The 288358-nt window shown below is 38.8% G+C and overlaps 1 protein-coding gene across 5 annotated transcripts; it reads right to left on the bottom strand.

The window, feature by feature from the left end:
* Positions 1–47284: 47284 nt before the first annotated feature.
* On the bottom strand, positions 47285–257896 carry LOC149207369 (metal transporter Nramp6-like). Of its 5 annotated transcripts, none has more exons than XM_089395701.1 (13): positions 257329–257895; positions 224987–225065; positions 224837–224877; positions 191436–191514; positions 191167–191271; positions 190738–190847; positions 190350–190531; positions 148735–148804; positions 90481–90654; positions 72529–72633; positions 56092–56223; positions 55852–55947; positions 47285–47715 (listed from the first exon to the last, which is right to left on the bottom strand). In XM_089395701.1, the coding sequence occupies exons 1-13, from the start codon at positions 257491–257493 to the stop codon at positions 47383–47385; spliced, it is 1671 nt and encodes a 556-aa protein (XP_089251827.1). In that variant the 5' UTR covers positions 257494–257895; the 3' UTR covers positions 47285–47382. The 5 variants fall into 5 exon arrangements, 3 of the variants coding, with proteins under 3 accessions (XP_089251827.1, XP_089251828.1, XP_089251829.1); XR_016252618.1 differs by having other exon boundaries at positions 47525–47715; positions 56088–56223; positions 257329–257894; XM_089395702.1 differs by lacking the exon at positions 72529–72633.
* Positions 257897–288358: the final 30462 nt, after the last annotated feature.

Below are 288358 nucleotides of genomic sequence, written 5' to 3'. Positions count from 1 at the left end.
ACATAGGATACTAATAAAATATTAAAATGTTATTTATAAATAAGTTAAGATTAAATTATCTAATAATTAAGTTAGTGAAGAGGGATGAGTAAAAAAGACATGTCTCTTATTTGGCATGGCCAACCAACTCCTAGATATGGAAAACTTCCATGACCATGTAAAATCATCATTCATTCTTTTAATAAATAAAAATATTACATTTCAAAAGAAATTGTAAATTACAGTCTTCAATGTACATTTTTCTTCTCGTATTACTCCAACACCTTTGTGGTACTTAGGGTCAATGGGATCTTTTACAGAATTAAGGGATCTTCGAATTGTGTTTAGAGGCTTGAAGGTGGTTAAAATGTTATTCTTTTTTTAGGATGCGAGAGATTTTATCAGTGGTCCCCAAGATGTATGGGAGGTTAACTTTTCCAACAATATTATCAAATTTTTTATTATTCCTATGTTTTGTTAGCATTATTTATAGCTTTAATGGCTTGATGTTTGTTGTACCCATTTTTCAAAAAAACTTTTAAAAGATGTTCTTTCTCCATTTCTAAGTGATCCTTGTCTGAGATTCTTAGAGCTCTAGTGACCAACGTATTAAGGACTCCCAATTTTTGGGTGGGATGATGATGAGAGGAAGCATGAAGATATTGTTTGGTGTGAGTTTCTTTCGATAAACTTGGTGAGATATGGAGCCATCAGGATTTCTGGTGATGAGGATGTCTAGAAAAGGGAGGCTATTGTTGACCTCCACTTCCATGGTGAATTTGATGGATGAGGACAAACTGTTTAGGTGTTGTTTAAAGGTTTCTAAGGTTTCTCTTCCATGAGGCCATATGATAAAAGTGTCATCAACAAAACGTTTCCATAATTTAGGTTTTAAGGGTGAAGTGTTTAGGGCTTTGGCTTCAAAGTCCTCCATGAATAAATTTGCAATAATTGGGATAAAGGAGACCCCATAGCTACACCACAAATTTGTTCATAAACTTCACCCATGAAACTAAAGAAGGTGGATCTTAGGCAAGTTTCAATTAACTTTGATGTGTCAGGATCAGTTAATTTTTAGATAACCTCCATGGCATCATTAATGGGGATGTTGGTATAAAGAGAAGTTACATCAAAACTTACCAAAATGTCATTTTGATCGAGCTTTATATTCTTAATTTCTTCAATGAATTGGGTGGAGTCTTTGACAAAGGAATCAATATTTCCAACTAGAGGTTTTAGTTTCTTGGAAAGATGCTTAGCAAGATGATATGTGGGTCCTCCAATAGTGTTTACTATAGGTCTGAGGGGGATCCCTTCTTTGTGAATTTTTGGAGCACCATAAATCCTAGGGGTATAAGGATTGCTAACTAATAGAGTTTTTATTGTCTTGTATCTTGCTTGATTTGATTAAGTTGCAAACATTTTTAGTGATTATCTTTAAAGGGTTCTTATTGAGTTTTTTGTAGCCGTCCTTTTTTCATTGTAGTCAATTTTGTTCATGATGACAGTGGCCCCTCCTTTTTCTGCTTTTAACACAACAATGTTAAAAGCAAAATATTCATGTTTGCTAATATTTCTTTTGGGGGGTTTAGATTTCCTAAGAGCAATTGAACAATCTTGTCTAATTTGTTCTTTAATGTTGTCAGGAAGGTCCTTGATGCCATATTCAATGTTACAAAGGATGTCTTCAATAGGAATTTTCCGAGGGGTGATAGAAAAATTTAGACCTTTTTTCAAAAGGTTGAGGATGTGTTCATTTAATTGGAGGTTAGAGAGATTGATCACAAGATTTTTCGAATGGTTGGTGTTATTAGGAAGGATTTAAAGAGGAGGGTCATTATTTGAAAAAGGATAATTATTAACCAAATTAATATTATTAAAATCCAATGATCCAGGCTGAGTGGGTGATGAAGTGTCATTTTCAATATGGGGAGACTGTATTTCGGTGTTTGTGACATAATTGTTATGAGGATTATGATGGATATGCAGCAAGTTTATTTGAGATGGTGTGTAGTTAATAGGGAGATGATGGGAAAGCACATTAGTGGATATGGATCGAGTGGGAATCAGACACTGGTCTATCTGCGATGCTGGAGAGTTAGTTGTGAGGTGAGAAGAGGGCGTGTTGGGCATTATGGACTACGCGAGAATTAAATCATTGTTACCCAAATTATAGCGATAAGGCTTAGGACTATCCACGATAACATTTTCATTAAATACGATTTCAAAATTCATCATAAATTTAATTACATGCGCTTTGGTATCTGGGTTATTGAAACTCTTAATATGGATTAACATATTATAGTCAAGAGATTTGTTGCCTAGCTTACAACGAGAAATCTCGGTGTTGTTCACGATAACATTGTCATCCAATTCGATTCCAAATTAATTATAGACTCGAACGTAATTAATTTGGAATAAAACTTTGGAATCGAAATGGATGACAATGCTATCATGGATAGCACCGCTTTCTCGCTGTATGCTAGGAAACACATCTCTGGACCGTAATATGTTAATCTAGATCAACGGTTTCGATAACCCAGATACCAAAGCATCTGTACTTAAATTGATGTCGAATTTTGAAATCGTATTTAATGAAAATGTTATCTTGGATAGTCTTGAGCCTTATCGCTGTAATATGGGTAACAATGATTTAACTCCCACGTAGTCCATATCACCCAACACACCCTCTTCTCACCTCACAGCTGACTCTCCAACATCACAGATAAAACAACGTCTGATTCCCACTCGGTCCATATCCACTAATGTGCTTTCCCCTCATCTCCCTATCAACTGCACACCATCACACATAAAATTGCGCTAAATCCATCATAATCCTGACAACAATTATGTCACAATTGGGGAGAGGAGGTTTGGAAGAGACAATAGGGGCACAACAATATTAATAAGGGATACAACTACAATAGTAATGGGTAATCACTAGTATTATAGGGACCCAACATGCCCCTCTCCTTCAAAAAGTGTTGTCCTCAATGCTTGAGTAGTTCTGGATGCTTCTGTATAAAATTCTCATCCTCCCATGTGGAATCTTCAGTGGATAAGTTTTTCCACTTGATGAGATACTCCAAAATTGATAGATTTCGTAGCTGTCGAGTTCTTGTTTCTGTGACTGCTTCCGGTTCCAATATAATTTTTCCTTCCTCGTCAAGTTCTGGCAATATTGTTTGAATTGGGAGCTTGTCGCCTATAACCTTCTTTAAACATGAAACATGGAAAACTGGGTGCACTTGAGAAGTTGCAGGAAGCTCCAATTTGTATGCCATAGCACCAATCTTTTGCAACACCTTGTATGGACCATAATACTTTGGTGATAATTTATTATCCTTCTTAGCTTGCTTGAGGGACATTTGTTTATATGGTTGTAGCCATAGGAATACCCAATCACCTACATCAAAACTTCTTTCACTGCGATGTTTATCTGCCTGTTGTTTCATTCTATTATGTGCCAACACGAGGTTATCTTTTAAGAGTTGGAGGACTTGTTGTTGATGTTCGATGTGATGTTCCACTGCTTGAACCTTAGAATTTTCTCTTAAATATGATGTGATGGATAGTGGCTAATATCCATAAAGTGCCATAAATGGGGTCATTTTTGTTGTTGTATGGAAGAAAGTGCTATACCACCTTTCAGCTAGAGGCAACCATTTGACCCATTGTGTCTATTTATCAGATACAAAGCAACGAAGATATCCTTCCAAACATTTGTTTACTATCTTAGTTTGCCCATCATATTGAGGATAATAAGATGAGCTATGAGCTAATTGAGTACCAAGACAAGAGAATAATTCTGTCCAAAAATTTCCAGTGAAAATGGGATCTCTGTCACTTACAATAATCTTTGGGTTTCCATGTAGCTTTTGAATTGTTTCCATAAATGCAGTAGAAATTGTACTGGCTTTAAATGGATGTGATAATGCACAAAAGTGTGCATACTTGGTAAGTCTATCAACTACCACCATGATGACACTCTTTCCCTCAAACTTGGGTAAACCTATGATAAAATCCATTGAAACCTCCTCCCAACGTTGGCTTGGAATGGATAAAGGTTGTAATAGACTCGGGGTCTTAATTGTTTCAACTTTATTTTGTTGGCAAACCAAACATTCCGCCACAAAATTTTGAATATTCGATTTAAGGCCATACCAAAAAAATTCCTTCTTAACCCTGTGATAAGTTTTTAAAAATCTTGAGTGCCCTCCTAAGGGATAAGTGTGCAGTTCCATAAGAATCTTTTGTTTGAGTTGGGAATTATTACAGAGGTATAAGTGATCTTTGTACTATAATGAATTATTTTCCCAGCTAAATGTATCAGATGTGCTGGAATCGTGTTGTAACTTTCGAATAAGTGCCCACACTTCTTCATCATTCTTCCATTCCTCCCTTGCTTCGTTTATCCAATCTGGTTGGATAATAGAAATAGCGCACAACAATGCTTCCACATCCTCATCCTTTCTTGATAATGCATCTGCCACCACATTTTTCTTCCCTTTTTTGTAGATGATTTCAAAGTCAAAACCCAACATCTTTGTGACTCCCTTTTGTTGCTCTTCAGAGGATAATCTTTGTTCTAAAAAGTATTTAAGGCTATCATGATCCGTTTTTACCTTGAAGTGTCTTCCCATTATGTAGGGTCGCCATTTCTTAAGTGCATGTAGTATTTCCAACATTTCCTTCTTGTAAATAGCTTTGTGTAAAAACTTTCCCTTGATTGGATGACTTTCAAAAGCAATGGGTCTTTCATCTTGCATTAAAACATCACTAATTCCATTTCCTGAAGCATCACATTCCACAATAAAGGCTTTTGTGAAGTCCGGGGTAGCTAAGATTGGTGCTTGGCACATTGCCTCTTTAAGATGTTCGAAGGCCTTTGTTGCTTCTGGAGTCCACGAAAATGCATCTTTCTTCAATTGTTGTTAGAGGTGCTGCTATTCTCCCATAATTCTTAAAAAACTTGCGATAATACCCTGCCAACCAGAGAAATCCTCGCAGATGCTTTATGGATGTGGGGATTTTCCATTCCTTAATGGCTTTAATTTTGCTAGGGTCTATCTTAACTCCTTCATGAGATATAATATGACCTAGATATTCCACCTCTTGTACTCCAAAGAAACATTTGGATCTTTTTGCATTTAATTGTTTCTCCTCCAATAGTTGTAGCACCCTGTCAACATGTTCAACATGATCCTTCCAAGACTTGTTGTAGATTAGTATATCATAAAAAATACTAACACAAATTTTCTAAGGAAGGGTTTGAAAATGGAATTCATCAAACCTTGAAATGTAGAAGGTGCATTCGTAAGGCCAAAATGCATGACCAAAAATTCATAATGACCCTCATGAGTTCTAAATGCTGTTTTCAGAATGTCTTCAGTCTTCATTCTGATTTGATGATATCCTGAACGATGATCCAACTTGGTGAAGTAAATTGATCCATGCAATTCATCCAGTAATTCATCAATGACCGGAATGGGAAACTTATCTTTAATAGTGAGCTTGTTGAGCTCCCTATAATCCGGACACATGTGCCATGATCCATCTTTCTTGTGCACCAAGACTACTGGAGCATAGAAAGAACTTTGACTAGGTTGAATTATACTAGCCTCTAGCATTTCTGCAACCATACATTCAATTTCAGTCTTTTGGGCATGGGGATATCTATACGTCCTGATGTTTAGAGGAACACTTCCTAGAATTAGATGAGTAGCATGATCATGATCACGAATAGGTGGCAGACCTTTGGGAGTCTAAAATACCTTGGAATGATTGTCCAAGACTTTGTGGAGATCTGGAGAAATAGATGATTCTGATTTGGAAACATCTAGTGAACATAATTGTGCAATTACGCCTCTTTGTTCCCTTTTTAGAAGCTTTGTCATACCGTTAGAGCTGATGATATTTCCCGGTTTCCCTACAATACCCCTTAATTCAACTTCCTTTCCTTCTGCAGAAAATTTCATGAAAAGTTCTTGAAAATTAAAAGCTATTGTACCCAAGGATTGTAGCCATTGGAATCCTAGTACAACATCAACACCTCCCATTTAAATGGAAAGCATTGGGCTAGTCAATACATATTCTCCCATGGATAGCTTGATATTATGGCACTTTCTAGATCAATTTATCTTTCCTCCATTTGCAACCATCAGTTGATACTCTGGTGCTAGATATAGGAAGCAATTCAATTCTCTTGCTATCTTACAATGAATAAAATTGTGGGTACTTCCTTAATCAATCAACACTATTACCTTTTTCTTCTTGATTTGTCCTTGTATCTTGATGGTCTAAGGAGTGATAATTCCAACCAATGCATTACAAGATATGGTCGGATTCATTTCTTCTTTATCTAGGCTTTGTTCCTGGAGTATATCCTCTTCTTTTTACCTTTCTTGCTCCTTTTCTTCTTCCTCTTCACAATCTATGTAGAATAATTTCTTCTCAGCACACTTATGACCTTTAGTGTATTTGCTATCACAACTGTAACAAAGCCCTTTTGCTCTTTTTTCTTCCAATTGTTATGGTGTCAACCTTATAGGTTGTGGAAGACTAGGGGCAACAACACTTCCATATTTATAGTTGTGAGTGGTATGCTTCCTGGTTGCCATAATTTTGCTTTCCATTTTTCTTGCTAACCTGAGTGCCTTCTCTAATGAATCAGGTTCCCAAAGGCGAACATCATGTTGGATATGACCCTTTAAAGTCCCTATGAACACATCAATCCTATGTTCTTCTAGAATATTTTTTACCCTTATGTTCAATTTTTGGAACTCCTCAATGTGCTCTATTATTGAACCCTTTTGTTCGAGACTTATCAATTGGTTAAAAAAAAATGTTGCTTTTTGTATCCTCATAATGTGCTGTCAATTCTTCCGTAAAAGTTGCCCAAGTGATAATTTGTTTACGAGAGCAAATCCATTGATACCATATAAACTGATTTGGTTCCAAATATAAAGTTGCAATATGTACCTTTTGTGTGTTTTGCACATTATTGAGATCGAAAAATTGCTCTATCTGTAATATCTATGTTGCGGGATCCTTGCCATCAAACTTCTTCATATCGATTTTTGGAATATGGCGGGTCTTCGGTTCAACGTTAGAGTCTATGAAATCATGACTAGCATTTCTTTTGTTCTCATCATGAGTTTCCTTTACTACCCTTTCACCATTAGTAAGCATTTCTTGTAGAAACTTTGTCAAATCTGTCTTCAAATCTTTCATGCCTATCTTCAAATCATCCATTTTAGCTTCCATGTCATCCATCTTAGCTTCTACACCTTTCTTTAAACAATCCATCTTAACTTCTACGCCTTTCTTTAAACCATCCATCTTAGCTTCTACATCTTTCTTTAAACCATCCATCTTAGATTTTGTTACTTTTTGTGCAAGTGACACTTGTTGCACTTGGTCTCGTAATTTTGATATATCATGTTGCATTTATTCCTCTTCTTCATGAGTCATGCTAGAGCTTTCAGGTTGCTAGTTTTTTGCATTTTCTTTCCTCGAGGCATCGATTACCAATAATAATGCTTTACTATGCCCTTTGAATTCCTTCAAACTAATCTTTCAAACCAAGCTTATGAAAAAATTAAAAAAAACTACACACCTTTTTTCACTTTGTAGGAGCTGGATATTGAATCTGATGTATCTCTGTAATTTCGGATCATCCAGTTCTGAAATTGCGACTTGCAGTAGCCCTTTGCGTCCTCTTTCCAATGCCACTAGTCTGATCCAAATTGGATTCTCCAGGGAAGAGTTATGTCAAATCTCCCACAGTGACCTGATTATAGACTAGTTCAGTAGAGCAAACTTGTACGACGTGCCACAAGTCATTGTTTCGACCTTTGGCTCTGAAAAGTACATACAAGAAACTACAGTCTGTCCTCTTTCTATACCTTCTTACTAAATTTCAATTCGATGCTCAGAGAGAAAGTTATGACAATTTTCCCCAGGTCACCTGTTTGGAATATAATTCAGGAGTCTGCAAAAAGACCAACTTCCTCAGATCATATCTCCGCAAATATAGTGAGAAAAGCTCTGAAATTCAGATCCGAGGTTCAGTGCGATTTCGTATCAAATGGATTTTTTTTAGCTTCTGAAACGTCATAGAAAAAAATTATAGCGAAAATGCCACAATGACCTATTTGGAGCAGCGAAACCCTAGAATCCAAAGATCTGATACCAAATGTTATGAAACCAACTCACAAAAAGATAGAAAAGATAGATCAATGCCTTATAATTTAGTCTCTTCGAGGGGGCAACCTCCTCTACATTACATAAATGAACAATTCTTGGATGATTCAAATGACAAAACCTCCTTTCTATATGTAGGAGTCTAAGGAGTCACAATATAACCCAGCCGACCTAACAATAATAATATAAAGCCACAAAAATAACAATAGAGGGATTCTATGGGGCACAATAATAACAATATGGGGACAATAGGGGCACAACAATATTAATAAGGGATACAACTACAATAGTAATGGGGTAATCACTAGTATTATAGGGACCTAACAGTCACATCATCAATCACTTTATATATTTTTCATAATATGTCACATAAGTTTATTAATATAACCCCTTCAAATCAAATAGCATAATTAATAACATTATAATCAATTAATCAACAATTTTTTATTTTATTTTAAAAAACACCATAAATTATATATATATATATATATATATATATATATATATATATATATATATATATATATATATATATATCTATATATATATATATATATATATATATATATATATATATATATTTGATTCCCATTATCAATTTTTTATCTTTTGAATATCATATAATCTGATATGAATTTTATAACTCTCACATTCCTTATTAATGTAATTGTATATCTTACATTCCTATTATCTCAATATTATCATTTAAATTATTATTTCAATCATAAATGTTCATATGTTTTTAACTTTAATCTCTTAAAAAATTCTTAAATTCTAATTAATAATGAAATTTGTAAATTTAGGGTTATTGTCAGTTGTTATTCTTACATCTTTTTATCTATTTATTAATAACCTGGGTAGTTCAGTCTTTCATATCTTTTTCATCCTAAAGATGAACCATAGTTGCTGGTTCGAAACATCGATGGTAAATATGGTGAATGCGATGCCTCCGAAAATTCGTTTACATCATAATTAAATTTATCTTGTGTAATTGGGAAAAACAATTAAGCCCCACTTAGATTCAACTGACATAATAAAATTTGATGTAATGAATGACACATATTCCTTATATAAAATATATAAATATTTATCTATAAAACATATAAAATATAAAATATAAAATTAAATTAATATTTGTTATTAATTTAATTAATAGAAAATCCCCCTGATGAACAATGAAAGAGAAGAATAGATTTTGAGAAACGATGGCGGCGCCTCTAGGTTAGGGTTTCTGAGCACTGTTACAGACACAGAGCTGGAAGCGAATAGATCGAGGCTAGCGGTTTTACTCAGAAGGGGACAAGATCTGACCCTACAGATGGTCAACGAGGGGTCCATTGGGACCCCTTCTTTTAAACAAATAGTCATGCAGAAGCAGAAGCTAACAGCGCAGGAAGGAGTCAGAATTTCAGGATACGAAAGGCTCAAGCAGAACAACGGGAAAAACAAGGAGAAAAAACAAGAAGAAGTCAGAGAACCCAGTAGCAACCCACAAGTCAAAGAAAAAGGAAATGAGGGTTTGGAGAATAATGGAAAAAATGACACTACAGGACAAAAACTTACAGTTCATAATGAGAAGCAGTCAAAGGAGAAGGGGGAACATAAGGAAGGCCCCCAGGGGAAAGAAGAAACGGAATGTGAAACCAGCTCGAACCCCAGCAACCACCCAACAACGAACGGAACCTGCAAACCTAAAAAAGCAGAGACCCTTAGAGTTGTCATAGTAGATCCGGAGATTCAAGCTTATCGAGAGCACATGGCAGAGCATGCAGTCATTTGCAAGTTTATGGGCTTATGGCCAACTGAAAGAGCTCTATGTCAATGGATACGACAACACTGGAAACCCAAGGGCGATGTGAAACTACACTTAGGAGCAAAAGGCTTCTTCACTGTAGTTTTCACCAACCTAGAAGACAAGGACAGAATTTTTGATGGAGGCCCGTATTTCTTAGCTTCAACAGGTCTCTACATGCGGCCATGGAAACCAAATTTTGTTCCAGAAAGAGAAACTTTCACTCAGGTACCAGTATGGATCCGTCTGTTTTCTCTTCCCATAGACTATTGGGGTATATCAGCTCTGAAACAAATTGGGGATCGGCTGGGTACTTTTGTCAAGGCCTCAGAAGTGACCATACAAAGAAAATACACCTCGTGTGCAAGAATCTGCGTGGAAATGGATGTATCCGGTGCTCTACATGAGGGTTTATGGCTAGAGTACAGGGATGAGGATTACTTCCAAGCAATAGACTATGAACAAATTCCTTTTCGCTGTCGAAGATGTCATGAGCATGGACATCTAATGAGGGAATGCCCTCTGAACAAACAAGAAGAAGTTATTAAAACAGAGCAAGCAGATAGAGGCAGAGATAACTTTGTAAAACCAAAGATAAGACAAAGAGCCAACCGAAGAAGAACAAACAGAATAGAAACAGAACGAGGGAACCATAGGAACACTTTTGAAATCTTAGAGTTAGACACAGACTCAGAGGATCTGAATAAAGCTCTCACCTCCAATGGAGGGCCAACAGGTAAAACTGGGCAAACCACAAAAGAAACAGAAGAAACCATTATTAGCACAGAAGTCCAAATGAAGGAACAAACAGAAGAGCCCGAGGAGGATGCAGACATGCTCACCAGCGATGGAGGAAGCGATGATTTAGAACTGGAGGAGGTTCTAGCAAAGGAAGGAATGAACCTACCAGTCATGGCAGAGAACTGGAAAGCTCGAGGCATAGAAAACGTGCCGGAAGAAGAAATCAGGAAGGTCAATGAGCTATTCATAGCAAGGCAAAAAGCAGAGTTAGAAAGGCAAAGTAGAAAGTTAGGTATAGCAAGAGGAGCTGGGAACCACCCAAAGAGTCTCCTCTGCAACTCAACAAGATCTAAGCAAAAGAAGAAGAGAGGACGGAGAACAAGTGGTGAAGCTCTGCAGGAGCTTGGGATAATAATGATAAACTCAGGGAAGATGAAGGCTCTAAATGCCTTCCCATCTTACCAATAATTCTTCTAGTTAATCATGAAAATCATATCATGGAATGCAAGAGGGCTAAACAGCCAAGCAAAGCAGAGAGTTCTGAAAAGAAAATTTCAGAAAGAAAAACCGGATATCTTTTTCATTCAGGAAACTAAAAGCAGCAATACAAGCATGGCTAACATCAATAAGAAGCTTGGCAATCACATAAATTATATGGAAGTAGAAAGTCAGGGGCGAGAAGGAGGTTTAGTCACAATGTGGGACTCAAGAATGTTTCAAGTCCTCTCAGCAGAAGCAACCAGAGCATTTATAGCTGTGGAAGCCCAACCCACAGGTAACTCTGAATCCTTCTTATGTATAAATGTTTATGGACCGCAGAAGATAGAGGATAAAATAACCTTTTTAAACTCTCTGTCAAGTTTAATTTCTAGACATCCATATTCCAAATGCATTATGGGGGGTGACTTTAACATGATAACCACCCTTCTGGAGAAGAAAGGGGGAATAAGAAAACTCAGTAAGGATGCGGAATTATTCACAAATTTCATTGATAATGCTAAACTGGTGGATATCCCACCTAAGAGTGGTACTTTTACATGGAATAATAGACGAGGGGGCGATAGGCTGATTGCCTCTCGTCTGGATAGATTCATCATCTTTGAGAGCATCATTATGGATGGTATTCTAGTTGAGTCAGACATCCTTCCAAGTGGAGGATCTGACCACTGGCCAATATCTTTAATAGCAGCTATCCATGGCACCCCAAGGAATAAACCTTTCAGATTCGAAAAATTTTGGTTGGAACACCCCAACTTCCTCAATCTGGTGGAGAAATGGTGGTCTGAACCTGTGATTGGAGGGGGATCCAAAATGTTTAACCTTCAGAAGAAACTAAGGTACACTAAAGCCAAAATTAAAGAATGGAACATTACGGAGTTTGGAGATATTTTTAAGGAGAAAACCTTGATAGAAGATAAACTGGAACAGATTCACAAAGCGTGGGCTTCAGGGCACAACAGTGAGGAGTCTGTAGAGCAGGAAAGAGATCTAACTAATCAGTGGCATACACGCTATCAGTAGGAAGAAACTCTTTGGAAGCAGAAATCCAGAATTCGGTGGCTTAAAGAGGGTGAGCAGAATACCAAATTTTTTCACAGATCTGCTCTAGATTACAGAAGTGCGAATAGAATTCTAGAACTCAAGGATGAGAATGGTGAAACTTTAAAGAATCACCAAGACATAGCGGCTTTACTAACTAGGCATTTCAGCAGTATTGCCCAGGAACCGCAAGCAAACAGAGAGAATGCCATAAAGGAGCTCATCTCGGCCATCCCCAAAACTATTACCAACGATCAGAACTCAGCTCTAAGCAGAGAAATAACCTTAGAGGAAGTGGAGGAAGCAGTCAGAAGTATGCCTAGTGATAAGACCCCTGGACCGGATGGTTTCACCATTAATTTTTACAAAGCCTGCTGGAACCTAGTGAAACATGAGATATGGGAAGTTGTTGAGGACTCTAGGAGATCTGGTTCCATCCTCAAATCTCTCAACTCCACCTTCATAGCGCTTATCCCAAAGATGGAAGAAGCAAACTCTCCTGAGAAGTTCAGACCAATTGCTCTGTGTAATGTCATTTATAAAATCATATCAAAAGTTATAGCTAATAGACTAAAGCCAATTCTTCCTGGTCTCATATCAGAAGAGCAATCCGGGTATGTCGAAGGGAGACAGATCTTAGACAATATTCTTCTAGCTCAAGAAATGATTCACACCCTGCAAACTAGAAAATTAGCAGGGATGTTAATGCAGCTTGATCTATCGAAAGCCTATGATAAAGTTAGTTGGCAATATCTAGAAGCCATTCTAAAAGCCTTCGGTTTTTGCAAGCTATGGATCAATTGGATCCTAGCCCTTATTAAGTCCTCCAGATTCTCAATCCTTGTCAATGGATCCCCCTCTGAACCCTTTTCACCCACTCGTGGAATCAGACAAGGAGACCCTCTCTCCCCCTTCCTGTTTGTAATTCTCATGGAAGGTCTCAGCAGACTCATAGCCAAAGCAAAATAAGGGAAAATCAAGGGCCTTCAGCGTCTCCAATCTATTCCAGCAACAACGCACCAACAATTTGTGGATGATACGATGTTACATGGAACCCCCACAGTGAAAGAGGCTCTGGCTTTTAAGAAAATCCTTGATCTTTTCAGCAAGGCATCCGGAATGGAAATTAATTTTTCCAAATCCACGATTTTTTTCTTTCACACACATCCAGCTATTCAGAAGCACCTCTCTAATTTACTTGGATTCAGAAAAGGATGTCTACCTTCAAGATATTTGGGAGCACCTCTAACACTCAAACCCTGGCAAAAAGTGCACTGGGAGAAAATCTTGGCTAACCTGGAGAAAAGGTGCAAGCACTGGACGCACAGAGCACTTAATTTTGCGGGGAGATTAGTTCTTACAAAGGCAGTTCTGCAAGCTATCCCTCAGTACTTACTTTCCATGCTGCCGTCCCCAAGGGCATCCTCCAACAAATTAGAACAATCCAAAGATCCTTTTTATGGAATGGTAATGGGGAGAAGAAAAAATGGGCGCTTGTGGCATGGCACAAACTCTGCAAACCAAAAATTTTGGGAGGCCTAAATCTGGTGGATCCTTCAATCATCAACATGACTTGTGGTGCTAAACTCTGGTGGCGATGGATAAAAGAGCCCCATCTCCCCTGGGCAAGACATTGGAAAGAGAAATATACCCCCGAACACAATAATCAGGATCTTATTAGGCTTCAGGAGGTTCCTGAGGGATCACCCATATGGAATCTTGCCAGGAAAAATCGCAACTTGGTGCAGGAAAACAGTTTCTGGGAAATCCAGAATGGGCATTCAGCTCTCTTTTGGGAAGATGCTTGGCAGCAGCTCCCAAAACTGGAAAAGCCCGAACTCGATCTTCTCAAGCAGAAATGCCAACACGAGGGTCGACACAGAGTTCATCAATACTGGAACTGGAACAGCAGGGATCCCATCTGGAGAGAATGGATAAACTTCGACTTTGACAACAGCAATGGGGAAAACGACAGCACAAAGCATCTAATTGACCAACTACTCAAAAGGAAGATAAGGAATACGGAAGAAAAGGACCAGCTTAGATGGGGAATGAAGGGCAACGGAAATTTCTCACTCAAGGAAGCCAGGGAACTGATAGAAAATGCAGAGCAAAGGGAGGTCTTACCTTGGAGTCATAACGTGTGGGACGGCCTGTTTTGGCCAAAAATAAAAACGTTCCTCTGGCTTTTAATGAGGAAAAAAACCTTGACATGGGAAAATCTACGCAATAAAGGCTTTCATGGGCCGTCCAGATGCCCAATGTGCCTGGTAGAGGAAGAAACAATAAATCATTTATTTAATTCCTGTGACTGGGCTTGTCATTTATGGAATTGGGCGGAGGGTATTATGCTATACTCTAACAGAAATAGGGAGTCCATTCAGGATACTATACAAAATTGGCAAAAAAATTACTCAAAAAATTCCAGAGTCAACAGCATTTGGAAAGTTATGCCGGGTTTCTTAACATGGACCATATGGAAGGAGCGTAACAGGAGAATATTCCAAGATGAATACAGAAACACAGAGCATGCCATAGATACTCTTATGAGAAATATTAAACAGTTAATTCAAGTAAAAGTGAAAGCAGAAACTAATGAGAAGCCTTCGTCTGGTGACTTACGGATTTTAAAACTCTTCCAGCTGCACATCAACCAGAGCATGGCCACGTCGAGAGGCCAGCAAAGCCCGCAGTCTGAGTCCAATAGTTGGAATTACCCGCCGGTTGGCTGGCTGAAGTTGAATTTTGATGGCGCGTCCAGAGGAAACCCTGGGATGGTGGGTATCGGAGGAATCATAAGAAACCATAAAGGAGACATTCTTCATATTTACTGCAAAGCACTGGGAGAAGGGACGAACAATGAAATGGAGTTTGCAGCTTTAGAACAGGGACTACGGATTCTAAAAGACATGCAGAATTATACAGCGGTGGTAGAAGGTGACTCGGCCCTGGTAATCTCTGTGGCAAAGAGAATCTATGGCGGAACCAAAGCGAGCAAAGCAACGAAGCATTGGAGATTAGCAAAGGTGACGGAAAACATAGCCGAGCTGATCAGCGGCATGAGAGGGTTAGTCTTCCAGGCGGTGAGACGCAAGGCGAATGCGATAGCGGACCACCTAGCAAATCATGGCATCGATAACCAAAATAGGGAATGGGACAACTGTTGGCAGCAGGTGAACTGCCCAGACCTGAAAAGGAAATGCATCCAGCTGGCCAAACAAGACAAGGATAATGCCAACCGGGCTTAACCGGAAGGCGTTCGGACTCCGCGTTTTTCTATGATAAAGCACAAAGGAGTGGATACGGGCATTAAAAGTTGGCAGAAGACAAAAGGACAGGTAATTCCGGTGCGTTTATGGCAACAGAAGGGGAATAAAGGAAACAAATCTAATATGATGTGCCGCAACGATCACCGCCGTCACCACAGCAAGTTGGAGGACACTTGGCAATTTCTGATTAGAGAAGGAAGAGGCAACATTGATGTCAAAGGTTGGATACATCACTCGGAAAACACAGTTCAAGGCAGTAACAATTATGTCAGTACATCCACGTCGTTTCGGGAGGATCGGTTAGTCATGAGCAATATCCTCCAGATCAACTATTTAACAGCGAGTAGAGGCATAGTCATGAACAGAATTTTGCAGTGCATCGTTCCGGTTCATTTACTTTCGGCTCTCAGTGCCGGGTCTCACGTTGCAAGTGTTAAGATAAGAATGGAAGGTGACGGCTGCCGCAGTGCAACTGCGAATATGGAGCTCAAGACAGCGAGGGAAATGTATGAAACCAGAACCGCGTCGAAGAACAAACGCAAATTGTCTGAACTGGAGGCCTCGGTGAAGGAAGAAGAGCGAAAGCGGTCGGAGGAGGATATAGCGCAGGAAGTCGACTGGCTTCAAGATCCTGGTACAGTAACTAAACGCGCAACTCAGTTTGTGCGCACTCAGGCGGAAAGCTGGAGAGTTAAAACCCTGCTGGCGCGTGCTCTGGATGCGAAGGAAGATAGTAAGAGGCTGGCTCAGAGTGACCAGGTCATCCCTGAGGCACAGATGAAAAGTATATACGATGATGTGGGATCAAAGGAGCAATCATTTGCTACCATGGCCAAGAGAAAAGGAAAATTTGGAAAATTTGGTCCACGAAGAACAAGCAATAGAGATATGTCCAAAGTCTAATGCTTTGGCTGTCAAGAATATGGGCACTACAAAAGGGATTGTCCCAAACTCAAGAAGGAAAACAACAAAAAGAGAAAAAGGAAAGAATCTCACTTAACTCAAGAAGTGAAAGAAAAAGACAAGAAGCAGAAGAAGGAAGATCCTCCAGATCTCTACTATGACTAAGTCAAATTATTTACTTAAGTCTTCTTTCAAATTTTTGAGTAGCATAAGAGCATATAGAGATATGATAGAATGCATGGTTAAATGGAATCTTCTAGAATATAGGAGCATGGTGTAGATATAGCTAAATATATTCATGTAGAAGGAGCATACCTATTATAGGACCTCATCCACAATGAAAGAATAATTAATCATGATTAAAACATTAGAAGGCCTCTGTCATCAAAAGAAAGAAACATTTACAGGATAAGGGTCTTCAAGATCCTCTGATAGAATCTTCAAACGAAGGTTCATATATAAGATCAAATGTCTCATTGGGAGTCCCATTAATGGGATTCAAGAAAGGGTGATATGCAAGAAAGAAAAGATGAAGCAAGAAAGGCTACACCAATTAAGAAGATCCATCAAAATGAAGCTAAGATGATCAAAGCAGAATCAAGATGAGGTATGTATGCATCAAAGTTTAAGTCATGTCATCATATGTATTCTTGAATCATGGGAATAGTTCTAAAGCATGATCAAGTATAAAAGGATATCTTTCACCAATGACATGCTCGAGAGCATCTACTACAATCTAATGAAGGTCAACATGAATAAATACTCTCATGAAGTGTGAGGTTGTTGACTAAACTATCCAAAAGCATATGAAGAAAGAGATCAAACATGTGAAGAAAAGCCATGGCCACAAAGAATCACTATCTAACAAGATCCATTAAAGACATCTCCCAAAATAAGGCATGACAACTCTGACAAAGGAATAAAAAGATCAAAGGACCCTTGACACCTATGAAGGCCTTGGAGATATTAAATGTAGGTAACTGATTCAACTCTACAATGATGTCATGATGGAGATCCATCCAATAAAATCACTGATTGATGTTGAAGCAATATCAGGATGAAGTCATGAAGGACTACTAAATCAAAGTATGGGAAGAAGCAAGTACATCTAAGCATCTATGTCATAAATATTCCAAAGCATAGTCAAATGACAAAGGAGTAGCCAGATGACGAAATATCCTGATAGATATCAAGAAGGCCACTTTCCACGAAGGGAGAAATGACATGACAAAGCCAGGAAGGAAGTGATTGATTGACGGTGCCCTACAAAGAATAAGTTAAAACAAAGACTTCATGACATCAAAAGAAAGAAGGAGATACAACAGCTAAAGGACCCATGGAGAAGAAGCTGCTGATGAATGGACAAGCCCCTAGCTAAGAGGGAGTTATAACAAGTTCCTAATTACAAAGGAGCTTGGTCAATTTCCTAGTTAGAGGAAGCTTGGGCATATCTTCCCCAATTAAGAGGAAGAGATAGACACAACATTCTTGTCTTCACTTTGGAAGAAATAATAGAGGATTGGGTAATCATATGGCATCTGATGTTATTTGAGGATGTGTAGGGCATCCAAGATAAGAGTAGGCAAGAGGACCGATATTCTTTGAGGGCTAGGAACCCAAGATAATAATAGTCCTAGAAGGTCATAATCAGTGAACACCTGGGTGGGTATGTACCTTGAGAGACAATGATAAAGGTGTCTATATATCATTGGTCTCGCCAACATTGTGCTATGATCTGATGAGAGATAGAGCTTTTAGTAAAGGCCTTGCTATAAACAATGTTGGATACTATGATGCTATAATATATGGATTGCCAAATTGGTTTCTCTTATGTGAATTCTTCAAGATTGAAAAATAGCCAAACACCTTGTAATAATTTATGAATACCTCCCTAGTTAAGAGGGAGTGTTGAAGAATGCGTAACTAGGTTCGGTTTTCATAAATGTAATTTTGATGTTTGTATTTATAAAAGAAAAGAAATATATATATATATATATATATATATATATATATATATATATATATATATATATATTATTTATATCAATGAGTTTTTTTTCTCGTTGAATAGGTCTAGCACATGTCAAAGTGCTATAGGAAGGTCAAATAGTCAAAATAAATGTTGAAGACTCTTAAGGGCATGTTACACCATGTATATTTATTTATTAGAGTCAAAGATATCCCTCCAAGCAAAGTCACAAGTACTCTTCGTGCAATGACATCACCAAAGAAGCCAATCCGAAGTATAAAAAATGAAGTCAGACTCAAGTCTTGTAGTCGGCCTCAAGTTGGCCTAAAGGAGGGACATACCTCTATATATAGAGGTTTTCCACTCCTCCAATGACAAGACACAATACCTATGAAATAAACGAGCAAGAGAAGCCAAGAAAAGGGTGAAATAAGTCGAATAAAAGGAGCCTCTAGTGCAACGAAGAAGGAGAAGACAAAACCGAAGTTGAAAGGGCTGATCTAAGGGTAAATCACAGTCACACATGTGAGAAAAGAAGGTCTGTCTGCGGTCATAACAACAACAACATCAAAGTATCATATCTCTCATTGTTTGGTCTAGAAACTTAGGCCTATAAAGCCTCCAACTATAGCGAAGAAGAGACTCTCAAACGAAGAAGAAAAGGGTCAAAACATAAGGGAAACTTCCCACACGTGCGAGAAAATAGGGCTGCAGTACTGTCATATCAACTATGCATCTACAAATCGAAGAAGAAGCTCGGTTGGACAAGAGAAGAAATGTATATTCATAGGCAAAGGACCTAACCAAGGATCAAATGTAAGTATCTCTTCTAGAGCTCACATAACAAGGTATATCTATAGTTTCTGGAAGAAGGAGGATGAACTGTCAGGGAATGAAGTGCCGGAAGAAGGAGGAAGAAGTGCCGAGAAACAAAGTGTGAGAAGAAGGAAGGATTTGACTTGTGCTTGGAGGATATTCTTGTCAAGGGTATATGGTTTGGAATTGATCAATAAGAGAAATTTCCGAAATGGTTTTCCTCTCTAAAAGAGAGAGGTTTTGCCCTGGTAGAGAGCCAATATTTTGTGTTTTGGTAGCAGTTTGATGAAGTAAACACACAAAAAATAATAATAAGAGAAGAAGATCAAGCTAACAAGATAAATTGTAAAAGTACTTCACAAATTGTTACCAAGTCTAGAAGAATCCTACTATACCTAATTGCCCTAGATTCTTCAACAAAGGAAATATTCCATGCACACATTTTCAGTGAATAAGGGATCATTACACAAATTCCAAATTCTTATTGTATGAAGTACCTACTTAACATATGAGTTGGCAATGCCATTTCTAGATATGGTGTTATTCCATGTCAAAAATTGTTTCTTATACAAAATCTAATTACCGTGTTAGTTCCTATAAGATGGAAACATAAGTTCTAATGTGCAAAATTGGGTCATCAATAGAGAAATATTTGTATTAAAAAATAATAGCACAAGATGCACATGTAATAGATAAGATGACTACTTTTGAAAGTTATGATTACAAATAATACAGTTTTTATTTTCATTTGAGTCAATCATCCATTTAGAAAACCACTTCACACACTCCAAGGAGAAATATGTTTAACTAAGGGTGATTTTTTCATTTCTTTTGGTTTCCACATGTAATAGTCAAGGCCAAGGGGAGAGGGGGTGTGGTGCGTGGGTGGGTTGCATTTCGTTTCCTAGTGGGATCAAAAAAATTTCTACGAGAGGGAGGTTGCTAGTCCATGCTAATGAAGAAGAAGGTTGTTTTTATGTTATGAGGAATCAATCTAGGGATCATTGGGGGGTTTTGGGAGGGGGGTTCATTTGGTCTTCTAATGGGACCAAACTAATTACAACAAGATGGAGGTTGTTGGTCCATGCTAATGAAAAAGAAAGTTGTGATTATGTTATGAGGACTCAATCTAGGGATTTTTTTGCATTTGATTGTGGTAATTTCAATGGACCAGTTAAGACTATTAATTATTCTATGAATGCAAAGTTTGGAGCAATGGTAGGTTTGAGCTCAAATCATAGGAAGATTGGGCTTCATTTTTGTAAAATATCTTTTCATGAAAAATGATTCAAAGAATGAATTGGTTGTTGGTTTAAGTGCAAAATACAAAGACTTGGATGATTGAGGTGATTCAGGAAGATCGAGTTGATAAAACTTCAAAAGAATTAGCATTATCTTTGAGGGAACCACTGGCTTCTTCAAAGAATGCGAGTGGAGTTTAGTTTATCAAAGTTGACATGACAATGTTCATGTTAATGGGGTTCCCTTGATTGGTAATGTTTTTAAGACCTTTGATAAGGTCAACTCTTCTTCATATGTGCCATCGGTGGACGAGGAGATGGCTTTAAACCCCAAGCTAGCCCCAATTATGTTCCTATGGGTGAAGGGGATTTTCATTTTTTTATAGTCATTAATAAGAGGTATTCTAAAGGGAGGTAAAATAATGAGCGTCTTAGAGTGATCTGTTGATGGCGCTGGATCCACCAACATTCAGGGGATCTCCCCGGTATGAAGTCCCAACTAGACCTCACACCATTTGGTGTAGGAGTCCCATCCAGTATGATGGCCCAATTGCCATTATCTTAAAAATATGCCTTAGCTCTTGCTTGTCAGCACATGAGAGTGATATAATTCGTCTTCAAACAACGAGGTTCATGTGCCAGGTGAGTGCTTAGTGTCGCTTGTGTCAAAGTTCTTTCACTGTAGAGGGAGGGTGAGAGTGAGTCTCAAGTCGAAAGGGAATAGTCCCAACTCTGTTAGAGACACACAACACATCAGGATATGCGTAGCTTCCAGTGAAATAGTCCACACATATGCAGAAGTCACAAACACAAAGTGAATAGATAGCACGTACAACACCCAACGAAATAGTCCACACGAGTGTGATGGTCGTTATAATAAGTTTACAAGAATGAATCTGTCAAGTGTCTAGCGGAATAGTCCACATGAGTGAGACAACGTTAACAAATGATACAACACATTTCTAATAGCATATGCACAAAAAAACTGAAATAGTTCAACTATCTTAGTACAGGTTAAAGAAACATGAATTAGAAGCGTCCAAATAATAGCCTTACAAACCAATACAATACATGTGTGAAAACGTGCTAGCATGTTAACAGGCTTCTGAATTAAGCGAAATTTCCAAGGCACATCTGTACACCATACATCACTAACCTCGATAGCAGGGCGTCAGAGCCACCGCTCGCTCCTCAAAGAAAAGACTAAAGACTCTCAAGGCTATGTGGGAGGATCCAAGGTGAAAGGTCATTTGCATGTACAAATGAGGGGTATATATAGCCAAGGGTGAACTTGAACCTTGTGACTCTTCAACTTCCCTCATGACTATTTGACTTACATGAATTTTCAACTTCATATATGGGTCTCTTGGACTTCCACGTTACATTACATTGATTACAACAGTATGGCCCACAATGGTGATGTGGCCGAGACGACTCATGACATGACTCGACCTGACAGTGATGGTATATTCATGATGATGGTGGTGTCCAAGTCGAGATGTAGTGCTACTGAGTGATGAGTGTGCTCTTGGTGTATCATAGCTTCACCTCTGCATGACAAGGCGTGTGGAATCCTCGATGGTCTTGGTGTTCTCTTGATGTTGCATGTGAATGTATCCCCTTCGCTGGTACTTGGCATGCTTCATGTGTTCATTCGTTCATAAAGAAGTCTCCTAGCATGTGCTCCTTGTTCATCTTGTTCATCGTCGCGCCATGTCTCATCCATGTACCCGTCTCTGCAATCACTCATGACAAGACGACATCAAATCCAGAAATCCCTAGTCTACCATGATGCATCGTATTTCTTTTTCAGGTGTAGGTGAATGGGAGAGAAGAGAAGGCTCTAAAACTGCATAGAGCACATTTCAGGTTGGGATGCGAGGCTCCGGGGCACTGTCAGGGAAAATTGCGCAGAGGTCATTGAGAGGTTGGGTTGAGCAGTCCAAGAAAGCAGTGACATCTACGGGATATGGCTCAACTGGGAGGTAGAGCTGCGAAATTTTTCTGGGGAAGCTAGTGCGCGCAGCAGGAGGCACTAGAAGTGAAAACTTCGTAGATTTTCAGAGGAGGCTGGGAGCAGCTTGCGGGAGCTTGCTGGCCAAAACTGTACAGATCTGGGAAGCAGTCATGTAGGACATGTTTGCGCAATTTCTAGGTTGAGCGGGGTGGCGAGCAGCTGGTAGAATGTCCAATAAAACTACGCAATTTTCAAGAGCAGTGGTAGGCCGGCCGACAGGGGGATTGACTGAAAAAGCTACGCAATTTTCAAGAGCAGTGGTAGGCCGGCCGACAGGGGGAATGACTAACAAAACTAAGCAATTTTCAGAGACAGTGCAGTGACAGGCAGCGGGTGCTTGTTCCTCTTGTCTGTGCAATTTCTTCAATCAGTGCAGGTATGTAGGCTGACATATTCTGTACAATTTTTGGGAGGAGTAAAGCTCGGGGTGATTGCCCAGTCAAATTCTCTAGTTTACCAATGGGAAGCTTGAAGGATACGCTTGCGGGAAGTGTAATCTATTTCTATATTTATTTCAACCCTATATTTATTTCAAAATGGATGAATATATACACACTAATGCTACGAATGAAGATAGACACACTAATGCAACTTCTAGGAGGCCTTGCCAGAGATGAAATTGTGATTTGGGTGTGGAAAAAGGATTGGAGTACCTATCATGAATTTTTCTTTTGTATCTAAGGACGAACAATATTGGAAGAGAAAAACTTCTATAGATGGATTATTTGAAACATTTCTAGGGATTTAAACTGAAGAATTTGTTAAAGAAACTATGAAAGAAACTGATATTTAGTTTGTTGAAATCGACAGGGCATAAGTGGTTACATTTCTCAGTTCACAGATAAGTTGCCTACCTTATTCACTTCAATTTAACGACTTCAATAAATTCCTTTTAGTCTTCCAAGATGTAACCATTATAGGAAAAGATTTAGCTATCAGCTGTCAATAACCACTGTAAGGTTTGCTAGAAATTGTAGCAAGAATAAAAAGTTAGATGCCAATAAAAAATTGAAGGGAGGAATCGTGTATGTTCTAGATACATTAATACTGTTCATGTGTACTTTATAGGAGATTCCAAATTCTTACACACCATCAAAGAAATTTATTAGTGATGCATTGAAGATACCTCAACTAGAAAAATTGTAGTTACAAAATGATTTCAAGGGGAGTACAAAGGCCTTACATTGAACATCTTAATCATGGTCCCTAGATAAAAATTCATAATAGTTTATCTCCTCGTGCAAATGAAATAGAAATACCTAACTTGCATACTAAAGGACCAGACCCATTTGCAAGATGATTTGATTATCATGTTTAATGGACTGCTGATGAGACAAATGATGATGATGATGATGATGATACATAATGGTCCAAGGTTGTGGAATGTATACATTGATATTAAATTACTCAATATACCAAAACATGAAAGAATGATTAAGGTCTCCCTATATGTGTGTGTGTGTGGGGACAACATTGATATGGTCAACTTATAATGCATAATTTTCCATGACCAACATCAAATTTGGGTCTAAGCCAACTATTGTGTGTTTGGGTCTATACTTTGATATTCAGTTACTCAATAGACCAAAACGTGAAAGAATGATTAAGGTCTCCCTATATATGTGTGTGTGTGGACAATATTCAACATTGATATAGTCAACTTGTAATGCATAATTTTCCATGACTGACCTCAAATTTGGGTATAAACCAACTATTATGTGTTTGGGGCCAACCTATATTAGGCTTAGGGCTGGCCTCTATAAATATTTATTATTAGTGTGGATTTGAGGAGACAAATGATAACAATGTGTGTGGGAAGATTGTCATCATTGAAGAGCCATGTTGCCACATGAATAGTTTTACTCATTGTTTTGTAGGCTCATTTAATGTTAAATTCCCATACATCCATTTCGGAGGATATTTGAAGACTATATGGCCAATTTTATGGAGGAGGAAGAACTATTGAAGCAACTTTGAGACTAGATGTGCCCACTTTGAAGTCCCTACTTTCACCATTAAAAGAGGATGTGAGTGTGGCTTACATGGTTTATGTAGCAAGGAATCTTCAAGGGCCTTTGAAGGTTAGAAAATGCCACTTTGAAGGGCCTTTGGAGGTTCGATGATGCACCAAAAGCCCCCCTATTCCCTTCATTTATGGAGATGTGTCAATTTTGAGGGCTTTTCCCCTTAACTGTTGTACATGTGGCATGAAAGGCCTCATCTTTTGTATATTTTAGATTAATAATTATATAAGAGGGCCTTTTTCCCCTCCATAGACTATAATAGGGGAATTTAGCCTAGAAAATTAATATGTTAATGTAAATGAATTTGTGCACCACCTCTATAAATAAAGGTGCACATTCTCTCATTTTCTTAGGGTAGGATTGGGGGAGAAATTCGTTAGATAATATGATTTTTTTGTAATTTTATCTTCTTATAATTTGGCTATGAATGGATGAGTTGAGAAATATCTTGGAGAGGCCTTGTTGATATGGATTTCACTCTTTTCTTGGATGAATAGTGGTGAAGCTTGAATGAGTGCATGCTAATTTAAATGGACTTCTTTCTCTTGGTTATGTTTATGGATGATGGAAATTAAGTATTAAACAAGTGCTAATGGTATTTTATTTTTATTTTCCCTCTTAAAAGAACCCTTCTACCAAGACTTTGAGGAAGGAACAAGTGGAATCCTTCCCTTATCTTTTCCTTGAAGATTGAAAAGTCTATGGATAGTGAGTGTGTTAAAATTATCGAGTGAAATTAACTTAGAGAGATAAATTTACCTGTAACAAAAACACACATAATGTTTATCTTAGAAAACACCAATCATGGGAAAAACCAACTAAAAAAATATCTATTAGTGTATGTTGGCCAAAACTAGCCAAGTGAGCCTTCACTGCTCACATCCCTGGCACATTACAATGAAGTATTCCCAAGACTTTTAAAAATCTTAATTACATGCAATCCATGGCCACAAAAAAATGGGAAACCAAAAACATGTGTCCAAAACCACCACTGTTTGACCGAGAAACTTTGACTCTTTCACCTAGTTAAGTTTTACCCAACAACCCCCCCCCCCAAAACCTTGACTTGGGATTTCCCTTGATCAAATCTAGCCAAGTGAGCCACCACAACTCACCTCCAGGCCCTTCCCACCTCAAGGTTTATATCCAAGGTATTCAGTAATTTGGCATGCCCCCTATCACCTAGATCTAACTCCATACTTTACTAATAATTTCCCAAGGGTATGCATTCCTTACTGGGTCTCACAATTGTATGCCCATTTACATGCAATTAAAAAAAGTTTTTGACTCCATTATAGATTTTTTATTTTTTATTTTTGCTATTTCGACACTTATGCCACCATCCTCTCAAATTTCCACACATGATGTTCTCATCACCCATGTACAACCACATTCTGTGAATCCACAACAAATCATCTCATTGAAAAATTATGTCAAATATTTTGTGTGCATCCTTGGAATTAATTACTTGGTCATATGATTCCTTTGGTGCCACCTACTCATCCAACAATCATGGCATCATCAACTAGGGATGACATAAACCTCCACTCCACGACCTTTTTAAAAATATTTTATTGGCAATTACTACCACAAATTCACTCAATTATTCTCCTCTCAGCTTCCAGAATCATAAATCCTCCGTGCACTTGTTGTGTAGGTGCATATTCTCTTTATGAAATATCCTAACACCGCAAAAATTACTAATGACTATCCTCATGCCTAACAAATTATTCCTAGCTCTATACATTAAAACACTCTTCTTAGAGAGTCCAAGTTAACTTGGCTCTGATACCATGTTAAAATTATCAAGATAAGTCAAGTCGTCCTAGTGAGCCTTTTCCACTCACATCCCCAACACATTACAATGAAGTATTCTCAAGAATTTTAAATGCTTCATTACATGCAATCCATTGGCACAAAACTATAGGCAACCAAAAACCATGTGCTTAAAACCATTGCAGTTTGATTGAGAAACTTTGACTCTTTCACCTAGTGAAGTTTTATCTAATAGAGTGGACTTACCCTAGCCTATTGGAGGAGTAGGTGGGATCCTTCTCTTATCTTGTCCTTGAAGACTGAATAGTCTAGGGATAGTCGGTTGATTTACCCCAGCCTATTGAAGGATTAGGTGGGCTCCTCTTATCTTGTCCTTCAAGATAAAAATGTGTAGGTTTAGTGAGTGGACTTAATCTAGCATAGTGAACCTAAATCTACACCGATCCTCTTCAAGTATGTTGCTCCTTGACACCATATGCCCCAAAAAATATATTGGAAAGTTATGGCACTAATATTCTATCATTCATCACATTTTTTCCTTTTAAAATCCTTTAAATTTTTTTGATAGGTTTACTTTCACAAATCACCTTGTAATTCCTTGATTGTGTGTGTTTGGGGACCTTCTCTTTTAACTCAAATATGGTAATTACTCTAAAAACCATAGCAATCCTATCTTTAAGATCCACCTTAAACCTTAATTGTTTACTCCTTTGATTTGTGGTAATAGAACTAGAATTTTTGGGGGCTCTTGACTTGGTTTGATTGGGCCATTAGATCCATATGATCTACTTGGGAGAACCTTCCTTGAGCTAGAGGAGAATTGAATATAAGTGAGAAAAAGATTGGACCTGAGGTGACAATGGCCCCCTCTTAATTATGCAGGGTTGTGCACTTGAGGTTTAGGACCTGATCTCAAGAAGTTGGGAGATTTCATTGTAAAACTTCCCAAGACAACCTCTATTACACCTACAAGGAAGGTTGGTTCATCAATTGGTCTTATCCAAGTGATTGTGGAGGATTTCCTATAGGCTAAGGATGGTTGACCTTTGATTTATTTGTTATAGATTTCTAGTGTAAAATCTATTGGGGGTGTGATTCAAGGGCCTTCCAAAAGTGTTGAGGGACTTATCCTACAACTAGTTCAAGATCTTGACTTTGGAGTACCTATTGATGGTACCCATAGTCAAAGTATTATACCATCCTCTTTAGTAGGTGCCAATGATCATATGCAGGGTATGGATGCTAGTGATGGATGGTAGATAAATATAGCAAATGAAAGGAATCATTGTCTCCCACTCATTTAGCTAATGTTGGAAAAGCAGTGAGCCTTGATCCTCAAGTGAATTCCTTCAAGGAAGTTGTGACCCTTTCTCTTTATAAGGGTGAATCTTCTTTGGGGGAATATAACATTGAGAAATAGATTCAATAGTTTTGGAAACCCCGTCTTTCTTGAATAAAGCTCTCCCTTATCCTTGAAATGTAAGAGGGATGATGATCCGAGGTCATAAGCACTATGTTTGTGGAGTTCTTCAAAAATCTAAGTTGGGCATGGTCTTCTTAGGAAGTATTTTCTACTACATTTGATTCAACTTTGTAAAGGAATAAGTTATACTTGAAGTGCTCCCTTATGGACCACAAATCATGCTTGGGGTGGAGGAGGGGTGGTACTTGCTACCTCCCTATATTTGCAAAGTTTTGTTGTATAACATGGTTGTTATTTGGAAAACAGTTGTGTGTGGATTACTATGTTTATTCAAGAGAGGTTTTTGGGGTCTTATTTACTGTATGTTCCTAATTACCCCCTCACTTCAAGGGTTAACTATAAAATATTTTTATTCGATGATCCAAATTACAAAAAATGATCTCGATGATGACATTCAACACTCTCCATAGAAAACAATGCATAGAAGCCTCTCATATCATGATGAAATCAATCATCGATTATTGTGGTGCCTCAACATAGATGAGGTACATTTGTCCATTGCTTCACACTAAGAGTTAACATTCAATGTATTTAACATGAAAGTATTGACCTTGGGTTGAATTAGATAATGAATCATGATGCTTGGAAGTTATTCCTTTTTCCTTGTTTCACCTTGGTCATCATAATTGATCTTCTAGTCAAGTGTTGCCACTCTTTGGGAAAGGGGTGATACTAGGCCTTTATAAACTTGTAACATGCCCACGTCCTTTCCATACTTTAACATACTCTATCTATTCCTTCTCTATCATCCTTTCTTTTGGGTCAAATGTTACATGTATATTGAAAAGGTTCATGCTTCCCATGAGAAGAAGGATCTTGCATGCATGTAGTTGATGCTATTGTATAAACAAGGAGAAAGTGCATGATATTAATTTCAAAATGGAAAAAAAAAATGAAGGGATATTGATGATAAATGAAAGGCCAAAGAAAGCTCAAGTTCCACCCCCTCAGTATGAGGCCATTGCCTCAAGTCCTTAAAATTCATAACTAAAGAAGGACTAAATTGAAATATCTCATCCCCTATGCAATGACATGCATATACAAGAAAAACGGGGCTTGTGAAATAAAATCAAAGAACATAAGAAAAATACAAGAAAAGGGGTAGTAAGACATTGTTACGAGGAAATGGTATTTCAATGCATATGTCTCCCTATACAAAGGCATAATAATGATGAATATATTATGTTACCTTGCATGTCAATGACACCATTCCCATGAAGTAAACCCGCAAACCATAACATTGTTGGATTTTTTTTATGAGTAATTATTGAGTGTAATTGTACTTTTCTAATGGAGATGATGCATTCTCTTGGTTTTTTCTTGTATAAATCCCTTCTTAAATACCATAGGAAGATTTCTAGTGAAGAGTCTTCCCTTGAATTTCTTGGATTTTGTAAGATACTAGGTGGATCTTATAGGGATTGTAGTGGAAAACCCTAGATATTGTTGAGAAATCTAGAGGCATCAAGTGTAGGTGATTTCTCTTACTTTGATACAAGTTTGTGATGTATTTTTACTTTATTATCTTCTTCTTTGTCTTGGTTATATTTAGTGTTCTTTTCATCAAACAACTGCCAAACCATAAAGAACAGGAAAACAAGAGGACACAAGATATAAGCGATCAACTAGGGCCAAAACCTCTCCAACTGAGAGGAAAACCCACAACAATTCTTCTCTTCTTATAGAACTTCAATTGACAAATTCCAAGACATATGACCCTTGACCTAGACCCTCCAAGACCAAGTCAAACCTTTCTTGCTTTCCAACCACTTCTGCAATTTCAATCCCCTGTAGATGCTTCTGCCCAATAAATTCTTCTGCAACTTCGAACTACCCAAATAATTCTTCTGTAACTTCAACCTGCCTAGAAAATTCTTCTGGAACTTCAAGCCTAGCAAATTCTTCTGGAACTTCAATTTGCCTACAAAATTCTTCTAGAACTTCGACCCAATAGTTTTGCAACACTTCAATTTTCCCAGTAACTCCTTAGCACTTAGACTTGCCCAACAAATGTAGAAACCCTAACATGAGAGAGAGAGAGACCCAAAAACTTCAATCAAGCTCTTCTTCCTTCTTTTCATCCTTTCCCATCTTCTGTCTTGAGGAAATCAAACTTGAGTGAGTGAGTGTCCAAATGATGCTGAGTTCCTTCTTATTATAGGCTTGTGAGGGGTATGAATTGCTATCTTTAGTCTGACTTGATCTTTGCACCATGACAAGGCATTGGAGGGTCTTTTGACTCTATTTTGACTCAAATATTTTTTCTTTAAAATATGTAACATGCCCAAATGGGTCTTCAATACATGACAATGACTCAATTGACTTTATGACAAACCTAGAAGCACTCAATGGGTGCTTGATCTAAAAATAATTTTCCCTTGAGCATGAAATCCATGCCTCAAGAATAACAATAATAGTTTGATTTTTATCTTTTCATTAAATACATAAAATCATGATTAAATATGTCATTATGAAGACCGAACCTAGCTGCATATTTTAACACTCCATATTAACTAGGGAGGTATTCATAATCCGTACAAGGTTCTTGGACATTCTCAATCTGAAGAATTCTCATAAGAAGAGTCAGATTGGTAACCCATCTGTTTAGCATCATATCATCCAACATAGTCAAAAGGCCTTGACTAACAACTCTATCTCCCCACAAGATCAAAGCACAATGTTGGCGAGACCAATGCCTTATAGACACCATCATCATTGTCTCTCAAGGTACATACCCCACCCAGGTGTTCACAGGGTATGTCTCCCTAGGACTACTCTTATCTTGGATTCCCTATCCTCAAAGAATATAGGCCCTCTATGAATACTCTTATATTGTATGCCCTACCTCATCCTAAAAGAGTATCAGATGCTAGATGTTTACCCAATCCTCCATTCTTTCTTCCAAAGTGAAGACAAGAATGATGCGACTATCTCTCCTCATGGCCTTCACTAAGACTTACGATTGTTAGTCATGGTCTAGTGCATGACACATGAAGTTAGGAACCATATTTGTCACTCCTTAACCAGGGATGACCAACCCATTCCTAAAAAAGGAATGTGCCCAAGCTCCCTCTTAACTAGGGACTTGTGCAAGCTCCCTCTTAGCTAGGGACTATTTTTTCAACTTCTCACTTGTTCTTCGTTGGAGATCATCGTACCTTGAGCTGCTTGAAGAGCTCATCCTTTCAATGTCATGAATTTCATCTTTACCATTATATAGCCTTCATCTTTTGGGACTTTTTCGTAGGGCATCGACCATCCATCACTTTCCTTCATGAACTATGTCAGTCATGTCATCCTTTTCTTCATTAGAAAGTGGTATTCTAATGCACATCTGGATTTTATTCATACATCTACCTCTTTCAAGTCATGTTTCCTTTAGGATCTTTCATCCATCCACATGAGTGCTAGTTGTAGGTGACATCTAAAGCTCTCTTTCGGTAGCCTTATATCAACCCATCTAGATGTTGTTCAAAAATAAAAAATGAACATAAAATCAAAGTTACCATTTGTGATGGCCCTTCATCATGACATATGCTTGTAGCAACATCAACATTGTGCATATATATTGACACATCTCCAAGATATTCAATGTCAAGGGCCTCCTTTCTTTCCATACTTCATCAGAGTCTTCATACCTTTTCCATGGATATGTCATGGTCAATTCTGCTAGTCATCGAATGTTGATTTCCTTTTCTACATAACCATAATTGCGTCTTTTATGATCTCTTCTTTCTTTCTTCACATATTTCTCCCCATTAAATTCCATCCATACTTCCTTCATATTTGTCAACCACCTCATATTCCATATGAGGACATATTATGTTGATTTCATCTTTTCAAATGTGAATCATGCCTTCATGGATATTTTCAATAGAAGAGATCCATTTCCTTTGATCATAATAATGAGGTAGAGTATTCACCCAAGCTATCTGCAACTATATGATGCCATGAATTAATCTATTAAACATATGAATACATACCTCTTTTCTCCTTTTGGCATCTAGAATTCCTTTGGCAACTTCCTTTCCTTGATTCAGAGTACTTCAACCATCTTGACATGTTGCACTCCTTTGTTACCATATCATTCTTCCACACAATGAACCCCATAAAAGGTGGAATTCTCAGCGAGACACTTGCTTCTTCCAAGAGAGGTGAACCTTATAATGAATATTCCTACGGAGGATCTTGATTATCCTCATCCTGAGAATTCTCCTTCTTAGTGATGATGACGTATGATGAAATCTATGTTAGATGACTTTATTCTACTCATAAGTACTACTTATGCTTTCAATGAGGTTTCCAAGAGCTTCTTCCTTATATATGATGACTGCAACAACCATGTAGAATTTTACTTTAACTATCTTTCAAGCTTTTATAAGGATGTTTCAAACTCTTGCTTTAATCGTATGCCTCTAATGTGATGCCATATCCTAATATGATGCATCCTATCATGCTTTATGCTATGATAGCTATATTTCATGAAAATTGAAAAAGAACATAGTGAGGGAGATTATTTTAGTCATAGTAGAGATCTTTCACTTCCTCCTTTGATTTATTCTTTGCTTCTTCCACTTATTTTGTGACATGGGCTTCTTCCCTTCCTCTTTTGTTGTTGTCCATATCGAGCTTAGGACAATTTATCTTATAGTTCCCATATTCATGACAACAATAACATTGGATTTTCGACATATCCTTTTTCTTTTTATGAGGACCAAATCTTCCAAATTTCCGTTTCCTCCTAGCCATGGCAGAAAACACTTGAACTTGCTCGTTTGATCCTACATCGCTTTTTGCCTTCAACCTGATTTATTCAATATTACATTATGACCAAAGTTCATTGAATGGTGTAGCTTCCTTCTTTCCATAGATTCTTGATCTAAAATTGCCCCATTCCTCTGGTAGTGCATTGAGCACTATGGTGGTCATTTCTTTATCGGATGTTATTTCTCCCAACCCTTGTAGTTGGTATCTTATTTATGATACCCTCATAAAGTATGAGGCTATTCCATCTTCCTTCGATATCTTCACCTTGTAGATTTCTTATCTTACTGATATCACTTCTCCATCAATACTTATGAAGAACAATTCTACTAGCTTCTCGTATATTTCTTTTGATGTCTCCAACTTTGATACATATGGTATGAGGGGATCTTTGATGGATTCTATAAGGATCCTTTTAGCCCTTACTTCCCCTTTCATGTACTTCGCTAGAGATTAAGCTTATTTCTTTGGAGGTTTAGTGATTGAACCCTTAACATGATCAATGAATTCGTTTTCTATGAGGATCAAATCTGTCCTCTTCTTCCATGCAAGAAAGTTTGATGACCCAACCAATTTGTTGCTTTCCTTGAAGTCATTTTGATAGATTTAGATGTGGACATAAAGATACTTACTTGTGAAGATACTCCTTGATGACAATATCTTCAACTTGATGCCTTCTTGATTTTGATGATGATGTTGATAATAGAAGATGTCTTCCTTCAAAAGTGATCCTTCAAAGAGAGGGAGACCACCTTGTTTCTTTGATGATGACAACACCTTTCTCCTTGATGAGATTCCCTTTCTCAAATTCAACTTTAGTAAATTTTTCCTTCAATTAGTTGCAGCTTCTTCGTTGACCTCCTTTTCGACCCCTGCAATTTCTGGTCAATGTAGAAACCCTAGTTTCTACACATATGGGAGAAAGACAAATATTTTACCCCTATTCTTTAGTTGGATAGAGGTTTCTTCTTTTGCAACTTGAATTGCAAGATGGATTTTATTTCACTTGTTTTCGGCCTGCTTAGGTCTCTGTAATAATTTGGCTTCCGCTGCAACAAATGAGCCCTAATCTCCTCGCATGTGTCAACAAGAATAGCCCAAAATAGAGCCAAAATTACTTCAATCCTTTTATCTTTTTGACGATTGATGCTCTTGATGATCTTCTAGTGCTTACAACCTTGAGTGTCCTTCTCCAAGCCGCCTTTCCTTGTCTTTTCACCTTAGCTCTGAAACCATTTTGTGAAATCTAGAGGCAGGAAGTGTAGGTGATTTCTCTTACTTTGTTAAATGTTTTTGATGTATTTTTACTTTATTATATTCTTATTTTTCTTGATTATATTTAGTGTTATTTTCATCAAACAACTACCAAACCATAAAGATCAGAAAAACAAGAGGACACAAGATATAGGTGATCATCCAAGGCCAAAACCTCTCTAACTGAGAGGACAACCCACAATAATTCTTCTCTTCTTATAGAAAGACAATTGATGAATTCCAAGAACTATGATCCTTGACCTAGACCCTCCAATACCAAGTCAAACCTTTCTTGCTTTCCATACACTTATGCAATTTCGATCCCTAGTGGATTCTTCTGCCCAACAAATTCTTCTGCAACTTCGACCTGCCTAACAAATTCTTCTGCAACTTCGACTTGCCCAACAAATTATTCTGGAACTTTGACTTGCCTAGCAAATTCTTCTGGAACTTCGACCCAAAAATTTTCCAACACTTCGATTTTCTTAACAACTCTTCAACACTTCGACTTGCCCAACAAATGTAGAAACCCTAACACGAGAGAGAGAGAAAGAGACCCAAAAACTTCGATCTAGCTCTTATCCTTTTTTTCGTCATTTTCCAGCTTCTATCTTGAGGAAATTGAACTTGAGTGAGTGAGTGTCCAAATGAGGTCAAGTTCCTTCTTATTTATAGGCTTGCAAGTGATACAAATCTCTATCTTTAGGCCGACTTGTCCCTTCATGTAGGCCGACTTGATCTTTGCACCATGATGAGGTCTTGTAGGGTCTTTTGACTCTATTTTGACTCATAAATTTTCTTTACAATATGTAACATGCCCAAATGGGTCTTCAATACATGACAATGACTCAATTTACTTTATGACAAACCTATAAGTACTCAATGGTTGCTAGACCTAAAAGTAAATTTCCCTTGAGAATGAAACCCATGAATCAAGAATAACAATAATAAATTTATTTTTCTCTTTTCATTAAATACAGAAAATCATGATTTCATTTAATTATGAAGACCGAACCTAGTCACATATTTCAACAAATATCACCCTAGATTCACTTACTTTCTCCCAAGGGAGTCCTTAGTTGACCCCATATGCCTAAAAACTAAGTATACAGTTGATTTGTAAACTGTCGTGGATAGTCCACTAGATAGTTCGTCACAACATATTTGATAAAACTATATTTAAAAATTTGAAATCTAAACTATTAGGGTTTATTTCTCTTTAGATTTATAGATCTGTAGATTACAAGTTATTGTGTATGCATGCAAATTAAAATTTATGCATAAAAATAGAGAAAAATGAAATAAAAACACACAAACCATGATTTGACACAAGATATAACTTGGGAATCCCTTTGAGGAGAGAATCCAACGAGAAGGTGAGGTCACCTTGCTCTCTTTCTACTCCTCTAAATAGAAAATGATTGCGAGTACAAAGAAGTATTACCTGTGGCCTATGTGTTACTACAAGTGCACAAATCCTCTTTGTGTGCTCTCTCCCTATCCTTCTTGGCTACTCTACTCATCTACGAAAGAAATGCACTCGAAAAAAATGGAACCCATTTCCCTCCTATTGGCCTGGGTATAACATAGCCCAATAGCCTACTAGTAGTTAGGTTTGATTCCCTCAACTCTTAACTAGAGTTACAATATGGAATATTATAAAGTCTTCTTCATAATAATCACGTTTATAGCCCATTTTCCATGAATAATGGGGGCTAATGCGGCATCCTCTTGAATTAGGGGTGGTGATAACATGAAGATCAACTGCCAAGTGGCATAAATTTTGCATATGGAATCTGATTGAGGTGATTTTTGTGTTGTTGGAAAGGTCTTTATGTGTAGAATATGAAAAAAGGTGCCACACTAATTGAAAAAGTTTTACCCCCAAAAAATGTCATTTGATGCCTAAAAATTCTCCCTGAAGGTTTCAAACCCTAATTTGCCAAACTAGGTCCCACCATAAAAATGGTCCCCTAAGATGATTCTTCAATTTTTCCACTCTAAAAGCATTAGGATGGATGAAAAACAATATAATGTTCCAATATAGATCAATATTCGATCATAAAATCCAAACATTTAACTTATATTTTATTTTTCTAGGGTTAAATTAGGGTTTATAACAGGGATACATACATTTCGATGCATAGCTGGGCTAGACGTCTATGGTAATTATGCATGTGATTAGCTTAGAATTTATCCTATCAATGTATTTTAAATTATTTATTTTATATCCCTTCTAGTGCTAGACATCATGTTTCCTAGGGCTATTACATGCATTTTAATTTTCATATTTAGCTAGTTAACTAAACCGTAGTTTAATTCATTAGTTCAACTCTAGTTTCATTTATTAATCACTTGTTTAAGGGTTGATTTTATTGTTTGTTGTCATTACTTGATTTGTTTCTAGAGTATGTCATCATATTTTATGCAAGTTTTACAATAACCAATAGAACTTTCTTCTTTTCTTGTTCATCAAATTTGTAACCTCATTCCTCACCCTTTTTGGGATAAAGGTTGGTGGTTATGGTGGGAGACCTCTATTTAGAGAACTATTAAGTTCATGAGAGGTTTGGGTCACATGATAGCTTGCAAGCATAGATTGGAGCATCAATATATGAAGCAAAAATTGGAGGAGGTTTGCATTTTCTTGGAGGAGGATCTACATAACACTATTCTTCATGAGAAAGAATGCGGTAGAGTAAAGTTTCCCAGTCTTTGCAAATCTTATGGTTTGTTTGAGGATCCAAGTGAGATTCGAGGTACGTTTGGTGATCATTGTTAGAATATTTTTTCTCCTTACCAATTGTAAATATTAGTTGTGGTTGTTAGGAATGAGTGCTACAAGATGGTCCATCACATTTTAGACGAAGATTTTACAAATGATGAACTTTTTGTAGCCTTTTCTATATGAAGAATGGGAAATCCCTTGGGATAGATGAGTTCTACAAGACTATGTGAGATACTTTGGGATATGATTTCTATTGCCTAGCATTGGAGGCCTTCTTCATAGGTTGTCTAGTGAAGTTACTTAACCAAGGATTAATTAAATTTATTCTAAAGAATGCTACCAAAGACATTATAGGGAGGTGGCATCTTGTGACTTTGTTGAATGTCACCTACAAAATGATGGGCAAGGTGGTGGCTTTGCAAGTGAGCGATGTGGTAAGGAAACTTGTGCACAAGGAGCAAATCAGATTTGTTTTGGGGCATTTTATTCTAGATGCAAGGATCTTAGCATGGGAGGCTATGGAATGGGTTAGGGAGATTAGTTAGTGAGTTCCCTTCTTGAAAATCGACTTCAACAAAGCCTATGATTGGATTGATTGCACATTCATTATCAATATGTTGACTTGTTGGATTGGCATGTATTATTTGGGGATGGTTAACACTATTTTCCCACACCTCTACTTTCATTTTAGTGAATATTGCCTTGCCTCCTCATATTCATGTTCACAAATTCTATTAGGCAAGGGTATGTTAGCTTTTGTAGCATCAGATGTGTTCTAGCCACGAAATTTGGTGGAGAGGCTAGAATATATGAGATCTCCAAAACCCATAAATCATTTATGGAAATTCCACCTAGAGATGACTTAATTAGATTATTAACTAATTTTTAAATGTTTCCTAAGTCTAAACTTAGGAAAACTGGTTAATAAATAAGAATTAATTAAGTCAAGGTGAGAATTCTCTAGAAACTCACACGGATCAATCTAGAAATGATCTGAGCCATCGATTAAGATTTAATCTTGGCCATTGGAGTCCCAACAGAGGATTATAAGAAGTTGATGGACACTTGGAGAAGATACACCAGAAGTTCGATTTCTTGGCAAATCGATTTCCAGAGAGCAACAACTGTTTCCAGAGTGCCAAAGATTGAAGTAGAGACAGTGAGGCTGGAGGAAGATTTCCAGATCCAGCAAGTGCATTTGCAAAGCGGCAGAAGTACCACAGTGAGGCTCATGCAGGGGATGCGCATAAGCCTCTAGAGGGTAGTGCGATTTAGTTGGAGAGAAGATGAGTTTTAGTTCCAGAGGTCGGGAAAGGGTTCCAAGAAGGCCAGAGAGACATTTTCTCAGCCAGTGGCAGACAAGACAGCTACGAGAGCAATTGATTCAGGATGAGTGTGGCAAACGCGCTAGGTTGACAGAGGCTAGCACAAAGGCAGTTTAGACGACTCACTTGGAGCTGTAGTCAGAGCCTAAATTGGCTTGTGGGGTGAGGAAAATTCCTCACTAGAATTTTGCCAGTATTTTTCTCTATAGGATTGCCAGATTCGGCATCCAGATTATTGTACTCAGAATTTCTCACTGTTGCATAATAATAAAACCCTCAACTGTTGCACCATTTTCCCAAGTTGGGTTTTTCTGGGGATATTTTTATTGTGTGTGCTAGAATTTTCTCAGTTTCCAACGTTATTTTCTTCCGCAATTTATTTGTGAAAATTGCAGTAGAGAATTATTTGTTGTTTATATCGGAAAATAATTTGTTAAATTAAACTAACAACTAGATGAATAATTTCCAATTGTTGCAATAGATGAAATTTTCACATGGTATCATGAGTGATCAACCGAGAAGCTCAAAAGCAGAGGAGAGAATTTCGCTGCTCAGAGGGAGTAGCAGGCTGAATATCCTAGAGGCTCATAGTTCATTGACAGACATGCTGAATTACGGGGGCAGAAATTCGATTTTCAGTTGTAGGTTGGCAGAAAAGTCTAGTTGCATGGGATAGTGATTCCAATAGTCAAAGGGAGCAACAACGACTCATATTTTCGAGTTTAGACTTCTATGATCCATAATGTTTAGAAGATAAATTTTTTCAGAGAGATCACATCGAATATTTTTTGGAGCCAACGTTTTGAACCCTCCACCGTGGTTCATCATCACGACAAAGGTGGAGTACCTAATCTAACATTAACAATATATTAGCAGCAACTGGATCCCTGCTCTCCATTCGTAGATTTTGATTTATGTTATGATCATATCTTTTTATTTGTATTATGTTTTTATATTAGGTTTCCTTGAAATATTTAGTTTCCTTTGATTTTCTATTAGTTTTTTAGATCGTTGAAGTTCCTTTATTTGATAATGTTGGAAATTGTAAATTTCTTAATTCCTATTTTTTTATTTTTTTTCTTTGTTTTCATTGTTATATATTTATATATAGAATTGTTAAATTTGTATTACTCATTAATTTTGTTTTTGACTTCTTTTATTTTCTCCATAATTTTAGCGTTTCATCTTTATATTTTATATATTCCTTACTTTCCAATTTTATTTCAATTTATGAGGATGTTTTTGAACGTTTGAATTATCATGTCGTTATTAATTTTATTTTCATTTTACTTGACTTTGTAACGTTTCAAAAAAAATTAATTTTAATTTAATTTTAATTTTTTGACTTTCTAACACACCAATTTGTTTTTCCTTGTTTTCTCTGAAGCATCTTCACCTATATATATATATTGATGATGTTAGATCATGTACTCCACGTTTTCCCTGATGATGAACCACAAAGGAGGGTTCGAAATGTTGGCTCCAAGAAAATATTCGATGTGATCTCTCTGAAAAAGTTCTCTTCTAGACTCATATTTTCGCTAAGCAAATTTCTGGTTGGACACATAGGGTTTTGTTGCAATTTGCAGTAGCAGAATCAACTTCGGGTGGAAGAGAAAAGCACACACTGAGGGGAATTTTCTCTCAGGGGATCTCGAGTCTTAGGGATCTAAATTTTTCCAATTACAAATTGGTCGTTGTTGTGAGAAGGTTTTTCTCATTCCGGAAGGGAGTGTGAGTAGCAGTTCTAGCAACAAAGCATAGGGAAAGAGGGAGATTTTTGAGGTTCATTTCTTCAATTTCTAGAATTTGCAGCTTTCTAGAGATGGTCACATGAGGTTGCCAGAAGAGGCCACGCGAGCTAGCTAGAATGCAGATTTGGGCAGTAGTTTGACTTCTAGTTGTCGGAAATAGGTGTAGGAGGAAGTACGCGTTGTCTAGTTCAAGTTGCGGAATGAAGGGTCCCAACCAGGGACTAGGCTCAAAAGGAGATAGTAAGGCACCAGATACAAGAGGAGTATGAAACACCAATGTGTCGAATGGGTAGGGTCCAACACAGTTGCAACAAGAAGATAAGTCAGATTAGTTCTGGATTGTTGCAGCGGGACCATCACCTTTGCTACAGGAGCCCATAGTATAATAGTAGCAGGTTCAATGTCAACAGACGCAACTAGTCATTCAAATGACAACTGCATAATTAGTTGCAGTCAGTACCCAGGAGACTGTTGCATAACTAGCTGCAGTGACAGACAATGTGAATTGCCCAGTGGTAGTATGCAGGTGCAATTCCAGCCAGGAGATTCCTAGCGCAGAGCTATGCATTCCAATTTCCAATATAGGAGGAAATTGCAAGTTGTCAAGAGGGAGCATAGAGATTTCCCATAGGGAGATCGAGACTTAAAGGAAGTCTAGTTTCAGAGGGAGCATCCCTATGGAAGCTAGTACTTCAGGATCTGGGGAGATTAGACTAATTATTGCAATGGTTGCAACAACATTGTGAAAGCATCAACAAAGGTAGCAACAACAATATGAGTAGATCAGAGCCCTAGAGTTGCAGAGTTTTGGGAAGGATCCTTGAGGTGTCCTCCTCATGGATCATTACCTGGCTACAAGGGCCCACAATATTCAATAGCAGGATGGATTAGTGACAGTTGATGCAATCCGTACCAAAGTGACAGTTGCAGACTAGTAGTAGTCATACGCTAAGGAGTGTAGTGCAGTGTTAACAAGAGAGCAGATTGCTCAATACAAAGTTAGTAGCAATGCATATTTTTCAGTGATAGTGTAGAGGCTGGTAGCAATCAGGACTCAGGAGACATATGCATCATACTGAACACAAATGATTCATTATTTTGGATGCTTCTCAGTCGCAGTAGCAACAAATGAGAGGGGGTTGTAGTAGTTGCAGTAGAAACAAATGCGAAGGAGTTGCAGTGCAGATGCAGTGTTGGCAATAATATGGCAGTGTCAGTAGCAACACAGATGCAACATCAAAGTCACGCAGTGGTTGGTGGGTAGTAGTAGCTAGACATCAATAACGTGACAAGAGATGACACAAAGACAAAGTGTTGTGACAAGACACAATGTTGGCAACAATATGGCAATGTTAGCAGCAACACAGATGTAAGATCAAAGTCACACAGTGGTTGGTGGGCAGTAGTAGCCAAACATCAACAACGTGACAAGATATGACACAAAGACAAAGTGTTGTGACAAGGTGTGCAACACTAGAACACGGTCCTCGTTAAGAGGGAGTGTTAGTTTTTGTAGCATCAGATGTGTTCTAGCCACGCAATTTGGTGGAGAGTCTAGAATACATGAGATCTCCAAAACCCATAAATCGTTTCTCGAAATTCCACTTAGAGATGATTTAATTAGACTATTATTCAAATTTTTAATGTTTCCTAAGTCTAAACTTAAGAAAATTGGTTAATTAATTAGAATTAATTAAGTCAAGATGAGAATTCTCTAGAAACTCACACGGATCAATCCAGAAATGATCTAAGCCATCAATTAAGATTTAATCGGAGTCTCAACAAATGATTATAAGAAGAAGTCTACAGGCAATTGGAAAAGATACACATAAGTTTGATTTCCAGAGAGCAGCAGCAGTGGCTGGAGAGCCATAGATCGAAGCAGAGATAGTGAGAGGCAGAGACAATGAAGCTGGAGGAAGATTTCCAGATCCAGCGAGTGCATTTGCAGAGAGGCAGAAGTACCATAGTGAAGCTGACACAGGGGCTATGCAGAAGCCTCTAGAGGGCAGCTCGATTTAGTTGGAGAGAAGCCAAGTCTCTGTTCCAGAGGTCAGGAAAGGGTTCCAGAAGGCTAGATAGACAATTTCTCAGCCAGTGGCATACATGATGACTACAGGACCAGCTGATTCAAGCTGAGAGTGGAAGACACTGTGCTAGGGTGATGTAGGGCAGCGCAAAGGCGGTTTGGATGACTCAGTTGGAGCTACAGTCAGAGCCCAAATTTGCTTGTGGGGTGAGGAAAATTCCTCACTAGATTTTTTCTAGTATTTTTCTCTGTAGGATTGCCAAATTCAACATCCAAATTATTGTACTCAGAATTTCTCACTGCTCCATAATAATAAAACCCTCAGTTGCTGCCCTGATTTTCCCAAGATGGGTTTTTCCGAGAACAATTGTCCAAAATTAACTATCATTTTTATTGTGCGCTAGAATTTTATTAGTTTCCAACACTAGTTTCTTCCGTAGTTTATTTGTGAAAATTGCAGTAGAGAATTATTTGTTGTTTGTATGGCCAAATAAATTGATAAATTAAATTAACAATTAGAAGAATGATTTCCAGTTGTTGCAATAGATGAAATTTTCATAGGGTACTCCATGGCACCCTACCTTTATGTGTTGACAATTGATGCCCTTTGTTATTCACTTCTACTTGTATAGGGTCGACTAAGGGGTGTTTCTCTACCAAATGGTTCAAACATGGTGAACAACCATTTCAAAAATGACTCTTATATGTGCAACCTTATTATGATTAAGTGATTGGTGCTAGAGATTGTTTGTCACTGTTTTATAAGGCCTTTGAAATTATTGTTAATCATCATAACAATAATTATGCATTGGATGCTCTTGATCAGTCCCTTTGCCTAGATTCATTCTACATGGACTTTTGTTTGCCTTAGCATTATATTGAGATATCTTGGCATCCCAATTGGTGTTGGTCTTTCTCCAATTGATATGTAGGATTGATGTACAGGGAAATTGCAATGTAAGATTTGCTTCCAGTGATACACAAACCTATTGTTTGTTAGAAAATATAATATCGCGGGTAGGATTCTTTAAGCTTCTTATATTTACTACACATTTTGTTGGCTTCCTACTAGCACTTAGAGTCACCAATTGGACAAATGCTTGTGATCCTATTTATGGGTCAAGTATGGCAAGGCTTGGGGCTTACTTATAGTTCCTTGGGATGTTTTTATTATGCCCAAGGATCAGGGGGTTCTTGGTTTGATTGATGTGGCGACTTAAGGGAGTATTTTGGGAGTTAAGTGGATCGTGCAATGTTTGGAGAGGTTTCTCTCCTTGGCAAGTCCTATTGAGGCATACATTACTCTCAACGCATATTGGCATATTTAAGGGATTTTTTGGGCTATGTTATATCGTTTCAATTCGTGGATTTTATATTATAGGTTCCTTCATTCTCAAAAGTATATGGATCATGTGGAAGAAGGTAATTGGTTTGGTGTGGTAGAAAATGTTAGGTAGTCAATTGGATTGGGATTTGGCTAGAAGGTGGATTTGGAGCTAGACGCTGCAAGGAATGTGTTGCTAATTTCCTCACTTTCAAGCACAATGATTAAGCATGAAAAACAATTTTTAATGGAGGGATGCGTGAGATGCCATTCCTCACTCTTAGAAGGATTGCCAATCCCTAGCTCATGAGTATGCTCTTTCTTCGATTGATCGACCCATTATTATGAAGATTGTTGGTCTCATCCCACAAGAGCACCTCCTCAAGATGAGCATAAATATGCTAGGTACCTTTTAGCATGACTAGGAGTGGGATTTTCAATGCCCCTTCGTTCAATATGAATCTCATAAATTGTACTCCATTTTTTACCAATATCATGATCTTAGGCAATTCCTTAATGCTTGGTGGGTGTCATTTGATGCTGAGGGCCAATGAATTCAAAAATTGCATAATGTGTGGTCGATGTGAGTGTCATACAAGCTCTATGTGTTTGTTTGGCTAATGACCTATCAAGGCCTTCCCACCAAGGCACAATTGGTCAAGTGGCCTCTCTAATGGAGTTTCACTTTCTTTTCTTCAAGAGGGAATAGTGAAGCATTTAGTATGGGATTGTCCTTTTGCCCGGTCTTATTGGGAGCATATTTAGTGAAAATAGGAAAACATTTTTCAAGGGACAATACATTGGTGTGCAATGTTACAAGGTGACTTCAAATCTGTAGTTCGATCTTTTCACAATGGTATTTGGCATTGCTTGAGAATTTCAGCTTTGTTTTTGATAATGAGGTTAGCTCTTTCTCTGCCTTTTGTCATATATGGAGACAAATTATGTATACATCATAGTTTTAAAACCTTGCTGATATGAACTAGTAAGCAGTCAAACCAACCAGTTGGACATGCTTGGGTAATGAACTGACACAGAAATGAGACCAGAGGGTCGGTTTGTACTGGTTAGGTACTGAACAGGCCAGTTTGGTACCTAACTAGTAAATCGACCCTAACGGCCTGTTTTGATGCTAACCAACCAGATAGCTTCCTAGAGAGATCTGCATATATCTTGAAGACTTGATTTTTGTTGTTCTGAATACTGATAGATCAGGCCTTGGTTTAAGAATTTCAAATGGCTAAATAAGGTTGTGGTACCGGTAACATTGCTTAAGAATCTAGTTAAAGCTTTTATGTCTAAACTTGGCACTCAAGTATCAAACACTTTAATAAAGGACCTTCAAAATTCGAATATTGATGTCTGTTCAATGATGCATTAAATATATCTTTGAAATGCTCTAAGTGTCATTGAAAATCAGTGTCATGATGTGATCTAGGTTTATTAAAGATTGAAGTTGATTCTAATGGCTATGTTTTGTTGAGAATTAGTGCATGATACGATCACCGTAAAATGATAATTTTGAGTGTTCACTAACTGCTATAATCGTTTAGGTGATGTTTAAGCCCACCAATCATTAATCACTATCATAATCTGATGTGGATTTATTGAAGGTTGAAGTTTATTCTAATGGCTATCTTTTATTGAGAACTAGTGCATGATATGATCACTGTCAATGTCAAATGATAATATTGAGTGTCTGAATGTTCATTATTGAATAATTGTAATAATCATTAAGTTGACATTTAAGCTCATTGATCATTGAACCAGTAATAGTACAATCTTCCTAGCATATAATCCTTTACATTTGATTTTTTTCATGGTGATAAGGACATAGTAGATGTGTAATTTTCATGTGCAAACGTTACTTGTCATAGTTGAGTGCTTTTTACGGTGCAACTAAGCAGTGTTCCACGGGGACGCGTCCCCCAGGGTGGGGTGCACGCACCCCTCGCACCCCACGCAACCGGGACGGGGAGACTCTCGGGGGTGCGTTTCCCCACATCCCCCTTTTGGGGAGACTCGGGGAGACGCAAGGGGGTGCGTTTCCCCAATGTGGGAGACTCGACTCCCCGAAAGGGGTACTTCTGGGCGTCCCCCCCAAAAATGGGGTTCTTCTGGGCGTCCCCCCGAAAATGGGGTTCTTCTGGGCGTCCCCCCTTCATTTTTGTCTAATTACCCTTTATAAACCAAAAAAAAAATAAAGAAAATGAAAATTAATTTATTAAAAAAACATAAAAAATAAAAATAAACTAAATTAACAATTACAAATAAAAAATTACATGAACAAGTTAGGGTTAACTCCACTTTTCAAATTTTCATTCTGCCGCCATTCATTATGCTCTTACCTCAACGCATTTTTTTACTTCCATCTGCTCTCACTACGCCCACGAGAGCTTCAACGCATCCTCACTCTTCTCCACACAACGGCTTGCTGTTAGCACTTAGTAGTCGTTGCCCAACAGGTGTTGGCAAAACAGAATTAGCTAAGGCTCTTGCATCCTATTTATTTAATACCGATGAAGCTCTAGTGAGGATTGACATAAGTGAATACATGGAGAAGCATGTAGTTTCAAGGCTGATTGGAGCACCACCAGGGTATGTGGGTTATGAAGAAGGGGGACAGTTGACTGAGTCTATATGTAGAAGGCCTTATGCAGTTATTCTGTTTGATGAAATTGAGAAGGCACTTACAGATGCCTTCAATATTCTACTTCAGATTTTAGATGACGGAAGGGTCACTGATTCTCAGGGTCGAACTGTAAGCTTCACCAACACTGTCATTATTATGACTTCAAACATTGGTTCTCAGTACATTCTAAGTAGGCTTGATGATGAACCTGGCTCAAAAGAGGAACTGTATGAGAGAATGAAGAACAGGGTTATGGAAGTGGCTCAAACGACATTCTGCCCCGAGTTCATGAATCGCATTGATGAGTATATTGTTTTCCAACCTCTAGACCGTGAACAAATTAAGAGCATTGTAAGATTACAGGTATGTGGTTCATCTATCGTCATTCTTTTAGTGAAAACCAAAGCGAAATAGCAGAGGTTGGTCAAATATATTAGAAGTTAATTTATTTATAACTTTTTGATTTAATCATATAGAAACAACTGTTTGGAATATATGTTAGTTTCAGTTATTATTTTGGTTTTCAATGTAAATTATAGAATGATGATTGATGAATGATAATTGATATGGATCGATGTACATTGTATTTGAATGTTTGAATTTTATTATTGAATCTTATGGTATTGAATCTTGATGAATTAGCATTATTGAACAATGAATATGAACATGAAAATTTCAAAATTATATACATATATATAAATTTATAATATATATAATTAAAAATTATATTATATATACCTCGACGTCTCCCCGTCTCCCCTAAATTTCCCTAAACTTTCAGGGTTCTCCCACACGTCCCCTTTGTGCGTCTCCCCGCACCCGCGTCTCCCCGTCCCGGAGACTTGGTGGAACATTGCAACTAAGTGTTGATGTACTTACACACATGATCAGTTAAGTAAGGATGTACTTACACACATGATCAGTTAAGTAAGATATGCATTGCACTTGCTGCCATTTTGATAAATTCACCCTTACATGGTATATAGATTAACAAATTTTGCATATTTTTTCTCTAATGGGTTGGAATCATGGTTTGAAATCTTAAAAATATATATTTTTATTTATTTAATGTATTTTTTTCAATTTTGGTTCACTGAATCTGGTTTGATCTGGTCTGGTTCGAACCCCGGTTTGATTGGTGGCCTGGTTCAAAACCTGGTTCTGGTTTTTAAAACTATGGTATACAATTGATGGCGAAAAGATTTTTGTTGATCAAGGATGTTAAACTGTTAGACTCTAGTCTCTGTTCAGAGTATATTGTTGTCTTGTTGCTTTAAGAGGATGTGATGTAAATACTACTGTAAGTACCTTTCTGCTTTTTGTTTATCCTTGATGTACATATATTTTAGGAAATATGAGAAGTATTATTCCAAAAAGAAAAAAGAAAAAAAATTGTCCACATTTTTGACAGGGATAACTTTTTTTGGTCTTTTGTTTCTTTGAATTTATATCATAAGCTTCTTGAACAGTTATTTCTTTTTTGGGCAAGAATGTTCATATGGCATTTTTCTTGATATTAAGACTAAATTCAAATTGGAAAAGCTTAAGATCACTGTGGCTGCAAATTTCTGGGCAGTTAGCATTTTGCATGATTTCTTCTAGTCATCTTCTCAGACTGTTGAATATATTATTTGAACAATTAGAAAAGGTGGGTAGATAATAATGGATTCTGTAATCACCCGTTAGATATGGAATTATATTGCAGGGATAAGAACAAATATTGAAATATAATATATATATATTATAAAAAAAGAATAAAGAATTAACGAAGTCAGCGATAAAATTGTGGGATTGGACACAAGTTGCATCCAAAACCAACTAGTTTGGAAGCTCCTTCACAAAATTATCATTAGGAAGCATTACTAAAAGCCCACCCTCATCAAGGTCATTTACAAGGTTTTCATTCATGTCATCCATTATAATTTCAACTGTTTCAGACAAGTTATAATTATCTGTCCTGTCTGTTCTCAGTGCTAAATACAATGTAAAACCAATATACGCTATCAAAGAAGCAATGCCAAGCATTCCGAGGGATACTGTGATTGGTATCGGCAGTGCAGTATTTATGATCCAGTGATATAATCCACTTGTTAAATATAACATGTTTACCAATATAACGAAAATTCCTATGATCCATGTCAATGCTGCAACCTGTATGCAATGAAGCATGTCAGAATAAATTAGTGCCTCATCAGAAAACAGATAATTGACAACAATGAAAATCTCTAATAAAGCAAAGAAAGACAATAGAAAAAACCTGCATATTCTTCATCTTTGAAATCAAATTATTATTAAGGAAATTTTGCACATAAAATACTTAACATTCTACGGTAATTTGTGTTGATATTTTATGATGTCCCCGTTGTAATTTTCATCACACGAATGGAGCTTGCTACTGATCCCTTGGATCTGTTTGGATGGATTGGGGGCAAGGTTACTTGGAAGTGGGAGTGGGGAGCGACATTTACAAAAGCTCCCGGTTTGAGAGCAAATTTTTATATATTTTGATGCATATATGTCAACAAAAGCATGTAGAATGATGAATTAGATATAAAAAGCATAAAAACATGGATATTCTTCATCTTCGAAATCAAATTATTATTAAGAAAATTTTGCACATAAAATACTTAACATTCTACGGTAATTTGTGTTGATATTTTATGATGTCCCCGTTGTAATTTTCATCACACGAATGGAGCTTGCCACTGATCCCTTGGATCTGTTTGGATGGATTGGGGGCAAGGTTACTTGGAAGTGGGAGTGGGGAGCGACATTTACAAAAGCTCCTGGTTTGAGAGCGAATTTTTATATATTTTGATGCATATATGTCAACAAAAGCATGTAGAATGATGAATTAGATATAAAAAGCATAAAAACATGGATAACACAATATAACATCAATCATCTAGAAGTTATAATCTTCATCAACCATATCCACAAGTTACAAGTTCTCAATATATAGCATGTAAGGATGCACATAACCAAAATAGCATTGAGTGTAATCTATCTCTGAACTCAAAATACATCAACAAATAGGCTCTAGATGGCCTCTAGCATCCAAAAAAAGCATGCTACAACAAATAGCTACATATCATCAAAACCATTCCCTCTCTTGGGATCTTTGTCATTAATATCACCCTCTAAGCAATTAACATAAATGATAAGATAGAAAAGAAGTAGCATGTCAAGTCAAGATTTTGTTTGAGTGATGGGTACATTTTTATAGGGTCATGATAGTGGAGTTCGACAACCAATGTCACTAACATGAAGGTACATAGAGGGTTTGGTGCTCTTGATTACATACGAGTCTCATACCCTAGTACATGACAAAATCCAATGGAAATATTGCAATCCCCCCAATCCTGAAATCTTGAAAAACTGATAAGTCTATTGGACTTTGAGTGAGATCTAAAATTTTACTTTCTCCATATGAAATCCAATGAGGTTGGAACTACTCTCAAACATCCCGAGTCATTTCATGGTAATGTTAAAAATTTAAGTAAAAGTGACATTCTCCTTCATCTTTAATTTATGAAAATGAAAGGTAAAGGAGAATGTTACTTTTACTTCAAGAATTTAACATTACCATGAATTGCATATCAAATTGCATATCAATACTAGGGCCATAAGCTTGAATATTAAGTTTCCCTACTAAAAAAATCTTGTTTCTTTGAAAAAAAATTGCATTTGGAATATCTTGGTGACAAAAAAATTGTGAAAAAAGCAAGGAGCGAATTTCAGGAGTGTGCTCCGAGAGCAATTCGAAGGGGGGGGGGGGGGGGGGGGGGGGCACTCCCCTGCAACCCTGATTGAAGGTACACACTCTCTTTCTTTGCCTGGAGATGCTACTTCTTGGTTGAGTGGGTTGGTCTTCTCATACTCTTCTTTGAAGAATATTCATGGTTGATGGCCTTCTCATACTCTTCTTTGGAGAATGTTCATGGTTGATGGTCGTCTCATGGTTGTGTATGCTACTTTCATTCTTTTGGATCACTCTCTTGACATGCGGATGCTTGCTACTTCATGTGTTATATTCTTCTTGGAGCATCCAAGTGAAATTTCATGATGGTGATGTTATATTATTGATGTCACTGGGAGGGAGTGTTCGACATGGTCCTCTTATGTTGAATGTGTTATGAGGAGATACTTGATGTTTGATAGAGGTAGCACCTTTCTTATGTCTCCTTTTCCTATGGTGTTGATGTGGTGTGGTGATACAACTTTCCTCGCTGGGACTATCCTAGGTGATATAACATTGTAATATTAGAAGTCCTCATCTATGGGCGATGTGTTGGGTGATGTTATTGAATGTCCCCACTAATTATTTTTGCTAAGTTCCAAATTTTTGCAATTTTGGTGATGGAGAAAATTTTTGGCATAAAAACTTAGGAAAAAGTGGGTGAGAAGGCACCACTTAATTTTTGAAGAGAAAAGAGGCTACAAACATTAGGAAAATGGAAAATTAATTGGATGGTGGAATGTGGGAGCCACCTCAAGGAGGGAATTTGAACCCCTTGAGGAAATTCGATGGGGAGGAAAGAGACAAGAAGGGAGGTCGAATGGGAGGGCCCACAAGGAGAGAAGGGGACAACAAGGATAAATAGAAGAGAGGAGCATCATTTTGGGGCTTTTGACAATTTGACAACTGAACCATTGTTTGCTTGAGCTGCTTAGCCAAGTCAACTTGTGTTGCTTAGCACAAGGGAATTCCAAGTGGAAATTCTAACTCTTTCTTCGATGAACCACGAGTGTCACCCAAGGAGAGTCACCCAAGGAGAGTCCTTTGATACATATTGGAATTGTTCCAGAGTTGATTGCAGGAGCATCATAGCCAGTCCAGTGTGTGGCCAAGGCACAATAGAGAAATTCACATTGCTTGGGGGGACAACTTCAATGTATGTTGGTTCCGAGAATTCCAGGAGTGATTTGCCTTGATTTTTGCTGGAGGTTTGTAGGGTTGATTTTGGGAGAATACTTTAGGCCGAATTTGTGTCTTCCAGGCACTGCGCAGGGGTTCACTGGTAGAGTTTGCGCAGGGATTGTGGGACAAGGAGAGTGGAGTGATAAGGGCTGGTGAAGAAAAGGGAAATTTGTGGAGGAATTTTACAAGGAGTTTGGAGGTGGATTTGGGGAGTATTCTACATCTTTCTGCAGTGCGTTTAGGAGGGTTTGACTGGGCAACTCACACTATTTGGGGTCTTCGGGATTCTTGGATTCAGGCCAACCCCTTTTTGGGCTTGTTGGGCATGCCGAGAAAAGGCACCAACTAATTTCTTAGAATTTTTTGAGTACTCTATAGGGTTGAAACATCTATTCCTTTCTAGCCAATAGCAATAGAAAACCCAACAGTAGGGCGCAATTCATATGGGGAGATTTATTAGCGCCTTGAGCCATTGTTGACACCTGGGTTTTGCCTCAAGCTTGTAGTAGCAAGCCAATTCCTCTACTCTTATTGTTGTAATCAATTTTACCAATAGTAATACAATGGCTCATAATTTTGCTCATATTTTCAGTGTTTAATGTTTCTGGTGGTGCATTTCTAAATTTTGTAGTTGTAGCTAGTTCATTGCTTTTGTTATTTACTGTATTTTCCTATAGGGAATATTATAGTGGTATCAGAGCATGTCCTTGGACAACTATGCGAGAAAATAGCGGGTGATGCCACCCATATATTTGGGCATAGTGTTCTAGAGAGGTAGAGGCAAGGGAAGAGGAAGAAGACGTTGTAGAGGACTTGACCCCTTTTTAGACATTGAGCTTGATAATGCTAGAGAATGCATTGAGGGTGATGAACAACCAACACAAGGGGGCCAAAATCAGGTTATGGATGAGCTGTTGAGGGTGAACCAGTAGATGTTGAGGTAGGACCAGCTTATGATGGATATGATGCAACAAATGGTGGGCCTACAAGTACAAAATCAACAGGGGCACGATCTCAATGGATATGGGGGTTCTAGGGCTGGAGGAGGAAGCCACACACGAGTGTGCTTATCAGCAACCCCACACTCCTCTGCATGGTCAAGTTAGTCGTCCCACTAAGCCACAATTCGTGGATGAGCCAGAGAGAGAGAGAGAACCAGATCCCATTGTAGATTTGGTGAATTCAGTTGAGATAGGGATTGATGAGTATGAGGGACTAGACCCCGGGATTCAAAGAGTTATGCCCTTTGGGGAATTCATCCACCTTGAGAAAAGGTGTAAGATTGGAGCTAGGACATCTTATAGAGGGAGGCAATTGAGCCAGGAGGTGCAGAAGGTAGTAGGGAAGGTCACACTCCCCAACTATGATGGGTCAGCCAAGAGTTCGGCTAGAGCTTGGGTTCAAAAGTTGGAAACTTATTTCTATGTGAACCCCATGTGGGAGGCTGATGCTATTCGTTTTTCCACCCTACATCTGGAGGGAGATGCACAGGAGTGGTGGCACCATGGCCTGATGACACTTGGACATATCCACATCACCTTTTACTCAGAGTTCACTAGGAGATTGATTGAGAGGTTTGACAAGAATGACCTCAAGCTCCATTTCAAGGAGTTGGCACATTTGAGGCAGACATGCAGTTCTGAGGTGTACATATCAAAGTTCCAGAGATTGGCCATGATGGTCATACACATCTCAGAGGCACGATTGATTATGTTGTTTGTTGAGGGGCTAGTTGATCCACTACGTGGATGGGTGAGGGCTTACAAGCCCGTGTCGTTGGTGGATGCCATCTTTACGACCAGAGTCATGATTCATGTACTGCCCAAGACCAGGGCTCCAATACCCACCAGACCCACTGTTCCCCAGGGGAATAAAGATACCCGATAGTCACAGAGGGAGCTTGGGCGTGGCCAGCTTGATGATGAGACTAGGAGGGACCTTCGAAGGAGGAAGCTATGTTTCATGTGCTAAGAGCCGTGGGCACCTAGGCACAAGTGCACCAAGGGCAAGGCCCATTACATTGAGGTGTACTTAGGCAGTGAGCCGAAGAACGAGATTGAGTAGGACATAGGTGTAGGAGATGGAGGACCACAATCCATGGGAGGAGGACCACCACCACCACCACCACCTCAGGGAGGAGGCCCACTTCTGCCCACTGGAGGGGTTATTGCTTCACTTTGGGGAGTACCGAAGTATTTGACACTATGGATCAGGGGCACAGTGCAGGGACAACATGTGTCAGTGTTGGTGGACAATGGGGCTACCCATAATTTCATTGATGGCCAGATGATGGAGCGAAGAGGCATACACACAGAGGCTTTCCAGGGGTTCTCAATGCTGGTACCAAGGGACAAGACCATGCAGTATACGAGATATGTTCCCAGTCTGACCCTGATCATGGGGAACTACTTAGTGACCGATCATTTCTTCGTAGTTGATGTGCCAGACACCAATGTGGTGATGGGTGTCTAGTGGCTATATTCTCTGGGTAGTGTCACTACTGACTAGAGGAAGTTGGAGATGGAGTTTGTGGCGCTAGATGAGAAGTTGTTTGATCCGTAAACTGTCGTGGATATTCTCACAACATATCTGATAATATTATACTAAAACTCTGAGATTCTACACTATTGCAGTTTTATTTAATTTCTAGATCTATAAAATTAACTGTATTAGTGCATGCATGTAAAGTAAACCAAGCAGAAAAGTAGAGAACGACAAAATTAGCTCATACACATAATACACAAGATATGCTCTCTGGGAAACCCTTTCGGGAGAAAACCCAAAGTTTCGATCTTCCCTACAATTACTGGGGCCGAAGTTTTCTATAATTACAGGACCGAAGTTTCTTTCTGTAGTTGCAGGATCCGAAGTTGTTTTATGGAAGATCGAAACTCTTATTCTTGAAGATCAGTTCTAGAAAGAGACTACGTCAACCGAGAAGTTGACTTAATGGATGGAGAGAGGTTTAGGTCAAGAGTCTTGGTTGTCTCACTGTGCTTTGAATCTATTGAAAGAAGAGTTCTTGACTAGGTTTTTTGTTCTTGACTGGGTTTTTCCCCTACCTAGGGGTTTTGCCCTAACTGTGTGCCGGTGCCCACATCTTGTGTTCCCTTTTTGTTTGTAATCTTCATGGATTGGCATTGGTCTTAATGATAAGAACATAACAAATTGAAAATAGATATAATAAGTAAGACATCATAAAATAACGTCATAATAGAAGAGAAATCAAGTTAAATACATAATGCCCTAGATTTCTCAAAAACTTGGAGGAAAAAGTAACTTCATTAATAAGATATTAGAAAAGGGAAGTTCTAGAAGCTTGGAGAAGATCCAGTGAAGTATTATAAAAGCGATCGATGGCCTTTCCTCGTTCATTCTATTTTGGTGTTCAGATTTTGGCTCAAGGAAGTCAAAGTTCGAAGGTTTCAAGCGAGACTCTCACACTAGTTTCGGTGGACATCATTGCCTTCCTAGCTAGCATTCATCCAATTTCAGTAGACATTATTGCCACCCTAGTTGGCACTGCGGGAAATCATTCAGATTTCCCATTTGATCGTCAATTACAGGTTATTGGGACAATTCTTCTAGAGGTCGAAGTGTTTATCAATTGCCAGATGTTATTTCCCTAGAGGGCCAAGTTGCTTCAGCAATTTCCATTTACTTCAGAAGGTTGAGTTTATATTGTTTTGCCGGAGCATCATTGTGATCAAATCTATCTTGGCAGTGAGGTCAAATTGTTGGTATCTTTTCAGGAGATCAGGGTCCTTTGGAAACTGAAATTATTTCTTTGGCAGGTTGAACCAGCTTCTGTGGAGGCCAAGCTTCTTAGCGTTTATGGAGGCCAAGATCTATCACTGTAACAGGCTGAATTTCTTTTTATTAGTGGAGGCCAAATTCTATACACTTGGCAGATCGAACTTGTCTATTCTGGAGGCTGACAATAAACCACTTCAGGAGGCCGAAATTATTCTATAGCTGGAGTTCGATTTCTGTCAATAACAAGAGAATGAGTTTACCCTTATCAGGCTGAGATCAGTCTTCTTGTAGAGACCGAGTGCACTTCAAATTCGGGCTGAGAGCCTTCTTGCATTTGAGGATGAGATCAGCAATTAATTGGTAGGATGAGAGCATGCTTGTTGAGGGGGGCGAGAGTTTCTCCTTGCTGGAGCCAAGTGCATTTCCATCATATAAGCAGAGTATACCAGACTTGGAGGACAAGATTATATTGCTAACAAATCTGAAGAGGTGAGTTGTCTAGTCTGTTAGTGGAGGCAGAATATCATCATTTGGAGGGGTTGAGCATTCACATTGCAAAGCTAAGTTCAGAGGTTCATTATATCTCTCATTAGAGGCTGTGTTCTGCATTTAAAGGATAGGATATAGACTGCTTGCAGGATTATTGCCATATTTATCATGGAGTGCCGAGATCTTATCATCTACAGTGATCTGACTTGTGATCAAACTGAAGATCATCTTCCTTATTTGTGCCAAGTTCTTATATTGTCCCAGCTGTTGTGCTAAAGTATATTCAGGTTCATGAGTATCATTGCTTGTAATTCTTCCCAGCAAGTAATAGAATCATTATTTGCCTCTCTTACTTATTGCCGTTGCAAGTATTTTAACTTATCATTCAAAGTGTTTGACGGATGTTCTGTGTTCTAACTGTTTGTTAAAAGCCCTCAAAGGAAAATTTTAAATTTCTGTTGGATTATAATAGCATATTTAGCTTTGGTACATTACAAAACATGTGGCAAATATAATTAAATTAAATTAAAAATAAAAACCTAAAACTCTAATGTCATTTGCTTGGGATATGGTGTGCGAAGGCTATCTGGCACAGGATCCATTTACACGGCAGATACTATGCGGATCTGTACTCATATCTGGATCTGAAACACGGATCCGTGGATCCAACATTTAGACCCTGTGGATCCAGTAACATAGCATGTAAACAAACAAAAGTCCAAATAATCACCCTGCTACAAAGTATCATCTCTAAGACTGTTGATTGAGAAAACAAAAAGAAAAGGAAGATAAGCAATCAACTCCATAGCACAACATGATGGCATGGATGAAAAGTAAGCCATCACTTGTCCACAGAAAAATTCAACAGGAAACAGAGAGACACTACAAGGTGCACACAGAAAACTAACTGAATAGGCAACTGACTATAGTAGGCACAAGTGAAATTATTGCTTCCTATCATCTTAAACACCATATACTGGTAGCAGAACAAAAATGAATTTCGAAATCTGTTATTTGGAAAGACAGTGCTGTGAAAGATAGAGAAAGAAAGCACAAGGAAGAAATGGAAAGGATAAAGGGATCTGACAATGTCGATTGAGCTATTTCAGAACTTTGCTCACCTTCTTCGAATTAGCATGAGGACCCATCTTCACATTGTTGCTTGTAAATTTCAAAAGTGGCAGAAGAGCAAATGGAAGCTCAAAAGAAAGAATCATCTGAAATACTCAAAGTTATTGGTCAGGAGTCAGCCCAACACCACACCAGAATAAAATAGGTTCTGTTTAATAAGGGCAAAATTTGATCAAGATCTTTAGATAAAACAAGAAAAAGAAAGGTAGAATGAGATTGGACACGCCTACCGACGATATGAGAATGAGCTTTCCTGCACCCCTGGAACCTCCAATAAGAGCAGCGATCAAGCTAGGAATTATTGCCACACACCTTGTAAGCATATTCCTAACCCATGGTGTAAAACGTAATTGTAAAAAGCCCTGTAATAAATAAGAAATAATTAGTTATAGTTTCACAAGGTTAACAAGATATTACTTTAACAGCAACAGTCTCTAAAATAAGATCATTTGGCAAAAAGGTAAAAACACTCTGCTAAAATCCATACAATCTATATGAAGAAACCCACACTAGAGTTACCTGAACAGTAAGAAATGAAGCTTGTATAAGTATTAAGCATCCATACCACAAAGAGCTAGATTTCACAAGTTTGATCAATGTCACAAACCTAATACTGAAATCTAATCTCCACTGCCTACCCTAAATAAAAGGTTACATAGATGAATATATATGATTTTAGTGGATGTATCTTATTGTTGCCCTCATAGCTTTATTGGTTATACAGGAACAACCTTAGCCATTTCAAATGATTCTGATGATTGAATTATTGAAAGGGTCATAACTCATGGGAGTAGGTCAGCTAGGTATCAGAATGATAGTTTCTTCCTTCAACTATCACTAAGTTCCCCCCAGCACAAGGGTTTTCTTACTACTTATCATAAGACTAGCCCTCCCGGCATACACCATGCTCATTCATAGCCAGATCCTTTGAAGCATTACTTGTTCATCTTATATGGAGATTTTGATATTGATCCTTAGCATAGATCAATCTAATCACAAACAGTATTCATATTTCTGTTGTTTGTATAATTTTGTTGGTAGGTTGAATGAAACATAAGTTGCAAGCTATGTCACAGGGTTTGCCGAATTTGAACCTTGAGGTTCGAAATTCGGCGAACCCAAAAAAAGATTCAAATTTGTTCAGGTTCGGCGAACCTGATAGTCGAACCTCAAATTCGAACCTCAACGAATTCGAACCTGATAGTCGAACCTCAACAAATTCGAACCTGAAGGCAAACCTAAAGACGAACCTGAAGCCCAATTTTATAATTTATAATTTTTTTTTTGCGGTCCGAGGTTAGATTTCGGGCGGTTTTTGTCAGTTGTTTTAAGGTTTATTAGAAAAACCATGGGCAGCACATGGTTTTCTCTTGTTCCACTTCCCACCAATTAGTTTCCCACGGTGGACACTGGTTTGGCTTTATTTACCATGGTTGTCGATAGATTTTCACAAGCCAATTTCAGTCTGAGTGTACTCGCTCTATTGTGCTCAGTGCTGCCGCTGCATGTTGTATTCTCTGCAATTTCTTGAATTCAATTTCTAGACGCTGCTTGTCCCCGCCGCCCAGAGCGTGAAGTTAATAGTGGTTGTGATTTGTGGCTCGTGGGTGCTCACTACTACTCATATAGTTTTATTGATTGATTTTGATTTTTTATTATTTTATGTCATATATATATATAGTCAAACTTAATGCCGAACCTCATACGAACCTCATCGGAAAATTCGAATTTGAATCGAACTTAATTGTTTCCGAACTTGAATTCAAACCCAAACCATGTGACATAGGTTGCAAGGGTATGTGGATATGGGTATGGGTGCTACATTTTTGAAACAGGGGACAGGGATATGATAGGCATATACGTATAAAATTTTATATTAATGAAAGAAAATACTAAAAACTAAAATAAGAGCAAAAAACATAACTGAAATTGTGTAAAGCAGCGATGCTTAATATTTGTTTTCAACTTTTCAAAATGGATTCATGATCATCATCATTCAAATCATACATTTTTCAACTTTACAATCAAGCATGTACTGTACATCAATTGACAATTTGACATTCATGATGCAGGATTCAGTATTATTCAACGTTGGCAATCATATGACATACAATGACTAGAATAGCATTAAACCTTATCATTCTCATTAATAGATCTTAAATCTTAAGCCAAGTTCATTCCAAAATTTCCTATAGGCATTTCCGAAATTGAAACCTCTTCACTATCTTTGTCCATGAATTCACTGCAAGAAAATTGGCGCCAAAATCTTATTTTTCTGCTTCCTTTCTGGACTGTTTCTCCATAGATAAAATAAAACATAGAGGCCCAACGTAACCTCAACCAAAAGCCCCTGCTCTTTACGGACTTTCACTGATGGGAGGAGTCCCAGTAGGAGGGAGATCACTTAAAATAGATGTGATAGGTATAAGGCACCAAGTGATCAAACTAGAGCTCATTCAAGAGAGAGACTCAATAATGGTTCAAGGCTTCAAAGAAGCAAAATGCTCTCAAAGAAAAAACCTATAAAAGAAGGCACGAGACCTAGGGTTTTGAGATTTTTCAATGGTAATAGGTATTCACAAAGTCAAGGCCCGAGAGAAAAGGCTACTTATGATTTACTTCAACAAGTACCAAGCTCATACAACCTTCAAGGAAGTCCTTAAGTTGAGGGAAAAAGAACTAGGGTTTCCCTTTTGGAGCAACACCTAGGGCAAGAGATTTTATGGATGAAATTTTAGTGGATGCCCACCAAACTTGAAGAATAGGTAGCATACGCTCTAAGCTTGATGTTTAGGCTCCCAAATCACCAAAAAACATCCTAAAATTTCGCTACAAGCCCTAGATTTTTGCCCCAGCCTTAAAAGGACCAATTTTAGTGGAGAAAATTATGGATTGATCACCAATGACTTGACCAGTGCCTTGTCCTTTAGGCATATGGAGTCAAGGATGAAAATTATCCTTTCTAAGGAGGCTAAAATTGATGCCCTAAGTATCAACTTTTAACATTTACCCACTTCAAAAAGAAATGAAGTTTGATGGAGAGATTAAAGATTTCCTCCACGAGGAACATTCAATACATGTTGTATAATGAATTGTATATGCAATACTCAACTAGATAGCCTTTTAAAATTAATTTTCAACAATTAGAGCACAAGATAGCATAAACTAGAAGCGATAATTCCATACATTTAAAAATAGCAAATATTCAACAATAAGCACTTACAAGACAACATGTAGTATATCCATCCATCATCCAAAGAAGTAGCTCGAAAGACAATAAAAGATAACTTCCAAATATCGAAATGCATCTAGTATATCTCCAATAGCCAAGAAGGAACAAGTGTGAAAATCCTCTAAGAGGTTGAATTCCAAGTGTGATGATGATGAGAGACTCAAATGAGCTCTCATCTATTTATACATGTCCAATCAAGTCTAATATTAGCATAAAGCCCCTCTTAGTTGTCAAATGGGTGGCAATAAAACTAAGTGTGGTTATAAGCCAATGCAAAATCATAAAGATAAACTCATAAGAGGGTCGAAATGTTGACGCCATCACTGTGTGGGCCTCTTGGAGGCGTGCATTGAGCTCTCTTTGTGCCAAAGTGAGTCAAGAGGGCTCCAAGTGGACCCCAATTTTGTGTTTGGGGTAGAAAATGGGTCTCACGGGTCTTCTAGTGATAGAATAGCTTGTATTTTCTCCAACATTGAGGGCTCAGAGGATGGTGCTAGCCCTCCCATATCTCCATACTGAGACAAACCTCATCTGGGCCTCTGATCAACTGCCATAACTTGTATATACTGCTAAACTAGTTGGGGGCACACTGGTCCAAGTGCGTCATCTCATGAATAATGTGGGGTGTGTGAAATTTTAATTACTGTCACAGTTAACTGGTTATTATTCACCTATCACTTGATTATTTGTCTTCTGCAATTAATTGCGGCAAACACTGAATAAAACACTACTGCAACTTCATTGGAAAATAAATAACCACAGTAACAAAGAACATTATAGCCCATGCACACAAATAATGAACACCAAACTTTTGGACAAATGTCCTTGGAAAAATCCTGAAGGGAAACCAGTTCTGCATATAAGTATTTTTATTAATTTTGCAACAAAATTGTGATGGAGAAATTACAAATGTTTGTCGTAAATTAGAAAGCCTCCGGAAAATTATTTCTAGCATTTCTGCAAGTCGATCTAGTCGCCTGGAAGCAATTCAGCCTCCCTCTTGCTCCTAATATACTCACACGTGTGGCCCTAGCTCTAGCAAAGTCACACTGCTGAGGAAATAACTCAACCTCCCTCTAGATTTCAACCTCAGCTGGCAATATTGTCTTTCTTGTGCAAATCGATCTCTCTTGCAATCCATCTCTTTGCTCTGACAATTTGTCCTCCTAGAGAAATTCACACTGCTAACTAGGGTAATTCACACCCCTCTCTAGAGAAATTCGCACCACTAGAAAACAGGCCTCTCTCTACAGAAAAATAGATCTCCAAACATCTTTGGAAATCACTGTGATAAATTCCTCCAACAATCCAGTCTCCAAGCATTGTTGATCTCACTCTATTGATGCCCCTACGATGCCTTTGCGCCCTTGCTATCAATGCAACATTGTGTTTCAATGTGTTCACCGAATGCCGCCATTGATTTCCTCTTATAATCTCTCATTGACGAATCAACGACAATGATCAAATCTCAACCAATGGCTAAGATCATCTTGACCCCTTCTCATGACTTTTCTAGAAGTCACTAGAGGAAAATCGATTTACCTCCATTATTTCTGATTAATTAAGCCATTTCCCTCATTAGACTTGGGAAAATTAATGAACTAGCTAATTAATTCTAATCAAAGCCTTTTCTTTAGAATTTTTTTCTGGGTATTGGAGAAAATGTGTTCCTTAGCATCATAGACATCATTTGAGACTAGAACACCTGTTTGAGCTACATAAACTTGTCTCTAAAGAAGATGAAGGTGTTTTGCATAACACCCAACTTGTCTCTAAAGAAGATGAATCTTGCCTTCCCCAAAGCCTTCGCCATTATATATGCTACCTACTCATCTATGGGTATACATTGTAGCTAAACAATCTTGCGCTGCACACAATCCCTGATGAAGTGGTATCCAATGTCTATATGCTTGGACCCGTCGTGAAACACTAGATTCTCTAACAACCTGAGGCAACTCTAATTGTCACAATATATCATCGTCGTCTCAACCCTATGACCAAACAAGGCTACTAGCAGCTTCCAAAGCCATATAGCCTCACATGTAGCCATGCTCGCTGCTGTGTACTCTGCCTCTATAGGACTCAGTGCCACGGACTTATGCTTCCTGTTGTACCAAGAAACAACTCTAATCCCATGCTGAAGAAACACCCTGAAGTGCTTTTCCAATCCACTATGATACTTGCCCAATGTGCATCAATATATCCAACCAATCTGACACCATCACCTCGAGCATACCTAATTCCATACTCAATAGTGCTGCACAAATATCTTGATACATGTTTTGTTGTTGTCCAATGCACTCTAGTCGATTCCACCATGAACTGACTGAGAGAGTATTACTGCATAGGATATATTTGGTCTGGTGTTGACCAAATACATGACAGAGTTTATCAACTTCCTGTACAAGGTGGGGTCTACATCCTTTTCCCTGGATGCATCTATCTTCCTCCAGTTAGTGATCATGGGTGTAGACATGGCTTTGTAATCTTCCATCCCGAATCTCCTTAGTTCTTATGTGGTTTGTTAAAAGATCATAACGACCTATTGAAGCAACTCGATGATAAGGATTTATGTGCCCTAGTCAGTGATGTTTGGGCAGTGGCTCTTATCCATATGATAGTGGTGCTTGGTGTAATATTCCAAATGGAAATATACTGTAGATAACAAAATCAATGAACTAGCTACAACTACTAAATTCAGAAATGCATAACCATACACATTTGAACACGAAAATATGGGCAAAACCTCCGAGTCACTGTATTGGTTCTGATAAATATGAGTACAATAAATGAGATCAGTGGAACCTGGGTTTGCTACAACAAGCTAAGCAAACCCTCAAGTTGGAATTGTGATGCCCAAGTGTTGGAATGACTCCACCAAAAACCTTTGTGCTGACCCAAAAAATTACTGCCACTACTGCTGTAGGTGCATTGAGATTTCGACCCTCAAATCTACTCCAAAAAGTCTGCAAAATTAAATGTAGGCTCTCGACACCAGCTCCAACAAAACTCAAAAATATCTCATGGACCCAAGTGATGGAAATCATCCCGTAGTGAACTGCACCCTCCTCTAGTGATTTCTGCGACTGGCTACTAACTGGAACACTGATTTCGGCCAAAAATACTACCCAAATTTTTTTGAAAAATTAACTCAGGGCTCCTCTCACCAAACCTACAAAAACCCATAAAGGATTTGGTTGAATCCAAAATGCCCCGGTGACCCCCAAGAAATGTGTGTGGCTCCAACTGGCTGGCAAAACGCCCTATAGAAAGAATCTATGCATTTGTCTGCTCTAAATTGATGGCTGGCCCAAAAGATGACTGCTTGTCCTCCTCCACCATGGGCTCAACATGAGTTACGGACTGCCCTTCCACGACTAGCTCACGTCCCTATATGTTTTCTCCATGTTGCTGTAGGTGGCTTTTGTCTAGGGATTCAGTAATGGCTTCGGATACCTCTATGTCTCCTGGCACCTCATCTAGGGACAATACCTGATCAACAGGTGGTTCTATAGGTGTAGGCTCTATTCTCTCCACCAAGGTGTCAACTTGTTCTATCAAAGAGGTCTCCAACAATGGTGACTCCTGCACCACACTAGGTATATCGATGTGCTCCTCACCATATTGTGTGCCCTTAGCATCATGCTCAACCTCCTCCTCAAGTTCCTGATATCTAAAGCCAGGTCTCCACCAGCAAAAGCACCCCTGGTCTCATCCTCTACCTATCCCTATCCTGCCTGAACCTTTTGAGGAGATCTAGTGCCCTGATTTTGTCGACTTTCCCCAAATGGTGTAGATGGTCGTACCCCCACAACCTGCGCACCCCTAGTGACTCCGCTATAAGGATGAGGGTGGATCTCGTCTATCACCTTCCTTAACTGGGCCAACCTCTCATTGTTCCAGCGAATTCCACCTTAGAATTCCTGCATATTGAATCTTCCTTGAGCCATGGGTTGTGTTGTCGCCCGGATTGTACAAGCACCTATGACAACCGCTCAGGACGGGGGCTGTCACTTTGATCCCCACTCGCTCTATTCTACATGTCTCCCAATAGCAGGCTATGGGGGGTAGTCCCTATGGAATGAGGTGAAGGAAAACAAGTTGGAAATCAACTTGTTTGGGAAACACGGATGAGTTTGAAGCCCCAACCAGTTTGTTGCTTTCCTTGCAAAAAGACATTTTGACAGATTCAGATGTGGAAATAAATATACTTACTTGATAGGATGCTCCTTCTTCTTATTACATCCTTGATGTTGATGATGATATAAAGGATTGAAAACTTCTCCTTGATGAAGGTAGTTTTCTTCAAGAATGATCCTTGATCCCACAGGGAGTGAGATGACACTACCTCTTGATCTAGCTTCCTTTGGATGAATAGTCTTCAAAACACTTTAACTTGAGTAGATGTAGGGTTTTGGCCTTCTTTTCTTGATGGTGATTTCAATACTTCTTTGTAGACTTCTTTGATCTAGGGTTATGATGCTTCCTTTGACTTCAACATGATCTTTGCTTTGATGCCTTCCTTGAGATTTGATCCTTGAGTGTCCATTAATAAAATTCCATTCCTTGACTTAGTCACCTTAGCTTCGATACCATGTTGAGAAATCTAGGGCATAGCAATTAACTGATTTCTCTTCTATTAGTAATTTGTTTGTGAGTGATTTTTACTTCTTTAGATTAGGATCTTCTTTTACTTAGGTTATTAGTTTTCTTCTTCATCAAACAGCTACCAATGCATAAACCATAAAGAGAAAAGAGACACAAAATATAGGCTATCATCTAGGGCCAAAACCTCTCACTCTTTGAGAGTAAAACCCGAACAAATTCTTCTTCTTACAGAGATTCCAATTGACGAATACCAAGACCATGACCTAGACCCTTGACCAAAATGACCTCTCCAAGACCAAGTCAACTTTCTGCAATTTAGCCTTCACTTCTCCAACTCATCTCTGAATTTTTCGGCCTCCTTGACCATAGTCTCTGGCCTGCTATAGTAGACTCTTCTTTCTTGCACGTGCGACTGATAAAGGATAAATTTTGTCCCTTACTTCTTCACTTTAACTAGATAGGAGCTCTATGTTAACTCGGCATGAAGCATAGACAACATTCTTGCCTTAACTCAGATTCTCAATTTCTGCAATAGGGCTTTTCTGCAATATGTTTCTGCCCTTACCTTTTCTTGCAAGTGTAACAAATGTTGCCCAGAAACAGACCAGTAATCTCTTCGATCTTCCCTTCTTTCCTTCGCTTGGATGTAGGGCTGCTATTTTCTCTTAGATCGAACTATTTCGCACCTTTCTCACTTGGATTATCTTCACCAAAATATTGTCTTCAAATGTGGATTGAGCTTCATATTTATAGTGATCTGCTCATGAATATAAGACGACTTGACTTGTAGACTAGGCCGACATGCCTTTTGGAGATCATCTGGATGCCCACTTCTTGGAGGAGCTTGAGCTTGGTCTTGGAGGGTCTCTTTGACTCTTTTAATGACTTACATATATTCTAACATGCCCAAGAAGGGTCCTTCATACATGACAGACTTAAATTGACTTTTATGAATAGATGACAAATCCTAAAGACTCACAATGGGAGTTGTTGACCATTACATGTCAACGACCCATAGCAGTACACCCCCTTTTTCGCAAAAGGGATAGCGCCTGATCCATGTGTCCGTGTCGTCCAGCTATCATCATCAACTTGATTATCATGTTATAATGTAAACCCATTTTGCATATATGTAATGTAAATAATCTCAACAAATCTGTGTCATGTATGTAATTGCCTAGGTAAACCTATTTTTCTGGTAACGATCTACACTCCGGGAGGTTTTTTGTCTCACCGATCCATTCTCGGATGGTCAGCAAAGTTTTCCTTTAGCCTTACCCCAAAGCTGAAATGAATTTTGTCACCAGGATCTTAGGCTAGTCCTAGTGTTATAGATCGAGTCTGTGTAAAAGTGATTTGGGAATAATCCTAACTATTTGGTTAGGTTATTTTATTACAAGTTGCTTAGTCTGTTGGATTATATTTGTGTCGCAGAAATGGGTAGTCTGTGAGGGTCTTTTTCATATGGGTTTCCCCCTTGTGATGTAAAAAATGTAAAAAATCATTATGTAAAGTGTCATGAGGGTTAGAAAAATAATTTATCCCCTCATAGGTCCTAGGTAAATTTAAATTTTCCAGAGGTAAAATTCGTGGATCCTTTAAAAAATTAAATCTTAATAGGTCCAGGGACTAAGGTTAATTGATTATTTTGCTAAATTTTATGCCTTGGGTCCTTGGGGTTAGGTCAAAGTCAAAATTTTGAGGAAATTAATGCAAAATTTTAATTTTTTAATTTATTAAAATGCATTTAATTGAAAAATTCGAAATTTCCTCAATATTTAAAATTTCGATGGATAAAATTAAAAGAAAATTTGATCCTCATCAATGGTCGAGATCACTTTGACAAGGATCACTCGAACTAGCCGTTGGAAGGTTTATCTTTAAATAGGAGGTCATTTGTTAGTTGAGATAATTCGATCTTGGAGTCGTGTGCTAAGTGAAAGCTCTCTTATAATCTTTTCTTATGAACAATAAAGGAAGACTTTGGGGTTAATTTCTGTTGGTGTTACTTTTCGTGGAAATGCTGTAAGATGCGTTATTTTCATGCATAGATCTCCTTTTAGCCATTGATGATAACTTTATGAAGAGTGATTTAAGCACAGGTATCTTGTTTAATCACTGGGGTTTGAATGGTAATTTAAGTTCTGAATATAATGGCAGGTATCTCTATTAAATCTGAATTTTATTATCATTTTCTCGCTCTATGTTAATGGTTGAATTGAGTTGTGCAGGGAATTCTTGATTTTTAGGTCATCGGGCGTTCAGGGAAGTTTTCAGTTGGACCAACCAACTCTCGATTAGTATTTTCTGAAGAGCCCAACTTGATTGAATCCTGGGCTTATCATAAGAAGTTTCATTGTTGATGCATGAAGGGTTTTGAGCGAAGCACCTCCGTTTAAATTTAAAATTTCAAAAAAAATTATGTGCCAAATTGATAAATCTGGATTTTAAGAGCCTCACGTTATCAAATTTGGGAGCAGAGTTGGAGTCACACTCGCCAGATCTGGTAGATCTACTACTCTTGTGCATAGATCTGTAAAAAAAAAAAAAAAAAATTCTGACTTAGGGTTTCTGCGATTTCATTTTTTTTGGTATGTTGGGATTCTAGTTCTTTGTATTTTCAGGAACAGGTTGCAGATCTGAAGGTGAAGTTTGATTTTGAAGCCAGATCTAGGCCCTAGAGGGTAAGATCTCGCCTCAGAACCGTCTCTTGCAAAGGGTTTTAAATTTTTTTATCTCGAGACGATTTTACAGGGGTTTCAAGTAATAAATCTAAAGCAGAACATATAAATTTTATTCAAGAAATCTCTGGAAAATTTTTAAGGGTTTATTGGGCTGCTATTTTCTTTTCCTATCCGCTGCCTGGGATCTTCAATTTTTTCTGATGCCTGAAAAATTTCGAAATTTTTGCTCACAGCCTTTTGTTGTTGCCTGCAGAACCCTGCCTACAGCTTCCTCATTGCTCCATCCAAAATGCAGCTCCATCTCGTCCCTTTCACGTCGTATCTTCTGCCTTCATCGCAGCAAGACCTCCTTCAATCCTTACGTTGTCCCTCATTCCACGTCCAATCTACCTGAAGGAATGCCCAAACCTGCGCTCCTCATTTTCCTTTTTCCGCGTGAGCTTATCCCTCCTTCGTCCCTCCTCATCAACGCAGCTCCAACTCTGCCATTCCCTCTCTATCTGCGTCTTCACTCCACGCTATCCATCAAGCTGCCATCTACGCTGCTATCCGACCTGCGTTTCTCCCAAACGCTGCCTCGGCCCTACAGCTTTCTGATCCCTTCTTGCTGCTATCCAAACCCTCTCCACGCTGCTCCATTCTCATGTTTCTCTCTCCCACGCGTTGTTCCTATTAGCTCTGCTATATACATTGATCCTCGGAGGTTGAAGGCAAGCTAGATCCTCGGTTATGCTCAGGGAAAGACCTATAATAGCTGTCCTCCTCTCCTATTCTTTTCCCCTTGCCCTCCTATGATCTCTATTTCTCCTGCTTCTCAGTTTAAAAAAAAGCATAGTAGAAGGCCCTCGCTCCTAAGCTCGAACCCTCATATCATCGTAACCAAGTGATCTTGCACCTTCATCGCCATAGCCACCGTTTAATCGCAGCCGTTGATCGCACCCATCGCGTGATCTAACAGTCCCCGCCGCATTCAAAGAACCACCCGCACGTTTATTTCCTCCACCGTCGATCGCATCCACCGTCAAATCCAACGGTGATCGCTCGTCGCTTACCACGTAACTTGCCTGTCTGTTTCCGCCGTCCGATCATTCACCAAAGCGATCGGACGGTAGTCGCTCCTCCTTACCCCGCGAACCGCCCGCGCGTTAGCCAGCGGGGAAAGTGGTTTGCCCCCGGTCCCATCCGCCATGCGTCGCAGTTCTACTGGATCGCAAGCCCATGTACGAATACTGCCCGACCCCGTAAGCGATGCGGGGATACCGTTTACCACCCGCTTGTACCTTCCCCACTCGCTATCGCTCGTGCACCTTTGCCGTCCAATAGCCGTTAGATCTGCCCGCCCACGATCCGACGGCTCGCGTTGGTTTGACCCGCTTCTGCCCGATTCTTCCCGTCGATAGATCTTCGTCGTCCATTCGAGATCTAACGGCCTGCGACCGTCTTCCGCCTCGCCTTCCCAATAACCCCTGTCGTGCTGTCTTTGTCGTTGATCGGTGTAATCCGACGGTCCGCATCATTCCTCCGTTCACCCTGTCCACCTGCCATGGAGTCCACACTCCTTTGACTGTTTTGTACTCCCGAGGACAACAGTGGTCAACTACCTGTACTCGGCGCAATTAATCCTCGACCACTGCATTCAAGAAGCGGAATGGCCAAGCGAAAAAAGGACCAGCCTCAAGCAGTTAAAGCATTTATCAAGTTATGGAGCCTGTTTCATGTCACACTCCACCTATTCAGGAAGGACGGTCGAGCAGCAGAAAGATCAAATCCATTCATTGTAGCAGGCAGACTACACCAAAGACTCCATCAGAGAGTTAAGGTGGTTGGTGGTCGATTATGACCCCTCCACGCATAGCACATCAGAATATCTTTGTAAACAAACTCTATATATACCCAACAAACAGATGTAATCAGGGTTGATGGTTGTAGTTTTGATGTAAGGTTCAACTTCTGGAGACTGTAACTATTGTGATACCTGCACCGTCTGGTCTTCATTTTCAACTAATACAAGCTTATTTTGTTGTTAATTGCTCACTTTCCACTTCTTCTCTGTTCCAGGTTGTGCCTGTTATGTATTTTTCATGTGCTCTTGATGTTTAGCATTAGAGGGGCTGTCATCCCACCTCTGTGTTAAAATCTAGTATGTATCATTGAATATGCTATGCAGGTTTCTGTTCACTTAGTGCCAGAGAGTTGTCATCCTGTATGTGCATTAGGAAATAGATTTGCAGACCTCTTTATTGGTTGCAGCCGGCCATCACAGGGTCCTGTGCATCTGTTGGTGTGGTCAGTATTCTCCATGTTCACCTAATCCTCAAACTGTGAGCAATTGGTGGTCTAAAGCCTTGTAGTCTGGGGGTGTTCACCCATGTCTGGGGTTAAGCATAGTAGAAGTGGTTATCTGGCTTGAATATGCATCATCCCTTCCACTCATCCACCTATTTCCAACATTTTTGTTGAGTTTGTAATGTTCCCGAGCATCTCTGAGATACAACCTAGGAAATAGATTTGCAGACCTCTTTATTGGTTGCAGCCGACCATCACAGGGTCCTGTGCATCTGTTGGTGTGGTCAGTATTCTCCATGTTCACCTAATCCTCAAACTGTGAGCAATTGGTGGTCTAAAGCCTTGTAGTCTGGGGGTGTTCACCCATGTCTGGGGTTAAGCATAGTAGAAGTGGTTATCTGGCTTGAATATGCATCATCCCTTCCACTCATCCACCTATTTCCAACATTTTTGTTGAGTTTGTAATGTTCCCGAGCATCTCTGAGATACAACCTAGGAGAGTTTCTTGGGGTGATAATTGTTCCTAACCTACAAAAGAAAACCCCACCTACAGACCCCTCTCTTCATCTGTGTAGTTCATCTCCCTTCCATCACTCCATCTCTGCTCTCGATTATCCCTGTCCGTGCTTCCCTCTACGTATTCACCTCTCCAAACCCTCGCAGCCTTCTTTGCTGTCGAGCTCCTTTCCGCTATCAGAACCTGCAAACACAACAACAAACACAATTCGATTTTCTTTTTTATTTTACCTTCGCTTATATGAATGCACGTCCGTTAGGTTAGGTTTTTATTAGTTGATTTTCGTTTTACATTTAGGTTTGTATATTCATTAAAAAGTCAGTTTTTAGAATGTATTTTTATTTTTCATTTTTATTTTTTTTAAATTCGATTTTCTTATTTTTTTATTTATGGTTTTGATTTTATTATGATCTAAAATCTAAAAAAATTAAAAAAAAATAAAAATTTTAAAAAAAATCCAAAAACATCAAAAAATTCTAAAAAATTAAAAAAAAAAAACTTTAAATCTTAAATCTAATTTTGGTGGCTAGAGAAATAATTTAAAGGGATTTGCGCTTTAAAGTTAAAAATTTTAAATGTGGCCTATGGCCCATTAAATTTTTATTTTTAAGCCCTTTGATTCATTTTTCTGTCAAAAGATTTTAATTTCTTCAGTTACCATCAAAAATTATTGCCTAAGGAATAATTAAAAAAAATTAACCTAAAGTTCCTTAGTGTCATTTGGTCATAAAATGCATTTTTTATGATGGTCAAAGTGCGATAAATGTTTTAAGTTATATTGATTGTTGGAGAAAACTAATTGAATCTAGATCTTGGTCATTAACGATAATCGTCTTAAATCTGGAATATCTTGCGTGATACAGTGTTGGGCGTTTTTGTGGATTATTTATGATTGTCACTTTTCGTCACATATTGAAAATCGTTCTGGATAACTTGTTTTATTGATGGTTAATTCAAATATCGAAGGCACTGGTTTATAATTGTTTCTATCTTGTGGTCGTGTCTTGGTTACATTAGCATTTAATCTATCAATCTGATTTCATCGTATAGATTCATCAAATTGTCCATCATTAAAATCTCCTAGACCCCATGATCCATAGGCTTCCTCATCCATTTACCTTAGGGACTACCCCCCTTGACTTGTCTAGGAGAGAGTCTAAACGGAGTGAGTAAGAATCAAGAGTGACAACGCTTTACTCTGAGCATTGTCGCGGTGCCTAAACACTTTGCGCGACAACAGAAGTCATCACTAAAATAAAATTCCTTGCTCATAAAACCCATGAGACAAGCATTACAATAATAATTTTATTTTTCTTCGTTTCATCAATTACATAAAATCACAATTACACATGTCATTATGAAGACCGAACCTAGTTACACTTTTCAACAAGATCGTTGTTGCATTTGCAAATATCATAATTTCTTGTTGAGCATATTGTTTCTTGCAAGTTATCTCTAAAGGCGCTGGTCTAATCATAGTTTGTCTTGCAGGATATCTTGTTAGTTTCATTGAATCTATCTTGTTAATGTTTATATGCTCATAAACATTTATAATTGTTAAATCAGATCTCTAATTATCTTCAAGTTATATTGAATGGTAATTGCCTTACTAACCATCTCCTAGGACTTATTATCTCTAACAAGTTTTCCTTGAGATATCATCTTTAGCGATCACCCCCTTTAGCTTAGCCAGGAGAGAGCTTAAACGGAGAGAGTTGGGAACAGGTGACAGCTCCTTCTCTAAGTGTTTTGCCTTAAGGCCACACCTAGTGGGAATAGGGACTTTTCCCACACTAATCTAGGTGTGCATCCTAGGCGAACATAGCCCAAATAACAAGTATTAGATGTTAATGAATAGATAAATAATAGTAAGATAAAACTGACCATGCTTAAGAAAAGCCCTATTCAAATAGGTTCTCTGAATAAAGGTTTGGCCCACAAAACTATCATATCCAGAAGATCCTATAGTTGAAAAATGCTTAAAGATTTCTTAGTCACTTATTTCTAAAAAACCTCTGTTATAAATAAGGGTATTGATCACTATCAACCCAGCTGTGATTCCACATGAAAACCAGATACAACCAATCATATATACAACTATAACTATGACTAAATCCTAACCTTGTTATCTCCCTACATAAAAAGTTTAACTGTGCTCACAGAATTAGATCTTATTATGCACCTGCAAAAATTATTTAACTGCACTTACAGCATTAGGCATACAGAATATATAGCTAGTACTGTTCCTTCAACAAAAGCATGGAGAAAACAATAATCACTTCTAACTTATAATTCTACACTACTAAACCCTGCAGTGGAGTGCCTATGGAAAATGAACGGCAGCAATTCAATAGTATATGCTTCACTTCGATGAAAGCTTCAGGGCTGTTTCAGTCAAATACAAATTGTTATTTAGTTCAAAGTGCAAATTAACTCGAATTTGCAATCTGGGGACAGTAATAAGGTTATTCTAGAACCAGTGGAAATTTAGATGTGTTTATGCAGGTTTTGATGATAAAGGCTATAAACTGCTGTTCCATTTTCTATGCATATACATCAAATTTAAATCAGACTACAAGGTCATGAATTTAGCAAGGTGAAAACGAACTGAGATAGACAATCATACCAAATAAGAAAGCCATATAGGAAAATAAAGGTCATGTATATTCGTGGTGTGTCCCTACTTTTCAAAATCCTTTCGTAAGACCTAATGAAACATATATCGTGTTAGCTTTAGTAACTATAACTTGCTACAATTAGATGTATTAGTTTCATTTATTTTAATATTTTTACTATATCTTAGTATTTACAAAGAATTGATTGTCTATCCTATCTTAGAATGAGTTAAGTGATAGTATATATTACATTTAAACAATAATTGAACAAGAAAACAAAAAGATTACCACCAATTAGGTTGGCATGGCCAAACATAATCCAACTGAAATATATGGTCTAAAATAACAGAATGTACATACTGATCCATAAATATATCCATAATACACAGGTCATAGAAAGAAAAAACTAATAATAAATAAAGTAATATTTATAGTGTAGAAAGTTAACTGCAGAAGACATCAAATAAATAACGTGAACATTTTGGGGGTTATATCATTTCTGCATGGGAGTATATTTCTCACTAATCTACCTCCACCAGTGAGATAATTTCAGCATAGTAAATGTCTTACCATTTCTTTATAATTATTGTTACAGAACATAATTTGTAAATGCATATCAAAAATTTAAATATTTTGGTAGGTCCTATTTTCATTCAAAGAAAGCTTATTTTGTATCAAAATGTGAAGTCTCTACCTCAAGGGAAGGAACAGTAAAAGCACTGTACCTGCATCACAAACTGGCCAGCATAGGTCCCTGTTATTGTTGAACTTTGACCAGAAGCTAGCAAAGCAATAGAAAACAGTGTTGAACTCCAATTTCCCAGGACATGCTGCCAAAACAAAGTTTAGGATTAAACCAAGGCAAGGCCATAGTCAAGATCTTTAGAATATTGCTAGGTATTTGGACAACCAGAAACAAAGGATGTAAAAGATGTGATAGATAGGTATAATCCGATTAGTCACGAAACTAATCAGTTTACCATAAGCATTGTTTCTTATTTTATTGTCATTGAGAGACTCCAACATAAAATGATACCAAGAAACACACTATAAAAACCATTTCATCGCAACCACCAGTTTACATATGTATTTTAACCAGAATGATGTGTCAGAACATATATAAGGATTCCCTGATGCAATGGAAGAGCAATATGCTCATAATATTGTGCATATTATAAAAAAGGTTCCCATCTATGCACGCTCATATTTCATACAATGCTATTCCGAAACGAAGTCTGCGTAAGGAAACTTAGAAGTCAGCAATTATCCAATGATCGGGACTTCCTCTAAACCACCTAAGATGGTAACCAAAGTATCAACAGACTGAACTACTAAACTTTTGTCCAGTATTTTGCATAGTTTGCCTCATCAATTCATGTTGAACTTCATGTTACATGCTCAAATATACCTAGCATGGAACTAGGCCCCATTGCCCAATGCATAGGGCCCCAATAAAAAAATTTGAAGATCAGAAGTCCAGCAGGGAAAATCTTGCCCCTTTTTTTCTCTCTTCTTATATATTCTTCTATGCAAATTTCGTACCCGTGCGGAGGAATTGTATAAAATGACACTAGAATGATGAATTGATGTAATAGGATTAGACCCTGGGGAGCTGGTTAGTAAAAACGTCCTTCTTGAGTGTTTTTTTCAGTTAATTAATTATTCTCATTTTTTAACGATGAATAACTAATTGAGTTTTTTCACTAATTGAGTCTTAGAGACATGACCATTCATGAAAGGGCACCTGCTTAGGGTATATAAGCAAGCCCTCATTCTCATTTGTAATCATCTCATATCTTACATCAATTCAATATACAGTTACATGTCTTACAATGGACATTTATGTCTTTGAAGTATTTTAAAGATTTCCGTTGTGTATATGACTTTTGGTCGTTACATTGGTATCAGAGCCATGTCTGATCCGGCCTTTGGCCATCAAACTTCGTCAACATTGTTGCCATCAAGATTCAATCATTTCACTACATAGTGGGAGCTTCTCCATTTTGCCAATTTTGCTACTAGGCCTTTGGCCATATTTAAAAGAAAAAAATCAATATTACAAACAAAAAATATTATATAAAGGAAAAAATTAAAAAGGGAAAATAAAATTCAAAATATATATATATATATATATTAAAAGAATTTATATAAAGAAACAAAAAGAGTATAAAATAGATATATATATATATGAAGAAAAAAATCGAACCGCAAAAGAAAGTTATATATATATATATATATATATATATATATATATAATTACAAATAAAAACAAAGTTAAAAAATTATAAATATTAATCAAACCCAACAAAAAACTACTACAACTTACCTGCAGAGCCCAATTCCACGCCACTGTCGGCTTGCAATAGCACCGTCGCTACTGCTCGCACAGTGCAGCCCACAACACAGGTGTCGAACCACCGTCTATTAAGTCGTGGACCAACTGTTGCCACCATTGCAACCCCCCTGTTGCCGCTTCATATTTCTTCCGCTACAAATTCAAACAACACAACCGTCGGACCACCATCACCACACAATCACGAACACTCCACCGTGAGAAGCTGTCAGTCTGGGCAATGTTGGCCACGCCAACAACAAACGATAAATTTGTTGTTCGGGCCACCTTCTGTTAGTAAGGTCGCCAAGCTATTCAGTTCCCTCACGCCTCCCACAAACGCTCTGTAGTCATCAGCATTCCTCCAACCCATCTGGCTTCCCTACCGCCTCGCTGACCTCACTCCCACTGACCAAATCCTGCATCCCGCAACTATGACCCAACGCCAGATCTATTGCAATTCCATGGTCTCCTTCCTACCGACACGCCAATGACCAACCATCATGTCCCCCCGTAACTCATGTTATTCCTCAAGACAACAATGCTCACGACTATTTTTTCTTACCCCTAATTATTAATTAAATCCATTAAGTTATATACCTATATTAAGTATAATAGTTATATAATTTAATTAGAGCTATATATATATAAGAGTACATTATACATTTGTTTATATATATGAAAAACGAGGGTGACATTAAAAAGCTTATATATAAAAGAATTATTATTTTACTTTTAAAACCCTAAGCTCATTTCAATAAAACAAGATGGAGCCAATTTCTGAAGCAAAAGGAGAAGATCATAATCCAAGACTTAAGGGAGGGAAATTTTCCTATAAAGGACTTTCAATTGTAGATTGTAGCTTAATTATATTAAAAGGGAATACCCAAAGAAAGGAGATTAATATCGCTATCAAGACAAGTGTCGAGGAAAATTGTGTCAATGTTAATTTGGCGAATACACTATTAATTCTAGAGCCAAATATAGGCGAACGAGGTGGTCTTTTTGGTAGAAAAGAATAAGAAATTAATGATTTACAAGTGACAATTGATCATTATGAGTACATATCTCAATTTTGTGTCGTAACTATGCTTGACAAAGAGGTTGACGTAATACTCGGTCGACCTTGGTTCAAGGAATTAGGTACGTTCATTCCAAACACACAAAACAAATTCTTGATATTCCCTTACAAGGAGAAGATGGTCACATTCCAAGACATGACAACGAAATCAAAACTGAAATGTGTTCAACAAAAGACTTTAAGAATATTTCAAAGTCGTGCTACAAGAGAATTAAGAAACAATATCAAAGAAACAGAAGGAGCTTGAAGAAGTCATATCCAATAAAAGTGAAGAAATTCATAAACTTCAAAACCACAATGAAAAATTAATTTCACAAGTCAAGAAATCTAAAAGTCTAAGAAGCAGAGACCAAAACAAGAAAAAGAAAGTTCCGACCAGAAGTTCAACGAAAGTCTATCAGAGAAGGAAGAGGAAAATTTAGGTTTAAAGAACTTTAGTAAAAAATTCTTAGAACAAATCAAAAGTATTAAAGATAAAGAGAAGGAAACTAATGACAAAGTCAACGATTCAGAAAGTGACGAACTTTCACGTCTAAAGAATCAAAACCAAATCTTACTTACGCAAATAAAGAAGCTTAAAAGTGACAAGAAATCACTAAATGACAAGTTAGAACAACTTCAAGAAGTAGTATTTAAGTCTCCAGACATTTTAGTCCAAGTTGAAGATAAAAAAAATAGATACCGGACCAGTCAAAATCGTAACTCAAGCAGAGGATAAAACTACTAAAGTGAAGGCATATGCAGAACTTGAAGTTCAAACAACGGACATTCCAAATGATGATTTAGTATCCAACTCAGCTACAACAACGTCTGAAGGTAATCAGAAAACAACCACTAACATGATAAGGGAAAGTCCAACCAGAAGAACTATTTATCGACATCTGAATCACAAGAGCAGACTTTCCAATCAATCTACGTACTAGTATCACTCAGAACATAAACGACAAATTTATGTTCCCAAGAATACTGAAGTTTGCAGAATCCAGTCCTACAATAACTATTCATCACAAATTTTCAGAGATTAGAAGATTCCACAGAAGATTAATCTAGGATGGTCTAATCCATTCTCAGTACAACAATTTTGTCTATCACTCAGAGCATCATATCATCTTGTATCAACGAAGATGAAAGTTCAGAGACGAGAAGATATTCTCAGTCAAAGCTTCTTGAAGATAGAGGGATTGTTATGAATAAAATTCATATTAAAATTATAAATATAAATATAAATATAATAATAATAAACAATAAATAATTAACTAATGTTTAGTTAGTTAGTAATGAAGAGGCATGTCTTAGAGACATGACCATTCATGAAAGGGCACCTGCCTAGGGTATATAAGTAGGCCCTCATTCTCATTTGCAATCATCTCATATCTTACTTCAATAATTCAATTCAATATATAATATTCAATATACAGTTACATGTCTTACAATGGACATTTACGTCTTTGAAGTATTTTAAAGATTTCCGCTGCGTATACGACTTTTGGTCATTACACACAAATCGACTTTGGCCACAAAACCCCAGTTGCAAAATTTAAAAATAATTTTGCTTTTGTAAAAAGAAGAAACTCGTTGCAAACCCTAGTGATCTTGAATCTTTCTCTCAAAGTTAGCTAGAAAGCTCCAGTACCATGTTAAATCTTTGAATGCCAACCCTGATTTATTTTCTCACAACAATTATTTATTCCCAACAATTTATTTAACTAACCAAATAAATTTTTGACTGACGAAAAATAAAATCATTGGTATTTTAACTTCTAGAAATTATATACAGCAAAAAAATAAGAATTAGGAGAGATCAATCACATATTGCAACAGATAAATACCTACAACAATTCTTTGCCATTCATTAATTTGGAAAATCAATATTTTCAACCCACAAAGAATTACAAGGAAAAATACATTTACCAGAACCTATAACTTAGCTCCCCACTGGATGAATCCAGCCTCTTGGAAATCGACCTCTGGAGGAACTCAACCTGGAGAATTTTGGCCCAACAATTTACTAGTGAATCAGCCTCACACCTCCCTTCGAGTTACCACTGTGCCTTAGGAAATTTAGCCCTCACAATTCGGCTTCTCCAATCAAATCGACCTCTCTCTCTCTTCAACAACTCGGCCCTACAAGCTCCAATAATTCAGCCTCCTGCATACGCCTTCAAATCCTTTTGTACTCTTCCTCCTCTACGCTTCAGTCTATTGAGCCACTCACACTAGAGAAAATCACTTTCTCTTTTTATGTCTCCTCTCTTGTTTCTTCAACTCTTCCTTAGGATTCTTTTTATAATCTTTATTAAACCCCTATGTTACACGGGTTCCCAAACCCAGGGATGGGGTTTTCAAACCCATCCCGGGTTCTCATCCCCAAGTACCAGATTCAGGTACGGGTGCTTCTGAGAAGAACCCATAAGAATTAGGTTCTTCTATGAAGAACTGGGTTCTCATTAAAAAAAATTGGGTTCTTTTGTCTTGACGGGTACAGAGAACCCTGATGATGGGTACTTGGAATCCCAAAATCGGGTTTTTTGGGGTTCATTTTAGTTTTTATGTTTAAATTTTTAATTAATTTAACGGGCTTCCCCTAATATTCCAGGTAGCTAGTTCTTCATATTGCGAGAGGAATTGGAGTACTTATGCCTTTATCCATTCAGTAAAATGAAATAGATTGGGCTCAAAGAAGGCAGAGAACTTAGTGTACATTCATAGCACATTTTGTCCCATATCTAGAAAAGACTCTGGGTACAAGGAGGGTCCTTTCAAGAAATGGGACTAATACACAGATGATGCTATGTGTGTGGACGAGGAAATACAACCAGATGGCCTTATTGAGCTACCTCTAGTTGCTATGGATGAGCAAGAGCCTCAAGATGAGAGTGATTCCTACTTGGAGAGCATGCTAACTGAAGATCTGAGTGATGTTGATGACATGGCTTGAGGAAGCCATTGTTCACTATTAGCTATTTTTATTTTAGTATTTTAAAATTTCCTAGTTTCTGTTTGGAGATGCCTTAAGGAAAATTTTGAATGTAGTATGACAATGGACATATATCATGATTCTTATTAATATGTAAACTCCAATTTGCACTTGATATCAAACTAGAAATTTTGAAATTTCATTGTGAATGTTGAATGTTCAATGATGTGCATGTTTAAATATTTAAAGTTTAAATCATAAATATTTTAGTTTTCTTGTTTAAAGTTGAAAAATATACAAATTCATATATATTATAATTTATAAAATATAATATTTATATATATATATAAATTATAATATACCCCCGACGAACCCACGCACCCTGTTTCAAAAAATGGCGTACCGTCCCCATCCCCATACCCGTACCCGTCCCCGAACCCACATTTCCTGGCAACATAGTTAAACCCAAATCTCTAACACTAATCTCCTTCTAGAAGATTTTGGAGATCAATGGTTGAGATCATTTCTAAGTCACTTAGATAACTGAATCATATATACTTAGAAAATGACTTAATAGTTCACAATAATTAACTGACTTTAATTATTTTGTTTTTTCCAAAATTAGACTTAGGAAAGAAAACATAAATCACTTACTCCACCAAGCAAGCACCTAAAGAGGTAATAAATCATCTTCCACATGCTAAGACACCAAGCTTATGCAAAAGACCTTTCTAAGCTACCATAAGCTTCAACATATTGAGCATGCATATAAATGTTGACAAGGATGTCCTTAACCAAAACCTAATAATACAATAAATGATCACATTAATGACACAATAAGGGCTGGCAGTATGTGAGGATTACACCATTCTCAACACTCCCCAATATATCACCCCTTACAAAAGCAGCAGATTAGAGCAAGGGTACTTTTAAATTTTGAGACAAAGTGAAGAACCAAACACAAGAAAAATGATTGATTAAGGAAGCATGTGCAATCTATCAATATCAGACCCAAGAATGAAAAACATGTATTCATCACATCAATGAATTTCAAGGAATAGCCCTGTTGTCGCGCGGATTGACACGACAACGCTCAGACCGGGGGCTGTCACTCTGATCCCCGATCCCTCCGTTTAAGCCTGTCTCCCGCGGCTAAGGGGGGGAGTCCCTGCGAGATGATGAGACCAACTGTCAACCAGTTGGTTGGGAGACACGAGACACGATATGAAAAACACCAGATAGATTTGATTAACTTAGCAGACCAGTGCCTTAAGAGATTGTTTTTAAAACGATTACTTGTTTGATAGAAACATGAACTGTGAACAACAATCATTTGTCATCAGCTAAATCACAATGCTCTTAAAATGACCAAAACGATATCCAGTAACTGAAAATTTTAAAGAGATGAAAGCTTTAAACCATCACGAATCATAAACCATTAACCAGATATCAATTTCGCATCTCGACTTGAAAATTTAGATCTCAGCATGAAAGATGATAAATCCCGAAAATGACTGGATCTGGCAAAAATAAATTTTCCACGAAATTTTTATATTTTTTCAAATATTTTTTTTTTTTAATTTTTAAAATAAAATAAAAAGTCTAACCATTAAAAATTTTAAATTAAAGTATGTACAAATATAATTTAAAACATTATAAAAAATAAAACTAACAAATTAAAAATTTATTAAATCAAATCTAAATAAACAAAATAAAATCTAATTAAAACAACAATTAAATCAAAATCTAAAACATACACATTTTTACCTTTTTTATTCTTTTTAATTTTTCTGAATCTATAATTAACAAAAAAAAAAGGAAACTAAAATAATTAAAATCTAAAAAAAATATTAAAATCTAAGGAAATACGTAACTAAGCATGACTAAATTAAAATCTAAGTTAAAAAAAAAATCTACGTTAAAAAAATGAAAACGGCAAATCGTATTTTTTTTTTTTTTTTTTTCATATGTATCAAAATACATTTATAAAACAAACCTAAATCTAAACCACGCTATTTACATGAATCATAACGCATCGAAAACTTAAGGAAATCGAATCAAACATTGCAATCGTAAGTCCAATGCCCAAAATTTTTTAAATACATTGAAATCCCTTCGAAAATTTTGTGAAAGAGTAACGAAACGTCAAGGGTTTACCTGCGATGAAAGCCTGAGCAGGGGAAAAACAGAAACGCAGTTTTGAAAATCACCTGAGGTATGCCGAATCGAAATCAGATCCTCTTACCGCATCAACTTTTCTGATCGTGAATTGCAGTGACAGTTTCGTGTGGAAATACTCGATCCAGCAGCCAATTTCTTCTAAACGAAATGCCTGGTCCGATGCTTTGTTGTCAACGATGCTCAGAAATCGACCCTTCTCACCGTCGGCAGTGGCAATGATGTTTAACACAGGCGTGTGAAGTTTATTTCGAACGAGTTTCCTTCCCTGGAACTGTTGACAGCCTGAAATCTATTGCATATGCTTCGCAGTTTCATGTGCGGATCAAAGGAGGGGTTTACAAATGCGTGGAGAAGTTTGGACAGCCACGGAGGAAAAAACGAAAATGCATGAGGAGCTCAGGGATGACGCAGATCGGATTTGTGGTATTTGAAGGCAGGCAGAAACGATTTTCAAGAGAAAGACGGCGTGACCCGGGTGCGTAAGAGCATAACGTTCTCAAATGCGTGAAACGGCGGCAATGGAAAACAATTTTATGTGAGAAAGCTACCTGAGCGTGATTTACCTGGCCCGTAAAGAATGCTGTTCGATGGAGTACCCAGGGCTCACGCTATATTGCTTAGAAACTCTACTATCTGCGTGTAGATTTACGAGTTTGCTGATGTCCTGATATTTTCCAGCCACCCCTGATCTCTACCCACGTCACATATATGCTTGCAGGTCCACAGAAGCTTCGTTAACACAAAAGAGAAGGGATAAGACTGCGTAGGTGATTGCATGGGCGAGAAGATTGACGCAGTCCTGCAATTGTTAAAAAGACAAAACCCTATACCTGCAAACACAAAAGAAAAACAAAACCCTAATGAAAACTGTAAAAATTAAAAATAAAACCCTAGACAGCTGATTAATGTACAAATTGTGGCCCCTGAAATGCCAGATTTAGCAATAACAGCAGTAATATTTTCGAAATATCAGAAAACTTAAATTCTGCTGTGAACAGAAAGAAAATCTCTCATGCAAAACAGGAAATAAACTTTAAATGATTAACCCAGGGCCAAAATCAGCTGGGCTCTGCAAAGAAAAGCCTGTGGGAGTCGGCTGGTTCAGCCTAGAACTTCCCCAAACGCCCACCAATATTCTCTACTAAAAGGTTTTCCTGCACATCTCAAGCAACCATCAGCAAAGAGAGAGAGAATGCTGCTAGATCTCAAGAAATAATGGAGATACCTGCCATTATTTCAGAAACCCTAGCAAGTGAACAAGATACCTGTGCTCACAATACTCTAAAAACAAGCTATGACTAATGGCTGAAAACTGAAATATGCAGAAAATTAAAGATCTCACAGCAATCCCAAAGAGTAACACCAGCACGATTTGGACCCCAAAGTCTTCTTTTATTAACCAGAAATCAGATTACAAGAGAGCTTTTTCAGTACAGACTCACAGATCAGATGATTTGAAATGACCCCCTAAGACCCTATATAAAGGAAATGATCCTAACGGCTAGTTCGAGTGATCCATGTAGAAATGATCTCGACCGTTGATGAGGATCAAGACATCTCTTGATCTCATCCGTCGATTTATTCACTTAAAATATTATTATTTTATTAGTTAGGGTTTTCTTATTTTTTTAATTTTTTATTATTTTTTTTTTATATTTATTTCATTTTTAAATTTTTATTCATTTTGTTATTATTTTATTATTTTTATTCATTTTTTTAATTTTTTAATTCATCTTAAAATGGATCATCGAACTAAGCCTTCGGAAACATCCCCTAGGACCTAGGACTTAGGACTCATGAGGGGATTTAAAACATTTTTTGACCCTCAGGACACATTACATCATGACTTTTACAATTTACATCTCAAGGGGACAAACCCACTTAATACAGACCAGGGTTGCAGGAATCGCCCCCCCCCCCCCCCGGATCCTAACCCGGAACCGCGACCCGTGCGGAATCGTTTCGGAATCTCGAGGCGAAGCGCGATTCCAAATTGCAGGTGGCGCGATTCCGTTTTTTAAACACGCTTCCTGGTTTTTAGGTGGCGGTGGCCCGGATCCGCGCTTCGGAGGGCGATTCTGGCATCCGGTTGCGCCACGCAACCCGCCCGGAAGCGCACGCAACCCGCACTCGGATCTCGGTGAACTCTCTCGGTGTACTTTGTTCTGGCATAACTGAGACCACACAGTAATACACGCTCAGCATACCTTGTCTCGACGTAAATGTGATTCCACAGAACCATACTCTCGATGCACACTCTGTTTCAGCATACTAAACAGGCAGCATTTCCATCATGATGAAGATCTTAATGCAGGAACAAAATCACAGTCTTGGCCTCGGCATTCTGAACGCACAACTGTAATCACGGGCTCACTGTCTCGGCATGTTTGACGAGGATCACACAGAAGTACACACAATCTCGACATACATATTATAAAAAGGATCATATACTCTCGGCATAATTATGATGATAAGGGTAACAGTGATATCCTCTGTCAAGAAATTGTGTAAACACAGTCATGATCTTAATAAAGGCAGAGTTACAAATCTCAGTATGGCTCTCATGGATAGATAAATATCTCAATATAGATTTTGTTAGTATAATGGTGATCTCAATGACTCCAGTGAAGGTGTAGCAATTCTTAGTGAAGCATGAAGTCCTGGTGTCAACACAATACGCTAAGTGTTGAATACCACTTCGTGCTAGGTCTCAGTCCCATGTCAAGTATATCATAAAGACCAAATAAGGAGTCAAAATACCTTAGGATTTAAGATGATAAAGTAGTTTCGAAAGCCATAATAACATACAGTTTGGAGCAGTTTTTGTCATGCTTGGTGCTGGACAGTGCAGGAAGGATACTAGTGATGGGCAGCTCAAGCAAAGGAAGCATCAAGGTGAAGATCCCCTCTTCACTTGCCAAGTAAGTGTCTTTCATGTTTAACCAATTTTTGGTTTAATGACTTTATTTTGCAAGAAAATAGAAATACTGGAGGAAAGTCATAGTCCTCATGAAAAAGGTCCTATGTTTGTAATAGCTAGAATATAGATGATTGTTGTACATACTAGTAACTACAATGGAATCATGGATGCCATATCTATCTTGATTTATGCAAAAATATGCATGTTTTCATGTCTTCTACAATTAATTTGGTATTTGGGATGTTTGTTTTGAGTATAAATGCAAAAAAATATAAAAAAATATATATATATAGCAGACGCTTCCGCGGACGCTTCGCTTCCTAGATTTTTGGAAAATGACGCTTCCGCGCTCCGCGCTTCCGCTTCGCGCTTCCGCTTCGCTCCCGCTTCGTGCAACATTGATACAGACCCTCACAAAACACCCAGCTCTGCGACACAACGATAATCTAGCAGATTAACACACTAGGATTCTCCTAAAGTTCTAATGACAAAATCCATCCCGGCTTTGGGGTCAGGTTTGAAGGAAAACTCTGCCGATCCATGGATCGGTGAGACGAAAAACCTTCCGGGACGTAGATTACCATCAGAAAGTTAGGTCCACCTAGGCAATTTTACATACATGACTCTGATCTGCTTAGATTATTTACAATTCATACATGCAGACTGGGTTTACAACTGAAATGATCAAGCTGCTGATGATGGCAGGATGGCACGGACATGCTGATCAGGTGCTGCTTCTTTCTGTCAAGAAAAACGGGGTGCACTGCATGGGTAGTTGACCAGTAGAGGTCAACATCTGGCTCTACTTGGGGACACGTTGCTGCTTGCAGGAATGTGAGAATCCAGAATCTGCATCCATACAACACAAAAAATAAGTAGCGTCCATCCAAAAATCAGCATATACGTTAAGCACAATAAAGATAAAAGCTCTTCATTTATTAACTATCTAAAGCAGAAACGAAAATGCGGAAAAAACAAGGAGTAGGGTTAGAAATACGATACAAAGGATGCCCTACGGCATCAGATGTGTTCAATATAGTGCATACTGAGCATTTGCCTGCTTTCAGGCAAATCTGTCGGCTGCTTGTCGGATGTGCCATGTCCAATTTTGCATATGGTAGGACTCTTTCCTATCCAAAAATCAAGCTGCTCGCGGCCGTCTGATGCGTCAAATCTTCTTCTCATTTTCTTCCTCTTGCGCTTTTTCTTTCTGGCAGGATGAATTACTGATGAGGTGGAACTTTCTGTCTCGAAACTATCAGATGAAGTATGCGTGATATGTCTCTCTTTAGCCCGCATCTGATCTTTATCATTCTTAAGTCCATCTTCAATCAACCATCTTTCAACTGAACTAATAACCTCCTCATAATAAGATGGAGCTTGTTGCAACAAATGAGAAGGCTCCTGATCTATTGATGTTATCTGGTTTCTTTCATTTTCCAATTGCTAAAACTTTTGAACCTATATTCTAATGGCATCCATCTGTCTAGAGTGTTCAACCTTTATAGCACTAATTTGTCTGGCATGATGTTCTTCCATGTCTTTTATTACTTTAACATTTTCTTCCTTTATGTTCATCAAGCAATGCTGCATGGAATTTATTTCTTCATGATTCGCTTGCATGTTTCCAATTTCTGTTTCATGTTTAGTTTTCATGGCTTCAATTTCCTTAGCATGCTGATTTTGCGTGTCCTCAATCTCCTTATTACGTTTTTCCAGATGGGTGCGTAAAGTTTTAACATCATTGATAAGATTAGTTTGGTTGCTTTCCATATTTTTCACCAGCATCATTACATCTTGTATTATTTGCTTTTGCTCTTCCTTTTCATTGTCATTTATCCCTGATTTTTCACTATCATGAACTTGATCTGCAATAGTTCCAGTTGATGACACATTCTGATCTTGAACTCTTTCTTTCTGTTGCACAATTTTAGGGGTAGAAGGCACGCTGTTTGGACTATCATATCTATCTTTAAAAGCATTGAGAATGTCTTGTAAAGAAGTGAAAAAATCATTAGGAAAATTATTAAACCAATTCAAGGCATCACCCTCTAAAGAATGGACAAATAGACGCATCTTGAAATCTTCATGATTATATTGAGGAAGTCTACAATATATGGTCATTACACAAGTAAACATGTTTAAAAGATGTCTAACAGCGACCGGATCATCACCCGAGAACTTAAATAATTTAGAAATGGCCTCTTTCGGAAGATCATGGAGATTATTAGTAAAATGACATGGTTTACATGAATAATCCATGATGAAAAACAAGGGATCAAATGGATGATAGAAAGAGATGTCTGCTCAAGAGAATTAAGAGATGAGAGAAGTGGAGTCGCCACTTGGACAATGAATCTGATTCTAGGATCCAAAAAGTAACCACAAGCAGATATGAGGAGAGCTTCTTGTCTGGGAAAAATGAGAAAGTGGAGTCGCCACCCAAACAGGAAACAAACCCAAGAGGCGCTGCTGATATGTGATGAAAAGATGCCAAAATATTGAATCTGCCAGCTCAACTGAGAGATGAGAAAGATGAGAAGATGAATGATTGTCGTTTGAAACACCGAGAACAAAGTGTCCCCGGCAACGGCGCCAAAAAATGTTGTCGCGCGGATTGACACGACAACGCTCAGACCGGGGGCTGTCACTCTGATCCCCGATCCCTCCGTTTAAGCCTGTCTCCCGCGGCTAAGGGGGGGAGTCCCTGTGAGATGATGAGACCAACTGTCAACCAGTTGGTTGGGAGACACGAGACACGATATGAAAAACACCAGATAGATTTGATTAACTTAGCAGACCAGTGCCTTAAGAGATTGTTTTTAAAACGATTACTTGTTTGATAGAAACATGAACTGTGAACAACAATCATTTGTCATCAGCTAAATCACAATGCTCTTAAAATGACCAAAACGATATCCAGTAACTGAAAATTTTAAAGAGATGAATGCTTTAAACCATCACGAATCATAAACCATTAACCAGATATCAATTTCGCATCTCGACTTGAAAATTTAGATCTCAGCATGAAAGATGATAAATCCCGAAAATGACTGGATTTGGCAAAAATAAATTTTCCACGCAATTTTTTTTTTTTTAATTTTTAAAATAAAATAAAAAAGTCTAACCATTAAAAAATGTAAATTAAAGTATGTACAAATCTAATTTAAAACATTATAAAAAATAAAACTAACACATTAAAAATTTATTAAATCAAATCTAAATAAACAAAATAAAATCTAATTAAAACAACAATTAAATCAAAATCTAAAACATACACATTTTTACCTTTTTTATTCTTTTTAATTTTTCTGAATCTATAATTAACAAAAAAAAACTAAAATAATTAAAATCCTAAAAAAAATATTAAAATCTAAGGAAATACGTAACTAAGCATGACTAAATTAAAATCTAAGTTAAAAAAAAAAAATCTACGTTAAAAAAATGAAAACGGCAAATCATATTTTTTTTTTTTTTTCATATGTATCAAAATACATTTATAAAACAAACCTAAATCTAAACCACGCTATTTACATGAATCATAACGCATCGAAAACTTAAGGAAATTGAATCAAACATTGCAATCGTAAGTCCAATGCCAAAAATTTTTTAAATACATTGAAATCCCTTCGAAAATTTTGTGAAAGAGTAACGAAACGTCAAGGGTTTACTTGCGATGAAAGCCTGAGCAGGGGAAAAACAGAAACACAGTTTTGAAAATCACCTGAGGTATGCCGAATCGAAATCAGATCCTCTTACCGCATCAACTTTTCTGATCGTGAATTGCAGTGACAGTTTCGTGTGAAAATACTCGATCCAGCAGCCAATTTCTTCTAAACGAAATGCCTGGTCCGATGCTTTGCTGTCAACGATGCTCAGAAATCGACCCTTCTCACCGTCGGCAGTGGCAATGATGTTTAACGCAGGCGTGTGAAGTTTATTTCGAACGAGTTTCCTTCCCTGGAACTGTTGACAGCCTTAAATCTATTGCATATGCTTCGCAGCTTCATGTGTGGATCAAAGGAGGGGTTTACAAATGCGTGGAGAAGTTTGGACAACCATGGAGGAAAAAACGAAAATGCATGAGGAGCTCAGGGATGACGCAGATCGGATTTGTGGTATTTGAAGGCAGGCAGAAATGATTTTCAAGAGAAAGACGGCGTGACCCGGGTGCGTAAGAGCATAACGTTCTCAAATGCGTGAAACGGCGGCAATGGAAAACGATTTTATGTGAGAAAGCTACCTGAGCGTGATTTACCTGGCCCGTAAAGCATGTTGTTCGATGGAGTACCCAGGGCTCACGCTATATTGCTTAGAAACTCTGCTATCTGCGTGTAGATTTACGAGTTTGCTGATGTCCTGATATTTTCCAGCCACGCCTGATCTCTACCCACGTCACATATATGCTTGCAGGTCCACAGAAGCTTCGTTAACACAAAAGAGAAGGGATAAGACTGCGTAGGTGATTGCGTGGGCGAGAAGATTGACGCAGTCCTGCAATTGTTAAAAAGACAAAACCCTATATCTGCAAACACAAAAGAAAAACAAAACCCTAATGAAAACTGTAAAAATTAAAAATAAAACCCTAGACAGCTGATTAATGTACAAATTGTGGCCCCTGAAATGTAAGATTTAGCAATAACAGCAGTAATATTTTCGAAATATCAGAAAACCTAAATTCTGCTGTGAACAGAAAGAAAATCTCTCATGCAAAACAGGAAATAAACTTTAAATGATTAACCCAGGGCCAAAATCAGCTGGGCTCTGCAAAGAAAAGCCTGTGGGAGTCGGCTGGTTCAGCCTAGAACTTCCCCAAACGCCCACCAATATTCTCTACTAAAAGGTTTTCCTGCACATCTCAAGCAACCATCAGCAAAGAGAGAGAGAATGCTGCTAGATCTCAAGAAATAATGGAGATACCTGCCATTATTTCAGAAACCCTAGCAACACTCAAACCCTAGCAAGTGAACAAGATACCTGTGCTCACAATACTCTAAAAACAAGCTATGACTAATGGCTGAAAACTGAAATATGCAGAAAATTAAAGATCTCACAGCAATCCCAGAGAGTAACACCAGCACGATTTGGACCCCAAAGTCTTCTTTTATTAACCAGAAATCAGATTACAAGAGAGCTTTTTCAGTACAGACTCACAGATCAGATGATTTGAAATGACCCCCTAAGACCCTATATAAAGGAAATGATCCTAACGGCTAGTTCGAGTGATCCATGTAGAAATGATCTCGACCGTTGATGAGGATCAAGACATCTCTTGATCTCATCCGTCGATTTATTCACTTAAAATATTATTATTTTATTAGTTAGGGTTTTATTATTTTTTTAATTTTTTATTATTTTTTATTTATTTCATTTTTAAATTTTTATTCATTTTATTATTATTTTATTATTTTTATTCATTTTTTTAATTTTTTAATTCATTTTAAAATGGATCATCGAACTAAGCCTTCGGAAACATCCCCTAGGACCTAGGACTTAGGACTCATGAGGGGATTTAAAACATTTTTCGACCCTCAGGACACATTACATCATGACTTTTACAATTTACATCTCAAGGGGACAAACCCACTTAATACAGACCCTCACAAAACACCCAGCTCTGCGACACAACGATAATCTAGCAGATTAACACACTAGGATTCTCCTAAAGTTCTAATGACAAAATCCATCCCGGCTTTGGGGTCAGGTTTGAAGGAAAACTCTGCCGATCCATGGATCGGTGAGACGAAAAACCTTCCGGGACGTAGATTACCATCAGAAAGTTAGGTCCACCTAGGCAATTTTACATACATGACTCTGATCTGCTTAGATTATTTACAATTCATACATGCAGACTGGGTTTACAACTGAAATGATCAAGCTGCTGATGATGGCAGGATGGCACGGACATGCTGATCAGGTGTTGCTTCTTTCTGTCAAGAAAAACGGGGTGCACTGCATGGGTAGTTGACCAGTAGAGGTCAACAAGCCCGATAAAGTGGTCAGTCGCATGCACTAGGAAATATCAAAAGGTTCCATTAACCATAGGAAACTTTCAAATGATGTTATTCATTTTATCCCTTGACAGATGGGGTTTCTTACAAAACCCAAGAGTTATAGGGCTAAAAACCTAAGAACATTTGGAATGAAATTGGAAGAGAGGCTCTTGCTATACAAGCTAGAAGGAAAACATTAGAAACTTCAAGGCAAAAGCCACCTGAACCTCAAACAGTCCACAAAGTGCATACAGTCTTGTTGAATAAACAAACATGATAAACAAGTATGAGGACACCGAGGAAAATAATCTTCTGTCATTTTCCACATTTCAAAATAAACATAACACAAACACCTCCAAGATGTATTTCACCTCATCAAGGAATAAACTCCAAGAATAAAATTTTAGTTCTTCAATGCTGAAGCAAGTGAACAAGGTATGACTTCTTATGCACTTTAACATTATTCATCAACTCCAATGAATGTCTAAGAGGTGTCACTGCAAATTCATAAACTTTCCCTCTGGATGGATATGTAAACTTTAAATACAATGCAAAAGGATTATCTCATCAGCATGTTAAATTGATTATGACGTGAATTTGTTTTCCTCTAGAGCCCTCTCAAAGGACATTAACAATTTTTTTTCTTCATGCACTGGATGATTACAAGCAAGCAACACTAAAGTTGGATGCCCATCAAAAAGAGCATCATAGTCCTCCTTTCTAATTGTGTCATAAAATATTTTAACAATGGATTTCTTGAAATAAGAATATATGGTTAGCCGATTCTATTAGAAGTTGTTTCAGATCATCTGATGATCAGCAAGTGTTTGAACTAATGTTGCGAACATTGGCATCGGGATAAAATCAGCAAAGATTCGGAAAACCAAAAAATCGTAAAAATCGGGAAAATATTGGTAAAAATTGGCAAACATCAGCAAAATCAAGATACCATCAAAATATTAGTAAAAATCGGCAAACATTGGGCCTAGGCCAAACAATCATGATTTCAAGATAAAATCAGGATGTTATCAAGATGTTCGTAACACTGGTTTGAACAAATGGAAGCTGCAAGGGTATTTTAAAAGTTTCTTTTGATAACCTCCCTAGTCAATGAATATGCAAGCATGGATTCTAATTTCCTTTCCATGTTCCCTGCCCTCGGATGGATAAATTTTCTATAGAAAATATTAAATTTTGTATCCGAGCATTTCATATATAACAATTGCAAAAATATATAATGTGTCACAGCATACCTTTAGCAAGAAAGGTGCTCGGTTCAAATCAAGATTACTGCAGTTCACCTTATCTCCATCTGAAAGACTGGTGCTGCTACAGGCAGCTCCACTTACAGAAACAACAGCAACATTGATAGTAAAGGATAATAGAAGAGCCAAGCTGCACTCAATAATATTGTATCTGCATCCATCCTACAAAGAAAACAAGAAATAAGATTGTCCAGAAGTCAGAGAAACACAATCAAGATGTGTCATGACACTTCATGAGTTAAATACTAGATTTGACGAACTTATTTTCAGAAAGTTACTAGAATAATGTTAAAAGAGAATAATACCATACAAACAGTGCCTGTTTCTACTGTTTATATATATTTGATGCAAGTACCATTTGATGGGGAAACCTCAAATCATAAGCAAAATTTGTTCTTTACACCAGAAAACTTAATAGAAAAGAACAAGGATAATGGATAAATATTCAAGGGCATAAACAAAACCAATAGAGCGATTCCGAATTTTTGTTAAAGTTTTACAAAATTTGGATCAACAAGAATGAAAGATTGCTAAAATCAGGTGAGATATTAATCAAATTTAATGGTGTACTCAAGGCTCTAGCTCCATACTATATGTTGTACAAAAACCAAAGTTCTTGTATTCCCTCGTCCAGGATTTATGGAGAAGAATCTGTTTAAAAACTTTTTTGGAGAGAAGACTTACAATCTTTCCAGAGCTCCTCTGAATTTCTAATCACAAAAGCACTTTTATGACAGTAACCATTCTGCCACATTTATTAAGAAAGAAAATATCAATCTTCCTATCATTGCTATTAAATTGCATTCCCATTAATATTTTTAGTAATAGCTAAAAATTTAACAAGAAAAAACAGAAAACCTCGTACCATTATACATTCTCAAAACAAACAGAAAAGAATAAAAGCCTATTTCATAAAAGTACTCTCACGCATCATTACTGCATGACTGATAGCCTAATTTACAGAATAGAAGAGAAATAAAGGTGAGGTGGCCCACATTGTGTCGACCACATTGCATTCTACTTGAGCTACTTGCATACTTTTTCAAGGTGAGCTTAGCATGGGCTTTCCATTCTTTTTGAAAAATATGTCGTATGTTTACATAAAAAACTTATAAAAAACAGTACCAAAAGTGGAAGGACATATACAATGAATATCATAATCTCCTCCTCAAAGCTAATCATACTGAAATAAGATCTCATCCCCTTAACCAAAAGCTGATGGGAGATCTCATCCTTCAACAAAGAATAGAAGGTGGACAGCAAAATGACCTCATGATCAAAAACAAACCTATGCCTGATTTTCCAGAGAATATATAAGGTCAGAATACGCAAGAAATTGCCATATCCCAGAGAATGTGACACAAACAAGAAAGCAGCCGTCTCCAAACAAAGCAAACCGCTAGTGGATCTTGCCTAAAGCAATGCCATGTAAACTAAGACTCCCAAAAAATATGCTTCACTATCACGGAGTGAAGGAAAACACAACAGATGCCATCAAATGTCCACTCTCGGCCAACCCAGCCTTGGATAGGATACCCTGAGAGACAACCAACCAAGCAAAATCTCAGCCTATAAGAATGCTAAACCAACCAGACACTATGGAACTTGTGCACCCATCAATCCTCTAGATTCTTAGGCATCTAATATGCATTAAGGACTAGGTGTAGCAGATGTCTCTAATGGAGCAGCAAATATAATGGTCGACAGTCATATTGAAGGAGTAGATGACCAAAGCTACAACCCCAATCCCTCCAAAATGATTCAAACATCCCAATATTAATTTTAAGTAACTCATACTTTAGGATAAGGCCTTTTAACTCTATAATAGAAGAAAATGTGCAAGAAAATGTCACTCCTTCCAAGAGCGAGAGGCAAAATCCCATAGATCTGCCCAAAAGAAAACGCCTTTCCTGCTCAATCAGCATGCTTGACAGCAAGGTTGCTTCACAAGACAAAAATCCTATTCCTGCCAACTCCAAATAGATGAACAAGCTAAGCCCCAACCTTCCCTACTACCATCCCAATGCCAACAAACCAAATTTGAAACTGCTTTCGAAGTTGACCATATATTCCTAAAAATGAGATAACCTGACACCTAAAATAAGTGGGGCATCGATATAATATCACATAAACAAAAGGCCCCTCTAACTCATCTTGTAATTTGTGTGCTAAGCAAACATCACCCAATGTTGAAACAACACCTGCCAAGGTGTTGATCCCTCAAAACACAGAACCACTCACTAGGCAGCAAGAAAACTACCTTAAGTGGCACCCACCTCAACCTTGGGCATGGTGCAAACATCGCATGGAACCATTGGAAGACTACTCTCTTCACCATACTTGACCACAAATATGCCCTCAATTTTCTCAAGCCACCAAAAATCAGTCTTGTTTGGGAGCCAGAAATAGACTATACATGAGAGGCTTGAAGAATATGATCGACATCAGTGAACTTTCCCACAAAGGCAAGATCCCTATGGTGCCAAAAATGAAGCTTGCTCTAAAGCCCCTAGAGACATCAATCCCACATGAATATTGGAGATAGACAAACGCCAAAAGGAATATGGAAATACCAAACAATGACCCCAGGATAAATACAATACCATACTGCATGAATCCAATCTGGTGGTGAGTTTAATCAAACTAACCATGTCAAGAATGAATCCCCTTGAATAAAACTAATTTGCTACTAATGCACCACAGATCCAGAAACTGAGCAAATCCTCATAGCCAATGCTTTAGCCTTAATCTAATATGCAATTGTAAGCAAAGCAATAGGCCACCAACCTCCAAAAGAATCTCAAACTGCAATCTTAGGAATAAGTATTTTTTATTTTCCTTAACCCCAACAACCTGGTTAATTACTTCCTAGCTAATGCAGATCTGTTGAATAAAATACACGACTAAAAAATTAACAAGTAAAACAAATACAACAGTAGAAGTAAATTAATCACCAATCTCAATCACCTGCACACAAGATTACTTCCCTTTAATCTGTTGTTTCATTAAATAAGAAGTGACAGCATACAAGGGCTCCCTTCCTAGGATAATGGCCCTCTAAGGAAAAATATATATACAACAAGAAACTGGAATTAATCTAGCTGATCAAACCCTTGATCTGTCCTTCGATCTGTTAGCTGATCTGAATCCTTCCCTTGTTGCCCCTTGCACTCCTCCTCGAACCCTACACACTTTAGTGGAACTCCTTCTCCACCCAATCAATAAGATCTAACTCTCACTAAGTCTTGTGCTCACTATGTGTCTTCCTTTTAGAAGTTTGAGTTAGTGATTGAATCCACAACCCTAATCTCCAAAGTGTTTGATGGTTCAGATTAGATCTCAAAATCACTTGAGATCAACAATTGAGATTCATCTAATCCACTAATGCATATAACCTTTGCATTTCATCAAATTAATTCATTTTATCTTATAAAATTCAATTACTTTAATTCAAGTAAATTGCTAAGGTTAAAGAGCCCTTTGCATGAGTTCCACACATCTAGACACTTACACTTGTGTGAAAGTACCTATCCAATGCTACTACCATCAACATTAACTCTTAGTGAGGAAGGTACTTCCTGAAGAGCGACCTAGGGTTGCCTTTCCCTCCGATCTTGGCACAATGTCCCATGCATCATCCTTCCCCATGGCTTTCCTCGAAGCCTCTTAGTTTGTTGCCAATTCAACGATGCAACTCATTAGTGCCATATTGTTCAAAAACTTCTATAGAGGCCTGCTCTCCCTAAAAGTGTTTCTAGAAGCCTCCACATGCTTCTGACCAATGTTGCGAACATCGCGATCAGGATTATATCAGCGAGGGGAAAAAAATCGGAAAATACAAAAATATTCATTTTTTTTCAATTTTCTTAATACCTAAAGCATCTACAACATAAAATAAATACATTGACACATAAATATGATAAAAGAACTAATATATAGGATGTGTAATATCATTTCTAGTGCTACATCACACATAACAGTGAATCATGTGCTGAATAGTAAGTCCTGACTCCTAAGTCCCAACTCAGCCTCAAAATATCAACAAAAAATATAATAATGTATCTTATATCATCAGTCATAATGTCATATACAATGAAATGAACCAAATAACTAATACTATTGATTTCCTCTGCCCCTCTTGCGAGAAAATGCAATAGCTTTCCCTTTCCCTCTAGATGTAGATGTCAGTGGAGTTGGCAGTGGACTATGTTGTGCTCTAGAAGTTGAAGAACTAGGAGCTATAGGAGGTAGACCATGTCCTGTATTGGTGGCAAGGGTAGCCTGGGTAGATGGTGTCACCTCCTCCTCTTGTTGCTCCTCCTCCTCCTCCGCCCTCTCTACGCCTTCCACTACCTCCTGCTCTAACCAATCATCGGCATACTCCATGAGAGGCCTCTCGGCCTCAACCCTCCATGCAGCAGTGGTGTCAATCCCATCCAATGAGATGGACTCCATATCAGGTGTCCTCTCAAGTTGCCTCACCCACAATCGAAGATTGTAGTAGATGTAGACCATGTCATTAAGTCGTTGGGACTCCAACCTGTACAAAGATCATAAAATAATAATTATAAAAAAATATTATTTAATGAATTCAAAAAATTAATTGGAAATTTGGAATATAAAAAGTTTGAAGTTTAACATGTTGCGCTTCTTGTTGTGTATTTTTTCAAATACACTCCAGTTGCGCTCGTATCCTAAGGAGCTACATGTTTTGCTGAGGATTTGAATGGCAAGCTTTCGCAGATGGGGTAATCTGGCACCATAGCTTCTCCACCATTCATCTACAACAAAATTACAAATAAGATAAACATAAGAAAAAAATGAAATTTGAAAGTTGAAGCAAAGTATGAAGTTATGAACTTGAAGAGACAATGAAATTTGAAACAAACTAAAAAATACCTAGCATTTTAGTCTTCCTATCAACCACAGCGATCTCAAAACTAAATGTGTCACCTGCCATCCTGTAAATTTCCATTTCTTTGGAGATTTTTGCACGTTCTGTTGGAGATGGCACCATCCTCTGAACACAGGTGAAGAATCCATCCATGATCTCAGCTTCAAATAAGAACCCACAGGGGTAAGAAAATGCCGGGTTCAGGTAGATCCCTACAGCATGAATGGGACGATGGAGTGTGTTGTTTCATCGTTCATCAATCAATTCCCATAGGAAGAGTTGTTTCTGAAACCCCTCATCTCTCTTATCATCATAGTAGGCCTGAATGGATTCTTTGGCCTTGTCCATGGCCTCATACAAGTAGCTCATTACGGGCTTGTCACCATCAACTAATCAAAGAACCTTTACCAAAGGTTCAGTAATGCTGCACACCTCCTGCACTCCCGCCCAAAAGTTTTTTTGGTATGAAACTAATCTGCATATGACCTCTCCCTCTGGTTTGCGGCTAAATGTCAAAGCACGCCACTCATCTGAAAGAAACATTCTCTTCACATCCCACATAGAATTCAAGAGGGATTGAAGAAATATGAAACTGGTGGCAAACCGTGTAATGGCGGGGCACACCAACTCCTTGTTGTTGGTGAATTTTCTCATCAAATGAAGCACATATGCATGATTAAATATAAATGTTGTAATGCTTTTTGATGAGTCAACAATATCTTTGACAAACGAAATTTTTCCTATGTCCTCCAACATTAAATCAATACAATGTGCAACACAAGGTGTCCAAAATAAAGTAGGATGCCTCTCCATAAGCATCTTGCCAGCAGCAACATAATTTGCAGCATTGTCCGTTATGACTTGGACAACATGTTTTGCACCCACCTCCAAAATAAACACATCCAGCAAATCACATAATAATTTTGCATCTTTAATATGTGCAAATGCATCAACAAATTTCATAAACATTGTTCCCTTGGGACAATTAACCAAGAAATTTATAAAGCTTCTCCCGTTTTGGTCGGTCCAACCATCTGACATCACAGTGCATCCTGTGTGCCCATGATGCCCTAAACTCCTCCAATATTTTGGTGCATTCAACCTTTTCATCTTAAAGAATGTGGCCTCTAAAGTCATCATAAGAAGGGATTTTGTACCCTGGGCCAACAATTGCAATAGCATCAATATAGCAGGCTAGAAAAATGGATTATTCCTTGCAACGCTAAAAGGAATATCACTCCAAAGGAGAAACTTGCCCAACAACTTGTCAGCTTCTTCTTTCTCTTTTTTTTTTAAGCATTGAAGAGATAGATGGTTGTGAACCAACTGTGGTTCTAGGAACAAAATATGATGAGGTGGCTACAGGGTTGATTGTAGATATTGATGTTGAAGTAGAACTAGTGCCACTTTCATATTCACCTCCTAACACTCTCCCTGCTAGTTGCTTCCTCAGATCTGACTTGGAAAGTTTGGCTTGCTCTAATTCTTCCAATGATCTGAAGGCTCTTCAGATGATTTCTGGATTTGTATTGGTGCAAGGCCCTACCTCATGTCCAGTGATTTTTCCAATGTGATAATTCAATCTATAAACCCCCCATCACATGATGCCCACACAACTTGCAAGACAAGTTTGATCTATCAAACCCTCCATCAAGTTCATCAAATTCCCATAGAGGGTCCAATTTCCTTGGCATGTTTGTAACTTGGTTGAACTCTTGAGTTTTAATATAAGATGAAGTTTGAAGTTGAAACTTGAAACTTAAACCTATGGCACAAAAAGAATTGCAAGTTAAAAAAATTAAAAAAAATTACATACATGACACAATACATTGAATTTTTGACCAAAAAAAAACTTCAACTCAATCCAACAATAATAGAAAAAATGCACATTCAAACCCAATCAAAAATTATGCAAAAAAATAGAGCACAAGAAAAAATTAAACTAATAAATCTAACAATCAAGTTTTTGCATTTTTGACCAAAATGAACTCTATCCACTCTATGCAACAAAAATGAAAAAAAAACACAATCAAATCCACTCAAAAATCATTGGTAATCAATGGGTTATAGAAACCCAATCAAAAACAAGAAAAAAAAACCAAATAAATGCCCAAATTTGGTGCATATACTTGGAAACCACAGTTTGCCGAAGAAATTTGGTCCAAACATGAATTTCTCTTGCTTGGGGATGCTAAAATCTTATGTTTTTCTCCTCCTCTGCCCTAGTAGTTGCCTTCCTCTCTTCCTTAACTCTCAAACAAGACCGTTGTCTGCTAAAAATGACAAATAAAAACCATGAATTCGCTTTTAAAACGCGTTGTCCCGGAGTCTCATCTTGTCGAATCGCGATTTTTTCGAAAAAAAAACAAAAAAAACACAAAAACCCTTAAAAATCGGGCAATTTTATCGGCAAGGCTAAAAAGTCGTGATTTTTTCACGATTTTTTGGAATTAACAAAAAAAAAACAACACACACACACACACCTTGAAAATCGGGCGATTTTATTGGCAAGGCTACAAAGTCGCGATGTTCGCAACACTGCTTCTGACCGTCCCTCAATATCTACTCAAATCGCCTAGGATGTTTGACAAAAGTAGGAGCTATTGTCTCATCTCACCCCCACTTGAAGGCTAACTCACTGAACTAGAACTCCCTGCATGCTTCTCCTTTTGGAGTTGTTGACCACTCCGCGTCAACTACCCTATAGCAGTGTGCATTTTCGCAAGAAGATTCCATCATGATTGAGCAGTGAGATCATCTGGATTTCATCATCATCACCAGTCATAATTTTGCAGAAGTTGTAAACCCATTTTGCATGTTTACAATGTAAATGATCCTAGTAAGACAATTTGTGTATGTAATAACCTATGTAAGCCTACATTTTTTGTAACGATTTCTATCCTAGAAGGTTTTTCTTCTCACCGATTCATGTGTGTTTCTAAACACAAATGATCAGCAGAGTTTTTCCCTCTAACCTCACCCCAAAGCTAGGGTGGATTTTGCCATCAAGATCTTAGATAAGTCCTAGTGTTCTAATCAAGTCTTTTGTAAAATGATTTGGGAATAATTTTAGCTAATTAGCTAAATTATTTTATTACAAATCATTGGGTCTACTAGATCATATTTGAGTCGGAGAATTGGGTAAATCATTGAGGGTCTATAAAAAACTGGTGTTCCCCCTTCATGTATTAAATTGTAATATCTTGATGTAAAAAATATTTTAGTACATCGTCCCTCATATTTAGACACCATGGCTAAATTATTTGAGGGTTGGAAAAATTATTAATCCCTCATGTGCCTATTAATTAAATTTTCTAACAAAAAATAATTAAAAAAATCCTAAGCCAGAAATTTAATTGATTAGAGTCAAATTTAAGTTAATTAATTAAATTTTCTGGCAAAAATAAATTAAAATCCTAAGCCATATATTTAATTAACTTTGTGTCGTAAGAAAAATTAATTCTCAAAATTAAAAAAAATCGTGGGTCGCAAAGAAATTAATTTTTAGAGGTCCCCGACCAAGGGAATATTGAAAATTTCAAGTGATTTTGGACCCTTGGGCCTTGGTAGTTAAGTCAAAGTCAAGTTTTTGAGGAAATAATCTCAAAATAATTAATTTTGAGTTGATTAAAATTCAATTAAATGAAAAATTCGAATTTACTCATTAATAAAATAATTTCAACAGAGGAGATTAAAAAATAATTAAATATTTTTCAACGGTCGAGATTACTTTGACAGAGATCAAGCCAACTAGTCGTTGGAGAATTAATCTATAAATTAGAGGTCACTTGTCATTCAAATCATCCGATCTTTTAGATCATGTACTAGCTCTTGAAGCTCTATTGTAATATTTATGGAATAATAACGCAAAATCTTTGGGGTTTTATTGATGGCAGTATTCCTCTCCAGTATTTTATGGTAATACTGTTTGTAATGTTTTGCTGAATATTATTTATAAATTGTCGATTAATAGCTCTCGTGGAATAATCTATTGCACATGTATCTTGCTTAGTTTATTGGATCTAAGATAGCACTTTTAATTTGATTGAATTAGCAGGTATATCTAATTCTTGAATATTATATTGTTATTTTATATCTCTATCGATCTGACAATTTTATCTACTGTTTGCAGAAATCATTTGTACTTAAAAATATGGGCATTTGGGGAAGTCCTCCGCTGGACTAGCATACTCCTAAAGCATAAAATCTGAAGAGTCCGCTATATTGAAACCCCAGGATTTATCTAACGAAGCTTCTCTTGCAGAGTTTTCTGGGTTAGTACCCCTTTTAAACTTATTTATCTCTTAAAAAGTGTGTTAGATAGCTAGAAAGAGCGTTAGAACTTAAAATTACAAATCTGGGAGAAGAGTTGGACTCATACTTCTCAAATCCGATAGATCTGTAATTTATTTGTATAAATCTGTAATTTACTTGTGTAAATCTGAAGTTTTGTTACATAATTTTGAGTTTTAACACTTGGATTTTTGAGATTTTCTCTATTTTTGTACATATAAGATATTGGGTTTTTCTCTTTCCACTTGTACAGGGATAGATCTGAGAAATCGGCGAAGGAAATTTTTATATTTGAGCCAGATCTAGACCCTTGAGGGCAAGATTTGTCCTCACTGCTCAAAGATTGTTTGCAAGGATTACACGATAAGATCTTTCATTGAAGCATTTAGATATGGGGTTTTGATAATAATTATTGGAGAATGATTGAAAGCAGAAATATCTCAGTTCATTCAAAAAAATTGGGCAAAACTTTAAATATTTTTAAGGCTTGTGACATCTCTCATTCCCTTCTCCATAGCTTGCCTTCCCCTTCCCAAACCCCTATCCAGACCTTCCTTCCTCACCCGTTGACTTTCTGAAGCCTTTCCCCTTTCCTTCCCTTAATCCATCTTTCCTTCATCTCAGTCACTGTTGATATTTTTCTGGGTTAATATTTGAAGTGTTGCAGACATTTGTAGCTGAAGTTGCAGGTGGTCCAGCCCTTAGAAAAAATCGTGGAAAAGTGTTTTGGTAAGATCCTAGTCCTTCTGCCTCACTGGTTTGCCATCTCTAACCTCACTGTTCACTGTCTAATTCAGCAAATTAATCACTTAATAACAGTAATAAAAATACTCTAAAATTTATTCACAAATTGACTCGGACATTAAGGGGTTGATTAAATAAATTTGGCACTTTATATTTGACAAAATCTGGAATTTTTTTGGACTGTTGTCTGTATTATAAGGTCTGATTCACAAACAGTGACTTGAGCATTCAGTGTGCATCTTAAGTACTTTTGGAACTGTCTAATGCATTTGGTAAAAAAGTAGTTCACTGCCAGCTCTCTTGTCTCTAAGAAATTACTCTCTGCTGTCATAATTTTATTTGCTGCTCCCTTTAATGTTGAAAGTCTGAGATAAGCTACAGCAGTTTTGAAAGAGTTTGTCATCAAACTATATATGTGTTTCTATTTTTTGCAATCTTGTGACTGATCTTGTTCATATATGTACTGATATATGAGGCTACAGCAATCTATTCACAGTGATATCTTTGAGCACTATTGTGGCTAGAAAGACTCTTTGATTATATATTCAGTGTTGAAAGGAGGCTACAGCAATCTATTCACAGTGATATCTTTGAGCACTATTGTGGCTAGAAAGACTCTTTGATTATATATTCAGTGTTGAGGACAGCAATGTCTTCTGGTTAGATCACTAACCCCTTGCTCATTGTTTCTCTCTCGTCTTGAGTTGCATTGCATGATCTAATTTATTGTTGCATTTCAACCATCCAAAATCACTGTTAGTAATCTTACAATTCAGTCAATTATATAATTCTGAAGATTCAGTTGGCTATGATTGACATATTACCTGAGTGAGGTACGTCCTAACAAACACGGTCTCTATTGTCAGTGATTCCTTTCTTCATCAATTACTGTTCAACATTTTAGACTTATGGTGAGCTAATACCTACAAATCAAGGGTTACAGTGAGTTTATCTTGCACATATATTGGCATTGGACAGCAGATTGATAATTCCATCAATTGCCAGCCTTTCATCTTTACTGCTTTCTTGCTAACAATATTTGGTCCTTGTGGCATATGCCTCATAGTGCTTAGAATTTAAAGTTTCTTTCTTTCTACTTTAGCTTACAGGTGAAATTATCTTCATAAGCACTAATAACTAACAAGGCCATATGAAATTGTCCCAACTTGTCTTCTAATACCTCACTGAGTATAATTTCCAAGCTTTATTTTACAAGTCTGTCATCTATTGCTTTAAGTGGATCTTGATCTTTTGATTGGCTATTGAAGCATCATTGTTATCTCATAATTCATTGAAGCATTGTCATTTCTCATCTGCTTGCAAAGTTGTAAATTTTCTTGTGCTTGTTACTTATCTTGTAGCATTGCTATATCATTAAGGTGGAAGTACATTGTTCATTTTTGCAAGTTATCTTATACCATCGTGCATCCTGTACTAACTTGAGCAACACTTGTATTTTGTAACTTGATAAGTCCATCCATTGGGCAAGTATATTTTGTCTTGAGCATTGTTATTACAAGCATTCGTCTCTTAACCATTAAATCTTGAAGTATATTAAGAATATAATCTAATCAAGATCTCTAATACACTGCTCATTAATCTCACTTACAAGCTAATCAAGTTCATAATATAACTAAGTGCATCTCCTAGAGCTTGTTGATTTTCAGCAAGTTTCACCTCATCCTTTCACCTTCAAGGGCTACCCCCCTTGACTTAGCTAGGAGAAAATCTAAATGGATTGAGCAGGGATCAGAGTGACAGCCCCTACTCTGAGCATTGTGCCTTAGATGTACACTTTAGGCGACAACAGGAGCCTTGTACTCCTTGTCCTTTGTCATTGCCAGTGGCAACTCATGACACTTCCTAGATCCCAAGTTCTGCTCAAACTTAACATGTTTGCTCACAATTGTCTTCCTCTGAGCTGGTACAAATATCCTATAAGCTTTTGAGTCTTCGTTACATCCAACAAATACCCCCTTCTCTCCCCAAGGCTTCAGCTTCGACCTCTAATCCATAAACAAATCAATGTATATTGTATTAAAATTTAGGGCTGGTGCTATAGATAATTGAATTTTTAAACTTTTTCAACATTTTCACATCATATTCACCCCATAACAACATATCATCATTAGCAATTATGCAAAGAGAACAATAACATCAACAAAGTAGCAGAACAGTAAAGAACAAAAGAAGAAAAGAATGCAAAATAGAGACACTAGGATTTAGGTCAGAGACCAAGGCAAAACCCCACAAGGGGGAAAACTCAACCAAATTCTTCTTCTTAGATATTTATCAAATGTTCAGCTGAAATACAAAGTACAATGAGACATAAGTCTTTCATCATCAATCACATTAGGCCACCTAGGGCCAATCCTGGATCATACTAGATCCTCATAAACAGCCAAGTCTATAAGACCTTCCATAGGGCTACCCCCATTTCATTCTCGCAAGTGACATCAGTCTCTGTCAAGTATATCTGACATCACAGTCATAGGAGCACTGCAAACATCATTTGACACAAGGGCACTGCCATATATATCACTATTAATACTTCCACATGTCACTGTTATCATCATAAAAATCATTGCCATGTAACATTGTCATAAGCACCTCTATCACTGGCCCAATCATCATTGTCACAAGTACAAGGATCTCTGCCCAAACATCATTGTCACAATATCTCTTGCCACGTATCATTGTCATAGGGTTACTGCCATACATCAAACTGTCATGTAGATCACTATCATATATCAAGATTACTGGCATATAGATCACAGTCATATATCATCAAGTCACTGTCATAGAACATGGTCACTGTCATGCAAGGTTACTGTCATATCAAGGGTCACTGCTATACAAGGTTACCGCTATATCAAAGTCACTCTATCACATATAGCCCTACTGTCATAAGAACATTGTTATATATCATTTACAAGCCACAATATATTACTGTTATAATCAAAGGTATCTCTGTCAAAAGTTTCTGTCAGGAACATAGGTAATCCTGTCATGAATCTTATCCCTAATCATTGTAATAATGGATTGTTCATACATCATGTTATACTATTATAGCATGTGAGCCACATAAATATGTTAATGAACCATCATAGAAATGTGTCAAGTACGAATCTCAGAGATATCAATGCAAGCTACAAAATTACAAAGCGAATCTCAGAGATAACAAACGAGTCAAAGAAATTGTGTGCCACGGAGATACAGATGAGAGCCATGGAAATTGTGTGCCACAAAGAATGCAAATGCAGACCATAGAGAATGTAAATGCAACCTATCATGGGAGCCTCAGAGAATAAATCAAACAGTAGAGTATAATAGTGTGCCACAGAGATTTAAGCGAGCCACAAATTATAATAGCAAGCCATAGACTATACAATACGAGCCACAATTAGAGCGAGACACAGAACCACTGTGAAATGCGAACCACAGTTAGAGTGAGCCACAGAGTATACAATATGAGCCACATTTAGAGCGAACCACAGAACCATAGTGAAATGTGAGCCACAATTAAAGCGAGCCACGGAGTATACAATACGAGCCATGTGAAAAATTCTATCACTGCAGCAACTGATTTACTTTTCCTACTTATTCCACAATAAGTTATTCATGAACTTACTTCAATAAACATTAAAATAAATACTGCTGCAGATATCACACAGTAATACAGAAACAAACATATGCACAAGAATCAACACATTGACACAGTTATTTTGGACAACAGTCCTCGGAAAAACCCAATGTGGGAAAATCGTTGCAGCAAGGGAGATTTTTATTATTCAACAATTCTTCAGTACAACAGGGTGCCAAACTGGCTTACCCACAGAAAGAAATAGTTCTCCAGCACTTCTCCCAATCGCAGTGTCAGCCCGGCTGACCTCTGCATGGTTCTCCAACCCTCTGCGTCAACCCCTGCTTGACTACGTCAGTCCTAGGCCTCTCTACGTCACCCACGCAGGCCCAGCTAGTGACTGAGCAGTCTCCTATTGCCTCTGTGTCTACCTCTCTTGCCTCAGTGCTGATCTTCAGCGGCTAATCCTGCCTCTCTGCTCCATACCTGCTGCCTCCTGACTGCTCACCAGACCATTGGTTCAATTTCTCAGCTAACCCTGCTCCAGAAATTGAACTGACTAGTCTCCCTAGGTGCGTTCTCCAAGTGACCCTCAAGCCTCCTCTTATACTTTTCTCGTTGACACATCAACAGTTGAGATTAAGTCCCTAATCAACGGCTAAGATTAGATCTGGCTTGATCCACGACTTTTGGACCATTCTAACACAGTCTTATATTAACTCACATTAATATTTTATTTTCCCTAAGTTTAGACTTAGGGACTCCATTAAAAATATCAATTATTTTAATATCTCCCAAACTGTTTAAAATCTGCCTAAACCCTTTCTGGGTATTGGAGATCTCATGTGCCTTAGCCTCTCCACCAATTTTCGTGGCTAGAGCATGTCTGATGCTACCCCAAATCAACACTCCCTCTTAGCGAGGACTGCGCTCTAGTAATACTCCTCACTAAGCATCACTCTAATCATCCGACATCGGTCCCTGTGTTGATGCTAGGCCTGCTGCCCAACATCCTCTGCACTATTGCATCCTGTACTGCTACCCATGGCCCTGCCACTGCCACTGCTTCATCCGTACTACAACTCCCTCTGCATCAGTGTTGCTACTAGTCCTTTCTCTCAACACTGCACCTCCCTCTGCATCCTTGCTATTATTACTCCCATTTCTACTACTGAAATGGGTTCTTTACCATCCCCATCTTTTCCTTGAAGTAGTCAAACTTAGTCCTTCCAAGGAACTTGGTGAGGATGTCCACCACCTGTTCTCCTGCAGGAGTGTAGCTCAATTGTACAGTTGCTCGTTGGACACAGTCCCTGACAAAGCGACACCGGATATCAATATGCTTCGACCTATCATGAAACACTGGATTCTCAAAGAGCTTGATGCAATTCTAATTATCGCACATGATCCTGGTCGCCTCCATATTCCTTCTGAATAGGTTCACAAGCAATTTTCTAAGCCATATGGCCTCACACGAATATGTACTTGCCGCCATATATTCTGCCTCAAATAAGCTCAAAGCCACAAACTTCTGTTTCCTACTGCACCAGGAGGTCATTCCCAATCCAATGTTGAAACAGTACCCAGAGGTACTTTTCCGATCCACTGAACTTCCTGCCCAATCTGCATCAGTAAATCCACTCAATCTGATATCCTTACTCCTGGTGTACAAGATTCCATAATCGACTGTTCCCTGTAAGTACCTGAGAACATGTTTGGCTGCTGCCCAGTGTGCCCTCTTCAGTTCCACCATGAACTGACTAAGGGAGCTGATAGCATAGAAAATGTCTAGCTTGGTATTGACCAAATACATCAGGGACCCTATGAGCTGCCTATATAGGGTGGGATCAACATCCTTGTCTTCTGATGCATCAATCTTCTTCCAATTGGTGATCATTGGCGTAACCATAGGTCTACAGTCCTCCATCCCGAATCTTTTTATGATTTCTGTAGCATACCTCCCTTGTCGAAGGAAGATTTCTCCCTTCTGCTGCCAAACTTCCAACCCTAAGAAGTAGTGCATTCATCCCAAATCCTTCATATCGAATTATGTGGTTGGATTCTTCTTGCAGTCCCCAATGGGTCTGGATGATCCTGTCAGAAAGAGATCATCCACATACAATACTAAGATTAGCAGCTCGTTCTCTACAACCAAATAGTGGAGATTCAGATCCGCGTCACTCTTGACAAACCCCATCTTCTGCAAGTAGCCATCTATTCGACCATACCATGCTCTCGGTGTCTGTTTCAACCCATACAAGGCTTTCTTCAATCTGCATACATGAAACTTCTTCTCATGAGTTTCAAAGCCCTTTGGTTGTTCAATGTATACCTCCTCTTCTATTACCTCGTTCAAAAATGTCGTTTTGACATCAATATGATGGATCTCCCATCCCATCTAGGCTGCAAGAGATATCACAGTTCTAATAGATGTATACCTGGCTACCGGGGCGAAGGTCTCCTCATAGTCAATCCCTTCCTTTTGAACATACCCCTTAGCCACAAACCTGGCCTTGTGATTTCTCAACACTGTCGTCTGCAGCGTATTTGATCTTGTAGATCCATCTTGAACCTCCCACTGATCTGTCTTGAGGCCTTGCCACCATCTCCCAGAGATCGTTTACCATTATGGAGTTGTATTCCTCCACCATTGCATCAAGCCAAACTTGATGTTGAGCTGCCTCCTTGAAACTGGCAGTTTCTCCATCCTGGGCTACTAATGCCTGATATCTATTTGGTTGTTTTCACTCCCTCTTATTGTTTCTTGGCGCACCGATGAAGTCCTCTGCATCTCGCAAAATTTGACGAAGTTCCCTGCTAGTTCTTCCTCTGCCAGCAGGTGCTTCTGTTCGCTCCTCCTCCTCATCCTGAGAATCTTCCTGTCCTGAGGAAGAATTCTTTACTTCTGTTGGTTGAAGAGGCTTAACCAACAGCTCCTCTTTCGACTGCTCCTCAGAAGGCATCTCGCGAGATCTTCTGAAAGCCCTGTCCTCCATGAACTTTACATCTCGTCGTACTACTACCTTCCTGCTCCCTGGAAGATAGATTATGTATGCCTTAGCATTCTCGCTATATCCCATCAGATATCCCTTTTCCGCAGTCTGATCCAGCTTCTTCCTCTTTTCTTCGGGTATGCAGCAATATGCTAAACTCCCAAATATCCTGAAATCACTGACTTTAGGTGTCTCCCCTATGAAGGCTTTCTCTTGAGTAATCTTGCCCAATGCCCGATGAGGAGTCCTATTCTGAACATAGACTGTCGTGTTGCATGCTTCCGCCCACAGAAATTTTGGCATATCCTGATCATACATCATGGCCCTAGCTGCTTCTACAATAGTCATGTTCTTTCTTTCTACCACCCCATTCTGTTTTGGATTGTAGGGAGTTGTCCACTATCTTCTGATGCCCTCCTTAGCGCAAAAATAAGTGAAGTCTTTATCGACATATTCTCCTCCATTATCTGAGCGCAAAACTTTTATTTTCTTCCCAGTCAGACTCTCCACTAGAGCCTTGAACTCCTTGAATCGACAGAAAACCTCATCCTTGCTTTTCAGAAAATAAATCCAAGTTTTCCTTGAGTGGTCATCAATGAAGGTAAGGAAATACTCGGCACCACTGATAGCTTTGACGGACATAGGTCCGCAGATATCTGAGTGTATCAATCGATTCAATCGTAATACACTCTTGGCCCTGTGTTTGTCCCTAGGAAATGTTGCCTTGGCATACTTTCCTAGAGCACATCCCCTACATACATCATCTCGTTCCTTACTTAGATCCGAAAGTCCTGTTACAGTACTCCCGAGAATTCTCAGAGCTCCATGGTGCAAGTGACCCATTCTTTTGTGCTATAGTTCGTTCAAGTCCTTGTCTCCATGACTACCTATTAGTGCCATTGGTGATTCTCCCTGTAATCTATACAACCGATTACTTTTGATCCCGATCCGCACTTTCTTTTTCCAGCTCAGGTGTTCGACATATACCATCTCCTTGATGAAGTAGACGTCATAGCCATTGCCTTGTAGTTACGATACGTAAAGTGAGTTCATCCCCAATCCTGGTACATGTAGCACATTTGTAGCACGGAACCGTTCTCCCGATTATGTCTGAAAGACTATGGTACCCTTCCCTACTGGAGTACACTTTGCCTTGTTCCCCATGGTGATCTGAAGTTCATCTTCTCTTCTCAATATTCTGAGAAACACTCCCTAATTCCCGCCATATGCCACGAGGCTCCACTGTCTATATACCATACTTCTGATGATGCAACCCTTGTCATACACGCCACTTCTTCTTCCAGCCTAGAAACTAACATAGAGAAATTGACATCTCTTTCTCTTGTGCAAACTTCTGAAAATCTATGTGAGTCCCCTGACGTGGATGCCTCTACATCGTGGTCTTGACCCATAACTGATTTTCCCTTCCTGTCTCTGATTACTCGCTCTGATACCATGTGAAAATTCTATCACTGCAGCAACTGATTTACTTTTCCTACTTATTCCACATTAAGTTATTCATGAAATTAGTTCAATAAACATTAAAATAAATATTGTTGCAGATATAACATCGTAGTACAGAAACAAACATATGCACAAGAATCAACAAATTGACACAGTTATTTTGGACAACAGTCCCCAGAAAAACCCAATGTGGGAAAACCGGTGCAGCAAGGGAGATTTTTATTATTCAGCAATTCTTCAGTACAACAGGGTGCGAAACTAGCTTACCCACAAAGAGAAATAATTCTCCAGCACTTCTCCCAATCCCAGCATCAACCCAACTGACCTCTGCGTGGCTCTCCAACCCTCTGCGTCAACCCCTGCTTGACTGCGTCAGCCCTGGGCCTCTCTGTGTCACCCACATAGGCCCAGCTAGTGACTGCGCAGTCTTCTACTACTTCTGCATCGACCTGAAAAGCCCTGCATCTACCCCTCCTACCTCAGTGTTGATCTTCAGTCGCTAATCCCGCCTCTCTGCTTCGTACTTGCTACCTGCTCACCAGACCACTGGTTCAATTTCTCAGCTAACCCCGCTCCAGAAATTGAACTGACTAGTCTCCCTCAGTGTGTTCTCCAAGTGACCCTCAAGCCTCCTCTTATTCTTTTCTCGTTGACACATCAACGGTCGAGATTAAGTCCCTAATCAACAGCTAAGATTAGATTTGGCTTGATCTATGACTTTTGGACCATTCTAACACAGTCTTATATTAATTCACATTAATATTTTATTTTACCTAAGTTTAGACTTAGGGACTCCATTAAAAATATTAATTACTTTAATATCTCCCAAACTGTTTAGAATCTGCCCAAACCCTTTTTGGGTATTAGAGATCTCATGTGCCTTAGCCTCTCCACCAATTTTCGTGGCTAGAGCACATCTGATGCTACCCCAAATCAACAAGCCACAGTTACAGCGAGCCACAGAACCATAGTGAAATGTTAGCCATAGAGTATGCAATATGAGCCACCATTAGAGCAAGCCACAGAACCACAATGAAATGCAAGCAATAGATAGAGTGAGCCATAGAGTATCCCATACAAGCCAAAGTTAGAGCAAGCTGCAAGAATAAATTCGAGCCACAAATAATAAAAGTGAACCACTCAAATAATGCGAGCCACTGTGAAGAGAAGTGAGCTATAGAAATTATTGACTCAGAGTTTCGCACTCCATCAAGTAACCTCAGTTCTTTGCTAGGATGTGAGAGATCCAAATTTCCATTTGAAAGGAGATCGATCAAATATTTATATACATTCAAGTGGTCCAAATAGATTCCTTCAAAGGTCAAGCTAACTTTAGAGTTTTGGAGGTGTTGACCACTACGTGTCAACTTCCCATAGCAGTACACCCCCTTTTTCGCAAAAGGGATAGCGCTTAATCGACATGTTCGTGCCATTCGACAGTCATTGTCGTCCTAATCATGTTATGTTGTAAACCCAGTCTGCATGTGTAAATTTGTAAATAATCTTAGCAAATCTGAGTCATGTATGTAAATTGCCTAAGTGGACCTAATTTTCTAGTGATAATCTACGTTCCGAAAGGTTTTTTGTCTCACCGATCCATGATCGGCAAAGTTTTCCTTCTGCCTAACCCCAAAGCTGGAATGAATTTTGTTATTAGAATCTTAGGGGAATCCTAGTGTGTTGATCTGCTAGATTATATTTGGTCGCGGAACTGGGTAGTCCATAAGGGCCTATGTCAAATGGGTTTTCCCCCTTGAGATGTAAAATTGTAAAAGTCATGATGTAAAATGTCTTGAGGGTTAGAAAATGTTTTAATCCCCTCATAAGTCCTAAGTCCTAGGTCCTAGGTATTTTTTCCAAAGGCTAAGTTCGAGGATCCATTTAAAAATAAAAAATAAAAAAAACAATAAAAATTAAAAGATATAAATAATAAAAATTAAAAATAAATTAAATTAAATTAAAACTTAAAAAATAAATTAAAAATAAATAAAAAATTTAAAAATAATAATAAGTCAAATTTTTGAGTAAATAAATGCAGAATTTTGATTTTTTAATATATTAAAATGATTAAAAGAAATCTTGATCCTCATCGACAGTTGAGATAAGTTTGACATGGATCACTCGAACTAGCCGTCGGGATTATTTCCTTTAAATAGGGTGCTAGGGGTCATTTGAGATCAGATTAGATCTGAGAGTCTGGTGCTAAAGAAAGCTCTCTTGTAGTTATTTTTGTGCAATAAAGAAAGACTTTGGGGTTGAAATCTTGCTGGTGTTACTCTTCTGGAAATGTTGTAAGATGTTTTATTTTTCTGCATAATTTTATTTTCAGCTATTGATTTTAGCTTGATGAAGATTGATTCAGGCACAGGTATCTTGTCTGATCTCTAGGGTTTGAATGATAGTTTAGATTCTGAAATATAAGGGCAGGTATCTCCATTTGACCTGGATTTCACTATCATTTTTTCCCTCTATGTTAATGGTTGATTTTAAGCTATGCAGGAAATCTTTTTTTTTAGATTACCAAGCGTTCGGGGAAGTTCTCGGCTGAACTAGCCAACTCCCGAATTGTGTTTTCTAAAAGAGCCCAGCTAGTTTTAATCCTAGGCTTATCATCTGAAAAAAAAATTTATGAATGCATGCAGGGTTTTCTGAAGTATCTCACATTAAATTTAGATTCTGAAAATATTACTGTGGATTATTGACAAATCTGGCTGCTTAAGAGTCAAAAATCTGTAAATTTTGTAATTATTTAGTTGATTTAGGGTTTCAGTTTTGTTTCTGGCACATTTTACTTCTGGGTTTTCCGTTTCTTTTTCCATTACAGGTTGCAGGTACAGGTTTTGAGAAAAAAAATTCAGAGCTTCCATCAGACAAATCTGAATGCAGGGTGATTTGAAATTTACTGGAGAATCTGGAGGGTTTTCTGTTGCTATCTGAAGTCTTCAATTTTCGGAGAAATTTCGAAATTTTTTAAAGGGTTTTCACTGTCCAAACCCTCACGCAGTTGCACGTTGTTTTCATTTCTCTACGCTGCCTCCTCATTGCCTGCATACAAAACCCATCCAACCCTCAATCCCCCCATACTCTGCGTATTGGACAGCCCTCTCTCATTACCAGCTGTTCTCATTCAATCCGTAGCCATTGCTACCAAACCACGCAACCCATTCCACGTTGCTACCACAAACTTTATCTGTTTCATTTTTTCATTGCTATCAACCTATACGGCAAGCAAAACAATAAAGACTCTGTCCTTCACATTGCCCACGCAGCTTCTTCTCTGCGTGTTAACTCCTACGCCGCCTCCCTCTGCCGTCCATTGTTTAGTCTCCTCACGCTGTTGCCGTCACTTGCATATAACAAAACGCTGTCATCTGCAAAACCCTCATGCTGCACACAGTCTCCACGCTGCCTGCCCCTCGCTCCACCATCGATTTCTCACATCTGCAAATAAAAATATAGAACCCGTTATTCATGCGTTAAACTCTCCTCGAATCTTTCTAACAAAGCCTGTGTGCAAACCCATCAGATCAGCAAGCGTCCTCTGCTCCCTTTTGCAACTACGCATCTCACCAGGAACCTGCACAATCTCCTTAATCGCTTCCTCATCCCTTCGCGCTGATCTGCATATCAATCTCTCTGTCGCCGTCCTGTTTCCTCCTCCCGTCGAACATTCGAACCTGCAATCATACGTTGAAACCTTTTGTTTTTTTCATTTATTATGCGTTGGTATGGTTTAGCTTAGGGTTAGTATTTTATTTTTCAAAGATTTTTTTTTCGATTTTGTTTTAGGATTTGATTTATCCGTTTTAGTTTTGATAAAAAGAATTTCAATTTTAAATCTAGATTTAGATTAGATTTTAGTAATTTCAAGCTTTGTTACTTTAGTTTAGTTTATTGCAATCTTTAAAAAAAAAAAAAAAAATCATAAAAAAGTTAATTTTAGTTCTTTTTTTTTAGATCAGATATAGCTTAGATTTTATTTACATTTTGTATAGTTAGGATTTAGATTTTTGTTATAAATTTTCATTTTGTTGTATAAATGTCAATTCTTTTTTTGTTTAGACTTATTAAATCTTAGTTTTAATTTTAGTTTTAGATTTAGATCTAAATTTAGATTTAATTTTTTTAAATTTTGATTTAAAAAATATCAAAAATCTCATTAAAAAAAGGGGGGGCATAAAAAGGTTTTTTTTTTTTAGCTTTCTTTTAGGATTAAATTTTAGATCTAGTTTAGATTTTTATTTGATTTAATTTAGGCCTGAGTTTTATTTTTAGAATTTAGATTTAATTTTAATTTTTGTTATAGTTTAGTTTAGTTTTATTTTATTTTAGAATAGATCAAAAAAATAAATATAAAAATAAAAAATCATAAAAAGTTTTAATTTTTAGATTTTAATGGGTTGATCTTTTGTTTTCAGGATTTAATAATTTTGAATTCCATTTAGATTAGTTTAGTTTAATTTTGTTTTATTTATATAAAAATTAAAAAATATTTCGAAAAAGTTTTACAAAAAATTGAAAATTTCATTTTTGGTGTCTCTATGTTCCATTTCTCTATAGTTAAATGCACTTAATGTTTATTTTGAAGATAGCTATGTGAAAGTAGTAACTGGTCAGCGTTTAAATTTTATGATCATTTAAAGCATTTAATTTTTCTTGAAGTTTAATTGTTGGATCATCGTTAAGGCATTGTGCGTTTGTTGAATATCTTACATCGCTTGGGTTATTTGATGGTAAATGATTGTTAATGAGTTCATATTTCCGCAATATTTGATAAATAATCATTAAAGGCATTGGTCTATTAATTTCTAAAATCAATTAAGTGCTTGCTTCCCCTTGTGTCTCCCAGCCCAACTGGTCCACAGTTGGTCATCCATTGCCCCATAGGGTCTACCCCCCTTAGCCGCGAGAGACAAGCTTAAACGGAGAGATCGGGGATCAACGTGACAGCCCCCGGTTTGAGCGTTGTCATGATAATCTGTGCAACAACATTTTTTGGCGCCGCTGCCTGGGACATTTTATTCTCGGCGTTTCAACGACATTCATCTTCTCATTTCTCATCATTCTTTCATCTCTCATTTGAGCTAGCAGATTCAACATTTTTTGACATCATTTGGATCTTTTTCATCACCTTATTTTTTTCATATCAGCAACTACTCTTTGGTTCATTTCTTGTTTGGGTGGTGACTCCATTTCTTTTACTTTTCCCAAACAAGAAGCCTCCCTCATATCTATTTGTTGGTTGTTTTTTTGGATCCTAGAATTAGATTCATTGTTCAAGTGGCGACTCCATTTCTTTCATCTCCTAATTTTCTTGAGCAGAGATCTCTTTCTATCATCCATTTGGTCCCTCATTATTCATCATGGATTATTCGTTTAAACCATGTCATTTTACTGATGATCTGCATGATATTCCGGAAGTGGCCATTTCTAAATTACCTTTGTTCTCAAGTGGTGATTCAGTCGCTGTTAAAAGACATCTAGGCTTGTTTACTCGTATAATGATCATATATTGTAGACCCCCTCAGTATAATCATGAAGATGTCAAAATGCATCTTTTTGTCTTTTCTTTAGAGGGTGATGCTTTGAATTGGTTTAACAATTGTCCTAAGGATTCTTTCACTTCTTTACAAGACATTGTTAATGCTTTTAAAGATAGATATGGTAATCTGGATAGCTCGCCTTGTGCCCCTAAAATTGTGCAACAGAATGAAAGTAATCTTATGAAAGGTTCAACTATCGGTGAAAGATTCCAAGACAATTCTTCATATCAGAATGTGCCATCCACCTGTACCATTGCAGATCAAATCCATGATAGTGGAAAAGCAGGGACAAATGACAATGAAAAGGAAGATCAAAGGCAAATTATACAAGAACTAATGCTGCTGGTAAAAAATATGGAGATCAATCAAACTAATTATGCCAATGATGTGTGAACTTTATGCACCCACCTGAAAAAACGTAATAGGGAGATCAAGATGGAGATCATGCAAAATCAGCATACTAAGGAAATTGGGACCATGAAGATTAATCATGACACAGAAATTAGTTTTATGCAAAGCAAGATGTCAGGCTTAGAGGAAAATATGACGACCATGAAAGCTAATCATGATAGGGAAATTAATTCTATACAAAACAAGTTATTAACTATGGATGAAGAAATGACGATCATGACATTCGATCATAATAATCAGTTGGCTACCATGCAAGCAAATCATAAGGAAGAAATAAACTCTATGCAGTATTGCTTGATAAACATAAAGGAAAAGAACGATAAATTAATAAAAGATATGGAAGAAGACCACGCTAGGCAAATCAGTGCTATATAAGTTGAACACTCTAGCCAAATAAATGCCATTACAATACGGTACATAAATTTCAACAGCGGATTAAGGATGAAAGAAACCAGGAAACATCAATAGATCTCATTCGTTGCAACAAGCTCCATCTTATTATGAGGAGGTCATTGGTTCGATTGAAAGGTGGTTAATTGAAGGTGATCCAGATAAAATTAAAAACGATAAAGATCAGATGCAAGATGAAGAAAGACATGTCATGCATATCTTACATACTTCATCTGAGACCTTTGAAGCAGAAAGTTCCACGTCATCAGTGATACAGCCTGCCAGGAAGAAAAAGCGCAAGAGGAAGAAAAAGAGAAAAAGATTTGATGCATCAGACGGCCGCGAGCAGCTTGATTTTTGGATAGGAAAGAGTCCTATCATATGCAGAATTGGACATGGCCCATCCGACAAGCAACCGACAGATTTGCCTGAAAGCAGGCAAATGCTCAGTATACACTATATTGAACACATCTGATGCCATGGGGCATCCTTTGTATTGTATTTCTAACTCTACTGCTTGTCATTTCAGCATTTTATTTCTGTTTTAGGATTAGATTTACTTTACTAGATAGTTAATAAATGAAGAGCTTATATCTTTCATGTGATTAATGTTATATGATGATTCTTGAATGGACGCTACTTATTTCTGTTGTGTGTTGCGTGGATGCAGATTCTGGATTCTCACATTCCTACAGTGCAGCAATGTGTCCCCAAGTAAAGCCAGATGTTGACCACTACGTGTCAACTTCCCATAGCAGTACACCCCCTTTTTTCGCAAAAGGGATAGCGCTTAATCGACATGTCTGTGCCATTCGACAGTTATTGTCGTCCTGATCATGTTATGTTGTAAACCCAGTCTGCATGTGTAAATTTGTAAATAATCTTAGCAGATCTGAGTCATGTATGTAAATTGCCTAGGTGGACCTAATTTTCTAGTGATAATCTATGTTCCGGAAGGTTTTTTGTCTCACCGATCCATGATCGACAGAGTTTTCCTTCAGCCTAACCCCAAAGACGGAATGAATTTTGTTATTAGAATCTTAGGGGAATCCTAATGTTGATCTGCTAGATTATATCTGGTCGCAGAATTGGGTAGTCCATGAGGGTCTATGTCAAATGGGTTTTCCCCCTTGAGATGTAAAATTGTAAAAGTCATGATGTAAAATGTCTTGAGGGTTAGAAAATGTTTTAATCCACTCATAAGTCCTAAGTCCCAAGTCCTAGGTCCCAGGTATTTTTTCCAAAGGCTAAGTCCGAGGATCCATTTAAAAAATAAAAATTAAAAAACAACAAAAAATAAAAGATATAAATAATAAAAATTAAAAATAAATTAAATTTTAAAAATAAATAAAAATAATAAAATAATAATAAGTCAAATTTTTGAGTAAATAAATGTAGAATTTCAATTTTTTAATATATTAAAATGCATTTAAAAATTCGACGGATGAGATTAAAAGAAATATTGATCCTCATCGACGGTCGAGATTAGTTTGACATGAATCACTCGAACTAGTCGTTGGGATTTTTTCCTTTAAATAGGGTGCTAGGGGTCATTTGAGATCAGATTAGATCTGAGAGTCCGGTGCTAAAGAAAGCTCTCTTGTAGTCATTTTTGTGCAATAAAGAAAGACTTTGGGGTTGAAATCTTGCTGGTGTTACTGTTCTGAAAAAACTGTAAGATGTTTTATTTTTCTGCATAATTTTATTTTCAGCTATTGATTTTAGCTTGATGAAGATTGATTCAGGCACAGGTATTTTGTCTGATCTCTAAGGTTTGAATGATAGTTTAGATTCTGAAATATAATGGCAGGTATCTCCATTTGATCTGGATTTCACTATCATTTTTTCCCTCTATGTTAATGGTTGATTTTAAGTTGTGCAGTAAATCTTTTTTTTTAGATTACCGGGCGTTCAGGGAAGTTCTCGGCTGAACCAGCCAACTCCCGGATTGTGTTTTCTGAAAGAGTCCAACTAGTTTTAATCCCGGGCTTAGCATCTGAAAAAAAAAAAAATTATGAATGCATGCAGGGTTTTCTGAAGTATCTCACATTAAATTTAGATTCTGAAAATATTACTGTGGATTATTGACAAATCTCGCTGCTTAAGAGTCGAAAATCTATAAATGCTGTAATTATTTAGCTGATTTAGGGTTTCAGTTTTGTTTCTGGCACATTTTACTTCTGGGTTTTCTGTTTCTTTTTTCCATTACAGGTTGCAGGTACAGGTTTTGAGAAAAAAAAATCAGAGCTTCCATCAGACAAATCTGAATGCAGGGTGATTTGAAATTTACTGGAGAATCTGGAGGGTCTTCTGATCCATCTTTCTGCTGCTGCCTGAAGTCTTCAATTTTCGGAGAAATTTCGAAATTTTTTAAAGGGTTTTCACTGTCCAAACCCTCACGCAGTTGCACGTTGTTTTCATTTCTCTACGCTGCCTCCTCATTGCCTGCATACAAAACCCATCCAACCCTCAATCCCTCCATACTCTGCGTACTGGCCAGCCCTCTCTCATTACTAGCTGTTCTCATTCAACCCGTAGCCATTGCTGCCAAACCACACAGCCCATTCCACGTTGCTACCACAAACTTTATCTGTTTCATTTTTTCATTGCTATCAACCTGTACGACAAAACAATAGACTCTGTCCTTCACATTGCCCACGCAGCTTCTTCTCTGCGTGTTAACTCCTACGCAGCCTCCCTCTGTCGTCCATTGCTTAGTCTCCTCACGCTGCTGCCGTCACCTGCATATAACAAAACCATGTCATCTGCAAAACCCTCATGCTGCACACAGTCTCCACGCTGCCTACCCCTCGCTCCACCATCGATTTCTCACATCTGCAAATAAAAATATAGAACCCGTTATTCATGCGTTAAACTCTCCTCGAATCTTGCTAACAAAGCCTGTGTGCAAACCCATCAGATCAGCAAGCATCCTCTGCTCCCTTTTGCAACTACGCATCTCACCAGGAACCTACACAATCTCCTTAATCGCTTCCTCGTCCCTTCGTGCTGATCTACATATCAATCTCTCTGCCGCCGTCCTGTTTCCTCCTCCCGTCGAACATTCGAACCTGCAATCATACGTTGAAACCTTTTGTTTTTTTTTATTTATTTATGCGTTGGTATGGTTTAGCTTAGGGTTAGTGTTTTATTTTTCAAAGATTTTTTTTCGATTTTGTTTTAGGATTTGATTTATCCGTTTTAGTTTTGATAAAAAGAATTTCAATTTTAAATCTAGATTTAGATTAGATTTTAGTAATTTCAAGCTTTGTTACTTTAGTTTAGTTTATTGCAATCTTTAAAAAAAAAGAGTTAATTTTAGTTCTTTTTTTTAGATCACATATAGCTTAGATTTTATTTACATTTTGTATAGTTAGGATTTAGATTTTTGTTATAAATTTTCATTTTGTTGTATATATGTCAGTTCTTTTTTCGTTTAGACTTATTAAATCTTAGTTTTAATTTTAGTTTTAGATTTAGATCTAAATTTAGATCTAATTTTTTTTAAATTTTGATTTAAAAAATATCAAAAATCTCATTAAAAAAAAGGGGCATAAAAAGGTTTTTTTTTTAAGCTTTCTTTTAGGATTAAATTTTAGATCTACTTTAGATTTTTATTTGATTTATATTTAGGTCTGAGTTTTATTTTTAGAATTTAGATTTAATTTTCTTTTAGGATTAAATTTTAGATCTAGTTTAGATTTTTATTTGATTTATATTTAGGTCTGAGTTTTATTTTTAGAATTTAGATTTAATTTTAATTTTTGTTATAGTTTAGTTTAGCTTTATTTTATTTTAAGAATAAATAAAATATAAAATATAAAAATAAAAAATCATAAAAAGTTTTAATTTTTAGATTTTAATGGGTTGATCTTTTGTTTTAGGATTTAATAATTTTGAATTCCATTTAGTTTAGTTTAGTTTAATTTTGTTTTATTTATATAAAAATTAAAAAATATTTCAAAAAAGTTTTACAAAAATTTGAAAATTTCATTTTTGGTGTCTCTATGTTCCATTTCTCTATAGTTAAACGCACTTAATGTTTATTTTGAAGATAGCTATGTGAAAGTAGTAATTGGTCAGCGTTTAAATTTTATGATCATTTAAAGCATTTATTTTTTCTTGAAGTTTAATTGTTGGATCATCGTTAAGGCATTGTGCGTTTGTTGAATATCTTACATCGCTTGGGTTATTTGATGGTAAATGATTGTTAATGAGTTCATATTTCTGCAGTATTTGATAAATAATCATTTAATCATTAAAGGCACTGGTCTATTAATTTCTAAAATCAATTAAGTGCTTGCTTCCCCTTGTGTCTCCCAGCCCAACTGGTTCACAGTTGATCATCCATTGCCCCATAGGGTCTACCCCCCTTAGCCGCAGGAGACAGGCTTAAACGGAGAGATCGGGGATCAGAGTGACAGCCCCCGATTTGAGCGTTGTCGTGATAATCTATGCGACAACAGGAGGGAAATATTTTTAAATTCAAATTTGCTCATTTTAATATTTAAATATATTTTCCAAATAATTTTGTCATGCCAATCAATAAAAACAATATTTCTTTACCCAATTTCGAATTTTCTCTTTTGGGGCAAGATGGGCTTCATTTGGGGTCTTTAGGGAATTCATCCCATAGTTGCCCAAATTTCAACACTCCCTCTCAGCTATGGACGAATTTTCTCTTGCACCATGAGACTCATGTCAGATGTACATGTTTGTTGTGTCATGTCTAATCTCATCTAATCCCATCTTGTCTCATAGAAAACGAATAATCCACAACCAACAATAGGGGAAATTGATTTACCACAAGGGTAAAGAGCCTCCCAATGTGGAAAAAGTCGGCCTCGAGAATAAATCGACAAGGGTCCAGAAATTGAAAAAGTCGTTAAAGTCAAGAGTTTTTTGAAAAACTCGGCAAAATTAAAAAAAAAAAAAAAATACAAAAATATTCATTTTTTTTAAATTAGCATATAAAGCATCCACAACATCAAATTAATGCATTTCCACATAAATATGAAAATAAAGCTAATATAGAATATGTGTAAGAAGTTTAGTGCTACATCACATATCAAAATAGTGAATCAAGTCTTGAATCCTAAGTCTTGACTCTTGACTCAGTCTTAACTCTCAAGAATCAAAATATCAACAAAAAATATAATAAATGTATATCATGATTTATCATCATGCGTCATCTACATGTCATAAAGTAATCAGTCACTGAGATCCTCTGCCCCTTTTATGGGAATAGGGAATGGCTTTGCCTTTTCCTTTAGAGGAAGAAGGCCCTGTCCCCGGGGCTACAAATGGACTTTGTCGTCCTCTAGAAGCAAAAAAATGATGTGGCCTCTGTCCTCTGTTGTTGCCCATCCTAGATGGTGTCACCTCCTCCTCTTCATCCTCCTCAGAGAGAAATTAAAATACATACCTGGCAGCAGCAAATCGGCACCCTGAGTCTCTCATGTTGAGCAGTGGACAAATCTCCAAATCCACACCACAAAACTAGAAAATCTCCTCCTCTTGGGCAATGGCAAACACCTCCTCTCTCCACAAGGACGAATGGCAGAAAGAAGAGTGAAAAATGAGTGAAATTTTCAGCCCTTTCCCTCACTTATGCGTAGCCTAGACGGGCTTCACGAGTTTTTCAATAGACTCCCAATAGAATCGCGACTTTTCAATAAAATCCCAATTTTTCATTTTCCAAAAATTCGCCGAAAAAATCGCTGATAAAATCAGCTAGCTGAAAAAATCAGACTTTGTCGATTTTATCGTAACTTTTCCACACTGAATCCTCCAAACCCTACTGGTCTTCAAGTCAAGTTCCATGACCTTCATCCTCGTTGAACCAGTGTTATAAGGACCGAGCCGAACTAGCCGTTTTGAACTGGTCCGACCTTTTTGAGGCAAAAGTCGGTTTGAACCGGTGACTTGAATCATTTTTGTCTGGTTCGGTACAGTAAAGCCACGTAGAACACAGCAAGTGGGGTGTGTTTTGCTTTTTTTATTTTAATGTTTGTCTTAGTTGGGCACTAGCCCATAATAGGTGCCTAATATTCAAGCATATGGCCCTACTATTGCTATGCATTTCATGGTAATGTTAAATTTCTTAAAGTAAAAGTAACATTTTCCTTTATATTTCATTTTCATCCTTTTACTTTAATTTTTAACATTACCATGAAATGATTTAGGATGTTGAAAGTGGTTTTGAACTCATTGGATTTCATATGGAGAGTAGAATTTTAGATCTCACTCAAAATCCAGCAAACTTAACAGTTTTCCAAGATTTCAAGATTGAGGTTGTTGCACACATTTTGTCAAAGTTCCGAGGAAGCAGATATGCCAAAAAAAAATTCAAAGGATCATATAATCAGTGATTAGTTTATTGAGTCTTTTTAAACCCATTTTGCAAATATATAATGTATTTATGATGATAGTAAGACTGTATATGTATGTAACAACCTAGGTAAGCCTATTATTCTGACAAAATTTTCATCCTAGGAGATTTTTCGTCTCATTGACTCATCTGTGTTTCTTAACACGAGTGGTCAGCAGAGTTTTTCCCTCCAACCTCACCCCAAAGCTAAGGCGAAATTCTTCGTCAAAGTCTTAGGTGAGTCCTAATGTTTTAATCAAATCATATGTAGAAGTGGTTTGGGAATAATTTAAGCTAGTTGACTAAATTATTTTATTACAAATCACTTCGTCTACTAGATCATATTGTGTCACAGAATTAGGTATGTAATTTGAGGGTCTATACCGAAAGGGTGTTCCCCCTTTGAGGGTTGAAAATGTAATTATCTTATGTAAAAAATATTTTAATGCGCGGTCTCTCATACTTAAACACCATGGCTAAAATATTAGAGGGTGGAAAAATTATTAATCCCCTCAAATGTCAATTAATTAAATTTTCTATCAAAAATAAATTAGAATCCTAAGTCAAAAATTTAATTAATTAGAGTAAAAATTAGAGTCTTGGAAAAAATAAATTTTCCAAGTGGGAAAATTCGTGAATGTCAAAGAAATTAATTTTTGGACGTCCCACACCAAGGGAATATTGGAAATTTCAAGAAAAAATGGACCCTTGAACATTGGTTGTTAAGTCAAAGTCAATTTTTTGAGAAAATTAGCTCAAAATAATTAATTTTGAGCTAATAAAAAATGAGTTAAATGAAAATTTTGAAAATCCCTCAAAAACAAATATTTTCAACGGTGGAGATTAGAAGATGATCAAATATTTTTCGACGTCCGAGATTATTTTGACGAGAGTCAAGCCAAATAGCCGTTATTTTCCCACTTTGGGGATTTATCTATAAATTAAGGGTCATTTGTGTCTCAAGCCATAGGATGTTTTGCTAAGAAAATTCTTCAGGAAAGTTGATGTAACGCTATTGTGCCGCTGTGAACGTTTATTGAATCATAATAAAGACTTTGGGGTGTAATTCATGGTGTTTATTGTCTATTGATTTGTGGTATGTGTTGGATACGGGCATTCCTATATTGTGTTTAAATTTTAATTAAATTGTTATTTCATTGCAGATGATAGGAACACTCTATTGATAAGTCTTGGGTTTATCTTAGATGATCCGATTCATTTTTGTTCTAACTGTTTATACGTGAAGAATTATATGGTGTTTGCAAGTTCCCCAGTCCTTGAGCTCCAGTTCACAAACTGTAGACGTAGGCTGACCTTGTTTGGACTTCACATACTTTTATGGTTTATCTAACTTCGCTAAAGTTGTAGCTTGCAATTATTTTCCAAAATACACTTAGCCACTTATCAAAAAAACTTTAAAAATAAAATTATTTCTCAAAATTTCTTCTAAAAGCATTGTATATTTGCACATTTGTAAATTAATTTTTCTAACTGGGGTTCTGCGATTTTTTGTATATATTGGGGTTTTGGGTATGTGTAAATTCATTTGTGCAAGCGACATCAAGTGAGAAGAGTTGGATAAAAGCTATATCTCGACCCTTAAGGGTAAGATCTAGTCTCCAAAATTTTTGGAGGGTCAGCTATTGAAGAAAATTTGAAGCAAAATTCCAAATCTGAAGCAAATAATTTTTTAGAGCAAGGGTTTCAATCTTTTTTGGCTTCCCAGACCCAGATCTGCCCTCTCCAAGCCCTGTGTCAGCCTCCTCAACCCCTATGTCTGCCTTTTGTGGCCCTACATTACCCCCGGAAGCCCTTCACAGCCAGGTTGCCAGCCCCAGAGGGCCTCAGCCTTCCTTATATCCCCTTGCGTTTGTGTTTTCAAGCCTTTTAGGCCTGACCATGAGGCCTAGAGATTTCAGCCACTCTCCTCTTCCCTTTTTCCCTTAGGCTGCAGCCTCTCGACCCTCCCACTAGCCAAAAAACAACCTTCTAGGGCTTGTTGTGGGCCTCCTTAGGCCTTTCCCTTAAGCTGCTAGGCCTTTTGGGCTTCTTCCTTTGCCTCTTGCCCTTATCCTAGCCCTAGCTTGCCCTCCTTGGTCCTAATTTGCCCTTTGCTCATCTCTAAATTTTTTGGATTGATACTTAATGTGTTTTGCCAAGAAAATTGGCTCAAAATTTGTGTTTTCATGTGGCATAAATTTTGGCATTTTGGACAAGTGTGCTACAAAGCCCTGAGCTAGGGTTTGCTCTCTAAACCCTCACTTTATCACTGTTTTCCTTCAGCTGTCATATATTAATCTCATAAAAGTGAATTAAATGCCCTAAAATCTTATCTAAGTGGTCTAAACACCCTAATAATTTCATGGTAAATATTTGCTAGTGTTGTGGCTACTTGGGCATTGAATATCTAGCTTAGATCTAGTCATTTGCTTGCTGGAATATCTTTGCATAACTGAATAGATCAGATCTGATATAAATCTTAAAAGAACATTCTAAAGGGCATAAAATTGATTAGTGTGGCTTCTAGCATATTATCATAGCTTCTAGATATCTTGGGCAGCAATCTTTTACCATAGATCTCTAATTTCTAGTGGTTGATATCTCTGCATAAAAAGTATAATCAGATTTGATATTTTCTGAATATCGTATCTTAAGAAAGCCTAGAAACTCATAATTGCACATTGGTAAATTTGTTTCAGCATCTAGAAAGTTTTGGGCATATTTTGGCACAAGTTATTGCACTAGTAGCTCACTGATTGCATATTTTTCTTACTGTTGTAATAAGAGTTTCTAGATCTAATATACGCTGAACAATTCATCATAAGTGGGTTAGTTAGCTTGTGTTTTCAATTGGCAAGTTTCTTGGCATTTCATTGATCATAATTGGCTTCACATGCTTGATAATTTCTTAATCTAAATTAATTTCCTTGTTGCTGTCCTAAAAGTCAAATAATTGTTCATTGAAACACAAGTAACATAAGATCTATCTTTGTTCATGCTCTATAGATCATAGTTGCTCTTGTCTCATGTTTTGTAGCAATTTGACTAACACATTTGTTGTTGAGTTGATCTATAAAATTCACATCTAATAAGCACTCTCTAAAGCACTCTAATCTTAAATCTTTGGGCATCTTGATATCTTGTGTTCTAAGTCATTTTATCTAACTGTGTTAACAAGTGGCATCTGAATATCTTGATATAATTGTGATCTAAGGCATTAAGGAATCTATTTGATTGTCTTGGCATTTAAGGCTTAATCAAGCATCTCTCAATAAGTGGCATTATCTAAAGAATATAATCTTGGCATAGTCATCATTGGAATATCTTGTGTCTTTGTTGATGATCTTTGGCTAATTGTTGAGTTTGATTATCATCTTTAGTCGAGCATTCTGTGGATTGGTTAACATTGGCACTAAGTTAATTGGCACTTTCTTGGTTGTAAGATTGCATATAATTTATTGATAAGTACTCTTGTCACTAACGATTCATCATAACTTAAAGTACTTAAACATTAAGCCAATCTTAAACTAAGAATCTCACTCATAATCATTGCATAAGCATTCTAGGATTAACTTGCACTAATAATTTACCTCCAAGCATAAGCTTGGTTGATAGACTCATAGGACCACCCTTTCTCATCTAGCTTGAGGGATTCAACACCTTTTTAGTCGCTAACACAGTGACCTTGCAGTCGTTAGAGCCACAGTCTCTACAGCGCCGGAGGCACTAGGTGGTTGGAACACAAAGAGAGGTATCGTTAATCAAGTCTCTTCTTGCTTCTCGTTGGCTTCCATCCCACAGACTACTCTAAATACTGATCCCAAAACAGTTAAGAGAGAGGTTCAATTTAGAATAGGCATATAATTTAAAATTAACCAAGAGCCTTGCATCACATCTAGGTCCTAGGATTTGCATAGCATATACGTTAGTTAATCATTTAAGCAATGGTTGTCCATCCAGTTACTTGGTCCTAGTTTGTAAATATCAAGAATTTTGACTCCATAAGGCACTGGTCTCATTTCTAAATATAATTAAATCCTTAAGTCTTGTTGAATTTAACCAATTAGTTAGGCCACACAACTATGTCCCTCGGACAAGTTGATTCCCAACTTGTCTTTCATCATCTTGTTTCCATAGCGACTACCCCCCATAGCCTGTTGTTGGGAGATAGCTAGAATGGAGTGGGCAAGGATCAGAGTGAGAGTCCCCGCCCTAAGTCATTGTCGCAGTGCCTGTACAATCTAAGTGACAACAGGGGGGATTGCAATGCTACATTGGATTTTCTCATGTACAAGGGCATGGAACTAGTATTTAATCAAGAGCACCAAGCCCTCTATGTACCTTGATGTTAGTGGAATTGGTTGTTGAACTCTTGTACCATGAGCCTACTAAAAAAAATACCCATCACTCAAAAATCTTGACATGACATGCTATGATTTTTCTATCTTATTTTAATGCTTAGAGGGTGATATTGATGACAAAGATTCCAATATAGGCAATGATTTTGATGTTATGTAGGTATTTGTTGTACGTAGTACTCTTAAACTTCTATACGGTAAAAACCAGAACAGAAATACAGCAAGCATGAAGAATTTAAGTTTGTACTTACCTTAACTGCTGCTGATTCTGCTATCTGCTGCTGATTCTGCTACTGAACTGGTGTCGTTGATGATGTTGCGGCTATTTTGATCCAAATTTCCGGGAGACCAATTCCTCCCAGCCAGACTGAGCAGATGGTTGCTCAATCCAGTAAACTTCTCGCAGAAGCTCACTGCCCCCGTGCCCAAAACCTCAGGCCGATTAAAGCTCTTCCACTAGTAAATCTTATCCCTCTGGTTTGTACTCCTGATTTTCAGCTCCTGTCCTCCACTCTCGATTTCCCCCCCCTGTTCTCAGCCTCATCCCTGTGTTTTATAGCCAGGGCTAAGCGGTGGCCGCCCTGTACACCAGTGGCTCCGTCGCTTCCTCCCGTGGTGACAGCTTCCACCAACATGAGTCATCCTCCCGCTCAGGTGTTTATGGGGAGTATCCACGTTTTTAAACTTTAGCCATTCACATTATAGCTTTATAATATTTAGTATGTACCTTATCACTTTATGTATGTTTGTTTTCTTTTAATATAAACTTTAGAATTTTTAGGTTAATTAATTTTGATATTAATACTTGATTTTTTTTATTTTATTTTATAAATATCATTTTCATTTATTTATTAATGTATATTTATACAAGACATATAATATGAGTATTTAAGGATGGGTCGTTACATACAGTCCCCCTTCAGAAAACTTCGTCCCGAAGTTAGAGTTTAAGTTTAAGGTTTTAATGGGCATGACTTTCCCTATCCAGGTTCCCAAGCTATTCTAAAATCACCCTATCCTTCCTAATCTCTTCCGCTCCCATCCTATCCGTCCTCTACTAGAGTATGCCATGGCGTCAATTTTTTTGACCTAACCATTCATAAACACTAAGGTGACAGCGTCGGCTATACCGACCTGATTCCCAGCAGGCATCCGGCAGTCATCATCACACGTCTATGGGAGCGTGACTAGCACAGTCCTCCCATGACTCCAGGGTTCGGAGGATAAACGGTGGGTAACACCTCCACCCCTCCCAGTAAAATTAGGGCTACTACCCTATCATAGAATCACTTTGAGCTTTAACTGTTCTGAGGTTCTGTCATCACATGGTCATCTCGGAAATTGGATCATTTATCTGCAATCATAAACTTACCCATGCATTTGTAAAATGTGCATCAGCATATTCAAAATAACTCATGTATTATTCACATATGACACTACAGCATAACATATTTTGCCATATTCCATGCATGTATTTTGACTTTCATCTAGAATGTATTCACTTCCTGACTTCTATTCCATTGTTCATATTGACATGCATAAATAAAACAGATTTATAATGTCTTAATTTCTATCAGAAGTAAAATCATTTAATGGCCTTTAACTTTACCTTGACAACTATAATTTAGTAAAACGAACCACATATATCATTTTGGTATCCATGTACCAGCAGAAATTAAACATATATTAAGTCACAAAATTTCACGTTTATCTATAATCATTCAAAATGTTCCTGAGTCTCTGATTGCAGTGAAGTAAATATATACTAGACATAGTTTAAAGTTCTTCAAAAAGGACATAAAGTAGGGTATCTCTGACATATGTCCTCTGTATTCTCCCAAGTTGCTGATCCAGGACTATACTTGTCCCATTGGACCTTAACTTGGTCCACCAGGCGGTTCCTCAGTTGTCAAACTCTACGTTCCAGTATACGTAACGGTTCGACCGTTATGACTCCCTCGTCCGATACCTGCAATTCTTTCCACTAGAGGTTATGAGATAGATCAGCTATATAATGTCTTAATACAGAAACATGAAATACATTATGAATTCTATGCAGGTGAGGTGGCAGGGCAAGACGATAGGCAACAGGTCCCACTCTTTCCACGACTTTAAATGGCCCAATAAATCGGGCTGATAAAGTGATAAGGTACATACTAAATATTATAAAGTTATAATGTGAATGGCTAAAGTTTAAAAATGTGGATACTCCCCATAAACACCTGAGCGGGAGGATGACTCATGCTGGTGGAAGCTGTCACCACGGGAGGAAGCGGCGGAGCCGTTGGTGTACAGGGCGGCCACCGCTTAGCCCTGGCTATAAAACGCAGGGATGAGGCTGAGAACAGGGGGGGGAATCGAGAGTGGAGGACAGGAGCTGAAAATCAGGAGTACAAACCAGAGGGATAAGATTTACCAGTGGAAGAGCTTTAATCGGCCTGAGGTTCTAGACACGGGGGCAGTGAGCTTCTGCGAGAAGTTTACTGGATTGAGCAGCCATCTGCTCAGTCTGGCTGGGAGGAATTGGTCTCCCGGAAATTGGATCAAAATAGCCGCAACATCATCAACGACACCAGTTCAGTAGCAGAATCAGCAGCAGTTAAGGTAAGTACAAACTTAAATTCTTCATGCTTGCTGTATTTTTGTTCTGGTTTATATAAGTTTAAGAGTACTACATTGTAGCATAATTTTTTTTGGATGTTAGAGGCCATGTGGAGCTTGCTTGCTGATTTTTTTTTTGGTTTAGAGATGGATTGCACTCTGTGCTATTTTGTTTATGTACACCCTTACATGCTATATAAATGAAAACTTCTGCTTATTTGTGTATAAATGGTTTGGATTCATATGGGTGCACATGAATATATATGTTTTTCTTTAAAATTTCAATAATTTATGTGTTTTTGGTTGAACATTTTTTTGGTCTGGTTTTTTTACCGGTTTCGATACGGTTCTAACCGGTTCCTAGTCTGGGGTTCTATCGGTTAAATGATCGGTCCAGTTTTGATAACTATGAGTTGAACAATGGTGTCTTGAAAAGAATAAGAATCATCTAAGGGGAGATAAATCTCCAACCCTATATCATACCATGCATCCCTGACTTAGGGAAATCTCATCTCATCTTGTCTCATGATGTCCCAATCTAAAGAAGAAGAATGATCCACTTGCTCAAGTCCTAGACTTGATAGCAATGGGAGATACACATTCCACAAGTGGCAAGGATCAAACACATCGTAGAAGGACAATAGGGGAGATACCACTTACCATTTATGGCAAGGATCAGAGACATCCTATTGTTCATTGATCTTCCCACTTTGCTCCTCAAGATTCAAGTGGTAGAACACTTGCATCCACTAACTTGGGGGAGATACCACTTATCATGAGAGGTAAAGATCATACACATCCCAAGCCACCTGGGGTAGATACCACTTACCATGAGAGGTAAGGATCAGACATGTCCCAGGTCTTCTCACCCATTGGCCAAATGGGTGGCAATCCCGATAATCCTAGCTTATGGGTAGGATGCATACTGGGGTATACTTGATAGTAGGGGAGATGCCACTTACCATTGCAGGTAAGGATCAGACACATCCTATTGTGACAATAGGGGAGATACCATTTACCATTTATGGCAAGGATCAAACACATCCAATTGTACATGAGTTCCCCCAATCCCAGGAGCTCTTTGGCTCCACCCCCCCCCAAGAGAGCTCAAACAAGGGGGAAGAGCATAGCTCAATGTTCTTGATCAACCTTGATCCCTTCCCAAAAGGGTCACATCCACCAGTCCAAGTTGCTCTCTGAAGAATATGAGTGGCTTGGAGAGAAAGTTTGCAATTTGCTCATTTGTTGAAGACTCACTGCTTCAATTCCACAACAATTCACTGTCGAAGCCTAGCTGCTCTCTCTGTGCTAGAGCCTCATTACTCCCTCTTCGCATCATATCTCGGATATAGAGCTATCTAATCTCAATGTATTTTGACCATTCATGGAGCACGATATTCTCTGAAAGTCGGATCCCACTTTGATTGTCACAATATATCATAGTTGTGTCTAGCACAAGCTCAAACAGCTCCCCAAAGAGCTTTGTCAACCACACTGCCTCGGAGCTAACCATGTTAGCAACAATGTACTCTACCTCTGTTGTTCTCAAAGCAACCAACTTTTGCTTCCACCTCTTGAAATGACAGATCAATCGTCTACAATGATTGAAATTGACCTCATTGCAAGTGTACTCAAACCTAACTGAACTCAATCTCAGCTTCTTCAAATTTGTCCATTCTTCAAGCTCTGAACTCCTATCAAAGATTCTGGGAAGGTCAACTTAATAATATTTTTTATCAATAACTATGACCACAAGTAAATACATATTATCAAAAAAAATCATCTAGATCTGCTCAACTACTAAAAAGATGATGCCAACAGTGATGATCAAGCTCAGATAAGCAGTACGTTCGGTACGTGGCCAGATTCTCATATGTCCAACCTATGGCTTCCTTTTAGACTCTAGAGAAGGCTTCTTCAGGAGTCATACCTTTCACAGCTCTATGAGGACTTCGATTTTGAATGTACATAGTTGTCTGTGATGCTTCGTCCCATAAAAACAACGGCAAGTCCAAATCATGCATCATGGCATTGACAGATTCCTCAATGGACCTATTCTTTCATTCAGCTACACTATTTTGTTCTGGATTACAAGGGACAATTAGCTCCCTCTTAATACCTTCCTGCGTGCAGAAAGCAACCAGCTCTTTTGAGGTGTATTCTCCTCCATTGTCAGATCTCAGTATCTTGATCCTCTTACCTGTCAAGTTTTCTACTTCAGCTTTGAATTCTTGGAACTTGTCGAATACCTCAAATTTTGTCAGAGATATATCTATGTCTTACGGGAGAAGTCATCAATGAATGTCACATAATACAAAGTCAAATTCAAGCCCATTTCAAGCATTTTTGCTCTACATCAACTAGCCATTTGCAAGAAAGGGAGGTTGAGCCCTCATTTTGTGTACCAAAGAGTAAAAGAAGCTAGATGTTGCAATGTTGAAGCCTTCTACAAGTCAAGTGTGAGGTCCAAAGCAAGGAAAGGTGTTCAAGAAAAAATAATCCAAATTCAAGCAAAAAGACTAGCCCAGCAAGCCATCCTCTCAAGCCTATCAGCCAACCTGTTGGAATTTCTAAGTCTATCCGTTAGAAACCCTTCATGTACTTTCTGATTTATTCCTACCTACTTGTTCTGTTAATTAACAAGTTATTTACCATGTAAATACTAGAAATAAATACAAGTACATGCTCAACACATTACAGAACATCAACTGAAGGAAACAAAAACAAGCACACAAGTGACACAGTTGTTTTTGGACTAATGTCCCCGGAAAAAATCCAATGCGGGAAAATTGGTGCAGCAATCTGAGGGTTTCATTTATTAAGCAATTTCAGAATACAATCTAGGTGCCAAATCAGGCTCACCCAACAGAGAAAAATCTTGGCAGTAGTACTTCTCTACTCAGAAGCAGATATTCCAGCTAAAACCCCGGATAAACACTCTGGCGGCTCCACAACTCCAATCTGCCCCACAAAACCCCAGTGTCAACCTCTAGGGACTGCGTTAGCCTCTCTCTGGCCCAACGTTAGCCCAGCGTCACTCTGGCTTGGCCTGCGTCAGCCTCTGGAGGCACTGCATCAGTCCTCTGGCCCTCTGCGTCACCCACGCTGGCCCTCTAAGACACTGCGCAGCTCCTGGCTACCTCTATGTGAGCCTTGGTTGGCTCTGCGTTAACCCTTAGCTGCTTTTGCGTCCCTCTCTCTGGCTACTGCGTTGATCCTCCCGATGCTATCTCTGCCTCTCTGCTTTTGTATTCATTGCCCCTTAGCTGCAACTTTGATCACTCTCTCAACTTTCTCGACAAACCCAGCCCCAGAAAGTCGAAATCTTGATCTCTTGGTGTGTTCTCCAAGTGACCCTCAAGCCTCCTCTTATACTTTTCTCGTTGACATATCAACGGCCGAGATTAAGTCCCTAAACAATGGCTAAGATTAGATCTGGCTTGATCCATGACTTTTGGACTATTCTAACACAATTTTATATTAATTCACATTAATATTTTATTTTCCCTAAGTTTAGACTTAGGGACTCCATTAAAAATATTAATTATTTTAATATCTCCCAAACTGTTTAGAATTTGCCCAAACCATTTCTGGGTATTGGAGATCTCATGTGCCTTAGTCTCTCCACCAATATTCGTGGCTAGAGCACATCCGATGCTACCCCAAATAAACACTCTTCTTAGTGAGGACGTGCTCTAGCAATACTCCTCACTGAATATCACCCTGATCATCCGGCATCGGTCCCTGTGCTGATGCTAGGCCTGTTGCCCATCATCTGCATTGTTGCATCTTGTACTGCTACCCATGGCCTTGCCACTGCCACTGTTGCGTCTGTACTGCAACTCACTCTGCATCTGTGTTGCTACCCATGGCCCTGCCACTACCACTGTTGCATATGCACTGCAACCCTTCTCATCATGCTCCATGGTGCTACCCATAGCACTACCACTGCTAATGCTACACTGCAACTCATTTACTGAGAAGTAAGTAACTGAACTCCCAACTCTGACATCTTTGTCAGGCTAGAGACACCCTTGATGCTGAAACTCCCTTTGTCGCTGACAAGTGCTCCCTCTCTGACCCCTGCGCTATTGCAACAACTCCATGCATCTCGCATCGTTGCACACCTCTCTGTGCCATCTTGCACTGGTGCAACACTCCCGTGCTTCTCGCACTGCTGCCTCACGTTGTCCTGGGAATCCTGCACTGTAGCTCCCTCTGTCACCCCATCTACATCCGCCAGTAATTCTACTCCTCTTCGGGGCTCCCGAAGCAAGGTATAATCCAAGAGGTTGGGTACCTCGAGGATCCTGCCCCTCATCACCTGTAGTTCGTCTGACTACAGCTCTATGTCTCGCCACTTCTGCTCAAGTGGCATGTGAGCACTCATGGCACAATCATCGTCTATTTCCACTTCCTTCTCTGCCCTTACTGATGCAGCCTTTGTCTCGGAGGCCTCTCCCTTGCTCTTCTTCCTTGGACACTGGGTCGCATAATGACCCAGCTCCCCAACATGGAAGCATTTGACCTTGGAGAGGTCCTTCTTTTTTCCGTTTCTCCTGCTTTCCCTCAAATGCTAGGGCAGCATCCACCTCCTCCTTCTTGATTTTGATCCCCTTGCCACTGCTTCCCGTCTTGCTCAGCCTCCTGGTCTCTTCTTAGCGAAGAGTAGCCCACATTTCCTCCCAATCTGGAAGGGTCACCCTGCCCAGTATGCTTTGGACAAACACCTCCCAGTCTTCTGAGACTGCATTCAAGGTTGTTCTCACCATCAATTCTTGATCCGGTGTGGCCCCTATGGAAGTCAGCTGATCCCGGATCTCCTTCAATCGACCGAGGAAGGGGTCGATTTATTCTCCCTTCTGCATCTGGTATGATCGCAGTTGATTTTCTAGTAACATCCTTCTCTGCACAGAAGTATGTTGGTACAATTTCTTTAGGGCCTCCCACATCTCATTTGTCGTTTCCTTTTCGGCAATATGTGGTACTACATGGTCCTTGACCCCGTCAAGAATGATGCTCTTGGCCCTTGCCATTGCCTCCTCGTACTTGTCGTTATCAGCTGGGTCAACTGGGATAGCTATCGTCCTCAAGGCGAAGTGCTTGACACGATTTCTGTCTAGAACGGATAGGATTCTGGCCTTCCAAACTACGAAGTTTGAGGCTCCGTCCAGTCTGTCCTAGTCTCTTACCCTGTTCACTGCCATCTCACTGCTCCTTTACTTCCCTCCTGGAAGTTCTTGGTGTGACTCCCTACGAGCCTCGATTTCCCTCTTTGGAAACCCTTTTTCCAATGTCGAGATGCCCCCACTCCAATTGTTAGTGCAGTCTGCACCATTGATCCGGATTTCTCGACTAGAAATCCTCGGTAGCAACTCCCTCCTCCTAGGCCTTGCCCTGTTAGGTACTGTTCTTACTACTGTACCCCAGCAACTCCACTCTGCAACTTACCCACAGCCTCCTAAACCCCAACAAACTGAAGGTTAGAGCTCCTAGGCTTTGCGCAATCAGGCACTGGCTAAAATGCTCCCCTAGCCAACTACGTCAACCCTCTCGGTCTCTGCGTGGCTCTGCCTGAGCCTTTTCTGCCCTCCTCAATTTCTGCACTGGCCTCTCCTTGGCTCAATCTTGATGACGCAGGCACTGTGTCACCCCTTCCTTACTGCTACTCTGATAGGAACGGCTTCTGTCACTCGGGACATCTGTTTTCTATTGCTGCTGCTCTGCTCGGCTGATGTCCTCAGTTCTCATGTGATCTGCAACCACGCTCTAATACCATGTTGGAATTTCTTAGTCTATCAATTAGAAACCCTTCATGTACTTTCCGATTTATTCCTACCTACTTGTTCCGTTAATTAACAAGTTATTTACCATGTAAATACTGGAAATAAATACAAGTACATGCTCAACACATTACAGATCATCAACTGAAGGAAACAGAAACAAGCACACAAGTGACACCGTTTTTTTTGGACTAATGTCCCTGGAAAAACCCAATGCGGGAAAACTGGTGCAGTGATCTGAAGGTTTGATTTATTAAGCAGTTTTAGAATACAATCTAGTGCCAAATCCAGCTCACCCAACAAAGAAAAATCTCAGCAGTAGTACCTCTCTCCTCGGAAGTAGATATTCCGGCTGAAACCCCGAATAAACACTCTGGTAGCTCCAATCTGCCCCACGAAACCCCAGCGTCGACCTCTCTCTGGCCCAGCGTTAGCCCAGCATCACTCTAGCTTGGCCTACGTCAACCGCTGGAGGTACTGTGTCAATCCTCCGGCCCTCTGCGTCACCCACGCTAGCACTCTAAGGCACTGCGCAGCTCCTTGCTGCCTCTGCGTGAGCCCTGGTTGGCTCTGCGTTAACCCTTGGCTGCTTCTGCGTCGCTCTCTCCAGCTACTACGCTGATCCTCCCGGTGCTATCTTTACCTCTCTGCTTCTGTATTCACTGCCCCTCAGCTGCAACTCTGATCACTCTCCCAACTTTCTCAGCATACCCAGCCCCAGAAAGTCGAAATCTTGATCCCTTGGTGTGTTCTCCAAGTGACCCTCAAGCCTCTTATATTTTTCTCGTTGACAAATCAATGGCCAAGATTAAGTCCCTAATCAACGACTAAGATTAGATCTGGCTTGATCCATGACTTTTGGACCATTCTAACATAGTTTTATATTAATTCACATTAATATTTTATTTTCCCTAAGTTTAGACTTAGGGACTCCATTAAAAGTATTAATTATTTTAATATCTCCCAAACTGTTTAAAATCTACCCAAACCCTTTCTGGGTATTGGAGATCTCATGTCCCTTGGCCTCTCCACCAATTTTTGTGGCTAGAGCACATCCAATGCTACCCCAAATCAACACAACCTCAGCCCCATTCGATTTGAGGTCAAATGTAGTTGTTGCACCACCAAAGGAGAGCTAATTTTTCAAGCAAGCAAGCCATGAAAAGACAAGTGGAATGTTTGGTCATTAGTAATCAAAACAGCCCCTTCTTGGCGTCTTTGTTGTAGTATGTTTCTCCTTCTAGGGTTTACTCAATGTAAAAATTGGAAATTTAATTTGTTAACTTAGCCTCCAAGCATTTTGTGGGAGACCAAGGAGGATATTTTGAAGAGCCTCATCTATAAATATAGGGCTTCTCCTCCTTGGTAAATCATAAAGAACTTGTTAAGCTATCTAATACAATGTGAACTTTTTCATCAGAAAAAAGTATTTACATGTGAATTATCTTCTTTTATTGATTGATCAAATAAATTTCTAAAGCAAATTTTGGAGCAGCACAAAATTATTACAAGGCTAAGCTAATTGATCCAAGAAGACTTGGAAGAGGAGGTCTAGGGTTCATCTCACACTTTCTCTTAATTCATACAAGGTATTGTTCTCTTTTGGGACATGATTTGCTCTCCCCTCTAGAGGTAAATAACCTTATCTTCTATAATTGTTGGTTGCTTGGTTGAGGAATTCATTTTTTGAAAGGTCCTCCTTGTAAGATTTTGGTTCTATTTGTCTTGTTTTGATGCTAGAGTTGTATCCTTGGTGTTCCACCTAGCATTCCAAAACCTCAAGCATTGAGATACCAAATCAAGAGAGGACATAATTCCCTATCCTTGACTCTTGTGGAAAAAGGATCATATCCTTGTTCCAACAATTTGCAATCAATTTCTTTACAAAATCATATCCCAAAATTCCTTGTTTTTTTTTTAAATTTGCAGTTAGCATTAAATATAAAAAACCCTAAAAATCTTATATTTTAAAAATCAAAACTATTTCTTATAAAAATCCCAAAAAATATTTCGATAGTGAATATCTTTACTAAATTGTGGTTTATATTGCATTTATTGATTATTTCATTGAAAAAAATCACCACAAAAATTTGTATTTGGGGAAGCCTTAAAGACCAAATATTGAACGCCCCGCCTTATATTATCACATATTGATTTACCAATTTCATTTTCAAGTGTTTTGAAGGTAATTACAGGTTCTGGAAACATTTTACAGCAATTGGAAGTGACTAGAGGCATACCCTTGCCTTGGGATATGTGAAATTTAAGATAAAATCTTTGTATCCGTCATTCTAGATCTAAAGAGGTTTTTTATTGATTATTATTTACTTTTAGATCACATATTGGCTGCCTAAATAGATTTGCAAGTTTGATCATCATTTTTGGTCAAGTCAATTTTCAGCCCTCATGGTTGTGGGCTATTTTCTGGGTAGAGAGTCGCAGATTGAATCTCTCAAACTACTTTTACCCAAATCAGGTGTTCTTGTGTTTGGTAGAAAGGCATTTTATATTACTCACGTCCCTAATCAAGTCCTTCGAGTTTCAGGTCCACCAAAAGCCATTTTCATACCTCTGAAGTGGTCTTCTACTAGTTGGCCTGGTGCGTTCTTCAAAAACACACAAAGTTACAGGTCTGAACAGCAAGTATATTTTCTTCTTACAGCCATATAGAACAGGTATAACAACTCCATTTTATCTTCTATTGTGGTAAGAAGTTCTCATACTCAATTTGTGGCATTTTCAAGCTTGTTTCCTTGGCATATTGAGTATTTTCCTTTGTTGGTCTGCTATATAAGTCTGTTCTTAAATAATTAATCAGATCATTATTTTGTTATCATATTAACGCCTACCTCTTCCATATACTTCATTTAGCCATTGGTCTATTATTTTTTTGGTTGAGTTATTGTGTGTAGGGATACTGCCCATGGCATTTTGCGGAAGTTGGCCTAAAGCAAGAGAAATACACTGAGATAACATTAGGTGTATTCCTAATACTGCTTACCGCATAGTAGTCTTGGTTGAACCTTTACAACCCTGCTAGTTTGAGTGCTAACACTGTCCGCATCTTCATATGGTCAACCATGGACTAGGGAGGAATCTAACTATTCCATTTTATATTATTGCTTCGACTTGTCATGGAGTTAGCAAATAATATTTTTTTATCGCAAGAGAGAAGAGACTCCCTCTATAAAGAGGAACTTTCTCTCCATTGTAAGATTGTTGAGACTTTGGAAATTGATAAGCTCTCCCCTTGGGCTACATTTGTACATCTTATGCCTGAAGCTTTATGGAATATTGGGGGTATAGAATCTTTTGTATGTGAGGTTTTCAAGTTTGCAATTCAATTTTCATATGTTGTTCATAATTGCAGGAAATCCTTGTAACCTTATGGAGGCCTAGTAATGAAGTGTATGTCATTTGGATAATGTAATGTGAGGATAAATTCACTCTTATTGTGAAAACATAAAAATCATAAATGGCATTGAACACGTGTCTAATATAGACTAGCCCTATGTTGCAGGAAATGCTGGGCCAGACCCCGTTTCTGGGAAGAAATGATACAGAAACGCTGAAATGTGTTTGGTGCGGCCTTGAAATGCGTTTCAGACCGTACTGCCATGTTTTACGTGGCTGAAACATGGCCCAGTATGGCCTGAAACTTGTTTCAAGTTCGTACGCACATGTTTCAGCGTTTAAGTGGTTTTTTTCCAGTTTTTTTTTGAATTATTTGGCAAATAAAATATTTTTTGGATGCTTCTAGATGGCTCTCGCAAGTTATAAAAAGACTCTCGCCTCATTCCCTCATCACACAAATTGAGCAAGTCGTTTCACTTAGAGACGGGCGATTTTAGCAAGGAGAAAAGAGGAAGAAAGCAGTGGCTTTAGCTAGGGCGTTTTCAACAGTGAGCAAAGGAGATTTCACAAGCAGATTTGGAGTGGGGAGTTTCCGGCTATGGAATTCTTGTTTTTTGGCTCAACTACAGCCATCTTTCTCTTGTCTTTTCTCACATTGTGGGGTAGCTTCAACTACAACAAATTAATTTGGGTAAGAAGCATTCATTTTCTTAGTTTTTTCCCATTATTTCTTCTATTTCTCGAGGGTTTACGCTTCCAAAAATGCGAAAAACGTTTTTTATTTACAATTTTTTTTTTTTTTTTTTTTGCAACAATCGCTTCCAGCCAAGGTGTAAGTTCAACCCCCAAGTCCAACCCAAGGGCTGAATATTATCCTCTTTGGAGGCATGTTCAAAATCTTCAAAGATTTGCAGGTGGTGCCTCATGGGAATCGTGATGTAATCTTTGCAGTAATTCGTACAGGGCTCCTACCCAAAAGTGAAGGCACATATTTTGCATGGAGGAGGACAGGGGATTGCAAGTTGTTGATTTGGGGTAGCATCGGATGTGCTCTAGCCACAAAATTTGGTGGAGAGGTTGGGGCACATGAGATCTCCAATACCCAGAAAGGGTTTGCATAGATTCTAAACATATCAAGAGATATTAAAATAAATATTATTTTTAATGGAGTCCCTAAGTCTAAACTTAGGGAAAATATAATATTAATGTGTATTAATATGAATATGTGTTAGAATGGTCCAAAAGACATCGATCAAGCCAGATCTAATCTTAGCCGTTGATTAGGGACTTAATCTCGGCCATTGAGATGTCAACAGGAAAAGTATAAGAGGATGCTTGTGGGTCACTTGGAGAACACACTAGATGATCAGTCATTCTATTCTCTAGATCGGGGTTTGCTAAGAGACATAGAATCAGTGATCGGGAGAGCAGTTGAGGGGCATTGAGTACAGAGAAACAGAGAAGGCAGAGATTATGTCAGGAGAGCAGCGCAGCAGCCAAGGAGAGTGACGCAGAGCCAGCAAGGGCTCATGCAGGGCCACGCCGAGGCAGCCAAGTGTTGCGCAGAGCACCAAAGGGGCCAGCGCAGCTGACGCAGAGGCTCTCAGAGCTGACACAGGGCCTCCTGGGGCTGAGGCAGGCCTAGAAAGGTTGACACAGGGCCAGCGTAAGACAGAGAGGGGCTAACGTAGTCTAGATTGGGCAAACGTTGGGTTGCAGGAGTACTTTTGTGCTGAGGAACTGCCGGAAGGATTTTCAGTGGTTTCAGCCAAGAGATTTCTCTCAAACTGCAAGGTATAGCTGTGAAGGAAATTCTCTGTTGGGTAGGCCAATTTCGACACCCGGATTGTACTCGGATATTGCTTAATAAGAAAACCCTCAGATAGCTACACCGATTTTCCCGCATTGGGTTTTTCCGGGGACATTGGTCCAAAAATAACGGTGTCATGTGGTGTGTTTGTTTTTGTTTCTTTTAGTTGTTGATCTGTAATATGTTGAGCATGCACTGGTGTTTATTTTCAATATTTACTTTGTAAATAACTTGTTAAAGAAAAATAACAAGTAGGTAGGAATGAATCAAAAAAGGTGCATGAAGGGTTTCTAAACTAAGTAAACTTAGAAAATTCAACATGGTATCAGAGCGTGATTGCAAATCACAGGAGGACTAAAAGACATCATCCAAGCAGATCAATAGCAGCAGAAAACAGTCATCCCAAGGTGACAGAAGATGTTTCTAGCAGCGTAGAAGCCAAGAAGTGTGACGCAGAGCCAGCTAGAGCCACGCAGAAGAAGTCGAGAGTTGCGCAGAGCCTCAGAGATGCCAGCGTTGCTGACGCAGAGGGCCAGAGGGCTGATGCAGGGCATTCCAGGGCTGACTCGGACCCATCTGGGGTGACGCAGAGCCAGCGTGAGGCAGAGAGGGGCTGACGCAGTTCACAGATAGGCAGTTGTTGGAGTCTAGAAGGCTGCAGAAATATTGCAAAGTGGAGTTGGTGAGGTACTATAGTCTAAACAGTACCTGACAGAGCAGGGCCAAAGGAGTTGTTACTGAGGGTTTCTAGCCAAGGAACCTATATCAGCAGTGCAGTTGCACAAGACGATCAGAGTAGGGGTCATCTCGACAAGCGGCAGAAGGATTTCCAGGAGGGAAATCAGGACTCAGAGGGAGTCCAGAAGAGAACTTCCAGACAAGAAGTAGAGACTCAGAGGAGTCGAATAGAGAACTTCCAAGAGGGAAGTAGAGGAGCATCATGGCACTACACGGGGTAAGGGACCAGGATAGACTGGACGGAGCATCGAACTTCGCGGTCTAGAAGGCAAGAACCTTATCAGTGCTTGACAGGAATCGTGTCAAGAACTTCGCCTTGAAGACGATAGCTATCCCAGTCGACCCAAATGATAATGACAAGTATGAAGAGGTGATGGAGAGGGCCAAGTGCATTATCCTTGATGGGGTCAAGGATCATGTGGTACCACATATAGCCGAAAAGGAAATAGCAGTTGAGATGTGGGAGGCTCTCAAGAACCTGTACTAGCATACTTCTATGCAGAGAAGAATGCTACTCGAGAACCAGATGAGGTCGTATCAGATGAAGAAGGGTCAAATGATTGGCTCCTTCCTTGGAGGACTAAATGAGATCCGAGATCAGTTGACTACTATAGGAGCGACACTGGATCAGGAGCTTATGGTGAGGACAGCCCTAAATGTTGTCTCAGAAGAGTGGAAAGTGTTTTTCCAGAGCATCTTAGGCAAAGGGACTCTCCTACCTTGGAACGAGATGTGGGCAACTCTTCGCCAGGAAGAGATCAGACGGCAATCAAAGACAGGTAGTAGCAACAAAGGGATCAAGGTCAAGCAGGAGGAGAGGATGTGGCCCTAACATCTGAGGGAAAGCAGGAGAAGCGGAAGAAGAAAGATCTCTCCAAGATCAAGTGCTTCCACTGTGGGGAGATGGGTCATTATGCGACACAATGCTCGAGGAAGAAGAAGGAGAGTCTTCCGAGACTAAGGCAGCGCCAGCACGGGCAAAGAAGGATGTTTTGACAGACAATGACTGTGCCATGAGTGCACATGGGCCACTTGAGCAAAAGTGGGGAGACATCGAGCTGTAGTCATGCGAACTACAGGCGATGAGGGGCAAGATCCTCGAGGTACCCAGTCTCTTGGATTAGATATTGCTATAGGAGCCCTGACGAGGAGTAGCAGGATTGGCTCGGTGGGTAGAGACGGATGCGGATGGAGCGGCAGAGAGAGCTACAGTACAGGAGTCCCAAGACAGCGTAGAGCTAGCAAGCTGCAGCAGTGCGAGAGGCACAGGAGTGTTGTGCCAGTGCAGGAAGGCACAGCGAGGTGTGCAATGGTGCGAGATGCAGGGAATTGTTGCAACAGCGCAGAGGTCAGAGAGAGGGAGGTTCAGAGTTAGAGGGTGTTTCTAGCCCAACAAGAAGGTCAGTTGGGAGATCAACTACGTACTTCTCAATAACTGAGTTGCAGTGCAACAATGGCAGCACGATGCAACATGATGAGAGGAGGTGCAGTGAAAATGCAGTGTTGGGAAGAAGGACCAGCAGCAGCACGGATGCAGAGGGAGCTGTCGTACAGATGCAGCAGTAGCAGTGGCAGAACCATGGGCAGCAGTACAGGAGGCAGCAATGCAGAGGATGGTGGATAGGAAGGCCTAGCATCAGCACAGGTACCGATGCCGGATGATCAGAGTAATACTCAGTGAGGAGTATTGCTAGAGCACAGTCCTCGCTAAGAGGGATTGTTGATTTGGGGTAGCATCGGATGTGCTCTAGCCATGAAATTTGGTGGAGAGGTTGGGGCACATGAGATCTCCAATACCCAGAAAGGGTTTGGGCAGATTCTAAACAGATCATGAGATATTAAAATAATTATTATTTTTAATGGAGTCCTTAAGTCTAAACTTAGAGAAAATAAAATATTAATGTGTATTAATATGAATCTATGTTAAAATGGTCCAAAAGACATGGATCAAGCCAGATCTAATCTTAGTCGTTGATTAGGGACTTAATCTCGACCATTGAGATGTCAACAGGAAAAGTATAAGAGGAGGCTTGAGGGTCACTTGGAGAACACGCCAGATAATCAGTCATTCTATTCTCTAGAGCGGGGTTTGCTAAGAGAGATAGAATCAGTGATCGGGAGAGCAGCTGAGGGGGCATTGAGTACAGAGAAACAGATAAGGCAGAGGTTTGTCGGGAGAGCAGCGCAGCAGCCAAGGAGGGTGATGCAGAGCCAGCAAGGGCTCACGCAAGGCCACACAGAGGCAGCCAAGTGCTGCGCAGAGCACCAGAGGAGCCAGCACAGCTGACGCAGAGGCTCTGGGAGCCGACACAGGGCCTCCTAGGCTGAGGCAGGCCTAGAAAGGCTGACGCAGGGCCAACGTGAGACAGAGAGGGGCTAACGCAGTCCAGATTGGGCAGACGTTGATGTTGCAGGAGTAGTTTTGTGCTGAGGAACTGCCGGAAGGATTTTTCGGGGTTTCAGCCAGGAGATTTCTCTCAAACTGTAAGGTATAGCTGCTAAGGAAATTCTCTGTTGGGTAGGCCAATTTCGGCACCTGGATTGTACTCTGATATTGCTTAATAAGAAAACCCTCAGATAGCTGCATCGGTTTTCCTGCATTGGGTTTTTCCGGAGACATTGGTCCAAAAATAATGGTGTCATGTGGTGTGTTTGTTCTTGTTTCTTTTAGTTGCTAGTCTGTAATATGTTGAGAATGCACTGGTGTTTATTTTCAATATTTACTTTGTAAATAACTTGTTAAAGAAAAATAACAAGTAGGTAGGAATAAATCAGAAAAGGTGCATGAAGGGTTTCTAAACTAAGTAAACTTAGAAACTTCAACACAGGTTTCACAAAAACAACTGACCCATTGGCGAGGAGGGCATATCAAAGAGAGCAAGATGAGGCGGATGGAATTAAAAGAAGGCATGAAGAGCTTACTCAAGCTACTCCTCAAGCTCCACCAAACATTGAGCCAAGGATTGTGGTTGAAGCAAAGAAGAGGAGAGTCACTCAACAACAAGAACAACCACCATCCAAAAATACCAGAGGGGCATGCGCTTCAGTTCAAGATAGCAAAATTGCTAAATTGGTGAATATGCAATCGAGAGAAGAAGTTGATTCCAGAGTGGCTAGGTGCATCTATGCATGTGGTATCCCATTCAATGTTGTTCACTCTCCCTACTGGCAAGATACGATAAGGGAAATTAACAAAACTCCCACAGGATACAAGGCGCCTTGCTAGAAAATCAGAAAGGCAAAAGATTTCTTATACTTGATAATTACTTGTGAGATTCTTGTGTTCTTATTAACTTTCTTATGTTCTTATTTTATCTTAGTTCATCAAGCAATTACCAAAACAATAGCATGAAGATCAAGGACACCGGATGTAGGCGAACAGCCAAGGAAAACCCTGAATCTTGAGGAAAACCCAGTCAACAACTCCTCCTTCAATAGTTTTCCTGAGATAATCCAAGACTTTTGACATAGACACAAACTTCCTCCACACCAAGTCAGCCCTTTCCTTTTTTAGCAGATGATCACTTTCAAGTACTATCTTCGACCTAGATGCAGTAGTAGCAGCAGCAAAACTTTGATGTAGTTGTATCTTCGATCTTAATGCAACAGCTTCAACCTTGAAGCACTTAGCTCTTCAACCTTGAAGCAGCGCTTCTACCTTGGAGAAGCACTTTGACCTTGATGTCGTACTTCGACCTTGATGCCGTAATAGAACTTCTTGATGTCGTAACAGAACTTCGACCTTGATGTCGTAGCCCATAAAATCACACGTTTGAGAGAGAGAGAACCCAAAACCTTTGATCCTTCAATTCTCCTTCTTCCACTGCAAATTCGCACTTTTTTCACGGCTTCTTCTAGGAGATTGAACTTGTGTGAGTGATTGTCCTCCAAATGAATCAAACTGTTTCAATATATAGGCTTCTGGTGAGGTCGAATTACCTTTCTTGAGGCCGACATGATCTTCTTGAGGCCAACTTGGTGTGGAAGTGACATAATTCACTTTTAACTCAAAAATAATTCTTTTTACATAATTCAAAAGCCCAAAAATGGTCTCTTTAAATGTACAATGACTCTATTGACTTAGAATAAATCCTAAAAGTCCTCAATGGGAACTTTGACCTAAAACATGATGACCCAAGCATGAAACCCATGCTTTAATAAGTCATAATAATAATAATAATATTTATTTTCATTCTTTTTCATAAGTACATTTTATTATGACTCAAAAATAATTATGAAGACCGAACCTAGTTACATTTTTCAACAGGCCCAACTATGAGAATGTCAAAACTCAACTTCTCAAAAATGAGAAGGATCTTGTGGAGGATATCTTATCAACAATTCTTTCTTCCTAGAGTACCATTGGGGTTAGCATAGTCTCAGATGGATGGATAGATACAAGGCGCAGACCATTGATAAATATCGTTGCCACTTCACCAAAAGGAGCAATGTTTTTAAAGGGGGGAGACTGCTCAGGAGAGCTAAAAGATGCACAATTCATTGTTGATGTTATTATAAAATCTATTGAACAAACAGGACCTAACAGGGTGGTGCAAGTCATCACAGATAATGCAAAAGTTTGCAAATCTATAGGTTTAATTATTGAGGGGAGATATGACCACATCTTTTGGACACCCGGCATTGTCCATAATCTGAATCTGATCTTAGAGGAGATCAATGATAAAGTTCCATGGATAAAGGAAATCACAAGGGGAGCAAGGGACATTGTTAAATTAATCACCAACCACCACCACCAATCTCAAGCAATATTTCGAGAATACTCCAAATTGGAGTTGTTAAAAGTTGTTGAGACAAAACATGCCTGAAAATTCCTAATGTTGTGCCGCCTTGTTGAGGTTTAGCAACCATTAGTTTCTATGGTGGTGGTTCAACTATAGGCTGAGTGGAGACAAGCAGATTCAGAGTTGTGATATATGGTGCGTAGATTGTGCCTTGATGAGGAGTGGTGGAGCAAGATAGATTTCTTACTGAAGTTCACAACCCCTGCATTTGAGCTTCTTTGGAATGCTGACACTGACCAACCTTTCTTAAGAGAGGTATATAATGGCATGGATACCATGGATGAGAAAATCATGGAAATCATTTCACAAGAGTCTCCACAGCTTTTATTTGTTGATGATCATTTTGTTGTTTTAGTCAAGAAAATCATTGTTGATAGGTGGAACAATTTCAACACTCCATTGCACACTTTAACACATGCCTTGAACCACAAGTTTTATGATGAGGAGCTTATTGCTCAAAGCAATGGGAAGAGGAAGGCACCCCATAAGGATAGAGAGATGGCTAATGGGGTGAAAAAATCTCTTATGAGAATGTTGCCAACTCATCTACACAGGGAGGTGAAGGAAGAATTTGCTAGTTTTGCTGCAGGATTAGATGATTATTCAGATATATCAGCTTTGGAGGAGAGAAGCACCATGAATCCAGTTAGGTGGTGGATTTGTCATGGAGCAAATGGTGTACATTACAAAACCTTGCCATTCATGTTCTTTCATAAGTGGCAAGTTGTTCATCAGCGGAAAGGAATTAGAGCAGCACCTATGGTTTTATTCATTTTGTGAAGCGCAACAGATTGTGCTCATAGAAGGCAAAGGATCTTGTTTATGTGCACTCCAACCTTCGCTTTGCATCTCGCAGGGGTCTAGAGTATTGTAGTGGTCCTTCTAAAGAATGGGATGTGGATCCAGCAAGTCTTGATTGGGAGCTCTCTCTTGTTTACCTAAATATTGAGGACCGAAAGCCTAGAAGTGGAATTGGCCAATCATCTTCTTCAGCTCCACCATCCATTGTTGAGCATGCTTTTGCTTCTATATTTTATGAGGATTAGTCTTTAGTCTTTATAGTACTTGCAGCCTCATAGTCTTTATTGTACTTGCAGCCTCATATATCTAATAAACACTGATTTTGAAATTTGGATATATAATAAAGGTTGATTTTGGATATTTATGTTTTCATTATGTGATCTTTCATGAGTAAATGTGATGTAAACTTAAAGACTTATAGTTTATGCATTGACATTGAAAAATTTAATCATAATTTAATAAATTATAATGTATCATGTATGTTGTATGATTGCACACAACATTTCTTAAATGTCCTAATATATATATATATATATATATATATATATATATATATAATATATATCATGTTTCCTCATTCCCAAAAAAAATTTGGGGGGCGGGGGTGGGTGAGGGGTGGGCGGCCGTGTGACGTTTCATACTCATACCCGTTTCCCTGTATCATGCAACTTAGGACTAGCCCTATAAGAGTGACTGGTATAAAGTGGTTGTATAAGAGTGTCCAATATAAAGAGCACCATATGAGTGATGACAGATGTGCCAAGCTAGTGGATCTATAGATTAGCGGGTCAAGGACATGCAAATTTCAACCAGTTAGGAATGGTGATGACTGTTGGATTAGGATAGCACTGACTATGACTTTTATGCCACATCAAAGGCTTTTGGTTGGGCATGCATTATCCCCTCCCTTGAGGTATCCTTGTGTGCAAGATGCATCAACAATCTCTTCTTAGAATCTGATAAGGTTGCATTTCATGCTCGTTACACCAAAGTCTAACTCCCTTATATGATGTAAATTCCCAAGCATCAAGGAGCTAGTCTTGTGCAACTCAGGAAGGCTACCATAGTAGCTCTTTTTCTCACTTTTCATTGCCTCTTCTCCAACTCTAGGGGAGCACCCTAAGGATAGGATTGTTAAGGCTATATAGAGTTGAGGCACAAGGTCATATGTTGTAGAGTGAGTCTAAGAAAAACAAATGGTTGTAGTGTGGATGGATAAGTAAATGGTTTGAGAAAAAAAGAAGAAGGTGAAAAACCCCAAGACCAAGTGCTTAACCAAAAATTGAGGCTTGGGCAAAATGGAGTCAAGGAAGTGTGGATAGAAGAGGGTGATTCCATGAAGATGTAAGTATTAGTTTTTGTAGCATCAGATGGTGTTCTAGTCTCGACAATTGTCAGAGAGGCTAAGAAACACTAGGACTCCAAAACCCAAAAAAGTTTCAAGAAAATCCACCTAGAAATGCCCTAACTAAGTTAATTAATCAGTGACTCATTTTTTCCAAAGTCTAACTTAGGAAAAAAGATTAATTAACAGCAATTAATTGAAGAAGGTGAGATTTCTCTAGAAACTCACAAGGATCAACTCAAAAATGATCTCAGCGATCGATAAGGACTTAATCATGGTCGTGATCCAACTAGAGACTATAAGAGGAGTTCGATGAGGTTGGAGCAATACACACGAGTGATAAGTCAGTAGTGTGATTTACTTGGCAAGTCAAGTTATTCAGCTTCAGAGGTCGAGCAAAGGAAGAGAGTTTGGGCTAGCAGGGACATAGAGGGGCAGAGATTGAATCCGAGGGAGATTTCCAGTTTTAAAGTGTCAGGAGAAGACGCCGAGTTATTTCAATTTCCTCCACAACGCTGCATAGGGACTACGCAGTAGCCTCAAGGAGGCAATTTGATTTGGTTGAAGAGCAGGGTGTTTTAGGAGCCAAAGGCCGGGAATATTTCCCGAGGATCCGGCCAGTGGCTTCCAGCGACAGCTAAAGACATGACGTCTTGATTAGGGAGGGTTTCCAGCCACACGTGTGAGGGTCTGCGCAGAGGCAGCGCAGAAGGGCCTGCGCAAGGGTTGGGCAGCCAGTTTTCAGAGGGACCAAAGTTTCGGGATTCCTTATGGAGGAGGGTAAATTCCCTAAGTTGATTTTGCCAGTATTTCTCTCAAACAGGATTGCCAATTTGGCATCCATTTTATTGTACTAAAAATTTCACTATTGCATAATTGTAAAAAACCCTCAGCTGCTGCACTGATTTTCCCACATTGGGTTTTTCTGGGGACATTTGTCCAAAAAAAACTATGTCAAAATTTTTGTGTCTGCTAGAATTTTCTCAGTTTCCAGCATTTTATTTTCCACAGTATTTTTATGGTGAAAAATTGGAGTGTTATTCGTTGTTTGCCGTAGCAGACAAACTGCATAATTAATTTATAGTTAGAAGAATAAATTTCCAGTTGCTGCAATTAGACTTGAAAATTCCACAGTAAGGCAATAGGGGCTGCTATGCATGTCAAAAGTTAGCCTTAACTTGCTGACATTATTATAGAAAATTTACCTTGGAGAGTTAGGATTGCCACTCATTAACTTAGTTATAGAGGTGATGTAACATGTTACATAAATTCTAATAACTAGTCTCAATAGGTGCAAGATAAACATAACATCAATAACCATAACAGTATGGCACGAAGGCTTGCATAGTATTTTATCCCAAAGACAAGTCATTGCTATATTAAGTGTGATGATAGGAAAGTACAGGAAATAGCAAGGTATGAAAATATGCCACAAAAGCCCAAATCACATGGGAGAATGCATTATCTACATTATGACAACAATTTTATAAATATGAAGAGGCATTACACACTAATTGAGTAAAATGAAGCATTGTAACGAAGATTCCTATGGATCTAGCAGTGGCAGAACAGCCTCAACCAGCTTAAATTGAAACCAGCAGGAGCTCTGGTATTTAATCTACCTGATCCCTTGAAATCATTTACTGTCAACATGGATGCCAATGCCATTGCCATAGGAGCTATGTTATCTTAAGACGTTTGAGTAGTTACCCATGAAAGCAGGAAAATGAAAGAAGCTAAGAAGAGATATCCCATTTTTGACAGAGAACTGTAAAAGAATTAGAGGTTGCTTCAACACCAAGCTATCAAAGCTTAAATGGCAATTATGGACATCCAGTTCAACATTAATGTGTTCAATTAAAAATTTCACAACCATATTAACTAACAAGAGAATTTTTTCAGGAAGTCATACAACACCACTTTTTTTTAGTTTCACCAAATCATCGAAGTAAAACAAGCAAGAACCTTGATTCCTTGAGCTGTTCTAGGTGTTCGCCTTGACAACACAAGAGCTGAATGTAAAAATAGATTATGCCTGCAAAAGTATATAAATATAATCCATATTTAGTGCATATATTTAAAAGAGTTTAAAATGATACACACACCCATGAGCTCGAAGAGAGTGCATAGAAAAGTGTTATGAACATATTTCCATCACCATAAAAACAGAGATACATAAGTATTATATTATGCAAATAAAATAGAAAAAAATGCACAAAATTAATACAAATAGCAAAAAGATAGCAAGTAGGCCACCCAACCTCGTGAACAGGCATTACCAGCATGTCTTAACATCAAAACAAGTTAGTCAATGCTTTGCTATCAGATATAGCATATCTAAATGCTTTTCTTTTCAGACACCTTGATAAAAAGGGGAAATCCACTCAACATTGTTATTAAGGGAGAAAGCTCATTTTTATACAAGACTCCAACAGTCAACTACTGATGCATTTAATGACAAGAACTGGATACACACTGAAACTTCATATCCAAAACAATTGGTATCTGAGAGGGGACGAACTTAATGCTGATTCTATTAATGTTTATTTCCAACATTGGCCTCAAGATGTATTTATCTGACTTAGAGAATGGCTTTTCCTTTTAAAATAAAGAGAACTTAACTAGATATATCATATGACAGACGTTTAACAAAGCATCTGTTTTTTTACTTTTCTAAGTCATTTTATGCTTTATGGCACCACCTGCAATAACGATACAGCTTGTGCTATTTCAACTCTAGAAAGTGTTTGGAAGCAATTTCCAAAAGAGCGATCCTAAGTACAAAGGTGATCTTTTGAAGTAAAGCAAACTGATCAGAGAGGTTGAATGAATTGTCTTGAGGGATCCTAAGTAGAAAGGTGATCTTTTGAAGTAAAGAAAACTGATCAGAGAGGTTGAATGAATTGTCTTGAGGGATCCTAAGTAAAAGGTGATATTTTGAAGTAAAGCAAACTGATCAGAGAGGTTGAATGAATTTTCTTGACAGTTCATGAATCAGAAGGATGCTTAAGCGACTGGGAGGTGGTTGTCCATTGGGTTGGAAAGCATCATTAAACTTGTCAGAGGGCGAACTTTCTAAAGAAAGCTGATATGAGAAGAAAAGGAAGAATCACAGAGAGCAATTGGTCACCAGAAAACTGCCTGTCTTTGTACTATTTAAGAGATCGTATTTATAATAAAATTCCATGCCAAAATTAGACACTGAGAACAAGATTATCCTAAGAACAAATCTAATCTTTTTTTTTCTAATGCAAGAGTCGGACCTTTCAATTCATTAATCATAAAATAAAGTACATATATTACATCAATACTTTCATGGTCGTTGACTATGGAGATGTCCCAAGAAAACTATTCCTAACCCCCTACCTCCAAACTTTACCTATCTCAAAAGAAAAAAACATAAGATTGGACTTGGATCCAAAAAGAACAGGACACATGGTTGTCTGCAAATAAAGGTAGCATGACCGCCCGGATTCACAAACTTGTGCACAGTCCCTCGGAAAGAACTTTTCCCGAGAAACCTAGCCTTCCACATTAAACTCGTCCCTTGAGCCTTACCATTTGATCCACCAGCTATAGATCAAGTCAGACTAAAGAGCAGTTCGCCAATTACCTCGAGTGTCCGCATGAGCAATCTGATCCGTTGAATCTCCATGTGCCATCGTACGGTGGAGATTAAAATCGCGCCAGCCCACATGCACGGGAGATAACATGCGATGAGGGCGAAAATCCCTCCGGCCCCACCACCACGTGGAGCTCAAAGAGTGACCAAACCCTTGGGCCCCATCAAACTACTCGAAGTATCCAGAGTGTTGATTTACCTTGCGCCATCGGACGGCTGAGCAGAAAATCGCGTGCCCGAAGTCATCGACCTTTAGGGCGCGGGGAAAGTGGTTTTTGGACCGGGCCCTCCACCACGTGTCATGCTTTCTATGGCATCGCTGCCGAAAATCTGAAACCACTTTTAACATGAAAGTTGTGTGATCGCTTCGAAACCACCCAAAGGCGGTTTTGACTTCCGTCACTAAAAAATTAGGATGATGCGGAAGTTTTAGTTGCTGCTTTCTTCGAGCAATCTGATCCGTTGAATCTCCATGTGCCATCTAACAGTGGAGATTGAAATCGCGCCTGCCCACATGCATGGGTGATAGCATGCGATGAGGGCGGGAATCCCTCCGGCCCCACCGCCACGTGGAGCTCAAAGAGTGACCAAACCCATGGGCCCCACCAAACTGCTCGATGAATCCAGAGTGTTGATTTACCTTGCGCCATCGGACAGCTGAGCAGAAAATCGCATGCCTGAAGTCATCGACCTTTAGGGCGCGAGGGAGAGTGGTTTTTGGACTAGGCCCTCCACCACGTGTCATGCTTTCTATGGCATCGCTGCCAAAAATCTAAAACCACTTTTAACATGAAAGTTGTGTGATCGCCTCGAAACCGCTCAAAGGCGGTTTTGCCTTCCGTCACTTAAAAATTAGGATGATGCGGAAGTTTTAGTTGTTGCTTTCTTCGGTCCGGGAAACTCTATTGCCCGACACTGAGAATAGTCCTAATCGTGGTCCACTTTACCTCTAACCTTGGCTTGCCTTCCATTGTGCACCTTTTTGTCCCACTTGGAGTAGCCCTCTGACCGTTGACCATCACTGGTTGGGTTCCATCATTCAGCTTCTGAACTCTTCTTTGTCCTCCTCCGCCTAGTTATGGCAGAGTATTTTCAGGTTGCTCTGCGCCATTGTATTCCATCTCCTTAAGATTGCACTGTCCTTGCAGCTGACACCTTGGTTGGCTAGAATGTCTGCCAATTTGTTGGCCTTTCTCCTCACATGAATGAATCTGAGAGTACGAAGTTCCTGTAGATGCACTTGAATTCTCTGAAGAACCCTAGTTAACCTCCAGTGTTTCGTGACCTTTTCCGGCCCTGTTCCATTACTGATTCTTTTGGCTGTGTTTATGACTAACTCTGAATCCGCTTCTATTATGACATTTTGGCAATTGCTCTGTATCAAAAATTCTAAGCATTGTTCCAAAGCCATTAGTTCTGCCATGTTGTTAGTGGCTTTTCCTAAGTGACCATGGAAGAGGGAGATTATGCTACCTGTATCATCCCTTAGAACTCCCCCAAAACCAGCCTCCCCTGGGTTGCCTTTGGAAGCTCCATCAATGTTGTACTTTAAAAAACCTTCAGGGGGGGATGCCAAAATTCCTCCACCTTATCTCTCATGCTTGCTTTCCTATCTAGACCTTGAGGAGTAAGCCCCTGCATGTCTAACAGCTGGAGGATTTTTAACTCTTCTATTGAGGGAGGATTTTTAACTCTTCTATTGAGGGAGGATTTTTGGGGAGATTCGTAACCGTGGTGCCCACTGTCTCCTTAAGTTGTTTTACAATCAACTCCACCAGGCTAGGCGAGGCAGACTTTACCTCTTTGAATATTCTTTTGTTCCTTTCTTTCCACACATTCCAAATAATGAAACCCGGCAGGAGATCCCAGGCAGAGTTGAGAATTTCATTATCTGAAAAATTATTCCTCTAGTTGTTTAGAGTGTTGGAAATACTTTCTTTGTCTCTATCAGACTGTTTGAAGATGTTGGTAAAAAATTCCCATATCCTGTCGGTGAAAATACAACTGTTGAGAAGATGCTCTATAGTCTCCTCTTGGGTCTCACAGAGATGACATCTGGAGGGTCCCAGCATGCCCCTTTTTTTAAGGTTGTCCCAAGTTAAAATTTTCCTATGGTGAACTAACCAAATGAATATATTGATTTTCATCCAGCCTTTGTGCCTCCAAAGCTTCTGCCAAGTCTTATTAGGAGCTTGGGGTTCCAGATCAAGAAGAAAACCTTTAGCTTCCTTGATATTAAAGTTGCCCTCTTTGTTGTTACCCCATCTCAGTTGGTCCTGCCCTTCCGTTACTAAAATTATTCTCTGATCTAGCAGTCTCTTGAGGGACTCTGCTTTATTGTTGAGGGTTCAATCCTCTCTCCCCTCAATTTTTCTCCAGATTCTCCACTTTCCTACATTATGTGGGTTCTCCCAAAAGTCTTTCACCTTTAATAGTCCTTGATTGTCAGTCTCTTGCTTGAGGCCTAAAAATTCTTCCTTTAGTAGATTAGGTTCCTGTTGCCATTTGTCCTCCCAGAAAAGTGCCAGATCTCCCTCTCTGATTTCCCAGAAACTATTTTTTTGAACCACTTCTTTGTTCTCCCAGGCCTTGTTCCATATGGGGGAGCCTTTCACTGTTCCTGTCATACGTATGATATCAGAATCCGGCCAGGCATTGGCATATTTTTCCTTCTAGATGCTTGCCCATTGAGCTATAGGATCCTTAACCCACCTCCACCAAAGTTTGGCTCCTAGAGCCTTGTTGAGAATCTCTAGGTTGTCCAAACCCAGGCCTCCTTGGTTCTTGGGTTTGCAGATCTTTTCCCATGAGACTAAAGCCCATTTTTTCCTTGTTTCCTCTTTGCCCCACAGAAAATCTCGTTGAATACTCCCAAATTGTTGCAAGACTCCTATTGGAGCTGGGAGGGCTGATAGCATGAAGATTGGGATAGCTTGGAGAACTACTTTAGTAAGAACCAATCTACCAGCTAAATTTAAAGATCTGTTTGTCCATTTCCTGACCTTGTCTTGCATTTTAGTTATTAATGGATCCCATATACTCTTGTGTCGGGGTTTAGCTGTAAGTGGAACTCCCAAATACTTAGAGGGAAGAGATTCTCTTTGAAAGCCTAAAATTCTGGAGACATTTCTCTGGATGGCAATATGAGTGTTAAAGAAAAAGACTTTTGATTTGGTAAGGTTAACTTCCATACCTGTGGCCTTCGCGAAGTCATCCAAAATCTGTTTGTAAGCAAGTGCTTCTTTGACTGTGGGAATTCCCTGTAACATGGTATCATCTACAAACTGTTGATGAGTTAGAACTTGCCCATTCTCCGTAAGTTGGAGTCCTTGAATTCTTCCCGTTACTCTTGCATGCTTGATGGACCGCCCCAGCCCTTCCATCATGAGGATGAAGAGAAAAGGAGAGAGCGGATCTCCCTGTCTTAGACCCCTAGAAGGGAGAAAAAGCTCAGAAGGAGAGCCATTCACTAAAATTGAAAAGTTGGATGAAGTTACAAGGGCCATGACCCATCTGACCCAATTATGATCAAAACCAAACGCTGTGAGCACTTTTTTGATGTATGTCCAATTCACTTTGTCATATGCTTTGGCTATGTCCAGTTGCATGATCATTCCCGCTCTCTTGTTGCAAGTTAACGAGTGAACCACCTCGTGAGCTTGAATTATGTTGTCCAGAATTTGTCTTCCTTCTACATACCCTGTTTGTTCCCCGGAGATAAGCGTGGGCAATAGGGGTTTGAGTCTGTTGGCCACCACCTTGGAGATTATTTTGTAGACAACATTGCATAAGGCGATGGGCCTATATCTCTCAGGTGTTTGAGCATTATCCTGTTTTGGAATAAGGGCAATAAAGGATGTATTGAGAGCTTTCAAAATGGTCTTGTTCCGCCTGGAGTCTTCTACTATCTCTACAATATCCCTTTTAACAATATTCCAGCAGGCTTTGAAGAAATCCACATTAAATCCATCCGGACCTGGTGCCTTGCCATTTTGCATTTCCTTGAGGACCTCACTGATCTCCTTTTCAGTTACAGGTCTGTTGAGATTACAATTGTCCTCTCTGGATACTAGTTTAGGTATGTGTTTAATTAAATTCTTAATGAAAGGTTCTCTTCCTAGAAAGTTTTCCTTGGCTATGTCCCGAAAATGCTTTACTAACACTGCTTCTATCTCCTCATGGGCTTGATGAGTTTGGCCATTCTCGTCCTTGATCGAAGAGATTCTGTTGTGAGTTCTGTTCGCAATGGTAGATCTGTGGAAAAATTTAGTATTGTGTTCTCCTTCTTTTAGCCATAGAACTCTAGATTTTTGTTTCCAAAAAATTTCTTCTTGTTTACACAGCCTTTCCCATTCTTGGTGATATTTCTCTGCTTGATCATTTTTGTCTTTGTCAAAGCCATTCTTGATCAAAGCTTGATTGAGCTCTAGGATTTTGATTTCCACGATTTTTTTACTTGTGAAAATATTGCCAAATTCCTTCTGGTTCCATTCCTTTAGCTTCTGCTTGATGTGTTTTAATCTTTTATGTAGCAGGAACATAGATGATCCCTGAATCTGCAGGTCTTCAGCCCACCATTTTCCAATGTTGTTGATGAAATCCGGGTGTGAAAGCCACATATTTTCAAATCTAAACGGTTTGTTTCTTGGGGTGCCAATGCCCTTGATCTCCATTTGAATCGGCCAATGATCTGAGCCTCCAAAAGGAAGAATATCTGCTATTATTTCCTTGTCTAGAAGCATGAGCTCTTCAGAGATCATGAATCTGTCTAGCTTGGAAGCTACCTGGGAATCCCCTCCTCTTTTGTTGTTCCATGTGCAAAGACCATTGTTTGTCTCAATGTCCACCAGCTTCATGTTTTCTGAAAAACATTGGAAAGCTGAGGAATCTTTGTTTAGAGCTCTTGTACCCCCTTTTTTCTCTGAGAGAGATCTGATCATGTTGAAATCTCCTCCTATAACCCACGGTAACCCTGCAAATCTTCTCCGAAGGTCCACTAAGGAATCGATAAACTTGATTTTGTCATCTAACCTTTGAGGGCCATACACATTCGTTACAAGATATGTGTCCCTGTCTCCTACAGGCTGTATAACAACTGATAAATAATTCCTTGATGCCTCCGCATCAATAATACCTATTTTTTGGGGATTCCAGAGGATGAGGATACCCCCTGCAGTATTTTCTGCTTTGACTTCTATAAACTCATATCGGCTGAGCCACCTACTATGGATTTGTCTTATCTTTTGAACAGAGCATTTCATTTCTTGGACAAAAATTATATCCGGAGCTACCTGTTTCATTCTATTATTCAGCATTCTCTGTTTTCTTTTGCTTCCTAGACCTCTTACGTTCCAAGTTGTAAACTTCATAATTACAGATTGGTAAAGGAGTAACTAGTTAGATCTTTCATCTTACCTGAGTCTATCATGAGCTTTCCACATTCCATTAAAAGCTCGTTCTGCTTTTTTCTGCCCTTTTTTTCCTTGGGTTTCTTGGAGCTAATTCTGGAGTTGATTTTACTGCTTTCATTCCATGATTGCCCGGTCTTTCAATGCTGTTATCTTCTACCAAGCTCTTTGCCTGTGTTTTCCATAAGAATAACTGCTTTATTCGAATGCATTCTTCTTGTGGTAGAGATTCTACCCCACCCATTGTTCCCTTACTCAAGAACCCTTCTAGATCTAGGTTTTCTCTGTCAAGAATCTCTTGTAACTCATTATCTTCCATTTCCATCTCGCTCTGGGTCATTTCCTGATCCATATCCATCTCTGATTCACTCATCATGATCCCTTTCTGTTTTTCCTTTACCTGCTCCTGATCCTGTTCTTCCTCCTTTTCCTGCTTATCATATCCATCCTTCATTACTTGATTTTCAACTGCTGAATCTTCCTCCTCTTCAAGAACATGGAACTGATTCGGCCTCCCTTTTTGGTCTTCTCTTGGGTGTTGATTTGGACCTTTTTTGCCAATTTTTCCTTTGTGAGCTACCTTGTGAAATCCATCTGTTTCTTTCATTGTGTTAGGTTTGCTTTTGTTCTCTGCCTTGCTGAGTGGGCAGTCTCTAAGCAGGTGCCCGTGTTCATGACATTTTCGGCATCTAAATGGAATGTGCTCGTAGTCGACAGTCTGCACCCATTCCTCATCATGAACCTCCAGTATGACCTCGTCCGGAAGTGCTCCAGATAGGTCCATCTCTACACAAATCCTGGCAAAGGAGGTATATTTACCCCTTCTTGTGGCTTCCGAAGTTTTGACATACCTCCCTAATTTATTGCCTATGGCTGTTAGTGATTCTATTTACCAATAATCCAGAGGTAGCGAATAGAGTCTTACCCAGATCGGGACTGAGGTAAAGGTTTCCCGCTCCGGCACGAAGTTCATCATCCACGGCCGCATATAGAGCTCTGTTGCTGCATAGAAGTAGGGCTCACCTTCAAACACTCAGTCTTTCTCCTCAATGTTGGCAAACACCACAGTGAAAAAACCCTTGGATCCTAGATGAAGATCGATGCTTCCTTTAGGCTTCCAGTGGTATCTGATCCATGCTTGTAAAGCCTTTTCGATGGGCCATATTCCCATGAATTTGCATATGATTGCATAAGTCTGCATGTGCTCCCTGTGGCCCTGCAGCTCTGGATTATTTAAGATTACTCTGGGAGTGATTTCAGCTTTGGGTTTGCACGATCCCTTTTGTTTCCTGTCTTTTGTTCCCTGTTTTTTTGTCATTTTCCTCCTTGTCTTTTGTGCCATCATTCTCCTTCTTCTTGTTACTTTCTGTTTCTTCTTCCCTATTTTTCCCCCCTTCCATCTTGTTACCTCTGCCTAGTTCTGGGGGAGTCTTGCCCTTGTTAACCACTGCCTCTCTGAAGGAGGGAGTGGAGCTCCCTCCTCTGCCACCATCCATGGAGAAAATCACGCGCAGAAACCCTCAACCACGGTCTTCCGTTCTTCCACTCTTATCCCTAAGCCCTCACCCCTAAGAACAAATCTAATCTTGAAGACAGAGAACTCCCAAAATATATTTAGGTCCCTGTCATAATATTCCTCACAGAAGGATGTTAAAAACAATGTTCCAACTTCCACTAAGTTTCCAGGATGCAGGGACACAGGAGAGGGGAAACATATCCAAGGGATGTGTGGAAGCACTCCCCAAACTCTAGGGAATCGTTATAGGGTACTGCATCCAAAAGACAAAAAGAAATGAAAATTAAAATATATTAAAACAGAAACACGAATCATTGAAATCTTATACATAGCAATGCATCAATAGCATACATCATTCAAATGTAACATAATAAATCGTTTATGACACAAGCAATTTTATAACATAAAATAATAATCATGATTCACAAATCATCTATCACCATTGTTTTTCTCATAATAATTAGCAGAATTAGAAAAATAAATCTGTCTTAGAATAACTGATCTACGAAAAGGTCAAATGACAAATGAGCATCATGGCTCGAGGCAATGCCCCAATAATCTTTGCATCTGGCCACTACACAAAGGACCAGCCATGGGAATGTCACTATTTGCAATCCCAACAATATCCAATGGCACACCAACCAGCCCTTTGTGTTTTAGTAAGTCCCTCTTCATCTACTTGTGCACTGGGGACTTACATTCATTTTATTGTTCACTATGTGTTGTTCCTTCTTCTGGTGTTCCTTATGGCATGTCTAGGATGGACATTCAGGGTTGGAGGTCGACAGGTCACAAGTGCAAGTTTACGTCATTAGCTGGCCCATGGGCTTTTGGAGATGTTTTATGGGGTCTAGAGGAGTCCACTTGCTATATTCCATCATCAAGATTGATTCCGCACAATTTGCTTCTCGTTCCATTGCATTCTAATAATTCCCATAAGACGGGGTTATTATTGTGCTTAACTCAATTAATTGCGCTTAAGGTGGCATTCCTAGAGGAATACTTCACAGAACACCTTAGTGTAATAGCTCACTGGAACCGGAACGAGAAGATCTACAAGATGGGATGGTTAGAAGTGATTTTCAATGGTTTGAGGAGGCATGGTAGCCAATTTACCATTTTCCCACATTAAAAAGATATTTTAATTGAAATAAAAAGAGGGAAATGTGCTCAATGATTAAAATAATAATAAAATAGGAGGTTCTAGAGGGGTCCATCAGATCTATAAAAAGAGGAGGAGGAGGCCATTACAGGACATCTTGGATTTGAGCATTGTCTTGTCTGAGAGGTTTTGAGAACCCGGTTCTCTACTTCAGTAGCCCTAGGACAAAAAACCTTGGGTGATTTTGGTGCGAGTGGATGAAAACCCACCTCATCTCCTTGGGGGATTCATCCAAAATTCACAGGTGCAGTGATTGATTTCAGATCAGTTTGGAGGGCTAGTACAACATTGGAGCAGATTCTTGAGGCCAGCTTCCCATCTCAGTGATACTTGGTTGTATCAGCATGTAAACCCTAGTTTATCTATTATATTAAAAGTTGAGATTGTTCCTGTTCATCTTTTGTTATTTTGCCGTATTCTATTGGTTATATTTTACATGACAATGTTTTGTTAAATGAATGTTACATTTTATCAAATAATTCTAGTTGAGTTAGATTTCTGCAAAATTAGTCAAATATCTCGTTTGGGATAATACAGTGGTATCAGAGTTGGCTTTTCCTGCCAACTTGAGGGTTTCACTACAAATCAACTTTAGAGAAAGAAGGAGGGTTTTTCTTAAGACCAACCCGAGTCGAAAGGATAAATTTTCTGAGCACAAATTTTGTCTCCAAAATATTAAAAGCTCGACAAATTGTTGAGCAAATTATATTCAACAACAACTACTCCAAAAGAGATTTTAAAAAACAGCCATCGCATTTCTAAGTACAATTTTTTTAAGGGGTCATTATATTTTGAGAGATTAAATTAAGGGGGCCAAACTTTATTATTTGAAAGTGTCGTATTAAATTTGAGTGAGGCCACAAATGTTATAAAGAGCGGAATTGAGAAAGCCATGGAGTTATTAAATAAACATTTAAAGGCTAAGGTTTATGGTTTAATTCTTTTGATTGTCGTCTAAGATTTGCAAGCAACCGAGGACCACTTTTATGCACTGCAGGGCCGAGCACAAAGAGTCGACACCCTTTGCTTCAAAGACCGGGACGCATCATGTCATCGCGTTGAGGTCACTGTCAATTTTAAGAAGGAACAATTTGCAAGAATTTTGAGGCCAACTAAGCATGTGTATTGGAGCCGATTATTAAATTTCCAGGAACCACTTCCCCTTTTTTTCTTCAGGCCACATTTTCATTGTTTCCTCCAGGAATCTGAAGAGAAGCATCGCAGGGTTTAATCTCCAACATTGGGCCGAATTACAGTGCTAAAGAAGTTGAATTTCTTGTCATGAGAAGTCGGGCTACCTTTGTCTTGATTGGGTTGAAATTCCTTTCAATTCTCCACTGAGTTTGTAACCCACGAGAAGGGTATTTTCTGCATGTTGAGTCCATTATTTTGTGGGTCGAGATGTTGGTTAAGACCCATAATTATAAAGGGTCAAATTTCATTTTATAAGCAAGAAACAAAATCACTGAAGTTGTTGGTCGTACTCCCTTGCTGAATAAAGAGGCCATATACCAACATTTCTGGGCAGAATTTATCATTTTTTTGGTCGAAGGTCGAAATCTTGTTTCCTAGGTGTGATTATCCTGGGCTGCCAAAACGAGATTAGACAAAGCATTTGGGTGTAATTTCTATCTATTTGGCAGACTGATTTTCTCCTATTGCGTGGCATTGAGGCAGCTAACAAAATTCCCTCTAACCAAATTGTTGGACGAAGTTCACACATAGTGAGTCGAGTTCCCATGGTCGGGTGAGAGGACAAGTTTCATTGTGAGGAAAGATATGTATTCTTTGTTGTTGGTTGCGTGAGTTTCCTCACTGGAGTTCAAACTGAACATAAGATAATCCGTATTCCCTAGTTGATTGCAATCATTGTATTAATTGTATTTGCTGAGTACTCCACTGAGAATAGTCTACATACTATATAGGGTCGATTTCCCTTTCTAGTAGTTGGTCGTGTGGGTGATCTCAAAGGCAAAGACCATCATTCACGAGGAGGGCGAAATTGGGTTCGGTTGTTGGACGCATGAGTATACACCAATTCACTGTGTGACATAACAACGTAGAAAGGGAGTCCTGTAGCATACAATAACCACACCAAAGTGCTAAACAAGTGCTCTGAAGGAGACAAAAGGATATCCCGACACATAGGAAATAATTAAGTATAACTTGGTCTAGTGTAGAGTTAGGTAAAGTGTGTTTCTTTACTATGTACTTTTGTAACTTACAATCCAACGGTCACGATATGTTCTAGACATGAAATGATCCGACGGTTCATTCTCTCCTTAGTATTACCGACACTTAATCCGTGGCTTAACACCTGATTGGTCCATGATCTCTATTTAAAGAGCATGGAGGGTCATTTGTAGGGTGACCGTTCATGAGAGAAGCTTATGTAAATTTTCATTATTTTATTAATAAATTGCCTGAAGTGGTCGCGTTGGCTCAGGCCGTGGATTGTTTCCCTCTTTGAGGGTTTTAACCACGTCAAGAATACTGGTGTATTGATCTGTGATCTGTTTGTGAGCGGTGTCCTTTGGTGTTCTGTCTGAGGAACTTACCCTGAAAATTCCTACATGGTATCAGAACTATTTGAGGGTCGCATCCATTGGTGATCCAAATCTGAAGCCGATACAACTACATCCGACTGTCGTTTCCTAGATCTATTGTTTCTTCCTGCTTTCGGGCCGAGAGGGCTACTCTATTATGTTAGGAGCATCTGTTCCAGTGAGGAACCCCTTTCGTTTCATGCGAAAAGGTTTCCGGTAGCCCTAGCTACGTCATTTTTAAGATTTGGAGGTATACAGTCTTTATTTGCAGTTCTAGTTATTCATCTCTCTGTTTATTTCGGTTTATTTAGCTCTCTGTTTTTAATTACCGGATCTATACCTTTCATTTCTGCATATGCTCTTTGCCCTGCGATTCTATGCGCTCTGGGCAAATCAAAAACAGAAAGGAAGGATTTTTCTCATGTGTATGCTCTTTTCCGCCGCGCCTAAGTGTGATCCCGGAAAATCAGAAACATTGAGGAAAATATTTGAGTTCCGGCTAAAGCTAACTTCAAGCTGTAAGGTTTGTTTTTTTTTTGTATGTCTATGTTGGGTTTTGTGGTTTTTATTTTGTAGGCAAAAAAGAGTTTTTTCAAGTAAGCATGCACCCCAAAGCTTCAGTGACTTAATAACAACAACAACAACAACAACAAAAATTAAAAAAAAAAAAAAAGCCCTTCCTCTTTTCCAAAATTTACTAACCTTTTAAACTAGCTCACTTGGTCCAAAGTTACTTTATGAGAACAGAAGTCTTGAGTTCAAGTCTTTCTTTTTGTTGAGTTACTTTTTCAAAAAGCAAATGTAACTTATGTTTTAAAATTACTTTATGTAAAAGTGTTCTCACCCATTATAAAAAGTGAGTCACTTATAATTCTAAAGTCTCTTTATTTTTTATTTAAGTTACAATTTAGTGGGTAACTCATAAAGTACCATTGTAAAAGTGACTTTCACTTATTTATAAAAGTGAGTCACATAAAATCTTTTTTTTAAAGTGAGCTAATTAGATTAAGTTTGGAAAAGGGGGGATTTTTTTTAAATATAACATTATCATTCATTTCCGCACATTCACGCACTTCGTCGGCATCTTCAACAACTTTTCTTCAAAAAGCCATAACTTCTTCATCCGGAAGCCGTTTTCAACGCCTTTTTTTTAATCAGCCTAATTTTTTGAAATCTTTCCATTGGAACACTTAGTTTCAACATCTATAGCTTCAGTTTCTGTTAAAATGGAAAGTCCATGCCAAGTTATTTTTTACAGCACCAACTGCTTCCAATGGTGGTCCTACATTGTGGATTTACTTAGAAGTAAAGGTCTTTACAAAATAGCCTCAGGCCAAGAAACCAAACCTCAAGATGAAGATAAGGTAGCCAAATGGGAAAATAAGCAAGATCAAGCACGTGGGTTGATAGCAATGTTACTTGGGAGCGGGAGCGGGAGCGGGAGCGAAAGCGGGGAGCGGGAGCGGAAGCGGGAGCGGGAGCGACCATTTTCAGAAGCTCCCGGTTTGGGAGCGAATCTGGGAGCAATTTTTTAAAAATATATATATTTTTTATATTTTTTAATTTTTGATACATATATGTCAACAAAAACATGTAGAATGATGAAATAGACATAAAAAACATAAATTGATCATTGAACCATATCACATCAATCATCTAGAAATTATAATCGTCATCAACCATGTCCACAAGTTAGTAAAATACATATTACAACTGCAACATATTGAGTCTTATAAATCATGATTCATCAAATTCAATATTAAAGTTTCAACTTCAAGCTTTCAGAATTGAAAATTCAATAACATTTATCATCATTGATCACCAAAGTTGTACTTGTAAGCTAAGTTTAATGGTTAACCATTACAAGAAGTAATATCGAAGATATTTCTAAGTCCTAACTTCTAACTGTTAACATGATATGAAATGTTAAAAATTTATAAAATGAAACATGAATAATGAGATGAAATGAAACAACTTTAGTCTTTCACAAAGCATCATATTCATAATTCACAATCATTACCAATGAGTTATAATTGCCAAGGCCCAACTTCAAACTTCAAATTTTCATTGTCACAGTGATATAATGTTTACAAAAAATATCATAATGTCATAATGATATGAAAGAGTCAAGAGTCAAGAGTCAAGGACTCAAAACTCAATAGTTATGAAAACTAAAGTCTAATAGAAACTAAAAAAGACAAGTAAACTGTAAATCTACAAGTGGCCCTTGCCACGAGAGTCTCCAGGAGTATAAGCAGGTCGTGGTGGTCTTTTAGGAGTCTCCCGCACAGACCGACGACCAGAACTAGAACCTCCACGCGAGGGTGTCGATGGAGGTGGCGACAGCAATGGAACAAGACTCGGGCCTCGAGCACTGCTACTGGATGGTGGAGGTGGAGGTGGCATGGCTGCTGCAGCTGCTTCATTTTCATCCCGTACAAGCTCCTCTTCTAGTTCTTCAATATGTACAATGCCATCCTCCAAATTGTCGTCCTCAGGGTGATTGTCCCAAATTTTATATGTGGGATCTTCATTAGCCCGATCACAGTAATGGCTCAACAACCTCAAGTTGTAGTGCACATAAACCAAGCTTTCTGCTCGGTTTTCGTTGAGTCTGTTTCTTTTCACATTATGTATATAACTGTAGGTGCTCCAACACCTTTCTTCAGAAGAAGAATTTACAACCTGTGAAAGAACTTTTTTTGCCAATTTTGGCAAAAGTCCGTGGCCGCCATATGTTTCCCACCATGTGAGAGAATCAAATTTATCTTTGTCGTCCATTGCATGGAAGTTACCATACAAACCACTGCCACTAAAGTATCTGCCTATTTCAAGGCGCACAGCTGCACATTCCTCCCTGTCAGGCACCAACTTTTCTAATGCTTCCAAATATCCTTTAGTTACCTCTTGATCTAAATGGGGTTTGGTCCTAACACCACCCCCTGCTGCAGGTTGGCCCAACCAAGATGCTGAGTAGTATTTTGGCGTAAGGATATACGCCAAGCAATGTAGTGGAAGGTTAAGCCTATTCCACCGTTCACACACACAATCATGAATCAGTTTGTACAAGTTGGGATCTCTATTATGAACAATGTCTTTTATTTCCCCCAACATGGTATCCATTTGCTCATACACCTCGCCAATCACTGGTTTGTCTGTATCTGCAAACCAAATCATGTTATAAATTGGCTTGGTGAAATCCAATACCTGCCTCACAGTTGTCCAAAACTGCCCATCAAGAGCGGCCTCCTCCACCGTTTCAAAACCTGCCATGTCAGCTACATTTGTAGCCCTTTCCTTTAACACCTGCCAATGTGGACTTGATACCATGCTAGCTAATGCCTCTCTTACCTTCAAAAGGCGCCTGAAGGTGAGGTAATAGCTACCAAATCTAGTCCTCGCAATCTTCAGCAACTCCAATCTCGAGTGACTGCGGAAAAGGCCATGGGTATTGCTATGATTTGTAATAAATTTTATCCATTTTTTTCCTTTCTTGTACAAATCACCAATCCATTGGTATTGTTCATTTTTGTTTTTGACAATATCATGCAACAGAAGGTTCAATGTGTGAACCAAACATCCAGACCAAAATATGTTCGGGTATTTATCCTCAATAATTGCTCCCGTTGCCTTACAATTAGGAGCATTATCAGTGATGACTTGGATGACATTGTATGGGCCAATACGCTCAATTGTTTCAAGTAATGCTTCTGCAATGTTGATAGCGGTCTTGAACTTGTCTGAGTAATCATGTGCAGCTAGAAAGATGGGACCACTAACAGACACAGCAAGAACACTTATCAATGGCTTGCCTTTTACATTTGTCCATCCATCAGATACAATGGACACCCCATTGTCAGTCCAAGAACTTGTCATTTTATTCAAAGAATGTGATATTTTTGCTTTTTCATGATCAAGGCCAACAGTTCTTGCCTTGTCATACCCAGGGCTCTTGTATCCTTTAGGGGCATCATTTATGGCAGAAACCATTTCGTGCCAATAAGGTGAGCGTAGAACATTGAATGGTATCCCACATGCATAGAGGAACCTGTAAACTTTTGAATCCACATCATTCCTACACCCCTCATCAAGGAAATCTGATATGATTCTACGCCTTAAAGATGATGACCCTGTGCCTCCATGTCCATATCCACTGCCTTGGGAGGATGCTGAAGGAGTTCTTTGTGATTGTGAGCTTGGTTCAAAGAAACCCCTTGATCTTTTTGTTCTGTATTGGGCGTCCTCCTCTTCCTTTATGTATTTGGCTCTATCTGCTGTTGACACCGCTGCACAAGTTTTGATTCCTATTTGTTTCTCTCCATCCCATGGCCTTTTCCCGCAGAGGTGTCTTCTAGCATGGGTGTATGAGCCTGTGTAATCAGTGTTGCAATGGGGGCAATGAAATTTAGTGGTTCCACCCCCTCTCCCTGTTTCAGCCCTGTGAACATATTTCCACAATGGAGTTTGGTCTTGTTTAGTTTTTTGAGGGTCATGTTCACCCTCCTCCACCTCCTCCTCACTGGGGTTTTCACCCATTTGACTTCCTCCGGCTTCTTCATCCACCTCTTCAGTTTCAGGCCCCCTCCGTTTCCTACTCTCCACCACCATAATAACCATAAAAGGGACTAGAAAGAGGAAAATGCCAATAAATATCCCCAGGTCCATGGTGTTTGATGTTTGTAGGCTTTTGAGTCTTGAATCTGCAAATTAATTTAGTTTATTGGGATTAATTCATTTAATTTATTAATTTAATTTAAATACATGATTTTTAAACAGTTAAACTCAAACAACTAAATTAAATCAACTAAATTAACTACCTAACCAGCTAAACTAACTAGATTACTAAGTTACTTACCTCTGCAGGCTTGCTCCTCGCTCCTCAGCACTTGCTCTTCGCTCCAATGCTCTTGCTCCAGCTCCAACTTGCTCAATGAAGTGATAATGAAAGTTTTTTTGGCCCATTGGCCTTATAAAACAAAAAAAAAATTAAAAAAAAATTATTTTTTTCGGGTCCGGCGGATTTTTTTTCCGCCGAACCGCTCCCGGCCCGGCCCGATTCGCTCCCGGAGCGTTTTTTAATGCCCGGGAGCGATCGCTCCCGGGCATTAAAAAACGCTCCGGGAGCGCGGGAGCGATCACTCCCTAAGTCGCTCCCTAACAGACCAGGGAGCGTAAATTTTTTTACGAGAGCAATTTTGGGAGCGCGCTCCCGAGCCGCTCCCGCCCGGAGCGTGCTTCGGGAGCGGGTTCGAAGGGGCGGGGGGGCGCTCCCCCGCAACACTAGTTGATAGGGATGTCTATTTTTCCAGACCTTAGATTCCATATCGCAAAACTTGATACTCCTAATGAAGCAATGAAACAGCTCACTAAAGTTTTTGGAATTAAAAATGAAATTAGAGCCCATCAACTCGAAAATGAGTTGCTTACATTGGACCCCAATAATTTGTCTTCCAACCCTTTATGTTTAGCGATTTCCAAAACTTGCTCCAGTGAAGGCTTTTCACCAAATAATTTAACTAACACATCCTTCTCATGGCCAAAGTTACTGATACTATAGGAAGATGTAAAAGGTCTAACTTCTTGACTATGCTCTTTAACTTTTACCCAATTTTCCTAAGACAAATGATATTCTTTACCAACAACATTGACTTGATTAATTGTCCCAAACATTCCACTATCAACGATTCTCCTAATAGTTGGACAAGTGGCTTCTTCATGAAAAGCATCGCATGCCCTGCAATAAGGCGGAGCCTCATTCACTTGATTTGTAGATTCAAGCGGATTGGGAGGTCTCTGCTCACTAGATTGGCCTTTTCTCTGCCAAGTATTATTGCTTCGATTATTATTGTTATTCCTAGGTTGGAAATTATGTGCTTGAGCTCTTTCCATTTGGATCAACCTAGACTACAAAGTACTTATTTCCTTAGCATGGTCAGAGATTAATTTCGCTCGGTTAAGCTCCATGCTTTCAAGCTTTTGCATTAATCTTTGCATAGGGTCATCATCAGATTCTTTAACTTCTTTACCCTTAAGCTGTTTTAATTTAGTTGCAGCCCTATCAAAGCCAAGAATATCGGACTTCACCATGCCTTTTTATCCTTTTCCATCTCTTCTGCTAAAGCTTGGAAAACTTTATAATCACCAGATTTAGCTCGTCTTTACTCATATGAGGTATCAAGATTAAAAGCATCGATGTAAAAATCTAGAAGAGATTTATTAGGAGGCTTATAATCTTGAGATATTTCCTTAATAATACACTAAAACTTCTATTAAACTCTTCAACCGTCTCATTCTCTTTCTTTTTTATGATATTGATAGCCCTAACCAAATGCCTCTCTTCTTTTTTATCTCCAAATTTATCTTTGAATGCATTCACGATTGATTGAAAAGAATCGAACGTGCTATCGGGCTTCTCTATAAACCATTCCAAAGCATCTTGCTTTAAGGTAAGAACATAAAGTCTCATTTTAACATCCTCTTGATTGTTACCTCTAGACTACTTACCCCACCAAACCACAAAAAGCGCTTAGATGAGCTTTGACACTAATTGCATTATTGCCTTGAAAAGAAGGCAACTTATTGATACCATTCTAAGGGAAATCATAGGGCTAACCCTGAATGTTAGCAAAGTTACATGGGACACAGATATCCATGATATCTTGCTGGAGATGATCAAAGAAGAGTGAATGGATATCAAAGAGATCTTCTTGTCCAAGATTATCAAGAAGCGTACGAGAAGAGAGCTTGTGTAATCAGACTCTAAGAACCTTTTCAGGATCCAGAGTAGGATTAACTAGGCTACTTGGATTTCTCCTAGTACACACTCTTGTAGAAAATGGAATAAGAGGAGTTGCCACCTGGACATAAATCTAACTTAGACACCCGAGATGAAAGATGAGAAGATGAAGATGAATGAAAATTAATGTCATAAAGCCAAGGTCCAATAAATTGGTCCACGGCAATGGCGCCAAAAATATTGCCGCACAGAATGTCTAGGCACCGCGACAATGCTTCAGATCGGGGGTTGTCACCCGTATCCCCAAAACACGTCAACTACGATCATAAAGAAATATCCAAATCAAGAACACAAGCTTTTGCCTTAGAAAAACCAACATGGGGAAATACCCAACAAGCATTTCCTCAGAGAAATCATCAAGTTCAACAAAGATACATTAGTCAAATACAAGGTCAAACAGACCAACCATATAGTTGAGTCAAACCTAGGCCAAACTGCCTCCTAATCAAGTCAAGCCTAATTAGAATTTCGGTTGTTTCTTCATCCATGAATTTCGATCTGCAACTTGTCATAGGAATTTTAGTTATGCACCTTGCCTCAGGAATTTTGGTCCTCAGGTTCATCCTAGAATGTACTCCTTTGCTTCCTCAGATAGACTTCTTTGTTAGCCTCAAATTCGTTATGTTCTCTTGCCTCAGACAGGCCTCTGTTGTTGGCCTCAAACCTCATCTTCACTGACCCCAAATATATTGAATTGCTTAGCTTAGAGGGGACGAAATGGTGTCTTTATATAGTCTCTTGAGAGGCCGAACGGGTGCCTCTAGAAGCTAACTCGACTTGGCTTATTTTGAAGCCAAAAATTTAATTTCAAAAAATTCAATTTTTTCTCTTGTCAAAAGGGCATGAAGAACATGCCTTAATATTTTTCTCTTTTGACAATATGCTTTACAAATACATCAATGAGTAAAATAATAATTATGAAGACTGACCATAGCTACAAAAATTCAACACCCCTTCTTAGCTATGGAGGTATTCATAATGACTATCAAGATGTTCTCATGTTGATAGATTTTCTCAAAGAAAAGCTTATAACAAATCATCACCATTATCAGGTCACATTTGTGACACATGGTAATCCAATAGCATCAACCATTTACCATAATTCAAGTCAGCACTTCAGACCTATGGTATATCCTCACCATAATTCGAGTCAGTGCTTCAGACACATGGTAAATCAACTGCATCAACTAATCACCATCATTCGGGACAATACTTTAGACCTATGGTGTGTGCTCACCATAATTTGAATCAGTAGTTTAGACACATGGGATAACATTTAGCATCAACTAGTCACCATAATTCGATTTGATACCTAACACATGGCATCGCAACTAGTCTTGGTTCACCATCATTCGTGTAAATGACAAACGGTGAATCGCCAAAGGCCAAACTCTAGCAGCACAATCCAAGGTCAAATGCTAAATGAACCTAATGCTCTAGGACCATTCTTCCTCATTCAGGTCAACATACTAGACACAGGAAGAATAATTGTCCTCTATCGGGCCATTCTCTCTAATTTGGGTCAGTATACTTGAAACAGAGAGAATGCTAGTCCTTTACCAGACCATTCTTCCTATTCAAGCCAATATACTTGACACAGAGAAAATTTCAGTCCATGATGTTATCTCATCAACACACTATCTCAATGAGAGAGGCATTCTCAACAAGTCCAAGCTTGTCCTCGAAGTATATATATAGACTTCACCCGAGGACAGAGGCTTTGCCAGCAAACTGCTATACTGTAGAACAATACTAAAGCCTTTCTACTTCTTTTTGTACCATATGTCGGTACTGAATTTCACGGTGCTTTGACCTCTCATTACGGTTGTCATCTACACCTAATCAAAACAATCTTGCAAGTAGCCTCTAAAGCCATACTGCTTGTCATCTTTCCAATCTGGCTACAATATACTCAACCTTTGCAATACTAAGTGCAACAGATATATGCTTCATGCGTACCCAAGAAATTATAACAGAGCACAAACTAAAGCAATATTTGATGAACTCCTCCTGTCTTCAGCACTCTCTGCCCAATTTGTAGTTGTACTTCACTGTTTGAGATAAATCTCAAATTATAATTGATTTTGCCATCACCAATTGTACCATGTTGGTACACCAACCCTTTTACTAGGTCTATCACCACAATTGCTTCCCTATCATCCTGACTAGGTGCTCCCTCTCACACTGAGATATATCCGGCAATGGTCATTCTATCTGCTCCCTCTGCCACCGCTACCTTTCAGCTATCTAGCCTAACAATCTCAATGATAATCCATCATCTCGAACTCAGATGTCTACTCCCTATGAAGCTAAAGCAAGGTTTTCTAACTACTCCCTTTGTCACATAAGTCTCCCACTTTCATTGGAGACAAATCATATATGATCAATCTTGATTAATCAGTCCAAGCCCTAGCTCAACATGTATGCTTGTGATTGTATGAAGCCTTCTTCAATCATGAGACTTCTTCTCATGTACCTCATTGTCCTGAGGTGGTTCTATGTGCACTTCTTCTTCCTCAACTACTTCATTGGGAGAAACTATCTTTGCATCCACCTAGTGCAATTTACAAAGCAATATTAACAAAAGTGTACCTAACAACTAGAGCAAACTTCTTGTCACAATCCTCTCCCTCCTTCTGGGAGAACTTTATATTCTCAATTTTAACTTTGTACTTGTCTATGCTACCATTTGTTGCATGCCAGATCTTGTAGATCCATTTCGAACTTACCACTGACTTCCCTTCTGCAAAATCCAGCTATACTTCAAGTTTGTTGATCTGTCTGCTCCCTTTCAGCTCAGATCCCATCTAGTACAATATCTCTCAACACAAACCATGATTCTGAGAAAGTCCTCTTGTCACATTCTTTGCTTCATTCTTCCACTTCTTCCATCTGTTGACAAAGCCTTGGCAGCCTTCAACACGTACCTGCAATTCTCACCAGGAGGCCATAGAAGAACAATTACAACACAACAAAAGGAAACAAAGACATGAGACTAATAGTAAAACAACAACAACATTAATAATCAAAGAAGAGATATAAAGTACTTATATGTTGAGGATTATAGGGCAATGTCAACTCCCTCTGAAACTTTAGTCTCTTTACAAATCAACCTCATCTTCATCATCAGTATGATGTGATTCCTTCCTTGAATGTGCTAGGGTTTTCTTCTTTCAGTGGAAACGTCCAATCCTAGGGTTTTGTCCATGAATCCTAGGGCTCTCTTATCCAAACCCTTTTTACTTGTTAGGGTTTACAAACGTCTAGCTAGGGTTTTTAACTTCAAACCCTAGGTCTTCATAATCCTTAGAAATTAATATAGGGTTTACAAACCCTAGTTTCACAATACTCATTCTTACACTCTTTGCAAGTCAAAAATTATAGAGTCCTCATGTTGATCACTACTTCAACATTATTTGCAATAATATTGTCATGTATATGTATTCTCAGCGAAATATCAAAGATATACGAAGTTCTGTAGGTGACTCATTTCTTGAGAGGACTTCTTTTTCAATCTTGAAGAGGAACTCGGCCTCTTTTCACACATTCTTCAGTAGTTCATATAATATTGAGAGTTTATTCCAGACTTCTAGTAATCGTAGCAATACTAGTAGCAAATCATCTTTCCATATTCAAAATGTTCAAGACCATAGGATCTTCATGCCATCTGATTCTATTAAATCAAATAGCTCAACCTCCATCAGCTTTTGATAATCAAGTATTAAGGGTTTCAAGAGATTTACTTCAAACGTTATAACCAAGCTTCTTGTGAAGGAGCATTTTAACTTCAATAATGATTTTGAGATCAGATTACCATACTTCTTCATAGTGCAACCCATCTACCGTGCACTTAGAATGCTTCCACAAGGGATATGTTCTTATAAAAGAACCTTTATATGGTCATATAAGATGACACTTAGAGATTTAGATCTCTCACATATTGAAGGCAACTTATATTTTCAAGTTGCATCAATCTTCAAGTGGCATGAATATTTTCACCCTATTTGGTCCATTCTCCTTGGTTGTCCTCTCAAGACTTATCAAGACGAATTTTAAGTTATAGAATAGCATCTATAAATCCCATTGATGACTATCTTTTATAAGAAAATAATACAAACAAAAATGACACAGTTCTTTGACTAAGGAAGAAGCTACAATCTTGCACAGGCATACTAGAAAAAATAAAATACTTTACTTCAATAATCTTCCAGCATTTTGATATGAGGTTTTGAACTTTGATCTTCATTTGCAGATCTATTTGATCCAAAGAAAAACTTTGATACATACCTCAAAGATTCAAGTAGACATCAAACCTTGGACTGTAGCAACCATTCTTTCATTTTTGTTGAACTTCAAGTTTTATTGTAACACTTTCTAGAGCTACGGATGACCTCTCTTGATCTAATATATTGACATGATCTCCAAGACAATAGAAATTTGCCCTTCAGTACAAGCTCAGATCCTTAAGATTTTAAGGGACTTGTTCTTTTAAGGCAGAGTAGACTTAAATTCTGGAAATGACTCAATCTAGTCATCTCTGTGTCTTTATTATCATGACAACAATTTTTCGTTCTTCTGCCAAATGTTTGCATAGAGGTGACCTTGCATTTGAGGCTTCTTGATGATTGAGGATGCTCAATCTTTCAACCTTCCTGAGATTCCTCTACCTTAGACATTGAGGCCTAGATTTCTGATACACGCAAGATTCCATCATTATTCACACATTCAAGCTCGGGCATTAGTCAAATACGTGAATTGATTAGAAAGGAAATCAAAGTAAACCAACTTAGTCATTTTGGATTTTCTTAGGTCCTCATGAGACCTTTCACCATTAGTCCTGAGCTCTTTGATCTTCTTGCAACAAGAACAACATAACCTCGGCCTTCTGAAGCAATTGTTTGAGGCTCTCTTCATTCTAAGTTTTTGATCTTCGACCTTAGGTAATAAGTTTTGAGACCTATTTGACCCATTCTAATAGACTTTGAGGCTCAGATTTCGGTTTCTTCAAGACCTGTGATCTTACGACCTCTAACAACAAAACTTCGGCCTTCTTGGACTAGGCTTTCAAGCCCTCTCGGCTTACTAAGACAAACTCTATGTCCTCCTCGTCTTACTGAAATGCACTGAGGCTTATCTTCAACTTAGGCTTCAACCTTCTCCATGAATCTCGACTTCAATAATTACATGAGACTTCATCCTATTTGAGATCATTCTATGTTTGATCAATCTTCTTAAAGTAATCCTGAGACTTTGGGCCTTCTGCAACTAGATTATGAGGGTTCTCGACTCATCTGAAGTTTCTCGGCCTTTAGATTTGAGATTCTTCAGTGGGCTTTGCAATTAGCTCTGGGGTACTCAGACCTCTATTGCAAAATTAGAGTTTTATTTAAGACAGACTGGACCTTTTTCGGCCTAGCTTTGAGACTTCAACAACAGGGCATATCATTGATTTTTGCATCCTTCTTATAGCTAGGGTTTCTAGGGTTGGTGACCAAATAAACCCTAGAGAATAGCTTGAAGTAATGACTTCTTTTAGGGTTGCTCTTTCACCCAAGCTCTGATACCATGTTGAGTTTTAGGGAACTTATCTATTAATTACTTCGTATGATTTCTTAATTTAATCTTTCATTCATTCAATTACATCATAAAGCAATTACACAAAAGATCCTCAACCATATACATTAGGATCATAAAGAAACAACCATTAGAGAAATTTTGAGGTCAAAAATGGGCCTCAAAACAAAAATGTACAACCAAAATCAACTTTATAAGAACTAATAGGATTCAAGATGATGATGTCAACCATGGGGGATGATTCACCATTTTTTGGAGTTAAAAAGTAAAAAATTTAAAAAGACTTTAAAAAACAAAAAATCAAATTTTTTAACTCGTATTTTCAATTTATCTTCCTACAATTTTACTCAAATTTGGAGCAGGCGCACTCGTTGGATGCGGAATTTAATTCCTCATCCAAGGAATAACCATGTTGCATACTTTCGATGGACCCTGCTACACAAAAAATGAAAAACGTAGTAGGATCCATCAAAAGTATCCAACATGGGTACTCCTGCTAGAAATTTGAGTAAAACCATAGGGAGATAAGTTGAAAAAGTAGTTTTTTCTTTTTTCCCTCTAAAATTTGATGATTTAATCTAATCTTATTTTATTATTTCCACTATTATATTATAATATTCCTAGGGAGGCCCATTTTAGACCTCAACATTTCTTTAATGCAAATCAAGAACACAGGCTTTTACCCTGGGAAAACCCAACAACCTTTTCTTTAGAGAAATCATCAAGTTCAACAAAGATACATCAGTCAAATACAAGGTCAAACAGACTAACCACATAGATGAGTCAAACCTTGGCCAAACTACCTCCTAGTCAAGTCAAGCCTGATCAGAATTTCGGTCTGCTTCTTCATCCATGAATTTTGGTCTACAACTTATCATAGGATTTTTTGTTTAGCAACTTGCCTCAGGAATTTCGGTCCTCAGATTCATCCTTGAATGTACTACTTTGTTGCCTCGTATAGACTTCTTTGTTGGCCTCAGATTCGTTTTGTTTTCTTGCCTCAAACAAGCCTCTTTCGATGGCCTCAAACCTCATCTTCGCTAACCTCAAATAGATCAAGTTGCTTGACTTAGAGGACAAAATGGTTTCTTTATATAGTCTCTTAAGAGGTTGAATGGGTGGCCTCTAGAAGCTAGGCCAACTTGACATATTATGGAGCCAAAAAATTAATTTCAAAAATTCAAAATTATTCTCTTTTCAAAAGGGCATGAAGAACATGCCTTGATATTTTTCTCTTTTGACAATATGCTTTACAAATACATCAATGACTAAAATAATAATCATGAAAACCGACCGTAGCTACAAAAGTTCAACAGGTCACACCTAGTCAAACTGCCCTCTTGACAAGTCAATCTGTTTCCCAATAAATTCATCCTGGTCTGATCTCCTAGAGCCGAAATTAGGCATACTTCTACACCCAGAAATTTTAGTCCTATTGCTTTGATATGCTAAGAAATTCAGCCCTTTTGTCACATGTGCAAGGACACAGAAGAAGAACAGATTCACACATGCGAAGTTGAACTGATAAAGTGAAGATGGATTGCTAGATCAAGTTCATCCTTCTTTCCTTGTCTTTTTCATCTCGATGAGCAGAAGATATCTTGTCTTTTTGTGTGATCTGAATGGTGCCAAGAGGAGAGAGTGGAATGCCTTTATATAGTGATCCTGGGAGGCCGAAGAGGTGTGACAAGGGGCAAGCCAACTTGACTTCTTTGCAACCAAAAGTTTCAAATTTTTCTATTTTGAAACCTGTTGACCATGTACATGTCAACAGTCCAAGAAGTAGAGTATACAACAGTGGAATAAAATTTTTGAGTCAATATCATCATTGTAATCCCAAATTCTGCTTTTATAATGTAAAAATGATTCTAGTATGAATATTAAGCCATGTAACAACACCTAGGTAAGCCTATGATTCTTCTCAAAGGGTTTCACTCTAGGGAGTTTTTTAACCTCACCAAATTATCTGTGTTTGTAAACACGAATAATTGGTAGAGTTTTCTCCCAGATATACCCCAAAGCTAGGGTGGAGCTCATTGACAAGGTCTTAGGTGAGTCCTAGTGTTATTGAGTCTATGTACTTTTACGATAGGAGATCATGTGCCTTGTGTCGCAGAATTTGGTTGAGCCTTAAGAGTCTAAGTCTGTCTATTTTCCCCTTCTAAGGGTTGAATTTGTAATATCTTGATGTAAAAGTGTTATCTAGGAATATTTTTGGTGAATGGTTCCTCATAATTAGAACACCATTACCAAAATATTTTTTAGATACACTTAGAGGGTGGAAAATTGTTTAATCCCCTCTTGAGTCTTTTAATTTTAATTTCTAGCAAAAATAAAAAATTAAAATTAGCCAAAAATTATCCAAAAAATAAAATGAAGGGAAAATTAATTACCCTCTAAGTAGAAAATTCATCAAAAAATATTTGAGGCTATTTTCAAAGGAAAATATTCAAGTCAAAAATAAAAGCCTCATTTCCAAGGCAAAAGGACCTAGTCCAGAAATTCGTTTGGGCCAAAGAAGACTATTTTCCAACAAATCGAATTTTTTGGGCCAAGAAGTGAATTATTTTGCACAAGTAACGACAATTCTATTTTTGAAGGTCCTCCAGTGATCCAAAAGTCAAGATTTGACCCTCTAGGACAGTGAACAAGGAAGATCAAAATTTTTTAGAGATTTATACCAACAAATCAAGGGATCGAAATTTTTCCACAAGGATCAAGCCATGGACCAATGCAACTAGCCATTATTTCCACTTGGACGAGTTATCCCTCTCATTCTTTCTATACAAGGAAGCTTTCAAGCTCCTCAACTTCATCTAGAATTGGATTGAAAATATTATGTACTGCACTAAAGTTTGCTGGAACATTTTAATAAAAGTCTTTGGGGTTTCAATCAGTGTGGAAAATGTCAGGAAAAAATCAGGATTAAATCCCAAAATTGCGATTTTTTTGGCTGGTTGATTAAATAGACCAACTTTTTGCCGATTTTTTCACTCCCAAAAAAATCTGGATTAAGTCGTAAAAGTCCCTATTTAATCGGTAGTCGACCCAAACAGTCGCCGAGACTTCCCACGTCGCAGATAAGAGGCGAAAAAGTGGAAAAAACTCATCCTTTTTTGTTGTTTTTGCTCCCATTCATCCCTGTGGAGAGAGGAGTTGTTTGCCATTGCCCAAGAGAAGGAGATTTGCTAGTTTTGTGGTGGGGATTTGGAGATTTGTCCACTGCTCAACGTGAGAGATTCAAAGTGCCAATTTGCTGCTACCAGGTATGTATTTTAATTTCTCTCTTAGTCTTTGTTACACAAATGGCTTTTTAAATTTTTCTATAATTCTATTAGTTTGTTTTTATCTTATTTTTGCTTAGAATTTTGAATCAAAACATTGTTTAGAATCTAGATTGAAGCAAAACTTCAACTTTCAAGAATCAAATGACAAAAATTCAAACCCTTGTTTAGTGAATCTGAGTGTGTTCAAGTGAGTGAGAAGAGGCATCTAAAATTTAAAATCATCAATTGCATTGGTGTTTGCTTCTTATGTGATGGGAAATTTTTTATTTTTTTCAATTTTTTTGTGCCCTGGTTCAAATTCAAGTTTAAAGTTTCAAACAAAATGCTAAGGCTTTTGGACCCTATGTGGGAATATGATGAACCTGATACTATACCCGAATCTAGGGTGTCAATCGAATGTATTTGACTTGCAAGTTCTGTGGCAAGCATATGTAAGGGGGGTATCAACAGGTTAAAATTCCATTTTGGGGAAAATTCCGGTGCAAAATTTAGACCTTTGCCCAGATCCATCTCCAGAAATCATCTGGCAGGCCATTAAATCGTTGATGGATAAAGAGGAGGTAAAAGACACCAGGGCAGTACTAAAAGTCCAACTTGTAGGGGTCTCAAGAGTGGGGGGAAGTGAGAGTGGTTCTTAAGCATCACCTTCCACACCGACATGTCCCAACCCCTTAGCTTTCTCAACTTTTTTTGTTCCTAGAACCACACCTGGTGCACAACCTGGCATCAAATCGGCACTTCAAAAAAAGGAAAAGGCAGAAGCTGACAGGTTGGTCAGTGTCTTCTATGGAGTGATGTTTCTTTCAACATTTCCAAGACAAACCCATTCTACCAACCTATGTTTGATGTTGTTGTTGTCGTTGGCCTGGGGTACAAAGCCCCTAACTTTGTAGAATTGAGAGGGCCTATTCTTTAAGATGAAAAGACTGATTGCGCTTCTAGATTGGAGTAGTTTAGGGCATCATGGGAACACACTGGATGCATAGTCATGTCAGATGGTTGGACTGACCAGAAGGGTAGGACCCTTCTTAACTTCTTGGTTAGTTGTCCCAAGGGGGGAATGTTTATGAAATTTGTTGATGCATCTGCACACATTAAAGATGCATGTTTATTATGTGAGTTGCTGGACATCTTCATTCAAGAAGTAGGCCCAAGAAATGTTGTCCAAGTCATAACAGACAACGTTGCAAATTATGTTGCAGCAGGCAAGTTGCTTATGGAGAGGTATCCTAACTTGTTTTGGACACCTTGTGTTGCTCATTGTATTGACTTGATGTTGGAGGATATAGGTAAGATTCCTCTTGTGAGGGATATTGTTGAATCATCCAGAGGAGCATAACAAAATTTATATATAAGAATGCATATGTGCTTAGCTTGATGAGAAGATTCACCAACAACAAAGAGATGGTGCGTCCTTCCATTACACGATTTGCCACTGCTTTCATATCTCTTCACTCTCTGTTGAATTCTGTGTGGGATGTGAAGAGCATGTTTCTTTCACAGGATTGGTGTGCTTTATCTATTAGCCGCAAACCAGAGGGAGAGGGCATATGCAGACTAGTTTCATATGATCAAAGCTTTTGGGCAAGAGTAGAGGAGGCGTGTGCCATTTCAGAACCTTTGGTAAGGGTCCTTCGGTTGGTTGATGGAGACAAGCCCACAATGGGCTACTTGTATGAAGCCATGGATAGGGCCAAAGAAGCCATTCGTGCTTATTATGAAGATAAGGGAGACGAGGGGTTGGAGAAACAACAGGTCATAAGGAGAGTAATTGATGAGAGATGGAACAATACCCTCCATCGCCCCATTCAAGCTGCAAGTATCTAATTCAAACTCGCATTTGCTTACTCTTGTGGTTTCAGATTTGATGTCGAGGTTATGGATGGATTCTTCACTTGTGTTGAGAGGATGGTGGCATCTGAGTAAGAACGTGAAGATATTTCTAAAGAAATGGAGTAGATAGGATGGGAGGTGGCACATTTGGTTTTAACATGGCTATTAAGAATAGGACGGCCAAAATGCCATGTAAGCTTCAGTTTGTTTCAAACTTGCAAGTTTAGAATTTCAATGTTTTAACTTTTTTTTATGTTTCTCATTTTTCTTTTAACTTGTAGATGCTTGGTGGACAAGCTATGGTACTAGAGTACCCCATCTCCAAAAGCTTGTCATTCGAGTGCTCAACCAAACATGCAGTTCCTCTGGGTGTGAGCGCAACTAGAGTGTATTTGACAAAATACACAGCAAAAAGCACAACAAGTAAAAAAAATTCAAATTAAATTTTTGAATTCATTTGATTATTTTTTATATTTAAATTTTATGAGTACTAATTTACAATCTATGACCCTAATACAGATTGGAGTCCCAATGCCTCAATGACATGGTCTACGTCTACTACAATCTTCGATTGTGGGTGAGACAACTTCAGAAAACTCCTGATGTGGAAGCCATCTCATTGGACAATATTGATACCACAGCTACATGGAGGGTCGAGACTGACAAACTAACCATGGACTAGATCAACCATCTGCCCCCTGACCGTGATGTTGCTTCTCCTCCTCTACATGTTTATGTGGAAATGAATTTATTTTGATGTTGGGAATACTTTAGATGCTAAAAAAATAAAAATAAAATGAATATTTTTGTATTTTCTTAATTTTGCCGACTTTTTCAAAAAAACTCCCGACTTTAACAAGTTTTTCAATTTTTGGACCCTTGCCAATTTAATCCCGACTTTGACTTTTTCGACACTGGTTTCAATTCAAGGTGTCTCTCGCTTGATGATTCATGGTATGTGTTGAATTGATCTTAATGCTCTAATTATCTTTAACTAAAGATTATTGTTCCATAGCTAGTGGTTGGATTATCTATTAGCACAGGTATCTTGCTTTAGGTATTGGGCTAGAGTAAACACATTGAAGCTGGTAGATCTAGCAGGTATCTCTAGATCTCTAGTCTATTTGTGTGAATCGAACCCCTCTGGAACTAATAGTCTATCTTTTGTGTAGAGATCTTCAGATATTCAGCCCTTGGGCATGCCCCAAGTTCATGGACTTTGAGGTGATCACATCTTGTTTGGACTCCGAGCTTATCTAACGATCATTGGTGCAAGGTCTTGGTTTGGACATTAAATGAAAAATATTTCGCTCGCTTATTTTCAAAATCTACTTGGGTTATAAATAATTTATTTGTTAATTAGAGCTAATACTTCTCTTGTAGTTATTGTAAATTATTTATAAATAATTTTCTAACCTTTGTATATTTTCCCTTTGTAAATAATATTTTTGGGATTTTTATTTTAGATTTTTCTAGATCCTGTGGCTTCGCTCTAAATATTTGACTTGCAAGTGCCATTAGCTCAAGGATTCAAAGACAAATCCGAAGCTGGAAACTTGAGACCTTCACCTAGCCTAGACGGCTAAGGTTTGGGCCTAGATTCACCTTTGCAGGGGTCGTCTAGCCAAGAGGAGTGTGTTCATCCAAGAAGAGTTGATCTAAGGTCTAGACACCCTAAGCTACAAGACCTAAGTGCTATATTTGTAACACCTAGCCTCTAAGAGGAAGTCGCTAGCCCTAGAGGGCCTTTTTTTACTGCAGAAACTAGGGTTTGCACAAGTATTTCCAATCTAAAAGCTTTGCAGGTCAATTTTGTGGCTCTAGTCTGAATTTTTGTGGCTCAAAACCACTTATTTGCTTCATCAAGGACAGTCGCAAGGAATTGGAGGCCTCTTTGGCCTAGCCGCAGGGATTTGAGGGCTTGTAGCCCTAGCCGCAACCTCTACGTAGTCTTTGAAGGCTAGCCGCAAGCCTAGAAGGGCTTAATAAATTTACTGCATGTGATTTTAAGGGCTAATATCTTGTTTTGCAGTCCTAACATCATTTTTGCAAGGGTTTATGGTTGGTTCTCACTGAATATTTTGTCATTCATCCATAAGGGTTTGATTTTTCTTGGCTAACTAGTGGTTTTGCAAGGCTAATATCCATTTTGAAGAGGTTTTGGGAGTTTATATTTGATTTTAGGCCTAACTGTAGGCCTAGAGGGCCTTCTCTCACTTAGCCACAAGGGTTTCTAGGGCTTCTAGCCCTAGTGGCAACCCTAAAGGGCCTCTAAACCCTAGCCATTTGCTTGATTTATCATTTGAATTATTTTTTGGGCTAATCCCTTGTGTTTACAGGTGTCTTGCACTTGTTGGAAGCCTCACATCACATTTTTTTGAAGTCATTTTCCTTAATTGCTAGCCTAGGAGGCTCATCTTGTCCTAGTTGTGGGGTTTGGTGACCTTCTTGCTTGTTTTCAAGCTAATCATTTGTGGTTGCAGGTATTCAAAGGCTTAATCATTGCTAAGTCACTTCATTTGGTGCCTCAAGCTTGTCTAAACTTGGAAAACTTGGTAGTAGAGGAAGGTCACTAGGCCTAAAGGGTTTGATCCTCTCTCCCTTCCTCTCTTTTGTTTACTATCATAAATAACCATATTTGAAGACTAATCTAAACAGTGACATAATCAAGTGTTAATCACTGTAAAGAAGCCTTAAAACATCGGCAAATAATCCTAATAACTCTAAGTAATACACATCAACTAAGGGCTTAAATAACTTGTTTTTGCATGCTTCTCATTCAAGTTTTTTGGGATTGATTTCATGGTGAAGGGAATTTGATCTGATTTGTTTAAGTCTGGTGCATTTTCAAAGTAATAGCATAGTGAAGAATCATTGGTAAGTTAATTGTATAAGTCTTTCACCTTGAGGATAGCTAGTTAGTTCATTAACTTGTCTATTGCATTCTTGCATTGTCATTGCTAAGATAGATAATTGCCTCTTTGCATTTTGCGTCATTGCATTATGTTTTCTAGCATCCATTATTGTTTAAATGCACTTGTTGACTTCATCATATCACTATTAGTAGTCTCATCTTGTGCTTATCTCCTGCTATGTAAAAAATTAGTTAGTATTTAATTTTAGGTTTAATTACACGAAAGGGCACGATCATAAGATCATGTCCTTTCCCCAAAGGGTGCCCATGGCAGTATATAAGCCAGGAACCCCCATTGTAAACATTCATCATTTGTCAATTCAATTATAAATATATATATATATATATATATATATATATATATATATATATATTTTGTGTATCAAGAAGTTTTACACTTCATCTGGTATCAGAGCCAACACGAACTGGTGACACCCACAAGTTCTGCTGGCCATCAGGCCCTACGGGCTTTCAAAAAAAAAAAGCGGTGCGTGTGGACTATCCTTGTACTGCCTGGAGGTGTTGTTATGGTGCTCTGCGGCTAAACAACAGCTACGTTTTCGTGGCTGTGCGTGTTCTGACCAGTCGCTGGTTGTCAGGACGTGGCATAAACTCCACGGACTAATTCTGCGGTGACCTGCGGTTGATACGCTGAACCATCGCCGAAAACCTGCGTCGTGGAATATCCCGTGTGGTGGATCTGCAGTTAATGGGAATAAGCATTGCGGTGATATCCGCTTGAGGTTTTTTTTTTGAACGGTCAACGGGAGGTGACCCCCCACCAGCAGACGTGACGGTAGATATATAAATTTATATATAACGTCAAATATATATATATATATATAATTTATTTATATATAACGTAAAATATATATTTATAACCTGAAATATATATATATAACGTTAATTTATATATAATATATAATATAATATAATATAATATAATATAATGATATATATATATATATATATATATATTATACATAACTTAATTTAATTATAAGTTTTATATATATATATATATATATAAGTTAATTTAATTAATTAAAATTATTTTAATTAATTAAAAGTTATATATATATATATATATATATATATATATATATATATATATATATATATATAATTTATTTTAGCTAATTAAAAAATATATATATTTTTTAGCTGGCAAATAAATACACGCTCCCACAAACCCGCTCAATGTCGACAATGACAATGGCGGATTTCCAAAAAAAATGTTGGACGCAGAGCATAAGATAAATAACAACCACGACGAGGTCAATAAAAGATTAGATGATTTCCAAATCAAGCTTGAGGAGCAGGCTGACAATATCAAAAAACTTCAAGATACGACAGATCGAATAGAAATAAAGATGGAAAATAACCGTGTCCAAACAAAATCAGATCTCAGAGAGTCCTTAACATTGCTGAAACTTCTGTGTAAAAAGATGAATTGTACACCCGCACAACTACTACAAGAAAATGAAGAGAATCAAGAGCACAACTCATCAAATTCAACAAAGTCAACAGACTCTCATGAAAACGCTGAATCCCCAAAAAAATCAGTGACACCCCACCAAGAAGTGAGTAACACGACTCTTACAAACAAGCAACTCTGGGATACCTTTACCAATCAACACCCCTTTTTCGCTCAACCATTAGTGACATACCAGCGAAGGGCAAAAATCGAGATGCCTAAATTTGACGGAAACGAAAAAAACAATGTTGCATGGATAAATAAAGCAGAAGAATACTTTGAGATATATGACATCAATGATGATGACGAAAAGCTCAGGCACGCATCCATGAAAATGGAAGGGGAAGCATATAATTGGTATATGTGGTGGAAAAGACAACACACGTCATTAGCTGGAGAAAATTTAAGGATGTATTCTTTAAAAGATTCCAAGGTGTAAAGGAAGAATAGTTCTTTTCAAAACTCATCAAATTACAACAAAAAGAAGTGTGGACGAATACACTCAAGAATGGGAGACCTTAGTAACACAAGTCCCTGTTATCAGAATCTCGTCTAATTCAGTCATACGTCTCGGGACTCAAAACCCATTTACAAGCAGAACTTGAGATGCATGACATTACATCAATAGAAGTAGCAAGACGAAAAGCAAAAACAGCCGAAAAGAAATTCGAACCAATATTTTGGTCAAAAGCGTAAAAAACATATTCAAGACGAAGGATACCCCAGTATGTGGACTCAAATAATACGAGATATGTTCCACCACATCGTCGTGAAGATGAAAAATCTAATGTGGAAATGCAAAGGATAAAAGAGGGTAAATGTAAACGTTGTGGTGAGAAGTGGGACCCCAAACATAGATGTGCTAAAGGAAAAGAACCAAAGAACCTATATAATTGTGAAGCAACCAATGATTCAAACAGTGAAGATTCTGACATAGAAGAAACAAAAGATGCCCCAGAATTCTCACCAGAATTAGATGACAGAAGTATTCTGCAAGTGTCATTACCAGCTATGACAGGTATATCACAACCTCAGACCTTAAAGTTAAAAGGACACATAAAGAAGAACAACATAGTGGTTCTCATCGACTCTGGTAGCACACACAATTTTTTAGATGCAAACATGGCAAAGAGACTCGATATTTTTCATTTACCTTACCAAATATGAAAGTGATGGTAGCTAATGGTAAGAAAATTTATAAGGTGGGGAAATGCCATAAGGTCAAATTGCAAATTCAAGACTTTAATTTAGAGTCTTCGTTCTTCACAGTACTGTTAGGAGGAGTAGATGTACTCTTAGGTATCCAATGGCTATGAACTTTAGGTACTTATGCTGCCAACCATCAAGTACAATTTATAAAATTCAAATGGGGAGGTCAGAAGTACAAATTACATGGATTCCAAGCACCAGAAAATCAAGTTGTATCATCATCTCAGATGATGAAGCTGAGTCGAAAAGGCGCACCCGCTTATGTCGTACAATGTCACCAATTAGAAATGTTATCTGCAAATATGACCAGTGAAGAGTCACCAAAGATACAAGATCTAATTCGGAAGCATGAAAAGTATTTCAAGACCTACCTATGAAGATGCCGCCTAATAGGGAAATTGAGCATATGATAGAAGTCAAGCCAGGATCAGACCCTGTCAACATCAAGCCATACCGATATCCACATCACCAAAAAACAAAAATTGAGAGATTAATCCAAGACCTTTTAAAGTGTGGGACTTTGATCATCTTGGAATATTTGATCAAGTGGAAGGACTTACCCGAAGAAGACGCTTCTTGGGAGAATAAAGCATTTTGTCAACAACATCCGTCGTTACATATGCTTTGAGGACAAAGCATTCTTTCGAGAGGAAGGCAATGTTATGTAAAAAATTAGTTAGTATTTAATTTTAGGTTTAATTAGACGAAAGGGCACGATCATAAGATCATGCCCTTTCCCCAAAGGGTGCCCATGGCGATATATAAGCCAGGAACCCCCATTGTAAACATTCATCATCTGTCAATTCAATTATTAATAAATATTTATATATATATATTTTCTGTGTATCGAGAAGTTTTACACTTCATCTCCACTCGTGATTGTACTTAAGAGAATATTGCAGGTATCTATTTGGTTCATATTTCTCTCTGTGTTCTAAATTTGCTCATGTTCCTAATTGCATAAGAGAAATTAAATGAGATCTAATTGACTCTAATAAGCATCTTGAATGATTGATGATTGATAATCTTGTTTCATTGGAATAGTTGTTAAAGTATTATTTAAGTGCTTCATTCATTTGCTATTGTCATCTTGTAATCTTATAACATTGTGAGCAAGTGGCTTAATTTTGGCATATTGAAGCATTTAACTTATTTGTGATCCCATTGAAGCAATCACTCATATCTTGCACCTCCATTCTAAGTGAGAGGTGCATCTCTAAAATTTACCTCCACGCATAAGCTTGGTTGAAAGAAAAATAGGACCACCTTCTTCACACAATTTGAGAAGTCTAGGCCCTCATTCACAATTAAAATAGGTGACCTTGCAGTTCTCAATTGTCAATGCATAAACTATAAGTCTCTAGATTTACATCACATTTACTCATGAATGATCACATAATGAAAATAGAAATATCCAAAATCAGCCACAAGAAATTTCTAATTTCTTGTCTCGTGCTTCATTGGGAGTCTCCTCCTACATAGTCGAACAACCTTAGTGCTCTTGATTAAATACAAGTTTCATACCCTAGTACCCTACATGCTCTTCATTATTGGGAGTCTCCCCTGCATAGAGGGCTTGGTTCTCTTGATTAAATACAAGTTCCATACACTACTACATGATAAAATCCAATGGAAACATTGCAATCCCCCCAATCCTGAAATCCTGAAAAACAGATAAGTCTGCTGGATTTTGAGTGAGATCTAAAATTCTACTTTCTCCATATGAAATCCAATGAGGGAGAAACCACTCTCAAACATCCTGAGTCATTTCATGGTAATGTTAAAAATTTAAGTAAAGTGATAAAATAAAGGAGAATATCATTTTACTTTAAGAATTTAACATTACCATGAACTGCATATCAACACTAGGGCAAAATTTCACTTTTATAACTTTGGACAAGCATCTAGAAGCAACTAGAAGTCACTAGGATAACCTAAAAATAAATTAAAAATTAAAAAAACACAAGTAAAAAGCTGAAACATGAGTCGTACGGCCCTGAAACGTGTTTCAGGCCGTACTGGCCATGTTTTAGTTTCGTGAAACGTGGCAGTGCGGCCTGAAACGCGTTTCAGGGCCGTACCACACGCATTTCAGCATTTTGTACTCGTTTCCGTATGGAAACGCCCCCTTGCCCTACATTTCCTACAACATAGGAAAGTTCGAAATTGAATCGAACTTAATCGTTGCCGAACTCGAATTCGAACCCAGACAGTGTGACATAGATTGTACTTACAAATCTCACTTGCCATGTGACATAGATTGTACTTACAAATCTCACATGCCATTTAATTTTAACCCAAATTGCTAGGCCATTCAGTTGTGTCTCCTGGACATGTTGGTTCCCAACAAATTTCTCATCATCTCATCCTTAGGGACTACCCCACTTAGCCTGCATTTAGGAGACAGCTTGAACGGAGAGGGCAGGGATCAGCGTGATAGCCCCTACCCTGAGCGTTGTCGCATTTCTATGTATAATTTGAGAAACAACAAAACCGACATGAAAAACAGTTTGATATTTATTATCACATGTATTTGAAGGGGTAAAATATCAATCATGAAGACCAACCATAGCTACAAAATTCAACAATGCAACCCGATTCACAGGTTGAGTTGATACGGGCGGACGTTGACTCAGCCGAGTTGATTGACACCAAGTCAACTCAGTCCAAGTTTGAAAACTATGATTGATAGAGTAGTAAGATTGTATTTGACCATGTTGGAACAACAGTCATAAGTGCTAAGTTATAACAGTGTAACAGAGGTTGGAAAGTGAAATAGAAGTACCATTTTTTAGTCTGAGTTTTCAGTATTTTGGTGAGTGGCACTGTTTGTTTATACGTTCAGAATTTGATTTTAATATGGACAGACTATCAAACATAAGATTAGAAGAAAGTCAAAAATTTAATGTGAATGACTTCAATACCTGGAAGCACTGAATGACTGTAACTTTAATAGTGGGTACAGATGTGAGAGAGCCGAATAACAATAAGAGAATCTGGAGCATAATACATTTGAGTCCAAGAATTTTGAAGCTATGATGCTTATTAAATTTTCTTTGGTTGATGAGATGTTGCAGAAGTGCAGGATGGTGAGGATGCTCATACAATCTGGAAGCAGTTATGATCATTGCATGAGATGTCAACAAAGCTACAGCTTTCTCTATAGAAAGTATGCTCCTTTTGATAGATACAGAAAGAAACTTGCATGTCAAACATCTCTTAAAGATTAGAGACATTAGAGACCAATTATTGGTGATTGGTAGAAATGTACAGGAAAAAAGGGTACTAGTGAGGAGTTCAGCCACTTGAGGAAGAGCCATGTGAAGGTACAGCAGAGGTCCCACAGCTGTATAGTTGTACGACTGCACGTGGGCATGGATTCTAACCATGGCAGATCTCTTTCATCGAAGGGAGGTCACATCTGGTCAACCAGTGAATCAAAATCAATTGAAGCAAGAGGGATATCACTAGCTCAGGTCATTGAAGAAGAGGGATTTGTTTATGCAAGGACTCATTCATGGGGACGTTCTCCACTACAATATTTGCCTCCAAATTGTGGAGATCTAAATAGTTCTGGTTGGACTATTGTGCATTTGTTTAAGGCAAAATCTGAATGGGTTGCAGACCCAAAGCTCAAATCCTTGGAGGATTGGCAGCCATTTCCTCAAAAAAATTGCCAGATTCACCAGATACAAAGAAGGAATTGGTTGTCAGTTTGTCTATGGACTCAGGAACCTAGATGATTGAAGCTTCTTAGGATGTGCAAATTGATGGCATTATAAAGGAACTAGCATCAGTTTCAAACGAATCGTTCCCTAGCATAGATATTGTGGGTGCAATTGACTTCATATAAGTTGGTGCACAGAAGGTACGACTTAATGGGGTTTTATTGCTGGACAATAATGTTGTGCCTTTCGAATAAGCTTCCACTTCTAATGTGCCAGCAGTTGATAAGGTTGTCTGTGCAGGGGATTTTAGTTTTTTTCTGGCCAATAACGACTATTTTGAAGGGAAACAAAACCTTAAGCATCATGGGGTGATTCTTTACTTCCTGTGTAGCATGTTGGATGAGGTTGAATTTAATAAGTGATGTCGGTTGAACTGAGGATTGAAAGGGGTGTCTATGAATTCCTATTGGGGGTTGGAACTAAAAATATGTTTTCCTATTGTTCAATAAAAAAGCTACAGCAAAGCAAGTTTTACAATAGGGGATATTTGGCTTATGTTCAATCTAGAGGGTTGATTCTAAATCAGAGGATCAGGAGCAGCTACACTATCCTTCATAGTTGTTGTTTTCTCTTCCAACTGATTTATGGTTTTTTCTGGATCTGTTTGGCAATTGATTTTGCAAGGCGTTGATTCCAAACGGATGATGTAATTCATTTCAAGCCAACTTGAGGGTTTCTGTGGAAGTGGATCTAAAAAAGAAGTTGCCTCCATTTACCTTTGTCATGACTGTAGATGGGATCTGGTAGCTTAAGGCTCGCTATTGAAATTTTCCCAATGCTTGCTTTGCATGCTAGGAGCATGTCCACCCCATCAAAGACTGCCCTGATCAGAACCCCCCTCAGAGTTCTTCGTAGAGTGCAAGGGCTTCAACTTCAGTAGCCCCTAAAGATAAAGTTGGTTCATTAATTGGTTTTAGGCCAAAAGGGCAAAGGAGGATGACCCACAAGCCAATGATGGTGAGCATTTGATTCATTAGTCTCAAAGCTATGTGGCAAATTTGATGTTGGTGTGGTTGTGGTACACGAGACCACTAGGAATGCAAGAGGACTTGTCTTGTAACCAGCTCTAGATCTTGTTTCTGGAGGACCTATGGATAGTTCCCAGAGTCAAAGCACTTCCCAGACATCTCTAGCAACTACTAGTGATGGGTCATAAGGTATGGATGTTGATGATAGTTGACAAGTAAAATCCAACAAGTAGAAAGGAGTCTTGTCTCTCATTTCTTTGGAAAAGCTTGGTAGAACAATGAATCCCACTCCACAGGTGAGGTCCTTCAAGGAAGCCATTGCCATTTCTCCAAACAAAGGTGCCTCTTCTTTGGAGGATATAGCGTTTAGCAACAAATTCAGCACTTTAGGTAACCCTCTCTTCTTAGAATGAAGCTCTCCCTTCTCTCTTGGAATGTGAGAGCGATGACAATCCTAGGTTGCTAGCAAATTGTATGTGCAATGCTTCAAAAGGTTATGTCGGATGTAGTCTTTTCACAAAAGGTCAAGTTTGTTAGCTTTTAGCTTTGACACTACGTGACTTATGCCCAGAATGGTCCCTTCTAGACTATATATCATTCTCAAGGGAAAGCAGATGGATCTGGCTATTTCCCCATGTTTGTAGAGCTTTGTTACAGCTTATGGTTGTGATCTTGACAATAGGTGTCCATGGATTACTCAATTGATTCAATAGAAATTGCTAGGGCTTTGTTCAATGTATACAACCTATTACCACACAAACTAGCACCTTTAACTTAAAGTCCCAAAGATAAGGTACTAACCTTGTGGAACTAGGTGGCTGGCCACTGTCGCCTCACCAACTTTCCCCTGCACTTTAGGCTGGGTAAATGGAATCCTAACCAAGTGGGTTCCCCTATGGGTTACTAAGCTTAATGTGTATGTAGTATGTAGTGGGAGCATGAGAAAGCTTAGCATCATAAACAAAATGGAAAAATTGATTTAGATAGTTGGGGAGTGGTGGATAAAAGGGAGACTAGTGCCTTCAATTGCTTGGACAATGGAGTCATGTGAGTAATCTTAGAGAGCAGTTCTAAAGGAATATTAAGAGGTAGCAAGCAATTGCTTGATATGCACAACTACACACCTAACTTGGTTGTTTAATCTACAAGTGCGATGGTGGAGTGGATCCCATAAAACATCCACTACTCAAAGCAAATTTCAATGGTGGCCCCTACCAAAGAATACAGTTGCCATGACAAAAATTTCATCAATACTATTCTAAAATTCTTTTATTTTATGTGGTATCCTTTGAATCATGATGTGTTATTTCTTGAGAATCCATAATATAATGTTTCTTGAGAATCAATAACATTCATGTCAAGGTATAAAAATATTAATTTTATGCCCAATGGTAGGGCTCTTGTTTCAACCCCAAACATCCTTTGCCAGTAAAAAATCTTATGCATCTAGTTTCAAATAAGCAATTGAAATCAGTATCCAGTTTCCAATAAGCAATTGAAATCAACCACTCTTGCAGATATTTTATTTTACATCACTTACGGCATGATCATTGCACCAAGAAGAGAGATTGCTATTCCAGTTGCTCCATGACCTTTTAGTCTTGGAATGAATAGTCCCTTTATCACTTCTGCACTAGATGGTTTTGCATATTTTATCTCCACAAAGAAACAGCTAGCTATGGTGAGGACCAAAAAGGAGATAAATAATTCCAATTTCCGCACCTGCATAAAAACCGAAAGCAATCTCAAAATTATTATTAAAATGCAGCATAGGAAGAAATACAAACCAATGACATCGATCATCCCAACTATGAATATTGGATATATGAGGAAGGATTACGACTCCTCATACTTTAAATCTGTTACAATCCTACCTATTATCTAATACCGATAACAAGTATTTACCCTGAATGACCCATTCTACTTACCCCATATTGCTGCATGGCAAGAAAACCCAGAGTACTGAATCCTGTGAAGATAACTCCTAACCATAGTGGAAGACGAAATAACATATTCAAAGCATAGGCTGTCCCAATAACTGAAACATTTACAAATTACCAAGAAGAGCATGCATTAAGTTCCCTCACCCCTAGCAGAACTAACAAATGAAAGACGTTAATTATACAACAGTTCTAGTCTAGATTCTATAGACGTATGGATGTTTACACAGACATAAACGTGTCTAAATAAACACATACACAAATGCATTCATAACAAACATGAATGTCTACGTACGACTATCTGTGTGGCTGAGTGCATACACACATGATAGAGAGAAAGAGAAAGAGAGTATAGCCAAGCTGTTTATAATGAACAAATACAAATACTTATCCTAATGTATGGTAGAGAGTTACAACCTTCTGGGATATCACTTGCTACAATAGCTAGTTCAGCAAGTAACCAGAGTATGTAATTAGTTTTGGTTGGATACTCTGCTCGACAATGCTCTGCCAAATGTTTCCCTGCATATATTTAAGACGTGTAGAAAGTTCTAATTAGAATTACAATGCATATCTAGCTGATACTAATCAAATTGATACTAATCAGCCCCACAAAAGAGAAAAGGGGAAAGCAATATATAAACCATAGAAGCAAAGTGTGTAATTAACTATTACAAAACACGTACCTGTTACAACTCCTAAATTTGAAGCTAGAGACTGGATCACAGCACCAGCAACAGTTGCCAGTAAAAGTACCCAAAGAAGCTGCAAATTCAGGAATTTACAAATTATTTCATATGTTTGAACCACCAAATATAGACATTTATATCATTTTCAAAGTCTAGAAATTTATATCTTCTAGACATATTATTTGTTATGAATAAAATATGTATATAAATAGTAAAAATAATATAAATAATAATAGACATAAACAATGATTAATTAATTAATAATCAGTAGGGAAGAGGCATGTCTCTACAGACATGACCGTTCGTGAAAGGGTACTTACCTAGCTGTATATACAAGACCCTCACTCTCAATTGTACCATCATCCTTACTCATACATTTTAATATATATTCTTATATCTCAATGGAGATCTACATATTCCAAGTCTTCTGGAGTATTTAACTTTAAGAACAAACTTTGTTCGTTCCATTTGGTATCAGAACTATTCGATCCTCTGGTTGCTTAACCGCTGCACAAAGCCGCATTCTCCGATCCAAGTCCTTGGCCGTCAAAATTCGTCAAGATCGCTGTATGTTTCACTACCAAAATTTGGAGTTTCTCCATAGCGCCATTTAGGCCTTTGGCCATTTAACAAAAAAAAAAGGTAATAAGTTTTACTTAAGATAATAATGTAAATTTTGAGGGAAGGAACAATGGGGTCTAATTTGGAAATGAAAGATGGAAGATTTCCTAAAACTTTTAGTATATGTATCTATGCGTTATTTAAAATCAAAGGATCACTTACACGAAAAGATGTTAGCATCTCTATCGATCCTATTCAAAATAATAATTATGTTAGTACTGAATGTGCTAACCGGATGGTGATCCCTGAATCGAATATAATTGAAACGAATTTTGTTGACACAAGTGACAAACAATATGACATAAGCAATCTACAACTAAGTATTGGAGACTATACTTTTGTCTATTCAATTCACCATTAAAACCTTATTTTGCGACAATAGTGATGTAGTTCTGGGTTCACCCTAGAATGAATCACTAGGATCTTTTATCCTAAATATGAACAAGAAGTTTTTGACATTTTCGTACAAAAAGAAAAAAGATAACATTGTAGGATGTTACAATGAAGCCAAATTATGTAACACCGGAAGATATGCAAGATATCGCAAAAGTAGTTTCTCAAGAAAGTAAAAAGGTAATACAAAATATGCAAAGGGAAATTGACAAAATCACCACTGACAAAATGAAGAAGTTACTTGCCTCAAGTACCACAGCGAGAAATTATTGACGCAAATTAAGAAACTTAAAAATGACAAGAAAATATTGAAAAACAAACTAGAAGAACTCAACACGGAAAACATATCGAAGTCTTCAGACATAGCTAACCAAATTGAAGAAAGAGGAATGAATAATGACCCAATCAATATCAGAACTCAAGAAGATGACAACCCAGTTGAAGGGAAAACATATTCAAATGTTGCAATTCAGACGATGAAAATTCCAAGTGAAGATTCTGTAATTAAATCAACAACACCAGTTTCTAAAGTAAATCAAGAAAATTCCAAACGCATGATAAGGGAAAATCAAACCAAAAGAACCCCTTATCTACATCTTAATCACGAGGATAGACACCACGATGAATCTACGAATTTGTATCACTCAAAACATAAAACTTATGCCCCGAAGAAAAATGATGTCAACACAATACAATCTGATGATAACAAATTATCCCAGCTATCAAGTAATTGGCGAGTTTCACAAAAGATTAATTTAGGATGATCTGATTCCTAATCAGTTCAGCAATTGTATTTATCGCTCCAAGGATCATATCAACTTGTATCGACGAAGATGACAGTTCCGAGACGAGAAGACATTCGAAACAGAGAAAGGGATCAAGCCTTTTTCAGTAAGCTTTGAGGACAAAGCTTTTTGAAGGGGAAGGTAAAGTTATGAATAAAATATATATATATATATATAGTAAAAATAATATAAATAATAATAGACATAAACAATGATTAATTAATTAATAATTAGTAGGGAAGAGGCATGTCTCTACAAACATGATTGTTCGTGAAAGGGTACTTACCTGGCTATATATACAGGACCCTCACTCTCAATTCTAGCATCATCCTTACTCATACATTTCAATATACATTCTTATATCTCAATGGAGGTCTATATATTCCAAGTCTTCTGGAGTATTTCACTTTAAGAACGAACTTTGTTCCTCCATTTGGTATTAGCCATTGATAGTCACAAACTAATAGAGTTATATTCCGGACATAATGAAAAAAAATATTGTCATGATGTCTTTCTATAAAGAACCATGTTATTGGCATCTCATTCTAAAAGGCAATGCTTCATCTACTAGCAATAGGATTGTTAATGTTTACAGACAAATACTTGGTCTTTGTCAGGAATAACCGTAACAACAGTAGTAAGAAAATGCTTCTCCAATTTAGTTAGAGTATATAACAGAGGCCGTGTAATAGGCAAATCTGCCATGTGAGATTGATTAACCCTAATTTTGATCCATAGGATTAGCATGTCTGATTGGCTGACACTGATGTGTAAACTAACTAGAATTACAAATAAATTTGTGCCATTGATCAATGGTTATAAGTCAGTCTGTTTGGCAGTGTTTAAGTTGACAGATGTTTGTGTCATATTTACATCCACATGATACACAGCTCTGCATTAAAAGATTTTGTCTACAACTAAAACAAAAGTACTGAAACACAAATTAAAGCCTTAGATCTGCATTAACGAAAGCTCTGAACAGAAAACTCAAAAGTGAAAACAGTGCATATCAAGAGATGAGATCAGCTCTGCCAAAGATGAAATCTGATGTGCACAAACAAAAGATTGAATGTTGTGGACAACATGCTGCAATTTTGTAACAGCAATCACCTTTTCTCACTAACACATAAGAAAAATACAATACTGATTTCAAGTGACTACAATGGCTTCTCTCAAGCCTTCACACTCTCACTATATGTTCACACGCCACACATGTATGAATATATAACCCTAATTAGTGTCCTCTTCCTCATCTAGTCAAACTTAATGAAAGGGAAAAGAAGTTACAAAACTTGAGTGCTAATAATAGCTATTACACATTCTACCATGAAAGAATCTGTCATGACTCATGACTGTCATAACTGTGTAAGGAATCCATCATAACTGTCATACAATCAGAATAATACCATTGTATATACCTTCCACTCTATGCATTTTCGTTTGTAAAGATTCTTCTGGAAATATAAGACATTTTTCAAAAAAATTAAAAAAACTCTTGTGGACCCTCTCATAACCTTACACTAACTGAAAATAGAAAATGCCAAGTATCATAAGTGTAAAGAACCTGACATACAGGTGCAAGAGAATTTCTCACACATGCCACATTCATCCCACAAGGAATCCCCCCCAGCACTCATGCACCTTCTTCCTAGGAGAACAACTTGGAGCAATCAAAAACTAACACTCCTTTGCAATGAAGGTGTTCTCCACCAAGCCCAGCTTCTTTCTCAAAATCTTGAAACCTTTGCAAGGGGTTTTTTTTTAACGTCAACAACTTGCAGATCGTTAGAAACATAATCAAGAACAATAGCTCCCCTCTATACTCTATCTCTTAGGAAATAAAATAGGATATCTGTGTGCTTGGAGTGATCATGAAAAACTGGATTCTCAAAGAGCCTGATGCAAATCTGATTATGATAGTACATTGTAACGTCCCTGACCGCGTAGGAGAAATAAGATGGGTTCCGCTAGCCTAATAAGTCCCGTAGGCTAAGGCGGGGAAGAAAAATTAATAAGGGAACATGACCCGCCTAGGAAAACTTTATAATTACCTAAGGGGTAAAAACGGGAGCTTATCCTAGGCTAATGAAAAGTCAATTTAATTTTATAAAGTGAAAGTCTCCTAAAGTGACTTTATAAAAAATTTAAAAGGTAAAATGGTGGCAAAAATAGCCACTCAATTATAAAAAGATAAAAGTGAAGAGTCACTCATCATTCTTTCACTTGCATTTTGAGAAAAAAGCTCTTGGAGAGTTTTTGGAAAGAAGTTTAGGGTTTTGGGATCTCTAGCGGCCATTGCTAGCTTCAGTGTTGAAACTAGACACCCTAGTTGGTCTTGAGAGTGAAATCACACAGATTTCACCATGGGAATTCAATGCAGAAGATATTAAGGTAAAGAGGTCTTATCAATTGATTTTATCTTTTGATACTGTGTATATCATATATCTTTTCACAGGAAGAAGATTCAAGCTCAAACTAGAATCCAAGTGACTGTCGAAGGAGGTTGAATCTCTCTCCCCTTGTGTTGGATGAGTTCACTAGAGAAGAGGTCGAGTTCGATAAAGGAATAGCACCCAGGCTATTGGCTTCTTGTGGCATGAGTTTCCCATCTTAAGGGTGTCCTTGTTCGCCAAAGTCTAAATTAGATGAGTTGACTTTCTTTTTGTTCAAAGGAGTCAGGGTTATCCCTCTTTGTTGTCGGCGAAGATCCCTTGTTGTTGGTGCGTACCTGAGCATATCACTTTCTGGAGACGAATTCACCTACATTTATCAGCTAGTGGCTGGTATCTCTGCAAAGGGTCAGTGTATCATTGTTTTAGGTGTGTTTCTCCATATCAAAGGCACATTTATCCTCTATTTAACAGATTGTGTACTCTTCCTTGTCTTTGGACTGATATATGTATTATTCAACTTGTTATATATTGTTGGTTCAGAACGTGTGGTGTCATTCTTGAAGTCTAGACCATTACTTATGTCCCTAGGCAACGTATATATGTAATGAAAGGTTACAGCATTCTTATAAGGAGATAGTATCGATATATTTGTACAAGCGGCCACCTATACCAGGTTTCTCCATACTTTATGCTCTATGTCCTTGCTTATAAAATTGTATATTGTGTGCAATCTTGTTGATGTCTATTTCTGGGCTTTCCTTGTTGGATAAATAGTGGTTTAAATGGTTGTAATATGCACATTTCAGTGATAAATAACATGTTGGGCTCCATATATTTTTTAAACTTAACCTAGGTTGTGTGTATAGACATTTATTTGGTTCTGTACTTGATTTATTGTGTGCCAAGACAAGAAAATACACCTACAATAGTATGGTCTCAAACTATTTGACGAAAAACTTCAATGGAACCCAAACAAACTTTGAAAATTAGAGGGTATTTTGGGGAGATTTTTAAGAGGGAATCTTACAGTGGTATCAGAGCAAGTTCTTGGACAGCTGTGGGGTTTGAAGGCAGTTTATCAGTGATTAATCAGTGGTGAAGATCATCCATACGTCACTTACAAAAGACACTACAGAACCAGAGAGCCCACTCTCATCCTAGAGGGAAAAGCAATTCCAGAAATAGAAGAAGAAACCCCTAGTAAGGGGAAAGGGGTAGAAGAGTCGCCTGAGAGAGAAAAGACAAACATGGGGGATAAGGAGACTTAAGCATTTAACAGCTTTCTCAGTGCACTAAATGACTTAGCCAAGGGCCAAAAGGAGATGGTGGATTTGATAAGAGGAATAGCAAACAAGGGAGCTTCCACCAAAAAGGAATCAATAAAGGGAGAAGGGTCTAATAGTGCACAGGGCAATCATGTGCATGCTACCCCATAGAGCCACTCACGCTCATATAGCAGAACACCAAGACCCAACATGCCTTAGTTCATATAGGAGACAACAGAGGACCAAACAGAGCAGAAAAGTCAAGGGATTCCATATGCAAATTATTTGGAGTATATAGCATTGGGGCGTGAGTTCCGGGTTGTCATGAGTTTCACTGATTTTAACCACATTAAGTTGAAAAATGAAAAGCAAGGCCAAAATTCTTTAGAAGGCTTTGAGGCAGAATAACGAGCTGGAAAAGTCATTGTGGAAAGTGACCATCCCTTGCTTTGATGGGTCATCCAAATGCTCAACTCGATCATGGGTACAAAAACTGGACACATATTTCCAGTTACATCAGATGATGGAGGAGAAGGCCATCAAGTTGGCCACATTACACTTGGATGGAGAAGCCCATGACTATTGGTACCATGGGTTGGTGACAATGGATCACAACAGCATCACCTCATATATTGAGTTCACTCAAAGGCTCATTGAGCGACTTGACAGGAAGGACGCAGAGCTTCATTTCAGGGAGTTAGCCCAACTCAAACAGACAGGCAATCCGAAGGCCTACATTTGAAAGTTTCAGAGACTAGCAATCATGGTCACAGATGTCTCGGAGGCTAGGTTGGTGATGCTATTTGTGGAGGGGTTGTTTGAGCCTCTACATGGTTGGGTCAAAGGATTTGAACCCACCACTCTTCGTGCGGCAATTAACAAGACCAAGGACATGCAAGATATCATTTCTAAGAGAAAATTCCCTCCTAAGCCTTCCTTTCCCCAGAAAAGCAAAGAAGTCAAACCTTTTCAAAGAGATGGCACCGGGAAACCAAAGATGGATGAAGAAACTCGAAAGGAGATGAGAAAGAAGAAACTTTGTTTTAATTGTCAAGAGCCTTGGGCACCATAGCACAGATGCAAGGGAAAGGACAAGGCGAGCAAGGCCCACTATATTGAGGTGTACTCTGAGAGTGACAGTGATGATGGAGATGAGGAGTCGATGCAGGAACAGGTACATGGACAAATACGTTAGACAGTTGGGGGTGATACTTCACATGCAAAAGGAAAAGCCACTATTATTCCATCCATGTCAGGATTTTCCAAGTATCATACTTTCAGAGTGAAAGGGGGTTCAGGCATAACATAAGGTTACGATATTGATCGATGGTGGGGCTTCCCACAAGTTCATAGAGGCAACCATGGTTGAACGGAGAGGGATTCCTACGGAGGACTTCGATGGTTTTGTGGTAGCCATCCCTAGTGACGATCAGATGGACTGCACCAGATACATCCCCAAGCTGCAGTTTACCATGGGGAACTACACAGTGACTGATGACTTCTTCATGGTGAATGTCTTGGACACCAATGTGGTGTTAGGAGTTCAGTGGCTCTACTACATCAGGATGTTTAATATGAATTAGCGGAACATGGAGATGGAGTTCAAGGATCCAGTGGATGGCAGAAGGGTAGTCTTGAGGGCCATGCATTAGTATCCACCGAAGATAGTATCATCTAACAACATGTAAGCAGTTATGAGGCGGGGTGATATAAATTGGGAATTTGAGTGCTTTATTATAGACAGCGAACAATTGGATCAGCCATGACAACACCCCGACGACATTTAGGTATTGCTTTGTAAACACCAGAAGGTTTTTTTTACATTCCTCCCAGTAGACCACCAGACAAGGGTTTTGAGCATGTTATAGAATTGGAGGGTGTATAGATGGTTATTACTAGCCCTTACCGACATCCCAAGGTTTACAAAGATGAAATTGAGAAGGCCATTAAGGAGTTTTTGAGGTTGGGTCACATTCGGCCTAGTTCCAATCCTTTTGCTTCTTCAGTGGTCATGGCTAAGAAGAAGGACAGTACCTTGCAGATGTGTATTGACTACCGGGCTCTTAACAAGAGAACAATCAAAAACTGGTATCCTATCCCCATAATAGACAAGTTGATGGATGAACTAAGGGGAGCCAAATATTTTTCGAAGAATGATCTTTGTTCAAGCTACCATCAAATTCGAGTTCAGGAGCAAGACATCCCGAAGACAGCTTTCAAGTGCCACTATGGTTACTACAAGTTCTTGGTTATGCCATTTGGGCTAACAAACACCCCCGCAACTTTCCAATCATCCATGAACCATGTGTTCAACAAATAATTGTGAAAGCACTTGTTGGTATTCTTTGATGATATATTGGTATACAGCAAGACATGGGAGGACCATTTGATACACTTGGACAAGGTATTGTGGATTATGGACGAACAAAAACTATATGCAAAGGAGTCCAAATGTGATTTCGGCTTGACAGAGATGCTCTACTTGGGGCCTGTGATTGGGAATGATGGGGTTCAGGTCCATCAAGAGAAAATTTGGGCAATCATTGAATGACCTGCCCTGAAAAATATAACTGAACTAAAAGGCTTCCTTGGCCTCTCTACATACTATAGACAGTTTGTCAAGGGTTTCTCACAATTAACAGCGCCTCTTACAGACCTCATAAAAAAGGGGGCTTTTAGTTGGACCAAGTGTTAAAATATGGGTACCAGAGGACAAAAAGTTCCCTAAGGCTTTGATCTCTGGCCTAGGGAAAAGTGTCCAAATTTATTTGTACTTTTCTCCCAAAGTGACTTTATAAGTGGTAAAGTCAATTTAATTTAAAAGTGACTTTATAAGTGGTAAAGTTACATTCTAATTTAAAGGTGACTTTATTAAAGTCAATGAAGAATTAGAAAGTAAAAAAGTGACTATGGAAATAAAAGGCTAAGTGGGTCTTTATTTATGTGGGTGAGTTAAAAAATAGAAAGTGAGAATTAAATGCACATTTATTCTCATCCCTAGATCTAAATGAATCTCAGCTATTGGATCTTAGGGTAACCCAAAAGGTCATTTAGAGAGTAAAAGGAGAAGAGATGAAAGAAAGATCAATTCATTCTTTGATGAGCATTTGAGAGAAAGAGAAGAGAGAGCAAGGAGAAAACTTCTGAGCAGTGAGGAAGTGAAGCAGAGCAGCAAGAAGACATTTCAGCAAATCTAAGCAGCAGCATTTATTGGCACACATCCCAAGGCAAAACCGTACAGTAGGAGAAAGGCACAAAAATCGAGGAAGAGGGACAGCAGCAAGGGCACAAATTTTGAGGCAGATTTTGAGCACAATTTTCGAGGCAACCTACTGCTGAAATCCGTACAATCCATACAGCAGGTTTCGGGCACAATTTTCAAGGTAGGTCGTACAACATTTAATGTTGTTTTATTGTTGGAAATTTTTTTGTTTTGGCAGTTTGTTGATTGGCACAATTTTCAAGGCGGAGTTCAAGCACTGAAATCGAGATAAGTTGTAATTTTTGGTTGCTGGAATTTTTACTATGAATTTCAGTTTCTCTGTAAAAGCATTTTCAAAAATAAAGAAGAGCTCTCAAACTGGTTTTCTCCAAGAGTTGTAGGGGGGTTTTTCTAGGGTCGCATTGACCAAAAATCACTGTGTTATTTTTTGTGTGGCTGTCATAATTTTGTTGTGTTTTATTTCTGCAATTTCAGCAATTGTGAAATCTCTAAATTTGTGTTTTCAGAAAATATTGTCATTTCTAGATTTTAGAATTTTTATCATGCTTGGATTTAAAACTAAATGCATGGAGTGATAAGGAAAACTGATAACCGGAGTGGGGGTTGAAATTCTTCACTGAGAAGGCAAAGGAAACATTTGAGAAGATGAAGCAGGGATGAGTTCATGCCCTGTGCTTGCATTACCATATTTCACCAATGTTTTAAAACTCCGACTCGGCCAAGGGTCGACTCTGACTCCGACTCCGACTTAGTATCGACTCGGTCGGCTCAATTTCAATGACTCGGTCATTGTAAAAAATACATTATATTTTTTTTTTTATAAAAAAACATAATTTTAAAGATTTCCATTCATGTTTGCAAACACACAGCATTAGAATATAGATAGAAGACAACATATGATCAAAGTAGGCTCATGAATATATCCATTATATCAAAATGGCACCCAGTGCACTGTCCAATACATACATGATGATGATATAGAGATCAAAACAAAAACACATAACCAAGGAGGCTAGAAATGGCATTATCCTCCAAAATAGATTGTAAGTCATCAAGGAACTAATACAAAGGTCCAAGAGTGTTCCTCACTCCAAGAGAGTCCCAAAGTACATGTGTACATCTTCAAAAGGTGCATCCTCCACCATGATGTCATCTAGGAGAGACCCTATGTCACCCTTTTCAAGCATGTGAGTAACATGGCACCCCTAAGGGTAAGCATTGGCATCAAAGAAGGATGTGCTAGCCCTCCTAAGTCATCTCAATGATAACCATCCTCATCTGTGCTTTGGAAGAAGGCACCATCCACCAAAATAGGGTCAAGGCCAGCCAGGGGGCATCTTCAGTCCATTTGGGCATATCATCAAATAGTCCAACGTCCAAGCTTTTAAGTTTAGTGTTTTAGCATTTGGAGGCTCATCAAGGGGTGTAGCATCACGTGGAATCAACTCAAGGCTCGATGCTCATCTTTGGAGGGCCAAGGTTGGGGCCACAAAGTTAGGTTTGCTTTAAGAAAGGGGCAAAGAACCTATTGGAAGGTTTTGAAGAAGAATGAAGCTATCCCTTAAGGAATCTCTACTACATATGTGATACCACCTTAAAAAACCTCTCAAGATCAAGCGAGATAAACTTATTTAGGGACAAAAACCACTAAACTATCATCGTGAAAACCTTGGAGTCCCCAAAAAGCAAAAAAAAATTAAAAAAAAATTTGTGGTTTTTTAATTCACGAGCCATTGTCATCCAACCCAGCCGAGTACGCTCGGACTTGGCTGAGCCGACCAGGTTATTACGGAGTCGGTCGAGTTGTTAGACAACTCGACTGGCTTGGTAATAACCCAGTCAGCCGAACCGGTTCACTGGCCGAGTCGACCCGGTGAGGCCTTGACTCAGACCAACTCAGCCAAATCAGTTCTGAGCCGGCCGAATCTTAAAACATTGTATTTCACCTAGCCTTCCATGTTGGAGTGTGATGCTTCAGGGACCAGGATAGGTGTAGTTTTGATGCAGGATCACCATGTGAAAAGTCCTATACTCAAGGAACCACTACTGCAGCAAAACTGAATTTACTTCTCCTACTTGATTTTAATATACATTATCAAGTTATTTTCTGAAAAATACTGAAGTAAATTACTTCTGCAGCCTACACCAATTTAATTTGATTACATGAAAGAAGAAATTGAGCAAAGAACAAGATACATAGGACACCGTTATTTTTGGACAAAATAGTCCCCGGAAAAACCCAATGCAGGAAAACCGGTGCAGCAACTCTGAGGGTTTTATATTATTAAGCAGTAGTTCTGAATACAATTATGGATGCCCTCCCGGCAGTCCAGTTACAAAGAAAAAGATACTGGCAGAAAACTGAGTGGGATTACCTCACTTCACCCGCAGATTCCAGCTGATCTGGTAGCAAAACTGGCTAACCTCGGCTATCTCTGCGTTGGCCCTCCGTAGGCCCTGCGTCAGCCTCAGAGGTTTTGCGCTAGCCTTGTGCAATCCCTTCTGCCTCTTGGAGCTTCTGCGTCAACCTCTCCCCGCCATTCTGGAAGTTCCCTAGCAGTTTTGGATTTCTGCGTGAAGGCAGCGTCCCTTCTACGCTGGCCCTTCTGGCTCTTTGTCAAGCCTGCATGGGCCCGAACTGGCCCAACGTCAGTCCCTCTAAGTGTTGCGCAACCTCCACTAGTGGCTCTCCGCCTCTTTGCCCAGTATTCTCGAACTATCACTTCCCCTCTGCTGCAGAATGATCACTTAGTTCAAGTTTCTCAGCTTCCAAGCCCCAGAAATTTCAAACTCTAGATCAATTCGTTCTCTCCGTGTGTTCCTGAATGAACCCCAAGCCTCCTTATACTTTTCTCGTTGAGACTTCAACGGTCGAGATTAAGTCTCTAATCAACGACTAAGATTAAAAACTTGACTTGATCCGCTTTCTAGAACATTCTCGCCCATATTTTGATTAATACTCATTAATACTTTCATTTTCCTAAGTTTAAACTTAGGAACCCCATTAAAAATATTAATTATTTTAATAAAATACAATACAAGTGGAATTTCACCAAATGGTTTATGGGTTCTTTAGAACTCATGTGCCTTAGCCTCTCCACTAATTTTCATGGCTAAAGCACATCTAATGCTACCAAATACTAACACACCACCCCATAGCGTTCGAGAGTCGCAAACTCAGAGATTACGAGTGGCATTACTCAATTTATGATAAGGAGATGTTGGCCATCATGCATGCATTGGCCAAATTCCGACAGTATCTAGTGGGGAACAGGTTCAAAGTAAAAACAGATCATAACAGTTTGAGATTCCTCACAGAGCAAAAGCAGCTGAGTGAGAGACAACAAAGGTGTATCAGTAAATTATAGGCCTATGACTTCAAGAATCATGATTATGTCAAGGGAAAGCACAATGCAGTAACAAATGCCCTCTTGTGGATTCCATCCACTCTCTCTCTCATGAGATAACAAATGACTGGAAGTCACTGTTACTTGTAGAATATTCCAAAAAGAAATTCGCCTATGCGATTCTGGAGGGGTTAATACAAGATGACAAATACCAAGTCGTGGACGATGTTATCTACTATAAGGATCGGATATATCTTGTACCAAAATCACAGTTGAAGGAGAAAATATTGCATGCGGCTCATAGCTCTCCTTTAGCAGGACACCCGGGGTACCTGAAAACCTCCAAACAAATAAGGGAGAGGTTCACTTGGAAGGGTCTCAAGATAGATGTGTTGAGATTTGTAAAAGAATGCAGCATCTGCCAACAAAACAAAGCTAAGCATACTCATCCAGTAGGGCTGTTATAGCCACTCCCTATTCCTGAGTAGAAGAAGGGGAGTTTCTCCATGGACTTTATCATTGGGCTACCTCTGGTACAAGTAAAGGACTGCATATATGTAGTGGTTGATCGGCTCATGAATTTCGAACACTTCTTTGCCATACCAACTAAATATTCAGCATCACAGGTGGCAGAACCATTCTTCAAGGAGGTCTTCTGATTGCATGGGTTACCGAAGACCATAGTGAGTGACAAAGACAATAGATTTATGAGCGGCTTCTGGCAGGAGTTGTTCAGACTTCTGGGAACTAAGCTGAATCCGAGCACTAGTTATCACCCACAGATTGATGGTCAAACCAAGAAAGTCAACAAGTGGTTGGAGGGCTACTTTGAAACTACATATCTGGCCAACAAACGGCATGGGTTAAGTGGTTGCATCTTAGGAAACATTGCTACAACACCATTTTCCACATGCCCATTAGTATGATGCCCTTCAAAGCATTATACGAATATGATGCACCAACATTTGCAGATCGAATATTTAGGGATAGTCATGCCCCCTTTAGGTAAAGACTAAATTCATGAGCGCCAACATATTTTATGAGCCCTCAAGGACAACTTGTGGATGGCTCAAAATCAACAAAAAATGTATGCAAACAGGCATAAGGTGGAGTGCAGTTTTGAGGTGGGGGCATGGTATACGTTAGTCGTCAACCCCGTCGGCAGTCATCACTCAAATTAAAGGGGGCAAAAAAGTTGAAACCCAGGTTCTATGGGCCATATAGAATCATGAGGCGAGTTGGAGAAGTGGCCTATGAATGTGCGCTTCCTGAAGGATGTAAAATTCATAACATATTTCATGTATCATGCCTCAAGAAGGCCTTGGGTAAGCAGATAGTCACTTCCACCGAACTCCTTCTAGTGGATGAGAAAGGACAGCTAATCTTGGTTCCATAGGAGATTCTAGAGACAAGGGAGTGAAAGTTGAGGAATAGAACTGTAAGAGAGTTATTGGTTAAATGGAAGGATCTACCTGTTGACGAAGCCACATGGGAAGGCGAACAGTTGCTCAAACATCTGGAGTTGAAGTTGCTTGAGGTCAAGCAAACGTGGGCAGGGAGGACTGTAATATCCCAAACCGCTTAGGAGAAATAAGACGAGTTCCACTAGCCTAATAAGTTCCCATAGGCTAGGGCGGGAAAAAAGTTTTAATAAGGGAACATGACTTGCCTAGGAAAAGGAAAACTTTATAATTGTCTAAGGGCTAAAGGGGGAACATATACTAGACTAATCAAAAATCACTTTAATTTTATAAAGTGAAGGTCTCCTAAAGTGACTTAATAAAAAATTAAAAGGGTAAAATCGTGGCAAAAGTGTCCACTCAATTATAAAAAGAGAAAAATGAGGAGTCTCTCCTCATTTTTTCACTTGCACTTTGAAAAAAAGAGTTCTTGGAGAGATTTTGGAGAAAAGGTTAGGGTTTTGGAAACCTTATCCCCCATTGATAGCTTCGTTGTTGAAACTAGACACCCTAGTTGGTCTTGAGAGTAGAATCACACAGATTTCACCATAGGGATTCAATGTAGAAGATGAATTGCAAAAGATATTGTTGATTTGGGGTAGCATCGGATGTGCTCTAGTGATGAAAATCAGTGGAGAGACTAAAGCACATGAGATCTCCAACACCCAGAAATGGTTTGGGCAGATTCTAACCGGTTTGGGAGATATTAAAATAATTAATATTTTTAATGGAGTTCCTAAGTCTAAACTTAGGAAAATTAAAATATTAATGGGTATTAAATTTTAATATAAAACTAGATTAGAAGGTTCCAAAAGTCATGGATCAAGCCAAATCTAATCTTAACCGTTGATTAGAGATTTAATCTCAACCGTTGATGGCCCAACGAGAAAAGTATAAGAGGAGGCTTGAGGGTCAGTTGGAGAACACACCAAATTGATCAGTCAGTTCGATTTTTCTAGGGTGAGATTTGCTGAGAAAATCGAATAAGTGATCTGAGTTGCAGCTGAGGGGCAATGAATACGTAGCAGAGAAGCAGAGTTGGTACCAGAGAGACAGCGCAAAGCCCAGAGATGTTGACGCAGAGGCAGCTGGAGGCTACGCAGAAGCAGCCAGGAGTTGCGCAAAGCCAGAGAGGCCAGCGTGTGAGACGCAGAGGGTCCAAGGGCTTACGCAGAGGCTCCAGAAACTAACGTAGAGGCTAGCAGGGCTGACACAGGACCTGGAGGCAACGCTAGGAGTTTTTCGTGGGACAAACTGGGAACTAGTGAGCCAAATAGGGTAACACAGTCCCTATCAGAGTGACGCAGAGCAGCAGAAGCTGCAATTGTTGCTGTGGGATCGTTCATCCGGTGATTTATCAGCCGAAATATCTGTCTCCGAGTGAGAGGTACTACTGCCAAGGGCATTCTCTGTTGGGTGAGCCATTTCTGGCACCCTGTTTGTATTCTGAAAACTGCATAATAATAAAACCCTCTAAATAGCTGCACTGGTGTTCCCGCATTGGATTTTTCCGGGGACATTAGTCCAAAAGTAACGGTGTCACTTGTGTGCTTGTTTACTTTCAGTTGATGATCTGTAGATGTTGATATTGTACTTGTATTTATTTTCAGTACTTACATAGTAAATAACTTGTTAAGTAATCGAACAAGTAGGAAGAAATAAATCAAATAGTACAGGAGATCAGTCACAATATTATTTTTCTCTTATATTAAAAAGTTTCGCATGATCATCATTAATATTCCCTATGGGGAATCCTTAGGGGCTAATGGAGATGAAGATTTTGTTTGAGGTCATTTTTTTTTAATTTCCAACGTTGTTGGTCTTCTGACGCCTGTTATTTATAAATGTTGCCAATCTTACAATGCATGGACTTTGATCGTCTAAAACTCATTCCGACGACATAATTGCCACAATTATGGTACTTTCATCGAAATATTTTAAAAATTTATTGAAAACGTCAGTCTTGTGACGCCCTTTCCGATGATTAAAACTCATAACTATGGTAGGTTCATCACAAAATATTTAAAAAAATCGCACAAACATTGGTATTGTGACTCCCTTTCTAATAGTATAAACATCGCAAGTATGGTAGGTTCGCCGCAAAATATTTTTAAAAATTAGCGGGGACGTCGGTCTTGCGACGCCCTTTCCGACGACCAAACTATGGCAAGTTCATCGCAATATTTTTAGAAAAATTATTGATGACATCAGTCTTGTGATGCCCTTTCTAATGGTAGAAACATCGCAATTATGGCAGGTTACTGTCAGTCGTCCGACGCAATTTTCGACAACATAAATAAGTAGTCTTGTTGTTGGTCATCCAATGAGAATTCATGATGAACCAGTGTAAAAGTTTTGACGACTCCTGTTGTTGGAATTTCGATGAAAGATAAGATGTTCAAAGTACAGTTGTACCAGAATTGACATTTCGTGAAATCTTTTTTTGTCGTTATAGCTACGAATCATCGTCGCAAGAATGACAAAGAGTTGTTGAAAATTAGGTCACTATTTAGTAGTGAATCAAAATGATATCAATCCACGAAGTCAATAAATTAAAACCACAACAAACAAAAATAAAATAGTCCCCAAAATCAATTTAACCCCATGAGTTCAGCGTGCATGGTACTTCCAGCCATCATACAAGTGTGCATATGTATATTCACACACCAAAATCAGTTCAAGACTTATTTACATGACTCTCAGAAACCTTTAAGTCTTACATTTCCCAATAGTTCACAGGGAATATTTTCATCACACATGCATATATCAAGGAGCTTGAGGGAAGCCCCCTCCTCCTCAACATCCTGCATCGCTAATTCGTGTCCTTGTGGTTCGCAGGGGCTATATTCTTTGTTTTTTGGCTTGCGGGAACAATCCTTCCTCGGATGCTTTTCTCTACAATACCAAAATGGAAATATCCTCTTCTCCTTTTCAGCCTCAGGAGGCCTCTTTCTACCAGCACAAATTTCATCTTTCGAGGGCAAAGCTCATGGTGTCAATTCTTGCAAGAATTTTTGCAACCTTTAGTTCATATTGGATAGCCTTTGATTCTTCCCAGCAAGCTCCAATATTTCTTCCTTTCAGTGCTTTAGTTTTACGTTTAAGCTCATGAGCTCAACCTTCAAGTTCATGAGGGTTCTTGTTCCTTGATGGAATTGGTCCATTTCCTGTGGTTCCCTACCAGGATACAAGATTTCATTTACTTCTATTGAGTCTTGCCATGTGCGGCCACATACATTCAGTTTTTATCATTTTAATCGAATAATATAAATAAATATACTAGCTATCATTTCGCCATGCTACACCAAGCACAACCCCTGCATATGTTCATGTATCCTCGAACTTTTTCAGTCGCGTGTCTTAAACCAAGACACCATTAACAACTGCAGTAGCTAGATGTTTAAAATGTAGAATTACATATACATTCATGTTAGCAAGTTTACTCTCTTGCTCTTATAGGTTTTAGAAATCAATTTTTAATCGAATCCATCAGTAGTAATTTTAAGCCAGCCATTATTATTGGTTTTTAATATTAGTTTTTGTCATGAAACTACCATAACTCGTGTTCAACCTCCTTAATAGGGCCAACTATCATGGCATCCGCAATTTCCAAGGTCAGTTAATTAGAAAACCTCGTGTCACATCACTATTTTCCATCTTGTAATATATGTGTGTGTGTGTGTGTCATGGTTATGTATGCAATTGATTCATGACCATTCCATTACAACGATACTCTACCCAGCATTCACTTGCACAAGCAAACAATCAATATACAATTCATGATCATAGTGCCATAACCATCACCTTTACAAGAAACACATGGATTTGTCCAAAATCCCTCGTGTTATAGGCTATTTTGTCTCATCTTATCAATAAGCCTCCTAATGGGATCATTCACATCCTATTTCCCCTTTACATCATCATTGCACAAATCCCTATGCACGATTCTCTCATTCCCCGCAATTTATGCCCTGAACTACATCATTTGAACCAATTTTAGGACCAACGCACCCTGGCCTCTTGCTGAACAGTGTTCACATACATATTTCTCCATTGTGCCCTACGTTGATCTCCTTGCACCTACATTGGTTCTAGAAATATGGGAACAAGAGAGAGAATCATGAAGCCTCCATTTCCAAAAGCTTCCACGATCTATTCTAACCATTTATCTCAGATAAAACTTTCGAATCCTATCCTATCTTACCTTGGATTTTTCATCCCTTATCCTTAGATCTCATCCTCCCATCAAGAGTGGATATCAATCCCAAGATTGGTAAAAGGATAAGAACTCCCAACTTACCTCACTCCTCTATATATTTACAGTCTTCCATATGCAAGGGGTTGGATTTTGAAGAGTGATTCTACCCTTATGTTGATGTTGTGAGAGTTATCCTTTCATTCCTTTAGGATGATTGGAGGTACACTTTGTGACAAAGGAAGGAAAAGTCAACAACTTGGAGGAGCTCTTCTACAAGATCAGCACCTATTTATGGTTGTAACTCACTCCATTTATATAAATACAAAGAGTTCTTTTGTTTTCCTATATCTGATGTTGTTATTTCATGTATTTCAATACCATGTTGATATGTTGAATGAAGTATATAGATGATGCTACATAGATCTCGTAGTTCCTTAGCTTGTGTTGTCTGGTTGTGCAGATTCTAATTTTGGAAGTTGGAGCTAGGATTGGAGCATTCAAGCCAAAGGAGTGAAACATACGACATATTCCAAGTAGGTTTCTTCCCCTCATCTACTTACTTTAAGGAAAACATTGGATCCTTTGTCATTCTATTGTTCTAAGTTAGCCACCAGACCTAGGGGAGATATTTATGTTCGCAGTCATAAATCATGCATAACAAATTAGTGACCATACTGGGGAACGGTGTATTCCCTTGGTGTTTTATTTGTCAATTTTGTTTGATTTACCTCTTTCATAGACCTTTGATACTTTAACCAGCCAAGAACAGACCTAGGAAGTGATTGCATTGAGTCGTGTTTGAAATTTTTGTATCAAAATCCTCTTTCCCAGGACCAACGTACCCTCTAGTCTGTTGATGGAGTGTTTCACCCCAATTGGGCCTTCTCTATTCGTGCGTTGCACCTCACTTGGGCCCTCTCTGTGCCTACGTTGTAGAGCACTGGTGCCTATTCTGCACCTGCGTTGATCCCTGTTTTTGCACAAATTTTGCCTTGTTTTCTCAGTGTTGATTTGATCAGCCTACTTCCAGCTAACCTTCCCTAAGTCTTGAGTATCTTGTGGTCTCTCTAAAGCCTCCATTTGGTTTGCATTTGTGTTTGATTTCCTTTGGTAAGAATTTGTTTCGATTTTTCTTTGTTCTTATCATTAGGTTGCTTGCAAACTTGTTTCGTTTGATCATTGATCACTTGGATGAATTGTTGTTCTAGTCCTCATTCTGAAAAGTGCATTTGAATCAGTGATTAGACTTTACATCTTAGTTTTCCTCATTTACAAAAATTAAGTGTGGTGAAAAGAAAAAATCTTGCATTGGCATTTAGGGTTTTGCATCTATATTGATTTAGGAACAGTTGCATGAAAAGGGAATTGCATTGAGCATCTTGTTTGCTGCATTTTCTATGTTGCATATTGTTTGTCTCTTCCCTTCCTTAGCTAGATTTTCATTGAAGAGAAAGATTCCATTTCCTCATGCTAGATTTGCATTTTAGGGAATTCAAGTGAATTCATGGTGAGCCATAAAACTGAAACTTAATTCATGGGTTGCCCCTTGTTTTCCAAGAAAATCCCTATGGTGCTCCCAAGTGGGTGTGGGGACATAAGGACATCCTCATGGATCTCCAAGTGGATCGAAAATTCTCGTAAACCATCCGTAAGGGCCAGGATGATGACATAAGCCATCCCTTTGTCTCCTGCAATAAGATACATCCTCATCTAGACCCTAGAACGTCTCCCAAGTGTATGGTGAAAGTGTGGAGTCGACTGGGCACGGTGAACCAGGTGCATCATCCTAATCCAAAAGGTGGCACACAAGCAATCAATGAGTGGTGTCGGGTATCCATGAAGTACTTTCTGCTATGGTGAAGGCCCATGGCTCTCAACACTCACCCTACAAGTGCCAATGTGGCCCTCTAGAGGGCTAGGACCCCGTATAGGGAAACCAAGCCCCAAATGGAGACCCGCCTGTAATCCTGCATAAGATCCAATGCGTCCCCTTGCCCTCCAATACAACAAATCACTACAATAATCAAGTAAAAGTGCTTACAAATCATGGAATCAATCGGGCACTTCATGGTGGCATGCCCTTCCATAGTGGGCTTTGGCATGTACAAGTGTCTCCAAGCTCAATAAGGGGGTTAGCCAAGGACCTTATTAGGTGGTTTCAGCCTTTAAAGGGGGTGATATTTCCATGGTACATCCATCAGGTGATAGGTGGCAAATGATATAGTGACAAAACTATATCACTTCGCATGGCATTAGGGCATGAAAGCAGCTACTTAAGGTCTTTATGCTTAGATATGCAATAATTGATGACTTATCAAGATGTATTCGACAACAATAATCTCTAGGAACATTCACTCATTCATACATAGCCCATGCAATGATTCAATGCTACAAAAGATCAAAATTTCCACAATTTCGCATAAAAAACAAGTAAATTTCAGACTTATATAGTGAAAATCAAAGCAACATTTCATGTGACAAAGTAAATAACAAGAATAAGCATGAAGCCCCAAGGGATAGCTCAGTTGGTCGAGTTCTCGTTGCTAAGAACCTTGCCAATTGGGAAGTCACGGGGTTAAATCTCCTCAACGCCCTTGGCGTTAGGCCTGACCAGAGAACCCAGTAGGTAGACCCCTTCGGGTAGATCTGCCCGGATTATTCCCCGTGGATGTAACAGCCAATCAATGTCCGTGAACCACAGTTGAAAAAAAACAAGAATAAGCATGAAAAATATCACTTACATGTATAAATGAGTATATCCAATCATCAAATTATGCCAATAATGAAGCTCCAAGACAAGAGAAATAGATCCAAACATCAAAATTCATGCATACAATCCAAACTTATCCTCCAAAAGGGAATGCGAAATTCTCAAGTAGCTACTAAATCCCAATCCAAGTGATGATGAGAGAATGAATCACCTCTCATCTATTTATACAATTTTTAATGAGTTCGATTTGCCTAATTTGGCCTAATTAAGCCCCAAATAATAAAATAATGTGCAATAATAGCATCCCTTGGTGACAAGCACAACAAGATAGCTCAATAACATAAAAATAAGTCTCTCAAGAGGGTAGAATGATTTTAAAAATGAGTCGTTGGGCCTTTGAGGAGGCCTAATGAAGTCCAGAGTGTGCCATGATGTGAAAATGGACCTCAAACATAGTGGACAAGGGGTTGGCCCCTTGTTTTCCAAGCAAATCCCTATGGTGCTCCCAAGTGGGCGTGGGGGCACAAGGACATCCTCATGGGTCTCCAAGTGGATCAAAAATGCTTGTAAAACATTCATAAGGCCCAGGATGATGACATAAGCCCTCCCTTTGTCTCCTGCAGTGAGACACGTCCTCATCTGGATCCTAGAACATCTCCCAAGTGTATGGTGCAAGTGTGGAGTCGGATGGGCACGGTGAATCAGGTGCATCATCCTCATCCAAAAGGTGGAACACGAGCAATCAATGAATAGTGTCGCGGATCCATCAAGTACTTTCTACTATGGTGGAGGCCCATGGCTCTCAACGCTCACCCTACAAGTGCCAATGTGGCCCTCTAGAGGGCTAGGACCCCATATAGGGAGAACAAGCCCCAAAAGGAGACCCACCTGTAATTCTGCATAAGATCCAATGCATCCTCTTGCCCTCATACAACAAATCATTAGAATAATCAAGTAAAAGAGCTTACAAATCATGGAATCAATGGGGCACTTCATAGTGGCATGCCCTTCCATAGTGGACTTTGGTATGTACAAGTGTCTACAATCTCAATAAGGGGGTTAACCAAGGACCCTATCAGGTGGTTTCAGCCTTTAAAGGAGGTGACATGTCCATGGTACATTCATCAAGTGGTAGGTGGCAAATGATATAGTGATGGAACGGACTGGGGATCAGAGGGGGCTCCAAGCCACATGCCATGGCACAAGGGTAGCCATAATAAGGGAAGCCATACCTGGGTATATGAGTGTAGGAGGGAGTAAATCGTGGTACATGATTTACCCCGGCCTTTGTTTTTCCACCCTTCTTCATATGCCTTTTTCCTTTAATTGATTTTTCTTCATAACTGCTCGGGGCTCCAGGGGATGAGAGCACCATGTGTAGGATGTAGCAGTATGTACCCCCTTTTAAGGTGGAGCATTTCATTGCCCACCAGGGATTGGGCCAATCATGGGTTCCTTAATGTGGAGGGGGCTCATCTAGGGCCCATAGGAACCAAGGTGATGGCCATAGATAATGGTCAGAGCCTGTGAAAAATACAATACTGGAATCCTATTGCAACAACTAGTATTATTTCTTCTAACTGATAAATTAATTATTCAGTTTATTGCTACAGCAACATCAAAATAAACACACTGCAACCTTCACAAATAAAACTGCGAAAAATAAATAGCGCTGGAACTAAGAAAATACTAGCACACACACATAAAAATAACACTGTTATTTTTGGACAAAAGTCCCCGAAAAAACCCAATGCAGGAAAGACGATGCAGCAAATGAGGGTTTTATTTTATTAACCAGTAGTGAAATCTGAGTACAATCTATGCATGCCAAACTGGCAATCCAATCAGCAAGTATCTAACAAAAATAATTAGAGAGAAAAATTCTCTCACCCGACAAGCAATCCCAGCACTAGCTTCTATAGAAATCTGGCCATCCAAACCCCAGTGTGAGCCCTTCTATCTTTCCTTTGCGTTGTCTCTCACATGTGTGGCTCGATTCTTCCTCTGAGCAAGTCGTCTAGCCTGTCTTTGCTGCTAGAAATGACTCTCCATCCCTCTACAAGACTTTCCTGGCCTCTGGAAATTGAATCGACCTCCTCCTCAAGGAAATCGAGCTACTCTGCGTCAGCCTCAGCGCTGCTTCTGCGTGGATCACTTTTGTCACTTGTTGTTGCCTCTCCAAATCTAGAAAATCTCCTCCGGACTCATTGTCCCTGCCCCTCACTCAATCTCTGGCTCTCCAGCAGCTGGCTACTGCTACTCTGGAAATCAATCTGCCAAGGAAATCGAATTTTTGGTGTTCTCAAGTGTGTTCTCCAAGTGCCTGTCGAATTCCTCTTATAATCCATTGTTAGAGCTCAAACGGCCAAGATTAAAACTTAATTGATGGCTAGGATCATCTTGGAATTGATCTGTGTGAGTTTCTAGATGATTCTCACATTGACTTAATTCATAATTATTAATTAACCAACATTACTAAGTTTAGACTTAGGAAACATTAAAAAATTGGTTAATAATCTAATTAAGTCACTTCTAGGTGGAATTTCCAGAAACGACTTTTGGGTCTTGGAGATCTCATGTATTCTAGCCTCTCCACCAAATTTTGAGGCTAGAACACATCTGATGCTACAAAAACTAACACTCCCTCTTAGCGAGGAATGTGTTCTAGATCTGCACACCCTGCCACATCATCTTTGTTACACTGTTGATATATGGCTGCTAATGCCCACCAACTACTGCGCAACTCTGATATTGCATCTGTGTCGTTGACACCGCCATACCGCTGCCAACACTACATCTGCACTGCAACTACCTCTCATCTGTTTATGCTGCAACTGCAACATCTGCAACTGAAAAGCATCAAAAATATTGAATCAATTGTGTTCATTATGATGCATCTATTGCCCGAGACCTGACTGCTACTATCATCTACACTATCACTGAAGAATTTGCGTTGCTACCAACTTTGCACTGAACCACTTTCTCTAATGTCAACATTGCTCTGCGCTCCTCAACATCTGACTACTACCCGTCTACAACTGTCACTCTGGAACTGACTGCATCAACTGTCACTAATCCATCCTACTACTGAATATTGTGGGCCCCTGTAGCAAAGTATTGATCCATGAGGTGGAGTCCTCAAGGACCCTGCCCAATCTCTGTAGTTCTCTAGGACTACAGTACCAAATCTCCCCACCTCACTCCTGGAGGTATATCTACGAACATTGTAAAGTCTTCCTCCAACCTGGAGGACAACCTGTCGATCTCCGCAAAAGTTGCCTACTGGTCCTGCTCCTCTGACTTGTCCTACTTCCTAAGAGGACACTAGGTGCTGTAGTGACCAAGCTCACCACACCTAAAGTACTTGAACTTTGGCAAGTCCTTTTTCATTCTTCTTTGCTCCCACTGCCCCTGACTAGGACCCTTTGATGCAAGGGCCACATTCTCCTCCTCCTTCACCACCTTTGGTACACTGCTATTGCTGCCACTGATGGAGCTCTTTAGCAAAGCTCACCTCAACTCCTCCTGCTATAGATCGGCCCACACCTTGTCCCAATTTGGTAGCTTGTCTCTGCACAATATACTTGGACAAAAACCTGCCACTCATTCGAGGCATTGTTCAGTGCCAATCTCACTAGCTTTGTTGGTGGAGGCGTTGCCACAACAGCTACAAGCTAGTCTCAAACCTTCGGAATCCTGGTGAGGAAGGTATCTATGCCTTCCCCTTTCTGCATCCAGATTCATCTCAGTTTCTTCTAGGAACATCTTCCGCTGCTCGAAAGTGCCCTGATGAAGCGTGGTGAGAGCATTCCACATCTCTTTGGCTATATCCTTGCCAGCTATGTGTGAGACTATATGGTATCAGACTCCATCCAGGATCAACCGCTTTGCCCACGCCATCTCCTTGTATTCCTTCAGCTGATCCCCATCTTGGGGAACTGCCACAACACTGTCTATGTAGAGCTTCAGGCCGTATTCATCCAACAGGAAGGACATCCTAGTCTTCCAGATGACATAGTTGGAGGAGCCATCCAACCTATCCTAATCTCTAAGTCTTGTTGTGGCCATCTCTGGTATTGTCGAAAACTCCCTCTTTCCTTATGCTCGGTTGCTGCTCTGCTATTCACACTCCCTTCTGGAATGCATGGCTCTACTGGCTGCTACTGCCAATCTGCAACTGGAAATTCGAACTTTCGAGACTTGAAGTTCCTTGAGGAAAATTATTCCTCTATTGTGTATGCTTTTCTCTTCCACCAGATGCTAGTTCTGCTTCTGCAACCTGCAGCAAAATCCTCTGCGTCCAACCAGGAATCTGCTCAGCGAAAAACTAAGTTGCTACAGCTCCCTCTGCTTGCTTGAATCACTCATCTGGGAGATTCAAACTTTTTATGCTTCTTGCACTGAAAAATCAAACTTCCCCAGACAACTCGGCCTACCTAGCAATGAACTGCGCTGCCTCAAGAAATTCGGCTTGCTACTCCTTCTGAGCAACAAAATTCTTTCCTTCACTTCTGAGCTTCTAGCTGATCACTTATGCTTTGATACCATGTGAAAATTCCAATACTGAAATCCTATTGCAGCGATTGGTATTATTTCTTCTAATTGATAAATCAATTATTCAGTTTATTGCTACGGCAACATCGAAATAAAAACACTGCAACCTTCACAAATAAAACTGCAGAAAATAAATAGCGTTGGAACTAAGAAAATTCTAAATACTAGCACACACATAAAAATAGCATCGTTACTTTTGGACAAAAGTCCCCAGAAAAGCCCAATGCAGGAAAACCGGTGCAGTAGATGAGGGTTTTATTTTATTATTAAGCAATGAAATCTGAGTACAATCTATGGATGCCCAACTTGCAATCCAATCAGCAAGTAACCGACAGAAATAATTAGAGAGAAAAATTATCTCACCCCACAAGCAATCTCGGCACTGGCTTCTACAGAAATTTGGTCGTCCAAACCCCAGCGTGAGCCTTTCTGCACTGCCCCTGCGCTATCTCTCACACGTGTGGCTCGATTCTGCCTCTAAGAAAGTCGTCTAGCCTGTCTCTCCTGCTGGAAGTGACTCTCCAGCCTTCTGAAAGTCATTCCCGACCTCTGGAAACTGAATCGACCTCCTCCTCAGCTAAATCGAATTGCTTTGCATCAGCCTCTGCGCAGTCTTTGAGCTCCTTCTGCGTGGATCACTTATGTCACTTGTTGTTGCCTCTCTGGATCTGGAAAATCTCCTCCAGACTCACTGTCCTTGCCCCTCCTCACTCACTACTTCGATCTCTGGCTCTCCAGCCGCTGAGTGCTGCTACTCTAGAAATCGATATGCCAAGGAAATCGAATTTTTGGTGTTCTCAAGTGTGTTCTCCAAGTGCCCATCGATTGTTGGAGCTCCAACGGCCAAGATTAAAACTTAATCAATGGCTAGGATCATCTTGGAATCGATCTGTGTGAGTTTCTAGATGATTCTCACCTTGACATAAATAATACTGATTAATTAACGAGTTTTCCTAAGTTTAGACTTAGGAGACATTAAAAATTGGTTAATAATCTAATTAAGTCACTTCTAGGTGGAATTTCCAAAAACTATTTCTGGGTCTTGGAGATCTCATGTATTCTAGCCTCTCAACCAAATTTCGTGGCTAGAACACAACCGATGCTACAAAAACTAACAAAGATCATGTTTGGCTTTTGCCCACGTGCTAAATTTGCATGTCCCGGCCATCTTTTGCATTTTGTGGTACATTTCCTATTGATAGTGGCCAAATTATGCTTTTTTCTTTTATTTTTAGCTACATCAACCTTCGGGGCATCGTTCCAAGCCCAAGCCAAGGTGTGGACAAGGGGAGGGGGATGCTGACCCTATGTGGACCCAATGGACACATGTGGACCCAAATGGGGAAAGAGATGAATGGAGCTAAAATGAATGGAAGGGGGTGATGTACATGGTGTCCGCAAGTGGGACCACGCAATCAAAATCGGGATTTCCCACGTAGTTCCAACCCTAAAGCTAATGGCCAGTAAAGGAGATCCCACATGACTAGGATGCAAGGCTAACCACAAAATCGAGCAGTGGAGACGAGTGTACAGACCAAGCCCACCCTTTTTGCCGAATCCCCACACCAATCCATGTCTAAAAGTGCCCATGACAAGTAAGGAAAATTACTCAACTATGCCAATGAAAAGCCATACCTTCTCGGGAGGCCCACCTTTAAACATACAATCATAACAAATGGGAGAGGGACCACATGGCTAGCTCAAGTGGCGGAGATAATGGCACATCAAGCTATCTGGTGGCTGCAAGGGGCTACTGGCTGCCAGTTGAGGACCATCTAGGAGAAAAAAAATTATACTACTCATAGATGGCAGGTAACAAGGCAATGATCTTACAACAACAGTTTGCAAAACCCTTATTCAAAACATACCTTTCAAGTCTTCTATGGTTTACAAACTCTAAGACAAATAAGATCATTAAATCTATCATGTGCAAATTTTCTTGTTGTAGTCAATACAAATGGGACAGTTCATCCAAAGAGGACAAGAATGTGCCATAGAGCCTCATGCTTCAAAGTGATGTTGTCAGTCAATCAAGGAATGCTCCATCTGCCTCTTTATTGTCTAGAATCATGTCAACAAAAACAAAATATTGTAGGTAAATAAGAAAAAAATAAGATGTTTCAATGTCTTCCATAAAAGTCCTTCAAGAGAACTTGCTCCACAAACAATCTTCAATTTGAAATGGTCCTTTAGATATTGAAAAGACTTCAAACTTATTAACCATGAAAAAAACAACTTGACCTAGGTTAAGGTAAGAGTATCTTTGTGATCAATGTTCATTATTATCAAAGGTCTGAGCGCTTCCTTGAAATCTTAGCTTGCTGGCCTTTCAACTATCTAAGGTACTTCAGACACTTTTTGGCCACCTTTTGAGGCTTCTCGACCTCTGATGCTTGGATTAAGGCATATTTCAGTCGCTTTTAGACCCGCAACCTAGCCCCGAAGTCTTTTGGCCCTCTAAGAGAGAATCCTGAGGCTTTCTTCCTTGAACCTAGGGCTTCGACCCTCTTCCACATTCATACATAAACTCCAACAGACAGAAAGAAACAAAAAAATCTTACATCCAACAGATTTCAGCCTCCTTTTCGGATATACTTCATCCTTCTTGCACACAAAGTTTTTGGACTAGGGCTTCTCTTCTTTAGGATGATCTTTAAGCCTTAAGGATAAAGGATAACTTCAAACAAGTTGGCTTCTTCAAGGCTCCTCTTTCAAACCACGCTTTGATACCATGATGATTTTTCATGATTTCCTAATATGATAATTACTTGCACTAACTTATTTATTAATTCATCTTGTGTCACATGCATCATTAACCATTATACATAGAAAATATCAACAATAAAACAATAGTGACAGTAGGATCATGAGGAGACAACCAAACACAGGAGACACAAAATTTTAACTGGGAAAACCCTATCTAGGGAAAAACCCAACAACCTTTACTTAGAGAAATTTGTCCAATTCAACAAGAGATACAAACTATAATTTTCCCAATCAAACTGTGCAGCAAACAAGCCTAGGTCAAACCTATTCAAACAGTGATATTTTCGGCCTTCTGAACAGTTGGTCAACTCAAGTCAACTAGGCCGAATTTCAGCCTCCTGCACCTTCACAGAGTTCCAATCTGCTACCCAAAGAAATGCACTGGAAAACTTCAATCTGCTCCCACACGTGCAAAGTCAAACAGAGGTCAAACAGAGATGAAAGATGGCTCGATCAACGCTGCACTATTCTGGTTAAACTTCAAATTTCTTTCCTTCTTTCTCCTTCATATAGATGAACAAAAGATTAGATGTATGTGTGATCCAAATAGGTACCAAGAGGAGGATGAATTGCCTTTATATAGTGAATCAATGAGCCTGAATGGGCGTGTCTTTTGGGGCTAGCCGACTTGGCTTTTTGGAGGAGCCGACTTTACTTTTGGAGAAAAATTTGGAAATTCAAAATTTGGATTTTCCCTCTTTTAATTTGAGCCAACTTAAGAACATAAATTTGAATTTTGCTCCTTTTTAAATTTGTAATTGAAGAATAGCGATCGCACTTACCAAAATTCAACATATTTGCCATCAACTCAAGACTCAAAACACAAAATCATCTTGTCTCTAGAATCCAACGATGAGAACCCTTTATGAGATGAAGCAAAGTCCAAATAATAATGAAAGCCCCTTTTAGAAATTATGGAGCAAGTGTTCAGGTCAAACAAATCCAAGACAGCCAAATTTTCCAAAACATAAGCCTCGAATAGAGTGCACAAAAGCCGTACATGATTGGGAGAAGGCCAAATGTTTTGAGGATAGATGATTTAGGTTAACAATGTCCTTCCATGGTGAGTCCAAGGCTAGAAATTTTCATAGGATAAGGCTTGTAGTGTGTCCTTCTATCCTATTGTGATGAGTTGAAGCACATTTTATCAAAGAATCAGTGGAATGAGTTCAAGGGTTCATTCACTAGAGAATTGAAAAGAGACAAATATCATTATTATCAATAAATGGACAAACCATAAATGTAATCACAGGGTAAATGATAAAGTATATTGGTATGCATTAGTGGTAACTCCTTATTTATAGAAAACATGCCATAATGAGGTGACTCTTCAATAAGGGAGACAACTCTTCATAATGAATGATTGTACATTGGCAGTGACTCCTCATTTATAGAATATATGCCATAAGATTGTTCAATAAGGGAGCCAGCTCTTCATAATACTAATCCTTATGATTTAATATGACTCACTCATATTACATTTCACTTTATAATAATAAAGTAACTTTAATACTAGCATGCATAACTTATTGACTTAAACATTTAATAAATGCTAGACATAGATATTTGATGAAAGGAACAATGTTAGGACTCGAAAGCAAGATGCAATCTGTTGCACAACATCTAACTCACCAAAGATATAAAGGTCAGTCTACCAACACGCAACCAGAACAGTTGCTCCAAGGAGGGTGAATCTGAATGAGGGAGAAAGATCTCCAAGAGAAGCATTGAACTAGAGAGTTCTTAACAATAGGCCATATAACTACAATCTCATTCTATTTAGGCATAACATGCAATGTCATCTTAAAAGCAATCCAAATTTATTGTTTGTTCACTTTTCCCTAAATTATTGTCTAAACTAATTATCAACGTAATTTGGCTAAATAGGATAACTTGCATATCAACCAAAATAATAATGTCAAATGGCATTCAAATTTGTATCAATTGGTATTTTTAACGATTAAATATCTATGGATCACAAACAAGATTTTATCAAGAAAAGACATTGACTAATGGCTGGAAATGTAGTTTGTGACTGTAAATAACAATTGCTCTTCACATAGATACTTGTATACTCTCCTTACATTCATTACAAAGACTTAATTATTGTTGGACACCTAATCCTCTAAGGGTTGGTGTGGAAGCTGAACAGCCAAAGGGAGTCCAAGGGACCACTTGGAATATGAAACCAAAGTCACTCCTATGTATTATAAATATGTATCATAGTGAATAAGATACACAATTCATTGGTTTATCATTCATATTTTGTGTCTGCCATGTATGTGTTTAACATGGTATCATAGCGGGCGATCTCCTGCCCTGCTTTAATTTGAGCCACTTGTTTTGTGGACTCTCTAAATGTCAATTCTGCCTTCCTGCGTGTCAAAACTTCCATTACTATTCTTGCTACAAGTTGTCCCACTGATCTCTCAGCGAGATTCATGTTAGATTCGACTGTCCATACCCGCTTTGAGTACTTGCTAGATTTTCAAGACCAAAGTTGAAACCAAATCTCATTCTTATGCACGAGGGTATGGTTTCGGCTCTGCTGCGCCGAAAGAGTTTCTTCAAGGTTCGAGCCGGATTATAACTCTCTACACACCTTCGACTACTAGCGTTGGGTCAGCATACTTCTCGGCTCGACCAGGCTATCAAGAATTCTTTCCTCGTCTGTGTTGTTCTCAAGTTGTCAACGTCGGTGACTTTATCCGACAAACGATTGTGTGCTCGGCAGGAGGTTTTCCCAGCTACAGAAATTGAAGGAATTGTTTGTTCGTTGAAATCCTATAGCTCTTTGTAACAGAAAAATGGCAGAGAAGAATCATTCATACACAGAGCGCCCAGTTCCTTGTCCTTGCAATACTTAGCGCTCTCAAGTCTTTGTTTAGTCTGACGATCCCTTTTATGCATACGCACTACTAGCACTGCTACAAAGGTCATCAGTAAAGCAAATCCAACACAGACACCTGTGAGAATCCCACTATAAGATTTGCCTCTAGGTTTCGGGTGGGAAAGACCATTGTTGGGACTTATTGTATCAGTTTGAGTATGTGAATCACCAGGTTGTCTGGTATTCTGTGCCGAAGTCGGGCTTTGCGGTTGGTTGGCGTTCTTTACTGAATCCGGGCTTTGTGGTTGGCTGGCGTTCTGTGGCGAACCTGGGCTTTGAGGAACGTAGCACAGGAAAGGCAATCTAGAATCAAAAACATTGTATCCACAAATTCTTGCGCTTGACATACAGTCGCTGCACATTTTGAATGCTTCATCAATTTTATTCCATTCGAGTTCAAAACCCCCATGCAGAACGTCCCAAAATTTCTGCAAAGTTAAAGAAGATAATTGTTGCAGGACAGGGAATTGAACAGTTGAGTTGCGGGGAGCCCACTTGTCAGTTGAGTTTGGAAGCTTGGCATTATTGTGAGTCAGTTAGGATTCCTATGGCTTTCTCAGATTCTTGTTCTTTGCTCTATTTATGTTGTGGGTTGATTGAGTTATGAATTGAAAATGGCTTAAATTCAACAGTAGTTTGTATCATTGGAGAATGTCATACAAAAGAATTGTTATTTGGTATTAGTACTGAAGACATGTCTGGATGGAAGTTGAAATTCAAAATAGGTAAAGCTAAAACGGTTTATGTTGTATTATAGAAATATCCATCAACATATCACGCAAAAATTCCATGGTCATTCATATACCTTGAGTTGAGTATGATTGCTAGTGTATATACAGACATTGAACTCGAAAACTTTGAATTTTGGCGTTTAAGTTTTGTTGCTTGCTCCATTTCAAGAGATTTTTGTGGCAGTAACCGCTCCATTTTATTCAGTGTGTGAAGTCTATTAGTGCTCTTAAAGATAGGTGAATGCAACAAATTTTGGACACCAGTGGTCCATGTTTCTAATTCTTCTAGTTAATTGAAGAAGGGAATAAACTTCAACAACACAATTCAACACACTTCACTAGTTTGGAAAATGGATAAAATTGGTGAAGTATTAGAGTTGCTAAATACTTTAATACACTCCACAGTTCATGATACAGTTAAAATCAGCAAAGATACTATATTTGATATTAGAACTTGTCTGCAAAATGCACAGGAGAATATTGAGTTTTTGCAGCTTGAGACAAAGCTACAACAAGAAGAGCTACAACAACGTAAGCATCATTTGTTGTTTCAGATTGAGATAGACTCCCATCAGTAGCAAGAATATAAATTTGAGGTTGATTCGGATTTAGTGCCTAGTTTAAGAGCAGAGTTACAGGCAGATGCAGAAATTTAGTCTGCACTTTTCAAGTCGATCATCAGTCCTTGGGAAGAGCTTGTCCATAACAAGCACAGAACAGGATTTGGATATGATAAGAAGGTTTCCTTTCATATTCCAATTACTCAAAACCCATCAAATTTCAGAGTGTTGGGTTTTTCACGGCGATTCACCTTCACCTGTTTCATATTCTGCTCCTCTTCCACAGCAACAACAACAGATTGTGAAATGCCAACATTGTGAAAGAGTTGGCCATATGAAAGATCATTGTTTTGATCTTCATCCATGTAAGCATTGCCATAAAACCACTCATTCTTCAAACAGATGCTTCAAAGAAAAGCCTCCTGCAAGAACAAAGATTCATCTTGGATGTATCGCTTCTTGGCAATGGGCTTCAACAGCAAAGAAGATATTTCAGTCATATATCAGAACTTGTTCTATAATATTGAACAATCTTGCAGTTGAGTTTTCTCCATCGTCTCACCTTGTATCTGATAGGGGGGAAGTGATGGTCATCTAACAAGCTTCAAAGCCACATCAAGCGAGCCTGAGCCACAACTTGCCATACCAAATTCACAGTTGTAGCCAAAGACAAAGATGCCCTTCAGTTGGTGATGCCTCTTCAAAGAATTGGGGACACTTCCTCTAGCAGAAGACTTCAGCTTCTTGCCAGTTTTGAAAGAGTTCCAGGAATTGCATTAAGCATTCCAGAGTTGGTGGTCATCCTTAAACCATCACAGGTTGAGACCTCCTTTTTCAGGTTGAGGTTCTCCCTTTTTATGCGGGGTGAGACCTCCCTTTCAAGGTTGAAGGTTTCCCTCTTCAAAACATGAGGAGCACTTCCTCTAGCAGAAGACTTCAGCTTCATGCCAGATTTGGATGAGTTCCGGGAACTGCACTAAGCGTTCCAGTGTAGTTCATAGAGCACATTCAGCCTAGTGCTTCCATGCATTTTTGCACATTTTGTGCTACAACTCTCTTCATGGACTCATACATACCCCTCCGGATTAAGGGGGGAATGTTGGACACCTAATCCTCTAAGGGTTGGTGTGGACGCTGAACAGCCAAAGGGAATCCAAGGGACCACATGGAATATGAAACCAAGGGTCAATCCTATGTATTATAAATATGTATCATTGTGAATAGGATATGCAATTCATTGGTTTATCATTCATATTCTGTGTCTGCCATGTATGTGTTTAACAATTATGATTTTCAAAGATAATCAGAAAAATGATAATAACAAGGATTTGTTTAATGTCATCTTATGCCACTAATTCATAATCATTAGGCCCAGCATATGTGAGCCATCACTCATTCTCTTCCTTCAAGATTCTGATATTTCATTAGTTATTCCAGAATGCAGTTTACTCAATATGTCAATTAAATGATACATTTCAATTATAGAGAAAGGGAAAGAGTACCTCATATTTATATAGTGCACCTGCTTGAAGATCACTTTCAACTGCATGAAAAATCAAGAGAAAAGATATTTCAATTATCTATAAGTGAGCTTTGTAAACTGTCAGGTTTGAAAGTACTAAACATGTGGGGAATATATAATCAGTGCTCACAATTTCCTGGGTCCATATAGGCAATTGCGACCAAAAATCCGGGCCCAACATAAGCCAACAGCTTCCTCCAGCCATGTTTCTGAAAGGACGTGCAATAAAATATATGTATGGATCAAATAACATGGATAAACAGAAAATGCAAGTTCTCAGTAATCGCAAGATATAGATTAAAAAAAGTATATATCTGTAGTCTCCACGCAGATCTTTTCCACCTATCTTCAGAGATAGTGGATCATTTTACATTCTTAGAAACAAAAAATTAAAATACCATTCATGCAGTGATTAAAATCCATAAACACTACCTAGATTCTATCTGGGTCAAGAAATCGGATGAAAGCTTCATTAAGTCTTTTGTTGGGCCATGCATACACTTATAAAATCAAGCCCATGGTTTTGTTTCCTTCCCAATCCCCTTGTTATTTATATTTTTCCCTTAGTTCACCTTTCAACAGGGACATCAAATAGTGTGAGATATCATTCCACAAAACTTATGTTGGAGTATTAAGTTTTAACACTCCTATACTATAGCTCGATATAATAATGTCATATTACAGTCAAGTGACTATAATAAAAGAATACTTAGTTACCAGTTGTAATGAGTTGAGTAGAAGTTTAGGCACAGAGCTACATAATAAACAAAATGAAAAAGAGTCCTCATTATATCAAATTGACTCCATTTACAAATGTATTTCATATTCTATACTTGTCTATATTGTCTACATTTTTTTTCACATGGTATGAAAGTGATTATTGACCTAAATATGGAGTTAAAGATCAAAAAAGGAGAAATAGAGGATCGAGAGATCACAGATTGAGTTTTGAAAGAAGAGGAAGGCAAGGTTCAAGTTACACCTTACATAAAATAGTATAAATATTTCCAGTTTCCTTGAGTTTGAAGTATGGAAACCTTAGAAAAAGGGTTTTGATTGTTTCAAAAATTCATTGAAAAAAGGATCATTCTTTCAATGATGTACACAGAAAAATGCACAAAACAAAAGTAATGACGCATACTTGCACACAAATCACCTACCTTACCTGCATACAGACAATCAGACACAGACATGTAATGTCAGAAATCCCACCCACATGTTTATGAGAAGGTGAATAATTGAAAAAATAATAACGATCGAGGTTGCCATACAGTGTACACATAACATAACACAAACCCTAGCCCAAAAGGGCCTTGATGTAGGAGAATACTTTGCAGAGCCCACGTATTATAGAAAAAATAAGCATACCATACAAGCAACAAAACTGTATGGAGGATAGACACATCAGAAATTTGCAATGTGAGAATAAGTCTAGACACGCAAAACAAAACCCCTAATACAATGAAGATTGATAGAAAGGAGAAGCTATACCAGATGGAAGTAGTCCGTAGTTGTTATATCGGGTATTCACCATGCATTAGACAATATCACAATTATGACAGAAAAAGGAAAACAGGCCCATGCCCTAACTTGCAGAGAAATAAAAACATGCTCGATGCAATTTAAAGAAAATTTGCAATGTAAGAATAAATCTAGACACACAAAACAAAGTCCGTAATATGATGAAGATCAAAGAAGATAAATGTTAATTTTAGATAACAATGGTATGTTCTATGCCTAAGAGCAATTTACTTCAATTTTCTTATTATCCTAATACCAATTTCCAGATTAGCAATCACATTAACATGACAGTAAATGCAGATAGAACATAAATAAAACAATAGAAGACAAGCCAAAACAAGAGGACACAAGATATGGCGCCAGCCAGGGACAAACCACAATGTGGAGAAACCCTTTGATCAATTCTTCTTATTATTCTTCAAAAAGTTCAGCAGAGAGAGAGAGTACAATATGCAATATTCACTTGCCCAATCAAAGTGAATTATGTACAGTCAAACAGCAGCCACACAAAGCCCTAACCCGAAAGTCAATGCTGGTCAAATAGTGCAGATTTTGACCTCCAAAACATCTCGGTCAACTCGGCCTCCAACAGAAAATCAAATCAGCCCAAAAACAGTCCGAAAATACTCAGTCAAACTTGGTCAACGCTGCAGTCAACACTGGTCAAACAGTACAGACTGCCTCAATTTCTGTGCCCAGAAATGCGTCCTGCCCAAACAGAAAGTCTCCCACAAAAAAAAACAGTCAAACAAGTCAACGTTGTTGGTCAATGCTTAGTCAAGCTTTCCTGAAATTCAGTCAATGCAGAAAAACAGTCTTCTTCTTCTTCTTCGCACGTGTGGAGAGAGGCTGTCCTGAAATCCATACCCAATCATATGAGGAGAGAGAGATGTGTGAGAAGGTGAGTGATGTCCAAATGAGGCAAAGGCACCTTCTATTTATATGCAAATGTTGACGATGAATAGACGTGATTATTGGGCTTCTGAGCCTACATTAGTTTGTTGGCCGACCTTGACAATTTGTCCATAAACAAAATAAATTCATAATTCCATTTGTACATGTCAGAATGAGATGATCTTTAGATCAATCCTACACCTCTCAAAGAGAGGAATCCAATAAAAATATCAGTTGCATCATATGAGCTGTCTAAGGTGGAGTTTGGCCCTAGTTGCCAAATTTAACAATAAGAAGCTATACCAAACGGAAGTAGTGTATAGTTGTCATATCGGCATGTATCCATCATGTATTACATTAGAAAAAACACAAGCTGATGCCCTAATTTACAGAGAAAGAAGACATGTTTAAAGCAAACAAGGGCATTTTTTAATCCTTCAACAGGTTTGCAGAAATATACATTGTTTGTTATTAACATTGAAGGAATTTTCTAAATTTTTTAGTTGAGTAGGATATTTTGTTTTTGACATGGAAAGACATGATGTTAGAAAAATTTGCACATGGAAGGTGATAATGCAATTGCATGTAATTCACATAAACATATAGAGCGTTGTTAGCGAAATAGAAAGAAAACCCACACAACATGAAAAATTAGAGTGCACAATTAGAGATGATACAGCCAAATCCGGCATTGATTTAGCTATGTTCGATACTCAACTCAACAATTTAGATTTGACAAAAAGCACAAATAAATTATGGCAGCAACTGATAAACCTATTTGGAGAAAAATTTCGCAATAGAAAGTTTCTATTAATGACAATGAAAGATGAAAATCAACTCTGCAATTACACAAGTATTGGACAGCTGAAAACTTCATTTATATGCAAAAGAATGAACTACATGTACATACCAGAGCTACCACATAGCTAAAAAAATCTTTCAAGCTCTCAAAAGCAATAGCTAGAGAAGTCATGAAAATCATAGCCACCACCAAAGATCTCCAAAAAGCAAGCATTGACACCAAGAAGTCTTCCTTAGCAACAACAAGCTTTTGCACACAATCTCTCCTCACTAGTATAATTGTCTTCCTTAAGGTTTTCAAACCATAGCCATGTTGCATCACACAAGTACATAACAAGACAATTCTAGTGCTAGCCTCTAAATCTACACATCCATCCTAGGGTTTGAATCCTCAAACCCTAGGTCTTCCACTCTTGCATCGTCACAAACACCAAGAACTCAATCGATCATCAAGAATACAAGAACTCTACAATCTTTCCCCTAGCCTCACATCCCAAAAGAATAAAGCTCCAAAATCATGTAAGGCATTGGCTCCAATCTACATGTCTTCTACTGGGACAAAAACCCTAGTGGAACAACAAGAATCACAAGAACCATCATTATCTTCAATGTCATGTTCTTATCTAGGAAATGTATATAGAACAAACCCTAGTCCTCACAACGGTAAACCTTATCATCACAAAAGAATAATACCTCCAAGAACATCCAAGATGTCCCTCTTTCCCCTTTTCTTCTCCTAGGGTTTCCTCATGAACCCTAACATCTAGCTCCTAGGGTTTCTTCATGAACCCTAGCATCTCCAAGACAAATACAAAGAGTACAAAATGATGGATGAATACATGAGCTCTCTCCTTATATATACAAGTAGGAATCAAGAGAGGGAAGCTACCATAAAATAAGGACATGTGTCCATACAAGTAACGGACAGAGCAACTCTACATGGACCGTTCTACAATACAAGGATGTACATGTGTCAAACTAGGGTTTATCCAACCCCAAAAATGAAGCACCCTCCAAGTCATGATCTTGGGCTCAATGCCCCTCATCCAAGATGGTGCACACTCCAACAATATGTCCAACACTCCCTCTTCCATGGTGGTCCACTATACAAGTGTCCTCATGCAAGGCACTCCTCTAATAGTGTGCCACATGCCCTCTCATGTGTGTCAATGTGGCCAATGAGCTCCAATGCTCCTTAACATGTGTCTAGGTCCATCACCAACCTCTATGAACTATACTCCTCAACCCAAGCATCCTCAAGTAAAATATGTTAGAATTCCATGCACCCCAACTCTAGTCTATATTTTGGCAGTTTCACAAAACAGAAAACAATGAACATAAACACACTGAAATACCTAACTTTAAAACGTTGACACATCGGAAAACACAACAGCAATTAGATCATGCACAGTATGTTGAATTTTGTAGCTATGGGCAGTCTTCATAATTAACATTTTAGCCCTTGAAATATACAATGAAAATGCAAGGCATGTTCTTCATGTCATTTTATTGATTAGCCATTGAAAATATTAATATAAGACATGTTCTTCATGTCAGTTTCAAAAGAAAAAATTTCAGATTTTGAATTTTGAATTTTGGCTCCAAACTTGTCAAGTTGACCCTAGTGAAGAGACACCCATTCAAGCCAGGCATAACACTATAAAGGCATTCGACCTCCTCCATAAGACATTTCGATCTCACAAAAAGACAAGATATATTCTGGGCATCCAAGCGGAGAAGGATGAATTCATCTCTAGTATTTCTCTCTCTCTCTTGACTTCACACGTGTGAATTTATGGGCATATTCTGGGCAGCACGGCCGAAACTCTGGACAGAATATTCTAGGCAGTAGGGCCGAGTTTCTGGGCAGATTTTAAAAGGCTGAATTTCATCCTAGACAGATCGAATAGGTCCGAGTTTGTTGGGCAAAAAAATTGACTTGAGAAGAGGGTTGTTTGACCAGGTTTGACCATAGTAATGTTGTTCAGTTTGACCATCATAGTTGACTAGCAGTATTAGGTGTATCTCTTGTTGAACTGAAGAATTTCTCTAAGGAAATGGTAGTTGAGTTTTTCACCCAAGTGGGTTTTCCCAGGGTAAATCTTTTGTTGTCTTTGCACATTGTGATATCTATTGTCTGTATGCATCTAGGGTTGGATTTCTGAAGTGTAATTGCTTAATGATAAACAAGAAGTGCTAAAACAATATCTACATCATTAGAAGTAATTATCAGTATTTCATAAATTAGTGCTAGTATGTATTGCATTTCAAAAATCAACATGGTTTCAGAGGTTTGGTGAAGGAAAGGACATTGAGATCACTCTTAAAGAGCTTTGGTAAAGGAAAGAGCTTGTGAAGAGACCTACATCTACAATTTGATTGTTTGTCTATAACCGTGGGTTCCTCTATGAAGTCAGAAAACAAGCTTGAAGGAGCTACAAATTTCAAGGCTTGGAAAGCAAGGATTGACCTCATCCTTCCAAAGAATGATGTCTCGGATATTGTGAAAGGTAATGTTATTAATCCTTCAGATGATGAAGGGAAAACAAAATATGAGAAGGATGACATCACAGCTAGAAGTTGTTGAAATTATAACTAGGTTCGGTCTTCATAATGTATATTTGTCATTACGATTTTGTAAAGGGTCAAAAAAAATTATTTGAGTCAAAAGGAAAAATATTTTATCATGTCCCATTTGGACATTTAAAAGGCAAAAGAAAATTGAATTTTTAAAGTTTATTTTTTTGTCCCCAAGTTGACCAAGTCAGCCCTCCAGAAGCCAAGTCATCTCAACCTTTAAAGGCACCTTTTCGCATGAGGAAACAACTATATATTGGCATCATTCCTCCACCATTTGGCAACCAATTTGGGTCTCTCTTTTGTGGAAAGCAATTCAGGTCTGTGGCATGCGAATCTGAGGCACATTCTTCTGGAATAAAACGATTTTTCTATGGCACCTTCTCTTTGTGATGATGCAAGCTTCCTGTGGCACTTCTCTCTTCATATGCAAGCTTCTTGTGGTGCCTATCTCTCTGTGATATACTTTTTACTTATAGCACTACATCTCTATGTAATATGAGCTATATAAGACACTTTACTCCTACGGACTGAGGTTGTTTTGAGAACAGACAAGTGGCATCTCATGAACAGTGTTGTGGGCATGTGTTGCTTGGAGGAGGGCTGACTTGGCACTTGGGTAATTGGTCTACTAGTCAGTTTATCGATGACTTGCATTTCTCTTGTTTAATAAGATTCTATAAGGAAAGGATTGTTAGGCTTTTCCCCTTGTGGGTTTTGCCCTAGCCAATGGCCTAATCTTTGGTGTCTCTACTTTCTTTATATTTTGAATGTATAATTGTTTGATGACATAACTAGATGAAATAAATGCTAAATGAAAAAATATATATCAGTCACAAGTAATTATCTTGATTAGAAATTCCAATTTGCAAACGAATTTCAACATGGTATTAGAGCTAGTTTTGGAAAGCAGTTCAAATTAGCTCTATGATAAGGTGGTCCTCTTTGTGTTTCGAATTGCCTCTGTGGTGCTGGACCAAAATTTCTAAAGATACATTTCTGTGAAATTGTGATAAGTCTGAATTGCACTCTGACATCCAAGTACTGAACATGATCCTGAGCTAAGACCGAGGTATGTAGAGATCTATGGAAGGGATCTGAAGTTTGTATGCTAATCTGAGCTACGAACCTTATTCTCTAAAGTATGACCAGCAGTCTGAATTACATCAAGTTGACTATGTCTATGATATCAACCCATCCTTATGATCCAAATTATCTCTGTTTTTATGGAACATTCTGAATTACATCACTGTGGTGGCTTTGCTCAACTACTCAATGATGATCAAACTCCTTGATCCAAGCCTCCTACCTCCTGTGCATACATATGTGACAAATCCAGCCTTACTTCTTCAGTCAAGGATACCTCAGTGTCATGAAAGATCAACTGACTTCTCTAGTGCAATTCATTGTGATTTGTTTAATGCAACAGAGTGAGGATTCAAGAAGGCTGAAAGAAGTCTTTCTTGCTTACTCTAGTAAGTAGAACGAAGTCCTCATCGTGTTTCGAAGAACCAAAGAACTTCAAAAGGCTTTCCCTCATAAGTCTAAGGTAGAAATATTCTTAAAAGGAAATCGAAGTCTTTGTAGGTTAGTAAGTCGAGATTATATGAACCTGAAATTTAGAAACCTCAGATCAAAAGACGTTACAGAGTTCGAGAAACTCAGCAGGATGATTACTTTAGTAGGTCAAGATTGTTGCAAGATCTCAGGATTAATGGTAAGCAAAAAGGTCGGGGATTTTAGCATCCTCTGTCATCAAACATTTCAAATGAGAGGTCAAGCATTTAGAATAAGAATTGTTGATGTTTTTCTCAGTATACTGTGTCTTAAATGATCAAGTTCCTTAAAAGGACTCAAGTCACTTTGAAGGACCAAGATCATACTCAAGAATGATTTCCTGATGTTTTGGAGACATTGTCAGTATATCAAATCAGGAGAAGTGTTGCAATGAAGTTTAGCAAGAACAAAAATAGGTTTCTACAGTTCATGTTTTTGATGCCAACTCCATGCAAGGAAGTCAAGATTTCTGGACTTCAAGTTGCATTGAGCGTCATTATGTTCTTGTCTAAGAACATGTCAAATGCTCAAAAGACGTTTTTTGAAACCTTTGTTGTTAATCAAGAGTTGATATCAAGAGGTGTGGAGGTCCTATGGATAATCCTCCACTAGTATTGCTACAAGGATTGTTGAAGAGTATATAAGCCTTCTAGGATGAGTGTGACATATCTAGGGTTTGTAATGGGTTATGAAAATCTAGGGTTTTGAAGTTAAAAACCCTAGCTAGACATTTGAATCTCTAGGATGCAAAAGGTTTTGAACAAGAATGCCCTAGCGTTTATGGAAAAAAACCCTAAGATTAGTTGTTCCCGTCGAAAGAAGAAAACCCTAACCCTAGCAAGAAAGAAATGCCATCATGATAACGATGTGGATGAAGATGGCGAAGATGCAAGTTGAGTACAACAAGTCTAAACCTTTCTCTCAAAGTATTTTGTAGCTCTCCTCTTTGATTAAGACTATTGTTATTATCTTTAATTTTTGGTTAGTCTCTTGTTTATGTACTCTTTGTTTAACTGTAATCTTTCTTCCTTATCCTCCAAATGAGGACTACAGGGAAATGACAAGGGTTGCCTAGGTTTTGGCAGCAGAAGAATGATACGGAAGAACGAAGCATAGATAGAGGATTTTCCAGATTTATAAGAGACCTAAATATTGGAAGAGCAAATCTAGTAAATGGCAACATAAAAGCCGAAAGGTTCTCCCAGTCAGAGAGAGAGGATCATGATAAGAAGTTTGTCTCAGTTGGAAGAGTTTCCCATGGATTTTGAGAGTACCTCATGATTGAAGAAGACCTCATATCTTGAGATTGATTAATTAAGAATGATCTTAATGAATTTTTTTCCCTGACGATAGGACTCTTGAGTTAGAAGAAAAGATGTTGCCTTCAAAGGGAGCTGGGAGTTGAACTTGACATGAAGAATCTTGGATTGATACACAGCTACATGAGACTTGAGGTTGGCAATGTTGATGATGAAAGAAGTACTATTGGTAGTTGTTTCTGCTTGAGATTTGTTATGGTTTCTTGGTGTTGAGATATCTAGGGCACAAACTAGATATGATTTCCCTCCACAAATAACTACTTCCAATGATTCAGTGAATATTAATTTCACATATTATTTATCCAACATCATTAAGTTGTTATACAAAAGAAAAAGCAACCATTAAAACATGAAAGAGCAGTAAAATAATCATGAGACAATGAGACAAGAGACACAAAAATTGGGCTCACAATCAGGGCAAAACCATAAGGAGAAACCCAAGAAAAGTCTTTCCCTATGAGAGAGAGAGTTTTAGATTTATCAATACATCATAAATAACCATAGCAAGACAATAGCCAAACCAGTAATCAGAAACAAGATAAGTGCCAAGCCAATGTCCAAGCTCCCTTTCAAAATTTCGGCCCCCTTCTCCAACTTCGCTAGATCAGAGATAGATAAGACAAGTTCAATGTGCAAATGAGGAGAGACGATCTCCTTTATAAAGCCTTCAAGTGGGGGTTGAATGGGTACCTCTTACGGGCCCAGCCGACCTACACAAAATGAGGCCGACTTGAAAATTTTAGAGGCAATAATAAAAATTTTAATTTTAATTTCTTTTTCAAGATGAAAATACCGTTCATGACTACCATATTTTCCAACACTTCCCTCTTAGTCAAGGAGGTACTTTTCATTCTCTTTCTCAAGATCAATCTTCCGGACTAATCATAGGTCTCATAGCCACAACCTAAGGAAGAGATCACAAATACAAATCGTTCTTTGTCAAGATCAATATCCCTGACCAATTATAGGTCTCACAGCCCACAATCTAAGGGAGAGATCATCGGTCTCATCATAAGGGAAGACACACAGCATCCAACTCATCTCAATACATCTCCCCGACCACAAGGTTTCGCAGTGCACAACCTAAGGGATGAATCACCAAATCAATGCATCTCCCCGACCATACGGTCTCATAGCACACAGCCTAAGGGAGGAGTCGTCAAGTCAATGCATCTCCCGGACCACAAGGTCTTGCAGCACACAGCCTACAGGAGGAATTATCAAGTCAATGCATCTCCCAAACCACAAGGTCTCACAACACACAGCCTATGAGAGGAATCACAAGTCAATGCATTTCCCAGACCACAAGTTCTCACAACACATAGCCTACAAGAGGAATCAAGTCAATGCATCTCATCAACCACAAGGTCTCACAACACACAGCCTAAAGGAGGAATCATGATGCTATGTACGCTTTTTCTCAAGGGATTCTCAGCCATTCCAGTTTCTTCATATAAACATCAGCAACCAGATCAACAGCAAAAATGTAGCCATGGTGGATCTCAGTACTTTATCAAACATTTCAGCAAACAACAGTATTCAGTCTTTATTTGGAGCTTCTCACAGAAGCAAATATCAGTAACCATAGTCGAATCCAGCACACAATAAGGGGCTTCTCACAGAGGCAAATATCAACAACATGTTCATCAACAAAAGCAGAAGATCAAATAGATCAGCAACCAACTTCACAAATCAGCCACATTTCTAGCTTCAATCGTGCTATATGTAGCAGGGTCATCCATGTCATTTAGACCAATAGAATTGTTCAGAACACATCAAGTCCAGATAGAGTTAATGGTTCTATGCATCATGTGGTTCAACAAGACAAACAAAGGAATTCATCAGCAAAGTCTCATAGTTTCTCTATCATTGAGCAAGTGTCCATGGACTCATAGTCCATCATGCCACAAGCTCAGTAGGAATTCGTTATACTTGCAATCTTACAGTTCTTCAATCAGCTCCTTCTTACACTAGACGAAGAGGACCTCAGTCCTTGTCATATCAATACATAGCAAAAAAATCACGGGCTCAACTTCATCATATTAAATCATCATCGTTCTTCACAAATCAGCCACATTTCTAGCTTCAATCGTGCTATATGTAGCAAGGTCATCCATGTCATTTAGACCAATACAATTCTTCATAACACATCCAGTCCAGATAGAGTTAATGATTTTATGCATCAGGTGGTTCAACAAGACAAACAAAGGAATTCATCAGCAAAGTCTCGTAGTTTCTTTATCATTTAGCAAGTGTCCATGGACTCATAGTCCATCATGCCACAACCTCAGCAGGAATTTGTTATACTTGCAATCTTACAATTCTTCAATCAGCTCCTTCTTACACTAGATGAAGAGGACCTCAGTCCTTGTCATATCAATACTTAGCAAAAAAATCACGGGCTCAACTTCATCATATTAAATCATCATCGTTCTTCAACATTTCTAACCATCTTCATCTTAGAGGTCACATAAATCAGAAGCGTGCTTCAATCAAGTTGATGTTGTCTACTCCCTTTGCATCCAAAGTTAATCCAATCACGAGTCTTCTTGGCACATTGTTCTTCCATCCATTTCCAACGATTGTCTCACCTTTGCAATTATCATTATGTCCCTGCAATCCTCGCTAGGAGGTTCTGGAAGAATAGATACAGCCAAGCAAGATCTTCGAAGACGAGACTCATAATGAAACAATCAAGAAAGTACTTATCTCTTGAGAATGTGTCAACTCCCTCTTGATCTTAGTCTTCTTGGGTTCAGTCAACCTTGTTCAACTCATTAAGGAGTTATTCTCGTCGATATCATTATCATCAAGGAATCCACATTATCAAAGAGTCTACATCATCATCATTAAGGAGTCTACAACATAAATGAGTCCACATCATCATCATTATCATCAATGAGTCCACACCATCATCATTAACATCATCAACGAGTCCACATCATCATCATCAACGAGTTCACATTGTCATCATCAACATCATTAACAAGTCCACATCATTATCATCAACATCATTAACAAGTCCGCATCATTATCATCGGCATCATCGACAAGTCCACATCATTATCAAGGAATGCACATCATCATCATCATCAAGGAACTGACCTTGTCTACATCATTTATCAGGGGGTTTGCATCATCATCAAGGAATCCACATCATTAGTAATGATTTAATATAAAAACAAAGTACAAGATACTTATATTTTTGAGAACTTGTCAACTCCCTCTTATTCTTTAGCCTTCTCAGGTCTAGTTAACCTCGTCCAATTCATCAAAGAGTTAATCTTGTCTACATAATCATCATCAAAGAGTCTATAACATTATCAAGAAATTAGGGTTTCCTCTTTCAAATGAACATAATCAGTTGTAGGATTTGGCCCATTTTCATCTCCAAGCCCTACCTAGGGTTTACAAACCATAAACAATCCAATGTCAGTAACGATTAAAACAATAAAAGAAATACAAGATACTTATCTTTTGAGCTCATGACAACTCCCTCTTGATCTTCAATCTTCTTGAATCTAATCCTACAGATCGCCCTCATCATCAAGATGTCAAATCTTCTAGGGGCGAGGGTTTTCTTTTATGAAGCAGAAGAAGACCATCCACAAGCCCTGGTTTTTGTTTTCAACCCTTATGACTTGATAGGGTTTTAACTTCAATCCTAATGATCTTACAAGCCCGACCTTCATCTTTCATTCTTACATTATTTTTCAATCTTCATCATACTTGCTATCATACTAGGGATATGTCCATACATTCCAGGTTATTCTTGTTCAACTCAATTTCAAACTTCCAAACCCTAGGGGTTTTGTAATCTTAATAAATTTTAAAACTGATAGCAATGTTCTTTAGATCAAGAAATTTCTTTTGACATGATTGTAACAACATAGTTCCATATAATGAATTCAATCGATCAGGTCTAGGCTTTCTCAAGCTAGCACTTCAATAAGCAACGTCTGTTGATCCTTGAAATTTAAGGTAGCGTCCATTGATCAGTTTGACCATCATAGTTGACTAGTAGTATTAGGTGTATTTCTTGTCGAACTAAAGAATTTCCCCAAGGAAAAAGTTGTTGGGTTTTTCCCCCAAGTGGGTTTTCACAAGGTTAATGTTGTGTTGTCTTTGTGCATTGGGATATCTAGTGTCCTTATGCACTTATGGTTGAATTTCTAATGTGTAATTACTTAATGATAAACTGGAAGTGCTAAAGGAATATCTACATCATTAGAAGTAATTATCAATGTTTCAGAAATTAGTGCTTGTATCTATTGCACTTGAAAAATCAACACAGTATACAGAATTTAATGCCCAAAATTGATTTCTTATTATTCCTTTAACAAGAAATCCAAGGGCTCCCGTACCAAAGAAAGTGGCCCTTTACAATCCTTGTACAATACCAAAAACATAAGAACAAACACACCTATGTTTTCCTGGGCTAAGGCTGAGTTCTTTTAGCCCTTAACTGCCCTACAAAATGCTTCCATTTTAGTTGTTTCCCTTCCTTGAATGGCCACCATAGGCCACTGATACCTCTTGTACCTTGTTGCGATCAACCTAGGGCTTTCCTAGCCCTCTCAAACAACAAAATTGGCCCCTCCTTCTTGCCGTAGTTTGTTCCTAACACAAGTCCGGCCCTAAACTAGGCCATGAATTCATTCCCCTTGACTTGCAAACTAGCCAAAAGCACCAGTCGACCCCTCCATAGGCTTGACTCCTACATGACTACCTTATCAGTCAACCAAACCTCCTTAGGGAACAAGTCCTTCTTCCCTTAATTGTGGTTTTGTCCCTCAAACTAGCGGCTAGCTTCCTCTACCTTCAATTGCTTGTCCTTTAGCCTTTGGATGGTAGATTCCCACAGGTTTGACCCTTCCTAGGGCACGGACTGCCTTTAATGCCCTCAATTGCTCCTTTCCTCCTTACGGCCTTTCCTTCCTTGCCTTTAGAATAGCCTAATTGCCTCCTTCAATATTTGTCCTGACAGATTTGCCCCGTGAACCAATTTACTCACATCCTTCAAGAGTACCCTACTGCTCCTTCGCACATCTATGGTTTCCTCAAAAGAAATCGCAGAACCCTAATCAAGAAGAAACATCCATTATTCTCCTCTCCATGACGGATCTCAAGCCTCTCCATTGGCTTCTAATTTATACCTTTTCAAAGGGTGCAATACCATGGGTTATCAAAAGACCATGGGTAGATACCATGGGTCTTAGCCCATACACTCATTACATCACTTCTATGAGTGTTTTTCTCTCACATACCCAGCACCAAGGACAGGTGAGAGCGCCTCTTAATGCTACCAAATTTCAACACTCCCTCTTAGCAAGGGAGGAACTTTCATTCCCTAGAAGTCTCTCTATTTTCTATACTAGAACACATTCATCATAAGCATCTTCTTTCATCACTAAAGAAAATCAGCGCCTCTTAATGCTACCAAATTTCAACACTCCCTCTTAGCAAGGGAGGAACTTTCATTCCCTAGAAGTCTCTCTATTTTCTATACTAGAACACATTCATCATAAGCATCTTCTTTCATCACTAAAGAAAATCATGTTGCAAGACTTGGACTTTTCTTCAAAGACATCTTGCTTCTTGAAGCTTCCTACTCATGAGCATCCTGCATGGCTATCTCATACCACGACATCTTCTTGACAACTTTGGAAGACTCCTCTCTCCTTTTTGAACTTGAAGGCACACTCTTCTGGGGTTGCTAACTCTCCCTCTAAATCTGTGAACTCCCTCTGAAACTTGACTCTCTCTAAGTCTCTGGAACCTTACTTAGTTGTCAAATCTGCGGCAACACTTCAAGACTATCGCCACCTATAAACAATCACTTCATCCCCCTCTTAAAGTTGTCTCTTGTGCAATCTCTAATCCAACTGCTCTTCAAAGTGGCTCTGATACCATGTTAGAATTCCATGAAACCTAGGTTTGGGCTATGTTTCGGCAGTTCCAAAAACAAAACAAAAATAAGCATAATGAAATGCCTAACTTTAAAACTTTTAAATAGCAAAAAACACACCAGCAATTAGATCATGCGCGGTATATAGAATTTAATGCCCAAAATTGATTTCTTATAATTCCTTTAAGAAGAAATACAAGGGCTCCTGTACCAAGGAAAGTGGTCGTTCACTATCCCTGTACAATACCAAAAATATAAGAACAAACACACCTGTGTTTTCCTGGGCTAAGGCTGAGTTCTTTCAACCCTTAACTACCCTACAAAATGCTTCCATTTTAGCTATTGTCCTTCCTTGAATGGCCACCAAAGGCCAGCGGTACCTCAATGCATTCAACCTAGCACTTTCCTAGCCCTCTCAAACAACCCTCGACCCTTCCTTCTTGTTGCGGCTTGTTCCTGCCACAGTTGAGGCCCTAAACTAGGGAAAGAATTCCTTCCTCTTGACTTGTGGACTACCCAAAAACACAAAACAGACCCTCCACAGGCTCAGCTCCTACAGGGTTACCTTATTAGTCAACTGACCCTTCCTAGGGCATAGTTTCTTCCTCCCTTGACTGTGATTTTGTCCCTCAAACCAGTGGCTAACTTCCTCTATCTTCAATGGCTTGTCCTTCAGCCTTCGGATGGTAGATTCCCACAGGTTCAACCCTTCCTAGGGTATGCACTGTCTTTAATGCCCATAGTTGCTCCTTTCCTACTTGCAACCTTTCCTTCCTTGCCTTTAGAAAAAACTAACGGCCTCCTTCGAGATTTTTCCTAACAAATTTGCCCCATGAACCAATTACTCACATCCTTCAAGAGTACCCTGCTACTCCTGCACATGTTTGTGATTTCCTCAGCAAATCAAAACCCCAATCAAGAAAAAACATCCATTATTCTCCTCTCCATGATTAATCTCAATACTTTCCATTGGTTTCTAATTTATACCTTTTCAAAGAGTACAATACCACGAGTTTATACCATGGGTTATAAAAATACTATGGGTCAATATCATGGGTCATCAAAATACCATGGGTTATCAGAATACCATGGGTCGATACCATGCGTCATCAAAATACCATGGGTCTTAGCCAATACACTCATAAAATCACTTCTATCGGTGTTTTCCTCTCACATACTCAACACCAAGGGCACATGAGATTACCTCACAATGCTACCAAATTTCAACAAAATATCCAACCTTCGAGGCAAATATCACATGGTCCAAAACACACAAGCATAGACAAGAATACACTTAGAATGAGAAAGAGTTGATTAATTCATGCACTAGATGAAGCAATCTCTTATTACATAGTAGGAGTATGTTATGTAAATCCCTAATACCTAACTAATAACCGCAACATTAATTACTATATGAAATGTGTACTTATTACATCACTTTATTAGTGAGACTTTATTATTACATCTAGTGTAAGTCCTAATATACCTAAATTCCAAATATGACCAATATCCCTAATGAAAAGCCTATTCTCAATCATTCACATCGTCTCCTAAGTTTTAGGGATCTCCTAATTGTCAAGAGCATCTATTTTTAGCATTTCAATAAGCTAGTGATTAGCCATTGTTCCTTCTATTTCTTAGTCTTTAGGGGTTTCTATTATTTTATTGTTTATTTATACATTCTCCAATTCTAGATTTTACTTTATTTGTTTGGCTAGTGATTAGTTATCAATGATAAGTTTTCACTAGTATAGTATTAGCGCTTTATTTAAAGTTTGACTTCTATCTGTCAGTGCATCTCATTCCTCATCCATGGTGTGTGTTGCATGGAAACAAAATCCCAAATCTACTTGAGATTGCTTGACGCTGTCAATGAAATTTAGTACATTGTTCTCTCCAGCAAGGTGCCTCACTTAGAATAGTTAGTTTGACAATTAAGAAAAGGAAGAGTTTTGACATATTCCCCATGTGTTTCATCAAAAATTCCAAACTTGTGGAATTCATGGGATGATGGTATGATGACATTGAAGCTCTTTCAATCAAGGAAGCTGTTGTAGGAAGTCTGGATGACCCAAAGGAAAAATGAGGTATGTGTGCTTACATTTGATATTGTAGAAGTCATGTCATATGGTTGCAGGTAACATGGATCAATGCTCTATCTTGAGAGCATAATCAAAGGAAGGATCTCCTCCTTCGAAGGAATGCAGAAATGCATGGGTCACACATTCACTAGATGAAATCAACATAATATGTCCTCATATGAAGTATGAGGTGGTTGACTACAATTGAGGAACTCTGATTGGAAGCTCCTGGGAATGAAATGTGTGAAGAAAGGAAGGAAGAGATCATGGGATATGCAACCATGGAAGAAGGCAATCAACATCCAAAGACCAAGAAGATTTGACTAGGATATCTCCATGGAAGATATGAAGACTCTGATGGAGTCTGAAAAAGAAAGAGACCCTTGACAATATATATCTTTGGGAGATGTGTCGATATGTATGCAGGATGTTGATGCAAACTAGAAGATGTCATGATGAAAGACCATCACAAAGGTAATGTTGATTTTAATATTCGTTCCTTTATTTCTGAACAGATATCTCGATGGGTTTATGCAGAGCTGCCAAGGGAAGATCTATGGATGTCTTCCACAACCGATGTACATTTAGTAGGATGAAAAATCCTTAGGTAAACATGGCATGAAGGAAGGCCAATTATGGACTGATGGATCACTTTCTGATGATGACATGGCTGACTCATGGATGAAAGTGATGGATGGTCGGTGCCCTATGTAGAAGTCCCAAACATGAAGACTCCTATATAACGAAAGGACATTCATGACATCATGAAGAGGAGTTCTTCAAGCAGTTGGATGTCCCATCATCTCCACCTGAGGAGCTGTTGTAAGTCCCTAATTAAGAGGGATCCTAGAAACAAGTTTCTTAGTTGAAAGAAACTTGGAAATTCCTAGGCCAAGAGGGAGCTTAGGTACATTCCTTCCGTAGGAATGAGTACATTCCTTTATTGGAATAGATATGTCCTCCCTAATTATGAGGGAGAGATAGACACATCATTCTTGTCTTCACTTGGGAAGACATGATGGAGGATAGGGTAAACATCTGGCATCTGATACTCTTTGAGGATGAGTTAGGGCATCCAAGGTAAGAGTAGTCGTAAAGGACCGATATTCTTTGAGAACTAGGAATCCAAGATAAGAATAGTCCTAGTGGAACACACCCTGAGAACCTGGGGGAGGTATGTTCCGAGAGAGACAATGATGAGGGTGTCTATACATCATTGGTCTCGCCAGCATTGTGCTCTGATCTCGTGGAGAGATAGAGCTGTTAGTCAAGGCCTTGCTATGTTACAATGCTGGTTGATATGATGCTACACAGATGGGTTACCAATCCGACCCTTCTTATGAGAAATTCTTCAGATTGAGAATGACCAAGTATCATTATGAATACCTCCCTAGTTAAGAGGGAGTGTTGAAAAGTGTAACTAGGTTTGGTCTTCATAATGACGTGTAATTGTGATTTTCTACAATTGATGAAAAGAAGAAAAATAAAATTATTATTGTAATGTTTGTCTCATGGGTTTCATGAGCAAGGAATTTTATTTTAGTGATGGCTCCCATTGTGAGCCTTTAGGATTTGTCATCTAGTCATAAAAGTCAATTTGATTCTATGTCATGTATGAAGGACAGTGTGAATTTGTTAAAATTGGCAACTAGGGCCAAACTCCACATGGGTCATCTTATTTATGACAGCTAATATTTTTCTTGGATTCCTCTCTCTGAGAGGTGTAGGATTGATCTAAAGATCATCCGATTCCGACATGTAAAAATAAAGATATGGATTTATTTGTATTATGGACAAATTGTCAAGGTCGGCCAGCAAGCAAAACAGGCATTCAAACCCCTCAACGTTGCATATAAAAGGAGGAGACCCCAAGTGATTTCATGATCATCTCATCTCATCATCTCTCTCCCTCCTCTTGTGATTGGGTATGCAAATCCATGAGGGCATTCTCTCCTTTAGAGAAGGACTTGGTGGAAAGGAGGATCTCAAGCCCTAGCCACAGCAAAGAAGGAGCCTAAAGACAGCGTGAAGGAGCCTGGGAGAACAGCGTGGGAGTTTCTGTTTGTTGTAGGTGACGGCGTGGTGAATGAGGTTGTTTTAGGGCATGAGTTAAGGGTTGTTTTAGGTGTGTTTGCAAGGCAGGGAAATCGCAACTATAAGGAGAAGTTATGTGTTGAAGAGGTCTGCCCTAAACAGCACGAAGTGGGTTGTAGGTACAACGTAACTCTCAGATCTGTTTTAGGCTAAGGACAAATTAGCATAGGGCTTGATGTGTATGCGATTGGGTGCTTGAAGGTGCAGACAGCCAGGCCGAGTTCTTGAAGGCTAAAATGTTGTCGATTTGATGGTGTTTGGACACTATTTTGGGGACCGTTTGCTACAGGGGTTGTTGTGTGCTAGGCCGCAGGCCATAGCACCACAGCAAGGGATGCCTAGGGCAATCAAGGGTTGGCATATGCCCTCAGGCAGCATCGTAGCAAGGGAGGAGCTCCTCAAGGGTGTGTCGCAACCCTCTAAGGGATTGTTTGGAGACTGTCAAGGGAGTCTAGGGTTGCAGCAAGTGCCCTAACCAGAACAGCAACCAATAGCGAAATGCAAACAGAATTATGATCAGTATTTTGTGCTGATTTGGCTTGCTGTTGGAGGCCAAAGTTAACTGGGTTTAACCAAGCTACTTAAAGGAAGAATTCTACCCTGTTTGACCAGCGTTATTTTTTCTGCTCAGGATTTTTTTTTGCTGTTGTCATAAATTATCATATTTGTAAATTTGTACTATCTCTCTCTCTGTTGAACTATTGAAGAATATAAGAAGAATTGATCAAGGGTTTCCCCACATTGGGGTTTGTCCCTGGTTGGTGCCACATCTTGTGTCATCTTGTCTTGGCTTGTCTTCTACTGTTTATGTTTATGTTCTATCTGCATTTTACTATCATGCTAATGTGATTGCTAAACTGGATATTGATATTGGGCTAATAAAGAAATTGAAGTAAATTGCTCTTAAGCATAGAACATACCATTGAACCTAAAAGTAACATGGTATCAGAGTTGAGGTGAAGACAAAGCCCAAGCAAGAGTGAAAGAGCAATCACCGAAGAGAGTTGGACAAGGACAAAAAGGCTCTATGGGTTCCTCATCCCACTTCTCGGCTGATGACAAGCTCCATGAAAAGTTTGACTATCATGGATGGAAGATGTCTCTTGATCTGACCTTGGAAGAACAAGAAGTGTTGGATTATGTGAAGGGTAAAATCCCTGAGCCTCCTTCAAATGCATCGGCTGCTGCGAAGACCAAGTACAATAGGGTTGAAGTCAAAGCAAAGAAGATTATCAGAGATTCCAGTGACAAGTGTATGGTGGCCTACATCTTCGATTTGAACACCTCCAAGGAGATCTACGACAGGTTGGTTAGCATGTTCAAGGGTTTGAAGAATTGATGTCAAGATGCATTCAAGAAGAAACAAGAATGGTGGAGCAAGAAATACCTTCTAATAGAAGCAAACCCACTGCTTTCTCGCTCATGCCAAAAGGAGAAATAATGCAAGGTCTAAAGGTCATTTCAATGGAAAGCCTGGATCTAAGGGTGGAGGAAGGGCAGGTGCTTTGTTTGCAATAAGTTTGGCCACTATGCAAGGGAGTGTCTAAATAGAAGGGACACATCACATGATGATGATCACAATCATTCCAGGGGCAGTGTAACGGCCCATCTAAACTAATCCACTATATAAAGTTTCAAACTTTATAATAAAACAAATGTGATGAATTTTAAATAATAAATTTATTTAAGTTTTATAAATATAAATTTATTAAACTTTATAAAATATAATTCTAAACTTTATAAAATATATATATATTAAACTTTACAAAAAAAATATAAATTAACTTTATAACATATAATTATAAATTAAACCTTGTAAAATATAAGTTAACTTTATAAAACTAAATTATATAAAGGACCCTTATACAAGGGGGACGTTTAATTCCCATAAGATATTTATCAGAGCGCATATGACAGCAGGGAGAGAGCCGTATGCGTAGAAGGCGTGTCGGGACAGGGGAAGGCGGTGGTTGCATGCGGGAGGGCGGCCACCGCCAGGCCCGTGGTTAAAACCGGGATTATGAGCCGAGAACGGGGGAGGAGAAATGGAACAGTGAAACCAGAGGAGGAATTCAGTGTGAGAGATTTGCTATTGGAAGAGCTTGAATCGGTCTGAGGTTCTGGGCACGGGGGACAGTGGGCTTCTGTGAGAAGCTTGCTGGATTGAGTAGCCAGCCTTTGCTCAATCAGGCTGGGTGGAATTGGTCTCCCTGGTAATTGGAGCTCAATATCAACAGTATCGGCAACTTCACTGGATCAGCTAGCAGTTCAGGTAAGTGCAAATTATATTTTTATGCTTCCTGTTTTCCAGTTTATGAGTATTTACATGTTTCCTGTTTTTCAATTTATGGGCATTACAGGCAGCTTCAACAAAATCAAAAGAATGGCAGGTACAATGGCAAAGGAAAAAGGAATGTGGGACATCAAGGAAATGGTCAACCCTCCAAGAAAGCAAGGAACTCCGGGTATGAAGAATCAAATGTTATTAACAATAAGCAAAAGGAATACTATCTTATATCGGGCCTCTCCACTACCTCTCCACCGGACACTTTGGGGAATTGGCTAATCGATAGTGATGCCTCAAGGCACTTCACTGGATACAAGGAAGCTCTCTCCAATCTGATAGAAAATGAGACAAACTTGGAGATTATCCTTGGAGACGATGCCACCTATCCCGTGAAGGGAGTAGGGAATGTTACCCTTCAATTGAATCAAGGTAACACAATTCATTTACGAGAAGTTCTATATGTACCTAATGTCAAGAAGAAATCGGTGTCCATTTCAGCAATGGAAGACAAAGGATACAAGGTGGAAGTCATCGATGGAAGGGTACGTGTTTGGAAAAGGAATTTCAAAGATGCTTTTACTCTTGGGTTCAGGGTTGACACTTTGTATCAAGTTTGAGGAATTCCATTGGGAACCATGTCTTGCGACACATCTCTACAATCTGAACTATGGCACCGGAAGTTTGCCCATCTTCATTATAAGGCTCTACCCAATGTGAGTCAGATGGTGACAGGTACGCCCGAGTTCAAAGTAGAGCATGAAGGTGTATGTCCGGGATGTGCCAAAGGAAAACTTACAAGGGGACCATTCCCCTCAAGTAATAGCAAGACCACAGATATATTGCAGTTGATCCACTCTGACATATCTGGTACCGTAAACTCTTTGGGAGTATACTTATATTATCTCACCTTTAAGGATGATTATTCTCGCAAGAATTGGATCTACTTCTTAAAGAAGGATGAAGTGTTCACCCGGTTCTGTCACTTCAAAGCCATGATCAAAAACTAATCCAAGAAGAAAAGAAGTGCAGAAAATTTCAAGGCTCGCTTTGTTGCTTGAGGCTTCTCTCAAAAAGAAGGTATAGATTACAATGAGGTATTTGCACATGTTGCCCGATACACCACCATCCGCTCAATCATAGCCCTTGCTGCCTCGCAAGGATGGAACCTACATCAAATGGATGTCAAGACAGCTTTCTTGCATGGCTCGATCAAAGAGGAAGTCTATGTGGAACAACCTGAGGGGTTTGAGGTTAATGACCGGGAATCTCATGTATGCAGGTTGAAGAAAGCACTCTATGGCTTGAAGCAAGCACCCCGGGCTTGGTATGAGAGGGTTGATAGCTAACTGATGAAACTGAGATTCACTAGAAGTGAAGTCGATCTGAACATTTACTTTAAGGTTGACGATGATAAACCTCTCATACTGGTAGTTTATGTGGACAACCTCTTTCTGACGGGTGCAGACCCTCTCATTCACAAGTGTAAGAGGGAGTTGGCTTCTCAATTTGAGATGAAGGACCTAGCACTAATGCACTACCTCCTAAGGTTGGAGGCCTGGCAAATCTCAAGGAAAACATGTTGTGAAGATATTGGAAAGATATGGGATGGTGGACTACAAGCCAATGACTACCCTGATGGAACTTAACTTCAAGAAGTTATGTGGTAGTGTTACTGGACCTGAATTGGGAAATGCTTCTGAGTATCGTCAACTCATAGGAGCGTTGATGTTCTTGGTGAACTCCCATCCGGACATATGTTTTGCAGTTAACACGTTGAACCAATATATGGTTGAGCCTCATCATATACACTGGATTGGTGCCAAGAATCTTCTGAGATATCTTCGGGGCACAATCACTCATGCACTAAGATACACTGCCGGAAATGTGAGGCTGCATGGTTATTCCGATGCTGATTGGGCTGGTAGTGTTGTGGATCGCAAGAGCACTTCTAGGTGTTGTTTTTCTTTGGGTTCTACTTCGATATCCTGGATGAGAAAGAAGCAAAAATCGGTTGCCTTGAGCACTGCTGATGCCAAATACATAACTGCTAGTATGGCCTCCTGTGAAGCTGTCTGGTTGAGGAAGCTCTTCAGTGAGCTGTTTGGACATGTGTTGGATACCACCGCGATCCTCTGCGACAACCAGAGTGGGATCCAATTATTAGAGAATCTTGTGTTTCATTGTCACTCCAAGCACATAGATATCAGGTACCACTTTATTCGGGATATGGTGCAACGAGGAGAAATAAGGCTCCATCACATTGGGACTGATGAGCAGGTCGCCGATATTCTGACAAAGCCCTTGGGGAAGGTCAAGTTCTTAGCCTTCCGAGAACTACTTGGAGTCATGGAGAGACCCTCTTCTGAGGGTCCTGTATGATATGAACATTGAGCTCTGGGAGCTCCGGGGGGCTTAGGGTACTTCTTGGAGTGATGAGAAACCATAGGGTGAGTGGTTCAGCCTTCACCTAGTGGTTTGTTGTGTACAGGGTGAGTGGTTCAGCCTTCCCCTGTGATACCCCATGGCGACATGTAGGCAGGATGAGTGGTTCATCCCTCTCCTACTAAGACATCCTACCCATGCAGTCTGAGACTCATGGGAAGTACCTCTCATCTGGCCAATGAGTAGGGAAATGAGGATAGGGACCATAGTACTACCGATGGACGCATTGTGTAATACTGTACTCCCTATGCTAGGATGACCAATATTGATCTGGGATCAACTGGAACTGACTTCAGGTCATTGAGAGTGGTATGACACACTCTCATTTGGAACTGACTTCGGGTCAGTAAGAGTGGTATGAGACACTCTCTTTTATTTGGGACTGACTTCGGGTCAGTAGAGAATGGTATGATACATTCTCGATCACTTTTTCTTCCTAGTTCAGCAGAGCAGACCAGAGCAGTGTAGAGCAGTGCATTGATGGCAGAGATAGTACTGACTGGCAAATGGATTAGCAAATGAGTTCTCCCTAGTTGAGAGGGAGTGTTAAAATTGGCAACTAGGACCAAACTCCACATGGGTCATCTTATTTATGACAGATGGTATTTTTCTTGGATTCCTCTCTCCGAGAGGTGTAGGATTGATCTAAAGATCATCCAATTCCGACATGTAAAAATAAGGATATGAATTTATTTGTATTATGGACAAATTGTCAAGGTCGGCCAGCAATCAAAACAAGCATTCAAACCCCCCCAACTCATCCTCAATGCTGAATATAAAAGGAGGAGACCTCAAGTGATTTCATGATCATCTCATCTCATCATCTCTCTCTCTCCTCTTGTGATTGGGTATGCAAATCCACAAGGGCATTGTCTCCTCTAGAGAAGGACTTGGTGGAAAGGAGGATCTCAAGCCCTAGCCGCAGCAAAGAAGGAGCCTAAAGACAGCGTGAAGGAGCCTGGAAGAACAGCGTGGGAGTTTCTGTTTGCTGTAGGTGACAGCGTGGTGAATGAGCTTGTATTAGGGCATGAGTTAAGGGTTGTTTTAGGTGTGTTTGCAAGGTCGGGAAGCTGCAGCTATAAGGAGAAGTTATGTGTTGAAGAGGTCTACCCTAAACAGCGTAGAGTGTGTTGTAGGTACAGCGTAACTCTCAGATCTGTTTTAGGCTAAAGACAGATCAGTGTAGGGCTTGATGTGTATGTGGTTGGGTGCTTGAAGGTGCAGACAGCTAGGCCGAGTTCTTGAAGGCTAAAATGTTGTTGATTTGATGGTGTTTGGGCACTGTTTTGGGGACCATTTGCTACAAGGGTTGTTGTGTGCTAGGCTGCAGGCCATAGCACCACACCAAGGGATGCGTAGAGTAGTCAAGGGCTAGCATATGCCCTCAGGGAGCATCGTAGCAAGGGAGGAGCACCTCAAGGGTGTGTCGTAGCCCTCTAAGGGACTGTTTGGAGACTGTCAAGGGAATCTAGGGCTGCAGCAAGTGCCCTAACCAGAACAGCAACCAACAGCAAAATGCAAACGGAATTATGAGCAATGTTTTGAGCTAATTGGGCTTGCTGTTGGAGGCCAAAGTTGACTGGGTTTGACCGAGTTGCTTAAAGGAAGAATTCTGCCCCAGTTGGCCAACGTTGTCTTTTATGGTCGAGCTTTTTCTGTTGTTGTCATAAATTATCGGATTTGTAAATTTGTACTATCTCTCTCTCTGTTGAACTATTGAAGAATATAAGAAGAATTGATCAAGGGTTTCCCCACATTGGGGTTTGTCCCTGGTTGGTGCCACATCTTGTGTCCTCTTGTCTTAGCTTGTCTTCTATTGTTTATGTTTATGTTCTATCTGCATTTTACTATCATGCTGATGTGATTGCTAGACTAGATATTGATATTGGGCTGATAAAGAAATTGAAGTAAATTGCTCTTAAGCATAGAACATGCCATTGTTACCTAAAATTAACAGGATTTCATTAGGACAGGATTTCAGTGAAGGATTTCGATGGTTTGCAATTCGATTAAGGTCTAAGGCAGAGAAAGAAGCGTGAAGGAGCCTAATAACCAGCGAGGAAGAAGGAAAGGAGCAACGAAATTTCTAGTGTTATTTTGGGACTGTTTTTGGGCCAACTTATCTCCACACGTGCAAGATTGCAAACTTGTGTATTGCAGAAAGAAGGCCAAGTTATTACAATCACAGTGAGAGAGGATTTTGGGTGAAAGACAAAGCCAAAGTGTCAAGAAGAAGTCTCCGTCTAGACCGAAGAGGATATAAGGTCAAAGTTGGTCAAGCTCCTGTGTTAAGGATTTCTGAACTAGAACCAAGGAGTGCAATACTGAACCAAGGGACCGAAATTCTGAAGAGTAGCCATGAAGGAAGAAGAAGTAGAGATTTGATCATTGCAGGAAGAATCTCATCAAGGAGGATTTGTGTCTTAGTCTTGGAGTGGCAAATAGGTCAAGGGTCTTGGCCTTGGTATTCATCAATTGGAATCTCTATAAGAAGAAGAATTTGTTCGGGTTTTCCTCTCAAAGAGTGAAAGGTTTTGGCCCTGGCTGATAGCCTATATTCTGTGTCTCTTGTCTCTTTATGGTTTATGCATTGGTAGTTGTTTGATGAAGAAGAACACTAATAACCTAAGTAAAAGAAGATCCTAATCTAAAGAAGTAAAAAGCGCTCACAAGCAGTTACTAATAGAAGAGAAATCACTTAAACTCTATGCCCTAGATTTCTCAACACCTTGATGTATTTGGCCAACAACAAACAAGATATATATTTTGCAGTGTGTTAACCACTGGAGTGGCACCTGATGATTATATGAAGACTCCATGCCCAAGGATAATCCAGAGGACACTTGTACCATCAGATATCGTCAGTCAATAGAGTTTTTTAAACTCTACTTCTATCTTTTCATCATCTTTCTTGTACCCAAATTCCACACCCTACGGGAATTGTAATTAGTGATACTGGTAATGATGAATTTTGAGTCTGTAACAGGCCTAGAATGTTGGGACTCGATCAGCAAACGAGTACACCTTGGAGTGTTTTTTTTATTTGGTTAATTATCCGTTCTTTTTTAGAGGCGGATAATTTTCTAGATTTTTTCACTCACGTTTTACCCCAAAGTCGAAGTGATGGTTTGAAGGTTGAGCCCCTGACACATCTTAGTGTCTAAAGTCGATGTATATTACCATACTAGATCACACACAAAAAAATCGTGGAATTTGGTTAGGTCTAGGTAGTCATTTTTTAATTTTTTAGATTTCTCGCAGATCAAAAATTGCAAATAAAATTGTATTTAAATTGTAATAAGTGTAGTCTAGAGAAGTTGTATGGAGTATGAGTAATCAAAATTATACCTCTCACCCTCAACTTTCTACTATGACACACTTTGAGGGGCTAATAATGTGTTTTGGACCCTCAAAACCCATTTTTCCTAAGTTTAGTGGGAAATCTAGCAATTAATTAAACCAGATTAATTAAATATCCACACATGCTAAATGTTATGGAAATGAGGTGGAAAATTATGTGGGAATTAAAGTGAAGTCCCAAGGTGATGTGGACTCCTAAAATCAAGGAAAGGACATCCGCTCAAATAAAATCGAATTCCTGGCATTAAATGTAAAAGTTGCTTGGAAATTCGAATTTGTAAAGTTAATGCACATTTGGGAGGATTTGGAAGAATATTTGGTGGAGATTTTTGTGGGAAATTGTCCCCACATGGGTTACCACCCATATATACTTGTCATTCCACCATAAAATTCGAATTTGGCACATAAGGGAAGAAGAAAATGATGTCCACTTGCCAGAATTCGATTTTTGCACTTGGCATTGGAGCCCCATTCAACAAATTTGAATTCCTCTTTGGGATTGTCACCTCATGCCACTTGTTTAATCACTTCGACATTGGTATTGGCTGCAATGCCATTTGTCATTGTCATTCTTCATTGGGATTTGCTCCCAACTCTCTATATAATAGAGCCATGGGCTCTCACATTGCATAATATTGTTACTAGCTATTGTGCTTGCGGAAGCGCTGCTGCCTTGTACACTTTCAGAAATATCAATAAAGACTTTGGGGTTTCATTCATGAGGTGTTCCTCCTTTTGAAGTGTGATGAATTGTTGAGCATTGGTATAATTCATTTTACTCGTGCTTTGATCTAATTTGCTTCCATGTGCTCTTGTAGATTTGTTAATGTAGAGCTATCTTGCATTGACATTTGATTTAGAAGTATGCATTAGGTATAGAATGCTCTAGTTGGTTTTAAATAAATCTCTAGAGTTTTTTATCATTATTTATTGCTAAATCTATATCAAACTAATTCTTGATTGAAGTTTTGTAGAGGGAATATCTTGTTGGGATTATAGAATCAAGCGTGAGGGGAAGTCTTTGGAGAGACCAACCCACTCTTGATACATTCTTAAAGGAGCTCTCATTTGTTCTTTGAACCTTCATAGTCTTATCTTACAAAGTGGTTTTGCAGGGATTTCGGCACATAGCTTGTACACAAGCCGAGAACTTCTAAATTTAAATCTCTTTTAAAAAAAAACATTGTACTTCATTTCTTTCATTTGCTATCTAAGAGCTTGAAGATGGCTAAGCAAAAACGAGAGTTTACTCTCACTCTTTAGCTTAGCCTTTTGTAAATTATAATTGTACATATACATTTTATCTTGTTGATTTTTCCATTAATACTTAACTTATTTTGCAACCATTGTTTGGATTGTTTGCTAACTCTTGTGTGGCAGATTTTGAAGAGCAACTTCCCGCAACATCTAACAAGTGTTTGTAGGACCTTTGGCAAGTGTTGGGGGTTCGATTTCCAAGGATGTCGTGAGCCCTTTTGAGGCTTATTTTGGCCAAGTCAAGTTCACTAGAGGGCTGCCCATTTTCCTCTCTAAGTCGTGGGCATTTGGAGGAAACTCACACCTTGTTTCCCTTGCATAAGTTTTGTGAGATCTTGTCACTACTTTCTCAATAAAAGAGGTTTAGTGTCCAAGTTTCAAGCAATTATTGTGAGGACTCTCCTTGAAGTATAGTTGAGAACTTTGAAGGGCCCTCTTCTCATTGTGATATTAATAAAAAATCTAACTTGCTTGTGGGAGCTTGGGATTTCTCCATGGTACCCTATCTCCCCATTTAGAGGGAGGATTCTCTTGGGTGGATTGACATTTGCATGGTTTAAGCTTTCATACTTCATTCAATTACATGCATGCTTTAATTTGAGGAATTAACACAATTTGCATTTCATCTAGGCGTTTTAGTGTAGGAAGACCCCAAGTCTCATTACAATATTACCTCCAACATAAGTTGGTTGAAGTAGACATTTTAGGGATCCTCTACTCCTCTATTGACTCCTCACTGTGAGATCCATATCATTGGGCGAGGGTGAGGTCTGAGGATTGAAGAGTTAAATTGTAATCTTGTTGTAGAGCTAATTAATAAAATTAACCAAAAGCACTTTCCATTACATTTACTTTACTTGTCTCTTGATGGTTTGAGTTTTCATATGCAAAGTTTATTCCAAAAGCAAGTATTGTAATCATTTCAAACAAGTGTTTTATTTTCATGTTTCAAGTATAATTGCATGTTGATGTCTTGGTTTAGCACTTTCTTTCTTTTATATTTCCAAGTTAATTACTATTTTTTGGGTTTTGGCAAGATATGTTTCACATGTTTTGATTTATAAAGTTGATTATCTCAAAAGCATTTTGTATCTTACATATCTTGTGCTAACAATTCTTATTTACATTTCAGGGTGACTTTGTTTTCTCTTTTGAGAGCATTGCATTTTAATTTGAGCAAATATATCTTTAAATTGTTGAGCAAATTCCTTATAAGGCACTGGTTTTATGGTTTTTAATCATATTAATGATTGGCATTGTTATTTCAAGTTGCTCACTTCATATTTGCTCATAAATCCTTAAAAGTAATCCATTTTCACTATAACATTCTCCTAGAAACTCACATCTTTTAACTTAACTTTTCATTAGGGACACCCCCCTTAGCTAACCTAGGAGATAGCTCAAACGGAGAGAGTCTGGATTAGTGTGACAACCCCTTCTCTGAGTTCCCTGCCACTAACCACACCTTGTGGGGTTGAAGGCTTTTCTCACTGACTTGTAGGTAGGTGTAGGCAGCAGGGTCAACACAGTGAACACCTTGAGTCAATTCTTGGTGAAGCCGAGGTAGAAGCATGGCATAGCAACAAAACATGTGATCAAGAATTTGAGGGGCACAATGGAGTATGATCTAAAATACCTTGGAGATGTTGTGGTGAAGCTGTAGGGGTATACATATTCAGATTGGACAAGTAATGTAGTAGACAAGAAGAGTACCTAAGGTGTTGCTTTAGTTTGGGATCAGCCATGACATCCTAGTTTAGCAAGAAGTAGACCTTTGTGGCACTTAGCTCAACAAAGGTAGAATATATGGTAGGTAGTACAGCAAGTTGTGAAGCCATTTGGCTTCCCAAGTTGCTTGCAGATTTATTTGATCAAGAATTGGATCTCACGATGATTTACTATGATAATCAAAGTTGGATCAAACTCTCTAAGAATCCAGCGTTTCACAATCGGTCCAAGCACATAAAGATCAGATATCACTTCATACAAAACAAGATTCAGAAAGGAGCAATGAAGCTTCAATATATATCCACAGATTAGCAAGTAATTGATATTCTGATGAAGCTCTTGGCAAAAGGGAAACTTCAAGCATTCAAAGACAGATTTGGATTTGTGTAGAATTCCTTCCTCACTAAGAGGGAGGATTGAGAAATATAGCTCGAGCAGAAGCTTCTTGCATCGGTTAGGTGTGAATGTGCAACAAGTAGTTCGAGACAACTTCTAGTGACCACTTAGTAAAAGTGGGAAATGATATCATCTTGTAATTTCACTTAAATAAATAAATGTGGAAGTCAAATTTCCTGTGTTCTCCTACTCTTAGAAATCTAAATGAAATATTCTAGAAATTCTAAAATATTAGTGAGTTAGATTTTATCTAATCTTAGCTCTACACCTCGTTGTTGAGATAAAGTAGTTACTAAAGATTTGGGAAATCAGTTGCCAAGATTAAGGAGATTAGTTAGTAAGATTTGGAAAATTAGTTGCTAGGATTGAGGAGATTAATTATCTCTCTCGAACCTTAAATAGGACAAGATAGGAGAAATTGTATACGCACATTTTGTACATCAAGACTCAGGAGATCAAAGAGAGATCAATTGAGCAGGTTCAGAGCATAAGAGGGGAGCCAAGGTCGAGAAGCAGGCCAAAGGGCAAATATGTGCAATCTATGGATAGAGTCAAACAATGCCGTACAACAGTTCAGGTAGACAGATTCTCCATTGTCCTACAGGCAGGTTTCTCTCAGTAAGTGTCGATCTCCGATTTTTTGTGTATACCGTCAGCCGTTAGTTTGAAAACTTGTGAAGGTTTCCTTGTAAACTTGGAATACTTAAATGAAAAGCTGAACTGAAAGGGTAACTATCTGGGTATTGTGTTTATGCTTTCACTATTCATTTTCTAGCTATATGTCTGATTGTTGCATGGCTAGAAATATTTATTTCTGCAATTAATAAGTCCAAATCTGATTTAATTAACTAAGAAAAAGTTAAAAACATAGAACAGCAGTCACTAGGGCTTGAAAATTTACATACCCTGCATGTAACATACTATTGTGAAGATTTCAATTAAAGTAGCACTTTACTGTTCTAACCCTTGTGTTGTTAACAGCTGTGCATACTCTGCAGAGATTGAGGTTTTGTTGAAACTGGATCCACTACACACTCAACTATGCCATACTTAATTTCCCCGTCCCCTGATTCAACTGGTTTGTCATTCCCTACTAATGTCTACCCCAAGTTTGCCCCGTTCGCAAAATCCCTCTGCCAGAAGCCTGTTTTCTTTATTTCCATTTCTGTTTCAAGGGGACACATAAGGTTCTGAACATTGTCTTGCCTTCTGTAGATATACTACATTCTAGTTATTTCGTTATCCTAAACAGTCCCGTTCCTACCTTCTGAGACACACGAGTGCACCCCATGAATGTCATGTATGAATCTTTAGTCCTGTTGTTCTCTGGGTGTTGTCAATGTGATCCATCAATGCTAGACGGTTTATATATATATATATATATATATCGTGTCAGTCCATTTTGAAGTGCACGCCATGAATGTCATGTATGAATCTTTAGTCCTGTTGTTCTCTGGGTGTTGTCAATGTGATCCATCAATGCTAGACGGTTTATCTACGAATAAACGGATATGGCGTGAATGACTAGGGCTCGCACAATCTGAATTGTCGTTTCTGGGATCTGTGCATCCATCTAGATTTGCACTCTAAGCTGACTAAATTTTTATGGAAAATTGCACCATGAAAATCTCATTCAATGCAGTAACTCTGCAAGTGATATACCCTGAAGTTACACCCGTTCAACTCGGGTCTGCAGGAGCGGGCTATCATCTCTAATGTATATTTCCTGCCAGGACATTTTTCCAATCATTGATCCAACTGTATACAACATTAGGTCTGAAAAACTTCGAATACTTTCTCAACGGGTTTCATTTGGAGGACAGGTACTGCTATTTCAATGTAATGGACCCTATCAAGAATTATGATCCGGGCAAATATAATTCGAGACAATTATTGATGTCATGACCTGCGAATCAGATGAACTGAAGTTCTGAGGCATCAATTATACATGAAATTGTTGATACCAAAGCTACTTGGAAAGAAAACTAGATTAATGTTCACAAAGGACCAAATTAGATATTTGGGTGTTGGGTATATTGATCCAAATCGACGAGATATATGGGTGTTGGGTATATCCAATCCTACTGAGGTGTGAAGTATGATCATGTTAAATCACTGGTTGTGTGCTTTATTACTGATGAAAGATCTCTATTTCGGTTCGTCAATTGGAGGTCTTCGTGGCTTCAGACGAAATTCGGGAAATAATGATGTTTTTCTACATGACTGTTAATGTAAATTTTAAAAACTTACCTCGGGAACGTTGATTTGTGTGATCTTCAGGTCTCGCTGAACTGCGAGATTCGCATCGAAGGGAACAGGAACTCCATCTCCTCCTCCTTCCAGAGGAATCGGAGTGTACTTGTTATCATTCGACGTCCTCTTCTGAGCTTCTTGGGCTTCTTCAGGGTGCATCATAGTTATCTATGACTGTAATACGATGCCCTCCTCCTCTGTGCGTATAAAAATGGTGGGGAATAGCATGAGAGGTGGCTTGTTCTGTGGCCTATGCATACAGTCGCGATCTCTCCTTTGTCTTCGAAACCCGTCTTAAAAAGTATGGTCGCTCTTTCTTTCTCGGTCTGGTTACTCCTTTTCTTTTTTTAAGACAGAAACTCCCCTTTCTACGGGACCGGCAATTGGGGCGAAGACATGTAGCTCGAAATTCCCACGTAGCTGAAAGATACTTGCAACATATGTATGAAATCAAACTGCAGCCAATGGAAGTACTAACCCGATGATTGGATCAATTCAACTTACCTCAAATGGAAGCGACAAAGGGAAGTGGGTTCGGCTGGTTTAGTGTTGTGATGGGGCATTGGGGTTGTCAAAACGTATTTAAATTTTGTTGTGCAGCGCTTTTATTTGTCCGAAAGTGCATGCTGGTTTTCTTATATTAAAGAGTATTTGCTGGTTTTGGTATATATTTTAAAGCACTTCATTTATGAACGAATTTAAATACGTGTTTCATATATACGTTAAATTGGTTTAAGTTTAATCAATATTTGTCTTAATAAATTGGTTTAATAAAGAATTTAAATACGTGTTTTATATATACGTTAAATTGGTTTAAGTGTAATCAATATTTATCCTAATAAATTGGTTTATTTTAATTTTAATGAAATAATTTATTATTTATTAATATATTTATTTTTGTTAAATGATAATAGTTTAAGAGGTAGTTAGGGGTTTAATTTCATTTCTATCTATGTTTTATTCTCCAAAAACATGTTAGCTTGTGTGGCAAAAATTTGAACATGTTGAAATAAGTAATTCTTATAAGCATGAAGGGATAGGAAAATTTGAATATCTTAATATTGAGGTGAATAGTGGTAGATGTTGTGATTTTGGGTCTGATCAAAAGCAGTCCTCCAAAGTTATTGATTAACTAGAGATATATATATATATATAGGAAAGAAATCAACCTCCCTCGCACTATATATATATATATATATATATATATATTATGAGGAAATAAATTAACCTCCCTCTCAACTCAAGGGCTAGAGTGAGGTTGTTGATACCAAGTCAACCCACATGTATACTCACTTTAGAATTCACAAGGCTCAAAGCCAATATAACAATATTCATAAGCACAAAGTATGAAATTTCCTCTAAATTGCAGCAACTGGAAATGTATTCTTCTAACCAATTAATTTTGTAGTTTATTTGCTGCAGCAAACAACGAATAAATCACACTGAATTTTTTCACAAATAAAATACACTGTAGAAAATAAACTGAAAACTGAGAAAATGATAGCACATACACAATAAAATTGACACATTTATTTTTGGATAAATGTCCTCAAAAACTCAATGTAGGAAATCAGTGCAACAAATGAGGGTTTTATTATTATTATGCAGCAATGAAATTTTTTAGTACAATCTATATGCCAAATTGGTTATCCTCAGCAAATAATCTGGCCAAAATTATTAGAGATTTTTCTCTCTCTATAGGTAATCCCAGCACAACATGTCTCAGAAAAACTAGCTCTCAAGAAACCTGGCGCAAGCGTCTACGTAGTGCTTGTGCAGACCCTCACACACACAGCCTGAATCTTTCTCTGATCAAGTCGTTATACATGTTGCTGCTACGAGATGTGATCCTTCGACCCTTTGGAAAATTTTCCCGACCTCTGGTAACTAAATCATTCTCTTGCTCAGCCAAATCGAACCGCCTCACTGAAGTTGCCTACGCAGCCTCTAGTCGAATAACTTGACCTCTTTGTTGTTGCCTCTCTAGAACCAGAAATTCCTTTGGAATCATTGTCTTTGCATCCCTTCTGGCTCGAACTTCTCTCCCTTGCTCGACCTTCGTAGCTGGGTAGCTCGATCTGCCAAAGAACTTGGCCCCTCAAGTGTATTCTCCATCTACCCATCGAGTTGCTCTTATAATATCTCATTGGTGAACCAACAACCATGATTAGATCTCCATCAACAGCTAAGATTATCTCCAACTCAGTCTGTGTGAATTTCTAGAGAATTCTCACTTTTCTCCTTTAATTATTGTTAATTAATCACTTTCCCTAAGTTAGACTTAGGAAATATTTAATTATTGATCAATTAACTTATTGAGTCATCTCTGTGTTTTCTCCTAAAACTTTTTTTATGGGTTTTGAAGATCTAGTGTTTCTTAGCCTCTTGAACCAAAGTCGAGACTAGAACACCTATTTGATGCTACAAGACTAACACGAAGCCATTACAACAATACTTGTCAAGGCATTATAGCTCATCGTGTTACTAACAAGGATATGAACCTACATCGGGAAGATAACAACCATTTTGCTCAAAAATGCCATGTGTGTGTGTGTGTGTGTCTTTCTTATGGTTCCTTTGCATAGTCATTCATGGCCAGTTTTAAGGAAGGGGACTCATCACCCTCCTTTAATTAGATTGTGTCAGGAGTTTGTAGAAATGTTGGATCAGCCAACAATTCTCCCAAACTCTTCATCATTCGCATCCTTTTCAAAACTTAGATGGAAGAAATGGAGATTCTAGTCACTCAAAGAAACCACTACTTGGAGCATTTTGGAAAAATAAAATTCAAGGGCGTTGCTTACCAGAAGCAATGCAAGATCCAAAGTATGAACTAAGTCCAACAATATTACATAATACATCCAAAATATGCATGATCGTGCTCTTATCAATGAGGTCATTAGATTATGGCCCTCTAAAAAGTCCCTAATTGATTGGATTCAAAATAAATGGAACCTCAAAGGACAAGTAGATCTGGAGCTAGGAGCAAAAGGGTTCTTCACGGTAATTTTTTCAGCTTCAAGGATAGAATGAGGGCTTTTAAATGAGGGCCTTACTTTTTTAATAATGTTGGGATTTTCATGCGATTCTGAAAAGAGTGGTACAATCCTTGGAAGGAAGACTCCATTGTTGTCCCGGTATGGGTTCAACTCTTTCCTCTTCCAAATAAATGTTGGGAGGAAGAGATCCTTGAAGTCTTAGCAATGTCATTGGTAGATTTCTCAAGGTTTTTGAGGTAACTAAGATAAGGAGATACACATCCTATACAAGGATTTGTATCTATATGAATGTTTCACAACCTCTTCCAGCTTCAATAGACATTTATTATCAGGATAATCTTTGGAAACAAACATTGGATTATGAAAATATCCCATTTTGATGGAAGTATTTTCATGGATATGGACATCTTATTAAAGATTGTCCTCTGATTGCAAAGAATTTACAAGCAGATCAATTGACTCATAAAGAGCAAGATGGCTTTGAAATTTTTCCCTAAAGGAAAAGGAATTTGAGACCTTTGGGAGCCACAAATTCTGGTCCAAACCCCAGATCTTAAAACAAGTTAGTGTCTCTCTCCTCTCCAAACAAGACCTCAGTACAAGAAGATAATCAATCAGACCCTTGACCAGCTACTAGAAGTATTCCCAAACCTTTACCACTCCCAACAAAGCCCGTGAAAAAGAATCCATAAGGTAATCAACCAAACTCTCTACCAAAAGAGCCAAGTAGCTTAATAATGAAAGAGGATGAGACTCAAGACCTCCCACAATACATGGATCTAGATGATCCACACGTGTTGATTACTCTGGCAGAGGTCTACCTTGTTATATATCCATAATCCATGTCAAACCATTATGTCGAAACTATTCACAAGGAATATACAAATCGAAGAGTTAAATGGACAATGCTTAGTCTAGTTCAAGTTCTTCAAAAACCATTTAGGACTTCATATGCAATATTTCAAATATCTTCCAAAGATGGTCAAGGAGGAGAGAAAAAAGGGGTGTAAGAACATTAAAGCCTTGATCCAAGAAGATAGATAAAATTTAGTCAACTCAAGCAAAGTCATGTCAATGTCAAAGGCATTTCCTCCTTCTCAGCCCAAAATCCCATGATGTTTTAATCTTGAATCTTCAAAGAATAAGTATGTTCTTGCTGTAATTATTTTCATTGTCAATCTTTGATAGTTTGTTGTTGATTAATAGATATACTATTGTTTTCAGTTGATAGGACAAGATTTGTAATGATTTTATGATAAACAACAATTTCTAGACTTTGAAAAGTCAAGCTACATGTAATTTTTTCTTTGATTAATGAAAGGTTATCTCTCCTCTTTTCCTCCGGAAAAACCGTAATTTTATTCAAAAAGAGAAAAATTACATGTTGTAGATGATAAGGGGCATATGTAGTAATAGCAGGTCCTAATTTCTCAGAATCCATAAGAGACTAATATATTCTTTCCTACCCTTCTTCTTTTCCACTTTTCGCCAACCACCAGTATTGGGAGTGGAAGTTACAATAGACATTTGATTCTCATTGGTATTAGTTAGATATTCTTTGTCAGAATCAGATCCCTCTGCTCCATGGATTTGTTTGTTGCCACTAACTTCTTTCCCTATTGTGTGTTGCTCGTATGGCTGTGAAGGGTTGTTGGGTCGTTGTGTTAATGCAGAGTTGTGCACTATGTTGTCCTTTTGTGGACTGATCTGTACAGTCTGCACATTATTGTCTGTAGTGTTTTCTGTTGTCTCATCTTCTTTTGTTGTTTCTGCTCAAGGCTCGGTGCGTTGCCAACCTTTTGGTTTTTGAGATTGTTTCTTATGGCTTTTGGGGTCTTTTTTAGCTTGTGGGCATGCACTGTGAAGGTGACATGTTTGTTGACAGCCACGACAGCAGAATGTCATATTTTCATAATCTAGTGGTTGAGTCCACTGTATATTGTTATGGATCAGAATAATGCTATCAGGTAATCCTTGACTAAGATCTACTTCAACACATATTCTGGTGAAGGTAAATATGCCTCTTGAGACTCTATCTGCATCAATCTTGCGAAATTTGCCTAGCATATTCCCCATTCCTTTTGATACTTTGTGATGTCGGAAATGTAGTGGGAAATTGTGTATCCTGACCCAAATAGGCATTTTAGAAACCACCATAGTGGTGGCATCAAAACCTGGGAACCAAGGGGTCATGAAAAGTCCTGCATTACCCCAGAACCATGGTCCCTCATTGAGGGCAAATTCGTTATCCTTGACTCTGTCAAATTTGACAATAAAAAACCCCTTGGAACATAGATGAATACTACAATTTGTTATCCATGTGGAGAAAATCCATTGGTTTAAAGCATCTAATTTAGGCCAAAAACCATTGAATCTACATATAACAACTTTAGTATAGAATTCTACATAAAGCTCATTTACCTCAGGCAGAGAGACTGTCAAGGCTGGTATCTGGGATTTTTTCTCCATGATGTAGGGTCCAGGTAGTTCTAGTGGTGGTGTTGGTTTGGTGTTGGCTTCACCCTTCCCTTTGACCACATCTTTGAAGGAGCCTGTTCCCTTTGAGGTAGTTTCAGAGCATCCAACTCGTAGTCTCATATTGAGGATGATGGTTAAATCTGAGACAATTCCATAGTCCTGTAATGTGTAATTATCCTGCATATATCAAGCTTTGCATACTTACTAATATGCCTATATGCGTTTGGATTTCATGCTTTAATTCTTGTATCTGCCTCCCCTTCCAGATCCGCTTGCAGACAGTCCTTCCTTGCAGAGTTTTGATGAAAATTTGTATCAGATCTGGATCTGTGGTGGGTGGATCTGTCCTCGACAAGGTTCAATTTGCTATAAGGTGTAACGAAGATGATAGATATGGGCGATGTGATTCCCAATCCTTTACTTGAAACGTTTGTGCTGGGATGACATAGCCATGCTTCTTGGGTTTGCGAGGATACATTGTCCCCTTCTTTTCTTTTGCCTGTAGGGTAGTCAGTGGGGGTTCCTTATCACCCAAAGCAAAAAGGCCATCATCTAAAACATTCACATCATTTTCTGAACCAGATCCTGAGTGGCACTCGTCGATACCAATCTCGCAATTTTGTGGAGTTTGGATCATATTCACAGTGCTTGCAGGGAGCCCATTGAAAACTAAGAAGGTCGATGCAAGTTGTGCTTCAACGGATCCCTTTCCTTCTGCACCAGATCTGTGCTAGATTGTAAATCTGATGAGGGCAACACTTATGGGATCTAATCCAGAGTAGATGCTAGAAAGTAAGCGTAACACCAGATTCGGCATGTGCATGGGCAGATCCTCTTGCATTGAGGGCGGATCCGTTAAAACTATGGGACCTGATCCGGAGTATGAGCCAGAAAGTAAGCTGATGAGCCCCAAAAATGGACAAATATTTGGGCTCATCCAACCTCCTAATTTGGCTTAGTCCACCATTCTCATTTGTTTATTGCATGTTTTTTATTATTTTTATGTTAATAGAGTGAATTTGGTTAGTCATTATGCCAACAAGTCTAATGGGTGCTTTGTGTAGCCTTGTTGGTCAACTTGGAGACAAAATTGAAGGTCTTAATGAGCACTTGGCAGCCAAATTCGTGGGAGAACAAGCTAGAGGATTTGTAGGAAGGTGTTCCCCTCATTTATGGACCCTTACCTCGAATTCTCCACCATCAGCTCGAAGTTCAAAGGCCACCAAATTAATGAGCACAAGGGCAGCCAAGCAAGTCAAGTTGGACTGCTGTTAACTCCAAGTCTTGGGTAGCCAAGTCCCTAACTTTTAGGAGGACTGTTGGGTCCTCAAATTGTATAAATAAGAGGGCTTAAGACCTCATTTCAGTTGGTCATTTTGGGGTTAGCTAGTGGTTGGTCATTTTTGGTAGCTAGTTGGTAGTCATTTTTGTAGCTAGTTAGTCATTTTGTTTTAGACATTAGTTAGCTAGCTTGTAATTCGATTTGTAGGCCATGGATTAGTTTTGCTTTCAGCTCTTTCTCAAGCTCTCCTTGTGGACAGTTTTGATGTAACTTTTCATTCTTGGTTAATAAAGATGGATCCAGCTTTGCACCAGCTCTAAATCTCTCTTGGGAGGCTGTAGTTCTTGGGGTTGGGCCCATCTCAAGCGCCCAGTACCTCCCTCGTTTATATCTATGTGTCTTTGCTGCATTCTCATAATAAAATCTGCTCTTTAGATTTAATTCGTGCTTTGTTACTTAGGTTTCTTTTGAGGGTTCAAGTAGCTTCTCATGTTTATAATAGATTGGTAGGAGTTTGTATGCATTTAGATCTTTTGGCATGTTCTTTCTCATGTGATGTATATGGTTCTCTTTTCAAACAAGGCTGTTGTTTATTCATTCATTAACCGTTGGATTGAGTTAGCTAGGACTTGGTTTGTTTGCAAGAATTCATTGATTTGTTTGAATAAGCATTGTGTAGGGCATCTCTATCACCTTCATCACCTCCTCGTTCATCTGAGCCTCGTTCAGATCAGCTCCTCCATCACCAAGTCTGTTCGCTCATCTCCCATCTTCTCTTTTGCCAAAGTAACCTTACCTTCTTCTCCATTGTTGCCTCAACTACCTTAAAGCCAAATCAGCCTTCCACATATCATCTCATCACTCCATCCATCAGTTCCTAGGTCACTTCAGACCCCCATCCTACCTCCATAACCATCCATGCATCTTCCATCAACCATCCATCCTCAAAAATCCAATTCGTAAACATCCTGTAGAAAACCTACAGGACTATCCTGTAGAAAACAGAGTATCCTGTAGGATCCTCCACAGCCATCCTGTAGAAGGCCACTCTCTCGGTTGCTGAGCATCTGAATGCGAGGAACCTCTGTGGATGGATGCTAAGGATCCCTAGGAACCTCTCCTAGCCTCCCCAACCTATCCCACGCTTTCCTTCCTTCTCCATCCCATCGGCACAACCAAACCCTAGTTAGCACAAGATCACAATCATTCCACACATTTAAAGGGAAAATACAAAAACATGTCTTTCATGATGCAAACAGCTTAGATCCATGCATTTCCACTTATTAGAGGTAACAGCAGCATTGGTAGAAGTTTCCTTCACATTCCTTGCAGTATAGAGGTTAGACTAGTTAAATTAGGGTTTCCTAGGTTTACATGCTTTGATTTGCTTTCAGATCATTTTCGCCAAGTAGAGTAGTTTTCTCTGAGTTAGCTTTCGTCCATCATTGATAAAGCTTCTTCTGTGAGCCTATAGAAGTTGGCTTGATCCCTAGCGGACTTGTGCCAGCTGACCAAGTGACAGCTGCGACAAGAGCTAGTACTTGTGCATACAGCACCGTCGCTTCCAAGTTTGTACGAACTACCGGGTTGATAAAATGAGAGACAGGAAGCCCCAGGAGTTGTAGCATTATTGCTACAATACTGGAGCTCACCATCTTTTTGGCGCCGTTGCCGGGGAAGCGGCAGAGTATTGGTGATTGTTGCTATTCTTCTATTTACTACTACAACCTTCTTCTAAGTAGTTTACTTCATTTCCATTATGCAATTTCATTTATGCAAAAGTAGATTAGCCTTTCTCGCTTTCCTAGATTAGCATTTCTTGCTTTCCTAGATTAGCCTTTCCTGCTTTCATAGATTAGCATTTCCTGCTTTCCTAGAATAGCCTTTCAATTCCGCATTTCAATTCTGCAAGCGTAGATTAGCATTTCAATTCCGCAAGCGTAGACTAGCATTTCATTCTTGCAATTTCATTTGAGCAAAATAGAGTAGTCCTTTCAATTTTGCAAGATAGTTAGTTGCAGTTCAATCTATTTCATGCTTTGTAGGAGTAGAGATAAGTTAGAAAAATGATTGCACAGCACCCCCACTGCTTCACACAGCCAACGTTCTTCTTCGATGGCTGTGATGAAAGGACCCCTGGGTGGACATTAAGACATATCTGAAGAACCTCTAGGGGAGAAGAAGAAGAAACATTCCTCTGAAGCAAATGGCTACAAGCAGAGATGTTGGGAGCAACATCTTGTCCAAAGATGAATTTGAAAATCAGATCAAAGATTTAAAGAGTGATATGAGGCAGTTCCTTGCCATGCAACTGGATACCTTGCGGATCCAAAAGAAGCAAGAGGAAGCCAAGAGGGCTTTGGCCATTTTTTTTCCTAGGTGCACTAGAAAGCATCCTTGGAACGAATGTCCCATGCACTCTCTAGAAGTGTGTTTCATCTGTGAAGAATACCATCCTACAGATCAGTGCCCTTCCTTGCCCAGAATCAAAGCTACATATCAAAGAGCCAAAGGAGCCACTGAATCACCCTATTACATGAACCAAAGTTGGCCATATGGACCTAGATCTTACCAGCAGGAACTGCAAGGGATACCCGAGACCTATTATGACCCTTATCAAGCCACTTTCATGCCTTCTTGGGATCCCCCTGCTCATCCTTCCTGGTCTACACCTCCTCCTTGGTCATATCCTCCTTGTTCCTTCACAGATCCATATTATGCCCAACCAGTTGCTCATTCATTTCACTCTTATGCTCAGCCACAGCCTCAGTGGAATGCACCTTATCAGGAGTGGAGGCCCCAGTACAACTCTCATCCCACTCATTTTCCTCCACCACCTGCTCATCCACAACCATCGCCTCCTCCTCCACCAAGGCAACCCCAAATGCCTGCTCATCCACAATGCCATCCACCTCCATCTCAAATTCACACCTCCACTCAGCTACCCGTACCCCCATTTCCAAAACCATGCAATGGAGTAGCTCAACCAAATTGCAAAGCTGAGGCACAACATGTGCAAATGACTCCTCTTGAGCCCAATGATCTTCACCAAAGCTCAGGAAGAGTGTTGCAAAGGAGAGATTCTATTGACAACATTGAAGGACCAAAAGCAAAAGAAGATTCAGAAGAAAAGATCAAAGAACCATGGGCTGCACTTGATGAAGAGAAGAGATCAGAATCAGAGATGGAGAGAGTTCCTTCATGGTTACCATCAGATCTTCCATGTATTCAAGAGAAAGATCAACAAAAAGAGGAAGATCAGAAGGTCATGATAGAAGGTGACATGAAGAATGATCCAAATCAGCAAGACGACCAAGGATATCAAAGCTATATTGAGATATGGTTTCAGAAGGTCACTCAGTTGCAGCAGTACTCTCTTCCTCAGCTATGTTTTGTACTTTCAAAGTCAGATCATTTTGTCTCTGAAACTTGGATAATTGTCAAAGCATGCATTCCGAGCCTTTACATCATCTTGTCTCTAATCTCGATGTGCACATGGCTCCATTGGAAGTATTCTTATACTTGAAAATGATTTTGTTTTTTCAAGTAGGGTAGGGTAGGAAAAAAAAAAAAAAAAAAGGAAAAAAGGAGAAAAAAAGAAAAGAGAAAAAAAATGAAAAAAGAGGAAAATAGAAATCTAAGGTGAAAACCTCCTCGGAGGCGCCTTAGGTTGGCTCATTGATTGAAAACCTCCATGAGGCGGTCAATGGGTTGAAAAAAAAAAAAGGAGAAAAGAGAAAAAGATCTTTGGGTGAAAACCTCCCTTGGAGGCGCCCAAGGCAGGCAATTAGGGTGAAAACCTCCATGAGGCGCCCTAGTTGTTTTTCAAAAAAAAAAAAGAGAAAAAAAAAAAGAAAAAAAGAAAAATGAAGCTAATCTCCATTGAATAAGTTCATGTTGTAGCAATGACATTGCAGGTTAAAGAAGGACGTTTCATGACAGGAGGAGCACTCAAATCAAAGACAAAGGAGTTTTTGTGCCTTCTACAGGAAGTTTTGTATCTTCTACAGGAAGCTTACAAAAAAGCCAAATTGATCTCCAAAGAGGACCTGAAGGCTTGGAATATGTCCATGAGGCCTACACTCATCTATGTTTCCACTCCTCACCCCTTTTCCATCATTCTTTTCATGTCATTATGCTTCTTTCCTCAAAACTGTGTTTTCTACAGGATGCTCTATATTTCTACAGGAAACATCCTGTAGAACCTTTGGACGAGCCAAATTCAATCTCAAAAGTGAATCTGATGGTGGGAGTCTATTGGTTAGGCCTGAAAGCACTTATGTGTCCATCCCTTGCCTTCATCCATCATTTTTTCCACCTCCTTGTGCCTCTCATTGTGCTTCTACAGGATCTTCCTGTAGAAATTGTGGGAAACTAGGCATGCATTTCAAAAGTGGTTTTGCAAGCATGGTAGCTTCCTCAAAGGTTCAAGAGTCCTCCTGCAGTCTTCCAACTCATCCTCCATCATCTCCATACCTGCATCACAAACAAAATTCATTTTTTCATCCCATGCAAACACATGCAAAAAGCCTTGAGGCAAAAATCCATAGAACCAAATTTGTTTTTGCCATAACTTGAGAACCATGCATCCATTTGACAAACCATTTTATGGGGGATTGTACAAGGTCGATGACAACATGCCTGAGCAGTTTCATGCAATTCTGGTGCACGGTTTCCAAGAAATCAGCCTCCATCACCATCAGCCATTTTTGCATTTTCTCCATAACCGTGCATCCGTTTCAAAACCTGTTTCATGGGGAGATGCACGTGGGTGATAGTAGTCTACCCAAGCAGTTTCAGCCAATTCCGATGCACGGTTTCCGAGAAATCGAGCTCTGAAATCTTCAGCCATTTTCCAATTTTCTCGAAATCCGTGCATCCATTGATCACGAATTTGCTATGGGAGATGCATCATGATGGTAGGAACATGCCCGCCAAGTTTCAGCTCAATCCGGTTTGCCGTTTGGGAGAAATGGCAAAAAGAAGTTCTGGTTTGGTGAAGATGCAGCAACAGCAGCTTGAATGTGCAAATCTGAACGTGGAAATGAACTTTTGTTGCATGCATTCGTCCAGAGGGCACCTGCACAAGAGAAAACAGCCATAAATCATCAATCAAGCTACCATACATGCAGCAAATGAAGATCAACACATGCATGCAGCAAGACGCTTCACAAGCAGCCGTTTGGCTTCAGGTACGTGACAAAACCGATTCCTCTGTTTACATGAATCTAATCTGAGCATTGCATGAATGAATGAGATGGTTAGGATTAAAAAAATCGGTGGCCAGCTAACTAGCCACCCACATCTAGTTCAATATCACTCGGTGGGTGAATGAGACACGTGCGCTCAGCCATCTCAAGAAAAAATTGAAATCAGGTAGTGGGGACCGTTTGAACTGCAGCATGATTGATGGATGTGATCACAAGCAGGGAACAGATAGTTAAACACTGCAATGGAGATCCAAAGTTTGCATGGGCCAACGCATGTATGTGCCACCTCACCACAAATCACGCAGCATACGTGTATGGTCATTCATGAAAAATTTGAGAAACGCAGTTAATGGAAGATTTGTGGAACTTTAGTGCACAGGGCTTCAATTGATTAACAAATAGAAGGAGACATACAGTTAATAAATAGAACTGCAGTCTGCATGTGGCCACGTACACCTGGCCACTTCACTCCCTCACCAAGAATCATGCAGCAATGTAAAATGCTCGGTTGAACCTCACACCACCTGCTGTCCATTTGCACTTGACTGAAGTATGCATCCTCCGATTCCAAAAATGATGAACTAGTCATCCTCCACTAGTTTCTACCTGTTTTCAAAATTATCCCACATATCAAGCTCGCTCAAAGGCCGAATCACATCCTACAGGTTTTCTACAGGATGTCGTCTACAGGAAAGGCAGAAAACAGCCCTGCAGAAAGAAAACATGAGGAGCTTCTGTGGGTTGATGCTTCTGTTGGCTGACCACGGGATTTTTTAGAAAAGTTCAAGCTCAAAACGAGGAGAAAGGAGGAATATGCTGAAGGCCGCATTCTTGTTTCCATGCATTTCCTTTTGCATTTTCTTTATTCTCAATGCACTGCTATGGAAAAAAATCAGTTGGTATAGTTCCTTTCGAGACTATGTTTGCCTCAGTCCTTTTATGGTTTGGAATTGTATCCATTGGATTGTTCTTCAGATTAACTTCAATATGGCTGCATCAGTCCTACTGTATACTTGGGCTCCTGTTCATTATCTTTGTGATCCTTATGGTTACATGTGCAGAAATCACTGTTGTCTTGTGCTACGTTGAAATGTGCAGCGAAGATTACAACCGGTGGTGGAGATCTTATTTGACTGCAGGCTCCTCCGCATTCTACTTGTTTCTCTATGCCACATTCTATTTATTCACCAAGCTGGAGATGACAAAACTTGTTTCTAGAATTTCATATTTTGGCTACATGCCCATCATGTCATACTCACTTGTTGTTCTGACCGGTACAATAGATTCCTATGCATGCCTTTGGTTTGTGCGGACAATGTACTTATCAGTGAAGATTGACTGAGGCTCTGCATGCAGCTACCATTTTTCAGAGGGGCCGTTTAAATTTCAAGATTTGGACATAATCTGATCATGGTTCAGCCTTCTACAAGAATACACTTGCACACTCATACCAAGGCTGAGGGCACTAAGAAAAGCAGCAGAAATGGAGGATGTCTTGGCAAATGATTCTGCATATCTAAAGGAGACTGAAAATTTTGAAGCTTCCGAGACAAAGGATGTATTAACAAACAGCATTGCAGAGCAAGTAGATTTTCAGAGAAGAGGAAAAAGCAGTTTCAAATTCGAATGATGTAGTGTCCGAGTCCAATCCATCTGGTGAAACTATCAGTGTACATGTGAATGTAAGCCTTCAACAAGCCCCTAAAACAGGACAAGTTGAGACAATACCGCAGGCAAAATCAGTGAAATTGGGTCTACAGGAAGCTAGCAGACTGTTTCTACAGGAAGACAGAGTCTGTTTCTACAGGAAGACAGAACAGTTTCTACAGGAAAGCTTGAAAAGAGGGAAGCCAAAGGAGAAACCGGCCGAGATGCTAGCTAAGGAAGTCACCAAGGCCATCAAAGACAAGGGGAGAGATTTGGTTGCTCAGAGGATGAGCAACACTTTCAGTAGGGGGGTGATGATGAGCCCCAAAAATGGACAAATATTTGGGCTCATCCAACCTCCTAATTTGGCTTAGTCCACCATTCTCATTTGTTTATTGCATGTTTTTGATTATTTTTATGTTAATAGAGTGAATTTGGTTAGTCATTATGCCAACAAGTCTAATGGGTGCTTTGTGTAGCCTTGTTGGTCAACTTGGAGACAAAATTGAAGGTCTTAATGAGCACTTGGTAGCCAAATTCGTGGGAGAACAAGCTAGAGGATTTGTAGGAAGGTGTTCCCCTCATTTATGGACCCTTACCTCAAATTCTCCACCATCAGCTCGGAGTTCAAAGGCCACCAAATTAATGAGCACAAGGGCAGCCAAGCAAGTCAAGTTGGACTGCTGTTAACTCCAAGTCTTGGGCAGCCAAGTCCCTAACTTTTAGGAGGACTGTTGGGTCCTCAAATTGTATAAATAAGAGGGCTTAAGACCTCATTTCAGTTAGTCATTTTGGGGTTAGCTAGTGGTTGGTCATTTTTGGTAGCTAGTTGGTAGTCATTTTTGTAGCTAGTTAGTCATTTTGTTTTAGACATTAGTTAGCTAGCTTGTAATTCGATTTGTAGGCCATGGATTAGTTTTGCTTTCAGCTCTTTCTCAAGCTCTCCTTGTGGACAGTTTTGATGTAACTTTTCATTCTTGGTTAATAAAGATGAATCCAGCTTTGCACCAGCTCTAAATCTCTCTTGGGAGGTTGTAGTTCTTGGGGTTGGGCCCATCTCAAGCGCCCAGTACCTCCCTCGTTTATATCTATGTGTCTTTGCTGCATTCTCATAATAAAATCTGCTCTTTAGATTTAATTCGTGCTTTGTTACTTAGGTTTCTTTTGATGGTTCAAGTAGCTTCTCATGTTTATAATAGATTGGTAGGAGTTTGTATGCATTTAGATCTTTTGGCATGTTCTTTCTCATGTGATGTATATGGTTCTCTTTTCAAACAAGGCTGCTGTTTATTCATTCATTAACCGTTGGATTGAGTTAGCTAGGACTTGGTTTGTTTGCAAGAATTCATTGATTTGTTTGAATAAGCATTGTGTAGGGCATCTCTATCACCTTCATCACCTCCTCGTTCATCTGAGCCTCGTTCAGATCAGCTCCTCCATCACCAAGTCTGTTCGCTCATCTCCCATCTTCTCTTTTGCCAAAGTAACCTTACCTTCTTCTCCATTGTTGCCTCAACTACCTTAAAACCAAATCAGCCTTCCACATATCATCTCATCACTCCATCCATCAGTTCCTAGGTCACTTCAGACCCCCATCCTACCTCCATAACCATCCATGCATCTTCCATCAACCATCCATCCTCAAAAATCCAATTCGTAAACATCCTGTAGAAAACCTACAGGACTATCCTGTAGAAAACAGAGTATCCTGTAGGATCCTCCACAGCCATCCTGTAGAAGGCCACTCTCTCGGTTGCTGAGCATCTGAATGCGAGGAACCTCTATGGATGGATGCTAAGGATCCCTAGGAACCTCTCCTAGTCTCCCCAACCTATCCCACGCTTTCCTTCCTTCTCCATCCCATCTGCACAACCAAACCCTAGTTAGCACAAGATCACAATCATTCCACACATTTAAAGGGAAAATACAAAAACATGTCTTTCATGATGCAAACAGCTTAGATCCATGCATTTCCACTTATTAGAGGTAACAGCAGCATTGGTAGAAGTTTCCTTCACATTCCTTGCAGTATAGAGGTTAGACTAGTTAAATTAGGGTTTCCTAGGTTTACATGCTTTGATTTGCTTTCAGATCATTTTCGCCAAGTAGAGTAGTTTTCTCTGAGTTAGCTTTCGTCCATCATTGATAAAGCTTCTTCTGTGAGCCTATAGAAGTTGGCTTGATCCCTAGCGGACTTGTGCCAGCTGACCAAGTGACAGCTGCGACAAGAGCTAGTACTTGTGCATACAGCACCGTCGCTTCCAAGTTTGTACGAACTACCGGGTTGATAAAATGAGAGACAGGAAGCCCCAGGAGTTGTAGCATTATTGCTACAATACTGGAGCTCACCATCTTTTTGGCGCCGTTGCCGGGGAAGCGGCAGAGTATTGGTGATTGTTGCTATTCTTCTATTTACTACTACAACCTTCTTCTAAGTAGTTTACTTCATTTCCATTATGCAATTTCATTTATGCAAAAGTAGATTAGCCTTTCTCGCTTTCCTAGATTAGCATTTCTTGCTTTCCTAGATTAGCCTTTCCTGCTTTCATAGATTAGCATTTCCTGCTTTCCTAGAATAGCCTTTCAATTCCGCATTTCAATTCTGCAAGCGTAGATTAGCATTTCAATTCCGCAAGCGTAGACTAGCATTTCATTCTTGCAATTTCATTTGAGCAAAATAGAGTAGTCCTTTCAATTTCGCAAGATAAAATTTACAAATTTTGGGTAAAAATTGTAACCCTCTCTAACTATATATTTTGTAAAAGATTTTGATACATACTTATAAAAAAATGACTTTGATATATTAACTTTAGTCCCTGGGGGGCAGCTCAATTGGAGATCGAAGTAATGTGAAATCTGTGAAAACTGAGAGATCTGAGGTTCAAATCCCCTCGGATGTGACCTGGTTTGCGGAGAAGAGGACTGGTCATAGACCCCCAGAGGTTTACTATTAGTTACATGTCAGGCGGGCTGCTGAGTTCCTTTGAGATACAAAAAAATAAATAAAAAAAAAATGGATTCCCCGATGGGGGTGGTGATCCCGAGGCCAAAGGATGAGGGGTCGTACCTTTTCAAACCTCCCCATGGGTTGGCTTGTTAAGAGGGAAGACTCGCACGCAATGGCAAGTTTTTTTACGGTAAGTATTTACTCTAGGGTAGGCAACTTGCAGGCTTTATATTTAGTTGGCGAGGATTTGGTATGGTAAGCTATTGTGCTAGTCATGCATGGTGGAACGCAGTGGGTCTCTCACGATGCTACGAGCACTGATGCTTGACCTACCAAGTGTGTTTATATGAGAGTGAAGCGTTGGTAGTAACAGCGAGGCATTGGCATTTGGACTCATCTTTTCAGCAATCTTTATGGTGTCCGCCTAATACTCCAAGTAACCTTGTTAGGTTGGTCTTGTTAGAATTATGGTATGCATGGTTCCAACTAGCTGATGTTGACATTGGTTCATGATGGAAACTAGCTCATGTTGGCATTGATGTCAACCCTATGTAGAGTAGCTAATGTATTGATGCCCAACTTGTAGTATTGTTGCAGTTGGTAGTGTTGACATTAAGATGGTTGTGTTGGCATTGACGTCAACCTTGTGTTGGCTTTGATGTCAGCTCTGTGATGTATTTTTATGCATTGATTGGAGGCATAGATGTTGTTGCTACATGTGTTGGATATGGTTGCTCAAGTGATCTATGTTGTTGAGTTGGCACACTTGATGAATATTAGGTCTTCATCGAGGTCTTCGTGCGTATGCTCATGGAGATGAATTGTTACAGTGATGGTTTGGCCTCATGATGATGATGATGGTGTTGAGGTGTTATAGTGGTGTACACTTGTGTTGTAGCTTGTGTGGGTGTTTGTGGGGATTGGAGGACTTGTTGGCAATCATGCCAAACCTTGTTTGTTGGCCCTTAGGTCAAATTGACTGTGACACTTGGGAGACATGCTTAGGTTAGTTTTAGAAGTGACACTGGATTCCAGAGGTCCTATAGAGGTTTGTCTAGCTGTGGAAGAAGTTTGGGCAGGATCTGAGGTGGTTTGATTGGATTTCTCCCATCCTCTGCCCCAACCACATGGACTTAAGCTTGTACAAGCAGTTGAGGGCTCCAACGCATGGAAACATCCTTATTCATGTGGTTTCATCCAAGATCAGATAGTTTTGTGCATGCAATTGTGTCTTTAGCTATAATTTATTCGCATTCCTCGTGCACATCTGGATTAATTTGACTTGGAAATGTCGAGAGGCTTATAGATTAATTGAAAATGGTCATAATTGGTTTGAAAAGTCTTCCAATGGGTGTGAATGTATTTAGTGCACAAGTAGTGATGGTTGAGGATTTATTTCGTCAATTTTGTGAATTCTTGATCCTAGGTCAAAGGTGAATATCACTGAACATGTTTTATATACTTCATTTTGGAGCTGGGTGAGGGTTATGAAGTGAGTATGTGAGTAAGAAGGCTGCAAAGAAATAGAGGAATGCTTCAAATAGAAATGATAGTTTGTGCATGAGTGTTAATGGTAGCAAAATGAGGTGATCTATTTGTCGAAGTATTGTAGTGATTCATAACTTCATATTGCATATCAGAGATGTAGAGAGCTGAAGCAGAGTTTGTTGGTAGAGATGGAGAGCTTGGTATAGATTCAAGTTTGTGACTCTCACATTTGTTTCGCATATGTTGCTAGTGCATTTGGCAGATAGCCACTGTGTTTTATGTTTCCTATTGTATTATGCAGTAATTATATTTTGGAGTGAGGATTTGATTATATGGCTAATGTGAGATATGTTTATGTCTTTGGATGACTTTGTTATTCGGATTTGATGCAAGCATTGTGGCCACTATATTGCTTGAGTGGAGAGCATATTATTAAGGTGAATTTATTTGTTTTATTGATGGTGTCTTGTTGTTGAGAGTATGATTGAAAAGCTCAATGAGAGTTGACCAGAGTATCTTGGGATCCAGTGTGAAAATATATGAAACGAGTTCTGCATAGAGTAGAGGAGCAGTGACTTCATCAGTGTGGAGAAATGATTTAAAATTTTCAGTGAAAGGAATGATTTTTCCATTCAATAGCAGTTGGATGGTCCAATTAGAATTGAGAAAGGATCGTTGATCATGGTGCCTTTCAAAGGATGGTAGTCTATAGATATGTGTGAGAACATAGTCTTTTGAGCTAATCAGTAGAATTGATTCTTTTGGTTGACGGGAGTCAGTTGTTTGTGTATGAGGTCGAGTCTCCTAGTGGATGGGAGTCAACAAATCTATGTAAAATATCTTTGCTTTACATAATAGAGATTTAGAGCATCACAACAGCAACAAGGGTGGTTTTTTTGCACGAAGAAGGGTTTTCCACTAGATATCTTGTGTCTCTTTTGTGGATGTGTTTTGATGTGTTGTTTATGTTGCTCTCATGGTTATCTTGTTTTAGTTGCTTATATGGTTTGTGTATGAGACAATATAATGTGTTGTTGGTTAATATATGCATGATTAAATAGAGAAGTTTTAATTGGTAAAAATTGTTAAGAAGTCACAATACTGATTCACCCCCCTCTCAGTAGTGCTCAAAGGTTTCCAACAGAGTTGTATTATGGGTGGAGTCTTTTATATATCCTCTTGTTCTACCTCTCTCTTTGTATTTGGTGTGGTGGCAAGGGTTTCAAGGAGTCGTTTTGTAGTGTGACTTATATCTCGTCTAACGGTGCTTGAGGTCTCGCCCTCGAAGCGTGTTCTCTCTGCCTGGTTTGGGATCTCCCTTATTTTCCTTTCTTTCAGATCTATCATGGGTTTAGAGGCGTGGTCCTCTTGTTATGCCGTGACTTTTTTAGCACTTGGTGTTTTCGAGGGTTCTTGGTTTGGAGTTTTTTCCCCTACGAGTCAGGGTTGGAAGTAGTGACCTCCATAGTGGTGGTTTTTTTGCTTGCGGAGGGGAATTATGGGTGCTAAGTGTGTTATGACTCTTTCCTCCTTAGTTTGTCTCTCATATTTCAGTCTACTTCCTGTTTTGTATTCGTGACTGGCGGGAATTGTGTCCAACACAGGCTTTCTATCTAGAGAGTTTCCTATTCTACTACAGGGTGTCTCTTTAGTCTCTGTTGAGAAATCTAGGGGCAACAGCATATGATGAGTTCTCTTGTAATGATAATTGTTTGTGCTGTGTTTTTACTTTTCTTAATTAGCCTCTTCTTTCACTTGATTATTATTAGTATCTTCTTCATCAAACAGCTACCAAACCATAAAGAACAATAAGATAAAGGACACAAGATATAGGTGATCATCCAGGTCCAAAACCTCTCCAACTCTGTGAGGAAAACCCACAAGAGTTCTTCTTCTTATAAAACCTTCAATTGATGAATTCCAAGACCTAGACCCTTGACCAAAAACCCCTCAAAGACCAAGTCAACTTTGCCTATTTTTCCAAGTCAAGTAATTGATTCTTTCTACTCTTAAACTTTTCCCTTACACGGCCTTGAATGGAACTTTGGCCTTTCCTTCTGCAATTTCGATTTGCCTGCAACTTCTGCAATTTTCGACCCTTATTTCAAAAACCCTAGCCACACATGTGAGGTGATGAAGGCAAATTTGAGTGGTTTCTCTTCTTTGCTTATCTTGGACACTTCTTCTTGTGAATTCAGCTAGAAAAAATACTTCTTCCTTGGGCTATGTCTCGACTCCTTCAAGGTTTGTGATACCTTATTACAAAAACCCTAGTTTCAGTCACATGTGTGAGATGAATGACCCAAAAATAATGTTAGAAGACTTTGATATTCTTCCCCTTCTCTTCCCTGCTCAAGAGGCTTTCTTCCTTTCCTATTTGCACTTCTCTCTTTGTCGTAGATGCTTGATGGATGATATCTTGAATGAGGTCAAGTCCTCCAATATATAGGCTCTTCTCCCATGCTAGTAGGTCGACTTGACATCATTCCTACGCCGACATGTCCTCTTAATAGGTTGACTTGCTTCTTTGTAGGCTACTTACTTGAAGAGGTCTTGAAGGGTCTTTTGACTATACTTTGACTCACATAAAATTTCTTTACAACATGTAACATGCCCATGAAGGATCTTTCATACATTACAATGACTTCCTTGACTTGTAGACTCAATGACAAGCCCTAGGAGCTCACAATGGGAGCTTGACCTAAAAATAATTTTTCTTGAGCATGAAACCCATGCCTCAAGAGCATCAATAATAAATTTATTTTTCTCATTACATCAAATACATAAAATCATGATTACATATGTCATTATGAAGACTGAACCTATTTACATATTTCAACGGCCTCTACCGGGGGAGGCGAGGCTTTATCTAGAGCAATTATCCTACCTCTTCATCTAGACTTATGTAGGAATGCAACAAAATAAAGATATAAACATAAACACAGAGATACAACAGAAATAAATCTTCATTTCATTAATATCAAAGCACTGAAATATGCTTACAAGAAGAATGGAAATAAAGCAACACGATGATGGTAGCTTATCTCTGAGAAGAGATGTGGAGGCCACATGCTTCTAAACTGTGTTACAATGAGGCTCGATGCCCTTTTTATCATTGAGAAACAATGGAAAACCATAAACATCCAAAAACCTAACCCTAGGAGATGAAGAACCAAAAGCTTGTGGGCCCCGTTGGGGTTAGTCGGAACGTCAAACTTCCCAGGGTTGTAACTTTGGCATATGATCTTCATTTGATTATCATGATACCTTGTTTCGAAGATCTCCAAGAGGAGACCTAAAAGAAACAATTCAATCGGTTTTGCACTTAAAAAAAAAAAAAACAAAACAAAACAAAAAAGAAAACAAACAAACAAACAAACAAAAACAAACAGACAAACAAACAAACAAAAACAAACAGACAAACAAACAAAAAAAAACAAAAACAAAAACAAAAACTTTTAGGCACTCAAAACGACTCTTGAAGTTTAGGACCCGAAAAAAATGCTAAAAATAGTAACTTGTACTACAATCAAGGAAAATGAAAAGTATAATTAAGGAAACTGAAAAGAAACGGTGGGGGTATAAATGGAATAGGCAGGTGGCCACCAATATCCACCTAGATCAATCCTCCCCCTTAGGAAGTAACGGTCCCGATTGCATTGAGTGCCTCCATGAGGTGGGGAAACTTCTGCTAAACTTGGTCCTTGGTGAGCCACTTGCCTTGGTAAAGGAGTTGGCCTACTTTGACAACATGATATATCTAGATCCTCTGTTGGCAAGTGTTCTTGATCTATGTGTCCATCATCCTATCAGTTGTGGCCTGCATGATGAAGCTTGTGTTGAGCTCTGTTGGTGTCAACTTCTGAGTAACGTTGGATCTGTCCAATAATGAGGGAAAGTATGGTCGCAATCAATCCACATTGAATATTGGGTGGAGGCCAAGGAACGGTGGAATGTTGAGCTCGAAGGAATTGTCCCCTACCACCTTGATGATGGTGTATGACCCATATCAGAGTGGGTGAAGCTTATGGTGGGACCCAACGAGGCACTCCTTCTGCAAATGTAACCAAACTTTATCGCTCACCTAGAACTTGTGTGGAACTCGATGATGATCATGACATTGCTTGTACTTAACATTGGCTTTGTACAATATGTCATGGACATGTTGACGAATGTGTTGAATGCGCTCAATGAAGTTGTTAGCTTGGTCAACTTCGGACTGGACCTGAGTCGAATCTACGTGAGTAGTTTCAAATGGTATGGCCACATCAATGGGATGTAGTGGTTGGAATCCCAACCTCACCTGAAAGGGACTTTGGTCAGTTGAGCTATGGAGAGCTCTATTGTAGCTGTGCTGGACATAGGGGATTTCGCACATGGTTTTGGGCACACGATGGTTTTTGGTCCATGGTATTTTGTAGATCCGGTCAAGGGAACTACAGTTATGTTCTAATCCAGGGTTTATGGATGCTTTGACATGTATATATATGTATTGTAACATTGAAAGGAATATAATGAAAAATCAATCTGGTCGTCCCGGTTTTGGGATCCAGGGGAAAATCTCTGTGTATATTTGTTTTATGTGTTATGCTCTCACCATTGTTTATTTTTTAGCATTCGTATGTAGGTAATTTATATACGGGGTTAAAACCTACAATCCCATGTGTGTGGATGCTTCGAGTTGTACATGCTCAAAACGTGCATGATCATCCTGTTGATGACCTCTGTTTGGCCATCAATTTGGGGGTGGAAATTCGTGGACTTAGTGAGCTTGGTATCCCACATAAACTATAGGCTTAACCAAAATGTACTCAGGAACCTATTGTCTCGATTTGAGATAATGGGCTGTGGAATTCCAAAATGTATCCGCAGTCGTTCATAGAAGATCTTAGTAGTGGCTTCTACTGTGATATTCTTCTTGTAGGCCGCCATAATGGCCATCCTAGCGAATCTGTCGACGACCACGAACATGCAGTCATTTCCATGCTTAGTAGAAGGAAGGCCCGACATATAATCCATGGAGATGGATTCCCAAGGCCGACTAGGAGTAGGGAGAGGAGTATATAGGCCTTGCTTCTTGATTGTCAGTTTGGCAATGGCACAGGCAGTGCATGATCTGATGTACTTCCTAACATCCCGTTGAAGTTTCGTCCAATAAAAGTATTTCTGCAGCATTGTTACTGTTTTCTCTACTCCGAAATGTGTAGCAACCCGACTGTAGTGCGCATCCCAAATCATCTTGGCACACTCACTTGCAGGAATAGAGAGGTGTCTGATGTGGCACAACAATGCACCCTGGAGGTGAAAATCTGGAACTTGCTTGCCTTCCAGGAGCATCTGGTATGTGTTGTCGAATTCTGGATCACTATTGTAAAGATGCAGTCACCCTGAAGTCTCGTGTCCACAAGAGTCGAGCACAGTGGTCAGTGCCATAATCGATGGTTGACTGAGACAATCTTCAACATTATTGGTATTTCCCTTCTTTTATTTGATGTTCAAATGAAAATTTTGCAGATATTTGGACCATTTATGATGGCAAACATTCTGCAACTTCCCTTGTGTCTATATGAACTACAGGGGTCAGTGGTCTGTGTGGATGACCGTTTCTTTCCCCAGAATGTAATGCTTCCATTGTCGGCAGACCCGCACAATAGAATACATCTCTTTGTCATAAGTGGGATACTTTCATATTGTATCTGAAAGTGTATCACTGTGATATGCCACCGTATGCCCTTGCTGGGTAAGAACTGCACCAATAGCATAGTCAGAGGCGCTTGTCTCAATTTCAAATGGTTGTTGCAGGTTTGGTAATGTGAGAGGGCTATACAAGAGTTGTTGAGCTTGGGACATATCAAGCCTAGCTCGAATCCTTTCTCTTCTTTCGTAGTGTTGGTGAAGAAGAAGGATGGGACCCTTCGCATGTGCATAGACTACAAGGCCCTCAATAAGAATATATTGAAAAATAGGTATCCTATTCCACGCATTGATGAGATGATGGATGGGCTTAGAGGAGACAAGTACTTCTCTAAGATAGACTTGTGTTCAGGGTACCACCAAATCTAGGTGAGGGACCAGGACATTCCGAATATTGTCTTATGTTACCACTATGGACACTTTAAGTTCTTGGTGATGCCCTTTGGGCTAACCAATGCACAATCCATGTTTCAGTCTTGTATGGACCATGCGTTCTGCAAGCAATTGAAATGGTATGTTTTGGTATTATTTGATGACATCTTGATATATATCAGGACTTGGGAGGAGCACCTCCAACACTTGGAGGAGGTCTTACACATACTAGAGGAGTAGCAGTTGTATGTAAAAATGTCCAAGCGTGAGTTTGTATTAACGGAGATGTTATATCTTGGACATGTGATTGGGGAGGATGAAGTATGGGTGCATTAGGAGAAGATTAGGGCCATCCTGGATTGGCCTATGCCTAGGAATGTGACAGATTTGAGGTGATTCGTGGGCATTTGTACTTATTACAGGAGATTCATGAAGGGGTTTTCCCAGCTAGCAGCACCCCTCATAGATTTAACAATGAAAGGGGATTTTGATTGGACTGATGTGGCACAGGAGGCTTTTGAGCGCATCAAGAGGGTGATGAGTAGTTATCATGTCTTGGAATTTCCATATTTTTCACTCCCATTTGTTTTGGAGTGTGATGCATCATGGGAAGGCTTTGGAGTTGTTTTCTCACAGGGAGGTCACCCCATAGCCTTTGAGAGTAGAAAACTTTAGCCACATGAGTGATTGTGTCCAACATATGATAAAGAGATGCTAGTTGTCATGAATTCATTGGCTAAGTTTCAGAAATACTTAGTGGGGAACAAGTTCAAGGTTAAAACTGATTACAACATTATTTGATTTTTCTTGGAGAAGAAAAACCTATAGGAGAGATAGTAGAAGTGGGCCAGTAAGATCCAAGCGTATGTTTTTTAGATTGAGAATATCAAGGGAAAGTGGAACATAGTAGTTGATGCATTATCACGGAGGCCCATGACACACTCTTTAATGGATATCACACAGGAAAGAAGGCACGACTATTGGTGGAGTACTCCAAGGATCGGCAGGCATGCAAGATCCTGGATGGTACTCATGGTAATGATAGGTACCAAGTGATGGATGATGTTATCTACTACAAAGATAGGATTTATTTGTTACTAGGAACACAATTGAGGGAGAAGATCCTGCACGCAACTCATGTCTCACCTTTTGTAGGGCATCAGAGATTCTATAAGACTAACAAATCCATTAGGGAGCGCTTCACTTGGAGAGGTATTAAGGAGGATATTCTAAAGCATGTTAGGGAGTGTGAGAAATGCCAAAGGAACAAGGGAGTGAACACACACCCAGCTGGATTGTGTTGGGTCCCTATAATACTAGTGATTACCCCATTACTATTGTAGTTATACCCCTTATTTATATTGTTGTGCCCCTATTACCCCCATATTGTTATTTCTGTGCCCCATAGAATCCCTCTATTGTTATTTTTGTGGCTTTATATTATTATTGTTAGGTCGGCTGGATTATATTGTGACTCCTTAGACTCCTATATATAGAAAGGAGGTTTTGTCATTTGTATCATCCAAGAATTGTTCATTTATGTAATGTAAAGGAGGTTGCCCCCTCGAAGAGGCTGAATTCTAAGGCGTTGATCTATCTTTTCTATCTTTTCTTGAGCTGGTTTCATAACATTTGGTATCAGAGCTTTGGATTCTAGGGTTTCGCTGCTCCAAACAGGTCATCGTGGCATTTTCGCTATAACTTTTTTTCTGTGACGTTTCAGAAGTCGCAAAAAAAACCCATTTGAGAAGAAATCGCGCTGAACCTTGGGTCCAAATTTCAGAGCTTTTTGCGTGATATTTGCGGAGATATGATCTGAGGAAGTTGGTCTTTTTGCAGACTCCTGAATTACATTCAAAACAGGTGACCTGGGGAAAATCGTCATAACTTTCTCTCTGGGGATCGGATTGAAATTTCGTAAGAAGGTACAGAAAGAGGACGACTGTAGTTTCTTGTGTGTGTGTTTCAGATTCAAAGGTTGAAACAGTGACTCGTGGCACGTCGTACAAGTTCGCTCTACTGAACCAGTCTAAAAGCAAGTCACTGTGGGAGATTTCACATAACTCTTCCTTGGAGAATCCAATTTGGCTCAGACTTGTGGCATTGGAAAGAGGACGCAGAAGGCTACTACAGGTAGCAATTTCAGAACTGGATGATCGGAAATTACAGAGATACATCAGATTCAATATCAGGCTTCTATAAAGTGAAAAAAGGTGTGTAGTTTTTTTTTTTAAATTTTTGTGTAAGCTTGGTTTAACGAAATTCAAAGGGCATAGTAAAGCATTATTATCGGTAACTGATGCCCCGAGGAAAGAAAATGCAAACACCTAGTAAGGAACCTGAAAGCTCTAGCATGACTCATGAAGAAGAGGAAGAAATGCTACATGATATATCAAAATTACAAGAACAAGTGCAACAAATGTCACGCTCACAAAAGCTAACAGAAGCTAAGATAAGTGGCGTGGAATCTAAGATAAATGGCATGGAATCTAAGATAAAGGGCATGGAAGCTAAGATGGATGATTCGAAGATAGATTTGAAGAGAGACATGGCAGATTTGAAGATAGATTTGAAGACAGACATGGAAGAATTGAAGAAGTTGCTACAAGAAAGGGTCACTAATGGTGAAAAGGTAGTAAAGGAAACTCATGATGAGAACAAAAGAAATGTTAATCATGATTCCATAGACACTAATGTTGGATCGAAGAATCACCATATTCCAAAAATCGATATGAGGAAGTTTGATGGCAAGGATCCCGCCACATGGATATTACAGATGGAGCAATTCTTCGATCTCAATAATGTGCAAAACGCACAAAAGGTACGTATGGCAACTGTATATTTGGAACCAAATCAGTTTGTATGGTATCAATGGCTTTGCTCTCGTAAACAATTTATCACTTGGGCAATTTTTACGGAAGAATTGATAGCACATTATGAAGATACAAAAAGCAACACTTTTTTTAGCCAATTGATAAGTCTCAAACAAAAGGGTTCAATAATGGAGCACATTGAGGAGTTCCAAAAATTGAACATAAGGGTAAAAGATATTCCAGAGGAGCATAGGATTGATGTGTTCATAGGGTCTTTAAAGGATAATATCCAACATGATGTTCGCCTTTGGGAACCTGATTCATTAGAGAAGGCATTCAGGTTAGCAAGAAAAATGGAAAGCAAAATTATGGCAACCAGGAAGCATACCACTCACAACTATAAAGACGGAAGTGTTGTTGCCCCTAGTCTTCCACAACCTATAAGGTTGACACCACAACAATTGGAAGAAAAAAGAGCAAAAGGGCTTTGTTACAATTGTGATAGCAAATACACTAAAGGTCATAAGTGTGCTGAGAAGAAATTATTCTACATAGATTGTGAAGAGGAAGAAGAAAAGGAGCAAGAAAGGTCAAAAGAAGAAGATATACTCCAGGAACAAAGCCTAGATGAAGAACAAATAAATCCGACCATATCTTGTAATGCATTGGCGGGAATTACCACTCCTCAAACCATCAAGATAGAAGGACAAATCAAGAAGAAAAAGGTAATAGTGTTGATTGATTCAGGAAGCACCCACAATTTTATTCATTGTAGGGTAGCAAAAGAATTGAATTGCTTCCTATATCCAGCACCAGAGTGTCAAGTGATGATTGCAAATGGAGGAACAATAAATTGCTCTGGAAAGTGCCATAATATCAAGCTATCCATGGGAGAATATGTATTGACTAGCCCAATGCTTTCCATTCCAATGGGAGGTGCTGATGTTGTACTAGGAGTCCAATGGCTACAATCCTTGGGTACAATAGCTTTTAATTTTCAAGAACTTTTCATCAAATTTTCTACGGAAGGAAAGGAAGTTGAATTAAGGGGTATTGCAGGGAAACCAGGAAAGATAATCAGCTCTAATGGCATGACAAAGCTTCTAAAAAAGGAGCAAAGAGGTGTAATTGCACAATTATGTTCGCTAGATGTTTCCACATTGGAATCATCTATTTCTCCAGATCTCCAAAAAGTCTTGGACAATCATTCCAAGGTATTTGAGACTCCCAAAGGTCTCCCACCTATGCGTGATCATGATCATGCTATTCATCTGATTCCAGGAAGTGTTCCTCCAAACATCAGGCCGTACAGATATCCCTATGTCCAAAAAAGTGAAATTGAACGTATGGTTGCAGAAATGCTAGAGGCTGGTATAATTCAACCGAGTCAAAGTTCTTTCTCAGCTCCAGTAGTATTGGTGCACAAGAAGGATGGATCATGGCGCATGTGTCCGGATTATAGGGAGCTCAACAAGCTCACTATTAAAGATAAGTTCCCCATTCCTGTTATTGATGAATTACTGGATGAATTGCATGGATCAATTTACTTCACCAAGTTGGATCTTCGTTCGGGATATCATCAAATCAGAATGAAGATTGAAGACATTCCGAAAACGGCATTTAGAACTCATGAGGGTCATTATGAATTTTTGGTCATGCCTTTTGGCCTTACCAATGCACCTTCAACATTTCAAGGTTTGATGAATTCAATTTTCAAACCATTCCTTAGAAAATTTGTGTTAGTATTTTTTGATGATATACTAATCTACAGCAAGTCTTGGAAGGATCATGTTGAACATGTTGACAGGGTGCTACAACTATTGGAGGAGAAACAATTATATGCAAAAAGATCCAAATGTTTCTTTGGAGTCCAGGAGGTGGAATATTTGGGTCATATTGTATCTCATGAAGGAGTTAAGGTAGACCCTAGCAAAATTAAAGCCATTAAGGAATGGAAAATCCCCACATCCATAAAGCATCTGCGAGGATTTCTTGGGTTGACAGGGTATTATCGCAAGTTTGTTAAGAATTATGGGAGAATAGCAGCACCTCTAACAACATTATTGAAGAAAGATTCATTTTCATGGACTCCGGAAGCAACAAAGGCCTTTGAACATCTTAAAGAGGCAATGTGCCAAGCACCGGTCTTAGCTACACCGGACTTCACAAAAACCTTTATTGTGGAATGTGATGCTTCAGGAAATGGAATTGGTGTTGTTCTAATGCAAGATGAAAGACCCATTGCTTTTGAAAGTCGTCCAATCAAGGGAAAGTTTTTAAGCAAAGCTATTTATGAGAAGGAAATGTTGGCAATACTCCATGCACTTAAGAAATGGCGACCCTACCTAATGGGAAGACACTTCAAGGTAAAAACGGATCATGATAGCCTTAAATACTTTTTAGAACAAAGATTATCCTCTGAAGAGCAACAAAAGTGGGTCACAAAGATGTTGGGTTATGACTTTGAAATCATCTACAAAAAAGGGAAGCAAAATGTGGTGGCAGATGCACTCTCAAGAAAGGATGAGGATGTGGAAGCATTGTTGTGTGCCATTTCTATTATCCAACCAGATTGGATAAACGAAGCAAGGGAGGAATGGAAGAATGACGAAGAAGTGTGGGCACTTATTCGAAAGCTACAACAAGATTCCAGTACTTCTGATACATTTAGCTGGCAAAATGATTCGTTATGGTACAAAGATCGCTTATACCTCTGTAAGAATTCCCAGCTAAAACAAAAGATTCTTATGGAATTGCACACTTCTCCCTTAGGAGGGCACTCAGGATTTTTAAAAACTTACCACAGGGTTAAGAAGGAATTTTTTTGGGATGGCCTTAAATCAGATATTCAAAAGTTTGTGGCGGAATGTTTGGTTTGCCAACAAAATAAAGTTGAAACAATTAAGACACCGGGTCTATTACAACCTTTATCCATTCCAAGCCAACGTTGGGAGGAGGTTTCAATGGATTTTATCACAGGTTTACCCAAGTCTGAGGGAAAGAGTGTCATCATGGTGGTAGTTGACAGACTTACCAAGTATGCACACTTTTGTGCATTATCACATCCATTTAAAGCCAGTACAGTTTCTACTGCATTTATGGAAACAGTTCAAAAGCTACATGGAAACCCAAAGATTATTGTAAGTGACAGAGATCCCATTTTCACTGGAAATTTTTGGACAGAATTATTTTCTTGTCTTGGTACTCAGTTAGCTCATAGCTCATCTTATCATCCTCAATCTGATGGGCAAACTGAGATAGTAAACAAATGTTTGGAAGGATATCTTCGTTGCTTTGTATCTGATAAACAGACACAATGGGTCAAATGGTTGCCTCTGGCTGAATGGTGGTATAACACTTCCTTCCATACAGCAACAAAAATGACCCCATTTATGGCACTTTATGGGTATCAACCACCATCCATCACATCATATTTAAGAGAAAATTCTAAGGTTCAGGCAGTGGAACATCACATCGAACATCAACAACAAGTCCTCCAACTCTTAAAGGATAACCTCGTGTTGGCACAAAATAGAATGAAACAACAGGCAGATCAACATCGCAGTGAAAGAAGTTTTGATGTAGGTGATTGGGTATTCCTACGGCTACAACCATATAAGCAAATGTCCCTAAAGCAAGCTAAGAAGGATAATAAATTATCACCAAAGTATTATGGTCCGTACAAGGTGTTGCAAAAGATTGGTACTATGGCATACAAATTGGAGCTTCCTGCAGCTTCTCGATTGCACCCAGTTTTCCATGTTTCATGTTTAAAGAAGGTTATAGGTGACAAGCTCCCAATTCAAACAATATTGCCAGAACTTGACGAGGAAGGAAAAATTATATTGGAACCGGAAGCAGTCACAGAAACAAGAACTCGACAGCTACGAAATCGATCAATTTCAGAGTATCTTATCAAGTGGAAGAACTTATCCGCTGAAGATTCCACATGGGAGGATGAGAATTTTATGCAGAAGTATCCAGAACTACTCAAGCGTTGAGGACAACACTTTTTTGAAGGAGAGGGGCATGTTGGGTCCCTATAATACTAGTGATTACCCCATTACTATTGTAGTTATACCCCTTATTTATATTGT

The sequence above is a fragment of the Pinus tabuliformis genome, chromosome 1_2 (genome assembly GCF_031772625.1).
Source record: "Pinus tabuliformis cultivar Carrire ecotype Pingquan chromosome 1_2, CPIR1, whole genome shotgun sequence".
NCBI classification, from domain to species: domain Eukaryota; kingdom Viridiplantae; phylum Streptophyta; class Pinopsida; order Pinales; family Pinaceae; genus Pinus; species Pinus tabuliformis.
Note: the sequence above shows the minus strand (reverse complement) of the source record. Positions and strands in the feature narration are given on the sequence as shown.

Bases quoted from the DNA above. Each gene is read 5' to 3' on its own strand.
- LOC149207369 (XM_089395701.1), bottom strand. From the start codon at position 257,493: ATGATGCACCCTGAAGAAGCCCAAGAAGCTCAGAAGAGGACGTCGAAT. The intron at 72,634-90,480 runs GTATGCTGTGAC...TTGTTTTGGCAG, and splicing joins GAGCACCTTTCTTGCTAAAG to CATGTCCTGGGAAATTGGAG. The intron at 56,224-72,528 runs GTACAGTGCTTT...TATTTATTACAG, and splicing joins CTGGCCAGTTTGTGATGCAG to GGCTTTTTACAATTACGTTT.